The following is a 235,349-nucleotide window of genomic DNA, read 5'->3' on the forward strand; positions in this document are numbered from 1 at the left end:
CTATAAATCTGGCCATCGTGTTGCAATTAAAGAAAGACTAAATCTCACCGTCCTAATGACAGTCTCTACAACCGAAGCCAGGATAGAACAGGCTCTGAGAAAATGGAATCTTTGGCAGCATAATTTTAACACTGTCAAATTATTCAGCTTTCTTCATAAAGTTCACTTAACACTTCACACAGATACTACTTTTGCCATCAAATATCACTTCGGGGAAAGTTAATAATTGAGGAACTTTTAAATGTCTTTTTCCAAAGGCTAATACAACAAATGTATGAGATGCCATACCCAGATAGCCCTGTCCCTGCAAGTTTTATGTGGTGGCTTCAGTCGGCATCGACAAAACGGGGCCTCCGAGAAAGGGAGCGGCAAAGAGGCACTCCCAGCAACCTGGAGGCCAGGGAGTCAGCAGCCGCATTGGAATGGCTTAGGAGGATGCTGTGATTTTTATGTAGAGAAGACACTTTTTCTATCCAGGAACAGCCTAATCTTTGACTTCAAAACTTAAACAAAAAAATTCCGTTATTGCAAAGACCTCAGTCTTTGGGTTGAACCTCATTGATGGGGGAAATGCATTTTGATGTGATGACGGTGGTGATGATATTGATGATGATCACTGAGCTGACTGAGTGCTCACCACTGGCACATTTTAACCATCTTTTACAGATGTGAAAACTGAGGCACACGGTAATTTGGCTAAGGTCACACAGCTAGTAGGAGTCCTAGGTACTGTAACCACCACACTTTACTGGTTCCTAGCGACAGCTACGTGTGAAGTACATACCAATGGGCCCCAGGGCAAGCATTTTTTCATTTGACCCCCACCAGAAAAAAATGAGGTAGATCCCGTGTTCTCATTTTATATGTGAGGCAACTGAGGATTATGAAGATCAATAACTTGTCCATAAACACACTGCTGTAACTACCTAATATTTAACTCTGTAGTGAAATAATAAGTCTAGGACATTAAAGGGTATTTAATTTAGAGCATTGTCTATAGGTTCAACTTTTCTTGTTTCTTCTTTTTTTTAATTTTTTTAAATGTTTATTTACTTTTGAGAGAGAGCAGGCTCCATGCTCTGAGCTGTTAGCACAGAGCCCAATGCGGGACTTGAACCCACGAACCGTGAGATCATGACCTGAGCTGAAGTCAGAGGCTTAACCTACTGAGCCACCCAGGTGCCCCTTTTCTTGTTTCTTCTAATGGAACCTCGTTTCCAATTCATCTCAGCACACCCAGAGCCTTTGCAGTTGGAAGGGTCTGTCTGGCTCTGGTAGAAGTCTCCCGTCTTTGGAACTCCAACCACATGTGATGTGCCAGTGGGCAACCATGCTTCTCTGAAGAGACCCATGTGGTATCTCAAGAAATGCCTTTGGGGGATGCAGAGGCTGAATGAGACTCTGGCCTTGGAGGTGGCTTCCCTGGGGTTCTGGCTTTTTCACGCTGCCCCCAGTTGCCCCAATTACAGCAGTGAGGGAGAGGGAGAGGGAACTGAGTGTGCCCGGACACAATCAGTAGCGCCTTTGTTTCCTGAGCCTCAGAGTGATAACTCTGTGATACAGCCCATCTCTCTCCTCCAATCCATCCCTCACTCTTGACATTATCTCCGTGGCAACAGGAATGTATCCATGACCTGGAGGCTATATTTCTCTGCCTGTCTACGTATCTTAGGGTTACATTCACTAACCTACTTGTCGTGTACTTGTCAGAACATGATGGTTTCCAGGACACGTTTGAATTACCTTAGTGATGAATCATGAAATTCCAGGAATCAAACTGCCCTCTTTCACACTCGTGCTGTGCAGCTGGTCACCTGTATGTAAACTTGAGCAAGTTAAACTTCCTTCCTCATCTACACAATGAGGAGAGAAATATAAGAATATTATCAGGATAAGCCCCACATTGGATGTAGGGATTACTTAAAAACAAAATATTGGGGTGCCTGGGTGGCTCAGTCAGTTAAGCATCCAACTTTGGCTCAGGTCATGATCTCAAGGTTTGTGGGTTTGAGCCCCACATCAGGTTCTGTGCTGATGGCTCAGAGCCTGGAGCCTGTTTCAGATTCTCTCTCTCAGCCCCCACCCTCTCTCTCTCTCTTTCTCTCCCTCTCCGTCTCTCTCTGTCTCTCAAAAATAAATAAATGTTTAAAAATTGTTTAATAAAATAAAATCTTTTTTTTAAAAAATGGAGTGCCCAGCTGGCTCAGTCAGTAGAACATGCTACTCTTGAGCTCAAGGTCATGAGTTTGACCCCATGTTGGATGTTAAAGATCACTTTAAAATAAAATATTTTTTAAAAAGAATATTATCAGGATTGGATGGGATCATTATCCATATTTTTCATATCCCATATGAAAAATAAATCCAGGATAATAACTGGTCTTTAGAAAGTGTTCAATGAATGTTAGCTTCACCTTTGGAGAGCACAGGGTAACTTTGCATTCTTTTAGTTATATAATGTGTTGATCAAATTAGATGTAGCAGATTTGTCTTGGATTTTCCTCACAAAGCGTTCCAAACGTTTCCCTTTGGTCACTAGTGATGACACCTCCCACAGAATAAGGCACCAATTATGTTTCTAGCTCACTCCAGCAAGTCATCTCAGAAGCCTGGCAGGGAAATCTGAGGACGCCCAGAGTAGAGGACCTTATAGTGAAACACATAGGTTCCTAAACCAGTCAAACCCATACTGCAAGCAAGTACCTTTAGTGACTGAAGAGAATTGGCTTTAATTACCAAAGCGCCCCCTTCTAAACTGCCTTTTTGTTTCAGAAAATGAGCTAGAAGAGACTGAAGGAAGCCACCTCTTTCCTCACTTAGTCAGGCTCTCCAGGGATGGAATGAATGAAGCCTTCTCCTTATCACACCATCAAACTCGGGGCAGGAATGCCCAGTTTTTCCTCAGGGGAATTCGAGATAAGAGACCCGGGGGAATCATCATGAATTGTCAGCTGCTCTACGGGAGGTGCCTCATTTTGTGGCTCAAAACAGGATGAAATCTAGGCAAACCTCCTGGATGTGCACTCATTGGAGCAAAGCCCTGTCTGTAACAAATGGCAAAGTTGAAGTTTTTTTGCGCTGTATTTTTTTTTTTTCAAATGGTGCTCTCCTCCAACCGACAACAAAGCGATTCGAGTCCGTACTTCCCATGTTTCCCCAATGCACGCCAGCTAGCCTCATCAAACCCACTGACCCACGATCACACACATGAGCAGCTTCTGTACACGGGGTCTCCTGCCCCATTCAGCCTTGGAGTGCCTCTCTTCACCACCCTCCGCTTCACATCCTCTAAATCCAGAGCATCTTCCCCACTTGCACGTGGTTGTCTCCATCAACTCCTGTTCTCACTACTGTCTGTCCTCAGAAATCCAGAGTAACTTATCATCTCTACCAAGAAGTTTCTTACACGCTGTTTACTCATTTTCTGTAAGTACTAGAAATTGCTTTTCTTCACAGCTATAAATTATTTAAAGACTGTTATATGTTCCTCTCATCTTTTCACAGCATAATAGACTTGAGTAAATACTTGTTGGCTGGCTAATAATGACTTCTGTGTAAATACATACTGCAAATTTTATAATAACTAATTTGAATATTTCACAATAAAATATTCCTTCCCCATCGCTGACCTTAAGAACACAGTGTTTTTAAAGCCAGAGGAAAGATTCCTCAACCAATCTCCTCATTCTTTAGGTCAATCAACTGAAGCTAAGGGAGTTAAAATGACTTGATTAAGGGCACAGGTTGAAACAGAAGCCAGTCTAGGGCCAGGGCCCAGATCTGCAGACTTGTAGTGATGTACCCTTTCTGCTACACAGCGCAATACCCCATCCTCACACCCTATGTGTAAGTTGGCCATCACAGCTCAGTAGAGGGAAGACCAGACTGGGAGTCAGCTGGCACAGAGCCAAGTCCTTGTTCTTTCACTAATTCGCTGTATGGCCTTGAGGAAATCATTTAACCCTTTAGACTCAGACTCCACAGCTACAAAAGCAAGGATGATAAATCCTACGTGATCTAACTCAGAGTTTGGTAAACTATAGACTACAAGCCAAATCTGGGGTATACCTGTTTTTGTAAATAGAGTTTTATTGGCTTACCCATTCATTTACCCATTTTCTATGGCTGATTTCATACTACAAAGGCAAAGTTCAGTAACAATGAACATAGAGACCATTTGACCCACAAAGTCAAAATATTTATTATTTGTACCTTTACAGAAAACAATTGTTGACTCCCAAACTAACCTATATATAGTATGGTTGTATGAATCGAACCTACAGTTAATAATGTACACAAAGCTTCTTTTAAACTACAAAGTGCTATACTCACATTTCAAAAATCACTATCAGACAACAATAGTAATAGTAGCAATAATAAGTCATGAAAGATGACTGCAATAAGAGACAACTAAAATTTTCTTTGTTTAATAGACGGCATCTATGTGACAGTATTGCTTGATTTGAAACCACTGTCTCACTATATTATTCATAGTAATGTGTTTTTTTGCAGAACCAAGTGATAACTTTAACAGATCCAGGAATATTCCAGAAACAATTAGATCATTTATGTGCAAAATAGAAAACAAATGTTCTCAGAATAGCACGTCATCCATGGAGGGCAACTGCCTTCACTTTTATCACTGACCTGTCTCCAGTGTGTATTGGGATTAACATGAACCTGGGAATACTGACTTGACACACACTGACCTTGGATATTTAGCCCCGTTGATCTAAGTGTATTGAGCTTTTCCATTGGCATTTCGAGAGGGAGATTGGTAGTTCAAAGTGGTTTTGCCCTGGCATGTACTGTGGACATGGCCACTAGCCAATCCTTGGCCATGTCCAACTCACTGCCACAGCAATAACAAGGAATTGTATCCTAAGAACCACAGGCAGTCACTGAAGGGCATTAGAAGGGCCCCTCTTCTGAAAGACAAATATCACTTATATGTAGAATCTAAAAAAACAAATGAATTAATAAGCAAGCAAACAAAAAGCAGAAACAGACCCATAAATACAGAGAACAAACTTGCGGTTGCAAGAGGGGAGGGAATTGGGGGGGTTGGGCATAAAGGGGTAAAGGGGAGTGGGAGATACAGGCTTCCAATTATGGAATAAATAAGTCACAGGGATGAAAGCTACAGCCCAGGGAATATAGTCAGTAGTATTGTTAATAGTGATGTTTGGGGACAGATGGGAGCTACCCTTGGGGTGAGCCTAGCATAATGTGTGCACTTACTGAATCACTATGCTGTACATCTGAAACTAATGTAACATTGTAAGCCACCAAAACTTCAATAAAAAAAGAAGAGATCTTCCTCTGATACAACCACAGTGTTGAAAATGAGTTGGGGTATAAGCGTATATGTGGGAACTGGCTAGGAACTTGTCAGATTAGTCTAAGCAGGGAACATGGGTGACTTTGACTAGAGCTGACATGGTGATGAGGATCTGCAAACCATCAATGACAAACTGAAGCTGGGTGATGTGGGAAGAAAGGGGAGGAGGAGGGGGGCAGGCACTGACTTTATATTAGCCCAACCCCAACTTAGTGCTGCACAAGGGCGGTTAGGGAGAATCCAACCAGATTTCTCCTCCCTCAAATCCATTTCCTGCCCCTATTTAAAATGGACTTCGAGGCCCATAAAACCCATTCCAATCAGGGCCTTTTATTCTTTTGCAATAAAACTCAAAACTTCCATTTGATCCAGTAAAATTCTTAACAACATCTTCTTATTTCCCCTCTTTAAAAAGTCATTTTACATGGTCTAAATAAAGCAATTATTTAGCAGTGGCAAATATATTCCTAATCAATTATTTTAGTATATATTGTCAGCTTAAACGTGTTTATTTTTTTTTTATTTTTTTTTAACATTTATTTATTTTTGAGACAGAGAGAGACAGAGCATGAATGGGGGAGGGTCAGAAAGAGGGAGACATAGAATCCGAAACAGGCTCCAGGCTCTGAGCTGTCAGCACAGAGCCTGACGTGGGGCTTGAACTCACGGACCGCAAGATCATGACCCAAGTGGAAGTCAGCCTCTTAACCGACTGAGCCACCCGGGCGCCCCTGCTTAAACGTGTTTCAAGTCTGAGATCTTTCAAGGAAAGAAATTATTTTATTTATAGGCATTGGGCCAAGAGGCCTAATCTTTGTGACACAAACGAGGCAGAAATGACCAGTATGAGATGAGGCAGGATTGGTTAGGCTATATGGTTGGGGTGTCTGCTTCCTCTGAAACATTCCTCTGTGTTTGTAGATGCATGTTTTTGTATAAGTGTGTGTGTTGTGTGCACATGTGTGTACATGTGTATCCAAGGCAGTTTTCCATGAAAGGTAAGAAATGCTTATGCAATGTGAATCCTCTCCCGTCCCCATTAGCAAAATATCTCTGAAATCTTTGTGTCAGAAGAGAGCCTGAACCCCCGAAATGTTAAAGGCAAATACCCCTCAGAGAGGTGACAGCCATAAATGACTCAGTGGGAGAACGCATATCAGGTCTTTCCTATTCTCCAACAGCTGCTCCAACAGCTGTGAATACAGCATCGGGACCATGCTTTGATGGAGGCTTTGTTGAGTCATAAATTGGTGAGTCATAAATTGGGACCTGGCACTTCCAGGCACCATGATGGAAATATATATAGACTAATTGGCATTATTAGGCTATTGGTTGCAGGGACAATAACCAAAGATCAGATTTTCAATTTCACAACTTTGCAGATGCCAGCTCAGATGACTCCTAACCAAATCATATATTAAAGTTGGGCTTGATTTCTGCCCATAGGGACAGGCCTCTCCAAGGTCTGTCTTGGCCCAGTCCACTGCCCTGGAAGTTGGTTGTCTGTATGAGAATAAGGGCTTTTCTCAGATACCATATGTTTTCACTCTTATGTGGATCCTGAGAAACTTAACAGAAACCCATGGGGGAGGGGAAGGAAAAAAAAAAAAGAGGTTACAGTGGGAGAGAGCCAAAGCGTAAGAGACTCTTAAAAACTGAGAACAAACTGAGGGTTGATGGGGGGGGTGGGAGGGAGGGGAGGGGAGGTGATGGGTATTGAAGAGGGCATCTTTTGGGATGAGCACTGGGTGTTGTATGGAAACCAATTTGGCAATAAATTTCATATATTTAAAAAAAAAGAGAGAGAGAATAAGGGCTTTTCCCCTGACCTTGTGAGGGTTTTTTTTTTTAATTTACTTATTTATTTTGAGAGAGAGAAGGAGGGGCAGAGAGAGAGAGAGAGAGAGAGAGAGAGGGAGAGAGAAATTTCCAAGCAGACTCCACACTATCAGTGCAGAGCCTGACATAGGGCTCAAACTCTTGAACTCATGATCTACAAACCAAGGATCATGATCTGACCCAAAATCAAAAGTCAGACCCTTAACCCACTGAGCCACCCAGGTGTCCCATGAGTTTGTTTTTTAATAACAGAAATAGACTTGTATAGGCCTAGCTACACTCTTTTTCCTGGATCATTTCACTATCACAGTCTATATGATGAGGCTGGGACAGGGAAGAAGAATAGACTGTCTGTGGACATGGAATGAGAAGAATTATCTAAATTGTGCATCCTTCTGGTCAACTACCTTTTCAACAATTCACTCATTTATTCAACTATTCAACTTCTATTTCCAGAGCACCCAGCTGTATAGATGCTGTGCTGGGGATAGGATATAGGGACAAGCAAAAGAGATCTAATTCTAATCTCCTGAAGAGAAGACCCAGTAGTGGACCAAGACGTAACTTCACTGGTCACATGTTGTCCTGGAAGAGTGGTGGATAGGGTCACCAATTCCATGCCGGCTTCACCATGTGAACTCAGGAAACTATCTTGGCCTCTGAGCCTCATGTTCCGCATCTAGACTTTAGACCAGATGCCCCCAAGTCCTATAATTCTGTCTCTTGTGGACACCCACCAAATATGACCTACTGTTTGGTAGGCACGCTTCTCATCAACACAGACACATCTGGATTCCTAAGAAATGCCTCAGGAGGATTCAGAGGTATGTGAGACTGTGTCGTTAGGGGTAGTTTCACTGGGGACTGACTTTTTTTCATTCTTCCTCCACTTTTCCAAATCCCTGCTGTGCACTGGCTAGAGAAAGAAGGATGCACACCCCTGACACTTTCAGGGTGTTTTTTCTGAGCCTCAGAGTGATAAGAAAGGAGGAGAGGGGGTGTGTTTAACCCCTGCACTCTTCAGGGAACTAACCTAAACTCCAGGGAGTGGAGTGACCCGATGAAGATACCACAGAAGAAAGAAGTCAGTCTGAGGTGAGGATGTGCATCTCCTACTTGCAATGGCATGCCCCTCCTGACACCAGCATGATGCCACATTGTCCCACTGTCCTGGTCATGTGGTGCTCGTGGTCTGGGGGCGGGGGGAGGCAAGGGGGATGGGGAGATGAGCATACCAGGAGTCCTCGCTCTCTCCCTTATCCCCTCTGCAGCCAAATCACTTAATGCCGATGGCCTCAGCGGTCACAGCTGCCGGAGGAGGAGAGATGCCTGATGCAGAATGCTGCTGTGCAAACTGAACGCAGGTCAGTGGTCACAGAAAGGCACTTTTGAAGTAGACAGTGCTACATGCACACAAACCACTGAACTCATAGGTGTTGGAAACGGAAGCAGTAGTATTTGCCACAGCAAGTCGTGAAAGAAACTTCACCCAAGCCCGCCAAGATTTTCGTCCCTTAAATGTGTGGCATCCAAAATGCTTCCGTCATGTCCACAATAAAAGGGGAGTTAAAACACTAGATGATACCTTTGAAGATTTCTAAAGTATTTTAGAAACAATTAATATAAAAGCTTGCAAACAAAACACAAGTAAATGTCAGAAGATTAGTAGCTCCCCCACAGCGGGTATCTGCCAGCACCTCACCAGCGTGCCTGCCCACGGACAGCCTCGTGTGTTGTGAGTGTGCAGGCACACCAATCACCCGGGACATGGACTCGAGAGCAAACTGACTTTCCATCTTTAGATTTGTCGTGGTAAGGTATTGATTACATTCATTATTAGTATTGTTATTAGCGTAGGATTAGCATTAGCACTTTTGAGAAGAAGGTTTGTGCCTCCAATGATTTATTTCCTAGTGTGCTAGGGACATGAGTATCGGTTAAAGAAAACACCATTCTCAGGAAAGAAAATTAATACTTGAACCCACTCAGCTCCCTACCCTTCCAGGCCTTGGAAGTGAATTTCTTTGTGGAAAGCTCCAGCCCTGAAGACAGAAAACCAGGTTCTGCAACTATCTACCTGGGTCTAAGTTTCTTCTTTAAATACATGGAGAGGGGCCCCTGGGTGGCTTAGTCGGTTAAGTGTCCGACTTCAGCTCAGGCCACGATCTCACGGTCTGTGAGTTCGAGCCCTGCGTCGGGCTCTGGGCTGACGGCTCGGAGCCTGGAGCCTGCTTCCGATTCTGTGTCTCGCTCTCTCTCTGCCCCTCCCCCATTCATGCTCTGTCTCTCTCTGTCTCAAAAATAAATAAACGTTAAAAAAATATTAAATACATGGAGAAAATATCTTTTTTTCCTCTTCATAAATAGTTTTGAGAGAAAACGAAAAGTAAAATAGATGTTATTATGAACACGGAATATTCAAAAAGAATGCAGTACCAGGTAATTGTGTCATTTAGAGAGAAACTAGCCAATCCTTGTGAAGTTCTTATTTTGTGCCACACACCATTCTAAGCAAATGACATAAAATAAACACTATTGGCCAGTAGTAATAATAAAGAGTAAGTGTAATAGAACTTTATCCATATGGATATTCACAATTTTCAAGCAAAGTATCAACACTTTTTACCTCTCTCTCTACAACCACTTCATCTGGATTTCAGGACAGGAAGTAGAAGTGTCTCTAAGCTTCATGTGATCTGTAGGAAAACCATTACAGTCCCTTCTACTCCTAAAGGCTCTTGAGTGAATGATTCCTGATCTTTGCGGTCCTCAGTTCAGTGAATGGAAAAATAGCCTCTCCCAGAGGGGAAGGGAATGAAATTGCATTCTCTCCTTCAGATATAATTCCCCAAGTCAGGATTAAGGTACTGGCTGCAGTTGTAAACCCCATGGATAAAAAAAGATAACTTAAAATGCACACTTCATTCCATTTGTGGGCATTTCAAAGGACTTCAGGGTTGGTCAGAGGACAGGAAGGCAATAACATGGTAGTTATTTGAAGAACCAGAGGATCGAGCGGCTTTGTTCAAGTACTGCTGGACTGATGTGTCCACAAATAAAAGATTTAAAACGTTGGTGTCCAAGTGCAGGAACTAAATAGACCCTGGGTGTTTTGTTTTTTTTTTTTTTTTGTCGTTGCTGTTGTCTTTGTTTTCCTTCTCCAGAAGGTTATACCTGCAATGTAAATAACTGGAAGTTTCTCCAAGACAAACACCCACTGACAATTCCCAAATGGGATGGAGCATGGGTGGGTCCGAGAGTCCTACTGGTCGTTCGTGGAAATAAAATAAGAACTAAAATTCTGTAGGTGGTGAGTGTTTGTTGTCAAAATCACTTAATATGTTAATTTTTGTGTGTCAGGTGCTATATCAGGTGCTGGGTGGGATTTTAAGGGGAATGACAGCCCTTCTACCTTCAGTAATGCCAAGGTGCCATTTCTTGAGTGCCACGTTGAAAGTGCAGTGTTGTAAGTGCCTTACATGTATTAATAGATTCTCACAACAGTCCAAAAGACAAGTGCTGTTATTCATCACTATTTTACATGTGAGGAAACTGAGACACAGAGAGGTTAAGTAACCTGCTCAAGGTCACTGGCTAGTGAGCGGAGCTGCTGGGATGTGAACCCCAGCAGTCTGGCTTTCGTGCTCATGAAATCAGCCATCGCATTTGACACCTGTCCTGTGGGGGACAGGATATGGCAGGCCACGGGCATGATGATGCCCTCTGCTCGGTGCCACCCAAATGGTTCATATGTGCTTCAGAAAAGGGACATGGTTGATCAAAGAAGGTTTCTTGGTGGAGGGTAGGGGCAGAAAAGCCTTCTCTGTTTCCTTCGTGTTTTGTAGCATGTAGATATTCACAGGCAGGGGTGGGTGGAAGCCATGTGCGGCTAAGGGGAATGGCGAGAGCAATGTCACTCTGGGACAAAAGCTGCTTGGTGCAGTGCTTCTCAAACTTTGATATGGATACGAGGCACCTGTTCTTTGCTAAATGTAGTCCAAGCTCAATTTAAAGCTGCATATGGGGTTCTAGCGAGAATCCAACCAGATAAGGTTTTCCCACAAATTTGTTATCTGCCCCTGTTTATTAAAACGGACGTGCAAGCACAGAAAACCGATTCCTATTAGGGTCTCTTTATTGTTCTCCGACAGAACTTGAAACTTTCATTTGAGCCAATAAAACTGTTAGTAACCTTTTTTTTTTAAATTTCCCTCTTTTAAAATCTATTTTATATGTCCTATGTTAAAGAATTACTAACCAGTGAGAACATTTCCCTAATTCCAGTTGCTTTCTTAAAATTACCAACTTAAAAAATGCTTGAAGTCTGAGATTTGTCTAGAAAATAAAGTATTCAACATGTATAATAATTGTCTCTCGAATAATTACCTAGGCGTTGGAAAGAAAACGAATTGGGCTGAGAAGCCCTTCCTGACAGAAATCAAGCAGAATTTGTCACTAGAAATAAGGCAGGAGTGATGAGCGAGCCTCTGTGGCTAAGGCCCTGGTTTTCTGTGTAGGGTGGACGTGTGTGTGTGTGTGTGTGTGTGTGTTGGTGTGTGTGTGTCTGTGTGTGTTGGTGTGTGTTCACATATGTGCATTATGTGTGTGTGCATGCATATGTGTGTGTATTCATGAATTATCATAAAAGAGGAAGCTCTTATCCTCAGGACTCAGATCCATATTATTTCTCCTCTGTGCTACCCTAATGCCCTGCCCTCCCTTTATCAAGGTTCCCACTTTGTATTGTAATTATCCTCTTACCTGAGTTATACAGATGGGGGCTGGGGGCTCCCTGACCCTTGAGATCAGGATAAAATTCAATTAAACTTCTCAATCCTGTGAGCTAAGGAAGTCCAATCCTTCCACAGGACACCTTCTAACCCTGAGATGAGGAGAGGGGGATGTTTCCAGAGACAGCCAGGCATATCTTTCTTATGTGAAAGTTCAGCTGAGTCTTCTTTTGAATATGAGAAAGAGTTCTTGCCATATACGTTTAAAGAACTATTATTATCTATCAAATACCAAACAGGGACGCCTGGGTGGCTCAGTCGGTTAACCATCAGACTCTTGGTCTCGGCTCAGGTCACAATCTTACCATTTGTGAGATCAAGCTCCCCATTGGGCTCCCTGCTGACAGCGTGGAGCCTGCTTGGGATTCTCTCTTTTCTTCTCTCTCTGCCCCTCCCCAGCTTGTGCACACATGCTCATTCTCTCTGTGTGTGTCTCTCTCTCTCAAAATAAATAAACTTAAAAAAAATACCAAATAATATTGTCATCAATGCGACAGATGCTAAAAAGGAGATTGCTGGGGCGCCTGGGTGGCGCAGTCGGTTAAGCGTCCGACTTCAGCCAGGTCACGATCTCGCGGTCCGTGAGTTCGAGCCCCGCGTCGGGCTCTGGGCTGATGGCTCGGAGCCTGGAGCCTGCTTCCGATTCTGTGTATCCCTCTCTCTCTGCCCCTCCCCCGTTCATGCTCTGTCTCTCTCTGTCCCAAAAATAAAAAATAAATAAATAAATAAATAAAATAAAATAAAAAGGAGATTGCTGACCCCTAGCTAAGGTTAGCAAGGAGTCAGTTACCATCCATTGAGAGCTCTTTGGTGCCACACACTGTGCCAAATGATTCACATACATCACCACAAACGCTACTTGATTCTCCCCATTTTACAGATGCAGAACAAGGCTTAGCAAGTCGAGGTGACTTGGCCACACTGTTCATCCACAGGAAAACTGGGAAGAAGACTGATCTATCTGACTCACAATTTCAAGCTCTTTCTACTACACCACACTACTCTGAAAGCCTAGTTAATGTCCAGGGACTATTGTCAAGAAAAGTGTTTTCAATCTGGATAAATAAAATTAGTATGTGTTGAATGTGATCAGATTGCAGTGCACACCCGGACAGTTGTTAAGTGTTGGGTTGCATAACTGGTGTGAACCTGACTACAGTCCTTCCTTTCTCCCTCAGAGACAGGGCATGGAGTGCTAATATGTTCTCTAGTTGGTTATTTCCATCAGAAGAGTGCTGGGTGGTAAATATTTCATGCGTTGTTTTTCAAATCTTACCCTCTATTCATAAGATCCTGAAACTTACACATGTGTCGAAATATAAGTTTGGCTCCCCATGTGTGACAGGCATTAGGTTCTAGAAATATACAGATGCTAGTGGACAGGGGAACCCAATGTGGGTAAACTCCATAGCGCACAAAGAAAGTCCATCATTCAGTGGGTCACTGCATTTCTTGCCGCATTTCAGTGGGAAAAAAAACAGTTACAGTAAATCATTCCAGAGTGGACACTGGCTGGGGCCAAGAGGCTAGAATTCCAGGCCTTGTTCTTCATGAACTGTTGATGTGACCTTGAGTGAGTCATTTCATCTTTCTGGCTCTTACTGAACACGTTTAAAAAAAAAATTCTTGGGGCGCCTGGGTGGCTCAGTCGGTTAAGCGGCCGACTTCCGCTCGGGTGGTGGTCTCGCGGTCCGTGAGTTCGAGCCCCGTACCGGGCTCTGTTCTGACTGCTCAGAGCCTGGAGCCTGTTTCAGATTCTGTGTCTCCCTCTCTCTGACCCTCCCTCGTTCATGCTCTGTCTCTCTCTGTCTCAAAAATAAATAAACGTTAAAAAAAATTTTTTTTTAAAATTCTTTTAACGCTTATATATTTTTGAGACAGAGACAGAGTGCGAGCGGAGGAAGGGCAAAGAGAGAGAGAGACACAGAATCTGAAGCAGGCTCCAGGCTCCGAGCTGTCAGCACAGAGCCCGATGCGGGGCTCAAACTCACGAACCGCCAGATCATGACCCGAGCCGAAGTCGAATGCTTAACCGACGGAGCCACCCAGGCGCCCCTGAACACATCATGTTTCAAAGTGGTGGTTTGGTTTAGGGAATGCATCTATGGAGGAAAAAAAATAAACAAAATAGTGTTTACCCTGGGAGTGAGAAATAAACAAATAGTGTCTACCCTATGACTGAAAGAGAGCAGGAATGGGGTTGAGGTCCTGATCCTGTTCTGCTTCTTGATCTAACTGCTGGGGCAGGAAAGCATTTACTTTGCAAAATGGCATCAGTTTGTAAGCTTATTATTGGTGCACTTTCTAGATGTATTTTATTTTTTAAGAAGACAGTTTACATTAGAAACAAGTGAAATGGAAAATATACTAGCCACTTCAAATCCTAATTGAAAAAAAAAGGGCCAAGTGTAAACAGAGAAAAATGTTTCTTAAAGTGTTTAGGCCCCCGATGAATCTCTATCACATTCGAAGGGAAAAGTAAGTATAAGAAGGGGGAAAACCACCTCTACTCCAAATCATGATGGGATACTTCAGGCAGCAAATCCTTATTTACATGCTCACCTAACACGTGTTTCCATTTTGAAATATGATCCGAATACTACACAGTCTGATTTAATACCCTCTATGCTGAAGCATTATGGTATCTAATAAATAGTCGTTAGAAGGTATTACACTGAGATCTATTGTTACCAAAACCACAGAATTCTAGCAGCAACATTGTCACCCTACGGTGCCAGGATCCCACAACACAATATAATGGGATATCAAAGACGTCAGACACAGGGAGACCAGGCACATAGGAAAGGGGACCATATGCCGTCCTGTTAACACAGATGACATTTAGATGAAGGGAATGCTTCCTTCGCCATTAAAGACAACCTTCTATTTTGGTGGAATCTCTGTTTGCAATAAGTTGGCTGTAGACAGTTGAAGGTTAGGAAGAGAAAATTTCAATGCTGTAGACACCGAGGCAGCACTCTAGCACACCACTCAGACCTCTGTGGGCAGAGCCCTAGCCCTCGGACAGGAATCAGCATATCTCAGAGGCCCTCAGGCAAGTCTGACACAGAAAGACCCTCTTGTAGAAGTCAACACCCAAAGAGGCAAGCATTAATTTTTATAAATGCAGACCCATGGAAGGATAAATTGGTACAATCACTTTGGATCCTTATCCAGCAATCCCGGTAAATTTAAGAATACACATCTATTGTGACCCAGCAATTCTGTTCCTTGGGGACTACAGAATCCTATCCACAGACGCCCAAGGAGACATGGGTAAGACAGTGATTCCACCAACACGAACACGGATACATTTTGATGACATATTCACACAATACAATACTGTTCATCAAAGATGCTGAATAAGAATGATGTGAATTGGGGCACCTGGGTGGCTTAGTCGGTTAAGCATCCAACTCTTGATTTCAGCTCAGGTCATGATCTCATGGTTTGTGAGATCAAGCCCCACATCAGTGCAGAGCCTGCTTGGGATTCTCTCTCTCCTATCTCTGACCATTCTCTCTCTCTCTCTCTCTCTCTCTCTCTCTCTCTCTCTCTCAAAATAAATAAACAAACATTTAAAAAAAGAATGATGTGTATCAACATGCATACATATGCATACATATACATCAGCAAACATATTTTTATTCTAAATGCAAGTTTATGAAGTATATAGATACAACAATACTTTGTAAATTTTTAAAACAGACAAAAAATAATGTAGTTTTTGTTAGGGATCCATACAAATGTAGTAAAGATATAAAGAGTAAAGATGGAAATGATGAACACCAAGTTTAGTAACCTCCTGAGAAGGAGAAAGGGGAACATGAACAGGGAACATGCCTATGAGGCATTCATAGTGTGAATCAGAGTGGTGGGTCCACAGTTATTCATCATATTAGTGTATATACCTTTTTGTATATTCAATATTTCACGAAATTCTTTTTTTAATTTAACCAATAAAATAAGAGTTGGATTCACTGGCACATTCACCCATCTATATGTCCGTTCACTTATTAATTCATTCGGTATGTATTCATGAGTGTCTACTCTGGCACCCTACAAGAATCCTTCTTGAGCCAAAGAGGGAAATGAGAAAAGCAGAATGGTTAGTCAGTGTCCTCAAAGGTATACAGTCTAGTCGGGGTGAAGAGACACACAGAGAAACTTCGACAACAATGTAAGCATTTAACAGTGAAGGAATCTGTGTCTAAGAGGAAGACATAGTTTGGGACAAAAGCACGCACAGAACCTGTCTCCCGGGCATGTGGCTTAAGATGAGAGAGATCATGGGAGCGAAGCAAACCCAGCTCACAGGAACACAGGACATAAATCCCACATTGGATTCCTGGCTCTTCTTTCCAGGATACAGTGCAATCCATTATCCTGGCAAGGGCTCCCACTCAGGTCTGGGTTGTTTCAAACACTTTTTACAATGGCTGAAATTCCGCACAAAGGGTGATTTCATGCTGTCTTGTGCTTCTTTTTCAATATAAGTGTCACAATTTTTCCCGTGGAGGCATAACAATGATAGGGGCTATATTCATCAGTCATTCTAATGCCTTGTGTTTGAAGAGCACTTTAGAGCTATTTTTTTGCCCAGAGCACTTTATATAAGAACATATTGGTTCAGACTACAGCCTGTGCTCTCTCACTAAAGAGCCAAAGGATGCATTATGGGAGGGCTTGGTTGTCCTTATGACAACCAGTTGTGAGGGACTGGGTGGGGGATGTTCCTGGTCATGGCATGACAGCAGAAATTGAACAAGGCGGAGGATGGGGCAGTATTCCATCATACCCAAGGGAGGGAGTAACTTAGAACAGTTTTTACAGCCTGTATGATACCAATAATAACAATAAGTAGTAAACTAACAAGGGAATGATATACAAACATATTATATTTGAGTCATAATTCCAAAGATGACCATTATCTTTCAATGGTATACCGAAAGCCCAGAAGTAGGTTCTGGTAGAAATAATATTACTTTTACATTAAATACCTATTAGGCATCTGGAACAACAACAAAAAAAAGATGGTAGCTAAACCTCACTAATGTTATCCACATCCATGATTCTAAATGCTTTAATGATATGCACATGAATGTTCATTTATACTTTATAGCCTCACAGCCTATTACAGGAGGATGAAACTAACCCTCACATGGTGCAGATGAGTACACTGAGATCCAGACGGGTTAAACAGGACAAACTAACAGTTTGTAGAAGGGCTGGGGCGAGCACCTGGCTCTCTTTATCCGCCCAGCACAGAGCTTGCGATCTTCCATCAGTGAACATAACAGTGATAAATCATTGTCAATAACTCATAAAGGCTGTGGTTCTCACTTAAACTCTCATTTGGGTTGGAGTTTAGGGACGCTTCTGAAATAAGCTGGTTTTTCATTCACAGGCAACCAACGGCCAGGAAAAATGAGGATTATGACTTTGCCCTCTGAGTAGGATGAGAAGTGGGAAGTAGCTGCCTGCTGTATGCAGCATTAATTAGCCACAAGGTCCCCTTGTGTAGAAATACTTTATAGGAGCGCCTGGGTGGCTCAGTGGGTTGAGTACCTGACTCTTGATTTCAGCTCAGGTGTGATCCCAGGCATGGGATTGAACCCCACATCAAGCTCTGCACTGAGCATGGCTCTTGCTTAAGATTCACTCTCTCTCCCTCCGCCCCTCTCCCCTGCTCTCACTTCTCTCTCTCTCTAAAAAATAACAAATAAAAGGAAAATACTTTATAAAGATCATGACTACCCTCTGTCATGGCATCTGTGCTGCAAAGAAATCAGGGCAGTGGTGGACTTCAAGCTGTATCACAAAGCTATAATCATCAAGACAGTATGGTACTGGCACAAGAACAGACACTCAGATCAATGGAACAGAATGGAGAACACAGAAGTGGACCCACAAATGTATGGCCAACTAATCTTGGACAAAGCAGGAAAGAATATCCAATGGAATAAAGACAGCCTCTTTAACAAATGGTGCTGGGAAAACTAGACAGTGACATGCAGAAGAATGAACCTGGATCACTTTCTTACGCCATCCACAGAAATAAACTCAAAATGGATGAAAGACCTAAATGTAAGACAGGAAGCCATCAAAATCCTAGAGAAAAAAGCAGGCAAAAACCTCTTGGACCTTGGCCACAGCAACTTCTTACTCAACACGTCTCCGGAGGCAAGGGAAACAAAAGCAAAAATGAACTACTGGGACCTCATCAAAATAAATATCTTCTGCACAGCGAAGGAAACAATCAGCAAAACTAAAAGGCAACCGACAGAATGGGAGAAGACATTTGCAAATGACATATCAGATAAAGGGTTAATATCCAAAATCTATAAAGAACTTCTCAAACTCAACACCCAAAAAACAAATCATCCAGTGAAGAAATGGGCAAAAGACATGAATAGACACTTCTCCAAAGAAGACATCCAGATGGTTAACAGACACATGGAAAAAAAATGCTCAACATCACTCATCATCAGGGAAATACAAATCAAAACCACAATGAGATACCACCTTACATCTGTCAGGATGGCTAACATTAACAACTCAGGCAACAACAGATGTTGGCAAGGATGCAGAGAAAGAGGATCTCTTTTGCACGGCTGGTGGGAATGCAAACTGGTGCAGCCACTCTGGAAAACAGTATGGAAGATCCTTAAAAGATCAAAAATAGAACTACCCTACGACCCAGCAATTGCGCTACTAGGTATTTATCCAAAGGATGCAGGCTTCGCTGTTTTGAAGGGGCACATGCACCCCAATGTTTATAGCAGCACTATTGACAATAGCCAAATAGGGAAAGAGCCCAAATATCCATCGAGGGATGAATGGATAAAGAAGATGTGTTGTGTGTGTGTGTGTATGTGTGTGTGTGTGTGCACACACACACATACACACACACACACACACAATGGAGTGTTACTCAGCAATCAAAAAGAATGAAATCTTGCCATTTGCAACTACATGGATCGAACTAGAGGATATTATGCTAAGCGAAATTAGTCAGAGAAATACAAATATCATATGCCTTCACTCATGTGAGGACTTTAAGATACAAAATAGATGAACATAAGGGGAGGGAAGCAAAAATAATATAAAAACAGGGAGGGGGACAAAAACAGAAGAGACTTAAATTTGGAGAACAAACAGAGGGTTGCTGGAGGGGTTGTGGGAGGAGGGATGGGCTAAATGGGTAAGAGGCACTAAGGAATCTACTCCTGAAATCCTTGTTGCACTATATGCTAACTCACTTGGATGTAAATTAAAAAAATAAATTAAATAAAAATTAAAAAAGAAAAAAAGAAATCAGAGAAATGGATGCAAGAACCATGAAGCATATCAAGCTCAGAATAAAAGAGCAAAGGCTTTCACTTCCCTTGAAATATACAGTGGAATGAAGCACAGTGCAATTTGGATTGGTTTGTGTGTTTTTAACTGTAGGAGAAAGGGAGATCTAAGATTGCTCTTCCTCAGGCCTGGGCCATGTGTCTGTGGGCAGGCTTTGTGCCAGCTTCACGGTGACACGGCATCCCATCACTCACATTAGAAGGAGATCATTCATTTATCTTTCCATTGATTCCTTTAGGCCTGAGCACTGGTGCCAAAATCTGAATTACCCTGGAGTGTGCAACTCTCTGGAGTCTAAGAAATACCCATGCAGTCTAGAAATGGCTGCCAAATGCATATCTGGCCCGAGTTCTTCTCCATGTAAGGGTCTGTTGGGGGCCCAGCTTTGTCCCAGTCATGGAAAGGGGTCACCTACTTGCCTCTCACTGGCTCTAAAAACAAATCATTCTACCCAGCAGACAGTCATCTTTGGGCTGGTTCAGCAGCCTCTCAACATGGCCCCGGGTTTCACTTGGGTGCCCCCTGGTGACTGGGCAGTGCTTGTTTTCCAAATACATTGATCCCCAGACTCCTATCTGGACTGCTAAGATCTGCCTGTATCATCTTCGTTTATCTTGGCGCTCTGGACCTGGTTACCTCACCATCTGTTATTTACTGTCTCCCGGGATGGGTGAAATGTGATGTTGATCTTGCACTTAACAGTATTACCGGGAGTTAGCCAGGAAAAGGCCATGCACCTTCCAGAGAACTAGCTGCAGAGTCTGACCCTGTTCTGATCTGACACAACAGTAGCACTCCCAGCAAGGCCTCTGAACTGGCGTCCATAATGCCACATGATGTATAGAACCAGTTTAACATGGGGATGAGCCTGGTGGCATAGAATATAAAGCCGCCAGATGAGGAAGGCAGCAGGATGTAACAGAGGCTGGTGCTGAGCCCAGACTCCATGCCTTCACGACTTTCACTCTTTCTGTCCCTCATTAGCTGGATGGCCTCAGGACAGATCCTGAACTTCTTTAAGTCCCAATGTCATCATTTGTAAAATAGGAATAATAATCTCAAATCCACTCAGTGATGACTACACCTATTACATTTCTTGCTGTGGGGCCTGGAGCATCATAAGCTTTTAATAAATGGTGGCTTTTATCATTATTATCATGACTAATAGAATGTGTGGAAGTGCTGGAATATAGTAATTGTTAAACAAGTGTTTGTGGAAGGATGCTGGTTATTTCAAACCTTTTTTTTAATCTCCTCATAAATGTATAGGACAGCAAGTGCCCATAAATCTTTTTTACTGACTCCTACCTTTACTGTGTCTCTTCTTTCCTGCATCGTGTAATTATCACTATGGCTATTCCCAAGTCCCAGAGAGTGCCACGACACAGTGTCCGTAATGATGCTTAGGCCTTTGTGTGACACTAAACAGTGTCTGCATTCCTCATATCTCGCATCCTCACAGCAGCCCAGTAGGGCATCGGAACAGGTGTTATCCTCATTCAGTGGATGAAGTCATTAAACATCATTTAACCAATTAGGTGTCAGAGAAAGGACCAGAGCTCAGATTTTATGATTTCTCACCCTAAGCTCTAGTTCCATGCCATAGGCAAGTGTATTATATGCTCCAAATGACCCCCAGAACCTGTGAGTCAGATGGTTAAAAGAAACTGTGTCACATAAAACTCCTTCCACCTGTTCTAAGTCTATATTGAGCAAAGCTATTCTGCAACGCATCAGACATCAACTAGAAGCATAACCAACCCCGTGTAAGGGGCAGTGGTGACTCTAAAGCACTCTCTCTGTCCATAAGGTGGCTGTGGTCTCTTTAAAGAGATAACGTAACCATCATGATGGCAGCAGCATGAGGTCAGATATAATTTTGCAGTTACAATGTAAAGGAGCATTAGAAGACTTACATACTAGAATCTGAGCCAAGGTGGGCTTGATTTTGTGTAATTCTTTTGTATTCCTTGAGTTTCGAGTTGTTTGATTATTCCTCTCCCAGAAAGGACCTAGAAACAAGACAAGCAAAGGTAACACTTTGGCAAACAAAGATAAATAGGATGTCCTATTTAAGATCTACCCCCAGATTGGGAGAAATTATCTCTATCACAGACTCACAGACACTTGCGTGCGCGTGCACGTGCGCGCGCGCGCACACACACACACACATACACCAGAATATTGACATGATAGAGCTAAAAGCAAAACGCAAAAGATATTTTTTTTAAATCTGTCTGGCCCTGGGATGCATCTCTTTATACCCCATTACAACATCCCAGGAGCTGCCATTTCGTTTGTGAAGATGCCTTAGTTTCCTGATGAACACCTGCATCTGAGATATAGTATAGATCAGAAAGAAAGAAACCTCTGAAGCAATGTGGTTATGACATTGCAGGATGGTGACCCATCAAAAATGCCAACCCACATTAAGGGGAATGAAACTTGGGAAGAATTGTTGAAAGCCACCTACGTCATTAGATTCCTTCATGATATAAGTTGCTGTGCAAAGAATTGAGACATTTGTAACACAAGAGCTCCCAGAAAGGGGAAAGTTCTAAATATATTCACAGCTGTCTCCCCTCAGGGTTTAGGTTTTTCTCTGGAGCCAGTTTCAGAGTCTTATTTCAATGGAAAGCTTTTACCCAAACTGAAATGCATTGTGATTCCATCAGGTAGAATCCATTGAAGGAAATTGCTTCCTGCAATGATATATGATTCATTCATTCACATCTCTGAGCTATTTAGAGGAAATTATCCATGGATTGTATCATTAGTTTAAAAGCCACTGCAGTTGTTTTTCTGTCAGTATAATTTTAAGCCACGTAGGATCATTAGTTGGGAAAACATATTTGAAAAGGGTATATAACTAGTTCTCTCACTGGAACAGGATGATTTATATTGGAGAAACATAGCATTGGAAATTAAACTTTTAAGCATAAATCATTCCTGGGACTGACATCTGAGCCGCTCTTCTCCCTTGACACACCCCACTGCAAAGGTGCCCAAAAAGAGTAAAGAGAACTCTAGGGGTACAAAATACTACTGTGAAGATATCCACTAATTACAGCTGTAAAATTGCCATGATGGCAAAATAAGTCTCCGTTGGCTCACTCAGAAAAAAAAAAAAAAAAAAAAGGCAAGAAAACATTCTAAAGCTTCATTATTCTATTTGACCATTCAGCAGCCTTAGCTTTCCTTAGTTTGGCAGCCTCCTTGAGGGTGGTCAGTGTGGGGCTACGGACAGATGCTTTGGCATGAATTAGGAGGCAGAAGGGCCACCCAAATTGCTGAAATTGCCATCTTTCTTGGGGTTTTGTTCTTGACTCCTAGGTCACCTCTTCCTCCTTCCTCTACATAAAGGTAAAATTCAACATGAAGATGAAATTCAACATGAGACCCATAAATGTCATTTTGTGGTTTTGCCATCCAGAAACATCCGTGCAGCACAGAATTGTTTATAAACTTTATCTTTTGTTCTCACTGTATTTCTTACTATCCAGCACTAGCTGAGCCATTAGAATCTTTCTTGGTGATGGAATATAGTCTGAAGTATCTCCATAAATTCCTTAAGCAGAGAGATGATGGAAAATGGAAGGGTGAGTGCAGCCAGACAAGTTTACTAGAAGGAAAAGATTATCGTTTGCTTGTTCATTCTTTGGGCTACCATCAGAACTTTGATATTTGTGACTTGCACACATTAGGAGATACAGAGAGACATTGAATGATGTTGATTCTCAGGGGACGGAATGTGTCTAATCCACAGCCTTCCCTGATTCAGATGTGACAAAAAGAGCTGGAGGGGTCAATCCCAGCTTTGTCACCTTAATAGTTTTGTGATTTTGAGCAAATCATTTAATCACTTAACCACTCTGCATTTATAATCTTCGTATATAAATCTGAGGACATAATAACCAATAGAATTTTGAGAGCTAAGTAAGCTAACTTATGCAAAGTACTTGGTATAATGCCTAGTTTATATTAAGCAAGTGAAGAGTAGCTATTATTGTTAATAATAATGACATTATTGTTATATTTTTTTCTTACGGACTTGTTTTATTTCTCAAAGCAATTTCTCTCCCCAATGTACAAATAAAGAGAAAAAAGTCATCCCCAAATCCAAATTCACATGATTAAATAATAATCAAAGCTTTTAAAAATAGCCCACTTTTGGGGTACCTCAGTGGCTCAGTTGGTTAAGCGTTCAACTTTGGCTCAGGTCATGATCTCACGATTCGTGAGTTTGAGCCCTGTGTCGGGCTTTCTGCTGTCAGCGTGGAGCCCGTTTCAAATCTTCTGTCCCCCTCTTTCTCTGCCCCTCCCCTGCTCATGAACACTTGTGCTCTCTTTTTTTTTTCTCCAAAAATAAACATGAAAAAATAAAAATAAATAAAACAGCTCACTTTTCCCAAATTACATGTTTATGGTAGGTAAATCAATGTCACCCAGTTTAGCAGTAGTGGGATCTATAGGATCTGTCTTCAGGAAAGATGGTCAAAATTTTCTGGCTCCTGAGTGGTTCCGTCAGTTGAGCGTCCGACTCCTGATCTCAGCTCAGGTCTTGATCTCATGGTTCATGGGATCGGGTCTTGCATCAAGCCCCGCTTAGGGCTCTGTGCTGATAGCACAAAACCTGCTTGGGTTTCTCTCTCTCCCCTTCTCTCTGCCCCTCCCCTGTTCTCATTCTCTCTCTCTCAAAATAAACATGAAAAAAAAATTTTTTTAAAGAGTACAAGCTAATTAATTATAGAATGTCCTTTGGGTTAAGGTTTTCTGCTGTCCATCATTAGTTTCGCATTTTATCAAGAATCCCACAGAAGTGATGCCATGTTCTCAGCGCATCGTATCAGGAGACCTGATATTCATGAGCCCCATGTTGGGAGAGGTAAACTTGTACCTGCCTGGTGCCTGCCAGATTTCTCCATTGTAGAATTAATTGATAAACACATTGTACTTATTTGAAGCTACATCTCGGGAATCTTTGGCTCCGCATCATGAAAAGTCTTCCTACTCAGGAGAGAAAAAAACAGTGTTCCCTAATTCATAGGAGATGGCTGACTGTCATAATTTTAAACAAAGAGTAAGGATTATTTCAATAATTTAAATAGATTAATAAAGGAATCAGACTTGCTTTATTATCTTGTTGTCAAAACCATTGGATTAATTTTTACCCTGATCTTATGTGACATCTTAGTGGCATTTGACATTTTGGCACTTCCTTATGTAAAACACTCCCTGTTTTGATACCTGTGATGGCAATCTCTAGGGTCTCCATTCCTAAATGGCTGGCCAGACTTGCTTCTCTTTCTGACTACTTATATATCTGTTTGGTTCTTTAGCTATATAATGATATATAATGATTAAATATATCTTCAGATAAATACCTTTTTAACAAAAGAAGAAGCTTATTCTGGTAACATAGTTTTATGTAGATTTTTTCACTAAGTAACATTGGGATTATTTTCCTATACTTTGAAATACTTATATAAATAATTTTAATGGTGACTTTACATTCTATAGTGGAAATGTACCATTATTTATCTATCATATTCAAGGATATTTATGTTTTCTTTTTAAAAGAAATGTAGTAATGCCATAGCAGGGGTCAGGAAAAAATACAATAACAACAGAAGAGAAAAAAGTTGTTATTTCTCCTTCTCCCAAAATTACGACACATGCACACACACACACACACACACACATACACGAAATACTTTGGAAGAACATATACCAAATATCTACAATTAATGTCTTTGGGAGATAGGTTTTGTGTAAATTTTATGTTTTTAAAAAACCTTTAATGTTTATTTTTGAAAGAGAGACAGCGTGTGAGTGGGGGAGGGGCAGAGAGTGAGGGAGACACAGAATCTGAAGCAGACTCCAGGCTCTAAACTGCCAACACAGAGCCTGATGCAGGGCTTGAACCACGAACCATGAAATCATGACCTAAGCCGAAGTCAGACACTTAACCGACTGAGCCACCCAGGCACCCCAAGAGTAAATTTTATTTTTAAAGTAAAATAAAACCTGAAAAGTATTTTATGTTACTGGAACCAAAGGACCAAATCAGACTCATCTGGGGGGAACGGAACGAATATCGGAAAGAGAAACACTGAGTCGGTAACAGAGACCTAGGAGGGAGAGTCCCAAATGGGAGATGACCTGTCCGTCAATGTTCACGAGTGGTGCTGCTGAACACTTAACACAAACATGCAAGTGTATTGGAGAATAGCTACATGCCCATCCATGTACACACATACATATCTAGGACGTCTGGTAAGCAAGACTCATGCGAGCACTGAATATCGAATTTTTGAAATATAACATAGGCAGAATATTATTTATTTGGTATCTTGGATATCTGAAGGTACATCAGAACAGAAATGAGTGAGATTAATGATATTTATCATAAATATATAATAACTTCTATCACCATCACTTCTTGACAATATTTGAGTCTTAAAATGTGCCAGGTTTTGTGCTAAAACTTTTTATCAGTATTATCTCCTTTAATCTCAATTGCTTATAGGGTAAATACTAGTATTATTCACATGAGTAAGAAAACAGACGCTCAGAGAGGTTCGATAACTTCCCAAAAGTCACATAGCCATTAAAGCAGCAGAACATATGTTTGGTCCCATCTAGTCTGACTCCAGAGCCCATGTTCTTAAAAACTATACACACAATGTCATTAATTGATTTGTCTTTATTTATTTTTAGTTAGTCATATCTTTGGGCCCAGCTAGGTAGAAAACATAACAAAAAATCTGAAAAAGATTACATAATTTCTCTTTTTTCTTTATTTATTGAAGTATAATTAGCATACAGTGTTATATTACTTTCAGGTGCATAATATAATGATTCAACAACTCTGTATATTAATCAGTGTTCATAGCCACAATTTTCTATGTTAAAAAGCAAACCCGAGAAATTTTTTAACCTTTCACAGTTTAAATAGCTGAAATTTGTGGCTTATTTTGTTTTTTAACTCCCACCCTCTTTATTTTATTGTTTTTGTGAAAATAATGCTTAACATGAAAACTATCCTCTTAGCAAATATTTAAGTATACAATACACTATTGTTAATTATAGGTGCTGTGCTATATTGTAGATCTCTAGGATTTATTCATCTTGTCTAACAGAAACTTTGCACTCTTGGGGCATCTGGGTGGCTCAGTCAGTTAAGCATCCGACTTCAGCTCAGGTCACGATCTCGTGGTCCGTGAGTTCGAGCCCCGCGTCAGGCTCTGGGCTGATGGCTCAGAGCCTGGAGCCTGCTTCTGATTCTGTGTCTCCCTCTCTCTCTCTGCCCCTCCCCCACTCATGCTCTGTCTCTCTCTGTCCCAAAAATAAAAAAATAAACGTTAAAAAAATTTAAAAAAAAAAAAAAGAAGAAACTTTGCACTCTTTAATTAATACTTCACCATTTTCACCTCCCTGGAGCCCCTGGCAACCACTACTTATTCTCTGCCCCTGAGTGTGACTATTTCAGATTCCTCATATAAGTGGTATCATGTACCATTTTTACTTGTATGCATGGCTTGTTTTACTTAGTACAGTATGTTCCTTGTTCATCTGTATCATTGCTAATGGCAGGATTTCCTTCTTTTTATGGCTGAATAATATTCCATTGTGTATATACCATATTTTGTTAATCCAGTCATCCCTAATGGTTGCTTCCAAATCTTGGCTATTGTGAATAATGCTGCAGTAAATATGCAAGTGCAGATATCTCTTCAAGATCCTAATTTCAATTCCTCTGGCTAAATATCCCGAAGTGAGGGGAGCCTGGGTGGCTCAGTCGGTTAAGCATCTGACTTTAGCTCAGGTCATGCTCTCACAGTTCGTGGGTTTGAGCCCCATGTCAGGCTCTGTGCTGACAGCTCAGAGCCTGGAGCCTGCTTCGGATTCTGTGTCTCCCTCTCTCTCTCTGCCCCTCCCCCATTAGTGCTCTGTATCTCTCTCTCTCAAAAATGAATAAAAACATTTTTAAAAATTTAATAAATAATAAATGAATAAATATCCAGAAGCGAGACTGCTGGATTATACGGTAGTTTTATTTTATTTTTTTAGGAACTTCCATGCTGTTTTTCACAGTGGCTGCACCAATTTTCATTCCCACCAACAGTGCATACCTGTTCCCTTTTCTCAACATCCTCACCAGCATTTGTTGCCTCTTGTCTTTTTTATAATAGCCGTTTTAACAGATATAAGGTGATACTGTGGTTTTGATTTGCATTGCCCTGATGATTAGTGACGTTGAGCACTTTTTCATAAAACTGTTCACCATTTGTATGTCTTCTTTGGAGAAATATCTATTCAGTTTCTTTGCCCATTTTTTTAAACTTTGTTTTGACTTTTTTAAAAAAACAGTTATTCAGGGGCGCCTGGGTGGCTCAGTCGGTTAAGCGCCCGACTTCGGCTAAGGTCATGATCTCGCAGTCTGTGAGTTCAAGCCCCGCATCGGGCTCTGTGCTGACCACTCGGAGCCTGGAGCCTGTTTCGGATTCTGTGTCTCCCTCTCTCTCTGACCCTCCCCCGTTCATGCTCTGTCTCTCTCTCTCTCTCTCTCTCAAAAATAAATAAACTTTAAAAAAAAAAAAACAAAAAAAAAACAGTTATTCATTTTTGAGAGACAGAGCACAAGCAGAGGAGAGTCAGAGAGAGAGGGAGACACAGAATCTGAAGGAGGCTCCAGGCTTCAAGCTGTCAGCACAGACACTGACACGGGGCCTGAACCCACAAACCGCAACATCATGACCTGAACGGAAGTCAGACACTTAACCGACTGAGTCATCCAGGCGCCCCTCTTTGCCCATTTTTTAATTGGATTATTTATATTTTTGACATTGAGTTATAGGAGTTCCTTATATATTTTGGATATTAACCCTTTATCAGATATGTGGTTTCTTTTAGCCCATTGCATAGGTCACCTTTTCGTTTGGTTAATTGTTTTCCCTTTGCTTTGTAGAAGCTTTTCAGTTTCTTGTTTATCTTAGATTTTTTTTACATGTGTTTTTGGTGTCATATGCAAGAAGTCATTGCTAAACCCAAAGTCAAAAAGGTCTTCCCTGTTTTCTTTCAGGAGCTTTAGCATTTCAGATATTACTTTTATGTATTTAATCCATTTTGTATTAATTTTTATGTATGGTATATGATAAGGGTCAAATTTCATTCTTTTATCTGTAGATATCCAGTCTTTCCAACACCATTTATTGAAAAGACTATCCTTTCCCCATTCTACATTCTTGATACCTTTGTCAAAGATGAGTTGAATGTATATGTATGAGTTTATTTCTAGGCTCCCTGTTTTGTTCCATTGGTCTAGGTGTCTGTTTTTTATGCCAGTACCATACTGTATTGAATATTGTAGCTTTGTAATATCCTCTGAAGTCAGGAAGTATAATGCCTCCATCTTTGTGCTTCTTGCTCACAATTGCTTTGGCCATTTAGATTCCTTTGTGGTTCCATTTAGAATTCTAGGATTGTATTCTCTATTTCTGTAAAAAAAAAATACCATTGAGATATTGATATGGATTTTAACAATATGATTTCTTCCAATCCATGAATATGAGATGTCTTTACATTTATTTGTGCCCACTTTAATTTCTTTTATTAGTGTCATGTTTTGCAGTATACAGATTTACCACATGGATTATTAGTTCTAACAGTTTTTGATGGAATCTTTAGGATTCTCTACATGTAATTTCATCGCATCTACAAACAGAGATCATTTGAGGGGTTCCGGAAGATGGCGGCGTAGGAGGACGCGGGGCTCACAGCGCGTCCTGCCGATCACTTAGATTCCACCTACACCTGCCTAAAGAACCCAGAAAACCGCCAGAGGATTAGCAGAAGGGAGTCTCCGGAGTCAAGCGCAGACTAGAGGCCCACGGAAGAGGGTAGGAAGGGCGGCGAGGCGGTGCGCGCTCCACGGACTGGCGGGAGGGAGCCGGGGCGGAGGGGCGGCTCGCTGGCCAAGCAGAGCCCCCGAGTCTGGCTGGCAAAAGCGGAGGGGCCGGACAGACTGTGTTCCGACAGCAAGCGCGACTTAGCGTCTGGGAGGTCATAAGTTAACAGCTCTGCTCGGAAAGCGGGAAGGCTGGAGGACAAAGGGAGGGAGAGCTGCTGAGCCCCCGGACGGCAGAGCTCAGCTTGGTGGGGAACAAAGGCGCCAGCGCCATCTCCCCCGCCCATCCCCCAGCCAAAATCCCAAAGGGAACCAGTTCCTGCCAGGGAACTTGCTCGCTCCGCGCAAACACCCAACTCTGTGCTTCTGCGGAGCCAAACCTCCGGCAGCGGATCTGACTCCCTCCCGCTGCCACAGGGCTCCTCCTGAAGTGGATCACCTAAGGAGAAGCGAGCTAAGCCTGCCCCTCCAGCCCCCGTGCACCTTGCCTACCCACCCCAGCTAATACACCAGATCCCCAGCAACACAAGCCTGGCAGTGTGCAAGTAGCCCAGACGGGACACGCCACCCCACAGTGAATCCCGCCCCTAGGAGAGGGGAAGAGAAGGCACACACCAGTCTGACTGTGGCCCCAGCAGTGGGCTGGGGGCAGACATCGGGTGGGACTGCGGCCCCGCCCACTAACTCCAGTTATACACCACAGCACAGGGGAAGTGCACTGCGGGTCCTCACCACGCCAGGGACTCTCCAAAATGACCAAACGGAAGAATTCCCCTCAGAAGAATCTCCAGGAAATAACAACAGCTAATGAACTGATCAAAAAGGATTTAAATAATATAACAGAAAGTGAATTTAGAATAATAGTCATAAAATTAATCGCTGGGCTTCAAACAGAGATCATTTTACTCTTTCTCTTCCAATTCAGATGTCTTCTATTTCTTTTCCTTGCCTAATTGCTCTGTTTAGGACTTCTAGTACTATGTTAAATAGAAGTGGAGAGTGGGGATTCTCACGTTACAGGAAAAGTTTCTGTTTTATGTCTTTAGGTATGATGTTAGCTGTGGGCTTGACATATATGGCATTATTGTGTTGAGGTAAGTTCCTTCTATACCTAATCTGTTGAGAGTTTTTCATCATAAAGTGTGTTCAATTTGGTCAAATGCCTTTCTGCACCTATTGAGATATCATAGATTCCACGTCTCCTTTTTATTTATCCTTCATTGTGTTAATGTGTTGTATCATGTTGATTGATTTGTATTTGTTGAACTATCCTTGCAACCCAGTGATAATGAATGAATGAATGAATGAATGAATGAATAAAGAGGATTGTTGAGGCCCCCTACTATTATTGTATTGCTATCTATTTCTCCCTTCACATTTGTCAATGTTTGCTTTATACATTCAGGTGTTTCCATGTTGGGTGCATGTATATTTGTCATTTTTATATCTTCCTGTTGAATTGACTATTTTATCATTATGTAACAATCTTCTTTGTCTGTTTTGACAGTTTTTGAATGATATAAATAGAGCCATTCTTGCTCCTTTTGGTTACCATTTGCATGGAATATCTTTTCTCATCCCTTCATTTTCAGCTTACGAGTTGTTCTCAAATCTAAAGGGTGTCTCTTGGGGCACCTGGGTGGCTCAGTCAGTTAAGCGTCCGACTTCAGCTCAGGTCAGGATCTCGCGATCCGTGGGTTCGAGCCCTGCGTCGGGCTCTGGGCTAATGGCTCAGAGCCTGGAGCCTGCTTCCGATTCTGTGTCTCCCTCTCTCTCTGTCCCTCCCCCGTTCATGCTCTGTCTCTCTCTGTCTCAAAAATAAATAAACGTTAAAAAAATTTTTTTAAAAAATTAAAAAAAAATAAAGGGTGTCTCTTATAGACAGCATATAATTGAATCTTATGTTTTTATATCCATACAGCCACTCTGTATCTTTTGATTAGTAAGTTTAAACTGCATATTTGAAGACACAGTCATCTCTTCCAGTCTTTACAAATTGGCTTCAGCAGGGAAAGCCCTTCACCAATCAGTCCAGTCAGAGATTCTGAGCAGACCAGATGGTAGGAACCACAGAGAAGGTAGGCTAGAGGGCCCATGGCTGGACCCACTCAATGGGTCTGCAGGTGAGTGGGGCTGGTGATGGGGTCTACGAGTTGGTGGGTCCAGTTCTGGGGTCCACAGGTGGGCAGGCCCAGGGTCAAGGTCTGCAATCAGGCTTTTTTTTTTTTAATGAATGATGCTTCAAGGATTTCTTACAGCTTTATCTAATATCACTGATATACAAAGAACTACACACATTTAATATGTACAATTCATTGTATGCATAGACCACAATTATCCATTCATCCATCAGTGCACACTTGGTTGTTTCCACCTTTTGGCTATTGTGACTGATGCTACTACAAACATGAGTATATCTGTTGAAGCCCTTGCTTTCACTTCTTTGGGCTATATTCCCAAGAAGTGGAATTGCTGAGTTGTATGGTAATTCTACTTGTAATTTTTTGAGAAACTGAGTTGATGAATACGTTTTCATTTTTAAATTCATACATCTTAAATTATTAGTGAGGAATGACATTTGGAACATTTTCATGGGTCTTGACATTTCTTTGTGACTTACGAGTACATAATAACATTTATAATTTTTCTAATATCAAGGATAGTAACTATTTCCTCTCATGCAAGTTTTGAGTATTTTCCCACTCATTATTTACTTGTTACTTCACTGAAAGGTGATGTGTCTGCTTGTGTATGTATTTATCGTAGGAGTGGGAAGGGAGGGATGGGGCCATTCTTTCTAAAACAAATATTTGCAATGTGAAAATTGAAAGTTCACATTTTGATGTGAAGCATAGTCTTATGCAAATGGCTTCCAGAGAAGATCACATCTGGCATTTGATTCTTTGTCTTTGACACGATCCCTGACAAGCAGGCACACCTGTTTCACACCCCAAGTTCCTTCTGCCCAGCATTTAAAAAGGTGGATGTTCTTGCAGGAAAAGCAATAAATCTATGGAAGAGAAGCCCATAAAGTCTCGTTCAAGGTGCTTAGTGTGAGAGACTTTGGCAGAAATAGAAAATTCCAACTATATTGTCACTAAGCTGTTTGAGAAATAGGCAATCAGGCTTTGATTAATGAGTATTTCCTTCATCACTTATGCCCAACCTCTTTACAGCTTATTTCTGCAAACTCTAATACATGGCCCCAGAGGAAATGCTGTTTTCTCTGGTTTTGAGATCTCTTTGCCTCCTAGGTCTAGACCACCCAGGCAGCAGACAGGCTGGGCAAAAAGACTCCAAAAATTATTAGGCTTAAAAAACAACAAACAAAACAGACAACTCTCAAGTATGAGACGTCTACTTTAAATCTTAGCTCACAGGTATCTTCAAATGTCTTCAAATTCTTTTTCTTATATCCCTGGACTGCCAGGTAACTGTTTTTCCTATTCAAAACTTAAGAGTAGCATCAATATGAGTTAGTCAAGCAGAAAGGAAGATGGAAAATGTGTATCTTTGCTTTAATCTTAAGATCAAACACACTCCTTTATAAAAGTGTTTCTCAGTATTTTTTTTTCATTGTAACCCCCCTAAGGAGCCCTTTTAGACAATTTTTCCTAACTGCCCTCCTCCAATGAAATTTTAATATCACAGATATAAACACAATACATAAACAGTTAAACAGTATATCTGTGCATTCAAAGAGTGAGAATTTTTTCCCACCATCCCCCTTCTGCAAGAAACAATTTTGGGGGGGGCGCCTCGGTGGCTCAGTTGGTTAAGTGTCCAACTTTGGCTCTGGTCATGATCTCTTGGTTTGTGAGTTCAAGGCCCACATCAGGCTCTGTGCTGAGAGCTCAGAGCCTGAAGCCTGCTTTGGATTTTGTGACTCCCTCTCTCTTTGTCCCTCCCCCAATTCACGCTCGGTCTCTCTCTCACTGTCTCAAAAATAAACACTTAAAAAAAGACATTTAAAAATTTTAAAAAAAGAACCAACTTTTGAACCCTATTGGGAATGAATGATCTACAAAGTTTTCTCTAGCCATCCCACATTCACCTGTGAATCACAGACTCTCAGAGATATAAGGTAACTTGTCCTAATTGAATTATCCTTACCCATTCATTTTTAGTAGACTCAGCTGGGAAGGTTCTTTTTTAAAAAATACAAATGCTGGGGCTAGCTCTAAGATGTACTCTATCAGATTCTCTATAGTTGGAGCCTGGATCATTTGTTAATGCCAAGTGATTAAGGGTACACTCTAAATTTTGAGCCCCTCATCGAATCCAATCTTTATCTAATAACTTTTAAAGTGGCTCATGTTTATTGAATGCTAATGATGTGCCAGGCCCTGTCTAATTCTCTCAAAGTGCTTAAATCAACCCTATGAGTTAGGTACTACTATTATTTCTTTTTTATGGAGAAACTGAGGCATAAAGGAATTAAGAAATTAGGCCAGTGATGCACAACTGGTCTAGGCAATCTGAAGCCACAATTGTCACTCTTTACCATTAATCCACACAGCCACCATGTTTATGCCAAGTTTATGCATAAACCCCTTCTTCTCCATGTCCCTCTTGTCCATGCCCTTGCTAAGGAAGACACCAGGGTCTGTGCCTAAGATGCCAGTACTGGTGGTGCTGGAGGGATGCCCTGCAGAAGTGGGGAATGGTCCAGTCACAATTCCAAACATCACTGCTTCTATGTCCCAAAGGGAAACTGCTTGAGCCCAGAGTCCCATAGATCCCCCTTTCCAGTTCCCTCACTATGGCCTCCAACCCTTTCCTACAAACCAAAACAAGACCAGGGGATCAGGGGAGAGGCATGCCTTTCCCTCTGATATCTACTCTCTCTCTCTCCTCCTGTGCCAGCCCATAAATAAATGCTCTTTTGCCAAAATAAAATAATAACAGCAAAACAAAAGTCTTGCATTCTGATTCATGCAAATTGGTGCCACGTTCCCAGCCAGGTCTCCCTGCTCCACAAGAGCAGAGGGAAGCAAGGCTGCTCAGACTGGGGTTGCTGAGCTTCCCCAAAAGTTTCCCTGCTGAGGCTGTAACAAGTTAAAAAAAAAAAAATTCTTGTTTAAGAAAGTACCATCCCTCAAGGGGCAGCCCTGTATTTCTCTGTGACTTGAGCAATGTCACCGCTCTCCAGAGAATGGAAAAGAGAGGGGATTTACTGCTTAAAAGGCTTCTCAATAAGTTACTGGCCTCAGTAGAGAATGCATATCCATAATTTGTGGGGGAAGCGATGAATCACTAGAAAATACATCCTGCCCATTAAAGTGAGCTGTCGGCCTCCGGACTCGTTAGCCCAACCCACTGAAAAGGAGGGTCTGGGCCAAGGACACCTGGAACTGCTTCTCTCTCCACTGGTGTTCAGGCCACAGACAGGACCTTTGTCATTGCCGCAGAGGCTTCAAGGTCTATGAAGCCAGGGGTGTGCAAAGTAAGTTCATATGGGGAAAAAAGAGGGGAAAAGAGGGCCCTACTTCATCAGGTCTGTCTTAGAGAAACTTAGCTATTCCTGCAGGTGATGGGGAGTGTGCATGAATCGGCAAGATTCACATCTGTGGCCAGAAATAAGATCCGGAGGGTGAAGCCTGGGGAGCAGGCTGGGGATATAGAGACATACAATGAGCATTGGTTTATCTAATCCACTTGGCAAAGGGAGACTGAAGGGAAAACAAGAGAGCAAGTAGGACAGAAGTAACCAAAGAAGAAAAAAGAAAATATTTACTAATCAACCCACCCAAGGGAGACAGAGGAAGTTGAAAGCAGCATCATAATGTGTCTGTAATTACTCAGCAGTCTGGCAAACTTGGCCCAAGTCTAACGTCATTCTTATTTTCAAATGCTCGGGAGCTCAAAGAGATATGTTTCCTGTCCCCGTAATTAATGGAAGTGGAAAGCTCAGCAGACATTCTGAATCACACTGACCTGAGCCCCACTGGCTCTTCTGACCACACAATGGTAGCTCTGGGGCTGCTGCCTCCTGACCCACGGGAGCTTTCCATGAGTCCATGAGCACCTTGCCCCCGGGAGAGGAAGAAGGCCAGTAGGAACAACTGGGGGGTATTACCCTCTTCTGATCCCACTGAGGCATCACTATAAGAGCCTTTGCAGACTGAAATGAGAAGCAGCCCCCTGCCCCAGTATTCTTATTTCTTTCACCCAGGGCTCTCATAAAAGAAAGCATCCACTCCTCCTCTAATACAACCTCAGAGACATCACTTATACCAAGATACCGCTGAAATTTCTTCCCCTCGGTGTTTTCACATTTTAATTGGGACCAATCCCTATGTCAAAAAGAATGAATTGCTAAGAGCAGGATTTTAGTTAATAGCCAGCCTTATGAGTAGGCTGGGCCCCAGGAAATCACCCTTGATAGGGCTTGTAAGACACTGAAGGACCCAGTCTCTGCCCAGGTCTCTAACGTATCCAACCCTTTGGGACACCCATCTCCCCCTCAAACACACCACCATCTCACCAGCCCCAGGGTCTTTGCACATGCCCTTCTTTCTATCTGGAACTCTCCCCTACAGTTCCTCACATGGTTAATAGTCCAGCTTAGCCTTCACATCCCAGAAAAAATATCATTCCTTCAGGGAAATCCTCCTTTGTTGCAGACTATGAATCTGGAATTCTTCCTTGTCCAGCAAAAGAACAGATGCAGAACTGAATACAAGAGAGGGGCTAATGCCCAGGAGGCGACAAGAGCCCTGAAGAGGGGTTTCGTCTCCATATTTCTTGATCTCACAAGATATTACCCACATGGTGAACATGAAGAAAACAACATCATACATGCGTAAATGTGGAGAAGACAATCAGACAGTAATCATTAACTTGTGTGTGTAAGAAGCAAAGGGTCTGGCAGGGATGGGGTGCAAATGGACTTTGTGATCAAGGTGCCAGATGGAAAGTAATTTCCTGCAGGTGATCTAACAGGTTACTCGTGATCCCATTAACATTAAAACATCTTGCTAGCTAACCTTGGGCATTTTGCCCTAAGCTTTTTTCTAACCCATTTACGTAAGTAGAATCTATTTCCCCACACTCCCTGCTTCCCCAGACAAAGTCAGGCCTCCTTACTCTAGGCTCCCCAGCATCATGCACTGCTTCTCTGCAGCACATATAATTCGTTCCTTCTTTGCCATAAAGGCCCTAAAGGGTCACAACAAGCTTGACAGCTTCCAGCTACTTAAAGAGGGTCTGTGAGGCTGGGAGAGTGGAAAGGGGGAATGAGTAGGTTCAAAAGGCAAATGAGTCAGGCCCATAAAAGCTTAATTCAGGATTTTATTCTAAGCGCAACCAGAAGATGCTGGAGGGTTTAAACAATGGAGTGATACAATCTGATTTATATTATGAATGGTTCCTCCAGCTTCTGTGTGGAAATGGATGGAGGTAGGAACAAGGCTAGGAATATAGTGGGGTTGTGCTAGGGGTATTTGGTAGAGGAGGAGTAGACTGATTCAGTGTGTATTTTGAAGGAAGACATCACCCAGTGTATTGCTAGATGGAATGGAATGTTTGAGGAAAAGAGAAGAATCAGCGTGTGGCTTGAGTAACTAGTAATGTGGCATTGTTTGTTAACATGGGGAAGACTGGGAAGGAGTAGGCAAGGGAGGGAAATCAATGTTGTCTTGGTGAGTTAAACTTGAAAACTCTTTTAGATATGTAAGTGGAAATGTCAAGAAAGCAGATGGTCCTGCTAGGAAAAGTCAGAGCTGGGAAAAGATACCCAGCAATCATCGACCTATAGGCAGATTTAGCAGGATCAAGGCTACTGGCCAAGTACAATGAAGGAAAGGGTTGGCATCAGTATGGAACCACAAAGCCTGAGTGAGCAGGGAAAGAAGGACCTGAGAACAGTGGGACTAGGGGAATGGAGCAGTGAAAGTCACCAGAGGGTGATGTAATTGCCACAGAGGGAGCCCTAGAGCAGGAGGGGTGCAGGGATAGGGGGTGGTCGTCAGAGGGTATTTAAGGAGGCAGTGACCTCTACCTTGGGACTCACCTCTTTAGGTTAGCCCTCACATTCCAGTCCCAAGCCCCTGCTATGCTGCTGGAGTTACTCTGCTCCAAAATGTCTTCTCTGCTTTTTAGGTTCCCCTCCTTCCATGGAGGCTGTCGCACACTCTGCAACTTTAATCCAGTTTAACTTGCCTGCGGGCCGCCTACACATTGACCATTATATGAGTTCTAGAAAGGCTCCACATGCATTCATGAACACCTTCCCAAATCACTTCCTGCTTGTCGCTGCTCTGCTTGATTTCTCACCCTGCGCTACTCTGCACAGCCCCCACACTCTTTGCTCTAGTCCAGAGTCTCGGGTCCACTGTCCATGCAAGATCGTGCTTTCTGCTCTGGATTCCATCAGATGGCAATCACTGCTCCATTTAACTCCGTGGCACTAAGCCTCTGACTGACATGGCACCCCAGCTGGCCCTGCCCGGTTCTCCCTGAGGCACAGGATTAGAAAACACCCACAACCCCCTCTACGACCCCCTCCGTGGAAGGCCTCCACCAGCAGGTGCCATCTCTGCCCTGACGAGCTCCACCTCCCATTTTCTCTTTATACTTGAGAATATGTTCCCATCCACTTTGTAAACATGTTCTTTCTGGCATGTTTCAATTGTCTGTAGAAATGTTATTCTTCTCCTTAGTTTCTTTCTTTCTTTTTTTTTTTAACATCTTTTTATGGAATTCCATCTCAATCTTTTTGTTGTTCATTTTTATAAGGAATTTGGTTGCTTTTCCTTCCTAACGTCATGGCTCTAGAGCCCCCTCTTCTGCTGCTTTTGTGAAATGTTCACAATAGGTTTCCCTGTCTAAAAATCCGTCTCTCCTCTTCTTTCACCTGGACTTTCTTTTTTCTTTGTCTCTGTTGATCCCGTGCTGCTATGTTGGGTCTTATTCCCAGCAGTTTCCACTCACGGTGGGGCCCTGTCTTGGAAGGGAGTTTTGTCTGGTTAGTTTTGAGGGCTTGTGGGTCCCTGACTACCAGGCCCTTCAGATCTTGTCACTTGCACACAGCCTAGCAGAGTCTAAAAACTCCTCCAGTTCCAGCCATCATTCTCAAGTTGGCCTAGTACATTTCCAGTGAGTGCCCATCTATTTGTTTGGGAGATTATGGCATACATCAGATGCCCTGTTGCTCTCCTTTGCTTTCTCCAGCACAGATGTTGATACAATTCTAGTCTTGGAGTGTTGGCGGGTTCATGAAGATACTTTGTCAATTAGCTTTTGTGCCAGTGTTGGCTATGGATTTGGGGAGTTGGGGGAGGAGGGTCTATCTAATTGCTTTGTTTAATTTTAGAGGTATATGTGGAGAAATTACAATATTATGCCACCACTGCCATTTTCCCAGAATCCCTTGGTTTATGTGTTTATCTGTTATCTTTTAACAACACTCTGAGGTGCTTACCATTATTATTCCCATTATATAGACGAGGAAGCTAAAGTCTAGAGATATAAGCAAATTTCTTAAGGGAAAATATTGTAAGCAGTAGAAATTAGATACAAATCCAGGCATTCAGCCGATGTAGCATATACTAACCACTCTGCAAGGCTTCATTTAGCTGTCCGTAAGCTATCAGAAGGATGAGTAGAAACTGAACAAATGAACAATAGGGAAACACTTGTTTTCAGTTGAAAGAACAGGATAAACAAAGGCCCTGAGGCTTCCCTGATTTTGAGGAATTGAAAGAAGCCAGTGTGGCTAGCGACTTGTGAGACATGGGAGGATTGCATGAGATGCTGCACGAAAAAGAAGCCAAAGTAGATTATTCAGGACATTGCAAGCCATGGAAAGATTTTGCATTTTATCCTATATGCAATGCAAAGTGGTCCAAGAAACTCTAATTTTACACAATGGAACTCAGACGAAGGATTACTTTACTCCACTTAAAGAACTAAATTCTGTGTCTTTGGACCTAAACAATGATTTGACCACAGAGAAGATGGGTGAATCACACAGCATGGTGCATTCATTGCCTTTTAGGAAATGAACCAAGATAGGAGGAAAATGGTACCCAGGGAATGGAAGAGTCATGAGAAAGGAAGATAGATAGCTTGGATAGGGGACCAGTTGGAGAAAACCCTGGACAGTCCTGCTCAGCAGGCTCCTGGGAGCAATGGCCTTTCTACATATCAGTTGCTCCGGAGGGAACAATGGTGACCGAGCCATGGATCCCGTGACATAGTCAAAGCTAAAGAGGGCTGCTGCTTTAGGCTGACTACAACAGCACATTCTTTCAAGAGTCTGCATCCCTTTTACAATTTTTGGGACTCTGCATCAGAAGGTCAGCGGCATTCACCTGTCAAGATATTTTGGGTAGTAATGACTCCCCTTTCTTGCTATTCATATCAATTGCCTTTTGTTATAGTCACCAAGGCTTTGTGAGTTGGCTTTGTGATATGTCTTCCAGACAATGTAATATTTGGCACTTTCTCTATTCACATTCAAGCTTCAGGAAAAGGGCCTGTGATTCAGGCATTATTTTTATCTACACTACGTGGAGGAGAGTTGCTAAGATGCTGTGGGATTGTCTTTCTGGGATTTCATATGTTTGACAAATAAAGCAGAGTCACTTTTCCACACTCACTTTTAATTTCTAGAGCTGTTCTAGGTTTGCATTTTAAACTCTGCCTTCTATGGAATCATTGGGAATTATTTTTTAATGTTTTCTACGATTTATTTTTGAGAGAGAGAGACAGAGTGTGAGCAGAAGAGGGGCAGAGAGGGAGACACAGAATCCGAAGCAGGTTCCAGTCTCTGAGCTGTCAGCACAGAGCCCGACATAGGTCTTGAACTCATGAACTGCGAGATCATGACCTGAGCCGAAGACGGACACTTAACCAACTGAGCCACCCAGGTGCCCCTGAATCATTGGGAATTATTTATGGAAAGGCCACGGGAGAGGGAAAGGGTCATGGGTCATAGGTCATAGGCCATAGCCCAAAGGGAGGTCAGGACAGCTCTGCTCAGCTAAGGGCAATCATGGGAGATTATCACTAGTCATCCAGCTAGTTTAGATGGCAGGTAGGAGGTGGGGTAGGAATAAGGTGAGGGACTCGGGACAATGCTGGGGTGTGCAGCTGAGGCACTTGGTCCCTGGAAGGGAAAGGCGGCAGTAGTGAGGCCATCATAAGATTTGATGCTTGACATGAGCGTGATTGTTTTCTACTCAGCTGGAGCTACTCTGGATGGAAACTGGTGCCTCCAATTTACTTACACACCCCGACATGAAACCTCTCTTCCTACACCAAATGAGCCAGGGATCCTTTACTTAGCATACCAGTGCTTCTCAACATTACCTGGGAACACCTCAGAATACAAAATAGGGACCCCATCCCAGAACTACTGAATGAGAAACTCTGGGAGGGGGGCCAACAATCTGTCTTAACAAGCCCTCCAGGGCATCCTCATGCTCCCTGAAGACTAAGAACCCGCGCATCACATTAAGCCTAAAAGCTAAGTAGGAAGCATGGGGTGGCCCCTGAAGTCTCCTTACCTCTGGGGATGTGGCATTTTCCCTGCATCGCTGGCACAGACCAAACCGTGTGCTTTCCATGTGCTCTCCATTCAAGCCAGACCCTGTGGAGGAGTCAGAAGTCAGGGCCAGCTGGAGGGCACATCCTGGCAAACTTGCTAGGGAGCAAGGGGATCTGTGCCTTCTACACAGTCACAACAAGTAGGCTTTAGAACATGCCCTTTTCCAAACTCCTCCTTATGCAGTCAGAATCTTCATCATCCACTGGTAAAGGAGAGCAGAATAGCCACCTTAAAATATACCACATCGGCATATTGATTACTTTGAATTAAAGTTACTTGAGAAACAGCTGATTCAAGAAGGACACTCTGACCTCCTTTGTCCTCCTAAAAGCAGGAAATAAATCTCCCATGTGAATGTACGTTCCCTATATCAAGAGGATGGAAGGCATCCTTATTGCCAGAGACAAGGAATTCAGGGCTGAGAGGGCTCTATAAACAAACCTTGTTACCTCATTACTAATTAGCTATCTCAAGCCCAAATACCTTTTTTTCATCAATTCTTCACAAATTTGTTTCCTTGCCTAAAAAGTATAAAAGATGCCTACTTCAGCCAGTTCTTTGAGTCTCATATTTTTATGGGCCCCCCTACATATGAAATTAAATTTGATTTTCTCCTATTAATCTGCCTTATGTCTATATAATTATTAGACCAGCCAAAGAATCTAGATGGGAGGAAGGGAAACGTTTTTTCCCCCTCACTGACAACTCCTTGTCCCAGGTTGAATATCAGTTTATCTGCATTTGTCTAAGCAGCAAAGGAAGGCAATTTCCACAGATGAGGGTCAACTAACTGTGTTCATATACTCCACCTCCCATATAATGATGATGACGACGATGGTGATGATGATGATGATGATATGATCCCACTGGAAAGTCATCTGCTTCATCAACAACAAGATTAATTGGGACATCTGGGTGGCTCAGTTGATTAAGCATCCACTCTTGGTTTCGGTCGGGGCCATGATCTCATGGTTCGTGAGTTCTAGCCCCGCATCTGGCTCCTTGTTGACAGTGTGGAGCCTGCTTGGGATTGTCTCTCCCATTCTCTGCCCTTCCCATTTCATGTGTATGCTTGCCAACGCACACTCTCTCTCTCTTTCAAAATAAATAAATAAACTTAAAAAAATAATGAAATGAATGTATGATGGATACTTGGAAAAAATCTCTTAAAAGGCAATCTTTAGGAATCTTCCCTACTACAAAAATGGGGAAACATTTCTCTCCTCTTGCCTATCACTCAGAATCCTTTATAGAATCACTTGCACTAATGTTTGTAATAAATCCAAGTTTGGGAGGGTGGAGTTTGTTCTTGTTGTTTGTAGTGTTTTATCTTATTTTAAATGGAGGTTTGGAACAAAGACTTCGGAATCAGAAAGATTTAGAAATACACAACTCACTTGCTGTGTATCTTGTAATCTAGAGCAATCGACTTAGCCTCATTCAGCCCTCTAGGGCTCTGTTTTCTTATCTGTCTAGTGGAGATGACTGTCTATTTTACATAGTTGAGCAAATTATAATAAAATAACTTGTGCTTACTCTGTAGAGTACCTTTTTGTCTCTCCTGTTTTCTCTTTTACTTGCCTTGTGTAATATTCTTGCACACAGGAACCTCATGGGTGAGACTCCTTTCCATAAGGGAAAATGAAGGATATCACCTTGTGACTTTCCAATTTTTAATAATCCTTATATTAGTAAAATCAAATCCCCCACTGGACTAGAACACTTCCTTCTCTCTATAAGCCTCTAGAGTTTGTGTCTCATATCCACCTGGAATGTTAGAACCAAAAAGGACCTTAGATTTGGTCCATTTAATGTATTTTTTTTCTTTTTACAGTTGAAAAAACAGTGATCACTAAAGCCAAGATGACAGGTTCAAGGTCATTTGGTTAGGTAGTAGCGAAGCACAGATTCAAATCTATTCTTGTCCATCTTCCATTCTGTTATCCTACCTAACAGCTAAATTGAAGACACCACAATTTTCCCTTGGTTAGCTTCCTGCTAAATTTTTAAAAAACTGGAAAGAATCTGATTTTTCTTCCACTCAATCCTGGCTCAACATTATGCACCTACGTTTTTTAATCAACAAATAATGGAACAGGCATGATCATGAATATACTTCAGAGAGCAGAAAGAGCAAAATAATTCCATGGATCTCAAACATCTTTTTAAAAACAATAATCTTTGCAGAGTCCAGTAAGGAAAAGCAGAAGCCCTCCCAGACCACCCACATGGTCCTGCATTCAGGAACACCCAACAGGAAGCCGAAGACATGACCCAGAAAGGAAGCTAATTAAAGCACACAGCAGGGAATGAAGCCGGCCACCTGCATCATCAATAACCAGTGTTTGTTCAAACAACTGTAGCATTGAAAGAAGAAAAAGTAAAGAAAACTCCACTGTTGTAGTTGATTCCAAGAGAGGCGTGCTATGATTTCTTTGATGTTCCACCACAGGATTTCTGCAATAAGCAGCCCGGCCTGAAAACAGAGCTGCCCCATTGGGAGGTCAGTACAAAACCAAATGATATCAGGAGAGGATGGACCCAAAGATCACTACATGTGTGATGAGGATACAGAGCAAGACTGTTTCCAAATATCAGATTTGTACTTCCTGATCCCCTCCTCTTGGGCTCATGGGTCTTAAACCCTTGATAATTCACTTTGGGCCATGATAGTATCATCCACTACTGACCTCTTCGTGTTCCTACTCAAGACTTACAGAAAAGTTGGGAATGTGAGCTCCTGCTTCTGTGTCCACCACTTTCTTGTGGCCCCAACACTGGCAGAGGCCATATAGGAAGCTCTTCACCAACTCAACCCTAACACAACACATTGCTGATGGTATCATAGTCCTGCTCATACATTCCTCAGGCCCCCTGTCTTTCTCTCAGATAACACTATTTACTCCTACTTTTTCAACTCTTCATGATCCCTTTCCCTAATGATGCCTCTGGAACAGTCTTCTCTCCCCTCCCCCACCCCACCCCCAATGACTGAAAAATAATCCTCTGTTTCAGTGACTCCTACAGCCACTGGGCTTTCTATTCACCAGTTCCCTCCACTTATGTCTTTGAATGATACAGCTTTTGGAATATCAGTGATTTGTGCTTATCTATGTAATACCTGTGTGTCTCTTCACTCTTCTTATCCACATTTAACTTGGACTTAAATATCCCAGTGAGCTATCCACAGTGTAAGAAAAATAAAAAGGTTCTCTAGGAGCCTCCTAATTTCCCCAAGACATATGCTTTGGTTGTTATCCTTAAGTATTATTGTTAGCATTATTTAACAGTGAACTGGCTGCTGAGAAGAAACAGAGATGTATTCCCTTCTCAGTGAGTTAACAACTTAAATCATAAAAAAAGCACATATGCATGTTTGTTATACATAACTTCCTTCAGTTTCTGCATATGTGTGTGTGTGTATTTAGAGAGTATACACACACACACACACACACACACACACACACACACACACATCAAGGAAAGCACAACAGGAGAGGAAACAAAATACTAAGGAGATTGGTAATTACGTTGTAAGGATGTTTGAGGTGCACAGAGGGGTGTATGCTTCTGAGCATATGTTGGCTAAAGCCTGGGAACCCGCCAAAAGGCACCTGTGAGACCCTTGGAGAGTTTCTTGGATGACTTAAACTGGCAGCAAGCTAGTTTCCAACTGGAAAATATTTCCTTTACTCAGTTTAAACAGTCAGTGTTAATTGTTCTAATCCCTTTGAAAAACCACCTGCAAGTCCCTGGATCATGGAGGCTATTCCTTGGCCACTCCCAGATGGGTCACAGCTTGCTGTTACAGCATGGGCTATAACCTACACAGTCATTTTCCCTACAGAAGAGAGTATGTTTCCAGTATGCACAAGACACTAGCAGGCCCTAGGTCTCTGTCTTCATGGAGTTTACACTCCGGTGGAGTGGACATGCTTACATGTAAACCCATGTGATTATGTGTTTCATTATACCCGCTTTGGAGGTCAAGTCCTGTGAGAGTTCATGGCAGAGACCCAGCCTCTGGGAAGGGAGGTGGGCAGAGAAATTTTCTCTGGAGATGGGGCAATTAAGCAATGATTTAAGAGGTGAGTAGGGATTAATCAGAAAAACAGAGGGGTTGGCAGCATCTGGAGGCCCATTAGCATAGAGAGGGTGACACAGTTGAGGAAATGGACACTGGCCAATGTGACTAGGACACAGGCAACATTAGCCATACATGAGGTTGGAGAGCCAAACATGGACCAGATCAGGAAAGGTCCTGTGGCTCATATAGAAAATTTTGAATTCTATTCCAAGTACAATTGCTAGTCACTGGAGTGTGTTAAACAGCTGGATTTGTGGTCTGGTAACTATGGAACATGGAGCAAGGCTTGAATGTTTAAATCACGCTTATCTTTGGCCGATATAAAGAAACAGTGCTTTGAATATCTCTCCAATTTGTGTATGTCTTTTTACAAATTAAGAATGTCATGTGAGACCTTTATCCTCTCCACACCTGGGATCCGGAATTCCATTTGGAATCTGTGCTTCTAACTGCCCCGACAGGATGGGGGATGAGTCTGGTTCTGTTTTGGCTCTGGTGACAGCAGACACACCACTTGTGTGCTACTTGTCTGCCCTCTTGTGTTTACTTCAGATCCACTACTGTGTAAGCCCGGTTTCCACTACAGAGCAGACTGGGAGTGTGAATGAGGGAGGAGACGGCGGGTTGGGTCTGTAGGGAAAACAGCGTCTAAGTCACAACACGGAGGAAAGTAACGCCATCTTCCTCACCCTCATTCCCCTGACCTCCCGGGATGGGTGTTAAAAACTTGGGTTTATGAGATTAGCATGAATAGCTATGGAGTTTTGAAATGGATTAAACATCGATTTAAAGTTAGCAGCCTAAAAATTGACCAAATCCATACAGATTACGGAAATCAACATCTTGAGGCATAGTCTCGTTTAGTAAGAGCTCATTATTAAGAAGGAAATTTTGTTGATCCTGAGCCACTTCTGCCTCCTCAGATCCATTCTGGGGGCCATTGCCCCCCAACTAGTCTTTCCGTCAGCATTTCCTGGCACAGCCCTTGTTTGCTCTCATTCCTCTACCAGCCAGCAACTACTCCACACCCACCCAGTCTATCTCCTCATGACTCTTCTCTCTCTCTCTTTTTAATTCTTAGTGATTTCTTTATGGAATAAAATTGAATAAAAGGAAATGTATGAGGAAATTGTACACAATATTATTATCTCAAGAAGACCTTCCTAAAAGTCAGTTCCATTACATGGTAGAATGAGTTCCCTGGAGAAATAAGAGGACAATCACCCGAGTTATTTAAAAATCAACTGGACAAAGCCACCAAGGATGTGCTGGCAGGAAGACCCCAGTCTCAGCCCTCCTAGAATGAAGAAAAGGAACCTAATAAGATTTTTCTCTCCTTGTCTCCCTTTTTCTGTAGGCTGAATTCTTTAATTCATACTGAAATCAGTTATATCCAAAGACAGCAAGATTCACTGCTTTCCTGTGGCCAAATTCATCAGAAAGTAGAACAAAAGCTAAGGAAGGGGATATTAAAGAATCCCTTCTTTGACTATCAGCGACCACCCTGGTCCCATGGGAGCAAATCAATGCAGGGCTTTCATTCTACACCTGCTCATGATTCTGTGTTCAAAGCAAAAATTCTCTGAAAACAGGAGGGTAAGTTCTGCTAACATTTCATGGCAAAAACTGCTATATTATACGTAGCTTCCTGCAGTGTCTGCAGATAATTTTTGTCCATCAACAAGTAAAGTTTTATCCCCCCAAATAGCACCTGTTTTTCTACTATATGTTTATGGTAATTTCTCTGAAGTCCAAGGATTATTTTTTTGTTTACAGCCTTGCAGAGCTTTGCAGTAATTTTTTTTCAAAATCAAAACATGTAAAATATAAGCACTACTGTCTTAGGACAGGTCAACGTCCTTACTGTCTAGCACTCGAGGGTCCAAGGAAGTGTGGTGGCTTTCTATAGGGCATGCTCAAATAACCACATCCTTTGACTTTACCCCAAACGTCATTGAAAAGTCTACTATAATTTGATCATTTGATAGTGCCTCATACATAGAGCACTTGTCCTTTGTAAGCTCTTTTACAAATACCCACTCTTTTGATCTTTAATTTGAGCATTATTGAGCTCATTTGACAAATTAAGGATCTGAAGCTCAAAGGGGGGAAGTAATTTGCTCAGTGAATAACACAGAGATAGCAAGAGCAGGCTGGAATACAACCTCGGATCTGTCTACAAAACCCAGGATTCTTCCCATTCAACTACCTTGCCCTTCTCGGGGATTTGGGGAGCCTTGACCTAGAAACCTGCAGATGACAAGTTTTGAATGCTGAATCCTCAATCTATGTCAGACTGAAAAAGCTATGCACTCAAATAGAAATGATATATTAATAAAAATGCTGTTTTAATCAATAGCCCAGATGAAATAGCTGCTTATCTACTTTCAAGTATTTTTCATTCACAGGGAAACAATCATGCAAATTAATATGGACTTTTTGTCTCTAAGTTGAAGGAATTCACCTGATTCCCCCAAATTGGATCCATTCTGCCTCATCTCTTTGCAGAACCCTCTTTTCCCCACCTCTCCTACCCAATCCCCTTTACTCCACCAGTCCAGAGTACCTCGGGGTGAGCCCCTGAACTTCAAGAAAGCAGTGTATTGGAGTATCAATAACTTACTGTTAACTAGGTTTTGCTGGAAGATCAAGCAATGCAAACCCACACAACATCTTGAGCAGGAGCTCTCTGACTTCTAGACCTGACTGTTTCTCTGCTAATTCCAAGGAACCAACAAAACTGCAGAAACTTAACCTTAAGAATGGCAAAGAGTAAAGGAAGCAAGCTTGCAAACAGAGAATTAATGCCTTACTAAAGGGGGCCTCGATCAAGTCTTTAATGAGACAAACCATCACCCTTTGAAGAAAGGCAGGACCTGATATTTGCTTCTAACTAACAGAATATGGCAAAGGTGATGGGACGTCATTCCCATCTGACTGGATTGACGAAGTAAACAGTCATGTTCATAAAGCCCATGTAATAAGAAACTGCAAGTGGCCTCTAAAAGCTGAGAACAACCTCCAATCAACATCCATCAAGAAGCTGGGACCTTCAGTCCTACAACCACAAGGAAATTAATTTTGTCAACACAGGAAAGAAAATTAATACATCATGCAAAGATACATTTGCCCAAAGAATGAAATAATACTTGAGTGGACCAGTTAGACATCAAAACGGTACACAGTTATGTTTTCAATAATTTTTCTTAACAGCTAAATGGCCCTCATTAAGTGGCTTTGCCCTTCTACATCTTGGTTACTGTATCCTTAAGTTGCTGGAGGATATAGTGAGATAGTATATGTAAATCACATAAGTGCCCCCTATGACCTAGGTGTCTTTGCTTCTTTCCTTTGGCTTTTAAAGCTAGCCATGTCAGTAGTGATCAGATTTCCAAGCAATATCCTGGTTGACCAAGCTTATGCTAAATGGTCTTCTGCCTCAGATATCAAAGATATGAAAATACTGGAAAGCACCAGTGCTACACCAACCCCCTCCCCAAACCCAAAATAAAACAACCCATTATTACACTGTAAGAAATCTTCACAGGAGAAAGGGTAGTGTATTAGTGTTCTATTGTTCATAACAAATTACACCAACTAGAGGCTTACAACACACCCACTTATTATCTCACAGTTTCTCTGGGGCAGGAATCTGGGAATGGCTTATTTGAGTCCTTTACTCAAGGTCTCCCAAGATTGCAGTCAACATGCTGGCCACAGTGGGAAAGATCTCCTCAAGCTCCCTCAGTTGTTGGCAGAATTCATTTCCTTGTACTTGTAGACCTCATGGTGGCTTGCTTCTTCAAGATAAGCAGGAGAGTTTCTAATCTCAGGGAGAGGCCCCAGTCTCTCTTTTAAGAGATTTCACCTGATTAAGTCAGGCCACCCAGAATGATCTCCCTTCTGATGAACTCAAAGTCAACTGATTTGGGATGTTAATTACATCTTCAAAAGTCACTTCATTTTTGTCATATTCTATTGGCTAGAAGCAAATCACTAGTTGTACACACACACACAACGGGAAGGAATAAAAGGACATGACTCATTGGGGGTCATTTTATATGTCCAATACAAGCAAGGTGCAGTCCAAACATTCTGATCAGTGTCAATACGTATTTGCTTTTAGCCATATTACTTTATCAATTTTCATTAACTTTTAATACGTTCATTTAGCCACTATTATTTTACCAATTTTTTATTATCTTTATGATGAGGATCTATATCTCATACATATTGTCAGGTGGCTCTCTATTAGGTGTCAGCACCCAAATTAGGTTATATTTGAGCACATACTGATTTCTGTACTTATAAGACCCAATTTAGGGGTTCCTGGGTGGCTCAGTCAGTTAAGCGTCCAACTTCAGCTCAGGTTATGGTCTCACAGTTTGTGAGTTTGAGTCCCACATTGGGGTCTCTGCTGTCAGTGCAGAGCCCACTTCTAATCCTCTGTCTTCCTGTCTGTCCGTCTCTTCTCCGTTCACATGTGTGCACACGTGAGCTCTCTCGCTCTCGCTCTCTCTCTCTCAAAAATAAATGGCATTAAAAAAAACAATTTATAGGTGAACCAAAAGGATATTACAGTCTCCTAGCTGCTAAGTCTTATAACATGTTAGTATTATTTAATCTTGCAAGAGGCAAAGCTTAGGGTCTGCAACCACAGTGCCTGAGAGTTACTTGAACCCCTGTAATGTACCATGCTGACCCACTTTATGGTGAGAGTGTTTTGCCACAGACCTCCTTCCCTGCCAGCCTGTCTCAATTTTCCAATCCTGAGCAGGGGCAATGATCAGTGGTCACCAAAGGATCAGAGGATAAGGACCCAGTGTGGGACTCTGGCAAGATTCTTTCTTAACTTTCATGTTTAATTTTTATCTCTTTGGATTAAATAGGTAAGTGGTCTAGACATACCCCACAGCCTTCATTTTTAATCTGCCTACGGAAAGTAGGAAGAAGAGTCTGTCCTTTATCCAAACTTGGTCAAAAGAGCAGAGAAAGAAAAACACCACATAGGATCACCTATAACCTAACAGAGCAGAAAAACAGAGTAGAAAAGTGATTGTCAGGGGCTAAGCGTTGAAAGAAATAGGGAGAGATTGGTAAAAGGTACAAACTTTCCGTTAGAAGACAAATAAGGTGTGCAGATCTAATGTATAACATGATGATCATTCATAGCTGATAACACTGTATTAGGTCATTGAAATTTGCCGAGAGTAGAACTTAAATGTTTTCTCAAGAAGAAAAGAAATTTTTGTTTTAAAGGGGTGGGTGCACCTGGGTGGCTCAGTCAGTTAAACATCCGACACTTGATTTGGACTCAGGTTATGTTCTCATGGTTTGTGGGGTTGGGCCCCATGTCAGGTTCTGCACGGACAGCAGCAAACCTGCTTGGGATTCTCTCTCTCTCTCTCTCTCTCTCTCTCTCTCTCTCTCTCTCTCTCTCCCTCTCTCTCTCCCTCTATCTGCCCCTCCCATGTTTGCACTCCCTCTCTTGAAATAATAAACTTTTAAAAATTTTTTTGGTTTTTTTGAGGGACACCTGGTGGGGCAGGGGGGGTGCTCAGTCAGTTAAGTGTGTGACTCTTGATTTCAGCTCAGGTCATGATTCCAGGGTCATGGGAGCATCAGGCTGCATGCTAACCATCCAGCCTGCTTGGGATTCTCTCTCTCTCTCCCTTTTCCCCTCCCCCACTCATGCTCACTCTCTCTCTCTCAAAATAAGTAAACATTTAAAAGAAAAAAAAAGAAAATGCTAATGCTCACATTTCATTCCCAGATATTGTGTCATAATTCTAGGATATGGAAGCAACATAAGTATTCTTTAACAACTCTAGGTGACTCACCTGTGAAGCCAGAATATAGAACTACTGGTTGATCTTATCAACACATCCTATGCTCCTAGCTATAGTGACTGCTTCGGAGAACGGAATTCAAACTTACCTAATATAATGAGACCCTGACTCTAAATATTTGTCTCTTTGCAAGAGGGAAGAGGAGGAGACAAAGTTCTCTCTTTCCAGCTGGAGGTGAAGCTAACATGCTGTAATGTTTGGAGACACGGTGACCTTCAGAAGCATAAGAATGAAACCAACACTTGGAGGAGCACAGCACTGAGCAGAGAGAAGGAGGAAGATGGGTCATTGTTCCAGGCTGCACCTGAAGCTAACAAGAGCCCAAGACTTTGCAGTTCTCAACCAGTACGATTCTTTTTGGCTTAAGATAATTGAGGGGACGGGGGCGTTTTGGTTTCTGTTACTCGCAACTGGGAATTGTCCTAAAACATCGCCACTGGCAAACTCAGACCAAAAGTATAGTTTCCCAGGTTGATCTCCACAACAACATAGATCAATCAGAGTTATAGATTTTTTAAGGCTAGAAAGAACCCATTGAGTTTCTAGTCCAACACACTTACTTTATGGATTAAGGTCTACAGCACTTCGGGGAAAAGCCCAGTAAGTGACAAGCTATATATCAAAATCAAATTTCTTGACTTGAATTAAAGTGATTTGTTTCACTACTCCACACTACTTCAATAATACATTAAAAATTTATTAGAGAGGGATTTTTGAGAACCAACTATGTGTTCAGTTGTAGGATTCTTTCCTGTAAATAAATAGTCAGTTGTCCAGTAGAAGATGTGGTTTTCATTCTCAACAAATTTACATTCTATCTATTATAAATTCCCCAGTTGAAGACAGGAAATATGAACACAGAATTAGTGATAAAGCATCCAGACTTGTCAAGCCCGCCCACTTATTACCACTTTCTTTTGACCATGAATGATACACCTAATTTCTTTAATTTCTCTATTTCCTCACCTGAAAATGTAGTTGATACATGACTTCCTATGGCCCAGACTCAGTTAAATACCTTAGATTTGAGTGCTTAACACCATAACAGGTATTATTCAATGAATGAATGAGTATTATTATCATTACATACATGAAAGCCTATGTAATACAATGCACAATTTAAATATCACCCATGAAAACTGAAATACATCCGATAGCACAAAGCACCAGGTGGTAAAGTGATGGATGCATTGCCTCTTCACAATTTGTAAATCATCGGCCTATGGGTCAATCTAGTTGGCAAGCCCGTTTGTGTGAGCCACACCGTGTTTTAAGAAACACTCAAATCATTTTCCAACCACCTAAAACTTAAGACATTTTATATAAAAACCTAGGTTTCTCTCTTCACCTGACAAATCAGAAGCTTCACAACTCCTGGAGCTGCACTCCAGCATTGCAACAATCAGCTGGAGTTGAGAAATGTCTGCCCAATTCAGAAAGACCCACCTTCCCCTTGTGTCACAGACCCTACTCAACTGTAGTTTTTGTCCAAGTCTTGTAGGCTTTGGAGTTTTGTGACACAAATCAACATGTAAAAAAGATGTGCTTAGGGGCACCTGGGTGGCTCAGTCAGTTGAGCGTCCAGCTTCGGCTCAGGTCATGATCTCATGGTTTGTGAGTTCAGGCCCCGCGTCGGGCTCTGTGCTGACAGCTCGGAGCCTGGAGCCTGTTTCAGATTCTGTGTCTCCCTCTCTGCTCCTCCCCCGCTCGTGCTCTCTCTCTCTCTCTCTCTCTTTCTCTCTCTCTCTCAAAAATAAATAAACATTAAAAAAATTTTTTTAAAAAGATGTTCTTAGAATCCATGCTATGCTAACATACGTTTCACATAAACACACACACACACACACACACACACACACACACACACACAGTGTCTCCTTGGTCACATACATTAGGAAATGCTTCATAATAAATCCTCAGCCACTTAGAGCATCACAATTCACTTAAGGTTCTAGAAACACTACAAGAAAGAAACCTGTTCAAATTGTTGTAACCTGGGATTTCTCAAATATATTAGACTGTAGAAAATTTTCTCCCAAAGAAGACTTGGCAACACTATCAACATGAGTGTTTTTGGAAGACAGCTGGAGATTGTTGGAATAGATTTTAAAGGGCCTGTGTGCTCATAAGAAGAAAAGGTTCATAAGAAGTAGTGTATGTCATGGCTTCTGTCCAATGTATAGACATAGCCTCCATACTAAGGCTTCAGAGTAAAGTTAATAAACACTCTAGGAATAAAGAGAAGCTGGTAAAATGGTATATATTAAGGGAGATAGAAGGAAAAGAAATATATTCTGATTCCTCATTTTTAAAAAAGAGGGCTTAGGGAATTAAGTCATGTAAATATTTTGTACCATTTCTTGAAGAGAAGCAACTCCATGATCATGGCACTCAGGCAGCAAAAGCGACTGCTGGCATTGTAACAGAAGCTCAATTTTAATCTGCTGTTTGTTTAGTGTGCCTTTGCTTTTTCCCCATATGCTACATTATGACATCTTAAGAGCAGATTTTCCTTTTATAATAACTAGACAGGAAAATTTGACTAATGATCTACTTTTCTTCAGCAAACTGAACTCAAAATGAGCAGTAAACCTTTGGTTACAAGGGCCAGCATATAAGTCCTTTGTTCACTGGCTTCCAACAACTCAAAAAGTTGGTTTTTCTCTGTGCTATGTACGGGCTTGGCTTGGTGAGTCGTCAAATATTAGCAAGCACCAATAATCTGTGGCCAGATTAATTTGGCAAAGCTTAAGTCTTTAATTTTATGAGGAGGTTTTGTTTGTTTGTTTTGAACAAATAGCTGTTAACTAGAGAAATTTGGAAAGCGCAGATAGAAGAAAGTCAATTAAAAATAATTAAAGGCAAATAATAACAATAATTAAATGTAGAATTAAGGGCTAATACTTTGATGTATTCCCTCAAACTTTTTCCAAAAAATATTTAATATATACATAGTATTTGTATAATATGAATTTTTAAACCCATAATTTAAAACATATTTTTAAATAAAACATTATATTTTTTATTTTTAGTTTAATTATATTTTAATTTTAATATTCTATTACCTATACAGAATGAGAATGAACTCTCTGAAATCATATATACTATAGACAAATTCCTCAGAAACATAACATTAAGTAGAAAAGGCCAAACACAAAAGAGTACAAACTATATGTTTCTCTTAATATAAAATAGACAAAACAAAGTTATGTAATTAGAAGTCAGGATGGTGCTTTCTCTTCAAGGAATGATACCTGGAAGGTTCTCACAAGGTCCAGCTGGGGTACTGGCAGTGCTCTGCATCTGTGTGTGGTTACAAGACGTTTCTGTGTGTGAAGGTTCATTGATTTGTGCTTAAGAGTGCCAGACACATACAGATATACATGTTTAAGTATCTGTAGGTATGTATGTATGTATGTATTATATATACATATATACATGTATACAGATGCATATACTAGATATATATATACACATATATGTAGGTATATGTTATGTACATGTATACATATAGTATATGTATCGATACACATGTATATGTACATATGTATGTATATATAATTTTTTAATAAAAATTTTAATTTTGTCCAATTTATGTAAGCCATTATCCCAGAACTTAAATGGGACATCTGCCTGCAGCTGGCCATGGCCACTGCTTTCTGCTCCCTCTTCAAGAAAGACTGAATATTGAGTCTTTGGAAAAATGGAATAAAAGCATTTAAAATGTCAACGCAAACAACAATAAAAATTCTGTTTCCTCTTCAAATACTTAAGATGATATAAGATTTTGCAGGATTTATGTTTATCCACATCTAACGTTCTCAGTCTTCAAAATGGCCTATCATTTTTAATCCAAGTTTTTTGTGGGAAGATGCACACAACACAGGATTCAGAATAAAAGGAGTAGGTGGAAATATAGTTGAACTATACTTATTAAGGATCTTTTTAATAGTATGTTTCCAGTTACTCCTTCCTGACCTTTATGCTATCATTGTCATATATTTTAATTTTGTGTATGCTATAAACTTACCAAATATTGTTGTTATTTTTCCTTAAATAAGCATGTATAATTTGGAGTAGTTAAACATAAGCAAAAAATTGCTTAAATAAAAAAAAAAAAGACTGAGTAGATTTTCATTCCCTCTCTCTTACTTTTCTTCTTCCTTCCTTTTCCTCAGCCACCATTACCACTATTATCATTTAATGCAGAATATATTTTACTTAGTCAACAAAATTGATCACAGATCAGATTTGACATGTCCTAAAGTTGTATTTTAGTAGAGTTATTTTTTTATTGAGGTACAATTGACCTATAACATTATATTAGTTTCAGGAGTACAACATAATGATTCAATATTTGCATACACTGTGAAATGATTGCTACGATAGGTCAGTTTGTCATCCATCATCATAAAATGCTACAAAATGTTCCTTTCTTCTGATGAGAACTTTTAAGATTTACTCTCTTGGCAACTTTCAAATATGCACTACAATATTATGGACTATAGTCACCATGCTTTACACTACATCCCAAAACTTATTCATAACTGGAAGTTTGTGCCTTCACAAAGAGTTATTTTCAATGGGACTCTAGACTACACATGGAGGTAAGAAATTCCTTACCTTGACCATAATTTTTTGTCTGAACCAGAATTTAGAATCATGATAATAAGAATACTAGCTGGAGTCAAAAATAGATTAGAATCCCTTTCTGCAGAGATAAAAGAAGTAAAAAATAGCCAGAATGAAATTAAAAATGCTTTAACTGAGCTGCAGTCATGGATGGATGCAGCAGCGGCAAGGATGGACGAGGCAGAACAGAGAATCAGCGATATAGAGGACAAACTTACAGAGAATAACGAAGCAGAAAAAAGGGAGATTAAGGCAAAAGAGCACGATTTAAGAATTAGAGAAATCAGTGACTCATTGAAAAGGAACAACATCAGAACCATAGGAGTCCCAGAGGAGGAAGAGAGAGAAATAGGGGTAGAAGGGTTATGTGAGCAAATCATAGTGGAAAACTTTCCTTACCTGGGGAAAGACACAGACATCAAAATCCAGGAAGGACAGAGGACCCCCATTAGATTCAACAAAAACCGACCATCAACAGGGCATATCATAGTCAAATTCACAAAATACTCAGGCAAGGAGAGAATCATGAAGGCAGCAAGGGAAAAAAAAAGTCCCTAACATACAAGGGGGGACTTTTATGTTATGTCCCATAACATAAAAATTATGACCATAATTTTTAATTTCTTTATCATATAATAAATGATTTCTGAATTATGGCCATGAATAAAATGAAATTCTCTATATAAAATGTAATATTATCTAAAAGTTGTAGGTTTTTTCTCCAGTCATTTTTAAAAAATTTTTTAATGTTTATTTATTTTTGAGAGAGAGACAGAGCATGAGCTGGGGAGGGGCAGAGAAGGTGGGAGACACAGAATCCGAAGCAGGCTCCAGGCTCTGAGCTGTCAGCACAGAGCCCGACGCGGGGCTCCAACTCATAGACCGTGAGATCATGACCTGAGCCAACATCGGATGCTCAACCAACTGAGCCACCCAGGCACCCCTTTCTCCAGCCATTTTTAAATATAACAGTTCTATAGTATCAGAGCCAGCGGTAAGTAATTTGGACCTCTTGTTTTACTTGCTTTCAGTGGCCAAAAAAAAAGAAAAAATTATGTTGATACCAAGAAACCGTTCCTTTTAGCAAGGAATGAGCTGGAAGCATTGGATCAAGAACGATCCCTAAATTTGGATTAGTGTTACATTTGATTCAAGCTGGCTTTGCTCCCTGGTTTAATTATAGCATGTATAGTCAAATGTAAATTCCTTCATTTACATTTACATTGTTGCTTCTGGCCAAAGTAGAATAACGGACTTAATCCAATCCTGTATTCTGTTCTATAGCCAACCTGACCTAATAGATATTTATAGAACATTACACTGAAAACAGCTGAATGCACACTGTTTTCAATTTCACATGTAACATCCACCACAACAGACCACACGGTAAACCATAAAACAAGACTCAATAAATGTAAAAGGCTGAAATTAAAGGGAGTATGTTCTCTGACCAAAATATAAGTAAATTAGAAATTAACCAAAAGGTATCTTAAAAATCTCTAAATATTTAAAAATTTAACAACATGCTTCTAATTAACCTATGTGTCAAAGAAAAAAAAACACACCAAAAAAATAAGAAAAATGTTGAACCGAATGAAAATTAAAACACAACATATCAAAATATGTATGATGCAATTAAAGAAGTGACTTCAGGAAAAGTTATAACTTTGAATGCTCACGTTAAAAAAAGGAATAAAGGAGCACCTGGGTAGCTCAGTCAGTTGACCTCCGACTTGATTTCAGCTCAGGTCATGATCTCACGGTTCATGTGGGTTCAAGGTCCACATCAAGCTCCATGCTGACAGCTCAGAGCCTGCTTGGGATTCTCTCTCTCTCTCTCTCTCTCTCCCTCTCCCTCTCTCTCTCTGTCCTTCCTGTGCTTACACTCTCTCTCTCTCTGTCTCAAAATAGGTAAATAAACTTTAAAAAATATATATATAAAAAAAGAATAAAGCTATAAAAATCAAAGGTGTAAGTTTCCAGCTTAGGACGGTGGGAAAAGTGAAGCAAATTAACCCCAAAGTGAATAAAATTAAGAAAATAAATAAATAAATAAATAAATAAAGACAAGCAGAAACCAATGCATAGAAAAGGGCCAAGGAATTAATTGAGAAATACAATATAATCAAAGTTAGCTCACTGAAAAGCCCAGTGCAGTTGATAAACTTCCAAGTTTATCAAGAAAAAAAAGAGGACACAAATTACTGATGTCAGGAATGAAAGAGGGGAAATTTCTACAGATCCTACAGATATTAAAAGGATAGAAAGGAAATGTGGAAAACTTTATGCCATTAAATTCCACACTTTAGATGAAATGAACAGATTCCTAGGAAGACAAAATCCCTAAAAAGACTAAATCATCACAAGAAATTAAAATGCTAGCAATCCGGGGCTCCTGGGTGTCTCAGTCAGTTGAGCGACCGACTTTGGCTCAGGTCATAATCTCACAGCTCGTGAGTTCGATCCCTGCATCAGGCTCTGTGCTGACAGCTCAGAGACTGGAGCCTGCTTCAGATTCTGTGTCTCCCTCTTTCTCTGCCCCTAACCCACTCACATTCTGTCTCTGTCTCTCTTAAAAATAAACTTAAAAAAAAATGTTAACAATCCTATATATATTAAGGAAATTGAATTCCTATTTTAAAACATTTCCATAAAGGAAATTCAAGCTCCAAATAGTTTCATGATAAAATTTATCAAATATTTAAGAACAACGTAATATAATATTAAACAAATTTTCATAAAATACAGAATGAAGGAATACTTCTTTTTTTAATGTTTATTTATTTATTTTGACAGAGAGAGAATGGAAGAGAAGAGAGAGAGAAAAAAAAATTCCCAAGCAGGCTTTGCGCTGTCAGCATGGCTCAAACTCACAAATTATGAGATCATGACCTAAGTGGAAATCAAGAGTCAGTATCTACTTAACCAACTGAAGTTAAGTATCTACTTAACCAATTGAGCCACCCAGGCACCCCAAGAGGAACAGTTCTGAAGTCATTTTATGATATCAATTTGTTCTGATACCAGAAACAAAGATATTATAAGAAAAGAAAACTACAGGCCAACATCCCCTGTGAATAGATTATTAAAATTATTTTTTAATTAAGAAATTTTACCCAGCAATGTATAAAAAGGCCAATAAATTGTGAACAATTTGACATTTTTCCAGGAATGCACAGTTAGGTTAACATTCAAAAATTAATATAATTTATCATATTAGCAGAATAAGGGAGAAAAGGCATATATTACTTGCTCAGATGCATAAGATGTTTTACCAAATTCAGCACTCATTCATAACAGCAACTCTCAACACACTAAGAATGGAGGAGAATGTCCTCAACCTGATCTTAAAAAACCATCTGTGAATCATACTGACTGATGAAAGATTGAATGCTTTCATCCCTAAGATCAGGAACAAAACAAGGATGCCCATCGTCATCACTACTCTTCAACATTGTACTAGAGGTCCTAGCTAAAGAGATAAGACAAAATACATACATAAGAAAAAATAACCAGCATACAGTTAGAAAAAGAAGTAAAAATGTCTTTAGTCACAGATGACATAATTATGTACGTAGAAATCCTAAGGAATCTATATAAAAGCTACCATAACTGACAAGTAAGTCTAACACATTTGTAGGATACAAAGTCAACATATATAAATCAATTTTATGTCTATGGAAAGTGTAATAAAAAACATACTACCTACAATATCATCAAAAATCATGGAATACTTAGAGATAAATGTATCAAAATATGTGCAAAACCTGTAAAAAAATTATAAAATACTGCTGAAATTAAAGGAACTCTAAATAAATGGAAGATATACCTGCACTAATCTACAGATGTAATGTATTCTCCATTAAAACCCAAAGAGTCTTGTTTGTATTTAAAAAAACAGAAACCAGTTTCAAAAGACTGGTAGAGTCTAAACAACTTTGAGAAAGAAGAATAAATACAGAAGGGCTGGACTATGTCATTTCAGACAGTAATTAAAGCATGTGGTATGAGCATAAACATACAAATTAATGGACTAGAACAGAAAATTCTGAAATAGACCCACACATTTATAGTCAATTGATTTTTGGCAATGTGTCAAGGTTCTTCACTTGGGGAAATAATAGCCTTTTCAGTAATACTGCTGGAATAGCTAGATATAAATATGGGGGAAATGTACCTTGACTCTTACATCATACCATATATCAAAATTAACTTTAAATGGATCATAGACTTCTGTGGATAATTTAAAACTCTAAAACTTCTAGGAAAAAAAGGATAAAGAAAAAAGATCTTTGTGATCCTGAGATGGGCAAGGATTTAAGAAAAAGGAAAATTGAACTTAATCGAAATTTAAAGCTTCTGGTCATTAAAAATAAAAAGACAGGGGCACCTGGGTGACTCAGTCAGTTAAGCCTCTGGCTCTTGGTTTCAGCTCAGGTCATGATCTCATACTTCATGAGATCAAGCCCCACATCCATGCTGTTAGCACAGAGCCTGCTTGGGATTCTCTCCCTCTCTCTCTCTCTCTCTCTCTGCCCCTCTCCACTCATGGTCTCTGTCTCAAAATAAACAAAGAAACTTTGAAAAAAATTTAAAAATTTAAAAATGCAAACAACAGATCAGGATAAAATATTTATACTACATACATTTGACCAAATCTAGATTTTTTTAAACTTACAAAATAACATGAAGATAAATAATAAAAATTGTCCAAATACTTCAGCAGACACCTCACAAAAGAAGATACGTAAATGACCAAAAGCACATGAAGAGATGCTCAATGTTATTAGTCTTCAGGAAAATACAAATAAAACCACAAAGCAATAAACATTACTCCACATACACTAAAGTGACTAAAATTAAGACTAACAATACCGGGGGTACCTAGCTGGCTCTGTCCGTAGAGCAGTGACTCTTGATCTCGAGATTGTGAATTTGAGCCCCATGTTGGGCATAGAGATTATTTTAAAATAATTAAACATCTTAACAACAACAACAACAACAACAACAAAAGGACTAACAAACTATGTGTGGGTGAGGATAGGGAGCAACAAGAATTCTCATGCATTGCTCGTGGGAATGTAAATGGTACACAAACTTTAGAGACCATTTGGCAGTTTGTTAAAAATTTAAATTCCTATTTATCATATGATCCAGCAGTTCTATTCCTAGATGCTTAGCGAAGAGAAATGAACACGTATGTCTATAACAAAGACTTCTGTTCATAAAAAACTTTATTCGTATGAACCCAAAGTTGAAAACAACCCAAATGCCCATCAATAGGTAAATGGATAACAAAGTATGGTATATTTATAGAACGGGATACCGCTCAGAAACAAAAAGAACTACTGATACGCAGAAGAATGTGGATGAATCTCAGAAACCAGACGCTAAGCATAGGAAGCCAGAAACAAAAGTACACACCACATTGTTCCATTCATCTAACATTCCTGAATAGGTAAAACTAATCTATAGTGACAAAAAGCAGTGGTGTAAGGGGCATGCAGGGAATGTCAAGGGCATGAAGGCATGATGGAGGATGATAAAAATGTTCTGTATGTTGACTGCGATGGTTACATGGGTATACATATTTACCAAAACATTAAATAGTACACTTTATGTGAGTGCATTTCATTATAGGTAAATTAAACCTCAATAAAGTTGGTTTTCCTAAAAAAAAAAAAAAAAGAGAGACGCAAAAGCAGAAATACTTTTTCCCCTTCAGATTAATTCCCACTTCTCGTGTGGTGTGGGTCCTCCCCAAATTATGTGCTGATAATTTGAATTTGAATGTGCTGATAAGCCCGTGTTCTGGGCTGGAAGTTTCCTGTTAGTGACGCCAGCTGTCACAAGCAGTGCCTGAGACATGTCCTTGAGAGTCCTTTAAATGGGTCTCAGGTCCTCGTGGCTATGAAAGTTGGAAGGACGGCAGCTCCTGCCTTCCAGTCCCAGGGGACAAAGATGGCATTCTGATTTAAGGACCAAGTAATTTCCTTGGCAGTATAACGGATGTGTTCTCCCAGTGGCTGCAACCAAGGGAGTACTTGCTCCTTGGCCCCTCGCAGTGAGCAGAGCTTCCCGGAGTTTGTTAGGGCTGCCCCCGGAAAGCTGGCAAATTACACACAGGGACCCCAGAGACATTATACATTATTGTTGCCACATAATCCTGGCACTTGTCAACATCTGGTAATCCCCTATAACCCAGGCATGCTTCTAAATGGTCAGCAGTTGTTTCTGGAGCCAGTAGAGGCCTGGCAATTACAAAACTAATTACTGAGACCAAAGGAGTAGGGGGAAAAGGAGGAGGGGGAGATGATGGGGAAGGAGAACGAAAAGATGGAGGAGGAGAAGAAAATAGTAAATAAATATTGTCCTTGCAGACTTTTTACCAACTTGTTATCAAGAAGCAACTGGCTTAGCTGACCTCCACTAAAAGGGTTATGGCATGCTTTTAGGGAAGAGACACATCTGGAAAGTAATTTTTTCCTGGATGTTTCCAGATGAATTTACCAGGGGTATTAGGAGGAAAGCCAGGAAGAAATATATCAAACAAAGAAGGATGCGTCCCTGAATTCAACAATTTACTATAGAATTCCATAAAAGTTTGTTATATCCTCAACTTTCTCATCAAAGGACAACATTCAGATCAGAATATTGTGAAACAAGGAACAGGAATGTGGGCTTTTTGGGGGGGACATGAGAGGAGCCATCTGTTCCAACTTTGTTTAAAACTCATGAGGTTCGGGAGCTAGATGGGACCCTGAAGTCACTGGCTCTGAGGTTCCCCACACTCAGGAATGAAGAGGTAATGCCCATGGAGACTAAAAATCAAAGGCAAACATGGTTCATCTTCTAAGATTCTGTGTGCCTAGAAGGTTTCCTAGACACACATTATTACATATTAAAACAAACACAAATGAGCAATTTGCCAGAATTGTTTAAGAAAATTTTTTGGTTTCTTTGTATATTTTGAGAGAGTGTGCACATGGGAGGGGCAGAGAGAGGAGAAAGAGAATCCCAAGCAAGCTCCACACTGTCAGCACAGAGCCCGATGGGGAGGCTCAAACTCACTCAAGCTCGCAAACCACGAGATCATGACCTGAGCCAACACCAAGAGTCAGACACTCAACTGCTCAACTGCTCAGCCAACTGAGCCACCCAGGCGCCCCTTGCCAGAATTTTTTTTAAAGGCATCATCAAAAAACTTCACCGATTATGGTCGCTGTTCCAAACCCACAGGCCTTTTCTCCCCACTGCCACCAGGTGCACCCAGTGGAATGTCAGAGGAGCACAGAATGGACTGCTTCCTCCAGTCCTGTGATGATGAAAAGGGGTCCCAGGAAACAAAAAGGACTTGTCCAGAACATACTGTATTTATGGACACAGCCAGACCTCAACTTCCCTTTCTCCTCCCCAAGGGATCTTCCTCTGACCTGCAATGGGGTAGAGCCTGGAGAGGGGAACATGCCCAACCCCACTTGTGCCACTCTGGCCTTTGAGATCAAAACAGATACACTGGCTGCTCTTTCTCTGGAGAAATCAGCCCCTGGGTGATAGTGCCTGGCCCTCCACCAGGAGCCCAGTCACATCCCTTCTCACACTGTTTCTACCTTCCTGCAATACTCTCCCCTCTAAAATAGAGCTGAGTACCCTTCTCTCTTCATGGGTCGTGTTTGAGAGAGCTCGTTCCTTCATTCATTCCTTCACTTTTATTCTCTGCATGTTGATGGAAATACAGAGCTGAGTAATCCAGCCATTTCCTCTCCCCTCAGGGAGGTTACAGTCTAGTATATCAAGAAGGTAGGGAGAATGGTGTATGTTCACTTGACACGCAGTGTGTATTCTCCTTCCCAGTTCTCACTCCTGTAGGAGATTTAATAGCAAAGAAAATGATTTGTTCTGCCCATTCCCAGCAGCTGAGATCTCTCTGTCTTGTCTCCCTGGCCAGAGAAAGCAACTGTCCCTTTCTAGTCCTGCCCCCAGTACAATAAAATATATCCACCACAAACAGTGGAACTGATGTTCTAGAAATGCATCAGTTGGGTAAATATTTGCCTCCCGATAATGAAGCCTCCAGCAAACTCTGGGAGAACAAGTCCTGGGGCTAAGACGGAGACTCGGGTGCTTTGTGTGTCCTAAAGATTTTCCCCCTTGTTTCTAGGTGGTGTATACTCCCCTCTGGCTCCCATCTGTGTCCATGTGAGGCAGGATGGAGATTAAGGCTGGCCACCCTGACCAACGGTAACAGAGGGTGGCCCCAGGGAGCCTCAGCCAAGTGGCTTCCCCTCCCTGGCTCCCTCCATGAGCCATACCGCTTCTTCTGGTCTTGCTGATGCCTTGTTTCCCTACATCCTGTCGAAGGAGCAAGTACCACAAGCAACCCTCCTCTTCCCCTGGACCTTCTAAGGAGAGGACTCTGGATGTCAGAGGCCAACCTGCCACCTAGAGTCTGAGAGTACAGCAGAATCCGTGTTTGCAAATACAACTGTTGGCAGGTAGACTGTGTTCCAAAGTGTCACTCTACTTGGCCATTCACTACATCTCTCCATCCTCTACTTTTTTTGCCATTTAAATTTTCGTTAGTTAACCTACAGTGCAATATTGGTTTCAGGAGTAGAATCCAGTGATTCATCACTTACATACAACACCCAGTGCGCATCCCAACAAGTGCCCTCCTTAGTACCCATTACCCATCTAGCCCATCTCTCACCCACCTCCCTCCATCAACCCTCAGTTTGTTCCCTGTCCTTAAGAGAGTCTTGTGATTTGTCTCCCTCTCTCCTCTTTCCCCCCCCTTCCCATATGTTCATCTGTTTCATTTCTTAAATTCCACGAGTGAAATCATAACTCCATACTCTGCTTAAAAGAAAATGGCAACATCTTTCCTTTTTGGACTCGTGATAAAATGGGATTTTCTTGTTCCACTGAGCTGCTGAGGCAGGAGACTTGGATTCTTGGAGACACATTGGCAGACACCAGCTGGGTCTGCTGGTGAGCAGTCGTGTGATTTCTCACACAGATTCTTCTTGTCCAGTTTGATATGCAAATGTTTGGTTTGTGTATAGTCTGTGACCAGGTATTTTGATACTTATAATTTCCTTGCTGATCCTTGCTACAATTCTGTGAGAATTTTCTCAGTTCTCATTTCTCACTGAAGAAGAAACTTAACCAATATTTACTAAATGTCCTCCAAGTGCCATCATTATGCAGTGGATATAACGTTGAGCCAGACACATCTCCCATTTTTAATACTTACAATACTTGGTGATGAGCCTCGCCACCCACACACTATCATGTATACATGATAGTAATAAACATTGATGGTTGTCCTGTCATCTGCTCTACGTGGAAAGAGCAGGGGAAGATCTAATGAAGTGATATGCTAGCAGAAACTTGAAGAAAGACGATTTACCAAGTGACAGACTTTTGAAGTAAAGAGAAGAGGGCATCCACCACAGAGGTGACAGGGTGCTCAAAGATCTGGCAGCTTTAATTTGCATTGTAGCATGTTTATGGAACTTCATAGTGGGGTGACATTAAAGTGACTTCTCTGAGGTCCTGCCGCAAGGCTGAGGATCAAGGTCAGCTCTCTTTCCACCACATCTTTCTCCCCAGTTGTAGGCGGCCAGGCTCTCCCTAACACCCTGAGCTTCCTGAATGGAATTCTGCCTGACCAGTTGCCCTCCCAGCAGGTGCTCACAGTGAATCACCTCTGTTATTCTTGATTTCAAGCTGCATCTCTTTGGACAAGTTATCTCAATACACTGGCAAATTGCAATAGTTATGATCATAGTAATCACATCACAAGAATAATCAAATGCTATTGAAACAAAAATGCACCGATTTAGGCTAGGCTTCAGCTACTGTAATGTGCATTTAAGTTTATGCACATTTATGATTTATGATAGAGATGATGCCCTTTATGATTCCCCGGAGCTGTAATAGACTGCCCCCTCTGCAATCTGGTTTTGTTTGGCAATTTACTTCCCCTTCCCCCACCCTCCATTTTGAGAGGAAGGGAAAGCAACCCACTTGCTGCAATCTGAGCCCCTATACACTAAGGCAAGGCTAACATCATGATGAACCACTAATTGATCATTCCCTTCAATCCACTTTTTATGGGACAGGACCAGATTCGGTTTGTGTAAACAACCTTCATGTAGCAATCAGTTCAGCAAGTTGGTCTCTTTATCACTTTCCTGAGGCTGGCTGGATACCACATTTTCTGCCCCATGTCTGCTGGTCTCATTCTGGCTACTCTGTAATTTTCAGACTCTTGAAAGCAGACAGTGTCTGCCACTGGTTTTCTCTGCAGAAAGAAGCTGTCTGGGGGCACCTGGGTGGCTCAGTTGGTTAAGCTCCGACTTCGGCTCAGGTCATGATCTCGTGGTCCATGGGTTTGAGCCCCACGTGGGTCTCTGTGATAACAGCTCAGAGCCTGGAGCCTGTTTCAGAGTCTGTGTCTCCCTCTCTCTCTGACCCTCCCCCGTTCATGCTCTGTCTCTCTCTGTCTCAAAAATAAATAAACGTTAAAAAAAAAATTGACAGAAGCTGTCTGGTTGTTTGGAAGTGGGGGCCAGAAGACTTTTTTGAAGCTATTGTATTTGCATATCAAGGACATTGGGTCTACTTCAACTGTGTGCTTATTTGAGGTGACTTGGGGAGAGGTGATGCCAGGCCCTCACCCCTCAGTACCACTTTCAGGGGACCACACATTGGGAAGATTGCTTTGTTCTTCCATACCCATTTTAAATTCCGTATTTCCTAGCAGCATTTTCATCCAGGAGGCCAGGAAATCTTTTATTGACAACCAGGGACATAGCCCTAAGAGAGGGAGGCAGACAGGACTGAAAACTCCAGCCCTCCATCTCCACAGTTACTTTGGTGCTCTTCACCTATCTGAGTGCTTATTACAGGCTGCCAGGTCCTAGGATTACTCAGCTTTGTGTATCTTTTCTCCATTCTATGTTGAGCTCTTAGAGGAGAAAGAGGGTCATAGTTATCTCTGCCTCCCACATGTCCAGTAGAGGTTCCATAAAACCTGGGCAGCTTGTCAACAGCAAAAACCAGTCCATTGTATCTCAGTAAAGCTGGGGCAAAAGGCAAACACCAGATGAATGAGAAGATTGACTGTACTCAGGCTATTGCAATAAGAAGAGCACCCCAGATCCAAAGATCGGGATGTCTCCACAGGGTGGTTTTGCCTTAAACTTCTATGGGAACAGAAAGGAGAATAAATAAGTTCCAAGTGGGGAGGTTTACAGTTGGGGTTGTTTTGCAAGAAGGACAAGTCTCAGTCAGTTATCAGACCAGGAAATGTTTTTCTCTGTGGTTAGTTAGTTTCATGGGGACAAATAGTTCTAATCTCAGCTAATCAGTCATGAGACCAAGAACAGGAAGTGGGAGAGGCTGTGTCCAGCCTTGTCAGCAGGTTCAGACAAAAGGGAGAAGGGCTGTGTTTGGCCTTGTCACAGGTAAATAAGGGAGCCACCCCCATGTCTTATGACAGCCGTGAGAAAGAGTGGACTTTGAGTCTTATCTAAGTCATGTGGGGAAGGGTAGTTCTTTGTGATAAACTGTTTGTTGGAACACAAAAGGTTGGGAGACTTCTTAACTGCCACTGTTTTCCAGGAGCACGGGGCTCAAGTAAAGTTTAATATTGTCAAACTGAATAAAAGCAAATGCACGAGAGAGAGAGAGAGAGAAAGAGAGACAGAGAGAAATAATATATTTATGCAGAGAGTATATACGTGTTATAAACACATATTTGTTCAATATATCAGTCTATATTGGCCAGTGGTCTCTTCAAATAAAGATGATTCCTGCTCTCTCTCCCCACTTCTGCTCTTTATTTGTGACCTACTCAAATGAAAAACTAGAGACAGAAGACAGAAAGTCCAAAGGGAAGAATTGCCTTTGAGGTTTTTAGATTTTAAAACTTGTAGGATAAATATCACACTGACAACTTTTCCACCTGAACAGAAGGTGTGAGAAGCAGTGAAAACAAAGAGAGCTTCTGCGTGCATATTAGGGTGCTGATGGTGGCCAAGGAGGCTGTGGTCTGAAGAGCTGTGGTCAGGCGATCATGAAAGTTCAGTGTGATCCTTGTTGACCCTCCAGTGGTCCATCACTCACCATCCTCCCAGCTTGGTGGAGCTGAAACCCTGTATCCAAGCTGTTTTGCAACCACCCACCTATACCTGAGGCTCACTGGGTCAGAGCCTGTGAGAGAGTAATGATTGCTCAGGAGCTACCTACACATTTCTCTCCCCCTACACATTTCTCACTCAGGGCACTGAGCTTTCGCCCATGTGTTTCCAGCCCAGACTTGGAGAGGAGAGAGCAGGCATGAGCCATAAGGAAAAGAGTTGGAAGGTGAGGACGTTCTTTGAAAACCAAGCTTTGTTTGCAGCCCTATCTCTTTTAAGTTTCAGTTTGTTTATTCCTAACAAACAGGAGATGAGCAGTTCTGGATATAATTATTTAAAGGAGGGGCCAACATGACGGAGAAGTAGGGGGATCCGAACTTCCCTCGACTCCCAAACAAAGAAGTGTTGAAGCCAAAGGATTTTGAACCCCAGGAGTCCAGGAGGAAAAAAGACAGTCGTGCTTCCAGGGACCCACCGGGACAACGTGACAGGCCATAGGTGCATGATTGAGAACTGGGAGAGATAAAACGAATGGAGGGGAGGGATCCCCTTCCACAGAGAGACAAAGGGAAGAGAAAGAGCCACTGGGGAAGTGTAGGACTGTATCTAGAGAAGAGAAAAACCTCGGACCAGAACGAAGAAAGATCCAATCTCTAACTGCGGGACTTTCTCAGGACTGGTACTGGCTGCCCGGATGGTGCACCTGAGGAGGAGGGGAGCCAGCCTCAGGCTCGATGGTAGGTCAGGGGTGCAGGCCACAGTAGGAGAAAGAGATCCCCTCCGTGGAGTGCTGTGGAACAGGACAAAGCCTGAGGCACCCACCAGCCAGAGACCATATATTGGGAGGGGAGCTGCACTTCCCCAGTACTGGGGCACCCAGAGCAGAAGTTTGAATCCCAGCCAAGCACCAAGGAAGCAGGGGAGTCAGTGGGGTGAGCCAAACCACCTCGTTTATGCCCACAGCACAGTTAGGATGGCTTAAACAGAGTGGTTAGGGACACCGGGTCTGTGGAGGATACACTGGGGTGGGGGGGGTCACCATTTTTCTCCCCACCACGACCAAGGTGGGGCCTCAAGGATCAGACAGTGGGCCCACAGTGGAGGCAAGACCTGCCCATACCAAACCACGCCCCTCGGTGGTAACTGCATATCTACTGGAAAGGGATAGATGCTGAGGAACCAGATGGCCCCTCCTGGAGACTAGCGTTGCTGCATTGCCTAGATTAATTCTTGGACAATTCTTGTTATATAGATATATTCTTCCTTCCTTTTCTCCTTCTTATCTGTTCCCTCCTCTAGTCTAGTTACTCTGGTTGTTGGTTTGTTTAAGCAGATATATTTAATCCATTCTCTTAATACATGTTCCACACCTCCTTCTTTATTCTCCATTCTGCCTCTCTCAATTAAGCCATATAGTTTCTCTATCTGGATAACTTTATTTTCTTTTTCCTTTTCCCCACCTCCTTCTTTATGTTCCTTTCTCTCTCTCTCTGGATTAGGCTGTGTAGTTTCTCTGGTGAATTTTTTTTTTCTTTCTTTTTCCCTGCCCCTGTCATTTCTCTCTTTGTATGGGATAAGGCCTCTCCCATCAGCACTGCCTCCACCTTGTTGTTTACTTGTAACTGGTTATTCTGTTTTTCTGTTTTTCTTTTTTTCGGGGGGGGGGGTTGTTTTGTTTTGTGTGTTTGTGTGTTTTTGTTTTCTGTTTGTCTGTCTGTTTTCCTTTCCAAGGCTACTTCAACGAACAAATCAAAGCACACCTGGGGGAGGGTCCAAAACATCACTACAAGTCACAACAACAGATGGCAAGTAACACTCTCCAAAACACACCTCCTGAAGGGCCTGGCCCTGGACAATGTATGACCCCTCTTTAATATAGTAGTGCTCACAGGTGCAGGGCACATAACAAGCTTTAAAAACACATAAGGGACGGAAAACTAGCCAAAATGATGAAACGGAAGAATTCTCCTCAAAAGAAATTCCAGGAAGAAGTGACAGCTGAAGAATTGATCAAAACAGATATAAACAATATAACTGAAAAAGAATTTAGAATAATAGTCATAAGATTAAATCCCTGGGCTTGAAAAAAGCTTAGAAGACAGCAGAGAATCTTATTGCAGAGATCAAAGAAATAAAAAATAGTCATGATGAATTAAAAATGCTATAAATGAGGTGCAAAATAAAATAAAGGTGACCACAGTGTGGATTGAAGAGGCAGAGGGGAGAATAGGTGAATTAGAAGATAAAATTATGGAAAAAGAGGAAGTGAGAAAAAGAGAGGTAAAAAAAATCCAGGATCACAAAGGGAGAATTAGAGAACTAAGTGACTCAATCAAATGGAACAATATCCATATCATAGGACAAGAGACATCACTACAACCATGAAACCTATGGATAACACAATGACTCTAAATTCTTATCTTTTAATAATAACACTGAATATAAATGGGCTCAATGCTCCAATCAAAAGACATAGGGTATCAGAATAGATAAAAAAACAAGACCCATCTATTTTCTGTCTACAAGAGACCCATTTTAGACCTGAGGACACCTTTAGATTGAAAGTGAGTGGGGGGGCGCCTGGGTGGCTTGGTCGGTTAAGCATCTGACTTTGGCTCAGGTCATGATCTCACGGTCCGTGAGTTCAAGCCCCGCGTCAGGCTCTATGCTGACAGCTCAGAGCCTGGAGCCTGTTTCAGATTCTGTGTCTCCCTCTCTCTGACCCTCCCCTGTTCATGCTCTGTCTCTCTCTGTCTCAAAAATAAATAAACGTTAAATAAATAAATAAATAAATAAATAAATAAATGAATAAATAAATAAATGAAAGTGAGTGGATGGAGAACCATCTATCATGCTACCAGAAGTCAAAAAGAAAGCTGGAGTAGCCATACTAATATCAGACAAACTAGACTTTAAATTAAAGGCTGTAACAAGAGACGAATAAGGGCATTATATAAGAACAATAGGGTCTATCCATCAGGAAGAGCTAAAAATTATAAATGTCTATGCACTGAATTCAGAAGCACCCAAATATATAAAACAATTAATTACAAATATAAGCAATCTTATTGGTAAGAATGTGGTAATTGCAGGGGACATTAATACTCCACTTACAACAATGGACAGATCATCTACACAGAAAATCAGTAAAGAAACAATGGCCCTGAATGATACACTGGACCAGATGGACTTGACAGATATATTTAGAACTCTACATCCTAAAGCAGCAGAATATACCTTCTCCTCGAGTGCACATGGAATATTCACCAAGATATATCACATACTGGGTCACAAAACAGTCCTCAAAAATATACAAGAATTGAGATCATACCATGCACACTTTCAGATCACAATGTTATGAAACTTGAAATCAACCACAAGAAAAAGTCTGGAAAACCTCCAAAAGCATGGAGGATAAAGAACATCTACCAGGGCGCCTGGGTGGCTTAGTCGGTTAAGCGTCCGACTTCGGCTCAGGTCATGATCTCGCGGTCCATGGGTTCGAGCCCCGCGTTGGGCTCTGTGCTGACAGCTCAGAGCCTGGAGCCTGTTTCAGAGTCTGTGTCTCCCTCTTTCTCTGACCCTCCCCTGTTCATGTTCTCTGTCTCAAAAATAAATAAATGTTAAAAAAAATTAAAAAAAAAAAAAAAAGAACATCCTACCAAAGAATGAATGGGTCAACCAGGCAATTAGAGAAGAAATTTAAAAATATATGTAAACAAATGAAAATGAAAACACAATAACCCAAACCCTTTGGGATGCAGCAAAGGAAAATACATTGCAATCCAGGCCTATCTCAAGAAACAAGAAAAATCCCAAATACAAAATCTAACAGCACACCAAAAGGAACTAGAAACAGAATAGCAAAGAAATCCTAAACCCAGCAGAAGAAGAGAAATAATAAAGATCAGAGCAGAAATAAATATAGAATCCAAAAAACAAAACAACAACAACAAAAACAGAACAGATTAATGAAACCAAGAGTTGGTTTTTTGAAAAAATAAACAAAATTGATAAACCTCTAGCCAGGCTTCTCAAAAAGAAAAGAGAAAGGATCCAAATAGATAAAATCATGGATGAAAATGGGTTTATTACAACCAATCCCTCAGAAATACAAGCAATTATCAGGGCATACTATGAAAAATTATATGCCAACAAACTAGACAACCTGGAAGAAATGAACAAATTCCTAAACACCCACACACTATCAAAACTCAAACAGGAATAAATAGAAAACTTGAACAGACCCATAACTAGTAAAGAAACTGAATAAGTCATCAAAAATTTCCCAACAACTAAGAGTCCTGGACCAGATGGCTTCCCTGGGGAATTCTACCAGACAATTAAAGCAAAGTTAATACCTATCCTTCTCAAGCTGTTCCAAAAAATAGAAATGGAAGGAAAACTTCTGGACTCATCGTATGAAGCCAGCATTACTTTGATTCCCAAACCAGACAGAGACCCCACAAAAAAAGAAGAACTACAGGCCAATATCCCTGATGAATATGGATGCAAAAATTCTCAACAAGATACTAGCAAATCAAATTCAACAACATATAAAAAGAATTATTCACCATGATCAAGTGGGATTCATTTCTGGGCTGCAGGGCTGGTTCAATATTCGCAAATCAATCAATGTGATACATCACATTAATAAAAGAAAGGATAAGAACCATATGATCCTGTCAATAGATGCAGAAAAAGCATTTGACAAAATACAGCATCCTTTCTTAATAAAAACCCTCAAGAAACTCATGATAGAAGGAACATACTCAAACATCATAAAAGCCATATATGAAAAGCCCACAGCTAATATCATCCTCAATGGGGAAAAACTGAGAGCTTTCTCCCTGAGATCAGGAACACGACAGGGATGTCCACCCTCCCCACTGTTGTTTAACAGTGTTGGAAATCCTAGCATCAGCAATCAGACAACAAAATAAAATAAAAGGCATCAAAATTGGCAAAGAAGAAGTCAAATTTTCACTCTTTGCAGACAACATGACACTCGACGTGGAAAACCCAAAGTCTCTACCAAAACCAGCATTCTTCTCAAAACTCAAACAAACAATCCTAAAATTTGTATGGAACCACAAAAGACCCCGAATAGCCACAGTAATACTGAAGAAGAAAACCAAAGTGGGAGGCATCACAATCCCAGACTTTAGCCACTACTACAAAGTTGTAATCATCAAGACAGTATGGTATTGACACAAAAACGGACACATAGGCCAATAAAATAGAATAGACAACTCAGAATTGGACCCACAAATGTTATGGCCAACTAATCTTTGACAAAGCAGGAAAGAGTATCCAATGGAAAAAAGACAGTCTCTTTAGCAAATGATGCTGGGAGAACTGGACAGCAACATGTAGAAGAATGAACCTAGGCCACTTTCTTACACCATTCACAAAAATAAACTCAAAATGGACAAAAGACCTAAATGTGAGACAGGAAACCATCAAAACCCAAGAGGGTAAAGCAGGCAACAACCTCTGACCTCAGCCACAGCAATTTCTTAATCGACACATCTCCAAAGGCAAGGGAATTCAAAGCAAAAATGAACTATTGGGACCTCATCAACATAAAAATCTTCTGCATTGCAAAGGAAACAATCAACAAAACTAAAAGACAACCGACAGAATGGGAAAAGATATTTGCAAGTGACATATCAGATAAAGGGCTACTATCCAAAATCTATAAAGAACTCACCAAACTCTACACCCGAAAAACAAATAATCCAGTGAAGAAATGGGCAGAAGACATGAATAGACACTTTTCTAAAGAAGACATCCAGATGGCCAACAGACACATAAAACGATGCTCAATGTCACTCATCATTAGGGAAACACAAATCAAAGCCACACTGAGATACCACCTCACACCAGAGTGGCTAAAATGAACAAATCAGAAGACTATAGATGCTGGAGAAGATGTGGAGAAATGGGAACCCTCTTACACTGTTGGTGGGAATGCAAACTGGTACAGCCACTCTGGAAAACAGTGTGGAGATTCCTCAAAAAAATTAAAAGTAGAACTACCCTACGACCCAGCAATAGCACTGCTAGGAATTTACCCAAGGGATACAGGAATGCTGATGCATAGGGGAACATTACTCCCAATGTTTATAGCAGCACTTTCAACAATAGCCAAATTATGGAAAGAACATAAATGTCCATAAACTGATGAATTGATAAAGAAGAGATGGTTTACATTTACAACGGAATACTACTTGGCAATGAGAAAGAATAAAATCATGCCATATGCAGCAATGTGGATGGCACTGGAGGGTATTATGCTAAGTGAAATAAGTCAGTCAGAGAAAGACAGATATCATATGTTTTCATTCATATGTGGATGTTGAGAAACTTAACAGAAGAATGTGAGGGGAGGGAAGGGGGGAAAATCACTACAGAGAGGGAGGGAGGCAAACCATAATAGACTCTTAAATACAGAGAACAAACTGAGGGTTGATGGGGGTTGGGGGAGAGGGGAAAGTGGGTAATGAGAAGGGCACTTGTTGGGATGAGCACTGGGTGTTGTATGTAAGGAATGAATCACGGGAATCTACCCCCAAAACCAAGAGCACACTGTATACACTGTATGTTAGCCAACCTGACAATAAATTGTATTAAAAAATAGATAAAATATATTAAATATGTGAATAAAAATATTAAAGATAGATGATATATCAATGATAGATAAAAATAATAAATAAGTAAAAAGCACAGGAAGGAGACTTTGGTTCCGGATGCAGATTTGGTTCTAGATTGCTATATATTACGTTGCTTGTGTGACCTTCAGACAAGTCACTTTACCTCTCTGGACTTGAGTTTCTTCCCTTGCAACAGATCATGAGTTTTGTCATATGTAATGTGGGCAATGTGCCTTACACATGTGTGGTTACACATTAGAACATTTGAGGAGAGCTTTTTTTTTTTTTAATCAGATGTCCAGGCCTCTATCCAGGCCAATTAAATCAGAATCTCTGGAGAGTGGATCCCAGGCATAGATGTTTTTTAAAGTTCCCCGTGTGGTTTTTTTTTTTTTTTTTAATGTTTATTTATTTATTTTGAAAGAGAAAAAGAGTGTGAGTGCAGCGCTTAGAGGAGTGACAGAGAGAAATGGTGAGAGAGAAATCGAGAGAGAGAGAGAATATGAATCCCAAGCAGGCTCCATGCTGTCAGCACAAAGCATAACTCAGGGCCTGAACCCATGAACCGTGAGATCATGACCTGAGCCAAAACCAAGCGTCAGAAGCTTAACAGATTGAGCCACTCAGGAACCCTCCCTCCATGTGATTTTAATGTGCAGCCAAGTTAAAAACCCAATAAACTAGGTGATTTTTAAGAGTTCTTCCAGGTTTAAGATTCAAAGTACCAGACACCTGATAGAACAAGATAAAGTAGATAGCCCATTGTTTGAATTGAAAGGAGTCAGTGAATATGGTGTGATGCAAATAAAAGTTATGCACTCGTGATTTGGGGCAACCATTTGAAAAGCTGAGCCCAATGTGGTGAAAAGATATACGAATCTGGACAAAGATCATGGGATTGACCAATAAACCTAGAGATCAGCATCCTGGGAGATTTGCTGCATTTGTTAATCAATAAATATTTAGTGAGCGCTATAGGCCAACTGCTGCCAAACTCTATAGTTGAAACACAGGCAAATGGGACATGTCCACACTACCAGCAGAGACACTAATCATTTCTCTGTAGGCATCATGAAATGCCTCATGGAGGAGGTAGCATTTGAATGAAACCTTGAGAATGGCTGGAAGTATATGCACACGTGGAACTCAGGTTGGGGGTGGGAAGCACATTGGAGACGGGAGAAAGAGGGTAAACAAAGAAACAAAGCTCCACACTTCACACTAAGCGAAACTGAACTCTGTGCTTCTCCAAACACAGCTCTTTCGCATCGCCATACCTTTAATTAAGGTATTCTTCCTGCCTCTGACACCTCTCCTCTTTTTACATGGACAAGTCCCGTCATTTCTAAAGAGCCAACTGAGAGTAACTTCCTCTAGGATACCATCACTGAGGCACCAGGTCTGTCTCCCAGTACTTCCCCATGTTTGCCTCCATCGTGAGTCTTACACATAACAGCCCCCATTGTGCTGTGAGCTCTTCAAGGGCAGGAATGTCCCACATATTCATATTCATTCACGATCTGGTTTCCATTGTCTATCACATGTCCTGGCTCTTATAGGTCTTCGGTAAGTATTTATTTAGCTGGTCTAAGAAAATAGTCTTTTTAAGAAGATAGATTTTATCATTCTTTAGCTCAGATTTTTTTTTTAATGATTTCTTGTTTACTTTTAATAAAATCCAGACTCTTTACTGGGGTCTACAAAGTCCTAGATGATTTGGACCCACATGTTTTTCTAACCTTTAATCTTTCCTTCTTTTTCACTACGTACATAAAACAAACTTGAAAGTCTTGAGGCACAAGTAAATTAACTACCCGCCAGGACAAAACTTAACTCTTCTTACAAGGAAAATGAAGAAATACAGATAATCACACTGTGGCATCTGGTATACAATCAGAACTTTCTAGTTATGTGAAAAAGCATGAAAATGTGACCCAAATCCAAGAGAGAAATCAGTCAATAGGAACAGATACAGAAATGAAAGGGATGATGGGATTAGCAGAAAGGGTTTTAAAATAGCCATTAGAGGGGCACCTGGGTGGTTCAGTCGGTTAAGCTTCTGACTTGGGCGCAGGTGATCTGACAGCTTGTGAGTTTGATCCCCGTGTCAGGCTCTGTGCTGACAGCTCAGAGCCTGGAGCCTGCTTTGGACTCTGTGTCTCCTTCTCTCTCTACCCCTCCCCTGCTTTCACTCTGTCTCTCTCAAAAATAAACAAACATTAAAAAAAATTTTTTTTAAATAGCCATTAGAGGAGATAACATAACTAAAAAAAATCTCAGTTAATCTCAAAGAATGCAGGAAAGGAGGAAAAAGGAACGAAGAACAGATGGCCCAAATGGAAAACAAAAAGCAAGATGGGAGACTCGATCCCAGTTAAAGGTAAATAAACACTCCAATTAAAAGACAAAGATTGGGGTTCCTGGGTAGCTTAGTTGGTTCGCCGTTCAACTTCAGCTCAGGTCATTATCTCACAGTCTGTGAGTTCAAGCCCCGTATCAGGCTCTGGGTTGATAGCTCAGAGCCTAGAGCCTGCTTCAGATTCTGGGTCTTCCTCTCTCTTTGCCCCTCCCCTACTAGCACTCTGTTTCTCTCTCTCTCTCTTAAAAATAAACATTTAAAAAAAATTTTTTAAAAGACAAAGATTGTCTGACTGGATAAAAGCAAAACTGAAAATAATCACATGGGAAATGGCAAATGTCCAGTTTGACCAAGTCATCAGGTGTGAAAAGTTAAGTAATGGGAGATAAGACTGGAAAGTCTGACTGAAGCCAAATTATGTTGGGTCATAGATGTCAAACCCTATACTTATTTCAGGTGCTTGTGTCTTCTGTGTGCAAATAAATAGTCCACCCCATAAAATGGAATGACTTTCTGGAAGAACAGGTATAAAGCTGACTTATTTTCCAGAATGTTTTAGTTCATAAGAAAAGCAAAGCTTTCTCCCTTCTGATTCTTACCTTCCTCGTGAGGAAACAGGGTGGCCATGGTCATGCATCAGCTGCCCAAGCCACCAATGCATAAATAAGCCAGGTGACAAACAAAACGTCAACCTTTAAACTACATACTATGATCTTTCTTTTAAAAGTGAAAATGTACTTGGACACTGGAGAAAGTAATAAGTTTAGTCTTCTCTTGTCATTAAATCAATAAAGAAATTAAAGAAAATATTACTCAAAACTGTGGTTCTTGGAAGATATCGCTTTTTTTTTTATTATTGTCATTATTATTATTGTTATTTCATTTTTCAGTGGCCACCGAGTATAAAAGTTCCTGGAGTTAAAGGCATAGCAAGATATAGAAAAGATATTGCTTTTGCCTGAGTTTCATGAAGCTGATATCAATCTTTTATTTCATAAACGTCAGGCTGGTTATTGCGTTAAACGTAAGCTTTGGTGCATTAAAAGTGGCAGTGACAGGAATACAAATAAGAGAATTCCCAAGGATACTAAGCAGGGGCCTGGGGAAGGACTGGCTTCCCTCCGACACCCGGAGAATGAAATTCAGGAAAGGTCACACAGCAGCCAGACTTTGGAGATAAATCTAAGCTCAACTGACTCTGTGAATAACTCAGCGGTACAGTTTTTTGCCGTTGTTTTTTCTCAGCCAGAAGAGAAAAGACAAAGGATTTGACTGAGCCTCAGAGGGAGGTCTGGATGTAGGGAGGTCTAAAAAGGCCCCGACTTGCCTCAGAAGATCTGGAGTTTACTCCCCAATTCAGCCGCCCCCAATAGCGCCCTCTGGAGGCCTCAGTTAGATCTGTAAGATAACAGCATTTTTTGAGCACTCTTTCTAAAAGTCCTTTCTCGCTTGAAATTTTAAGGACCTAGTACATACCTATAGGGAGCAATCAGTGACATCTGGAAAATACTCTCCAAATACCAGTTGTCCTGATGCCAATCACAACCTTGAGAGGAACGAAGGGTAGAGCTGAGTAAAGCGAATTTTACCTAAACCGATGGACGAGCAGTTAGCTAACCAACTGATAGCTCTGGTCCTAGGTCACAGGTCCTCTGGCTTCCAACAACACGTCCTCTATCCTATCCATCACTGCCTTTCAACAAATAGAATATAAGGCTTGTTTAAAGGGTACATTCAGGCAAAACGGGGAAACAGTGCTTTTGAGCTCTTCAGGAAGAATTTGGATCTGGGATCAAACAATAAAATGGAATGGGGCTGTCCATCAGGTCAGGATTAAGAATGGAGTTTGCCTACTTCTGAGTATATACTCAAAAGAATTGAAAATATGTCTTCAAACAAATCTTTGAACACAGATATCATTAGTGCCAGGGGATGAGAACTTTAGGCAGTACATCTGGATAATTTCTCCATTGGCAAACTCTTGACTTCCAAAGTCCCAAGTGCCTACTCTTGCCTTTCCTCATTACTATTCCCTTCAGGTACCTCATACCCTGGTCAGACCACAGGACAATTTTACCTGCCCTACACTTTCTTGACATTATATCCCTGCTCACACTATTCCCTCAGTCTGTATTGGATTCTATGCCTTCATCTAAACATATCTTCACAATTCTGAGAGGCATTGTCTGATGCTTCCAGATGGAAGGGCGTCTCTCCCTTTCTCGTCTGTATACTTTACTTCTTTCCTATAATTATTCCTGAACTTGGCTCAGCTCCCCTCTTAAACAGTACATTCCTTTAAGGCTAGAGGAATGCAGATTGTCACAGCACATGGACTTAGGGACTCAAACCAATCTTATCTTGATCTTTACAGTGCCAAGAGTACTTAATTGCCATCTCACTTTGGATATTAAACAGCAAATGCACAATAATATTTGTTGAGTGTTATTTCTTTACTTATTAATTTTATTTTAAAGCCACTTCAACATTAAAGCTCTTTTTCAATATTTATTCATTAATTTATTTTACAACTCGCTTTTGGAGTAATATTATGTAATACCAAAACAAATTTACAAAACAGCCATGGACTTCTATGAATATTTTTAGGGAATTTTCTTCTACAATTTTCTAGGGAAAAAAAGGAGGTACTAAAGATCAAGACTCAGGATCTCTTTCCCATATCACCAGGAGAACCTTAGCCTTCAAGAATGTTCCTTGTGACAGGTTTTTAAAGCTCCCAGACGAAAACATGCTGAACTGAAAGGAAATACGTTCTTTTCATTGCTTTAAACCCTTATTCACTTGACTACTAAAACACATACCTAATCATAGCACATATTTAAAGTCATGAAATATTTTCAGTACACTGCCTGAGGCAAATGATGTATTGTATATTCATCCCACAGTTCAGTAAATTCTGGATACAAAGACGTAAACCGATGCTCTCAAGGGATCGTGTCAGCGCAAACTTCCCTTAAAAAACAGTTCTTCCTCTCCAGAATTTGATTTTCTTTCTGAAAGATGGTATTCTTTAGATATGTCTCAGGTGACATACATAAATCTAGGCTACAGATCTTTCCTACAGTCATCAAAGCACATTCTGCCCTGTGACCGAATCACTTCCGCACAGGTGAGGCTCTTCCTGCTGTTCCTAGCAGGTTAGAGCTGCCCCCTAAAAGCCTTACGTCCAAGTAGGCATTTGCTAAATGAAATAAAAATTCTCCATTGAATTTGCCAGAGTTCTGATCAACCCCCCGCCACTGCTTTGATGTCTCTCAGGAAGTGCTGGCTACCTCAGGGAGTTAGCAGGTAGCAGACATGAATCACAGTGTGGCGTGCCAAGTGCCTCTCTTTGTCAGAGACTGAGAAACTGGTTTACGAACCTCTGTATTTTATCCATTTGCTTCTGCAAATCCTGTGGTCTCTGCCACTTTGCCTTTTCCAGCAATTCTACCACCAGTATCTTTAGGGCTTTTGTCCCTCTCTCACTTGTACAGTAGACCACTAGAATGAATGGAAGATTATTTGTGAAACTCTGTTACCATGTGTGAGGTACTGTGCTAGATGCCTAGAGATTAAATCGCGAGAACAAATATGGCCGCTTACATGGTGGACCTCACAGTCTAGTGGGTGAAGACAGGCTGTCGGTCAAATCATGACACAATAAATGGCTTACAGATGCAGTAAGCGCGACATAGAACAGCATGTACTGTTGAGGTGGTAAGAGGATTTACAGGAGGCTCTGAGCTGTTCAGGAAGGACAGGGATCACTTCCGCGAGATAGTGAAGCACTAGCTGAGAACTGACTTGTGAGTGGGAGCTGACAGTGGAGGTGAGCATTCCAGGCAGAGCTAGTGGCATGTGCAAAGGGCCTGTGGGAAGGAGTCTGGGAGTTATGAGGGCTGAAAGTCAGGTTGTAGGGCTAGAGCAAAGAGAGTTAGAGAGCGGGGAGAGAGAGAGACCTAGAGAGGAAGGACCATGTCAAGTCATACAGGCCCTTAGCTCTACATTCCAGGGTCCTTATTCTATGAGTCTCAGAAGTCAAAGGAGAATTTTAAGCAGAGGGCTGACCTAATTGGATTTGGGTTTCAAAACCAGTGGGAAAATTACTGATACAAAAGGAGGAGAGGGCAGCAAATTAAGGGGGAAGAAATAGTAACCAGCAGATTAATATTAACAATGTTTTCATTAGTGAGCTTTTGCTGTGCCCCACTCTCAGTCCTAAATTGACCATCTAGTCTTAGAGAAGCAATCCATTTGAAGTCATCTCCAAGTAGATCCTTGACAACCCAACCTGCCGTATTAACTTTCCGGCCTTCAGAGGTACTAATGGAAACGAGGGGAGAAAGAGCATCCTCCGTGGCCCGCTCCTAGAAAGTGTGGTGCACCTGCTGGCAGTCACTAACTCACTCGGTTTCAGCATGAGATGAGCTCAGAGGCCACCTGAGTATGCAGTTCCCTGGGCCTCTGGTAACTACAGTGTCACTGTGCAGCCAGCTCCAAACCGCATTCCTGTCCCGGAAGACCATGACTGAGTGAGGACCTCAGTCGCATGCCACCTCACTCTTGCAGGAATTCTGAGCATGTGACTTTAAGTTATAGGTCCATCACATTACTTTTGTATATGAACCAATCCCTCTCTTTGCTTTCCCTCTAGGGTGTTTTTAATGACAATGATTCCTCACTATAGCCTTGAGCTTAATACATAATAGGGGACTGTCTGACAAGTGAGGAAGCTTTTTTCCTTTTTTTTTTTTTTTTTTTTTTTTTTTTTTGAGACAGAGAGAGAGAGGGAGAGAAGGAGAATCCCAAGCAGGCTTCATGCCATCAACACAGAGCCCAGTGAGGGGCTCCATCTCACAAACCTCAAGATCATGACCTGAACCGAAATCAAGAGACGCTTAACCGACTGCACCACCCAGGTGCCCCAAGGAAGCTTTTTAAGTGAGAACCCCATCAACTTGTGCATTTAATCATCTTTATGCGGATGATACAACTAAATTTGGGACTACTGTTTATTTAGAAAGACTCCTTAAATATCAAAGACATTCTACCTGACGTCCTGAACCTTTATCATCAATCCTATCTTCCTAATGAAACTAAATAGTCTGGTCCTGGCGGGCTCACTGATTGTCAAACCTGCTACGTCCACAAACCCAAGAGCGACTCTACAGAAGTCCCCTTGTCCTCTCCCTTGGTTGACATTCCACCAGCCATCAGGGTCCATATTTCTAAAAATACCTCTTCTGTTGAGCTCTTCCTGATTACTGCCCCTGAAGAGGCCATGATAGCTTTCTTCTCTAAATCTTCCAAAGCTTTTAGAACACAGTTTGCCTTTTAGACCAATGCCCCCACGCACACACTCCCTAGGTTGTAAGTTGTTTGAAGGCAAGGGCTTCAACAATGACCATCTACTGCCTGCTGGTGGTGTTTGCAGAGTGCACTCCATGCGTCGAATGTAACTGACATGCAGATGGTCCCCGAGAGCCCCAAACTTAATCCCAGTCCTCCCAAGGCTGTCTCAGCAATGCAGGGAAATAGGTTTCTCATGTTTGAGCTACTATTTCCATCAGCAAGGCTGGGTCTTCTTGTTGCCAAGATCATCATAAACAAACCTACAAAAATGGTTTGCAATCCCATGCATGTAAATGTGTGAAAATCACTGACGAGAGTAACGGGTATGTATCTGCTACTGTATCCAGAAAAGTTACTTATGTATGTAAGCAGCTCTTTGCTTTTCCTACAGAACTTTGTACTGCTAAGGAATTGGGGCCGCTCTGATCCTTGTACTCACTCATAGTACCCGGAGCTATGCCTGGTTGATAGAAGCCCCACAAATATTTGTGATTCTGGTATGTTTTGCCACCATGATGAAAGTACTACATTATAACAGTGTTATCCCTTCCCAGACATATTTCCATTTTAAAAAGGACACCTGCAGAAAATAAAGCTTGTCCTACATCTTTAATAAAGTCGGCTGCTGCTTCTTTGAACCACAGCTATGGGATGGCCCACTCACCTCTCAGAAGATTCTCTGCTCTCCCAGCTCTGTTTTGAGTTTGCCAACCGCAGGGACAGAGTCGTGCATGCATCTGTCAGTCACCTGGCACAGAAGTGAGCAGACAGAAAGAATACAGTAAATATTTGGTATTTCTGACCATGTTATGTGCACAATCTCAAAAGCTGATGGGAGAGAGTACACGGCATTGCCCCTTCCAATCCCAGCTCCAGGAATGAACACTACTGAGCACCAGGCTATCCTATGCCAGAACATTCTCACCCACACTGAAGAAGACACGTCCAGGTCTTCCAAAAGGGCCAGAACTAAGCAGTCAAAAGAGGATCAATAAAACAAGGATTTGGCTCTGTTACTTGTGAACTTGACTTTTTTTACCTACATCATCACCAAGAGATGGTCAATCCACTAAACCTCTATCCTGTCAAGGAAAAAGTCCATCTTTGACAGCCCTGCCTGTAGAAATTTATCCTGATACTGAGCCTGTCTTCCATGTAACTTCCTACTATTGGAGGAAAAATCAGGTCCTTAATGACAGGGATTTTTGTCTTTTTTTCTTTGTTTAATTCTTAGTTAACATACAGTGTAGTCTTGGCTTCAGGAGTAGAACCCAGTGCTCATCCTAACAAGTGCCCTCCATAATGCCCATCACACTTTTAGCCCATTCCCCACCTACCTCTACCCTCCAGCAACCCTCAGTTTGTTCTCTGTATATAAGCATCTCTTATGGTTTGCCTCCCTCTCTGTTTTTATCTTATTTTTCCTTCCCTTCCCTTCTGTTATCTGTTGTCTTTTTCAAATTCCACCTATGAGTGAAATCACGTGATATCTATCTTTCTCTGACTGGCTTATTTTGCTAAGCAAATACCCTCTAGTTCCATCCATATTGTTGTAAGTGACAGGATTTCATTCTTTTTCATCACCAAGTAGTATTCCATTGTGTGTGTGTGTGTGTGTTTACATATAAGTATATATATGTTTATATATATATATGTATGTATGTATATATAATGTGTATATATATATATATATATAAAAGAGAGAGAATATATATATATATATATATATATATATATATATATATATATTAGATATATATATAAAACCCCAGTGTCTAGAACAGAGCCTGGCACAGAGTAGCACTCAATACTTTTCAAATGAATGAATGAATGAATAAGTCCTCACTCTGCTTCTCAGAGCCACATGGAATAAGTCTCCCTCCTTCCACATACCACCTTTTTAGACAATGAAGCCCCTCACCTTTCTGCTAAAATTTCTCCAAGACAAATTTCCAAGCTGCTTCACTATCCTGGTCAGTCTTCTCTGACCACTAAATCAAAGTGCTCAACAGGCTGGCTCAAGGTGGCTTTATCTCTCTCTTTAATAAGACTACAGATCCTGTGAGAATGGGGTCATGGTCACAATTAGGTATATAATATGCATTATGCTCTCACAGCCTGATAGAGCACCTTGCATCACAGCATACAGTAAGTGTTCAATAAATGCTGATGAATGAAGCTGTTAGCCTCCCTTTAGGTTGGTAGTGCTCATCTGGATTTCCATGGCAAGTTCTCTTGCTTTTTCTTCCTTTCTGTTTTGTCTATCTTTTCTCTGTAGCATTCACTCTTAATGAACTCCTCCCTCCTAGGACCGATTGGGGCTTATCATTTATTAGGAAATCAACAACAAAACACACTAACTCGAGCACCTGGGTGACTCAGTCAGTTAAGCATTCAACTCTTGATTTCAGCTCAGGTCACGATCTCACGGTTCATGAATCCAAGCCCTGCATCAGTCTCCGTGCTGACAGCACAGAGCCTGCTTGGGATTCTCTCTCCCTGTCTCTCTCTCTCTCTGCCCCTCCCCTGCTTGTGCTCTCCCTTTCTCAAAATAAATAATAAAATAAACTTTAAAAAGCCACACACTATAAAGTGGAAAAGTACCCTCTTAACCAAGGTTATTCTTCTCCCTGCCCCCACCCCACACATACGCATAATTCTTCAACCTGTACAGTAGGCGGTAAGAGCCATGGGAGAGAATTAGAATGATCAGGAATGATCAGTGAGACAAAGGCAGAGACTGGAAGAGCATGGATTCCCTCATTCATGAGTTAAGTGAAATCTTTGACACATGTTCACTTTACATTTGTAAGAAAGTCTTGGCTTTATTTTTTTAAATATATCCCGTAACACTTTCTAGAAGTATAGGAGCATAATTGATTAAATAGAGTGATATCCCATGTTTTTAATTAACCCAGACATAGCTTGCTTTGGGAGGTGACTTGGGCCATCATCGAGCGCTGTGGGCCCGGCCCCTGGCGAGGCGAGCATGCGACATTCCTCAAAGAAGGGAAACAGCTTGAGGCTCTGGAGTTGCACCCTAAGCGGGACTGAGCACATATGAACATCCAGGCACTCAGTCTCGCTGTGTCACTCTCCCTCCTGCTGTCCTGTCAGCATGAGAAAACTGAAGCTCAGGTGACTTTCCCAAAGCCACTCGATCAGCAATTAGGCGATCCAGGATTTAAACCCAAGTACGTGGCTCTGCCATCACAGCCTGTGATCTCAGTCACTAGATTGTGCGAAAGACAGGAACCAGAGACTCAGAGTTCCTGCGACTGGGACAGGAATTGTCCCTCAGACCGGTGACGAAACAGATACAACTTGCCCCTTGCCCCAGGTCCCTGTCTACTGCTATTCAATCCGCATGCTTCCCAGCCTTCGAGCCTCTGTGCAAATCGCTGCTTCTTGGGAGCCTCCCCCTGTCACTCACAAGGCTGAGCCCTTCCTGCTCTGCAGCCTCAGAGAAGTTGCCAGTTCTCCGGTGGCACCACCTTAATCTGCCCCATTTTGTGTGTTGTGCTGCTCGGAGAATGTTCCTAGGTCATCTTCACACGTGTGTGCACATACGCCCACTCTCGCCCCCAAGTCAGCTTTATGTTCGTGGCCGCAGAGAAGGAGACTTGGCTGGTTTTCGCAGCGCCCACCTAGGAGCCTGCACACAGTGCGACCCGGCAGCTCCCGTCCCGTTCAGGCTGAGGGAGACTGCCGAGGCTACTGACAGCCGGCCGGAGACAAGCAGACACAGGAACGGTGGCAGGTAACCTGTTGTGAACAAATTACGTTCAGACAAAATACAGAGTAGAGAATGGAGCAGCCTCTGGAGAGGTGTAGACGAAGTTCTAGAGAATCCTTCCAATTTGGGGTGTAGGAAAAAATCAGGGCGGGCTAGAAGGAGAAGGTGACGTTTCCCCTGGGCTTTGACGAATGGTAGAAGTTGGGGATGTGGGAGAGGATGGGAGTTCCAGATGGATAGCAAGGGCAAAAGCCCTGAGGTGAGTGACCCCAGGGAGGACACAAGGGAGAAAGAACAAATCCATTCAGTGCCTCATCTGGTGCAGGAAGGGTGCAGCAGGGGAATGAAGTTGGTTAGGTGGGTGGGGTCCAGATGGGGGATGGAGGTGTTTGAACCACAGGACTGGCATTTGAGATCTAGTCTGTGGATAGTAGGGAGTCATAGGAGGTTTTAGAGCAGAGGAGTGGTGCAATCACAAATGGGCTTCAGAAAATATTCAGCTGTAATTCACATGGAAAGTGTATTGGAAACAGAAGAGACTTATGGCAGAGATACCAGTATGAGAGGTCACAACAAAATGATCAAAGTTCTGAAACAACTGGGGCAGTAGTGTGGGAAGGGAAAGAGAGGGTTGTGAGGGCCCTGGGAGGTAGAACGAATGAAATTCCACACAGAGGGCATCAGAGAGGACAGACACATGGGGAGCTGAGAATAGTAACATTTACCAGATGTTTACAGGCTCCGTGCTGAGCAACGATGCACATCTTAGCCCTAGAGATCCTCACACCCACCCCAGGAAGTGGGCATCCCCATTTTACAGGTGTGGTCACTGAGGCACCAAGAAGTTAAACAACTTGCCACACACACACACACAGCTGGCAAGTGGCAGCGCTGGGGAGTTGAACCAGACCATCGTGGCCACAGCTCACACCCCTCATCACAAGACTGGGCTGAATCACAGAATTCCAGCAGGTTAGGGCAGAAAAGCATGAAGAGCCTAAGAAGGTGCCTGCCGAGAAAGCACTGGAAAGCAAGGTGGAGACAATGGCGGGGGGGGGGGGGGGGGGGGAAGGGGGGGGTGGTCCAGGGGCAAAGGGGGAGGAGGGACTCAGAAGGGAGCACTCCTCACTGACCACTCTGTGCTGCAGCCAAGCCGAGCACTTTTTTTTTAATTAAGTTTTTAATTTTAACTCCAGTATAGTTAATGTACAGTGTTACATTTGTTTCGGGTGTGCAATAGTGATTCAATGGTCCTATACCTTACTCAGTGCTCATCATGATGAGTATACTCCTAATCCCCTTCACCCATTTCAACTAACCACCCCCCCTCCACCTCCCCTTTGGTAACCATCAGTTTGTTCTCTATATTTGTGAGTCTGTTTCTTGGTTTGTCTCTTCCTTGCTTTCTTTTCCCTTTGCTCATTTGTTTTCTTTCTTAAATTCCACATGAGTGAGATCATATGGTATTTGTCTTTCTCTGACTTATTTCTCTTAGCACCATACTCTCTAGCTCCATCCATGTCATTGCAGATGGCAGGATTTCATTCTTTTTTAGAGGTGAGTAGTATCCCATTGTATATATATATACCACATGTTCTTTACCGGTTCATCAGTCAATGGACACTTGCGCTACGCCCATAATTTGGCTATTGCAAATAATGCTGCAATAAACACAGTGGTGAACGTAGCTCTTCAAATTACTGTTTTTTGTACTTGTTAGGTAAATGCTAGTAGTACAATTCCTGGACAGTAGGTAGTTCTACTTTTAACTTTTTCAGGAATGCCAGACACGTAAGGAGCACCTAGGGTGGCTCAGTCAGATGAGCGTCTGACTTTGGCTCAGGTCATGATCTCATGGTTCGTGCCTCACATCTGGCTCACTGCTGTCAGCCTGTCAGTGCAGAGCCCGCTTCTGATGCTCTGCCCCCCTCTCTCTCTCTCTGTCCCTCCCCCCGCTTGCACCCTCTCCCCCCAAAAATAAATTAGGGGTGCCTGGGTGGCTCAGTTGGTTAAGCATCTGACTTCAGTTCAGGTCATGATCTCACAGTTCACGAGTGGAGCCCCACATCGGGCTCTGTGCTGACGGCGTAGAGCCTGGAGCCTGTTTCGGTTTCTGTGTCTCCCTCTCTCTGACCCTCCCCTACTCATACTCTGTCTCTCTCTCAAAAAGAAAAAGAAAAAATAAGTTAGTTAAAAAATTTTTAAAAAGGAATACCAAGCACTTTAAATGCTTCCCTCCCTGAACACAGCAGCCACCCTGTGAGAGAGGTACCATTGCCTTCATCTTCCATTTACAGACAAAGAAACAGAAGCCCAGGGGCATCTGGGTGGCTCAGTCGTTTAAGCATCTGACTTTGGCTCAGGTCATGATCTTATGGTTCATGGGTTCGAGCCCCAAGTCGGGCTCTGCGCTGACAGTTCAGAGCCTGGAACCTGCTTTGGATTCTGTGCCTCTCTCTCTCTCTCTCTCTCTGCCCCTCCCTCACTCACACTCTGTCTCTCTCTCTCTCAAAAAAATAAATGTTAAAAAAATTAAAAAAAGAAAAAAGAAGAAACAGAAGCCCAGAGCTTGTGCATGAGGTTCTAGGATTCAACCCAGATCTGTTTAAAAAAATAAATAAAGAGATTAACTCAGGTCTTTTTGTCATCAAAGTCAGAATTCTTACCATCCTTTGCCAAAATGGACACAAGAATTCACACAAATGACAAAAAAGAAGAGGCCACTGTGTATGGCTGCTAAGAGGAGGTACAACCATACAGCTCCCAATCCAAACCAAACACTTCTCTCAGTGACTAACACTATTAGTAATCACACTGGCAGAACCAGTGGAAGATGGGGCCATCCCAGGCAACCTAGGAAGTGTACATCCTGCTGAAAGGACCCTGGCTGCATTACATGCCATGAAATAATTGAAATAAACGAGATAAAAATAAAATAAAATGGCGCTGAGGATGGGGCCAGACAACCATGGGTGGGAGGGAAATAGGACATGAGGAACTGGAGAAAATGAATATGGAGTCAATGTTTTCACAAAGTCTGAAGATGCTATCTCTAGAGAGGCAGTGAGACAGGCCCTGCCCTGAGCAGGGACAGTTCTTTGTAAATAGCTGTTGACTCATTAATTGAAACCGGAGAAGGGATTGTTTTTTTGGGAGGAAAAAATATTGAGTAGATTTGTAGTCAAAAGGAAAAGGCCCTAGGTGGGGCGGTGGGGGGGGGGGGGGGATTAAAATGCAAATACAAGAGGAAGTAATGAGATAAATCAGATTGGAGAGCCCAAGGGTCCAAGTGGGAGAAGAGCTTGCCTTGAAAGGGAGAAGAACTCTCTTCTCCAGAGAAGTAATCTAATGAAGCTGTGATGAGCAGAAGACTCATGGGGCAGAAGTTGTTCATCAGCAGAGGGAACTCAGGAGCCTCAGGTGAGGACAGGATACCAGCAATATCCTTTCCACATGTCACCTAACAAGTATCCCCGACCAGGGCCCCTAAAGTTGCCAACACACTTCCTAAAAGGGAAGAGGTCACTAAAGGACTAAGATGCCTGAGGCAGGGACGGGCCTCCAAGCTAAGCCTCAGGGGCCCCAGTCCCAGCTTGACCACTGACTTGCTTGGTCACCCAGAACAGGTGCTTCCCCTCTCGGGGGCTCGGTTGGTCTCTACCAAATCTAGAGGTTGAACTTGATCCGTGGATTTCAAAGGACTAGTGGCCCAGCATGGACAATGACGAAGTGTGTGTTTGCAACACTTAATCCAAATATAATACATCCATGTCTCGTAAGTGTATGGTTCTCTGGATATTCACACCCTGGGCATGCAAAGAAACCCACACCCAGATGAAGAAACACAACATGACGAGTAGCTCCAAAGCCCCTTGCGCTCACTTCCAGTCACTAACCCCCCACCCAGAGGAGCCCGTGCCCCAGCAGCAGAGATGAGCCCCACCTGTGTTTGTCCTGTCTCTCCATCAGGCCTAGAGGGCGCTATTTGGGGCCAGGTTTCTTCCATTCAGCACCACCCACAGCGCGGTGTGTAATGAGGGCATTGGCAATAATACGTTCCCCCCAAAATGACAAAAGTGAAGGCCATCCCATGACTCCTTCATCAGATTAAATGCATTTAAGTTCAATGACCCTCCTTTATTCTGAAATAATGTCCTTCCACCTATTTTGTGACAAAATCTTGTCCTCAAAGTTTGGTTGGTTTTCTGGTTTTGTTTTATTGTTGATACACTCGTCTTTACCCCTGTGCTGCAAATCCCATCTCTAAATTACACGGCCTTGAAATTTGGCTGGGCCAGGAAATCCCCGGGTCTGGGCCCTGCTGGTGTGAATGAACTCCAGGGTTCTGGGCACTGTGATTTACTGGGCAGAATCTCTTCAGGACTCTGAGCGTCCTGGTTAAAGGTCCCTCTGACGGCTGAGTGTGGAAGGAGAGAGCTAAGTCCACAGACGCTCAGCGGTGCCCAGAAAAGCTGCAGAACTGAAAGTCTTTACTTTTCTTGAGAGGAGAATGGAGAGAGGGAGGGGAGCCCTGTAGGCCACACACACTGTGTCCACACAGTGACGGGACTCCATAGTGTCGACTGCTCTGTAAACCAGACCAGATGAGGTTCAGTCAGGCAGCACAGAAGTCTAGACCCGAGGAGAAGGTGGGGAGCCCACTTACAGGACAGGACCGGAGAACAGAGCCAGACCACGTGAAGTCAGGTCTGAGTGTCCTCACCTCGGAGTCCCCCGGGGAATTCAGGAAAGAGGAGGATGGGCCATGGGCTGTGTCCCAGGAGGCCCTGAGAGCTGAAGCGGGACCTTGAAGAGCCTGCGAGACCTCATGGCAGGCACTCAGTTAATTTAAAGGAAAAAAAAAAAAAACTTGCTACACTAACTGACAGTAAGAAAATCACCTGTGCCGCTGCAAACACTACCAGCTGTGATGGCGTTTGAATCCATCCTTAAAAACAACAATTCAGGCTCAGTCACTGCCCTGAAGGAGCCATGAAGGCAATAGCATAAACGTGAAATAAAATACAAAATAAAAAAGGAATCTCAGAGTGCCCAGTTCTTAAAGAATAATTCTCTGGTGAGATTATGGAGCCTGTGATGGAATCTTTCATCAGGATCTACTTACTGAAGGGGAGGGGCCTTCAAGGCAAAACTCAGATCTGCCTTCCCCACCGGTGGTGCGGTTACTTATGCAGCTAAATCTCCTTCAGAACAATCGATTACAAGGCAATCATCCCTCACATCAAATCAATCTGAGGCCATGTTTCACATCACTAGTTTGTAAAAGGAGGCACCAAGAGCTCCTTGGTGTAGGTCGTATCCTAGTGCATGTGACATAGGATTCCTTACACACGTAACTTTTTAAAACACCTTCTATATGGCATGAAGCAAAATATATATCAGCATTTCTCCATAGTTGGTTGTTTTTGCTACCGGGTCAACAAGGGGCAGCTCTGTTTTGTTGCTGGCTATCCAGCCTTCAACACCCACCGTTCCATTTGTTCCTCCATCTCCTGTTTGGGAACATTTCCCACCTTTCAAGGCCTTGGCAGAAGGTAAGTCCAACACCTGCCACCACACACTCCCTCCTCTATTAACAGAAGTCAAGGGGTCGTGTTGTTTCTCCACCGCCCCCTGAGGCAGGCCGGCAATCCAGGCTTCACAGGTCAGATACTTGTTCCTGGTACCATGAGCGCTGGCCGAGCGGTGCTAATTCAGGGAGAATGTTTGAAGGTCAGATTCAGCACAGAAGTGCATCCTTCTGATGCCAACTGTTCCCAACACCCATGCCACCAACAACCCTCCATAAACCTCTTCTCCCTCTGCTTTTTTCCCCTAAATATGGAGTCAATTTCTGATTCTTACAGATGAGAACCCAGCGAGTACATTTTCTACTATATATGTAATGGGGCCTTACATCGGCCCAATAAGCCCTACCTCCAGATCACAGATTCTTCAATAGTAGAGACATGTTCTATTATTTCTTCCCATAGATGCTCAACGACAGGGTTGGGTGATACTAACTGATGCTAACAAGAAAGAGAAAGGGATTAGATGACCTCATAAGGGAATGTATCGAACTTAGTATGAAGTTCTCTGAAAAGAAGTCAAATAGAAGCACTTTGAATCTCCCAGAGTGGATTTGGTTTTCAATAATACAATAAGCTAACATGTTGAAGTGTAAGCATATAAATAACTCCACTGCATATCTGCCTCACGAGACATTATGTCCCAGGTATTTAATTTTAAAGTCACACTGAACATTATGTTTTAGTTAATGAACCTTGCTTCATAAGGCAATGAAAGCATTTCTGCCAATTAGCATCAGGTCCACTTCATATACATATCCCTCTAATTCTGCACTCGCCCACTGGGGTGGGGGGTGGGGGTAGAAGGTAATGACTTTCCTTTCACTTTATGTACACTTTCTGTGTGGGTGTTTTTACCCCCTGGTACCTCACAGTTGGTCACCTCTCTGCCAAAGAACAGCTAGAACATCTACATTTGCATCTGTACGTGCTGTTCCTTGACCCATGATCATAGCAAATTTAATTTCCTTCGTAGCAGAGAATCACCGTGTGATTCCAGCTCTGTGACATTCTGGAGAAGGCAAAATATGGAGACAGTAAAAAGCCAGGGGTTGCCAGGGACAGAGGGGTGGGAGAAGAACCGCTGGGGCACAAAGGACTTTTGGAGCAGTGAAAAGTTCTGTACGCAACCATAATGATGAATATACATGTTATTACACGTTTGTCCAAACCCCCAGAATGCACAACACTAAGAGTGATATGGAATAAACGATTGATTTTGGTTTTATAATGCATCAATATAGGTTCATCAACTGTAACAAATGTACCACTCTTGTGGGGGGGGGGGGGGGGTTGTTAATAGTGGGGGAGGCTGTGTATGTGTCAGGGCAGGGGTATACAGGATATCTGTACCATCCTCTGAATTTTGCTGGGAACCTAAAACTGCTGTAAAAAAGTTAAGTCTTAAAAAAAAAAAAAAAAAAAAAGCCCAGAAAGCAAAACTGTGGTGATTTTGTAGCATCTAGTATGGTAAGCCACCTTAGCAGAGGCCAGCAGAGGTCGCTACATTAACGAGATGGGCTGGCACTGCCCAGGAAGCCTGAGATAGGAACAGGATGTCCGGATGGGACCAAGCAACAGGGAGGCCTTAGAGAGGTTCTATAGAAACCTCCCGCCTGTCCTACTTACATTATAAAGTCCCCTGTGCTGTAGTCACGTTAGGGCATGTGTCTCCATTAAAGTACATGGTCTGTGAGGGGCCCCGTGGCAGGCATCTTTCTGTTCCCATGACACCCAGCTAAGGGTCCCATCGGAGCTGGCGTTTCAGTCCATCTTTGTTAAGTGAACTCTACCTGCATTCCTGCGCATAGACGTGGGCTGGGTACAATGAATTCTGAAAGGACATTGAGTGGCAGCTGTGTGAGAACACGAGGGTCCTCCTCAGGTCTTTCTTAGTATCTATAATCCAATGCACTTCCTCCGAGGCTGGCCATCGTTGCTCTCTCTGAAGAACCACACTGCCATCTGCTGGCGGAACACACAGGAGGGCCTGGATGTCACTGGGCCCACTCTGCAGGGGCTTGAACGAAAGTCGCAATGCTTGCCTCCCAGAGTAATGCCCACCCAACCCCTGGCGCGTGTGACACTTTCAACTGTGGAAACCCCAGGATCCCACCCTTATAGTTCTCCCAGCATCTCCTTGGAGGATTCTTCCTTTTCTTCAGAAATGTTTGTGTTGTTCAAAAATGTATGTCCTCCACCATGACCCCGGGCAAATTGCAGACTCTTCTGACCCCGGGAGGAAGGAAAGAAAGCATGGGATGGTGGAGGAGACATGTCCCACTCACCCCTTTTCCAAGGGGCTCCTTCACCACAGCCCCAGATCACCCGAGCAGGCTCGGTCAAGTTTTCTATAATGAGGTTTATTTCCCATTCTAACAACTCAAACATGAGGATGTACCTTAGAGTCATAATGCCTCTGTGTGAAAACCTTCTTTGATACCTTCTGGGGAGGTCGAGGGATCACCAGCATCAAAACCCCAGTTTATAGAATCGCATAGTGTGGGAATTATATCTCAGTAAACTGCAATTTCAAAAACAAATCTCTCGGGCTGGGTGGAAGTCATGGGCGTCCACGCTGAGCTCACGTTCAGGGACATGCTCTATGAGAGCTTCCTCACTCAATCCTCACGACCAAAGGACAGGGAGAGGCCGCCACTAATCTCCCTTTGCAGAAGGAGAAACGGGGGCTCAGAGAAGTTGTGCTCTCACCCAAGGACTCACAGCTAGTTATATGGTGCCATGTGATTTGGAACCATGTTCTTAATCACTATAGTACTCTGCCTTTCACATGCTACTTCTGTAATAGAAAAGTAAAACAAAAATCCCCTTAGAAAGAGAAAAGACTTTCCCTTTTATTAAACAAATATGATAGGAAAAAAACAAGATGTCTTCCACCAGGTGAATGTATAAACAAACTGGTGTATCTATAAGATGGAATATTATTTGGTGATGAAAAGAAATAAGCTATCAAGTCAGAAAAAGACAGGGATAAAGCTACATATTGCTGAGTTAGAGAGGCCGATCTGAAAGAACTTACATAGTATATGATTCCAATTATACAACCTTCTAGAAAAGTCAACACTAGAGAGACCGTAAACATATCAGTGGGTGCCGGCAGAGTGGGGCAGAGGGGGAAGCCTGAATGGGTGAAGCCCGGGGAACTTTTTCACGGCGGTGGAGCTATTCTGTGTGACACTGTAAGTGTGGACACATGACACTATTCATTCACCAAAACCCAAGGAACCATACAGCACAGAGTGAATCTTACTGTGTACACTTTGGCAAAAATCATTCAAGAGGTCAAGGGAATCCCAGGATGGAACTCAGTCTATGACCAGGCGTTCTAACGGCATTCAAATATGTGAAACAAGCTCACTAAAGGGAGAGGAGGAAAGGGCGCTGACTTACATCACTTTGGAAATGAGTGACGTCTGCAAAACCAAAGCTAAAAGAACTGCATGTGAACACTGTGCCCGAGTTGTTCGAGATTTCCGCACAGGCGCACAGTGCTAATACTGCCACACATGTGCATCAGAACCGAACAACTAGGTAAATGGACGGGGACTGTGGGAGTCGGGTTTCTCACTGGTGGAGCAGGAAGCTTCCAGAGAAGCAGGGAGAGGTGATCATGGATGAGAACTAGCGACCCTAGCACGAATCATGTCTAGCTTAATAGAGACACAGATGGTTACATATAGAAATGTATAGGTAAATAGATGAGAGAGAGAGAGAGAGAGAGAGAGAGAGAGAGAGAGAGATGGGTTAGCGTACACACATCGGGGTTTCCTTGCCCCCCGCTGAGAGGGCCTACAATGACAGTCCAGTAGCAAAGAGCCCATTTACTGCCCAGATGGTAGCTTTAAATCGCTTTCTCCAAGAAAAGGAACAAGGGCTCCTTGGGAAAACGGCTGATTCTAGAACTGAGGCGAGAAATATACCGGATGAGCCTGGAGCTTCTTGTAATGCCAGAAAGTAAGAACATGCTTAACGCGCATGCACACACGTGCACACACACACACACACACACAGAACTGTATCAAAAAGACAAAGGAACCAACTCAAAGAGTTCCCAATGGCCAAAGCTGGAACAATTTGAGCAACAAAATAAAGAAGTATTAGTTATAAACCAAAGCACAAGTCAACACGGATATGAAGAAATAATTGAAAAAATGAATTAATGTGAGCAAGGAGACAAATCGTCTGTGCACAATTCTAAATAAGTGATGTCGATAGTCCACCTTCAAGAAAACCGCGCAGAGCTTAGTGGACCACACATAGTGCCTTCCTCCCAAAGAGTACAGTCCAGAATGGAGGTTAAATGAGTAACTGCAATGGAGAAATCTGACGAACACTACCTCTGCCAGGTGACCAAAGTCAACAGCAACAGGAAAAATGACTCTTTAGCTCTGTGGTTTTCCTCCCCAAGACCCAGAGCCGCAGTCTAGTCGTGAGAAAAACATGAGAAAAATCCCAAGAGAGGGACACTCTAGAGCACTCCAAAACAAAGAAAGTCCTAGAAACACAGCTAAGAGGAGCCAAAGGAGACACGACAACAAAATATAGTGTGATATCCTGAATGGGATCCCGGAACAGAAAATGCACATCGGGTAAAAACTAAGGAAATCTGAATAAACTGTCGTCTTTAGTTACTAATAATGCATCAACATCATTCCATTAATTGTGACAAATGCAGCATAATATGTAAGATGTTAATAATAGGGGAGACCGGGGCACCTGGGCAGCTCAGTCGGTTAAGCCTCTGACTTCAGCTCAGGTCATGATCTCATAGTTTATGAATTTGAGCCCCGCGTCGGGCTCTGTGCTGAGAGCTCAGAGCCTGGAGCCTGCTTCAGATTCTGTGTCTCCCTCTCTCTCCTCCTTCCCTGCTCACACACACACACTCTCTCTCTCTCTCAAAAATAAATAAACATGAAAAAAAATTTAATAATAATAGGGGAACCAAAGGAATACTGTCTTCACAGTAAATTTAAAACTGTTCTAAACAGTAACATTTATTTATTTTTTTTTTTTTAATAATGATATGATGGGAATGCAAGCTGGTGCAGCCACTCTGGAAAACAGTATGGAGGTTCCTCAAAAAACTAAAAATAGAACTACCCTACGACCCAGCAATTGCACTACTAGGCATCTATCCAAGGGACACAGGTGTGCTGTTTTGAAGGGACACATGCACCCCCATGTTTATAGCAGCACTATCAACAACAGCCAAAGTATGGAAAGAGCCCAAATGTCCATCCATGGATGAATGGATAAAGAAGATGTGGTATATATATACAATGGAGTATTACTCGGCAATCCAAAAGAATGAAATCTTGCCATTTGCAACTATGTGGAGGGAACCGGAGGGTATTATGCTAAGTGAAATTAGTCAGACAAAGATAAAAATCATATGACTTCATTCATAATGAGGACTTTAAGAGACAAAACAGATGAACATAAGGGAAGGGAAACAAAAATAATATAAAAACAGGGTGGGAGACAGAACAGAAGAGACTCATAACTATGGAGAACAAACTGAGGGTTACTGGAGGGGGTGTGGGAGGAGGGATGGGCTAAATGGGTAAGGGGCACTAAGGAATCTACTCCTGAAATCATTGTTGCACTATATGCTAACTAATTTGGATGTAAATTTAAAAAAATAAAAATTAAAGTTAAAAAATAATAATAATGATATGAGAAAATTAGAGAAGGAAGAAATAGGGGGACAATAAACAGAGAATTTAAAACAAAATGGGTATCTCACCTTCTGCTTAAAAATACATATGTCCCAGCTAATTGAGTACTTACTAGCTGTCTAGCATTAGGCTAAGTGATTTGTGCACATTTTGTCACATAATCCTCACGAATATGCTAACAGTAAATATCATATCATCTCCACTTACAGATGACAATCAGGATACATAAAAGATACATAATTTGCCCCACACCAGCTAGTAAGAAGTGGGACCAAATTCAACTCACTCCTGTCATTCACTCTCCTATAAATGTGTTTAGGATGTCTTCACCACTCCACCAATCAATAGATATTGATTGAGTACCTACTGTGTGCCCTATCCTGGCAATGGCTGGTGTTGGACCCCAAGGAGCTACAAGTCTAGTTGGAGAGACATGGGGAAAGTTCGATTTTAAGAAGGAAATGTCCATCACAGTTTGTGAAGAAAGTAAATGCGAAAGAAATTTAGAGCAGGGACGTTCAGTTGGAGTAGCCAGGAAACGCTTCGTGGAGAGACATGTGGGACTTGAACTAGATTCGGAAGAAGGCAAGAATTGGAAGGATGAAGGACAGGAGGGGGCCTCCGGCAGGGAGGCTGAAGCCAGCGGCAGCCGTACCTGCTGGCAGGGCAGGCACTGGGGACGCAGTGTTAGAAGCCCTGGCCCCGAGAGCCAGGAGACCAGGAACTGGTGTGGCTCTCGTCTGGGCCTTCGCTCTGACCTCAGTTTCTTCCTATGGTCTGGTCTACCTCTTTACAAAAAAATGATAAAATAATAAAAATAAAAAGATGTTCACACTAACAATTAGGAAGAGATTCTCAGCCATGGGACCCTGTGTGTCTTTTGCAGCATGGCCTCTCGGAGAGAGCGGATGGGCACAGCCGAACCCGGGGTGCAGCCGTCCCCTCGATCGGCAGCAGTCACCTGGCCTGTCTTGGAGCTGAGCATCCAATGAGAAGACACAACTGCTGCCCAAGAACTCAATTCAGGACCCACGTGTTTGTTCGGCCCATGCACGTTTTTGTTTTTTCTTTCATGTGAAATCAGCTGTGGATGTTTAAAAAGTGGGGCATGTTGCACACACACACACACACACACACACACACACGAGTTTCAGTTCCTCTTTAAAATCACATTTTTGGGGCACCTGGGTGGCTCAGTCGGTTAAGCGTCCGACTTCGGCTCAGGTCGTGATCTCGCAGCCCGTGAGTTCGAGCCCCGCGTCGGGCTCTGCGCTGACAGCTCAGAGCCTGGAGCCTGTTTCAGATTCTGTGTCTCCCTCTGTCTCTGACCCTCCCCTGTTCATGCTCTCTCTCTCTCTGTCTCAAAAATAAATAAATGTCAAAAAAAATTTTTTTTAATAATAAAAAAATAAATAAAAATAAAATCACATTTTGGGGCACCTGGGTGGCTCAGACAGTTAAGTGCCAGACTCTTGATTTCAGCTCAGGTCATGATTTGTGAGTTTGAGCCCTGGACTGGGCTCTGTGCTGACAGTGTGGAGCCTGCTTGGGATTCTCTCTCTCCCCTCTCTCTGTCCCCCTCCCTTGCTCTAAATAAATAAATAAACTTTAAAAAATAAAATCATAAAATAAAATCACATTTTTATATTAAATATAATTTATTGTCAAACTGGTTTCCATATAACACCCAGTGCTCATCCCAACAGGTGCCCTCCTCAATGCCCATCACCCCTTTTCCCCTCTCCCTCACCCCCCATCAACCCTGTTTGTTCTCAGTATTTAAGAGTCTCTTATGGTTTGCCTCCCTCCCTCTCTGTAACTTTTTCCCCCTTTGCCTTCCCCATGGACTTCTTTTAAGTTTCTCAAGATCCACATATGAATGAAAACATATGATATCTTTCTCTGCCTTATTTCACTTAGCATAATACTCTCCAGTTCCATCCACGTTGCTACCAATGGCCAGATTTCATTCTTCCTCATTGCCAAGTAGTATTCCATTGTGTATATAAACCACAATTTCTTTATCCATTTGTCAGTTGATGGACATTTAGGCTCTTTCCATAATTTGTCTATTGTTGAAAGTGCTGCTATAAACACTGGGGTACGAGTGCCCCTATGCATCAGCACTCCTGTATCCCTTGGGTCAATTCCTAGCAGTGCTATTGCTGAGTCATAGGGTAGATCTATTTTTAATTTCGTGAGGAACCTCCACACTGTGTTCCAATAAAATCACATTTTAACGCTTCTCCTGTGAGCCCTCCTCATCACAGGGCACAGGATGCAGGTGGGAACCTCCTACCTCCTTCGCATCTGACACACACAAAAACACATAAAACAAAGGTGAGTCTTGAGTTACAATGAACAGCCTTGGGACCACAACCCCATGTTACTTCTGACCTCAAGTGTCACCGGGAACAATTCTGGATGGAAATATCACATTTTTTTCTACTGTTCAGTTACTGGATCATTTGTTTGAATATAAAGGATTCATTCTTTTTCTTTAAAGTAGAATAACTTTATTACAATATGTCCTGTTGGTCACCCCGGGTCTGTTTATTCAGTTTTAGGGTGTTCTTCTTCCATGTGTACTTTCAAACTTTTTGAGGTTTTTTGGGAATGTTTTCTAGAATTCTAGTTTTCTTGCTTAAGTTTTCTTCTTTGGGGAAACCTATTGCATAAATATTACATTTTTCCTGTCTTTTGTAACTATCACTTTCTTTTAAATCCTTTTGTTTGTTTTTGCTTTTTGTTTTCCATACTCATCTTCTATTGATCTTGAAACATTGCTGCATTTATTCATTGCCATGTTCCTTCTGGTGTCTCCATTTTTTTAAATGCTTATTTATTCCTTGAGAGAGAGAGCGAGAAAGAGAGCAGGGGAGGGGCAGAGAGAGAGAGAGAGAGAGAGAGAGAATCTCAAGCAGGCTCAAAGTTATCAGTGCAGAGCCCAAAGAGGGGCTCGATCTCACAAATCACGAGCTCATGACCTGAGCTGAAATCAAGAATCAGATGCTTAACTGACTGAGCCATCAGGCCCCCGTGATCCTTCATATTTAAACAACTGTTTTTTCTACTTCTTTCCTGAATTCTCAATTTCTCATCTTTTCTAATTCTGTCTTATGTTGTTCTTGGATGTTATTTTTAAATGTGTAGATATGTTTTGAAGCATTTCTGTTTTCATCTGTTTTAGGAACATGTCGTGATAAAGTGGTATCACTGTAGGCAGGTCATCCTGCAGATTACTTTTCTTTTTAAGTTTGCAAGAACTCTTGGGGCACCTGGGTGGCTCAGTCGGTTAAGCCTCCAACTTTGGCTTAGGTCATGATCTCACGGTTCGTGGGTTCGAGCCCCGCATCAGGCTCTATGCTGACAGCTCAGAGCCTGGAGCCTGCTTCGGATTCTCTGTCTCCCTGTCTCTGCCCCTCCCCTACTCATGCTCGCGCTCTCTTTCTCCTTCTTTCAAAAAGTAAATAAACATTTAAAAAAATTTTTTCAATTGCAAGTTTGCAAGAACTCTTTACCTTAATCTTTTTTCCCCCCTATTGCCCATTTTTAGCTGAAATGCATTTTTCTGAACTTATGGAAGAGACTTGAACTAGGATAGTTTCATTCAGGGCTCAAAAGCCTCCTTTCCTGTTGATTTTGTGAAGTGTTAAAAAATACAGCACTTACTTCCTTCAAAGTCCTGGCTCTGTTCCCTCTGACTGGACCTTCGCTTTCCTTTGTGTCTCCTGCACCTGCACCGCTTCCTTTGGGATCCTGTCCCCAGCAGTTTCTCCTCAGCGCGGGACTCTGTCCTAGAAGTTCCTGGGACATTGACTGCTCCAGCCCCTGCAGGCCTCACCACAAATCCCTCCCACTCACCCACTGGGGTGTGCAAACCACCTCCGGTTCCAGCGGCCGCTCCCGAATTGGCTCACTGCGATTTCAACTTCCTGATCATCATTGGGGGGTTATTGGGTCTACCAGACGACCTGCTCGTACTAAGGGTTTGTGGGGCTTGTCACCTAGATCTGGCATGGATCTCATCCAGGAGTTTTAGTTTTGCTATCCCAGCCAAACTCTGTTTTTATGGAGTGATTTGGGGAGATCCAAAACCTATACCATAACTGCCACCTTACCAAAATCTGCATTTTTGTTTTTAAATGCCGATCCTGTGTATTTAATCCTTACTCTGTACTCCCAACTACTCTCACACCCAGCAACCACAGTATGGGCTCTAACTGCCAAGCCCCGCCCCCAGCCCTCCCACTGCCCCCCTGCCTCTCCCCTAGGAGCCAACAGCACCGAAGCTGTTGCATGGAAGGGGTCACAACGTGCTTCCTGCTGAGTCTTCTGGTCTTTGCAGAATAAACCCCCCACCTGTGGGGAAACACCAAGGGCAAAACGTGTTCCGTGGCTCGCAGGTACAACCTCGCCTCCTTGCACAATTGCTCACCCCTATCTGATGGGAAATGAAGGATGTTAGTGTCAGGCAGCTGGATGCCAGGACGGGCCCTCAGGTTGCACAAGCGCTAAGGGCTGGGCGGTGGACAGGCCCCTCACACAGTTCGAGTGACGTGGATGGATTTATTTTATCGGAGGGAAGCCGGCCCCTGGGGTGTCCATGGCGTCGGCTCCACATCTGTTCCCTTCCTGGAATCCTCACTACCTTGTACATTAAACTTCACCAGGGGATAAACTGAGCAAGAAAAAGAAAATCAGCTTCCCAGGAATTATTCCATAAATTTAGCCTGCTGCCTGTTTTTACACCCAAACTTTTTGTTTTTATCACGTATTTGAAAGTAAAAAAAAAGAGTCCTTCGATCCACATTTTAGCTCCTCTTCCCTCTGAACACTTGCACACTGCAGTTTTATTCTGATTCTCCAGATTTCTGGGATCAGCTCACCTCATCTTGTCTCCTGAACTTAATGCCAAGACATGAAGATCCAGGCAGGACACTCCAGGCACCCAGCACCAGGAAACTTTGCTTCTTGGGCTTGAGCCAATTAAGTCAAACTTTGCTCTGAGGCTGCCTTGGGAAGTGACAGGCTTAACAGCCCGATGAACAAACAGTGGAGTTGCCGTCACACTTGAGTTACGGTCCGTTTAAACTCCAATTCAACTGCAATTCACAGCTCCCACTTCTTGAGGGAAACCTTCGGGGTCTCGGAGGAGACGACAGTCTGAGTCCTAAAGGGGAGGTCTTCTGACTTTTACAGGGGTGATGGAGGAGAAACATGATTAATACATCCTATCGTTTAAGGAGAAACTTCTTCCAAGTCCAATCCTATGGGACATAGAAATATGAGTTTGTATGTGTGAAACAAACACAATTAAGAGTTGATCTTTGGTGGATCAAAATACATCCTGTTACTGGGAAGCCACATCACAAATACAACCTGAGAACTAGCCGTGTATCTTGCTTTTTCCCACATAGCACGTTGGAATCAACGGTCCTCGAGAGAAAAGACGGGAGGAGGGACACTGGAAATGTTGGCAAGTGTTTTCAGACATTCTGTCAATTTCGGCCCATCCTATCAGTGAAACTTCCTAGGCTGGCACCCTGGTTCTGAATGGTAAAAATAGATTAGCTCATTTCATTTTCTGTTTCCCCAGCTGGAGAAAGTAACGGACATTGCCAACCACGCTTTGGTGAAATGTCCGAAATATGCTTATATTTATTCATCTTTCAAAGCCATCCAAATCCAAGATATGGTTTAAGATTTAATGAAACTAGTTTTAAGAAGAACCAGCCATACAATGACATAATCAAAACTAATCAGATGTATGTGCACTAATATGGAAAAACAATTTGGATATACTCCCAAGTTAAAAAAGCAAATTGTGTAATAGGTATAGAATGACCCAATGTTTGTGCATGATGTGTGTATGTGTGCATATGCGTGCATATACATTTTCTTTTTTATGATTAAGGAGGTTAATTATAACATTTCTCAGATATTAAAATCATAAATTCATAAGCAGAAAATATTCACATATTAAAAAAACTTTCCTCAGTTTCAGAGAACTTAAATTCGAGTTTCGAATTGATAATCTCATCTTGATAGTAGAGAAGAGGAAGACGTACTTTTGGAAGTTACTAATTAATCCATCAAAACAAACACAACTTCAATTTTCTAACAGATTAAAAACTACATTTAGGTTGTATGTACACAACACTGTCAATTCAAAAGGTTTCCATTCTTTTTTTTTTTTTTTTTAATTTTTTTTTTTTAACGTTTATTTATTTTTGAGACAGAGAGAGACAGAGCATGAACGGGGGAGGGTCAGAGAGAGGGAGACACAGGATCTGAAACAGGCTCCAGGCTCTGAGCTGTCAGCACAGAGCCCGACGCGGGCATTGAACTCATGGACCACGAGATCATGACCTGAGCCGAAGTCGGCGGCTTAACCGACTGAGCCACCCAGGCGCCCCAAAAGGTTTCCATTTCTAATGTTCAGTGTTAAATTCAGACTGGAAACGGTTATCTCTTTTTTTCACTTGTTTTTAAATGAAGTATAATTGACACGCAGTTATGTTAGTTTCTGCATACATATTCTTACATACACATATATTCATCCTACATGTTACTGAGTACTGAGCACAAAGAAAGAAGTTGGAGGAAATATAGAGCAGATTAGTAGCTGTATCTCCAGCCTATGTCTTAGGTTGTTCCTTCAAACAGCAGGCCCTAAGACAAGGACATGCATGTCAATGGTTTATTGGGGGATGGCCCCAGGAAATGCTGGTGGGAGAAAGGGAAAATCAAACAAAAGGAAAGGAAGAAAATAAAGGGTCCTAGAACAAGTTACCATGGTGGGAAGTAGGGCTTCATCCCGCTGAGCAACCCCATAAGACAGTATAGACGACACCCCAGACATCCCAGCCAAGGGTTGAAGAGGTCTGTCCTCCCATGCCCAACCACGATGGTCTGAGGCCCTGGGGGTATTAGCTCTGCAGACTTTGGGAAGCTTGCCCCACGGAGGAGAAAGCCCAACTGGGGCACCAGGGTGGCTCTGTCGGTTGAGCATCAGACTTCAGCTCAGGTCGTGATTTCACGGTTCGTGGGTTCGAGCCCCATGTGGGGCTCTGTGCTGACAGCTCGGAGCCTGGAGCCTGCTTCAGATGCTGTGTTTCCCTCTCTCTCTGTCCCTCCTCTGCTTGCACTCTGTCTCTCCCTCTCTCTCAAAAATAAATAAAAATTTTTTTGAAAAAAGAGAGAGAGAGAAAGCCCAAGGACAGGGAGTTGCAGGCACTTGCCACAGAACACTGTGACGAGACATGAGGACTGAGGCGCTATGGGGGAGACACCACACAACGTATGCTACAGGGTAGACCATGGAAGACTCACTTTCGACAGTATACTCACCAAAACACTGTATTTCCTAGAGAAAAGCAAGAGAGGCTTACAATTAAGTCAGACAATATGTGCGGAGGCCAGGGATCACTCCTCAAAGGGGACCGTCTATCTGGAAAACGCCTGCCCCGAAGGCCAGGAGCCCTGGAGATGAGCTCGCCTAACACGCAGCGTGGACAGTGCTGTGAGGAAAGAGCCAGCCGAGACAAAGCACATTTTGACATTTTATTCACTGATCATAAATACAGTCTCATGAATCAAGGTGATCATGAATAATGTACTAGCACCTGAAACTTGGCCACCCCAGAGCAAGCGCTCAGTGCTTCACCATCACTGGCCAGACAACTCACTGCGGCTGATCAGGGCATCTCCCCACATCGGCGTTTGGCTTTGTGGGGATCCTCCTTCTGGTGCAGCAATTTTATTCTCGGCTCGTTCTCAACAATTTAAAAAATCATAAAAGATTGAGTGTTTGCAAGAAAATATCAAAGAGGATCAGAAGATTTTCAGTTCTTCTTAGAATCTCAAAGTAAAAAGGGGAACTAAGGAAGGAGAGGGAAGGGGACAGATGGCAGGGATCCGCCAGGTTTCTTCCCTTCCTCAGAGCATTTTACAAAAACAAAAACCAGGGAGGCATTAACGCTGTTTGGAGATGGGTTGCGTCTCTCTGATGAGCCACTCGAGGGCTTCCTGGCGGCCCTGTTTCTGCAATTCCTTCCCGATCACATCCCTGCAGGTCAGGTGGTAGTTGTTGAGCCAGTCGCACTGCAAGAGGGGAGAAAGAAGAATGTGGTATTCACCATCACACCTCTCCCAGAGGCTAAACGGGCAAACAGAGAGGCATGGCCCAAGTGCGGAGATCACAAGTTGAGAGCAGAGATGCACAAAACTCCCCCCCACCCCGTTCAGGGACAAGTGACTTCTTTGTGCTCTATTTCCCTGGAAATCGACAGGACAAGGCCACATCGCTTGTGGTAAAATGCTCCTAGAACAGTCTACATACAGCAGGTGGACAATGACTGAAGGAGTGGTAAACACCTGAGAGCAAATCACGGCCTTGGCTTCCCTGAGTGTAGAGTAACCTGTAACCAGGTATCCTCTCAACAGGACCCCTGGAAGCCATACGCGCAGGACATCATAAGAGGGATGGGCAGGGGGGTCTGGTGGGTCCTTCACTCAACCATGTGGCCTCATTCCCGTACACCTGGGCCATCTCTGGGTGGCAGTGGAGGAGAAGGGTGCTTACCCTAGACGGCTGCTAAGATTCCTGCTAAGAGACACACGTGAAGGTGTCCCACCAACACACGGGCTTTCCTGTCCTAAATCCACTGACAAAGCTGAATAAACTAGAATCAGCTGAGCCCACGTGGGTCTTGTGAGCGTGGCTGTCTAGATGAACCCAAAACCTTGGGTGGCCAAGGACTGTGGTGCCACAGGGTGGGGTGGGGAGCTCAACTTTCAAACACTCAACTGAATGTGGCCACGGCCTCAGGAGATTTTTTAAAAGAGGGAAGGAGGAAGGAGGTCTGATCCACAAGACCTGAGGGCCAAAGTTCTGCAGCCACACAAGGGTGAACTCTCCCCTCTGGGGCAGGGCGGTGCGAAGGCTGGAGGGAAGCAAGTTCTACCCAGAGGACAGCCACCCATTCTCTCCACTGTCCAGGAAGTGGGTCTGACCAGACGCTCAGCCGCAGCAAGGCTGGAGAGACTACCACCACCACCACGCAGTTGTTGTAACGAGCCAAACACCACCCAGGAAGGCAGTGGTGTTACAGAAGCACAGGCCTCAGGGACTACAGTCTGCACCAGGTACCAAACACCAGCTCAGGGTCGAGATGGGCACACAGATGCAGTGGTATCGCCACCTGGCTTTGACCCCGCCAGCGCTCCACTCCCCACCGATAAGAACTCACTAGCTCCTGCTGGAGCTGGGGAGGGGGGAGGTGTCAACAGCCAGCCAACTGCTATGGGTCAGCAGTGAGGCCGGGCAGGGCTACAAGACAGCCCACAGTCCAAAGCGGCCAACCCCGGGGCCAGGAGGAAACTCCCAAAACCCTTTCAGTTTGTACACAGAGCCTCCGTGAGGCCTGACCAACTTCCCTAAGGCCCTGAAAACCTGCCACTGCCCACGTTCACAAGCAAAGTCCTCAGCTGCCATCTGGTGACAAGTGATGGGAATGCAAGACCGAACCCAAAAAGCCCCTAAAGTAATTGTTAAGACAGTCTGTTTGGGAGACAGGAAAGGGCGTGACCAAGTATTTTAAAAGCCAAATGGATAGAATCTGGTTGTGGGGTACTACTGTGCCTTCAGACAGAACGAAGCCCCAGATTCATTAAGTGGTATATGGAAAGACATTCTTTGGCTGAAAGAGATAATAAATGTACTCTGCCTGGTATGTTAAGTACATCTACTGTTATCTGTAGAAACTTGCTTATGATCTAAGGGTAAGAAGATATTATCTGCCCTATAAAAATTGACAGAAGGAACAGTTCAGTGAATTGGCTATGCAAGGTATGGTAATGAACCACAGATTAAGACAGAGCCACTGGGGGCGCCTGAGTGGCTCAGTCGGTTATATGTCCGACTCTTGATTTCGGCTCAGGTCAGGATCTCACGGTTTGTGAGATCAAGCACCAGATCAGGCTCTGAGCTGACAGCGTGAAGCCTGCTTGGCATTCTCTCTCTCCCTCTCTTTCTGCCCCTGCCCCGCTCATGTGCACACGCGCATGCACTCTAATAAATAAATAAACATTAAAAAAAAAAAAACCCACTGGTCTACGTCCAATGTCATGGGGTGGACTGTGAGGTTAACAAAACTCTTTCTCCCTCAAAGAAGAATGGTCTCACTCAACCTTCTTCATGCACTATTTCCCTGGATAAAGCAGAATGTCATTGGGAGAAATGCCTCCTGATTAGTTCATTTTATCTAGACGGCAAGGATTGCAAACCCTGGGTACAGGGTAGGAAGCCACGGCCTTGGTCTTCCAAGAGAGTAAAGTGACTTATTACTGAACAGTCCCTCGCTAAGACCCTGGAAGCGGTACCCAAGGCCACGGTAAGAGACAGTGGCTCCTATGGTCACAAAGGATTTAAGCAGGGTGGCTTCCATGCCCACCTAGTGTTCTTGTCCCCTTTCACGTTAGCCATCCCCTGCAGAGGCTGGAAAAGACCCCTGCAATGCTGGAGGGACTCTTCCCGCCATAGACACAGCTGACATCACTGCTAACAGGCTGTGTCCTGTCCAGCACCCTCTACAACCACATCAGTAGGACTCGTTTAGGTGCTGCGAGTGGGAATGTCTGGCGGGTCAAGGGCACTGACAGTTAAGCACAGTGTCCACACTAAGCAGGGGGTAGATGACATTTTCTGTCACCCATCTGTGAGCTGGATGAGGCAGAAGAGACTTCTAGCTGCAGGAATTCCATCCCACAGTCCAATAGAAGGGGCCTCCTTAAGCCTGAGGCACTTTTCTCCAGGGCCGAGCATGAGGCCTAGGTGTGCGCCACTGAGGATGCCTAAAGAGGCACTTCAAGGTCCCTGGAGTGGGGTCAGTGGCTGCTTTGAGTGATAAAAACATATTCCTATAGAACCTACCACACCTGTCCTGACTTTGGCTCCCATCAATCATCTGCCTTTGCAGGGACTTCTGACCACCTACCCTGCTCTGGAACTTGTGTCCTTCTGACTTCTGTCTTCCTGGCTTGGGAGCAGTTTTGTCTGTCCAGTGTTGACCATTCCTGCCCTGTCTCTGACCCCTCTCTGCTCTGATGTTGATCACCTGGCCTGATCCCTCAAGGCTTACTCCAGGTCCTGGTGCCTGTCACCTCACCTGGCCGTGTGGGCCTGGGGACCCACCAGAGGACTTGAAGGGGTTTCAAGACCTGTTTCCTTCTGAGCTTGATAGGTGAGCACTATTGTGCTCCTAGCTTTGTGAAGAGTTTCACAGCCCAGAGTGACCGGACTAGTAGCTACCACCTCTCTCCTTTCTGTGTGGAAACTGGGCATATGATAATAGATTTTGCTTTTCATGCCCTTAATGTTTCATTCAACATTAGAAAACAATCTGGTATGCGCAATGGCCAACAGGCCCTTCCACCCATCTGGCTTCTCATAGGGGAGACACATGGCCCATGGTTTGCTAAACACGCCTCAGCGCAGATACGGCTCCTGCCCTCATGGAAAGCAATGGCAAATTATTCCCACTCACGAAACCTTACAGCCCCACAATAGTGCAGGGAGGACCCCTACCTGGAGAGCCAACAAATACAGGAAAAGCACCTACAGACCACAGGAGACCTAGAATCTTCAGACTCAGGTGGCACAGACCTCTAAATTAAAAAGTGAGAACAGACTAGAGAGCATAAGGTAGCTCCCCACCCCCACTTCCACTCTGTCACCTCCAAGCCACCCTCATTACCTCTTTGTCTGTAAGAGAATCCACATCTATCATTTTGGTCTGTATCGGAACCAAAGTTAAAGGTTCAAAGGTCAGGCTTCCCCGGTTATTGAAGTTGTACTGTTGGAAAAAGAAGAAAACAGAAGCTTTTACTTCTCCCTCTCACAATGAACCACCATGAGGTCATTCCCACCAGCCAGGACCACCCCTCAGGGCCAGGTGTGACTGGGAACCAAGAAGGGGTCAGAGCATTTTCAATCGGCCCAGGAGGCACGATGAACCCAGCTGACGGGACTGTCCAAAAGCTGCTCCACTGTGCAAACAGCAGCCATCAGAAGCCGAGGGGCTCTCAGCAGCAGGTCCACAGGCTAATGTCCACGGTGATGGAGAAGAAGTAAGGAAACAACATGGCGGTGTCTGGATGAGGGGCATCACTGGTTTTGGTTCTCAAGACTCTACGGCGTATAAGTGCCCAACACCACTTTTATTTAATAGTTAACCGCGTGGCCTGTCCTGACCTGCTAGTCTCATCAGGTGACACATAACAGGTTTGTCCATCCTACATAGTATGGGATGGCCATGGCACCTGAGGGCATGCTGGGTCTCTGATCCTGGCAAGGCCTCTGGGAGTGAGAAGAGAGGTCACTCTCACAGACAGTGACTTCAACATGCAGATCCCTGCAGGCTTAAGAAGCCACTTCTCTCCAACTGTTTGATTTCCAGTCACTCACAGAAGAGGAGTAAGCAGGTCTTCTAGGTAAAGCCTAGCACCTGACGCCCTGCATCCTCTTGTAACAGTGATGGGGAGAAGGAGGAGCCCCTGTCCTCTGCAGGGCACCGGACCTATCTTCTCGCCAGCCTGTGGGGCCTGACCCACAGTATAACTCATGGCTCCTCAGGTTTACCCAATAAAAATCATCTAGGTAATTTGTTGAAAATATAGTTTCCCAGCCCCAGCTCTGGGTCTGGGGTCTGGGAGGGGCCTTTAAACAAGCACCTCCCCCACCCCCTGCCCCTGTAGAGGAAGCATCATGACAAGAAGCTGCCTCTAGCAAACTCAGACCCAAATCACATCCAGCAGGGGCCTGCCTGGGGCTCCATGCATTCCAGTTCTGGGTCCCAGTTCATGAAGAATTTTCTTTTTGGCTTTGCAGAGGAGAGTGATTTCTAGGAAACTCTCCACTATGGGAAGGAAGCTCCATTTCAGCTCCAAAATGGCACACTCTTGGCTCCAAAAACAAACATCTTTATCTTCCCTCATTAGGAAATAATGAAAATTTTACAATAAATAAATACATAACTACCTACCTTGGTCTTCACAGGGACCACCAGGACAACATTTTCAATGCGAATTCCAAAAGCCCCATCTTCATAATACCCTGGCTCTAAAAGACACCAAATCCAGAAATGAGAAGCAGCCCATGATGAACGTGCACATGACCACTCCTGGGATGACAGCCCCACCCTGGAGGGGGAGGAGAAACAGGTGAACAGTCCCCTCAATCCAGCCGCAAGAGCCCAGAGATGCCTCCTCCTCCCACATGGCCGCTTTCAATAGGTCTTCGAGGAACAGAAAGGAAGGTTCTGAAATCCCTGAGTACAATAACAGGATCCACCACAGAGATCACAGCGCATATTCATAAGCCATAATGATGCACGCATTACAATATATTCACAGAGATCTGTTAATGACGTGGGGAAAGGAAGTACATTAAGAAAGCAGAATACAAACACTATGTCCAGTATAATCTGAATGATTAGAAAAAAGATATATACACATATGAAAGACCAAAAGCTAATACATCAAAATATTAAATAGCATTTCCTATGGATGGCTGGATTACAAGTGATTTTCATTTTCTTCCATATGCTGTTCTACTGTCTCACTTTTTCTAATTTTTTTTTTTAACGTTTATTTATTTTTGAGAGAGAGAGAGAGAGAGAGAGACAGAGTGTGAGCAGGGGAGGGGCAGAGAGAGAAGGAAACACAAAATCCAAAGCAGGCTCCAGGCTCCAAGCTGTCAGCACAGAGCCTGACGCAGGGCTTGAACTCACGAACCACGAGATCATGACCTGAGCTGAAGTCAGATGCTTAACCGACTGAGCCACCCAGGTGCTCCCCATCTCACTTTTTCTAAAATGAACACGTGTCACTTTTATAATCATAAAAAGTTGTTCTTAATTCAAGGAGACAAGAGGGGGAAAGTATATCTAATTTACTTTAAAATAATTAAGTATAAGAAACAACAGAGAGTGTTCAAACAGGCTCAGAGATCCACACATGCACTGGGTGAGAGGGACACATACCGTCAGTGACGATCATGCCTGCTTCCAACGGCTCATCAGAGAACGTTTTATAACTGATGCCACAAGGACCCTCATGAACATTCAGGAAAGACCCAACACCGTGTCCTGTTCCGTGCAAGTAATCCAGGCCAGAATCCCATAAAGCTGAGCGGGCAAACGAGTCAAGAAGGTGTCCTGAAAGACACATAAGAACCACTTGATGATATTTGTCCAGTACTTTTTCAATTTGCAAAGCACTTTAGAGATTAGATTTATTATGTTTGGCTCTAGAAGGTGAAACAGAAACCAGCGTGTAAAAGTTACTGGAGGGTTCTGATTTCAACCTGGCATAAGGAAGAGCTAACAATCAGAGCTCCCGAGGAGGGCCGCTCCCCAGCCAATCAGAGCTCAGTCTGAAGCCAGAGGATTGTTTGTCCACAAAGCCAGCAAGGGGACGGCCGCCGGCAGCAGCTAAGGGTGTTGGCGATAGGGACATTCCCTTCCCAGTTCTGGGACCCGGAGGTTTCAGGATTAAAACCAGACTGCAATAAAAGGGATGCCCAGGGAGATGAGGGCAGGCTCCATCTAAGATTCAAGGTCCAGGTGTTGTCAACTCCCTGTCCAGTGCCCCATCCATCAGTCCTCAAGCAAACTGGTATATATCTGAAGTCAGGTTCCCAGTAAAATAAATCCCGACAAGGATCCCAACCAGGAGGCCCTGGCCCAGCACTGCAGGGCAGAAGGAGGCTGCACCAACTTCCGCTTGGGCCCTGAGGCCTTCACGCCCGGCTGCACTCTCCTGGGAGCCACCTTTATGTGTCATCCGACACCTGAAGTGGTCAGGAGAGAGGTATACAGCCGACATCAAGCCCAAACCTCAGCCTGCTCCCTGGGAGGCCCTCTGAGCTCAGTCAGCGGGTCCAGGAGACTCACTTCCTGCGGCACACCCACCTGCCCTGGACGGGCCTGAAGGGACTGGGGCTGACACGACAAGAAAGGACATGTTCTTCCACTCACATTTAGACACGTTTGGTGTCTGAACAAGAACCAGCCTGTCATATGACAGAAGGAAACACCTACCTTTGGTTCCAGTTGGAAAAACGGCTGCGCTCACAGCTATGTGGCCCTTGAGGACATATGTGAAGCATTCCTGCCAAAGAAAACCCAGGGGGCGTGTTGCAGAACCGGGACAGAGGTGTTAGTCCTGTAGTTTTCCAGCAGTTCAGAAAACCTTGCTTCTGAAGGCTTTTAGCAATACCACAGAGAAAATCAGAGTGAAAAGAAAAAGAAATCTGGTGGAAAAAAAGCTTGGTCATAGGACCAATTTTCCAGAAAATCTTGAAATTAAATTGAGTAAAAGAGAACTGTCAGAGACATGATCCCACAGATCCTTCCCTGGTAATGAACATTCCAATATACTCTGAGCACGAGAAAGACTGGGAAAGTAGGAGAAGGTACTGGTGAAGCCAGCTAACATTTCCCGAGCGACTCCTCTGTGCCAGGCATGATAGTAAACACTGATCATTTAATCCCACACTTCATGATGGAGATGCTGTGGTCATCCTCACTTGACAGAGAGATTAACCAGCATGCTGGGTGGCTCACTTCATAAGCAGCAGCATCTGGCCTTGAAGCCAGGCGGTCCTGCTTTGGCCTCTGTGCCCTGACCAATGTTATACTCAGGGGTTATCCCTAACTGCCTGGATGAAGAAATTGCTGCTGGGAAGGTTAGCGGTTTGCTGGTAAGGTGCAGAGTTAGGACTAAACCCATACTCTTCAGTCTGGTCTGGAATTCTTTCTCCAGAACAAAAAGAGTCACACCAAAGGTATATGGACCCAAGGTCAAACTCCTCTGAGGTGCTCATGCCTACAAATAGATGAGCCACAGGACCTGAAGTATGAAGCTTGCTCTGCTGCACTGCCTAAACTCTCTTCCCTGGATAAACTTCCTGCAGAAGTTCCCAGAAAAAGATTCACTGAGAATCAACCAACATTCACTAGGTAGTGACTGATCCGGGAACTTGCAAGGTTCATGGAACCTTTACAACCAGCCCTGGAGGCACGTACTCTTATCCCCATTTCTGCGGATGTGTCTGTGTGCTTTACTCAGGGTCACAGAGCCAGTAAACAGCAGAGAAGACCTCAAGTCCAGACTCTAGACTCCTGGTGCACATCTCTCTACCTCACTGCTATCTCCTCCTTTCCAGGCCAGACAGACCCAAAACTGAGCAGTGTATATCATTTCAGAGGGTTCCTACAGCTAAGCCTATAAATGGAAATGCTGAACTTGAAAAAAGAAGGGGGTGGCTTTCAGAACCAAATCTAGATGCTGTTTGTAAAAAACGTACATTTCACTACCCCATTCCTATCCCTAGAGATTTCCTGACTCAAGAGAATACTACTGACGCTGTTAAACTTGAATCTGAGTTCCTTGACCTTAGCAGACAGAATGCTTTTAAAATGTCTCCAGTAATTAATTAAATGGACATCATAAAGCAGATAAGCCTGACTCCACAGTAATGAGCTATTTTACTATCCCACATACAAATTTTACTTAGTTACACAATTCCTTTTCATAAAAGCAATGCTCTTACGAAAGCAGAGAGGCCCTCTCAAGTTTTCTGCTCTACCTTACCTTCTCATAGGCCGTAGGGGTCCCAAAATGCATGGTCCGTGTCACATCTGTGGTTCCGTCCCTTTCCAGAAGAAAGGACAAATTAGTTTTCACTCCAAATAAGTTTTTGCTCAAATATGGGGTAGGTGAGGCCACTGCTGGTGGCCACGTAAAATAGTGCAGCCACTTTGGAAAGTAATCTTCAGCTCCTTAAAAGGTTATAAATATGGAGTTACCACATGACCCAGCAATTCCACTCCTAGGTAAATGCCCAAGAGAAGTGAAAATCTAAAAACCTGTATACAGATGAACATAAGGGAAGGGAAGCAAAAATCACAAGGAGGGAGACAAAACATAAGAGACTCTTAAATACAGAGAACAAACTGAAGGTTGCTGGAGGGGTTGTAGGTGGGGGGATGGGCTAAATGGGTAAGGGGCATTAGGGAGGACACTTGTTAGGATGAGCACTGGGTGTTACACGTAGGGGATGAATCACTGGAATCTACACCTGAAATCCTTACAGCACTATATGCTAACTAACTTGGATGTAAATTAAAAAATAAATTAAAATAAAATAAGAAAACCTGTATACAAACGTTCATAGTAGCATTATTCATAAAACCCAAAAGGTAGAAACAACTTGAATGGCTATCAATGGATAAACAAAATGTGGTATCTATACAATGAATATTACTTAGTAATTACAAGGAATAAAGTACTGACACACACTAGGTCACGAATGAACCTTGAAGACAGAAGCCAGACAGAGAAAGCCATGCATTATATATAATTCCATTTATAGGAAATGCCCAGAATAGGCAAACCCGTAGAGAGAAAGTATAGTAATGGTTTCCTAGGTAGGAGAAAATGGGAAGTGACTGCTAATGGGAATGGGGTTTCTTTCTAAGGGTGATGAAAATGTTTCAAAATTGCTGGTGGTGATGGTTGCACAATTCTGTGAATATACTAAAAACCATTGATTGTATACTTAACGTGAGTAAACTGTATGGTATGTGAAGTATATCTCAATAAAGTCGCTTAAAAAAACTAAATGAGACAAAGTAGGAATGCAAGAATGGCCTCATGTACTGAGACTAAACTCGTCAGGCCCTGACACGCACAATGCGAGGACTGTTTCATGGGAGACGCTGTCACTGGGGTCATAAACGAGGGGGAAGAGGACAAAGTAAACAGGAGCCTGCTTCTATCAAAAGAGGGCCGGGGCGCCTGGGTGGCTCAGTCAGTTAAACGTCCAACTTTGGCTCACAGTTTGTGAGTTTGAGCCCCGCATCTGGCTCTCTGCTGTCAGCACAGAGCCTGTCTAGGATCCTCCATCCCCCCTTTGTCTCGGCCCCTCCCCCATTTATGCTCCTCTCTCTCTTTCTCAAAAATAAACATGAGAAAGAAAAGAGAGCCAACCTCCAATTCCTCCCATCAGGACAACAAAGGACTGAACCCTAAAAATACCCAAAGGTATCTCTTAGAACACACTAATCCATACCTGTGACACAGAAAGGATAACTTCTAGAATCCTGCTAAAATTTAGAAGTGAACCAAAATTTACACCAGTAGCCAAATAATCTCAACACCCTCAGTTCCAGGCTGTTATCATGAATACCAACCCATGTGTCCCAAGGCTAGGCTGTGGTTTCCATGCACGGGGCGGAGCTCACTTAAAGATCAGGCTCCCCCTCAGCCATGGTCCCAACTGCAGTGGGAAAGGAGCATTTAAAAGGCCTTGCTCGTGCCCTCTTCATGCAGACAACACCTGTTCCAGCTCCCTCTCATGGCTTCCACATCAAGACCCAACGAACTCTTGGGTTCTCCTCTGAGAAACTTTCTAGAGGATGAGTGTGAAAAGGAGCAAGATGTGAAGACGAAAATTCAGAAATTCGGGGGCAACCTAGTTTCTCACTCATTCATTCAAAATTAATCCCTTACCTCCGAAGGCCCTGAGGCCACTACAAGTCCAGAGAGCTAGCAGGCAGTTTATGAGCTAGAGCAGAAGCCTTTCCAGTGGTTTTGAAAGCTTGCTTTCAGTTATTTATTTAGTATTTAACAACACTCGGCCAAGAACTAAACATTCCTATCAAACAGTCTTTTGTGGGAAGAGTCACCACTGGGCTCTTTCAACCACGGGTGGAAAAAAAGGACAAGACACGGGAACGAGTCCATTAGCAGCAGGTGCAGAGTGAGAGTCTCAGCTGAGTGCTCTCGGCTGGAGCCTGGCTTGCCCCCTATTCAACTGCTTTGACCCAACATCGTCAAGCTCTATGGCAGCCCTAGTTTACTTACTTGTATTGAGCTCCCGAGTCAATCAGGTACACCTCATCTAGCGACAAGGTCCTATTCGTCTCAGGGACTGGCCTAAGAAAGTTAATTAAAAAATAATTAGTCCACAAATGTAAACACTTCCTGAATCTGGGAGGGGGACAAATAAGAGTTCCTTATACTATTCTTACAACTTAGGTTAAGTCTGAAATTATATCAAAATTAAAAGTTACCAACTAAATTAATTATTCCAAATAATTTAATCTTCTAGAACTAGTCAAAGACCCAGTCGACCTATCTCCCCAACTGGATAAAGAGATCAAGAGAAGGAAGAACAACGTATCTCTTTATATCTAGCTCCATGTGTGCTTGGAACAAAAAAGATGTTCATGAAATAATTGTAAAAGTTACAAAAATAATAATCATTAGATGCAGCAGGACCAAGCTAGAGTCCTCAGAACTGGCAATATAGCAGCCAGGAGTCACTTGTCTCGGTGTGGGGGTCCCAGGCCCCGGCCTCAGCCTCCATGTAACTCCCTCAGTCCTGACCCCATCAGGAGCCTCCCCACTTGCTTCCTAGGCCACCAGACAGGCAGGAGGTAAATTCCTCAATTTGGGAGGAAAACTAAAGGGATTTTTACTGGGAAATGAAGTAGATCACAATGTTCTTACACGAAAGCACTTTTTCTAAATGAACACGAAGCACTTTTAAAAAGTGATCTGATTTCCCCAGGCCACTTCCAGACAGTGTCACTGCACTGGGAAATGCTACAACGAATAAGAGCACTGCAAGTCTCTGCCCTGCTGCTGAGAGAAGGACTCCTTCATTTCCAGGCACCACCCCCTCTCCAGCACTACGGGCATCAGTGGCTACTTGGGCCAAACGGAACGACTGAAAAAGACAACCAGACATGGAAGCAACGTCCTGCTTCTCAACAGGCTTCCAGCAGCCCATTGTGAAAACATGCCAAAGTAGAAGCAGGCTTCTCCCCCATTTGATCGGAGTTCTTTTTAATGTGTTAATTACATGTAAAATTCTAGGATAGTATCCAGCCAAGAAATTCATCACCTGAATTAAACATAAGACAAAAACTGGAGTCCTTTTGATATTTTAATTTTGGAACAGAAGCATTAATACGAGAGAGCTGCACAATCACAGCTGTGACTGTCTCCCACACAGCTTCAAAATCTGCCCCAAGACTAAAAGCTCTAAAAGCAACTATTAAAAGGGGGTGGGGGTGAATCTCCGCCCAAGTACAGCCCAGTGAGACAGACCAAGTGATCTTCCCCCAGACTGTGTACCTCAGACATGGAGCAAACAACTCAGAATGCCCAACACAAGGCAAATACATTCAACTGGGCAATTCTGAAAGCTGAAGCCCGATAATCAAGCCAAGTTCCATTTCCCACCATCTCCACAGACAGATCAGCCCTAAACTTATCAGTGCCCCTCCCATCTCACAGTGCAGGGAATGCTCAGCTCTGTGAGTCCACAGGCTCTTATAGGTCATCTGCTAAAATGCCTCGTAGGCCGGGTGCCAAGCCCACAAGGAGGGAAGAAAGGGTGCTGATTATCTCCCTAACCATAACAGTATGCTCAACAACCTCATGATAAGTTTTTTGGTATGGAGTGATGGAGCTCACAAAGATGTCTGGACTCCTGCATCAAGATGGCTGCCATTATGAAGAAAGACAAACACCGATCACCATGATCAAGAGCTATGAATACAGCTTCTGTAGACACAGAAAGGAAATGGGGACAACCCATTTGACGACATCGTGAAGAATGTCAGTGCCATACACCTGAGCCTAAGTGGAGGCTCCCAAAAGGCAGAGAGTGGGAGATTGAGAGAAAACAAGACCTTATTTCCCATATAAGAACAGTCTCAACAGACAACATGGGGGTGGGCACTGGGGCCTCTGGTAAAATAATGTCTCTCCCCTGCTCAGGCTCCTGTGCAGAAGCAGCAGCAAAGCCAGGCACCGTGCTCCTCCGCATGCCTTACGCGTAGTGAATGATGGCGCCATTGGGTCCCGTACTGGAAATCGTTGGGAAGCTCAGGTCCACAAAGTCAGCCTGTTGTCTGGAACAGAAAGACACAGAGAGCACAGCGGCTTCCAGAATCTTATTGTGCCAGCAATCAGGGCCCTCTCAGCCTCATTTAAGTTGCCAAAGAAATGACCACAAGGTTCCTGCGCACACGGATCCGTACCTGCGAAATTCCTCAGCCTTGTCGGCAGCTGAGATCTCCGACACACCACCTTTGGGCACCTACAAGGAAGTTGCTCATAAGTCATCAGGAGTGATAAATTCACGTGTTTATTACATGTTAAAAGGGATGCATTAAAAGCTTATTTTTTCCTCAATTCCCATGTCCCGGCTGTCCAACCTATGGGACACAGCTGAGGTCTCGTCTTCAACAAGGAGGGAACCTTCTAAGACTCTTACCAAAGCAATCTAAAGTAGAAGGGTTTAGGGGCACCTTGGTGGCTCAGTCAGTTAAGCATCCAACTTCAGCTCAGGTCATGATCTCACGGTTTGTGAGTTCAAACCCCATGTCGGGGTCTGTGCTGACAGCAGCCTGAAGCCTGCTTCAGATTCTGTGTCTCACCCTCTCTCTGCCTCTCCCCACTTGTGTTCTGTCTCTATCTCAAAAATAAATAAAATATTAAAAAAAAAATTAAAGTAGAAGGGTTTCTATCCTTTCAATTTTTCACTTAACTCTCTGCCCCAGTGTTATACCCTAAAACCTCCCCAAACTTAATCCATCTAAGTTGAAAAATTCAAAACCATCTCCTGCTAGGATATTGTCTTGCGAAAGTCATCCTAAATACGTAAAGAAGATAAATGAAAGATATTATTACAGGGTGATTAATAACGGCAAGAAAATTAAAAAGGATCTAAACACCTGAAAATAGGAGCAATGGCAAATTGGTCTAACCACTAAACGCAACCTCTCTGCTTGGATCCTTCTTTTTTATTCGAGTATAGTTGACACACAGTGTTATGTTAGTTTCAGGTGCACAACACAGTGATTCGTCATCTCTATTTATGCTATGCTCGCCACAAGTGTAGCTACCATCTGTCACCTCACAATGCTTTTACGATTTGGATCCTTTTTTTAAGGCCTCAAAGCGCATGGAAAATGCTCACGCTGTGGTGCTAACGGAATAAAATAAAATACAAAATCGTACATATACACTGAGAGATGTGTAAAACTTATTTACGCAGAAGGAAAATAGCCAGAGAGAATAAAATAGTTACACACAGGGTGATACCCTTCTTCCAGTTTAAGCTACTTTTAAAGAATTGTTTATATAATATTTAAAGGGAACATGTGATCGTTTAGTAATGACACAAAGAAATCCTCCTGCTGTCAACCATAAGGAATGAAAGGGCAACAAACTAATGGCCAAGAGTCAATTTACTATCAAATAAAAAGTTTTAAGTCTTAAATTGAAGTATACAAAGATCTTTTTCTCTTAATATCATCAGCTTGCCTAGAATATTATTGTGAGTCATTTTTCCTCATAATGAAATTCCACTCAGTTATAAGACAATGCCTTGACCCAAAAAGGATCTTCTCTGTGAAGGAAATTCTGTCTTCATCTGTGTTACTATTTTCTACAATTAAAAAAACTTCTAAATACACACACACCAAATTTCCAGAAAGAACTACCAAAAGTAAGGACTAAAATTAGATCAAGACCTTACACCTCGTGGTCACCAGAGCATGGAGGTGCCACGGTTTGAATCACATGTTGAGAACTTCTGAATAATCTACATCCATGTGTTAAAACAAGACGAAGAACCAACCTCTTTCTCCAGCCAGTTAAAGAGTTCACAGAGGGCAACAGCATCTTTAATCTGTGCAAAGAATAGAGACAATTTTTTTTAAGTTATTACTGAAAATCAGCTGGGCAAATTCAGTGCCCAGCCCTAACGTGGTTCTGAGAAAGCCGGACCCATCAGGCACAACCAGGGAAGGGCCTGCCGAGAGCAAAGGCACATCCCTCAGTGGATTCACTCCTGCCCTCCAGAGGCAGGAAAGACAAGCCACTGGCAAATGCCATCTGTGGGCCTCAAATCTTTCTAGACCCACCACTGGCCTTGAAACATACCTTGGGCCTTTTAAGAGGCATCACTTTCTTATTCTTCTTCTTCTCCATCATCATCATCATCATCGTCGTCGCCTTTTTTGTGTTATACATTGTACTTTATAAAGATCTAGCCCACTGAGTATTCTACTTCATTTTCTCACTAACGCTGGAAGGCTCAAAAAATTTCCGGCCTTGTGCCAGGCTCAAAGCCACACAGCAGATGAGGGACTGGGCCTTCCAACCACCATACACACCCCCTTTGCACGGGCTGCTTTACTCACGTGAGCTCGCCTCATGCCTTCTGATTCGGCAGAATTCTTCACAGCTTTGGCGATGCAGATGGGGGTGTAAGGCATACAGCATCGATGATCCTAGGGGCAAAAGGCATAGTATGAGAAACTGAGTCTGGCTCCACTCACCCAAGACCAAGGCAATCACCTCTTCACCCAGCACATCAAGACAGGTCATGTGAAGAGCTCCCATTCAGGACCCATGGAGCTGTGCCTGGGGATCGAAGTCCTGCCCCTTTTGGTTGATGACTCTGAGCATGACAAGAGGGGCTCGAACACTTCCAAAAGGTAAAGTACATCAAACAAGATTATTTTTCTTCTGTCCCCCACATCTTCAGCTCTCTGGCACTGCTGGCTGCCAGCCATCAGGAAGACACTGCTTTTCAAGCTTCCATGGTCATGGTCAGAGTCCATTAACAGATCAAAGCTTGACTGAAATAACCCCTTTCTTGAAAAAGCACAAAGGAGGCTTTTTCCCACTGGGGACACACACGACTGAGGGAGGGCTCCTGCTCCTTCCCATCTTGCTCAGGGATCACAAATCACCTACTGTTCACGATCTGATCGTAAAGGGCTGGGGAAGACCCTTCCCAATGAGAACGAGTCAGAGGCCAGCCCTGCACTCCGGGAGGGGGGTTTAGGATCACCTTGCACTCGCACAGAGCTTGTTGAAAGGCTTTCATTCCTTCTAGGCTTCTTATCCCCTCACTCCTACGTGCATAGCCCTCATGAAACAGAGAAGGCAGGCATGATCCCCTAACTTAGGTCAAGGAAACAAATCTCCGAGCAGATGAGTGTCACACAGTGTGAGAGTGGCAGGGCGTACTGGCAAGCCAGGTCTCAGTGGGCCAGGCCTGGGCTCTTTCCAGGATGGAGAAGAGAGGAGACCCCTGGGCTTGCTAAAGGGCACTTGGCAGCCAGAGGCTCCAGACAGGATGTTCGAAAAGGCTACAATCCAAGGTGGCTTGGATTCCAGTCATGCCCTGGGCCCTAGTTAAAATGAGAGGACAGGTGTTCACTGCTTAGAATAACCCAACAGGGGCTGAGTAAAGGTTAAGGGTATCACTATCATTTGACTTTCAACAAGTCCCCAACTTCCCAAGCCTCTCTGGGCCTCGTCTCCTTAGCTGTAAAACGTGGTGAGGGAGGAGCACACGCAGAGTAGTGTTTCCCAGAGTTCTCCTACCACCTACACAGCTCTTACACCGGCTGCCAGCCCTCTAGACCTTTACTTCTTTTCTTTAGACCATCTTTATTTAAAAAATATTTTTTTAAATGTTTATTTATTTTTCGAGAGAGAGACAAAGCACAAGCAGAGGAGGGGCAGAGAAAGAGGGAGACACAGAATCTGAAGCAGGCTCCAGGCTCTGAGCTGTCATGGGGCTCAAACTCACGAACGGCGAGATCATGACCTGAGCCAAAGTTTGGACACTCAACCGACTGAGCTACCCAGGAGGCGCCCCTCTTTAGACCATCTTCAAATCAACTTAGTTTGTTAAATTCTGTCTTAAGAAACAATTTTTATATCATCATGGTCTCAAATACTAGAAATATTTTTTCTAGTATATGCTGAATTGCTTTTAAAACAGAGAATATTTAAATAAACCTAAGTATTAGTATATACCACCTAAAATCATCTCTCATGCCACACTCTGGACAACACAGGACTCAATGAGTTCTAAGGGCCCTCAGACTCTCAACATGGCTCTAGCCCAAAGGGCTCATCTAGGGAGAGGACATCTCTGATCTGACAATCAGTCCCCAAGATCTTCCAAAACAACCTCTGTTTCAAAGACAAAGCTGCATGATGCCAGAACTGGGAAGGGGCTGGCAGCTGGAATGTGGCCGACTTTGGATGGGCCTCAGCAGGGCTACCAACCTTGGGGATGGTCTCGCTTACGGCGTAGCTGCCTTGTCGCTGACCCACACCTTCTCCCTTGGGGAGAGATTGGCACACAGAGCCTTGAGCTCGCCCAGGATGGACTTGTAGGGAAGCACCTGGATTCTGTATTCGGCTTCTAGGCCCAAGTCAAAAAGCAGATGCTCCTTCACACTGGGGGCATCTATGCGGTCACCATCAATGAAGAGCCTGCAGAGGGGCCAGGGGTGAGGTGACAGAAAAAGGAGGACACGTGAGTGAGGGGGGAGAAGTACACACCCACACATACACAACAGGCTCCCAAACCTTCTAGCAACCGAAACCAAGCAGTTCCCCTTCCTCCCCATTCCCTTCTCAAATCCTGCTCCCCAAACTGTGTCCCTATCCCCGTGTATGTTATCACCATCCACTCCATTCCCCCAGCCGGGACGTGGACACTGTCCCTTCCCGCCACTAAGATCTTTGGGCCTATAGTGTAAATCCTGATCAAATCTGTCCAGCTTTGACCGTGGCCTTGCCTAGTCACCAGCCAGGTTCAGGGTGCCCCCATCTCTCTGCTGGACCAGCCTCCTAACTGGTCTCTGCATCCAGTCTCGCTCCAGCCAGCACAGTTTTCCCAGCCACAGTATTCTTTATGATTTACAAACCTGATCATGTGGTTCCCTGTGAAAAAGTCGTTCAATAGCTCCCCAGTGTCCTCAGGATAAAGGTCCGAGCTCCTGGACACCGCTCACGGGCCTTCCTTTAGGTGGCCCCTGCTCACCTTCCAGCCTCACACTCTATGTTCCCACCACACTGAACCACTCCAGGCCCTCCTCAGGCAGCGTGCTCTCTCCTGCCCAGAGCCACTGAAAATGTCATGCCCTCTGCTTAGACCACCATTCTCCTCACTCCCCGCTCACCTAGCCAATGCACATGCGCCCTCGATCTCTGCTTCGATATTATTTTCCCCAAGAGTCTCCTCTGATGCCCAAGTTTAGGTCAGGCCCCTCCTGTAACATCCATACGCATCCCACTGACAAGTCAGTGCCCACTTACATGCCCTGAAGCCCCTGAAGAGACATTCATCCCCCAGCTCCAGCCCAGCACCCTGTCTCATTCACCCTAGCACCCAATAGAGACCCTATCAACTTAATAAATGTTATCTGAATAAAGAGCCATCCAAATAAAAGAACAACTGCAGGAAGGCCACAAGCAATGCTTTAATGCATAAAGTTTGACGGGGGGGGGGGGGGGGGGGCGTGGGCTTCCGGTGTCATTTCTGACCTTCCAGATGCCTGGGTTTATTTGAACTATGGACCCAAGACTGTATAACTGAGCCTGTACATCCCTTTGCAACTGGCTGCTACAAAATTTAGAATCAAGTGTGTGGCCTGACCAAGACTTTGCAGCAGGAATTTTGTGAAATAGCTTCATTCTGGTTTTGTTCTGATGTCCTGCCTAGTTTGTTTGGTTTTTTTCCTATCTTCTAGTACTGGAGAGACTTTCATAGATTTCAAGATATTTGGGAGATTAAGAGAGAGGCAGGATGTAAAAGAAATACCTGCTGTTAAGGAAGACAAGAAGGGAAAGGAAAGAGGAGCGGGAAAGGGAGAAAGCAGAAGAAAAGCAGTGCATCAGCGGGACGTCAGGTAGTGATGGGGTCGACCAGCAAGGGAGACGGGGAATCTGAGGAGCTGTGAGGAAGGAAGGACCTTCCAGTGTGGCCCAACACTCACATGATCGTCTCCAATCCTATGATTGCATAGGAGAAAAACACCGGATTGTGCTCCACATCTGATCCTCGGAGATTGAACAGCCCTTAAAAAAAAAAATAAAAGCCCCGTCACTTGCCTGACGTGAGATTACAAGAGAGAGCCTGTAGGGGGAGGGAAACGCTTCAACATCCATGGAAGGCTTCCATGGAAGGATTCCGTGGCATCTCTCAGAAAAGCCGGAAACCTCACTTCCTGGTTCCACTTGGAGCTGCAGTCGCTCATGCCCGCCAAATGATGGCACCAAAACTGTTTCTTATGCTACCATATTGCTGTCCCGGGAACAGAATGGAAGTTAGTCAAAAAACAGGAGGATTACCCTCCAAAGAGTTGAAATTGTCCCCCTGGTGGTGACCTGCCAGACCTGGCCTTGCTGCAGCAAACTGGCATTCCCAAGTAAAGGGAAAGGAGCCAAGCACTCTCTCCCTTCTGAAGCAAACAACGTCCTCCTCGGGTAGAAAGACTGAGACCCACCCAGGATGGTGAGGTTGCCCAACAAGGCCCTCCGGCTAAGAGTCAAGGAGCCCCGAGGAGGCGGGGCTTCCCAGCAGAGGAACAAAAGCAGGGAGTGAGTGGTGGTGGCCTTTAAGCCCAAGAATGAAACCCGTATCAGAGCCCACCCAAGGGTCAGCTATGATACCGAACTGGAGTGGAGGCCCCACCTACAGCCAGTGTTAAAGGTGTTTGGGGAGATCACTGTATGTTTGAAGGAGTTTGGGCAGATCACTGTATGTTTAAAGTCTGGGGAGATCATTGTATGTTTAAGAAACTAAAGTGGCCAGCAGAGAGAATAGCTAGGGTCTCAAAGCTTCCAGATGTCTAATGCTTGCTCTCCTGAAGAATACAGTATTTTAAAAACTCCTAGTGAGAAAAGCTCTACGTCTATTTTAAAATAATGGCTTCTCACAACAAAGCAATGAAGCTTTACCTATCAGACGAGCTGTTTAAAAATGACAGTACCAGGGCACCTGGGTGATTCAGTCGGTTAAGTGTCTGACTTCGGCTCAGGTCATGATCTCAGGGTTTCTGAGTTCGAGCCCTGCTTCGGGCTCTCTGCTGTCAGCACAGAGCCTGCTTCAGATCCTCTGTCCCCCTCTACCTCTCTGCCCCTTTGCTGCTCACACTATGTCTCTCTCTCTCTCTGTCTCTGTCTCTCTCTCAAAAAATAAACAAACATTACAAAAATTTTTTTGATAAAATTTTAAAAAATAAAAATGCCAGTACTTGGGACTGGGAAGGGTGTGGCAAGACAGGCATATTCCTATCCACTGTAAACAATTCTAGCAGGTAAATGGCAAGATGGGTCCAAAGGCCTACCACGTGCACACCCTCTAACCCATAATACCACCCCTGAAAGCAACCAGAAATAGAAGAAAATCATCAGAAACCAAGACACAGATTTTGATGCACTAAGATTTTGATGGCGGCATCATAATAAAATCGTGAGAAAATCAAAAATAACCTAAGGTCATCCTTAAGGGAATGGGTAAAGTAAATTATGGTATAACCAACCATATGATGGGATATTTATATTTACTTAAGTTACAATTATATATGCTTAAAGTATGCTGATACTTTGGAAAAAATCAAGCTTCAAAATTATATATACACCAAATATTAACAGTGATGATCTCTGGGTAACAAAATTATAGGTGCTTTTTTTTCTTTTTCTTTTTACTTCCTCTACATTTTCCAGGTTTTCCACAATGGGAATGTGTTTTCTTAAAATCAAAGGGAGAAATTAACTTTATATATGTTATTTTCCCTGATGTCAAGGTTATTAATTAATTAAGGATATAAGTCACTGATACATGTCAAGTATCACTGATAATCTGACAAAGTTTTGGGGCTGGGGACTGGAGACATAGGACACTGTGTAGTAGGGTCTCTTTCTCTAATGAGAAAATTAAAAAATGAGGTAGTGCCTCTTCTCAGTCACCCTGGGTCAAACCCAGTCAGAAAAGGAAGACAGAACAGGAAGATTCACCAAGATTCCTTCAGGTTCTAGAGGATGACAGGTACTAAACAATTGCATGCAGGTTGTTTAAGGTCTAAAGATTCAGAAACTGCTATTGTATCAAAAAAGCTGGTGAAAAATATTTATAGTTCCTGAGTTTTCTGAGGTACAAATATTTCTAGAACATGGGGCGCCTGGGTGGCTCAGTCAATTAAGTATCCAACTCTTTTAATTTATTTGTATTTTTTTTATGTTTATTTATTTTTGAGAGAGACAGAGACAGAGACAGAGAGAAACAGAACACGAGTAGGGGAGGGGCAGAGAGAGACACACAATCTGAAGCAGTCTCCAGGCTCCGAGCTGTCAGCACAGAGCCCGACACGGGGCTCGAACTCACAAACCACAGGGTCATGACCTGAGCTAAAGTCAACACTTAACCAACTGAGCCACCCAGGTACCCCATAAGCTTCCAACTCTTGATCTTGGCTCAGGTCATGTTCTCATGGTTCATGAGTTCAAGCCCCATATCAGGCTGTGCGCTGACAGTGTGGAGCCTGCTTGGGATTCTATCCCTCTCTCTCTGCCCTTCCCTTGCTTGCTCTCTCTCTCTCTCTCTCTCTCTCTCTCTTTCTAAATAAGTAAATAAAAACAAAAATTTTTTTAAAAGAGAAATATTTCTAGAACATTCTCACTGTGAAGAACACAGGGGCCTAAAGAAAAAGTATAGAGAAAAAAATAATCTCCTATGGTGCCACTTCTACAGCTATAAAGAGACATGAATATTGACAGACACACAAATACTCACAGACATTAAGTGTTAGGAAGGAATGTCCTTCCTCAGAGGTGTCCCAGTCCTGAAGAGACTGGTCAGAGGTGGACATCCACCATAGATTTAACATCAGCCCCTGGCTGTAAAAACACTTTGGGCAAAGCTACATTCCCCTCTCCCATCTCTATAATTCTTTCTCCATCCTACTTGGTGCATCATATACCCATTGATGACATAAGTCTTTTGTTTATTCCCTGGCCACTCAGAAAGCTGATCTGCACGAACACACAGATTCCCAGAGAACCAAGGGAGAGACCGGGTAACATGCTCAAACAGTAAAGCCAGAGCACTCACACGCAATCTCATCCAGGGCAGTGACCACAAACCACACGACGTTCCTCTCGGCCATTTTCAACCGAAGGTCTGCAACCTTGTCCTTCCAGGAGATGCCTGCAAGAAACAAACGTGCTTGCGGCTCTGGCCCTGGTTCCAGGGACCCACGGGAGCCAACTGAAAGAACCCATCCCAAACATTCTGAGCCAGCACCACCTGTTATAGGGAGCATGTTGGTTGAGCAAACAGGAGGCCTGGATTTAAGCCTCTGTCCAAACCTGTTGACTTTCAAGAGCCCTGACTGCCTCACCGACAAAATTAATACATTTGTTCATCCAACAAATGTCTATGAAGCACCTAGACTTCCCAGGCATAGGTATCTGCCAGGCACTGTGCTGGTCACCGTGGCTACAGCTCTGAGTTATACCCAGTCCCTGCCCTCAGGGGGCTTACAACCTAGATGGGAAGGCAAATAATTAAACCAGCAACAGTTACACTTCCGTGTAAGAACTGGCACAACAGCAGAGGCACAGGGAGCTACGAGAACATACTGCCCAGGAGGGAAAACTCACCCAGTCTTACAGGCCGGGGGAATACCACCCACTTTACGTTCTTGGAGCCGAGAGACTCGCCCTTTGGTGCTAAGACCTAGGTACTCCCTGCAATCTGACTCACTGGGACCACTACTTCTAAATCACACTTGCCCTGTCATAGCCAGGGCCTCCCTGTGGCTCTCCAGATGGAATGGTAGCCCTGGGGAAGCTCACCCCATCACCACCACGACCACCACCATCCCCACCACGAAACGGTACTTTCAACTCCGGTTACAGCCACCTGGGAACAGGACGACCCTCTGTCTTATTCACCCAGCACCTGGCACAGTGTCCTGCACATAGTAGGTACTCGTGTTTGTTGAACACAAATCTTACCCCCAACGTCTGCTCTCCCCTCTCCTACAAGTAATAGGTCAGCGCCTCTGATTCAGCTTCTAAAAAACTCAAAACATGCGAATGGAAAATGTCTAGCTGACCCTGGGCCACTCCCTGGACCTATCCCCCTGAATCTGAGCTACCCTCCAGTGAGGGCATCACAAGGAGAGCAAGCTGGGGGCTGCCCCCACAACCAACACCGCTTTGAAGATCAGCTCGGGAATGCTGTTTAAAACTTGGCAAGAGTCTGGGCTGTAATGCTTTCTTCCCAGGACCCCTCTGGGCAATCTGCCTACATTCCAGACATCCCCCATCCACCTCTACTCTGCTGTTTCTACCACACGACTCCCTCCCCTTCAGCCCCACCTCCCTGGCCTCTCTGTGTATCCCTCACTCATAAATCCACACATTCAGCTCCCACAAATGGTTCGCAGAACTTGCTCCACACCGACCACTATCATACAGGCCTAAGAAACCAATGCCCCAAAGCCGCTAAAGCAGAAGGTACGAGATGGGGTGGGGGGTGGGGGGCCTGAGGAGGTAAATCTACAAACGCGGGCAAAAGAAAAGGAAATGGAAGCTAGAAACCCCTCAGCCCCGTTTCCAATATCAGACACGTGAGAGGCAGCGAGCAACAGCGTAGTAAAAAAGCCATCTTAGCAGCAGCCAAAGGTCTGCCCAGAAGAGCAGGGCAAGAATAAATTATGCAAAGTAGGTGGTAAGTAGGTGCCAACCCTGGAAACAAATAAAGCTCCTGCCTTCATGAAATACCCCACCAGTGCCAGTGCCAGCATGGGGCAGAATCCTCCCGTGAGCTCAAGCTCAACTCTGATTCGGGACAGCGATGAAGACAAAGGTGACAGGTGGAAGGGACGATGGCTGGGGGCCCTGCTGCATGCAGCACAGTTCTGACCTGTGTAATCGAGGCCCAGGGTGAGGAGGGGCTTGCACGGGCGCTCAGGACGGTCTGTCCAGATTTTGTCCACAAGGTTCTCTTTGACAGGAATGAGGTGGTGGCCTGCACTTCTCAGAACCTTGGCCATCTTCTTCCAGTAATCTGGGGAGAAATACACGTGGCCCAGCCATGCATGAACTGAACGCCATCTCGGCCAAGGCAGGCAGCAGAGCCTTGAGAGCCAGCGCCTTCTGAAAGGCGATCCTCCCGTGGCCTAGCGCTGGGTGCGTAGGACGCAGAACAGCAAAGAGGTGATCTTCACCACCAACCGCCTTCCCCTGCCTCTCTGCCAGAACTCCTCTCCTCACCTTGATCTTTACCATGACGTCAAGTCACGCCGAGCCCCCAGAGGATCCACGTCCCACAAACAAAGAAGGACAATGGAGAGGCATCTAGAACCCACTTCCTCACCCAAGCTGGAAGGACCCCAGCTCACTCACCAGTAGGAATGATCAGTGGGTCCACACCAACCCTGGATCCTTCAGGAAGTACACTCACCAGCCAGTCTTCCTGAGTGGGTGTGTCCTTCAGACCTACAGAGGGAAGAACAGAGAAGAAACAATTCCCAGTGGAACCAAGCTCACGGTCCTACCCAGAAGGAAGCAATTCACCAACATCATGATAACAGGGCCTTTATTAAGCACCTTCTCTAAGGTAGATGGGTGGCACGTGAAAAAATCTGAACTTCCCTTAATCCTGGAAGGCTGCAAGAAGTATAAGATGGTGTGTTTTTTTCTTTTTTTTTTTTTTTTTTTGAGAAAGAGAGAGAGAGAGAGAGAGAGAGGAGGGAATGCACAAGCGGGGGGAGGGGCAGACAGGGAGAGCGAGAGTCCCAAGCAGGGTCTGTGCTGTTGGCGCAGAGCCCAATGCGGGACTCGATCTCATGAACCGCAAAATCGGGACCTGAGCCGAAATCAAGACTCAGACGCTTAACTGAGTCACCCAGGTGCCCCTTAACACCCAGGTGTATTAAGACGGAAGCATACAATAAAATAAGAAGACAACAAAAAGAAAAGGCAAGATTTTCATTCGACTCCTGGTCAAAACAGCACCCGGGGAATCACTGCAACATAGGTACACGTGTCACTGCAAACAACATCTTCTCCGCCATCAGTCACTTTACCACCAGTGGTCACTTGAAGAGCACTTGGGTGGTGACTGGTGAAGGCTGGGAGCTGGGGGCCTCCCTCACATCCCACACCAGGTAAGAGAAACACACGCCATGGTACTCTCCCCTCACTGGAAGGCAGGGTGGCAGAGAGAAGGCTCCCGCCCCTCAACCAGGCCTGACTGGAGGGCTGAACACAAGCCTTTGCAGCAAAGAAATCTTTCCAAAGATTAAGACAGGAACACACAGGTACCCGTCACCATCATCTTTACAATGGCTCCCTGGCTTTCCAACTCCCGAGAGCAAACAGCCCTTCCCGTTTCTTCCGAACGATTCGTCATAGGACACCAAACAAGCTCCAAGAAAGGAACTGAAGTTATTTTTGATATTCCAGTTTTTCTTTAATCCAAGCCAATACCTTCTATGTTTGGATGCGTGCTTCTTAACTGATGAGATTTTTACTAAAAACTTAACAGCTTGGTGAAATACATGTATATTTAGAGTGAAAGTTCATATATTCTAAACCAGTACTTATCTTCACTATTTTCCCTACGGACTGCTGATAACCACATAACCACAGAGGGGAAGTTCAAAGATTTATAAAGAAATGAGCTCACGAACTTCAATTCCAAAAACTGCCTAAAAGCTGGCACTAAGCTGTTATTTTGCTATTTGATTCTTGGCTATTTTTTTCCCAAACCACTAAAAAGCCACTTACTAACGAAGTTTCTTTTAATGCCCCTCGTATGACTTTTATAGGATGAAGTCATGCTATTTCCTAGCAGACAGATATCTGGCAAAACCCCAGGGATGAATCACTCCCCAACCAAACCCACCAGAATTTCCCTATGCAGGAGAAATGCCTGAGGAAAGAGGGGCTCAGGCAAACTAGAGACAGACTTGGAAAGAAGGAAGATTCATTCCCCAGGGAAACCAAATACCTACTTGAAGGAATGAGCAGAATTTGCTCCTCTGACACTGTGCCCCCCGCAAAGTGCTAACAGACCTGACAGCTGGAGATGTGGGCTCCAAGGAGAGATGCCCATACCCCAGGGGTACACTGACTGATCCACCAGGGTGCAAACAGAAAATTTTAGGAGGTCTATTTGTATTCATTTTTTCTAAAAAACAAAGAAATTAATTTTTGTTCACATTTGAAATGCAGATGGACAGCAGCATGTATATCTAAACACATAAACAAATATACATATATGTTGAGGGTGCATGAGCCATTAACGGAGGCATGCGATCAGAAAGTTTAAAGGTCACTAGCCTGTTCATTTATAACAGCCCCACAGCCCCGAATGCATGCTTGTGTGTGTGTATGTGCATGTAAATGTGAGAGAAAGAGGGTTTTCTGGTGCCATGACCTGGATGGTGTCCCCCAAATTCACATGTTGAAGCCCCAACCTCAATGTGACTGTATCTGGACAGAAGGATTTTAGGAGGTAATTAAGATTAAATGAAGTCAAAAAGGTGGAATTCTAATCTGATAGGATTGGTGGCCCTTTAAAAAGAAGAAAAGAGATCTATCTCTCTGCCGTGTGAGGACACAGTGAGAAGGCAGCCGTCTGCAAATCAGGAGGAGGGCTGACACCAGAACCTGACTATACTGACACCCTGATCTTAGACTTCCAGCCTTCGGAACTGAGAAAACAAACTTGTGCTGTTTAGGCCACCTCGTCTCTGGTATTTTGTTATGGCAGCCAAAGCTGACTAAGATACCCTCAAAAGGGTCCATGACCTCATAAAACCCTAGGGTCCCTTCCCAAAGCTGGCCAACTGAAGTTGGGCTGGCCATGTCTCTACACACCCATCTTCATGAGCGTCCAGTTGCTGTCCATCTGCTTGGCAGCCTGGAGAAAGTAACGTCCGTCGGTCCACATGGCCGCATGCTCTTCCGTAATGATGGCTGTGCCTGCAGCAGGGGAGTAAACAAACAAAAGAGAAACATTTCTGACAACCACGCAGAAGCTGCACACGGTGGTGGCAGGCAGGCAAGCACAGTGAGCCCTGGGGCCCAGCCTCCCACCACCCCTCACTCCAGCGGCGCAGATGGGCCTTTGACTCCAGAGAAAGCTCCAGGCAAAAGAACACAAAGCCACTGAGAACAAGCTGTGGGCCAAGCTCTGAAGGCTGCCTGAGGCCTGGTCCCTGCACAGTACCCCATTTGCACAGCTCGAGTCAAGGCCAACAGAACAGAGGACTGTGCACCTATGGTCAAAATGGCCTCATAATCAACAACATGGAGGTGAAAACGATTCCAGCACAGTGATCTGCTCTACTCCAGAGGAATGGTCTCACCTTTTCTGAGAAACCCACTGGACTCTACATATTCACGGTGACTCACTGGTCACCAGCAGGGGTTGATATCTCCCACCCCTACCTGCCCTCAGTTCCTACAGGCCTGGCAGAACTCAAGGCTTTCAGCAGAGGTGCCAGCCAAAAGCAATCCTAAGGGGCCAGCCAACACAAGCACATACACAAAAGGAAGTGGTTCTTGCCAAGTCTAACTAGCCTAATGATGGGAGTCTGAAGGGGGAAAAATCACCCTAAAACTCAAGGACAGGGCAGTTTTGGAAAAGTTAGGGCAGGGCACCAATGCAGCTCAATGTTCACCTTTATTATTTAAGTTTTTTAATGTTTATTTATTTTTGAGAGGGAGAGAGAGCCTAAGTGGGGGAGGGCCAGAGAGAGAGGCAGACACAGAATCCCAAGCAGGCTCCAGGCTCTGAGCTGTCAGCACAGAGCCTGACACGGGGCACAAACCCATGAACCGTGAGATAACGACCTGAGCCGAAGTCGGACACTTAACCGACTGAGCCACCCAGGTGTCCCCACCTTTATTATTTACACTGAAAGTGAAATTACCCAGAAGCCAAGCAAGCACTTGGAGAATTACACAGGACCAGCAAGCTAAGGTGAGGGTTCTGGGGTACAGTTAGTGACCATTACTTATAGAGTGCCGTTGACACAGGTATCTTCAGTTTAATTAATACAGTTTTCTGTACGTATATTATTTTCAATGAAAAGTTCAAAAACATTTTTTAAACGAAAATTATTTAAAACTGTAATAGCAAATAAATAAATAAATACAATAAAACTTTAATAGCAAAAGCGTAGAGAAAAGGGCCACTAAAGGCTGACCTTAGGGAACTGGGGGATGCTGGGAATTCACACCTTTCTGCAGAGGTTCAAGGGCGAGTGTCCGGCTTGCATTCTCTTTTGGGTCCTATCACAGGCTGAAGCCTGGCCCCGTCATTTTTGGGAAGTGAACAAAAGTACAGAAAGAACAGACAGAGAAGTTAGCAACTCACCCGCAGAGCCATCAAATCCAGAGACGAAGGCCCGCCGACAGTCACACGGAGCAATGTACTCGCTCTGGAAAACAAAAGGGAGGGCGGACTGGACCTCAACCAGTCACGGGCCAACTGCGCTCCACGTGCTCAGCTATGTGCGAGGCCCCGCAGGGACACGAAGGCTGGCGGACCTTCGAGGAACAGTCTAGCTGAAAAGTCAAGCTGAACATGAAAAAAATTAGCGCACCATCCAGAAGACCCCAATTAATTAAGGGCTAAAAGAGCTGCTCCTGCCAGCCTCCATTTCTTCTTCTGCAGAACAAACAGAGTCAGGATGAAACAGATCAAAACTGCTCTTTCCTCACTGAGATCTTGAAAAACAAACCAGTAGCCTTCTCCCTTCCCTGCCACTGGCATTTAGGCATCTGTTATTTTTCTGAAAAGAAAGGCTGAATTTCTGTTTTAGGCGCCAATAGTTCTCTCACTTAGATCTCTTTGGCATTGGCTTGTTTCTGAACTTCCTGAAGTGTGTGTTCTTCTCCAAGGTAGCAGCCCCAATCGCTCCCACGCAGACCCTGTCCCTTCCTGTTGGGGAATAAATGGAAACGCTTCCTCATATCCAGGAGGCTTCAGCAAAAGAAAACGTCATGTCCCAAACCAGGTCTTACCCATTCCCCTGCCTCTAAGCAGAAGGGGTTAGAGACTGTGGGACACAGAAGGTTCTCATTCCTGTGCAGAGGGCACTGGGCTGTGGCATGCCACTTCTGGTGACAGCCCATGACACACAGAGAACGAAGGAATCTCCCCAAGGTCACGCAAGTAGCAGAGGCAGGATTTGAACTTGGGCTCTGAAGCGCCAGGCCATGCTGCTCCCACGGGACACATTCTCCCTCTCCAGGATATAGCGAAGTGTGAAGACAGACTCTCTAAGCAGCTTGCCCACTCACAGGTCAACAGCACGGCCCAGATCTGGCACGCGCACCTCCACAGCTGCTGCTCCTTGTACCATTAGCAGGTTTCTCCCGAGCTAAAGGACCCGGCAGGGCTCAGAATGCTGAGGATGGAGAACGGGGCTGCCAGACCAAGGCGTTTTTAGGTCAACACGATGAAGGGGTGAGAAGCCGTCAATGTTCTGCTCCTGCCCCTTTCACCAGGGCAGCTGCAGTCACAGCCTCAAACCAGGCACAGGCACACTACCCACGGAGATGCCGGAGGGCCAGTGCAGAGAGCCGTGACAGGTCTAGGTCACACCTGGCCTCCAGCAGGCCCAGCTCTCTGCAACAAGTCTCACTGCGTCTCTCAGGCTCAGTTGTTCATTTCTAAAACAGGTCCCTTCACACCGCTGAAAGCAACACCAGGCGCATGTTTTATCCCCAAGCCATAGAGGAACACTTAACAGGCAGCACGAAGAATGCAGAAGGAAACGGCCGCCAGCAGCATTTATGAACTGGAGACTTCTCATTTGATTATAAACCCAGCAATCACTGGGTGCAAAACTAAAGGGAAGTAAAGCAAAAACGGAGGGTAGGGAGGAGTTCCCACCCTTCTCCTAGGATTGCTGTGAGGAACAGTAAGTTAATGTTTAAAACAGAAAACTCACCAGAAACCTGAGAGTGCTGCATATATGCAATGGAACAGATAGTATCAGTTTCTTCCTAAATGCTGAAAAAGCATCCAAGAGGCCGGGAAAACTAAGTAAACAAAAATAACTCTTATACTAAAAATCACAGTACACAATGGAGAAGACACAGGAGATGCTCCTGATGGATGAGGAGGGTCCCCTGCTTGAGGCTCATCCACCTGTGACACATAGTGAGATTGCCAGCAAAGGGCTGGCAGAGAAGGTATTGCTCATCTCGGCCCGGCTAGTCTCCACTCAGGGATCAGCTCTCGAGGAATGTCCCACCCCTACTGGGGCAAGCCCAAGAGGAGGGACAGGGCCTCTCAAAGCAGCTGCCCATTGGCAAAGGCAGGAGGCAGGTTTCTCCAAAAGGAGGTGGAATTAACGGCAGGTGGACATGTTTGGTTTGGGATCAAGATGAGGTCTGGGCAAAAATGTCTAGACATGACCTAAGTAGTCAACATGCCAGAAAGCCGTCACTGACCAAAGCTGTCACCTCCACACCAACAGGCTAGGCAGAGAGGCCAGACAAGCACTGGGCCTCCCACTCTTCCCCCAGCAATGAAGCTGGCAAAACCCAAGAACACTCTCCCCAGAGAACAGCAAAAGGTCTAAAACAAGCCAAAGCCTTAGCATACGGGGGAAAAGGCACAAGGAAGCACAGCTATCAGCTTTCTCTCCAAAACCACCATTTCTCTCCACCTGAGACCAGCATTCAATCCAAGCCTCCACCATCTCCCCGTGGACTACGAACCCTACAATCCATTCTTCACACACACAGAGTGAGCCTTCCAAAATGTCTGTATGCACCATGTTAGCACCCTGCTCAAAACTCACCATAGCTTCCCGTCATACTTAGGATAGAACCCAAACCGCAGCCCATCCCCAATGCACTGCTTGATCGGACCCTGCTGTCCTCTCAGAACTCCCCTCCACTCTCCCAGCCACCCGAGATGTTCAAGCCACCTCGCCTGCTTTCTGTATTTTGTACTTCCAAAGCTCATTCCTACTTCAGGGCCTTTGCACATGCTTTTCCTCGTGCCTATCAAAGTCCCTTTCTGATCGTGGCATGGCCAGCTCCTTCTCACCATTACACTGCAGATCAGATGTCACCTCCGCAGAGGGGCTTGCCTGGACTATCCAAAGTGGCCACCTGGCCTTTACCTCTCTGTATACCACGTTTTTCTAGATGCTTCTCTTCTTGAGCTTTTTTCATACCATTACGGTATTATCTTGCCCCAAAATACAAGTTGCATGAGACGGGGGTATTTGTCTTTGTTCATCACTGTCCCTGTCCCTATCATGGTATAGGTATAGGTAACCTATCATGGTATAGGTAACACACAGTAGGTCCTTAACCAACATGTGCTGAACAAATGAACAAGCAGAAGGAAACATGAACCTTTGTCCTTCAACCTAGTTAAAACCTTAGCCATCTCTTTGAAGATGTAAGAAGGGACACAACCCAAGAAATGCAGATAGCCTCTAGAAACTGGAAAAGGCAAGGAAATAAGATCTTCCTCTGGAGCCTCCAGAAAAAAAACATAGCCCTACTGACCCACTGTAGACTCCAGACCTCCAGAACTGAAAGATAATAGATTTGTATTATTGTAAGACACTAAGTTTGTGGTAATTTGTTACAGCGGCAGCAGGAAACTAATACATTATCAAGACGGAGGGATCATTAACTGGGGTTTCAAACTCATTAAATGTGTTAGGGTACAGGCAAGTAAACTAAACAAGTAAAGCAGGATAAGGAAGTGACTCTTCCAGAGAGAGCAGCTCTTCTCAGCTCTGAATTCTGTTATGCCGGAATGCAGGCCGCATGTTGCCAACCCTCAGTAATTCAGGAGAGGCTAAATATATGTGTTCATGAGAGATCACCCAACTTTTAAGTGTTGACATCTAATTCAAACAATGTAAATAATACACAGCCAAATAAGGCACATCTGTAAACCAGAAAAGAAGAAGAAAAAAAAAAAAAAAAAAAAAGCCTTAGCCATCTCTCAAAATCCAGCTCAAATATGCCCTCTTCCACAAAGTTTTCTGACCCACTCCACTCAGAGACCTCCCACATCAGAATTTTACAGAAGCATCCACACTGACATTTGTCCATGCCCTGCCTTGGGTGATAACAGATACTAGCAGCTACATTTACTAAACCCCTACTATATTGCCAACAACTGTATTTCCATCTAGGACTTCATTTCCCATGCACCCTTGCATCTAAGTGGGCTCACATGAGTAGTTCTCATAAATGGAATGTGGGGTCGAGGTGATGTCTGGGTCAGGAGAGTAAAAACTGGGTGTGCCCTCTCCACACTCCTCCCCCTTCCACCAGCCGGAATGGTGGCATCAGAGGATGGAAAGAGCCTGGAGCTCCGAATCGCTCTCTTACTAGTGGAAGAAAGTCAGCCACCAACCAAGAACACCCATTCCAGACTGCTACATAAACAAGCGTTAAGGTTCCACAGTACCCGGCCACTGAAACGTTGAGATCTGTTACCATAGCTAGCATTACTCTAATTAATACAGTGGATAAAATCACTCTGTGATAAAAATCACTGCTCCACCCTAGGAGAGAGTCTGTTTAAGAAATACAAAACAGGAAGCCAACTCCAGGAAGAAGGGGAGTAGGACAGAGTTTAGGAAAATCTGATTCAAGTCTTCCAGAAGGAAGAACCATAAAAATAGCCAAAAACTCAAGTTGGCACAGTCACCTCTGACAGAACATGACCCTTCGATTAAACTACCCCCAGGAACAGAATATAAAGCCTTACAGATGGGAAGGATAAAGAATTTGGATTTCTTAAAGGCAGAGCTGGCACAGCTCTGGCCCCAACCAATGATTCTCCTGACGTGGGGCCAATGGCGCCCACAAATCCCAATGTTTGACTTAGATGGTACATGAAAGCATCCAGATTACCAGAAAGAATGGACAATTCCTCACCTCAAAAGTCTCCCTGGGCCCAAACTCATGATACCGCAACCCTTATTCTGGGTTTACAGAGAAAGAACCCCTCAGAGTTGCAGAGGACAGTGAGGACCAGACCCCTGGAGTGCCAGGTCCCCGTGTAATTACGCATTTGGGGTGCATTTTCTCTCTAGCACGGAACAGTGCGTGGGTGTGTGTATTTGTGTTTTGGAAAGTACACAAAGGACAGAATTCAAGATTTTCCTTCATTCTCCAACACCCTCCCTTCCCCACCCGTAGGAGAAATTCCATCAACTCTGAATCTAGCCTGAAATGAAACAATTAGGAACAAGAGCCACAGAGAACAGCAGCCTCTCTATTACCGAGAAGGCTGCTGCAGCAGGTCACACACAAAGCCGAGCCTTCCTTCTTGTCCTCACAGTCCTGGCAAGGCCCCAGAGTCCCACTTAGCAGTCACCCCAACTCTGCCCCACCTCTCCACAGGAACCGAGAAAGGCACTCGGGACTTCTCATCTGCTTCTCTGGACAGCATCACAAACCCTCTCAGGTTCCAACCTTCCCAAACCCCTCTGCCATCTGCCTGTCAGGTCCACACTCAGTCTGTGTTCTATGGCTTCTCCTCCAATCCTTCCCCTCTTCTCTGCTCCTAAGGCCGGCATCACGTCCCAGCCCTCTGTATCCTGACTCTGGGATCCTGCAATGGCCTCCCAATGGCTTCTCAGTCTCCAGTATCTCCCTTCTCCAATCCATACTAACCCCTGGTCCTTCTCTTGTTCAAAATCCCGCCATTCTCTTGTTCAAAATCCCTCAATGGGTCCCGACTTGTCTGACAGAAGCCTCAATTCCTGACTCTCAGTTACTCATCCAGGGAGAAGCCATCCAATTCTGATATTCCGGGACCATTAGCAGGAGATGAAGGGCTGATGAGAGTCTGTTACATCACCTGCCGTTTGGCCAACCTCACTGCCATTCCCAAAGTTTAGCAACGAAGACAAGTTTATCAGGCCATTGGACCAGAAACAGCTTTATAATGACCAAAACCAAAAATCAAAAACCCAAACTGGCTGACGAACAGCACCCAGAACCAAGGTTATCAAGATAAACTTGGCCTGTCTTGGCTACAAGAAAATCCCCTGCTAGTAAACAGATAGATTATATTCTAACTCCAGGCAGAATAAAACAAACTGAAATACCAACAGTGCAAAGCTTGTCACACCCCTTACCCAGAAACTTTCAACTTTTAATTCAAATAACACTCATGGATCCAGTCTTTCACACACCTGAGGCCTCTCCCTGAGGTGAACTGTAAGGAGTCCTTTCTTTTTTTTCCTATTTTTTTTTTTTTTTCTTTTTTAAGCAGGCTTCACACCCAGTGCAGAGCCCAATATGGGGCTTGAACTCTTGACCCTGAGATCAAGACCCGAGGTGAGAGCAAGAGTCAGACGCTTAACCAGCTGGGCCACCCAGGCGCCCCAAACTGTTAGGAATCTTTGGCTGGGGCTCTATGACGGCCTGTGAGACTCTCTCAGAGGAGAGACCCAATTTCAGACAACAGTGCTAGGGGACTGTGATGGTTAATTTTATGAGCCACTTGACTTCAGACCATCTCCAGATAGCTAGCTGGCAAGACATTATTTCTGGCTGTGTCTGTAAGGTGGTTCCTGGAAGAGATAACATTTGCATCAGTATGCAGCACCTGGGTAGCTCAGCTGGTTGAATGTCCGACTCTTGGTTTCAGCTCAGGTCATGATCTCACAGTTCATGAGACTGAGCCCCACATCGGGCTCCAGGCTGAGAGCATGGAGCCTGCTTGGGATTCTCTCTCTCTCTCTCTCTCTCTCTCTTAAAATAAATAAACTTAAAAAAAAATTTTGCATCGGTAGACGGACTAAAGATCATCCTACCAATGCAATCATCATCCAATCCACTGAGGGTCTGAAGAGATCAAAAGAGTAGAGGAAAGTCAAATTTGCTCCCTCGTTTGAGCGGAGGCATTCATCTTCTCCCGCCCTCGGACATCAGCATTCCTGATTCTCGGGCCTTTAACTCAGACAGGGACATACAGCACTGGGTAACCACAAGCTGGGGGAAGCAGAACGCCAGTGGTGTGGTTCCAGCTCAAACCCAAAGGTCTGAGAACCAGGGGAACTACTGTGGGAGCCCTCCCTCATGATACGTCCCTCTACACACACGGACATCTCTATATAATTTTATTGGTTCTGTCTGGAGAAGCCAGACTGATCCAGGAACTCACAGAAGACCCCACACCAACTGCCATATAATGTGCTCCCACCGCAGGAACCAGCATCCTGCTCAATATGGAGATACAAGAGCAGCAACCAAATCAGTCCAGGGCAACTGCCTGATGCTTGAGACGCAGAAAATGAAAAATATCACTGGTGCGTCGGCACGGAATCCATGTGACGTGAAGCCCAAGTCCAGAGGCTAGAGCCTGGGACTGACTGGAGACAGGGAAGACCCATCAGAGGAGCCTGGACAGGAGGGGAAAGAAAGGACCTCCTCAGGGACAAGGCTAGAGTCTGCCCTTCCTAAATGCTGGGGTGCCTGCTACCCGTATCTCCTACCAGGACTCAGGCTCAGGTTGTGTGGGGCCAAACTACTTACTCATCTAGCCCTTAGCCAACAGGAAACTTTGGTTCCCACGAAGGTGGTGAATCTTGTTAGTCCATTCTAGAGGACACAGGTGAAAGGAAGAATTGTCACCAACCCCCACCCTAAACTGCACCCACCTCCCCTGCCCCCCCCCAACGCCTACTAAATCTAACAGTAACATACCCGCCACCCTGGCTTCCTCACATGCCACCCCCGTTCCGACTGAATCTTCTACTTCTCCTATACTCACATCTCGCACTCTCTCGCCTCCCTCTTCATCCACTTTTGCAGGCAGAACCCTAGTCTTCAGTGGCTTCCTCTCTCGACACAAGGATCTCCCTTTCCCCTCACCTCTTCAATCCAGTTCTAACCCATCATGGCATGAAAAGTGTTGTTGTGGATCAATGGAGCAAGGAATTCCATGGAACACTGAGTCCCTTACCCTACCCCTAAGATGACTGTGGGAAATCCATGGACATTTAATTTAAGTCTAGGAAATGCTGAATACTTCTTCCTCTCCTTAGAGTTGCACATTAAAGTGCAACTTTACAGTGCACATTAGCATCTAAAGGCCCCGAGAAGTCCTGCAGTTAAGAAACTGGTCAAATGGGCAAAGGACTCAAACAGACGTTTCTCCAAAAGAGACATACAGAGGGCCAAGAAACATATGAAAAGATGCTCAACATCACTAACCATCAGGAAAATGCAAATCAAAACCACAATGAAAAAAAATGCAATATTACCTCGTATCTGTTAGGATTCCACTATAGGGGGGAAAAAAACAGAAAATAAGTGTTGGCAACCCTTGTGCACTGTTGGTGAAAATGTAAAATGGCACAGCCACCATGGAAAGCAGTATGGAGGCTCCTCAAAAAATGAGAATTACTGGGGCACCTGGCTTGCTCAGTCTGTAGAGCATGTCACCCTTGATCTTGGGGTCATGACTTCAACCCCACATTGGGGTTAAGAAGTTAAGAGTTTACTTAAAAAAAAAAAAAAAAAAAAAAAAAAAACTAGGGGCACCTGACTTCAGCTCAGGTCACTAACTCACGGATCATGAGTTTGAGCCTTGTGTTGGGTTCTGTGCTGACAGGTCAGAGCCTGGAGCCTGCTTTGGATTCTGTGTCTCTCTCTTTCTCTCTCTCTCTCTCTCTCTCTCTCTGTTCCCACTCCCCCACTCATCCTCTCTCTCTCTCTCTCAAAAATAAAGATTAAAAAAATTATAAAAAACAAAAAATAAATAGAATTACTATATGATCCAGAGATCCCACTTCTGGGTATATATCCAAAAGACCTGAAACTGTATCCCAAAGAGACATTTACACACCCATGTTCCCTGCATCATTCACAAAAGCCAAGAACTGGATGCAACCCAAATGTTCACGAACAGATGAAAAGATTTTTTTCAAATGTGGCATATAAAAACAAAATGTGGTATAGGGACACCTGGGTGGCTAGATCAGTTAAGCGTCCAACTCTTGATCTTGGCTGAGGTCATGATCTCGCGGTCCCTAGGTTCGAACGCCACACTGGGCTTTGTGCAGACAGTGTCGAACCTGCTTGGGATTCTGTCTTTCCTTCTCTCTGCTCCTCCTCCACTTGTTCATGTGTGCTCTCTCACTCTCTCTCTCTCTCTCTCTCTCTCTCTCTCTCTCTCTGCTCCCTCAAAATAAAAATAAACTTTAAAAATAAGGTGGTATATACATACAATGAATTATCATTCAGCCTTTAGAAAGGAAATCCTATCATAAGCTATACCATGGATGAACCTAAAAAACATTATGCAAAGTGAAATAAGCCAGTCACAAAAAGACAATACTGTATGATTCCACTTACGGGAGGTATATAAAGTAGCCATCTCTTAGAAAGTAGAGTGGAGAGTGATAAGTGTGAGTAGTGGGAGGTGGGACTGGGGGGTTGTTCAATGGGTATAGAGTTTCAGTTCTGTAAGATGAAAAAGTTCTAGAGATCTATTACACAACAATGTGCATATAGTTAACCCACTGTACTGCATACTTGAAAATAGGATGATAAATTTTATGTTGAACTTTGTTATCATAAAGATAGAAACTGTTTAGCTCATTTCACTATATTCTTAACCACTGAATACACTTTTTGCAGAACACCTTATGAGACACAACAGGAATACTACAGAATACTGTTTGGGGAATACCGCTCTAAACATCAAAGTACACCGAACTGCATGCTGTTGCCTCTAATTATCCAATCCCTTTGGTTATTTACTTCAGCCCTTCATTGGTTCCTGAGGCCAGGAAATCTTATGTTTCCAGGCAGGGGTCCAATCTTCATGCTGTCCCAGGTTAGCACTGGCCTGATATTGTCACAACCATGTAGTCTGGCACCCTTGAGGAGGGGCAGAAAAGCGGCCAGTTAAAGTGAACATCTTTTGAGAACTTTGCTCAACTTACAGTAATACTCTTATGGGCCACCCCTCCATCATGATAGACCCTTATCAGTCATCATCAGTCATGTCTGTACCACATGCCATACCACACATGTGTGTGTACACACACACACACACACACACACACACACACACACACCCCAATGATAAACACCAAGCTACTATGCTAATCAAGTTCTCAACCAGGACTCTGGACTTGGGATTAAGGTTCTAGCTCAATCTGGTATCTTGAAAGTAAAAGATCAAAAGATATAAATGTGGGAACTATTGGTTGGCCCCTGTTTACTGTCTACCATGTTCCCTAAGAAAGGGAGAAACTGATCTATGGCAAGAACTGAAACCCTTCCCATCTCGGTTGTTCTTGGCCAGCTGCATTCCTGCCCTCAGGTTCCACGAGCCGCCCCATCTGAGGCCCTGACATCGCACAACTCCAGAGACCACCATTCACAACCTAGAGTTCTGCCAGCGCAGTGGCCCTGCCCATAAACCCTTATAAAGCCTTTTATTGCTCAAAGGACCTCAGGGCGGTTTCTGTTACCTGCCCCTGAGGGATCAGAGAGCACCAGCTGTATTCCCACTATCGCTTATTACCTGCCTGGGCTTCTGCCAGGGGCACTTGCCATGTTGTTTCTCAAAAGCACTCCAACCTTCCCTGCCCTGCTCCTCGGCCTTTGCTCCCACTAATCTTCCTGCCTAGAACCCTCTCCGTCCTTCCTCTATTTATCCAACTCTACCCATCCTTCAACATCCAGTTCAAATGCCTTCCCTGCTCATAAAGCCCTCAGTCATCTTTCCCTCTCAACCGTAAACTTGCAAAGCGCCTTGCCCATATTTTCTTGATGGCATTTCCACATTCCACCTTGTAATACAGACACATGTGTATGTATCTTTACTCCATTACTCAACCGTATGTTCTTGGGAGCAGGACCATTCTAATCTTTGTGTCACATACCACACCTAAGGCAGTGCCTCGCACGTAAGCAAAGGTTATAAAAAATATATATGTATAGATGACTCTATGGCAGAACAGTACTTTGTATACTGTCTCATCTCTCTACTAAACCATCAGCGTAGTGAGGGCAGGAATTCAATATTAAATTCATCTCTGTAACCCTGCAGGACCATGACCATGGTACAGGCATTCCAACACTTGCTGACTGAATGACCTAGAAGAGTAGATACTAGAATGCTTTCACCCCCTGCCCTTCAGCCCCACCACATGCAATCTCCACCTCTCCAAACCCGATTCTCCCATATTTAGCTCACCAGTGTTTTCAGAGGTAAAGGTCACTTACTGAGTTACTTCCATCAAAGGTAGTGGTTGCGGGGGGAAGGAGGGTGTTATTCAGAACTACCCTTAAAACCTGCTAGGGTAGAGATCCGTGACAACTTTCTGGCTGCTCTTCTGGCCATGTCAGAGGGACAGGACAGTCTGCATGGGGAGAGGAGAAGGGAGGCAGAACAGACAATTCTGCTAGGGATAGGGTGTGGCAGAGGAGAGGAGGTTAGGTGTGTCAGCAAAAGAAAGGTCCAGATCTCTGCCCCTTCATTTGTCCATTAATGCTTCCACAAGTTATTAAAAGCTGGCTATATTCACTGGAAATAAGGAAGCCAGGGCCAAAGCAACAAGCATTCAGTGAGACCCTACTAGACACAGGTCCCTGGTGCCAAGCCCTGGAGGACACACTCGGTTGTGGACTGACAGCTAGAATCCTACAAACACACTGGGGGTGGAGGAAAAGAATGACAACAGAGGACAGGCTGATGAGATCCAACCCTGGCCCATCTCCACTTAGTACCTGGTGGGCGTCTCCTGATGGGATGATGTAGGCCTGGATCGGTTCTGTCACATACTCCGTGTTCCTCATGGCTTGTCTCAGCTGCCGAAGCAGCTCTGAGGTTACCTTTGGAGCCATTCTGCCGTCTGCAACAACAGGAGAGTTTGTTCCAAAACCAGCTTGCCCCGGCCAACTCAGTGACTAGTTCAAAGGCAGCTCTAGGGATGGGCCTGCCAGCTGCCCCACCCTAGCTGCATTTTCAAACTGACCACCCCCCACCACACCAACACCAAAGGTCCCAGGAACTCTACAGTGTACAGTTCTTAAATACCACTTCCCAATAGCCATTTGCAGCATGGAAAGTTGAGCTACTGATACTCATTTCCAAATTGACCAGTTACCTCTTCCACTTCCAGAACTATATTCTAAAGAGATAAACAGATGCACAAAGATACCTGTCTATCTTTGTTGATAATAAAAAAAAAAAAAAATGTGGAGGAAAATACACAATTGGGTAAATGAACTATAATATATACAACAGGACACTACAAAATCGTTAAAAATTACAGACCAAAAAAAAATTACACTGACCTATATTTAACTGGCAAAGACACCAAAACCACTGGTGGTTGATTAAAAACAAATTACAAAAAAAGATGTACAGATTGTTCTTATCTGGAAATCTGTATGTGTATATTCAGAGAGAAGTTTCTAGAAGGCCAGTCACCCAAGTGTTAATTAGTGGCTACCTTTGGAGAGAGGGACTTGGAGTGATTTTTCTTTTCTTTTTCTGATGTTTTACTGCTTAAGCTTGACCGCATTAAAAGAAGTACATTTTAGGGGCGCCTGGGTGGCTCAGTCGGTTAAGCGTCTGATTCTTGATCTCAGCTCAGGTCATGATCTCATGGTTTGTGAAATCAGGCTCTGCGCTGACAGCACGGAGCCTGCTTGGAATTCTCTCTCCCTCTCCCTGCTCCTACCCAACTCGTGCTCTCTCTCTCTCTCTCTCTCAAAATAAATAAATAAACTTAAAATATCATATTACAATATTTTTGTTAGCCAACCACAGATTAGGAGATCCGTCCACTACAAGTTAAAAGTCTAAGTCACGTGATCTAGTGAATACCTACTGTCAACTGGGTGTGCAACCTCAGAGAGAAGGGGAGTGGGGTCTCAGTGTCTGTGTTCACCTCTCTAAAATATGGTGGTTGCACAGTAGACCCAGGGTTTTCCAAACGAGCCCTGAAAAAGTCCCAGGGGTCCCTAAGAGTCTATCCCAATAAGACTAGAGCTGGAGTCACCAGCTCAAGAAAATACAAAACTGAAACAAATATGAAAATCATTTTAAAAAGAAAATGTTAAATGTAGTCTTACTAGAAATTCTTACACTTCATACTTTCACTAATTTCTAGTAAAGAAATCATCAAAAGAAATACTCAAATCAAAAATGTATTCTTGCCTCCTGATGAGTACAAGAGACAATCTCTATGTGATAAAGGACATAATGCAAACTTTCAAATCATTTCAGCTGGTTTTTCAAAAACCTTTTCTCAAACATTACTGACATCAGTGAACGGTTCTGATAACTCATACATAAGATAACTATAGATATATGACTAGAGAATGACTATATCATAGTTATAGTCCCATGGGCATATAACAAAACAACTTCACAAAAAGTCAATTATAAAACAGGGACCATACATATTTTTCCACACCCCATATACTGGCACAAAACCACACTATTAGAATTCAAGTAGAATAATGAGTTTTTCCAGCTCATTTTTAAAATAGATTTTACTTTTTTAGAACAGTTACAGATTCACAGCAAAACTGAGCAGAAAACACAGAGAGTTCCCATATACCTCTCTTTTCCAACATACACACAGCCTCCCCCACAACCAAGATTCCCCACCAATGGAGCCAGAAAGCATTATGCTAAGTGAATTAAGTCAGTCAGAGAAAGACAACAACCATATGATTTCACTCATATGTGGAATTTAAGAAACAAAACAAACGTACATAGTGGAGAAAAGAGGAATACCAAGAAACAGACTCCTAACTATACAGAAAAAACTGATGGTGACCAGAGGGGAGGCCGGGGGAAGGCAGGGTGGGATCATAGGTTAAATAAGTGATGGGGATTAAGGAGGGCACTCATGATGAGCACTGGGTACTGTAAGTAAGTGTTGAATCACTAAACCATACATCTGAAACTAAAATTACACTGTATGGTACCTCACTGGAACTTAAATAAAAACTTGGGAAAAAAAATAAAATAAATTGAATTTAAAAAACAAAAAAAGATCACCCACCAGAGTGGTACATTGGTTACCACTGATAAACCTACAAAGACACATTATTATCCCCCTAAGCCCACAGTTCATTTTAGGATTCACTCTTGGTGTGGTACATTCTACAGGTTTTGACAAATGCATGTCACGTATCTAGCATTATAGCATAATACGAAACCGCTTAATACTTTTCATTGCCCTAAAAATCCTCTCTGCTCGGTCTTTTTATCCCTCTGCCTCACTGCCCCCCAATCCCCGGCAGTGACCAATCTTTTTACTGTCTGCACAGTTTTAACTTTTCCAGAAATTCAGACGGCTGGAATCACACAACACATAGCCTTTTCAGATTGGCTTCTTTCACTTAGCAATATATATTTAAGGTTCTTCCACATCTTTTCTTGATAGCTCATTTCTTTTTAGTGATGAATAATATCCCATTGTCTGGATGTACCGCAGGTTATGTATACATCCAGCTACCGAAGGTCATCATGGCTGCTTCCAAGTTGTGGCTGTTGTGTACGAAGCTGCCATAAACATCCATGTACAGGTTTTTGCATGGACTTAAGTTTCCAACTCCTTTGGGTAAATACCAAGGAGAATGACCACTGGATCCTAAGGTAAGAATACATTTGGTTTTGTAAGAAACTGCCAAACTTGTCTTCAAAGTGGCTATACCATTTTGCACTCCCACCATTAATGAATGAAAGTTCCTGCTGCTCTACTCCCTCACCAACATTTGGTGTCTCCAGTGTTCCGTATTTTGCCGACCCATTTTTTAAACACATAAAAAATATTTTACTTAACTATACATGTCCTAACATACAATGTTGGAAGTAATGAAGAGTGACATTGGAGCCATTATACGACCAGTATGGTCAAGGACTGACAGCCTGACTCAGTGTGGCTTGAACTCTGCTAGATGTGGATCTGTTTAGGTTTGTCTTCCACATTTTTATCTGCTTCTTCTCCATCATCACCAGCATCTGGGGCTACAGAAGTCTCAGTCATTACAGTTACCTCCAATAGACTCCCCTGTGAGGTACCATGTTGATCTTGGGACTCACTGAAGAAGTGCTCCATTCTTAATTTGCCAGGGTAGCATCGACCACCGGCACCAGGGCTCCATCTCAGGAGTCTCCACAGGACAGCAAGTACTTAATGACAGAGTCACTGGAAACAGTCCTATTCACAATTCAAACATTCCCATGTTCCTTGCATTATAGCTGCCTCTGAATACTTTTCAGAGAGTCATCCTTTCCTTTGGTCTAATCTGTTTAACCTGTAATTTCTCTTCTATCTAAGAAGGATCATAATTATCTGATCCGACCTAAGTTTATATGTCAACACCTCCATTGAGTTCAAAATGAAGCCTACTGCAACCTTGTAAGCTTCCCAGCATCTGAAACTTTACTGTGACATCTTTCAGGGGCTTCAAACCATATTTCTGAGCAAGTTGACATTAAAAAGAGTCAAGTCAAAATGCAGACTTCCTCGGAGCAGTATTTCCACCTTGGCCGCACAACAGAACTACCTGGGGGACTTCTAATTTAATTAGTCTGGAGTACAGCCTGAGCATCTGGAATTCTAAAAAAAGCAAATACATGATAGCAGCCAATGTATTTTCTGTCAAGATCTTCAATTTCCTTATAGGATTTGGCTTCTATTTGGGCACATTCTGACTTAAAGATTTTGATGGCACTGACTGGGAGTTTATAGCACTGACCAGAGTACATATCAACCTTATCAGTCACTGACTTCATCAATAAAGTCAACAGAACTAACGGCAAGCACAAAATCCTCAATTCCAAACTGAAAATCATCACAGGCAAAATGGAACTGGCCAAGGACATCCTCTGCCTCATGGTCACCATAACCTGCCTCCTCACCACCAGATTCTGACCTTCATCACCATCTCTGCCTCATCCTCACCTTTCCCCTCTTGACCGGCCTCCTCGGAAACATCAGCACCACAGGCCTTTCTCTACTCCACACCCCGCACTTCCCTACACAATGCCACCTGCCGTCACCACCTTCCCTGCTCCCTTCTCCTCTTCCTTCACATTTGGTTGGTGTCCTTGGTCAGATGCAGCCACTTCTTTGTCACCCATATCAGACACAAAGAAAGCGCTCCCCAGACCGCAACCCACAGTCAGGACATGGTAAGTGGCAGCGGCAGCCACAGCAAAGGTGAAGAAGATAGTGATAGGCAATGACTTAAAGCGATGGGCTGGGGCATTGGAGGCGGCTTCCAGGCACCAAGATGGCTGGAGCAGCTGTGGCCGCAAGCACAACAGGCACTGAAAGCAACTGAATGGGTGTGCAGCTAGCCGAGGAGGGGACGAAGCTTATAGAATTACAAGACCCAGCCATGGAGGTGGCAGCACTTGAAAACGCGGCCAAGATGGAGGAGATGAGAGTCTCGGCTGGTTACCCTCGCCAGGTGACTTTTATGAGGGTTAGATAGGTTACTATATACAAAGCACTTAGAAACAGTGTCGCACACACAGTAAATGTTATGTGTGTGCAATTAATAGAGAGAGATACACATTAACTAACTACGAAGGCAATGTGATAAATAGCGCAACAGGCATATATATTGCTTCTCCCTAAGAGAGGGACCATGCCATCCTCATTCCCGAATCCATGTATCTAGCCCACCACCTAACACGTACATATGCTCACTCAAAGATGGCTGAGTCAAGGTCACAACTTTATGTCATGATCTTTTATCAACCAGACTCAGTATAACCAACAGCAATGAATCTTCAGTGAAAGAAGAAAGCTAGGATCTTAGATGTCATATTACAGCATCTGCTCACTCCACATTCCATTACTTTTAGAAATTTAGAAGCAGCCAAGAGTTAATCAGGGTGTGCAGGGAAGAAAGAAGCCAAGAGCAACAAGCCTAGACCATGATGTAACATTAGCCCATACGCTGCCAGGTATTTTTAAATCATGCTTTAAAGAGAATGACTCACTTAAAAGTCTCTTGTACATGCGGGCCTGCTTTTAGAAATAAGTTTCTAAACCTTCAGCCTTTATCATAAACAAAACTTCACTGCTTAGAAGTACATGAAAAGCACACCATATTTACCTCACTGGGTGGCTAGAAGAATTTAACTTGACATCATGTGTTAGAGCACCATGCACAGCATCTAGTACATTATAAAAGCTCAAGAAATATTATTTGAGTCTGGATCTGAAGCACCAGCTGGGTTTCCTACATGCCTTGTTGTAAGAATAGAAGGAGCTGGTTTACTCCGATTTCAGCATCTTAACACATGCAAAGATGCCAGGCTGCTCTTCCAGCATCAACAGTTTTAGAGGCAGTGGCTTCCTTCTCTGTCTCACTGCGGAGTGAGGACTGAGGGCTTTACACACATTAGTGGTTAGGGCTTTACACACATTAGTGGTTAGGGCTTTACACACATTAGTGGTTAGTTCTCACAATAACCCTCCAAGGGAGGTTTCGCTATTCCCATTTTATAAAGGAACAGGAGTTAAATACTTGCCCCAGACAACTGGATCATCAGGCACCAACACCCAATATCTATCTAATTCCCAAGTCTATGCTCTACTATAACATATTATCTAGGGGACGTAATAGAGGCTCTCTTCAAAGTATTCTAACACCAATGGAGTCAAACAAGTGGGTTCTAGTTTCCAGCTGGGATCAGCAACCTCAGACAACTGATGTTCCCTGGACCTCTCTTTCTTCATACATAATAAAGAGAAGTTCTCTTTAAACTCTAAATTGGATCATTCGATCACTTTTTCCCTTTACTTACTTATTTCTCATTCCTTCTTCCTTCTTCCTCCCCTCCTTCTGAATGTGACCCAAAATGTGTTGGATACATTTATCTATATTTTTAAAGAAAAGGGACCTAACTGCATGCAATTATAGCACTGCTCTTCCAAAAAGAGACCAGTCACGGCTTATGTGCTTCAGGTGATCAATTTTTTTCAGTCAACTAAAAGGAAATGCTGTGGTTCTCCTGGGTGGTCCTCAGAAAAGCATTAGCTTTCAAGGGATAGAAATGCACTTAAATACCAGTTTTCAGAATTCAGGATTCTGGCAACCCAACAATATAATCAGCCAGTTCTGGGAAGACAGTATGGTTCCAGAAATTTCTCCCAAAAAGATTTTCCTGAATGTACATTCAATGTATACAGTAGAGTACTATACTATAAACTTTTCTCATTTCATAATCTTAAGACAAAAATTGGAGGCCACTCTCTAAGGTAGTCAATAAAAGTTTACAATAGAGAGTAGAAAAACCAGAAGAGGCCATTTCCAAAAAATAACCTATCTCCTCTTCCACCACCACCCAATCCCCAGAAACAGGAAATACAAAAACTAAAATTCTCTAATGTGTTACCTAAAAAAGTGGTAAATATAGACAGAAATAGTAACCAACTATCCAGAAGCCAAAAGACAAAATGGTTTTTAATTTCCACATATATATCTACCCAATTAGTCCCAACCATGAGCAATTATTAATCCTTTACCCCCTCTTCTCTCCCACTTGGAGTTAGAGTATGGGGACCTAAAATTCTTTTGAGGGGTGCCTGGGTGGCTCAGTCAGTTGGGCGTCCGACTTCAGCTCAGGTCATGATCTCACAGTTTGTGAGTTCGAACCCCGCGTCAGGCTCTGTGCTGACAGCTCAGAGCCTGGAGCCTGCTTCGGATTCTGTGTCTCCTTCTCTCTCTGCCCCTCCCCAACTTGTGCTCTATGTCTCTCAAAAAATAAATAAATGTAAAAAAAAATTTTTTTTAATTCTTTTGAGATGTTCCATCTAATTAATAGGCAAAATTATTACCTGTTTCGGTGCCTGGGTCACCAGAGTATGCCACCTCGTTAGGCTCAATTATTCTTAAATTTTTCAGCTGAAAATCCTGGTGATTCGCCCTTAAGAAGAGAAAGAACAGGATATTGCAGACTTTGACCATAGGATATGTGGCAAGGCTTATTTAGAGAGGATATCTACTTGACTTAGCAATTTTCCTTCATGAGTCAGAAGGACTCTCACCCCGATATCAAAACGAAATTAAGTAAAAGTTTCAGATAAAACCTGCAGCTAAAACAGCACCATAGCAGGCAAACCTTGTCAGATCTAACCTCTTAATTCATGAATTCTCTTCAGTTATGTCTAATCTCCTAACTAGTCTAAAAAGATTTTATTGGCAACAACTATATTTTTCACATGTACAAATTCTATTTGGTTTGTTTGGGGTTTTGTTTGTTTGTTTGTTTTTAGAGAGAGAGAGGGCAGGAGAGAACAGAAGGAGAGAAAGAGAATCTTAAGCAGGCTCCACGCTCACCATGGAGCCCAATCCCATGACCCTAGGATCATGACCTGAGCCGAAATCAAGAATCAGACACTCAATGACTGAGCCACCCAGGCACTCCTGGTTTTTGTTTTCTTTTGTTTTTTAATTTGCCTGCTCTTTCTTCATGGTGTCCCATTCTTTCACTATGGTTTCTATTCCTTCTCTTAACTTCAATTATTTGGGGCCCTTACTTTAGAATTCATTTCAGACATAGAAGGTCTTAGAACCAACTAATCTTTGACAAAGCAGGAAATAATATCCAATGGAAAAAATACAGTCTCTTCAGCAAATAGTGTTGGGAAAACTGGACAGCGACATGCAGAAGAATGAACCTGGACCCCTTTCTTACACCACACACAAAAATAAACTCAAAACGGATGAGAGACCTAAACGTAAGACAGGAAACCATCAAAATCCTAGAGGAGAAAGCAGGCAAAAAACCTCTTTGACCTCAGCTGCAGCAACTTCTTACTCAACACGTCTCTGGAGGCAAGGGAAACAAAAGCAAAAATGAACTACTGGGACCTCATCAAGATAAAAAGCTTCTGCACAGCCACGGAAACAATCAGCAAAACTAAAAAGCAACCAACAGAATGGAAGAAGATTATTTGCAAATGACATGTCAGACAAAGGGTTAGTATCCAAAATCTGTAAAGAACTTCTCAAACTCAACACCCAAAAAACAAATCATCCAGTGAAGAAATGGGCAAAAGACAGGAACAGACACTTCTCCAAAGAAGACATCCAGATGGCCAACCAACACATGAAAAAATGCTCAACATTACTCATCATCAGGGAATTACAAATCAAACCCACAATGAGATACCACTTCACACCTGTCAGAATGGCTAACATTAACAACTCGGGCAACAACTCAGATGTTGGCGAGGATGCAGAGAAAGAGGATCTCTTTTGCACTGCTGGTGGGAATGCAAACTGGTGCAGCCACTCTGGAAAACAGTATGGAGGTTTCTCAAAAAGTTAAAAATAGAACTACCCTACGACCCAGCAACTGCACTACTAGGTATTTACCCAAAGGACACAGGAGTGCTGTTTCAAAGAGGCACATGCATATCAATGTTTATAGCAGCACTATCGACAATAGCCAAAGTATGGAAAGAGCCCAAATGCCCATCGATGGATGAATGGATAAATAAGATGTGGTATATATATACAATGGAGTATTACTAGGCAATCAAAAAGAATGAAATCTTGCCATTTGCAACAACATGGATGGAACTAGAGTGTATTATGCTAAGCGAAATTGGTCAGTCAGAGAAAGACAAATAACATATGACTTCTCATGTGTGAAATTTAAGATACAAACAGACGAACATCAAGGAAGGGAAGCAAAAATAATATTAAAAACAGGGAGGGAGATAAACCATAAGAGACTCTTTAATAGAACAAACCGAGGATTGCTGGAGGCATCTTGGGTGGGGGGATGAGCTAAATGGGCAAGGGGCATTAAGGAGGACACTTGCTGGGATGAGCACTGGGTGTTATATGTAAGTAATGAATCACTAAATTCTATATAATGATTCTGAAACCATTATTACGCTACATGCTAACTAACTTGGAGGTAAATTTTAAAAAATTAAAAATTAAATTAAAAAAAGAAGGTCTTGGGATAGTAAACTTCAAGTTTGCTGGGCCTGCTGGCTCCCTCTTAGTAAGTTATTCCTTGTGTGTTTTGTAATCTTTTATTAAGAGCTTATCTTCAGTAGAAACTATTTTATCTGTGAAATGTCCTGGTGGTACCAGCACCACTGTCACTGTTGTTTGCTTATGAGATTAATCTCCACTTTAATTTCTTAGCTGGGAGATTTACACACAAATCTCCTATCCCCATATAGGGATAGTCTGATGCCCTGGACCCCAGGTAAGAAGGCCTATAGAGTCTGATAACCTCCCCAGGCTCGGCTTACCAGATACCATTCAAGCTTTAAGTTCCCCTAAATTTCTGGCACCTGACAATTTCTCTTTCTTTCAAGACTTTTCTATAATTGAGGCCCTACTCTAGACACAACAATGAACAAAACAGACAACATCTCTGACCTCAGGAGGTTTACATGGGTAGGGGGATAGGGGCTCGAGGATGCAGAACGAAGAGGATCCAGGAGGAGAGGCATTAGACACAAAACAAGAACACAGTCTGTCAGGGAGTTCTGTGAAGAAAAGTAAAGCGGGGCAAGGGGAAGAGTGTCAGAGAGGGAAAGGGAAAGGTGATTTTATACGGGGTTGCTAGGCAAGGTCTCTCTGCTAACAGATGACATTTTAGCAGTCCTAAAAAAAAAAAGTGACAGATCAAGCCATGTGAATGTCTGAGAACATTCTAGAGAAGGGGACTAGTAAGTGCAAAATCCCTAAGGCAGGAGTATGCCTGGTATACATCGGAGAAAGCAAGGAGGCCAGTGTGGTGTGACCGTGTGTGCTGGCAGGTGGGGAGGTAAGTGGTTAGGAGACAAGAACAGAGGCAACAAGGAGCCTGCTGTAGGTCATACAAAGGGTTTGGATTTTATTCAGTTTTAAACTTAAAGGTAATTTTGTCATAATTTTACATTTTTATGTATTAGTAGAGGGACAGGAGCCCACATTAGCTCAATTCACCACATAGCCAGAACGAGAAGACCAGACATTTTCACCAATCTTTCCAGGCCTACTCTCTGATGGCTGCTACTTTAATCTTGTTGGACAGAATGAGATGTTCTTTATTGAGGATCATATATTCTTTCATTAAAAAGACGTCAATATTTCTTATAAATCTAAGTGCAAATATCCTCAGCAAAATACTAGCAAAACTGAATACATTAACATATAAAAAAGATCATATACCATCACCAAGTGGGATTTATCCCATAAATGCAAGATGGGTTCAACATACAAAAATTAATGTAATACACAGTATCAATAAAGAATAAAAACTGCATGATGACATCAGAAGACACAGAAAAAGCATTTTGACAAAAGCCAACACCTCTTCATGATAAAAGTACTCAGTAAACTAGAAGAGAAATTCTTCAACCTGATCAAGAATATTACAAAAATCCACAGCTAACATCATCTTTCTTTTTTTTTTTTTTTTAATTTTTTAATGTTTACTTATTTTGGGGAAAGAAAGAGACAGAGACAGAGACAGAGTACGAGTAGGGAAGGGGTGGAGAGAGAGGGAGACACACAATCTGAAGCAGGCTCCAGGCCCTGAGCAAGTGTTCAGCACAGAGCCTAACGCGGGGCTTGAACCCATGAACCGCGAGATCATGACCTGAGCCAAAGTTGGACACTTAATCGACTGAGCCACCCAGGCGCCCCAACAGCTAACATCATCTTTAATGTTAAAAGATTGAACACTTTCTAAGATAAAGAACAGGACAAAGATGTCCAATCTTGCTACTTTAGTCAACACTATACTGGAGGTTCTATCCAGGGCAATTAGGCAAAAAGCGAAATAGAAGGCATCAAGATTAGAAAAGAAGTAAAATTATCTCTACTTGCAAATAGCAGTATCTTCAATATAGAAAATCTTGAAGAACCTACACAAAAGAATTAGAACAAAGAAGACTGCAATCAAGACTGCAGGATACCAAATCAATATACAGCAATCAATTGTATTTCTATATACTTGCAATGAACAATCCAAAAATAAAACTAAGAAAAGTTCATTTACAACAGCATCAAAAGAATGAGTACCTAGGAATATATTTAACAAAACAGATGCAAAGCTTATACTCTGAAAACTACAAAACATTGTGAAAGAAATTAAAATAGACCTAAATAAATGGAAAGACATTCTATGTTCATGGATTGGAAGACTCAGTATTGTTAAAATTGCAATGCTCCCCCAAAATAATCTAGGGGTAAATCCCTATCAAATTTCAGCTAGCTTGTATGTGCAGAAATTGACAAGCAAATCCTAAAATTCATATGGAAATGCATGGAATCCAGAATAGCCACATCAATCTTGAAAAAGAACAACACTGGAGGATTCATCCTTCCTGATTTCAAAACTAATAAAACTACAGTAATCAAGACAGTGTGGTATTGGCATAAGGTATTGGCATATAGATCAATGAGACAGAATTAGTTCAGAAATAAACTCTCACACTTATTGCCAGTTTTTGACAACAGTGCCAAAACTATTCAATGGAGGGGAAAAAAAAAAAAAAAAAGAGTGTCTTCAACAAATAATGCTAGGACAACGGGGAATCCACATGCAAAAGAACGAAACTGAACCCCTACCCTCACACCAAAAATGAAAATTAACTTAAAATGGATCACAGACATAAATGTTTTCTTGGAAGAATACACAAGCACAAATCTGCCTGACCTTGGATTAGGCAATGATTTCTTAGATACGACATCAAAAGTATAAGCAACCGAAGGAAAAAGATACACTGGACTTTATTAAAGACTTTTTTACTTCAGAGGATACCATCAAGAAAGTGAAAAGACAGGGCACCTGGCTGGCTCAGTGGGTACAGCATGAGACTCTTGACCTCAGGGTCATGAGTTGAGCCCCACATTGGGTATGAAGGCTACTTAAAATAAAATGGTTAAAAAGAGAGAGAGAGAGAGAGAGAGAGAGTGAAAAGACAACTGATAAAATGAGAGAAAATATTTGCAACTCATATCTGATAAGAGGCTAACATCCAGAGTATTGCGAGACACCTGGGTGCCTCAGTCGGTGGAACACCCAACTCTTGATTTCTGCTCAGGGCGTGGGATAGAGCCCCGTGTCAGGCTCCACACCGAGTGTGGGGCCTATTTAAGAGTTTCTTTCGCACTCTCCCTCTGCCCCTCTCCCCTACTCACACTCTCTCTAAGATATAATAATAATAACAAATTAAAATAAAATAAATTTTAAAAAAGAACTATTGCAACTCAACAATAAAAAGGCCACCCCAGGGGCACCTGGGTGGCTCAGTCGGTTAAGCAGCCAACATCGGCTCGGGTCACGATCTCATAGTTTGTGAGTTTGAGCCCCACGTCGGGCTCTGTGCTGAGTGGGGCTCTGTGCTGACAGTTCAAACCCTGAAGCCTGCTTTGGATTCTGTGTCTGCCTCTCTCTCTGACCCTCCCCTGCTTGCTCTTTCTCTCTCTCTCTCTCTCTCTCAAAAATAAATAAACATTTTAAAAAATTAAAACAAAAAAAGACAACCCAATTTTTTTTTTTTTTTTGAGAGAGAGAGAGAGAGAGAGAAAGAGAACATACATGAAAGGAGCAGAGGGAGAGAATCCCAAGCAAGCTTCACATCCATCACAGAGCCCAATGTGGGGCTCGATCCCACAACAGTGAGATCACAACCTGAGCCTAAATCACGAGTTGGATGCTGACCCAATTGAGCCACCCAGCCACCCCATGACAACCCAATTTTAAAATGGTCAACGGCATCTGAACAGACATTTTCAAACACACATTTTTCCTAAGAAGATATTCAAAGAGTGAATGAGCACATGAAAAGATTTTCAGTATCTTTATCCGTTAGAGAAATGCCAATCAAAATCACAATGAGATATAAGTTCACATCCACTAGGAAGGTTATAATCAAAAAGAACAGAAATAACAAGTGTAGGAAAGGATGTGAAAAAATTGGAACCCTCAGACATTGCTGGTGGGAATATAAAATGGTGTAGTGACTTTGGAAAACAGTCCAGCATTCCTCAAAAGGTGAAATATAGAATTATCCTATAATGGGGCGCCTGGTGGCTCAGTCAGTTGAGGGTCTGACCCCTGATCTCAGCTCAGGTCATGATCTCATGGTTCCTGGGCTAGAGCCCCCACATAGGGCTCTGCACTGACAGCTCAGAACCTGCTGGGATCCCCTCTCCCTCTCTCTCTCCTCTCCCCCACTCACATATACATGTGCTCTCTCAACACTCTCTCTCAAAATTAATAAATAAACATTTAGTAAATAATAATTATTATTATTATCCTATGACCCAGCAATTCCACTCCTAGGTATGAAAAATTAAAAACACAAGCCCACATAAAATCTTGTATATGAATCTTCATAGCGGCATGTTCATAATAGCCACAAAGTAGAAACAACCGAAATGTCCATCAACTGATGAAAGGATAAATACCTGGTCTATCCATACAATGGAATATTATTTGGCAATAAAAAGGAATCAAGTACTGATGACTTGGTACAGCATAGTAAACTCTGAAAACATTTTATGCTAAGTGAAAAAAGCTGGTCACAGAAGACCGTATGTTGTATGTCCAGAATAGGCAAATCCATAGAGACAGAAAGTAGATTGGCAACCGCCTACCAGTGGGGTGAAGTTGGAGAAAATGAGGAGCACCTACCAATGTGTACAGGGTTTCCTCTGGCAAGGGGTAAGGATGTTCTAAAACTGAGTGCAGTGTTGGTTATACAACTCTAGGATTATTCAAAAAATCACTGAAATGTATGTTTTATTTTATTTTTTTAGTGTTTTATTTTATCTTTGAGAGAGACAGACAGAGCGAGCGGCGGGGAGGGACAGAGAAAGAGGGAGACACAGAATCTGAAGCAGGCTCTGTGCTGTCGCAGAGAGCCCGACGCGGGGCTCGAACTCATGAACCGCGAGATCGTGACCTGAGTCAAAGTCGGACGCTTAACGAACTGAGCCACCCAGGTGCCCCAAAATGTATGTCTTAAATAGGTGAATAATGTGGTACATGAATTATATCTCAATAAAGCTGCTATAGTATTTTACAAGGTAAGAAACCTCTTTTTCTTGGACAGAGATCTATGTCACAGTCTCACCTGATTCCCCTTGACTTCATATACCCATTTAGCAGATGGTGAGCCAAGGAAGTCAGTTTCTCTATACATTCAAAGTTAATCAGGGCACAGGACAAGAGGGCTGGAGGGAAGTTATTCAGAAGTAGCTCTATTCTTTCACTTTTTACAAGAGAAGGCACAAAGATAACTTGCCACAGGCCACACACTCAGTAGCTGCGAAGCCAAGACAAGAAGTCGGGTCTGACGGGCGAAGCTCACAGATTTTCAATTCAAGCTCGCTCTCTGAGCATCACTACCTCCACCTTCCTGGCAGGATCAAAGGGGCCACAAAGCAGCTAAACATTACAGTTGTTCTGTTCCTGTCACACCCTGGTGTCTGCAGGATCCAAGATCCAGCCACCCTTCACTGACCTGGACAGATACATTCTCAGGTTCTCAGTTGAAGCAGGGCTACCTACCCTTAAATGTTAGAGGTACAATGCACTTCAGGGACCATCCAACTCAGCTCCCTCCTCTAGACAAAGGAACTGAGAAACAGAGACCAAATGACTTGCTCAAAGCCTCACAGCTAGCTGGGTGACAGAGCTAGTCTAGAACTACAGTCCAGGCCTCCCAACTTCCAACACAGAGCTTCCTCGACCTATACGTTCTCAACATCGTGATGTGCCAAGAGGTGGGTAAGGGGAAAAAGCGTGCAGAGAACTTCCTGTTCAATCTTCGCATAAGATGGGAGGGGCACATCTTTCTCCCATTTTATAAAGAAACGCCAGCAGGGTTGTGCTTACTCTCCGACCCTTACCCGGGTCGGTGATGAGAATCACGCACAATTATCATTCAGGATGGGACAAAACAAGGATCAAGATCCTCAATCACAACATGGGGCACCTGGGTGGCTCAGTCAGTTAAGCATCCAGCTCTTGGTTACAGTTCAGGTCATGATGTCACGGTTCGTGGGTTCAAGCCCCATGTCAGGCTCTGTGCTAATGGTGCGGGGCCTGCTTGGAGAATCTCTCTCTCTCTCTCTCTCTCTCTCTCTCTCTCTGCCCCGCCTCCGTGCCCTCGCTCTCTCTCTCTCTCTTCCTCTCTCTCTCTCTCAAAATAAATAAAATAAACTTAAAAAAAAAAAAGATGCTCAATCACGTCTAATAAGGTAAGGGTAGACTGAAATAAATTTTAAGATGCAGAAGTGGGAAATGTGGCCTTTTCCTACCCCAAATCCATCCCTCCCTCCTTCCTTTGGTCAAAGCACAATGGTTTCCATCTAAGACAGTCTCATGTCCATTTTCAGTCCACAGAATTGGTATGAATCTCATCCCCTCACCCACCAACTTCTGGGACCCACGCCTGGGCAATCTATCCCTGTGATCACAACGACTAGTTCAGGGATAAACATTAGGTCAAGTCAGCCTACTGGAAATCAGATCTGGGATTTGTGCTTCAGCCATTAGGAAAGAAGTCTCTATTTCTGCTGGGGCTGCCAGCTTAGAACCATCATACCTTCCATAAGGACAAAATCTGCCTGAGAACGAAGCCAACACTTAAGAAAACAGAGCCAAGATGGGAATGCAAGCTGGTGCAGCCACTCTGGAAAACAGTATGGAGGTTCCTTGAAAAACTAAAAATAGAACTACCCTACGACCAGCAATTGCACTACTAGGCATTTATCCAAGGGATACAGGTGTGCTGTTTCGAAGGGACACATGCACCCCGATGTTTATAGCAGCACTATCAACAATAGCCAAAGTGTGGAAAGAGCCCGAATGTCCATCGATGGATGAATGAATAAAGAAGATGTGGTATATACATACAATGGAGTATTACTCGGTAATCAAAAAGAATGAAATCTTGCCATTTGCAACTACATGGATGGAACTGGAGGGTATTATGCTAAGTGAAATTAGAGAAAGACAAAACTCATATGCCTTAACTCATATGCCTTCACTCATATGAGGACTTTAAGAGAAAAAAAAAGATGAACATAAGGGAAGGGAAATAAAAATAATATAAAAACAGGGAGGCAGACAAAACAGAAGAGACTCATAAATATGGAGAACAGGGTTACTGGAGGGGTTGTGGGAGGGAGGATGGGCTAAATGGGTAAGAGGCACTAAGGAATCTACTCCTGAAATCATTGTTGCACTATATGCTAACTAATTTGGATGTAAATTTAAAAAAATAAAAAATAAAACTACGAAAAAAAAAAAAAAAAACAGAGTCAAGAGATACAAAAAAAAGAGGCCAAGTCTCATGCCAGTGTGGGTCTCCTGGACTGAGCTGCACTAGAAGTCAGCTCAACCCCTTTTTTACCTAAATCAATTTTACCTGAAATGCAAGTTCTCATTTTTATACTGAATAGCACTCAAATTCTGCCACTAGGGGAGGGGCCTGGGGCAAATGTCCCTTCTCAGTCTCTCAGTTGCCTTCTGCGTGTGGAGGCTTTGCCAACTGATGCCAAAAGACCCTTCTGCCCCTAAAATGTCGTGATTCTATAATCTAATCTTGGTCCTCAAAGCTACTTATGGGTCTAGGACCTAACTCACATTAACCTAACCCCATTTCCAGCACTTAACATACTGGCAACTCCTTCCACACCAGGTTTGCCACAAGGCCCCACATCCTTCTACAAGCCAGGTCTGCTTTTCTACTCATCCCAAGCATGCCATAGAAAGTCCAAGGCCAGGTCAAGGTCAGCTCTGGATCTGTCCACTCACAATCACAAGTACAAGCCATGGTCCGCGTTCAGCAAGTGGGCCCGGCCATGCTGCCAGGTGTATTTAGTCAAGTCTCAACTGGTCTGAGGATGGCTGATCCCATGTGCATGGCAGGGAATTTGGCTTCCGGCCTTTGTGATCTCTGAACGTTTCTCAGTCTCCCACTTTGTTAGCTGCTGCAATAAGTATACCCTGGTTGGGGGGGGGGGGGGGAGGAGTATAACTGAAATGTGTTTGAGACCAGGAGATTATCCTTCTCACCTCCCTGTGCCCAGGGAGGGCCCAGGGCAGGTTACTGGTGGGATCTTTCTAGAGATTATGCCGAAGTATTCCCTTACACAGTCTCTGAAACCAATTGGGTGGGGATGGGCCTGCGGCTCCCCATCTTCGTGGCGGCTGCGATCAGTAAGGCGAATTGCCGGTATCAGTATTGCAAGGGTTGTAATTTGAGAATTATATTCCCCGGGAAGAGGGCGAGAGCAGGGGCTCTTCCACTTCCCAGGACACCTGGAGGCGCCTGGAGGGGCCAAGTTCCTGCAACAGCCTAGGCCTTCCCGCTGGGCCAGGGGGAGAGGTGGGACACGGCCACCGCCCCTCCGACCCAGCGATGCCGCTCCGCGGACACGCTCATCCGGGAACCGGGACCAGGCTGCCCGAGGGTGCCCGCAGCCCTCCTGAAACGAAACGGAACTTGCCCGGTTGCATGGCTCCCTCCCCCTGCTCCCGCTTGGGGGTCTCCCGAAAGCCAGGGCCCTCGCCGGACTGTGATGGGCCGCCTGCCGCTTCTCACCCTCTAGTTCCAACCCTCCGGGGTGCCACATGCGCGCCCGGCGCCCGGAATCACGCGCTGCCCAGACGCCGGCTCCCCGGCAGAGTCCCTCACCTTACTCGCGGTGCCTTTCTGGAGGCTGCCATTCGGCGGTGACGTGCCCCGGCCCACGTCAGGGGAGCGCAGACCAGCTGATCACCCTGGGAAGAGCAGGAAGGAGCGAGGCAGGCGCGCCGGCTGCAAGCGCGCGAGCCGAGGGGCCACGCCCCCTTCTGTGGCGTGCGCTCGCGCCGCGGCCCCGCCCGCCCGAGGGCCCCGCCCACAAGCCTGCGGCTCCAAGGCTTGCTGTCAGGGAGGCGGGAAGCAGGAAGTGTGGCCGGGTTTCCACCCCAGCAGGCCTTGCCTCTTCCCCTGCGGCGGGTTAAGGGGTGGAGGCCGTGCCACGGAGCATCATTTCTGTTGCTTTTTCTCGCCTTTTCCCAAAGAGGAAAAAACGGGGGCTTTGCAGGCTAAAGGGGCTGGGGCGCGAAGAACTACCCTCCAGGGATGTTCCTGCCCTTAGGAAGGCAGAGAGGAGGGGAAACGAGGTCAGTTCCGATAGTACCGCTGTGGGGTCTCGCTGAGCCTTTAGAGATGTCCCCCAAAATCGCTTCTTCGGGCAACTTCAAAATCCACCTAGCCACTCCACCTGAAGAGCAACGGGCACCTCAAACTTAACATATCTGAACCACGCTCCCGGCCCAACTCACCAAAACAAAAACTGTGCTCCATCAGTCTTGGCCATCTCAGTGGCTACTCCATTCTTTCACGTGCTCAGGACAACACCGTGGAGTCATCCCTGCCTTCTCCGTTTAAACGCCACATCCAGTCGGTCAAAAAATCGTGTTGGCCTGTCTTCAAAATAAATCTCTGATCCCACCCCACCTGTCCCTGCTCTGGTCTGACGCACTTGTGTGATTGATCACACTGGCCTCCCTGCTGCCACCCAGCACCTGCACAGTCCAGCGGAAACACTGCAGCCAGCGTTTCAATCCTTTGAAGTCTGAGATCGGTTTGCTACTCTGCTTAGCACTTTCTGATGGTTCCTCGTGTCACTCAAGCTAAAAGCTCTGCTTGATTTGCCCCTAACCTCACTTCCTTCTGTTCTCACCTTGCTTGCTCTGCTCCAGCTAAACTAGCCTCCTTGCTATCCTTGAAAAAGCTGGCCACACTCATGCCTTTGGCCTTGCTCTCCCTCCAAACGTTTCGGCTCTCTTCCTCACCTTTCTCTCACCTTGCCTTCAAGTCTTTGCTTAGGTAGCATCCTCTCAAAGAAACATACTCTGACCACCCTACTGAAAAATGCACTTGTTGGGATGAGCACTGGGTCTTGTATGTAAGCCAATTTGACAATAAATTATATTAAAATGTTTTTAATAAAATTAAAAATTAAAAACTAAAAGCAACGTCCCCAACCACTCCTAATCCCCCTTACTCTGCTATATTTTTTTCATAGTGCTTATCACCTTTTACTACAATAAAAATGTACTTGTATTGTCTTCTGTCCCCTCTTTTCCACACACAAAAGTGCACACACACACACAACATAGCCATCAATGCAGGGACGGTATCTGTATTGTTTAATGAATGACAATCCCTGACATGTAGTAGGTTCTCATTGTCTATTTTCTGCATGAATGAATGTCCCTAGAATGTACAGTCCTCAAGGGTAAGGGACCCTGGTGCTCAGAACAGCACCTGGCACAGAGTCAGCACTTGGGAAATATTTGCTGAGTGAAAGTGACCACGTTTTTAAAAGGTGATCTATACTGGTTGCTTTGACCTTCAGGGAAGACCTAATACCCCTATATCAAATAGCTTCTGCTGCCTGTAAGAACTTAAAGTTCTGGTTCTTATTCAATAAGCATTTAGACAAGCTAAATCAGGCCCTGTAGAAAAAGTATGAAAGAACTAAAAGATGTGGCGCCTTGAAAGGCAGCAGACAGCTGTTCCATTTCCCCAAATTTCTAGAGCCAAAAAGAGAGAGATTGTAAATAAAATGACTGCTTCCAGACCACATCTGATAGATGGTGGCAAAGATCAAGTTGTAAGAGAAAAAAGGAAATGTCAGAGAGACAGATAAATGGGACATAAAAGAAACAGGTATTTCGTAATCACATCGTCTGGGAGGAGTCTGCTCAGAATTTACAGCATCTGGCTTTGGAGGAGAAAGAGAAATACTTGGTGTTCCCTGGACTGGATTTGAGTTCCGGTTTGCTGGAGAAAAAGGCACCCCTCCCCCTTTGAAACTTCTGGGACAAACTCCGAGAGAGGTCGTTGAGTTTGAATCATCACAAAAGGTGAGAACACTGAGGTCACAGCAGGTTCTTCTGACTCTTCGGTCCTCACATGTTTGAAGAGATGGACGAGTCCCTAACATTTACTGAGTGCTATGAGCCTGGCCGACAACAACCCAATGAGTAAAGGACTGTTATCCTCATTTTACTGGTTAAGTCTAGTAGAGGTTTGCAGAGGTTAAGTCACTTGCCCAAGTGACTAGTCAGTGGTGGGGCTCTGTGGTATACATTCAGGCAGCAGGATGGATCCCTAGCCCCCCAAACACTTTCATGAAGGGACCCTAGAGGTCACCTCATCCAACCTCCTAACCCATACACTGGAAAGAAAGAGGCAGCCAGATTCATCATTCAAACTCAGACTAGATGGGTCTTAGATGAGGCCAGAAACATTAAGTGTGGGAAAACCTATTATACGTTGAACTAACCCCCCCACCCACGCACACAATTCACATGTTGAAGTCCCAACCCTCCAGTACCTCAAAATGCGATGGTATCTGGAAATAGAATCATTGCAGATATAATTATTAAGATGAGGTCATACTGAGGTGCTGGATCCCTAATCTAATATGACGTATCCTTACACAAAGGGGATATTTGGACACAGAACACCAAGTGAAAATGAAGGCAGAGATCAGGGTGGTGCATCTCCATACAAGCCAAAGATTGCCCGCAAACCACCAGGAGCTAGGAGAGAGTCAAGGAACGGATTCTCTTTCACAACACTCAGAAGAGACCAACCCTGCTTTGATCTTCAGGTTCCAGCCTCCGCAACTGTGAGAACACAACGTTCTGTTTGAGGCATCCAGTCTGTGGTACTTTGTGACAAAAGCCCCAGGAAACAATACAGGTGAGTTCTAAATGTTAAGGTGTATGAATTATGGGACTGTTCTTTTGGCCACATATTATTCATCCGTTCTCTTCTGGTAACCATCCTTCTCCTTCCTTCTGAAGACGCATCCTTTCTTCTTTCCCTTGCTCCCTCACTCTCAGTCTATGTTATTCTAGTGAAACACTTGAGATTCCAAGAGTCTTTCATGACCTAGGCATAAGCTGTAGTCAAGGACCAGCGGTTGCTATGAGACTAGGCCAACGAGAGTTTCATGGTGAGCACTGGAACAGAGCTTTGTTTCCTTCCGCCAATCAAGAATTTGGATGCATGTTCTCTGGAGATGCTGCCTCTATGTGCAACACGTGAGTAGCACCAAAGCAGCCAAAGGCAGAGCAGAGAGCGAAGAAAAGAAGCAGAAACTTCATAGTCGTCTCTGAGCCCTGAATCCCGCCATGCCCAAAACCAAATCTCCCACTGGGCTTTTCACGTGTCAGCCTAAACATTTCCCTTTGTGTTTAAGTCAGTTTGACACGGATTTGCTGTTCACTTGCCATCGAAAAACTCCTCACTGAATCATTTCAGTTATATCCCAACTGTACAACTGAATCTTATTTTATGCATGACGTAGATATAATTTTATTAACATTGATAATTAATCATGAACTAAGAAATGGAAAAAGTAGATTACAAAACAATGTAATATCCCATTTTATAAGTCTATATATACGTCTATCTCTTCTAATGTAGATACATTTTTTAGAATAAGGAAAATGATTTACAAAATGCTAACAATCTTTATCTTGAGGTGGCAGAATTTGGAGTGATCTTAATTTTGCTCTGCTTCAAGATTGGTTTTGTTATTAAAAAAAAAAAAAACCCTCAAAATACTACTCATTTCTCTGACCCTTTCTCCTTTAAAAATAAATGAAGGACGTGTTCTATTCTCCAAATCTGAGCACATCAGGCAGAGTAGCCCTCCAGTATTCAACTTAATAACTGGTTGATGGTCTGACCATAGATGGGGGAAAGCAGGCAACATCCCTTTTGATAAAACCCCAGATAAAAGGACTGAAAAACTAAAAATTCTTGTAGGATATCAAACAAAATCACAACTTCAGAGGAGAGGTTTAACCTTTTCAAACATTTCAATTTGTACTAATAAAATTGATAGTTATAGAACCAGTGATGAGTGAGGCTCTCATAAATTGTTACAATATGGCCTTATTTTTTTTTTTTTTTTGTAAAGTTAACCAAAAGATAGGCTTGTGGTTACACCCTAGAAAGGAATGGGGGAAGAAAAGCCAGCTTTGGGGATTGTAGCGTCTGCCAAAACAATGTACTATAAATTAAGGGTGGGAGAATGCATTTGGCTCAGCTCAGAATCCACTCACCCTTTGTATTCAGTGAAAACTGAACTCAGGCCTTTTGATATCTGAGTTCTATTTACTCTTGGCAAAGTTCAGTTCTTCAGTTCAAATAAAAAAAATTTTTTTTTAACTTAAATACACCCCAAGGATTTCTTGGACATCAAATGGTTCTTGCACAAACAACATAATGATGAGCTAAGTGTAAATGAATCAGGAACATACAGAGTAAGTGACTGAAACATGCAGACCTTCCCATGATATAGCACAAGAGGCTCAGGAAAGCACTATGTCTGTCTCTTCCTTTAAGGAGGATTTCTTTTTACCATATTTTATCCTTTCCTTGAGAAGTCTTTGTAAAATGTGGGAAAGGGATGAGAGTATATCCAGCTGTTCCTGATGTTGACTTTTCACAATCCCTTCCTGGCTGTGCCTTGAAAGCTGGGCTTTGGATAGAAACAGCATGGCCGAGAGGTAAAGGTCAAGAGACAAGCTCTGGCCCTGGGTCTGCCACTAAATAGGCGTGTGACTTTAGAACTGGCAGGTCATCCCCCTCTCCAATTTCCTAGGAATTTTGTATTTGACCAGCTCCTTCCAGACCTGCTGTGCATTTGATCAAGTTCTAATCAAAAGGCTCAAAGTTGACAGCTTGGCAGATATGTTTTGTGCGGCTCTCACTATATCCCTTTTTCATAACAGTTTTATTGACATATAATTCGCTTTCCATACTTTCCGTACAATTTACCTGCTTAAAGTATGCAACTCAATGGTTTTTAGTATATTCAATTTTAGAACATTTTCATCACCCTGAAAAGAAACCTGCATCCTTTAGCATTTACTTCCTATTTCTCTCCATCCTTTCTAACTCTAGGCAACCACTCATCTACTTTCTATAGATTTGCCTCTTCTTGAGGTGTCACATAAATGGAATTTTTTTTCAATGTTTTTATTTATTTTTGAAAGAGAGAGAGACAGAGCATGAGCGGGGAAGGGGTAGAGAGAGAGGGAGACACAGAATCCAAAGCGGGCTCCAGGCTCCAAGCTGTCAGCACAGAGCCCGATGTGGGGCTTGAACTCATGAACCATGAGATCATGACCTGACCTGAAATCGGACACTTAACTGACTGAGACACAGAATCTGAAGCAGGCTCTGTGCTATCAGCAGAGAGCCCAATGCAGGGCTCAAACTTAGAACTTCGTCTAACGAAGTCAGACGCTTAACCAACCGAGCCACCCAGGTGCCCCACATAAATGGAATCTTACAGTATATGGTCTTTCGTAACTGGCCTCTTTCATTTAGCATAATTTTTTTCGGGGTTTATCCATGTTGTAGTAATTCCTTTTTTTTTTTTCCAGATAATATTCCATGTAATGTTTTTCCATTCATCAGCTGATGGACATTTGGGTTGTTCCCACTTTCTTTGGATATTGTGAATAATGCTTCTACGAACATTCACAGACAAGTTTTCGTGTGGACATGCTTCCATTTCTCTTGAGTATATATGTAGGCATAGAAGTGTTGAGTCGTATGGTCACTCTACGTTTCACCTTTTGAGGAAGTGCTAACCTATTTTCCAAAGTGGCTCCACCATTACACATTCCCACCAGCAATGTGCGACGGTTCTAATTTGTCCACAACCCAATCAACACTTGCTATTATCTTTCTTCTTTACTTTAGCCATCTTAGTAGATAAAAAATAGCGTCTCGTGGTTTTGATTTGCATTTCCTGACAGCTAATCATGTTGAGCTTCTTTTCGCCTGCTGATTGGCCATTTACATATGTCCGTTGGAGAAATAGCTATTTAGATTCTTTGCCCATTTTAAAATTGGATTGTTTTTCTCAGTATTGAGTTGTAAGCGTTCTTTATATATTCTAGATGCAAGTCCCTCATCAGATATGTGATTTGCAAATATTTTCTCCCTTTCTGTGGGTGGTTGCATTTTTAAATTCTAATTACACAGCAACATTTAAAAAAGGAAAGGCTTACTATTTTAAAATCCCTATCTGCAGCTCCTTTCGGAAAATCTGAAGATTGGTTCGGCAACACTGGCCCTTCCTTCTACGCAGCAACAAGCAGCATGAATAGAGCAGGGGTTTCTCCCTTAAGACGGGACAGGGAGCCCTCCCTTGGACCATGTAGCCTCTTCTATGTTACCGTCCAGGTCCCTATAGACATCCCAATGTGTGACTTCTGGAGAATTTGACAGAGCATGGCCAGGATTTCAACTGCACTGAAATTGTCCTTGCAGTCGAGTTAAGTCAACTACACCTCGCCAGATGTTTCGCCTTTGGCACTAAAACACAGAATACCCCAAACTTTGCACCTACTAACAAGTCCTTCACCCTTCCTGTTCAGTGATTTGGCTTTTGCAAGGCCCGGGGCAACTCACTGGGGCTTGGCAAGGTCTCCAGAATTTCGGCAGCCCAGGTGGTAGTGATGTCATGAGTGTCCCTTGCCATAACACTTCCTCATTATTAACTCACACGTGCCCAACTCAAACAAATGGAATTTAAAAACAGAGTAATGGTCTGCCTGAACTTCAAAACCCTGCAAAAAAAAAAAAAAATCAGAAAAACAATTGCATGCTTAGGACCATAGCCAAGAATAAAAAACCACAATTTCTGATTATTGAACATCCCTTCCTCTAATTATGCTTTGCCTGCTAAAAGCAGCCCCTTCTCAGAGTAAAATGAGCATCTCTAAAAATATGTATCAGTGGGGTGCCTAGGTGGCTCAGTCGGTTGAGTATCTGATTCTTAATTTCAGCTCAGGTCATGACCCCAGGGTTGTGGGATCAAGCCCCTCATCAGGCTCCATGCTGAGCTTGAGATTCTCAGTCTCTCTCTCTCTCTCTCTGTCTCTCTCTCTCTCTCTCTTTCCCTCTGCCCCTCTCCCCCACTCTCTCTCTAAAAAAGAAAAAGAAAAAAAAGAAATAGTTGCCAACACATAAAAATGAAGAGATCCCACCACAAGAAAAAAAATCTATTAGATTGGGCCTGTGGTTCCTGCTAGAATTTTGCAACAGACATAGTGGAGCTGATCAGTGGGGCCCAGTGCCCAGCCAGTGGGCCTCATGCATCATGCTACCTGCCTTGTTCCTGAAAGTATTGAGTTGAGGACTCTTAATACAGGTAATTGAGACATATGTGAGGCGTTAGTACATTTGCTGTCTGTGGGAGGGCTCTAGGTAGTTTCACCACAGACATCTTTGCTGGAAGCATTTTGGCCACATTAACTAATTGGCCATAAGACAACGTTGCTATAAAAGATAAAATGACGGGCGCCTGGGTGGCTCAGTCAGTTGAGCGTCTGACTCTTGGTTTCAGCTCGGGTCAAGGTCTCATAGTTTCATGAGTTCAAGTCTGATGTCGGGCTCTGTGCTAACCATGTGGAGCCTGCTTGGAATTCTCCCTCTCTTTCTCTACCCCTCTCCCACTCGTGCTCTGTGTCTCTCTCAAAGTAAATAAAAGAGATAAAATCACAAAAAAATAAATAAATAAACAGGGACATTCGTTAAAAAGGACATAATGAAACATGAAAAATGAATAACCAAATTTAAAAGACTATTACAAAATGCCAAATATTTGAATATATTCAAAACGTATAGTGTAGATTATGGCAACACTGTACAAATAACTGATTTTATTTTGCAGACTGTACCTAAGCACTTGTCTTCAAAATCTTTTGTTTATAGTACTGTATAGTTTTTTTTTTACTCGTTCGTCTTTTCATTCAGCATCACACTTTTTCTTTTCTTTTTTTTTTAATTTTTTTTTTAACGTTTATTTTTGAGACAGAGAGAGACAGAGCATGAACGGGGGAGGGGCAGAGAGAGAGGGAGACACAGAATCTGAAACAGGCTCCAGGCTCTGAGCTGTCAGCACAGAGCCCGATGCGGGGCTCGAACTCATGGACCGTGAGATCATGACCTGAGCCGAAGTCGGACGCTTAACTGACTGAGCTTTTTCTTTTCTGCTAAAACGTCTTCCTTCATTAAGAGGGGTAGCCACTTCGAATCCAAGGATGGATACCTGTTACTGAGCTTTGTGTTGCATTGTGAAAGCCTTCCATACCGGTGTTTGCTTTTGGCATGTTGTCACATGTCTGTTGATAGACATTCCAAAGTTCTATGGGAAATGTGGGTTCAAAAGTGTGCCACTGTATAGACCACTAGGAGGGCTCAGATTTATATAACAAAAGAAATGGGAGTACTGCGTCAATGGAGAAATGAAACTAAATTGCCAGCCAATTAGTTTTTTTTCTTTTATGGCGCAACTGCCTTATGGCCAATTACTTGCACGGCAAAAATGCCTGTGGCAAAGGTGTCTGTGGCACTGATGCTTGCAATGACAATACCAGGGCGGTAGGAGTGCTCCCAATCTCCACGACTCTTGTTAAAAGAGAGAAAGACAGACACCAGACAGACAGACCAATACTGAGGGGCAACTGAGACCTTTGCAGGCTGGGAGGGCTTATCGGGAGAGCGGATGGTCAAAATAGGAGCACCGGAGTGCTGAGAAAGGAGGAGGAGGAGGCTGTGGGGCCTCTGCAGGACCTCCTCTTGGCCCAAGTTCACAACATAAGCAGCACGTGCTGCAAGACCTCCGCAGATTTCAAAGAGAAAGAAGGACAGGGTTGCCTCAGAGCACAGGTCCCCACAGGGGAAAGGCTGGAAACAGCGTGCAGTCTGGGAGCTGGGGCCCTTCACCTGCTTGAGTGCAAGGAGCTGGGCCTTACTTGTTTCCAGAAAATGCCCTCTAGTTTGCTCTGCTGTGCAGCACGTCAATTCTTCTAATCGACTGCTAACTGGTGATTGGGAGAAAGGAGACCTGACCCTACAGGCTATCTGAAGACTAAACGAACCCAAGAAAAGCACTTTGCACTGTATCTGGAGCCCAGAAAGAACACAATAAATGTTAGCTCTGTTATTACTGGTGAACTCCCACAGTGCCTTTTAAGAATCTGATATCTATACATCTTCATAAAATCACGACTGTCAAAACTGGAGGAGTCCTTGGAGACCTTCTAGTTCACTGAATGTAGGGGAAAAGCGGTTTTTTCCTCCCAAAGAAGAGGCCACGGCCCTGACCAGTGTGTGGCCTTATCAGTCTCGGGGTTTTGTCAATGCTCTGATTGTGTAAAGCAAGGCATGCCTGGAGATGGGAGGGTAGATTTGCCGTTGGGTAGGCCTTATTGTTATGCTGAAGAGTCACCTTTCTTGGCAGTTTTGGCTCAATACTTAAGTCCAAAGTTAGGAGGCCCCAGGGTAAGGCTCAGAGACAAATGAACTGGGAAGTCGTGGGGGAGGGCGTGATTTACATCCTTTCCCTCCCAGTCGCCAGAGTGTGTGAGGAGTGGGATGGACGGCTCTTAGGTTGGGAGTTCAGCACAGCTGTAAAAACAGCCTGTCCCCACGGGTTCCCCCAGCTCTTTGGCACAAAAAAGCTGTGGAGTGGCTTAAGGAAGTAAGAGCAAAGCAGGAACTGCTCGTCGGGGGAGACAGAGTAAAACAAAACGTTTCTATTGTATGATCTCATCACCAACCAGGTCTCTCTTCTTGTCTTTGGAATTAGGTAGAATTGGAATCATGGGGGAGTTAAATAATAAAAAATTTTTTTTAAATGTAATAGATTAAAAAATCTCTAAAGAAGATTTTGTTGTGTGTCATAATCACCAGTTCTCGGGGCCTATCAACTGCAGACAGGCTTTAAAAGTCTAAAAACCCTAAACTGCTGTGCTAGGTGAGACTCTGTCCCACCCTCCACCTCATCAATGCCCCTCCTTCTGGACTCCAGCCTCCCCTTCCATTTCCTGAGGGAACTTCCTTTGTGCCTCAGGACCTTTGCACATTGTAAACGTCCCCCAAGGGGCTGCAGATTCCATGAAACAACAATTGTGCTTGGATAAGGAGGCTGGGACTGGCACGGAACTTAAAGAAAAGAGGATTCCAACTAATCTCTCAGAGAAGCAGCAGGACAAACTGGAAGGAGCCCTGGCTCTTAGAAGAACTTAGAACACTCTGCTGAGTGCTGAAATATATGACCTCAGGAATCAATGCCCCCACTGGGCCATAATTCACGGAGCTGAGCTCTTATAACTTATGCCCTTTCCTGTAAGCATATTATACTTCAATTAACACTTTGCTTAAAAATACTTTTAGGAGAAAATACAGGAGAGACTACCTTGGAGTAAGGAAGGATCCTGGGGTAAGGAAAATTTTCTTAAATAAGACACAAAGAACACAAATCATTAAGGGAAAAAACTGACTAATCAATCACATAAAATTTTTTTAATTAAGAGGGAAGCAGAAATAATAACAGCAGTGAACTTACAGATAGCTTCAGTATAATAAGGAATAACATCATGAATAGGTAACATTTATTTTGCCATGAACTATGCCAAGGCCTTTGCAAATATTACCCATCGTACCCTTAAAAGGACCCTGTCAGATCAGCACTGTGATCATCCCCTAGTCCTCTCCTCCTGGGGATTGCCCCAACATGGCCAAGTTCATTCTAACCTCTGAATACAGTCTCACCCATCTGGGACCCCCTTCCCCTCCTCTTCTCTCTAGTTCTGCTATCCTTCCAGTCCCACCTGGAACTACACCTACTGTCTGAAGTCAACCTTCACTCTAGGCCAACATTGCCCAACAGAAATTTCTGCAAAGTAAAAATAATAATTTTGCGCTGTCCAATATGGTGGCCCCTAGCCACATGTGGCTACAGAGTACCTACTACGGTAAGGATGACTGAGAAGCTAAGTTCTTCATTTTATTCCATCTTAACTAATTTACACTTAAAAATCCACATGTGCCTAGTGGCCACCATAGTAGATAGCACAGCTCTGGACTATGCCGGGTCACTGTATTGCCTTGATGTTATTCCTCCTCCAAGAACTGAACACAAAGTTGGTTGGTTCCCTACATATTTTATTTGCAGAAGTCTTGCCTTTGGGGCCAGATCATTAGCATAAGGAGGCAGTTACAGGTAGGAAAAAGCTACCTTTGTGGTCCTACTGTTGGTACACAGTGCTGAGCACAGAACAGGTTGGTCTCCTGCTAAAATCAGTTGTCACGCAGAACAGGGAGAGGTAAAAATGCAAAGCCAAGAGCATGGGTGACCCAAAGTAGCTGATGCTCCACTATGGAGGGGTGGGGTGGGGTGGGGTACCATTCTAGGGAAGAAGCTAATAGCTCCCCTGTTAGAGAAGCCAGCGCCCGGAGCCCAGACGAGGGCAGCTTTAGCCCCAGCCAAGTACTTAAACGCCTGTGAGACCTCCTGCATTTCCTGGAAGCCTCATTTTGCACCTCAGAAGTGGCTCACACTTTCGATAAACACCCAGGTCTGAGGCAGAGAGCAGGGATGGTTAGAGGGGAGGGAGCCCGACCTAGTGCCCCCAGGTGCTAACCAGAGGCGATAACTGTGTCGTGTTCCTGTGAAGCTGTGAACTCTCACTCCCCTTCTCAGAAACAGGCTCATTGAGATTTGCTCTCTGAAGTGCGGACTGAACAGCAGTGGTTGAAATAGCAGGAGTCCGGCAAGGGCCCCGTCACCACACCAGTCTGGGGTGTTTTCCATGGGGACAGACATGAGGAAGGGGTCAGCAGGGGCACTTCCCAAAAAGGAGAGGGGGTTCCCAGTCCCCTGACACAGGAAAACGGAAGACAGGAAGGGGCTAAGGCCTACCGAAGAATGTTTATCAGATCCCCCCAAGGCACAGACACTCCTGCAAGTCAAATGGAGATTTTGAAATAGATGAAGGTTGAATTGCAAGACACAGGTAAGTGTGAAAGCCAGAAGATTTGGGGAGCCTGGACATTATGGTAAGTAGTGTATGTTTTAGGCAGTCTGGGAGGTCCTTGAATGGAGTTTGAAGGGGCCCCAGTACCTTCCTTTAGGGGGGGAGATGGAGAGGAGTGGAGAAAACTACTATCCCCCAGGATTCCCAGGCTGCCACTGGAGTTTATCTGTGGGCCGACCGGGGGAGAGGAAGAGCAGGAAGGTAACTGGGTACCTGCGGTGCCATCTGTCCCTACCTAGTCTGGGAGAAGGAAGAACTTGGGGTGTGTAGGCTGTGGCCTGCCATCTATATTAACTCCAGCCCACACCTGCTATGCCCACACCTGTCCGCCCCGTCCAGAGAGAAGGGCATCAATAGGTTAGAGGCCTGATACAAAAAGTACTTCCTCTCTAAGACCCTATTAGGAAAAAGATAGCCTTCTCCCTCTTCCCTGAATTCTGCCCTCTCTCCCTTGACCTTCACAGACAGGGTCTGCAGGGTGAGGGACCCTGTCACTGCCACCACCGCCTCACTTCCCCTCTCTCCTCCCTGACTCTCCGTCCACAGAGGCCACTGATGACCTCCCAGCTGTCAAACTGAACACACTGCTGAGGCCTCAATTAACTTGGCCTCCCTCCTTCATGAACGGCTCTTCCTCTGGGCCTTCTTGATACGGTGCATGTCCCCTCGATTTCTCCAGCCTCCTGGGTCCCCCTTCCTGCTTTTGTACTTGCCAGGGCTCCTTCTCACTCACCCTGCGCTACTCCTGGGTTCTGGCTCTGCACTGCCCCCGGGCACTCGTCCTGAACCTACTTGCCGCCACTGTCAGTTCTTGAACTACCATATCTATATCACCAGTCGAGACCTGACTTTCTGAGTACTGCGTCCTTATTTATTCCTAACTTTCTGCTCAGCAGCATTGCCCATGTATTCTGCAGGCACTTGAAACTCAACACGTCCAAAAATAAAATGATACTCTCTGTCCTTGAAATTTGATTCTTTTGTATTGACAAATATTTAATACCATTCTAGTCACGAATAGAAAGCCAGAGCCTAATGAGATGCATTTTTGCATTTATTTCCCTTCTTTCTGTTGACAGTACATGGATTTCCATTCAAGCAAGACCCCTGTCCACCCCACCCCACCTCCAGCCCATGTGTGTCTGGGGAAGGTGGTGCCAGGCATGGTCCCTGTTTACCAACATATCCCATCCTCCGGGCCCAAAACTTTGGTTTAGGAATAAGTAGTACATGGCCCAGTTTAGGCTAGTGAGATATGAGGAGATATTCTTTGGGGAAAAAAACTGCCCTACCCTTATAACTGTTGAACAGCAAATGTTTTTTCTCCTAAATGATGGAAATAAGGAAGTGCGTACCTCCCAGAACATTCTGTAAGCCATCTTGTGATCATAAGGCAGCCAGTCTTATGGTGAAGTAGAAAGCCTAGAAGTCTGAGGAGAAAGAGAAGAAACGTCTTTGGTAAACCTCAGGATCAAGCCTCACCTGAAGGCCACCTTACCATGGGGCTTGTTAAAAACTTCTTTTTAATTTTTAGACTATTAGACCTGGATTTTCTGTTACTTGCAACCCAAAGTGCCCTAAGTGATATAAGTAATAAGCCCTCAATAACTGTTGAATTGAACTGAAACCTAAAAAAGCATTAATTATGGGTTGACCTCCTAGCAACGTAATGCCTTGATCCAGTTAAACTACACACATCTCATTAAGAAAGCACCGGTGGCAGAGACTACTTGTTTTAGAGGTTTCCGGAAAGAGTAGGCCTTACGAAGTGCCTCAAGTCATACCATGGAATATAGCTAGTCATGCAGTCGACACAGGAACCTGGTTTTCTCTCTCTACTTCAATGTTCTTGTCTCTAAATCCAGGTCATAAAACTTGCACTTCCTTCTACTGCCCCTAGGTCACGATGAAGCTAGGAAATCAAAGGTATTACATTTTATAAGGCCTCTTTTCCCACAGCAAGAAGTATGGATGCTATCTATATGAAGCATGCCTTAGGAATCTCTTCCTCACCTTTGGAAGGGTCTTTTGTTTCTTGGAAAACTTGTTAGAAGACCCCTTAGGTTGGCTCCTTACATTAAGAAAAACCTCTGATGAGGTATCAAAATCACAAATAAAACTTCAGCTCATTATGTCCAAAACAAACTTATCAAGCTATAAGAAAATGTGGAAAATGAGAGAGACGAACTAGATAGAGGGTTTCCATCATGCTTTTCTAACACACTGGTAAGTCACAACCCAACTGTGATATGAGTTGTGCGTTCTTCTTAATAATGGTCTAAGTACCATGTTTACTGTAGTGAACATCTGTTGGTTTCGCCCACCCAGCCTCTGTTCTCCTGGTTCCTGGTAACAGCCCCTCAATTTTCCTCTGGGGAATAACGCACACCCACTCTTAGACTATTTGGTTCAGATAAGGTTGACCCTACCTCCATGGAAGATGGAGATGGGGAGAGAAAATACAGTCCCTGCCGGTCAACACATCCCACTGACCCAAACCCAAGGGCTGATTCAGGAACAGGAGGCAGCACTTCCAAGTCATTCCAATGAGTCTTAATCCTAGCATTTATGCTGGAACTATTGGGAAAATAAGGCTCTCTTTTCACAGAGGGTGCTAAACTTTGAGAATACAAGACTAAGGCTGCCAGCAGTCATTTATCGCTCACGAAGAGACTCTGAAAATGTCAATGCAAAGGAAAGTAGAACCTAGAGATAGATAGTGTAAGTCCTAATGAAACCATTTGAGTCCCTGGATCCAGCCATGGCTGAAGTTTCTGGTCCTGGATGTTCTTTTATTACACAAGTCTGTAAATTTTATCCTTTGCTTAAGTCAATTTGAGTCGAGGTTTTACTATATATAAGGATCCTGAGTTTGTATTTTTGGAAAATAAGTTGAATGAAGTCAAGGTTACCCTCATAATAATATCTCTCCTGCTTACATTCTGATGTGCTTTCTTAAGTGAGAAAGAAAAGAGCCAACACCAGCAATGACATTCGACCTATAATTTAGGTGCCTTTGGAAGTGAGAGACCAAAAATTTGAGCCTGCCAGAGTAATATTTCCTGTTCTTGACTACGATTCACGTGAGGGCCTTCACAAGACAAAGGCTGAAAACCTCTTTACTGTGTTACTTCATAGGTTCCTTCCAGGTTGTGTAAATGACTTTTATCCTCACAGCACATTTCTATCTATAGTTTTTTGCATTTCCCAGAGCACTTTCCTGCTCAACACACAGGGACATTTGGACTCATACAACCCTACCCACCCCACAGCAATTATGATACCACTTTACAGATGAAGAACCTTTACAGATGAGAATGGTAAAGTGACCTGCCTAGCCCCAGAGCAGGAGAAACTCAGGTTTTCTCTTTCTAACCAGCAACCTTTCCTCCTCCTGTGAGAGCAAAATGAGATCATAAATAGGAAAGCACTTTGGAAAGAAGGAAACTCTATCGATGCCAGATGTATTTACTATAAAGCCAAAACCTAAGTACAGAATGACCTTGTTATCACCCCTGGAGTGAGGATGCTTACAGATTGGGCCTGCTTAATCTCCTGGTACCCTGGGGAGAGCCTCTGCAGCTTTTTCCAGCAGGGCTAAGTCTTGCGTGTCCCTGACATCACTTTCTCCAGAGGGGACCCATCAGGAAGAAAGAGTGACATCTCCTTCATTCCTTGAAAACATCGCCCCCCAATTATGCCCAACTCAGGCCAATCCAAACGTCAGAGGGTAATAGCGTAGATGTCAAGATTCAAAATTTATAGACAGTGTGGACATGTGTGATGGTTTGTTTGGGGAAATGGATCCGTCATGTGCAAGATATATGGCACCAGATAAAACATTCTGACAATATTACACGCTTGGGGATGGGGGTGTGCGAGCATATTATTTTGAAAGCACGCTGTTATGACATTTAAAAAATTCCAGAGTGAATGCTGAGCAGATCTAGAGGCTAATGCGATGTGGGGACATGCAGCTGTGCAGAAACATGAAGAATGATCCGTTTTGCATCACAAAGTGCATTTTTCATTTTCCTCTCTCTCCAATCATGGAGTTCAGAGAATTTTAAACGAGTGTGATTGGGATAGATCTATGTGTAATGTAAAAGTGATAATAAAGACTCACTTTTGAAAGGCTGCATATACAAATACTCTAAAATTAAAACTTTGTTCAAAATTGCAAAGGTTTTAACCTGAGAGCCAGTGAATTAGAAACTCTGCTTATTCTCTTGCCAGCTGGCCAACATAAAAGGCTGCCATCCTTTGTTAGGAGGAGCCTTGGATCATGAGGTTTGTTTATTTTTTACTTACAAGAGGTCTCGCCAAGTGCAACTCTCCCGTAAAAAACTTCCTTCTACTTAGATGCACTAAATGTTTTAGAGGGCTTGTTATGTGTAGGCTTTCACACATCTGCTATTTTAAACTTCACAACAGGCAAATAATACCACCCTCATTTTACAGAGAAGAAAATGGAGGCTTAGGTAATTTGAGTAACATGCCTAAGGTTAGATGAGCAGAGGATGCAAGGCCAGAAGCCATAGGCAGGGCTTCTAACCCCTCACACACAACCACCTCAACCCAAAAGAGAGCACATGCATGCATCCATTCATCTCCAGGCATGTGCAGGCCCTGAGCTAGGCACTGGGACGATGGGGACAGGAAGATGCCAGAACTCAGATTTCAGAGGGGCAGACAGCAGCAAAAGGTACAGGGCCCAAATTTCCAAGCTGATTCCAGCAGGCTTCAGTATCTGGAGATTTGCATGGTAGTAAGACGTGGGAGGTAGGTGTGGGGGTGTTCCTCCCACCAACTGACTCACCTTCTCTCACTGAGCTCAGAGCCCTGAGAGACAGCATCTGGTTAGGTCACTTGATCACTATTAACCCACTTGTGAAAAACTTTTATATATTAGGCTATCTTATAGCCTGTGGGCTAGCCAGTGGACTGGCTGCCTTTAGGACAAGTGCTCACCCCTGATCCGATCAGCTCTGGCTTGGGGTGGGGGGGGGGATGGGGGTGGAATCCTATGGCATAGGACCACCTATGTATGCTTAAGGAAGAGCTTAAGACCATTTCTTCTATAAGGAACTGTAGATGTAAGATTACCAAATAAAATATAAGACACACACCTAGATTTGAAGTTTATCTAAACTATGGATAAATCTGTAGTGTCAGTAAGTCCCAAATATTGCATGGGACTTGCAGATACTGTTTATTGTTTATCTGATGTTTATATTTTAACAGGGTACCCTGTATTCTTATTTGCAAATCTGGCAACACAGTGTGGAGTTAGAGGGAGTTGCGGATGCCTCTCTAAGGCTTGGTCAGTTCAAAAGAGAGAGGAAGTAAAAGAGCTAAGGTCACAGATTCCAAGAAAGACATCAAGACTAAATTGAAGATCAGGAAGCAGGTATCAGGGACTGTAAGCTCAGGACTCCACAGAAAGAATCCACAGCTGGGAGAACTAGTAGGCAGGTGGTCCTGGGTACACACCTGATGTAGAAAGTTATTGTCTTCAGCTGGCTTCTAAGTGACCTCCTTGGGCAATGTCAAGAAGGGGACACTGGAAGACAGGCAGGCAGCAGGGTTTTACTTCCGGGTGATCAGCTTATTTAGACAAAGGAACCAACCAGGGCCCACCAATAAGAGGGGGATATTGTCCTTCAGGGATATTGTCCAGTTCCAAGGACAACTAGGCTTACAAGATCTAGGCAGCATGCAGAACCCCAGCACAGAGAGTATAGATCAAAAAACTTAAGCAAATACCCCAGTGGTTCCAATTAGGCATAGGTAGTGCTGGGCCACAGTTCAGGGAGCAAGTGACCCCCTGAAATTAGGATACTGGACCCTGAAGAGTACAACTAATTTGAAGCCCTGCTTCTGCAGACTAGAGACTTCAACCAACCATCTGCCAAGATAACAGGGGGCTCAGAAACCAAAGAAGTTATAGCTACTGGTAAGTGGGCAACGGAGGGCTGACCCAGGCTGCTGTCATTCATCCAACTTTCCCTTTCTGGGAGTCTGACCAGGCTGGACTTCCCAGGGCTGGGCCTGAGCATGGAACTGAGAGGAACAAAGTCTTAGATCTGAATGAGTGGGGAGCAAGAACCACATACAAAACCACAGGTCAGCTAAGAAGATCTGTCAAGATGGCAGGAAAAGTCAGAGAGGAAAGACCCAATGAGACCCTCTGAGATAAATGTCCTCAGGGCCTGCATCAAACCTGTGGGCCAGGAGTTAGGAGTGAAGGTCATTGTCTGGTTTGGACTTTGGTTTGGCTTTTGATATTTTTGGAACACAATGCACACTTTATATACTGATCTCTACACTGGGTATAAAGCCTGCTTGAGATTCTCTCTCTCTCTCTCTCTCTCTCTCTCTGCCCCTCTCCCCCTCAAAAAAAAAAAAAAAAAAAAAAAAGACATCTCCTTATTAGTATTTCCAGAGTGCCAGATTGTTCATCTGTCCATCTCCAAGAGCTTTTGTCTGGTTCCTGTTACAAGAAAAGAGGAAGGAGAAAAAGAGAGAGAGAAGAGTGGAAACTAAGGAGATAAGTTCAGAGTGGGTACAGCAAACCGGTGGGTGACTTAAAAATGGCAACACCTACATTCCATTTAAAGTTTGCACAACCATGGTTGTGAGCTCTTCCTCCATTTCTTCCTTGTCATCCTCGACACAAACTTTCATGCCCATAAATAATTGGTGTGAGGGGTGTGTGTGATGTGTATGCGTGTGTGAGTCAGAAAAGGGTCTGAGTTTCATGTCTGGTCACTGTGGAACAGAACAGAGACCACATGAGCTGAGGAACTCAAGAAGGAAAGGAATCCATAAGATGCATTGGGAATTCAGAGACATTGTGGAAAAGGCTTTGGATACCCACAGAAAGAGGAATTGAGAGTTTATTCTAGTTTCATCAAGAACTCAAGGAAAAACGAAATGCCAGTTAACATCTGGGATACATACGGCAGAGCAATGACAACCAGACTTAAGTGAGAGAGAAAGGGTTAAGCAGACAGAGAGAAAGAGAGAGAGAGAGAGAGAGACCATGTTCCTTCTTGTATTAATTAAGTAGGCTAAGCTGCGGTAACAAGTACACTTATAATTGTTCAAAAACAATAGTTTATTTTTTACTTACTCAACAGTTTGAAGACAGCTCTTTTCCATGTGATGATTCAGAAACTCAGGCGCCTTCCAGCTTGTGGCTGTACTATCCCCAAGGGTCCAGGACCTCATCATTATGTATGTCCAGCCAAAAGAAGGGGGAGGAAGTAAGGTGGGGACACACAACCTTCTTGACCTGGAAATGGCCTGTATCACTTCCACTCACATTCTGTTGGCTAGAACTCGCTCATATAGACACACCCAACTGCACATGTAGCCTGGGAATTGTGGCCTAGCTGTGCATTCAAGAAGAAGAGGAAACGGATTTTTAGTAAATAGCTGTCAATCTATCAGTCTTCCCTTCCAGACACAACTGTCCATTTGCACCCTTCATCCCGCAGAGAGAGCCTACACCCACGTCCTCCTTAAGTAAAATAACCCAGAGCTCCGTTCAGTCTCTACAACCACTTGAAATTCTGGGACTCTGGAGAACACAACGTCTCCTCAATCAGATCTACATGTGGCTCCTGATGGTCCAACAATTATTAACTAAAAGACCCAGTTATTTGCTCCTCCAATCCGCATCTGCTATGCCATGGAGGAACAGGGACTTGAGAACTGCAATAAAACTCTCATTCAGAAAAAGGGAGAATGGTAAAGAGTCCTTGGTTAATAGCACAATGGAATCTTGCTAGGTGGGCAGTGTGAAGGCCCTTTGCCAGGTAAGAGGGGATAAACGCCTTGCTTAGTCCTTTAATCTGCTCTCTGGGAGGGTTTCATTATCTATTTTTCTCTAAGGCCCCTTGCTCCATCCTTTTGGATATCCTTCCTTGTCCATTATCCTTTTGGGCCACTTCCGAAGTATACTCCTGAAAGACTGTACAGCCTTCCTAGCCCACTTTCTTCTCAGGCAAATCTAGGAACAAAGGGCAAGCTTGACCAATCAAAGATGATTTCATCCCAGCTTGTGACTCCTTAGTAATACAATTCCCTACAAAACTTAGTAATCTTCTGATTTATTTGCTTCCACTGGATTCCAAGTGCCAGTAACCACACCCCAAATTTTTTCCTGGACATAATTCTGAAGCCTAAATTATTTTTTTCCTCCTGTCCATAGCTTTCTCTCAACTTAATGGCAGCTACCTTGAGGTCATCTGAATGATAGACTCGGGTGGAAAGGCTACACCCTTAATCTGAGTTTTGCTACAGGGGCTGAGCTGCTATATTTAACGGAGAATTCTTTTTTTTTTTTTAACTTTTTTTTTCAAGCTTATTTATTTTTGAGAGAGAGAGAGAGGGAAGGAGGGAGGGAGGGAGGGAGAGAGAGAATCCCAAGCAGTCTCCATGCCACAGCACCAGCCCGACATGGAGCTCAATCCTATGAACCACAAGATCAAGACCTAAGCCAAAACCAAGAGTCAGACACTTAACTGACTGAGCCACCCAGGTGCCCCATATTTAACTGGGAATTCTTAATGAGTTTTTGTCCTAAGTCTAGGATATTTTTTTTTCTTTAGTCTTATTTCTTTCCATTTGGGATCTAGAATCAATACACTTTTCCAGATTTGGGGGCTGTCTTCCTTTTCTTTTATTTCTGCTTACAAACTGGTCAATTATTGCCAGGGACCACATTTTTCTAGCAGCGCAACTTGTTGTAAGTAGCAAGGAGCTCAACTCTGACATGTGCTAACACTCTGTCTCTTTCTAATGGCTCCCCCTAGAGCTACGGGCCCATCTTGGTCTGCCTTCCAAATGATTGTGGGCGACAGTTTTAACAAGTATTTTGCCACTGCATAACATGGGTCACCATTTTTGCAGCCTGCTCTATTGTCTTAACTTTCATGGCACAACTACTAAGTAAATGCCACCTGTTTTAGGTGTTTCTTACATTAGCACTCCCTCTCTGACACTAATTTCTGTATTACTTAAGGCAGGTAAACTGCTATTAAAAATAGACCCAAAATGTATAATGACTTGAGCAAAACAGAAATGTATTTCCACTCACATAACAGTCTGAGGCAATTGTTCCTGTTTGTTGGGTAACTCCCTGGCACGCAGTGCCAGTGATTCAGGAATCAGATTCTTTTGTCCTGTGGCTCTGCCCCTCCTAGAACTGCCTCATCATATGCAACCAATCTCAGAAGGTAAAGAGACAGTAAAGGGGCACACCTGCTTATTGAAAGGTTCGACCCAGAAATGCTCCACATAACTTCTATTGGCTAGAACTCAGTCATGTGGCCATACTCAATTACAGGGAAGCTGGGAAATTAGTCCCTGGCTGAGCAGCCATTTTCCACTTCTCCCCTAAACGTCTCCACACTTCCTACCTTCCTCAGTGCAGCCTCTTCTCTCCCTGTAGTTGTGGAATGTGTTCTGTTAAGTCTTCAGGTGGATTTCTTGGGTATTCGGAATGATTTGACACTTATCTAGCTGTGTTGCAGGGATGAGATGAGCCTACCGTCCTCCTACGACGTCACCATGTTAGCTCCCCTCCTGAGCAGCCATTTTTCCAATAACCGCTCTGTAGTTCCAGGGATCTACAACCTATATAGCTCTCAAGCCAAATCCAGCCCATTGCCTGTTTTTTAAATAAAATTTTATTGGAACATAGCCACGCTCATTTATTTACATATCGTCTAAGGCTGCTTCCACACACTAACAGCAGTGTTGAGTATCTGCAACTGAAACTATATGGCCTACAATACCTAAAGTATTTCCTATTTGGCACCTTCACAGGAAAAGTTTACTGACCCCAGCTTTATACTGTGGAGGCTAGAACTATTGCGCCACCTTGCCACCACAAGGGGGAGTCTGGAACTGCTGGGGCCCACCACATGACCGCTGAAAATAAGCCAATCAAACAGAAGGCAGAGCCTAGAGATGGAGAGAAACCAAGTCCTGTTGACCTAATTTGAGCCAGGAAGCCAGCCCAGCCTTGGACTTTTTGGTTAGTTGATCAAATACATTTCCTTTTTCACTTAAACCAATTTGAACCGTGTTTCTGTCTCAACAGAAAGGGCCCTAACTGATAACCTCTCCCACCCCAGCAGTGGCAGGGAGTAGGCTAGAAAGGGATGCTTATCTTATGTTTAAGAGGAGTAACAAAACTTCAGTCTGACTTTGCACACCAATGGGTCAGACTTGAACTGTGGACAAGTGCTACCGAGGCGTAACCAACATGTGACGCTTTCCCAGTTTAGCCCTGAACCTATTGAATCACTGATCACTGGGAGCTTCCTTTGAATGTTTCGTGTCTCTGAGTGATCGAATTTCTCAAAGCAGGTGAATGTGAAAGGCAAGGGCTCAGCAAGGCAGCTGTTTAATCATCCCTCATCCCTAGGAGACCTTGGATAAAACCTGGCCAAGAAACAAAGCAGAGATTTTTTAGTCCGGCCTGTCCTGGAAAGGCCCTGTGTCATCTACACAATGAAACATAATAAGCAGTCTCTCTTCCAGGACGAGCCCTCAGAGTTCTCTGCAGGTGCACTGGCAGAGCATGGAGGGGTTGGCAAAGGGCAGGTGGCTTTGTTCTCCCTGCTGCCTCCTCCTTAGATGTTGCTCATTACAGAGTGAGACGGTGGTGTTATATAACACGAACACAGCCTAATTCCACTAGAGTACAAGGAAGAGCAAAATATCTAACTGTCCTTAACACACAGCAGACAGGAAGACCATATATAGGATTCTTCAGACCTTGACAGATGGGCAGTGCATTGAAGTCACAATACTCCCTGAACTTCCTGTGAGGTGCCCCTTATTAAGGGAAACGCTTGTTATATGATAAGAGTCTTCCAGAGTAGGTTAGCAAAATCTGTATTTCTAATAATTCTTGGCATTGCCCAAGCAACCTCCCTCCATGGATCTCTAAGAGCTTTGCAAACATTTGCTGCAAAATAATTTTACACATGCACATACACACATACAACCATACTTACTTTTTAGAATGTCCCTTGTGACTAAGTGAAAAATAATTATACACACTCCCTTTTAATTAACAAACATGTACTCCTATAACCACATATCTCCTGTGACATGAATAAGAAATACATCACCCAGGAGATGGAGATGCATCCGGATGCTTTTTAACCCTTTGTAAAAGTATGGAAGCACCGTGCAAAAAATGTGATTTCTGAGGAAGTATGTAGGGCAAGAATGCTATAGGCCAGTGAAGCACAAAAGGCAGAAGCCCTGGAGGCTCTGAGTGTGTGGACAGTCGTATATCTGAGCTCAGTCATATGCGTCCAGGTCCCTCAGGGTCAATTGATGAGGTCTCAAGATTGGGGGCAGATCAGAGGAAGTTTGACTCAGGGAAATAAACACTAGCTACGCCAAAAGAAACATTTAAATTATGGTCATCTGAGAGAAAAACACGGGTTGAAGCTAGACATGTAGAGGTGATGGGTGAGGCAAGTTCATGTGTAAAAAAATAAGTCAGAACCTGAGAAGGTCAGGTAGGGAGGTCAAGTGCAAAGTAAGTCAGGGCAAATGGTCCAGCAAGTACTATGTATATAATGAGAGAGAGAGAGAGGAAAGAGAGATTTATTTTCAGAAACTGGCTCATGCAATTGTAGGGGTTGGCAACACTGGAATCTGTAGAGAAAGCCAGCAGGCTGGAAATTCAAGTAAGAGCTAGTACTGCAGGCTTGAGTGCGAAATATGTAGGGCAGGCCAACAGGATCTCAACTCGGGCAGCATTTCTATGTTACAGTCTTGTAACATAGAAGAATTCCTTCTTCTCCAGGAGACCTTGGTCTTTGCCTTTAAGACCTCCAAGAGATTAAATGAGGTCCACTCACATCATGGAGAGTAATCTGTTTTATTTAAAGTCAACTGATTGTGTTAACCATGTCTACAAAGTACCCTCCCAGCAACGTCTAGACTAGTGTTTGACCAAACACCTGGGCACCATGGCCTAGCCAGCCGACACACAAAATTAACCATTGCATTGTGTTTAATGACACCCAACAGAACCAGATGTTTACTAAGTTCCTTACATCATGGAGATTTCAGACTAGGAGAGACCATAAATGAGGAATCTGAAACCCAGACAGTGATGAAGAGTGACCCTTGGGTCATCCCAAAAAAGAGGCAAGGACTTAGGTCTCCTAAACCCCAGGCCAGTGCTTTTTCTCAAACTCTGGAGCTAGGCATCCTGAGCCCCAGTGCCAACACCCACACAGTTTCTTTTTTGATCCGACTTGGTTGGGTGTAAAAACAGACATACGCCTTTAAATCAGAGCCAGCTAGATCACATTCTAATCATCCAAATATCTCGTTCTTCAATAACTTCAGGAGGAAGTTAGGGATAGCAGAGGCTAAGGACAACAACAAAATGCAAGAGTTTCCAAGAGTCTGGAAAACATATGTGGACTTGGAGCTTTGCCCTTCTGGGTTTTAATTCTGAGTCAACCTCAGCGAAGCAGCAATTACTCTGAGAATTCTCATTTGCACCTATGTTCATCTATTTGCAAAAAAATGAGTTTCATCAACATGGACCTGCTCGTCAAGATAGGGCTGTTCACTTTTCCGTTTGTTGGGGCTAAAATGGCAAAATCAAATTATTTCTGACTTTTTGTGAATGAAATAACAGTGCTTGCTGTGTGGAACCATCTGGCCCAGGCACAGCATGGATTGTTTGCATCAAACCCTGCCTGGCATTCCTCTGAGGTCAGCGTCCTCCAATGGCTGTGGTGCCTCCAGGAAGCGCTCAGAGCAACGAAAAATTTGGCAGAAATAATCCACAAGAGCATCATGAATGCAAAAGCCCTTTCCACAACAGAATAATTATCAGGCAAGCCAGGCACTTTTCTGTGGGAAACCAGGGTATACTTGAAGAAATCACTCAGAGACCAAGGCAGAGAGAAACGATCCGCTACCATTCTCCCAATCTGGCTTGCTTTTATTTCTGCAAAATCACAGTTTGCAGCGTGTGGGCGTTACCGTGCTGGCTTTTCCCCTAGCAGCGATAACAACCACGAAAACTTCCACACTGCACTGGAGCAAGTATTTGTCAATTTGAGTGGTATATGTTGAATAATAATTAGGGTTAATTCAGTGCTCATTCCGTGCCAAGGAATGTTCTGAGCATTTTGCATTAATTAACTCATTGAATCCTCACAAACCCCCTCTGAGGTAGATACCATTATTTTCTCATCTTTTAACTGTGACGGTGACGCAGAGAAAGGTTAAGTTAGGAGGTTAAATTCCCTAAACAAGGGTCGTAGTTCATCAATTCTAAAATTTTTGTCACATGTCAGCACTACTGAAATTAGGATGTGCCCTACAATTGATGGCACATTAGCATTGCGTTCTAATTTAATTGGGAGCTTTTTTTTTTTTCTTTCTTAGTGATGCTTAAAACAGTGACGTGTCTTATAGTCAATACGTCTTAAATTTGATGAGATACGGAAGGTGGGAGAGCCAGGGCAAACCCCAGGCAGTTTGGTTTTGGAGTCTATGTTCTCAGACCCTGAGAAGCAAAGGGGCAGAATAGGCTGCGATGTCAACCAGGAGTTCAGAAAGTGCCCTGAATAGGATTTCCAAGAAGACCACGCCATTTACATAGCTTTCAAATTGGTCGTTACAAAGCAAAACTTTACTTAGTTGATTTTGAAATGGAAAAAAAGCCTCGGCAGCCTAAAGCCAATTCCTCGGTCTTTTTATTTTTTTTTAATCCGCAATGCTTTTTGATACACAAAAAGCTCATACCGGTTCCCTCCCTCTGACACCCCCAGGAATTCTGATTTGCTGAACTTACCATCACCCCACTCAGAGTGAGAGTCTTTGGCCTGAAGACTATCCAAAGATTTTCTTGTTCTGTGTATAATTATGCATGGGATTTGATCCACCTTTCTCATTCCCTATCTTCTTGAGCATAATAATATTTACATAGAACTAAACTTAGAATTTAAAAAAAAATTTAATGTTTATTATTTTGAGAGAGAGAAAGAGACAGAGACAGAGAGCGAATGGGGGAGGGGCAGAGAGAGAGAGAGGGAGACAACAGAATCCGAAGCAGGCTCCAGGCTCTGAGCTGTCAGCACAGAGCCCGAAGTAGGGCTCGAGCCCTCGAACTGTGAGATCATGACCTGAGCCAAAGTCAGCCGCCCAACCGACTGAGCCACCCAGGCGCCCCTAAACTTAGAATTTTTAAAAAGAGTGAGGATGAGGGGCGCCTGGGTGGCTGAGTCGGTTAAGCGTCCGACTTCGGCTCAGGTCGTGATCTCGCGGTCTGTGAGTTCGAGCCCTGTGTCGGGCTCTGTGCTGACAGCTCAGAGCCTGGAGCCTGTTTCGGATTCTGTGTCTCTCTCTCTCTCTGACCCTCCCCTGTTCATGCTCTGTCTCTCTCTGTCTCAAAAATAAATAAACGTTAAAAAAAATTCAAAAAAAAAAAAGAGTGAGGGTGAATCAAAGAGTAAGGAGTGAGTTAGGATGTGTGTGTGTGTGTGTGTGTGTGTGTGTGTGTGTTGTTTGAGTTTCTTATTTACTTTTTCCTTTGTTTTATATTTTGGGTTGGTAGGAAGGAAATCACTATCTAAAAGAAGAAAGAAAGAAAGAAAATTTGTAATTTAAACCAATTTATTATACCTAGTTTTTCCGTCAACAAAACATTGATTTTTGTTGCCCAGGAAACTGGAGGGAGTTTCTGGAGAATTAATTACCTCATTCCAAACCAAGGGGTCACTAAGAACTCTCTTTTCAACTCTGTTTTCATAGGAAACAAAGGCCCTTCCTTGTCGCTCACCTGAGTCTCTCTCCAGTCTGAAACCTGAGCCTCTCCTCATTCCTGGGATTTCGCACTTCCTGCTGCAAACCATATGTTAGGTTATAACGGGAAAACCCTACAGTTACGGTGGGGGAGGGTGGAGGAAAAAGGATGAGGTCACAAATCCCTGCAGGAGGCAATCACAGCTCTACCCCAAAGCTGCTAGAAAAACATGTTCCAATAAATTAGATTGTTTTCATAGCCCTTCAACTTCAACATTTGGCTCTTTATGGTTGGAACGGTCTCTCCCTCTCTGTATAGTAAGTGGACTCTTTTTAGACATCTGCAAAAGCTAGTGGCTAGCCTGCCCTGACCTGTAATCTGCCTGGATTTTGTTCCCTGCACCTGGAAAGTTATTTTAATTAGGTGCATTTTTATTCCTCTCCTTTTCTTTGGTGCAGACACCACATACAGAGGGCCTGGGGGGGGAGGTGAGGCCTCCGGAGTCACTAACTCAGACCGAGGCCTCTCAGGGGGCTTTGGTGGTGCTGAGGCTACTCCTGCAGGGTTGCAGCAAAAGACGCCCAAGGTATCTGGGTGAGGGCACCAGGGGGGGGATTTCTCGCTCCCCAGAACACAAGCAGGGCCACGAAGGCACACCATTGTTGGGATATTCCGGTTGCCAATCTGAGCCAAAAGAAAGCCATCGCCAGGGATGAAAACATACGCATTGTCCCTTAATCGGAGGACAATAGGTGCATTTCCTTAAAAATGACCGGCAGAGAACTGACTCATGTCAGAGTGGTGGAGGAGAAAGGAAACAGGATTTGAAATTTAGCAGACACAAAGAAGTGTCCAAGAGCCACAATGTTTGTCCTCTGCTGGGTTTGGGGGCACAAGGAAGCCTTGGAGGTGTGGGGAAAGGCTGTGAGAGTCTACTCCTCCCTGATGGGGAGGGGGGCGCTGCCATCCCCTCCCTGATCCTCCCACAGACACCCCAGAGAGAGGAAGCCCTTTCAGGTGGGGAGGCAGGACTTCATCTCAACCTAGGCTGAGGATGGGGTGTGGTGGGGGAGGACTTTTTTTTCTTTCTTTCATGCTTTGAAACATGTTAGGCGTTAATGTTGCAAAGAGTAGTTTACCTCTTCGCTTTCTGAAGACCCTTGAATTTGGGACTGCCATCCCAGAGCCCTCAGGGCTTGCTGCTTCACACCCACCACCCTCCTGTGGGGGTCCAAGACCTGAGACACAAAGCTGCAGCCTGCCCAAACCCTTCTGCCCATCCTGTACCCTTCCACGATTGGTTTATACTGGGATGATCTTTGGGCATCAAACATCTCAAGGTCTACATGCCTCAGCCCTGCTAAGGGGCGGGTTTCTTCCACCTTCTCCTGAACCTGGGAGCAGATACACTACCAGTAGAGAGGGTTGCCTGGCCCTGCCCCGGCCTGGACCCCCAGGGCTCAGGTCCAGGTGCCAAGCCCCCATGTCAAAGTTGTTATGTTTTTGTTTTGTTCCATTGAACCTCTTCCCCACACACACCCCCCCGCCCCCGCTTTCCTGATGATTGATTTTACAAAAGAAAGTAAGCTTCTGAGAAGGTTCTAGAAGTGGGGAGGAGGAACAAAGACGATGACTAGCAAAGGCAGGTGGAGGTGGGGTTTTTTGCCAAAAAGTCTGGGTACGACAGTCTGGATCATCTGGCGCCCTCCTGAGTGGGACCCCAAAGTATATCCTGCGTGGAAGGGTCCCTGGATTTATTGGCTCCAGCCCCTACCCTCTCCTTCAGCCATATTGATGGCTGAAGGAGGCAAAGAAGATCAGAACTTATAGCCCAATCCTCCCTGGAGAGGAAAACTTGTCATCTGGCTTTATGGAGAAGGTTCTACCTTATGCTCATACAACATTATCTTTACCATGTGCTAGGATAATTAAGAGGACAAAAAATGGGGACACCTGGGTGGCTCAGTCGGTTAAGCATCTGACTTTGGCTCAGGTCATGATCTCATGGTTTGTGGGTTCGAGCCCCACAACAGGCTCTGTGCTGACAGCTCAGAGCCTGGAATCTGCTTCAGATTCTGTGTCTCCCTCTGTCTCTGCCCCTCCCCTGCTCGCACTCTGTCTCTGTCTCTGTCTCTGTCTGTCTCTCTCTCTCAAAAATAAATAAACATTAAAATTTTTTTAAAAGGACAGAGAAATGTGAAATACTTGAATGATCTTGTATGATAACATTGATATCGAGAGTATCTGCTTTCCAGGCTGAAGTGGTTCATTCATTATTCTAGAGCTGCTTTAGTCCTTTGTAATTCATGGTAATTATGCTTTTCTTGTTAATACAAAAAAATGTATAAAAATAAAAACTTGAAAAGGCAAAGAAAAAAAGAAGAAATCTAGCAGATTCAATTCTTTAAATTTTTTTTTTAACATTTATTTATTTTTGGAACAGAGAGAGCATGAGCAGGGGAGGGTCAGAGAGAGAGGGAGACACAGAATCTGAAGCAGGCTCCAGGCTCTGAGCTGTCAGCACAGAGCCCGACGCGGGGCTCGAATCCACAGATTGTGCCATCCTGACCTGAGCTGAAGTTGGAGGCTTAACTGACTAAGCCACCAGGAGCCCCTAGCAGACCCCAAATTTGAACCCTGTCTGTCCCACTTGCTAGTTGCATCATCTGCAGTGGACTACCTGAGCTTCCGAACCTGTTTCCTCCTCTATAGAATGGAGATTACAACATCAAGTAGGACTCTTATGAAAATTAAATGATGTGTTTACAGTGCCTGATACAAAAGACTGACTAAATGCTCTGCCCCTGTTCAGTGCACCAGCCAGATGTTTATGACTTAATGTCTCTGCACAAGGGGATAGGGTCACACCTTTGCTTATGAGGGAGCATCTCTCCAAGAGAGCAGTCATGCTCCATTTTTTTTCTCCCCAACCAAGCTCTGACTTATTCCATTCCTCAACACATCTCAACCACTTTTCTCTGGAGTCCAGTGGGCCTCAGAATTTAGATCTATGCCTACCTAACAAGAGACCAGGAATGTGGGCATCTCTGGCCTTGTAAGAGCTATGCTGTTTGGACCAAACGGGATTCATGTTGTGAACAATTCACTGTCTTGCATCCTTTCAAAAACAACTTAAAGGGGTATTCCTTTCTTTCTTCCAATTCTGTTCTTTGAATTTATTTCCATAACAAGCACATTTTCAAAGCCACATGGTCTATTGCTGCTTCCATTAATCCTTTCTCTGGCTTTTCTAGAAGCCTTTAAAATCCCCAGTCTGCCTGATTTAAGAACCCCATCTCCTCCATGAAGCCCTCTCTGGCTGCCCAGCACCCACTGAGCCCTCCCTTCCCAGAACTCCTGCAACACCGCTAATCAGCACCAGATGGCTTAGCAGGGAGCACTCTTCTTGCTCCATAGTGCTGTGGTCATTGTTCATGATTGCTCTTAAGCCCCTCGGCTAGGATTGCCAGATAAAATACAGGCTGCCCAGTTAAATTTGAATTTCAGAGAAGCGACAAATACCTTCTTAGTATAAGTATGTCCCAAGTATTGCATCCATATTTTTGTTTGCTACATCTGGCGACAATATAAGGCCAGACAGTCTTACTTCTGCAGCTCCAGCAGCTCTCAGCATGGAAGTGAGAACGTTCTAGACCACATGGTAAATAATTGTTGGTAATAACAACAATAATAACAGCTAACATTGATCAAGCATCAAGCACCTACATTTGCCAGATACTGTGCTAAATACATAGACAATGTCAAGGAGAGGACATATATACACAAGCATATTGTGGGTAGCACAAAGTGGAATATGATTTTTTTTTTTTAAAGCAAGGGTTAAAAATCAAGGGAAGGTCCTCTAAGCCATATAGCCCAGTTCTGTCATTTACCGTTCCCGTGATACTGGATGTTTACCTTATCTTTCCTGATGTTCCTCATTGGTAAAATGATTTCTTTCCTCCTGTAACGGTTTAATTGAGAAAATACACGGGAGGTAAATAAGATAATACATGAAGGGCAAAGCACAATGCCCAGCACACAGTTAAGTTTTCAGGTATTGTTGAAGACATCTTGGTGGTGGAGAGAGTGTCACTCTTGTTGAAGCTTGGAAAGGAGAGCTCTTTGGCCTAGGTTGTCAATAGAGTCTTCAAGGACTGATCAATTTGAGGAGCCAGGGACAATTCCCAAGAGAGGAGGAAAGTGGGAGGCAATTTTAGGAAATGGTGAGTAGACTTATTTGCCAGAAATCAGCAACCCAACTGCTTCAGTTTGCATGGGATTAACTAAAAATTTTCTTTACCATCAAAAATGCTGTTAATCTAATGAAATTGTAAGTCCCCATCACTAAAATATTTGCTCTCTTGACTATAGCGATTTATAGATATAAGGACACAAGTTTAATATTCAGTGATAGAATGAATTTTTTTAAAAAGGAACCACCAGGTACCATTCTATCTTGATTTCAAAGCTTATCAAAATGAGATAACCAAGGCACTGAGATATGTATTGACTATGACTCTATCAACTGATAATAAAGAGTTGTACTCTTTTGGTAATGAACCTTGAGAATGCTCTCCAGAAATGCCTTTTGCCCCTTCTTTCATGCAGGCGGACTAGGGTACAGAAGCACGGGCCTAGCACTTGGGACCTTTTGCGGAATCTGGACTTCCGCTGAGTTTCTGCTCAGGGCTGGGGCTGTGGGAATGAAACCAGAGAGGGTGCCAGATGGCAGGGTGTGGGAAGTCTCCGGCTGGAAAGGGATGGCCAAGATAAACAAGCGACTGGAGGTCTGAAAAATGAATGGATAAACATCCAGACCAAAGTCAACAGCGCTGGAGAATCCAACCCGGTCTCCACAGCCGGGGAGGTTTTGACACATGAGTTCAATCTCAAGTCCTTGAAAGAACTTTTGTGCATCAGATTCTGAAGCATCCCTGCCTTGGGGCGTTGGGGGGAGGGGGGGCGATCACACAGCTCCAGTAGCAATGCAGGAGTTGTTAGATTTTCATCAGTATGATTAAATCTGTAAGATAACTGCTTACAAATCAGAAGACTATTTGATAGTACTATTTGATATTAAAGAGTGACGTTCGTTTTTAAAGTCTGATAATGGTATTGTGTTTGTTTTTAAAAGGATCTTTATCTTTTAAAACTACATACTAAACATTTACAGATGAAATGATACGATGTGGATTTGCTTCAAAATAATCCAGGGATGGAGCTGGGGATTAGCCATAAAATTGATAATTGTTTAAACTTGGAAAGCATTATATTATTTTCTCTTCTTTTATATATGATTCCCGAAATTTCCCATCATCCAAAGATGTAAATAAAGGCTGAAAGACAGGGGTTCTTGGGTGGCTCAGTTGGTTCAGTGTTCGACTTTGGCTCAGGTCATGATCTCATGCTTTTTGAGTTCGAGCCCCGCGTCAGGTTCTGTGCAGACAGCTCAGAGCCGGGAACCTGCTTCTGATTCTGTGTATTTCTGTCTCTCTGCCCCTCTCCTGATCGCACGTGCTCTCTCTCTCTGAAAAATAAAGAAACTTTTTTTAAAAAGTGGTCAAAGACATACTTATTTTGTATCATAAAAAAATCCAAACTAAGATCTAATAGAATATGTTCTTTTTTTTTTTTTTTTTTTTTTAAGCATAAGGACATTGGTTACGGGTCTACATAAAACAAAATGAAAAGGTACACTGACAAAATTAAACTCCATTTGAAGCTATGAAATAAACATATCTCTGAGTATCTCACTGCAGAATGCCTATGCCATCCTGCAAATTCACGGGTAACATGCATATCGTACTACGGTATTCTCACTTTCCTGGATGACTGGATTCTGTAAACTTAATCTTAGGAAATGGTAAATTCAAGGAGTAGAATTTGTAGTGTGGATCTAAGAGATGCTACAGAATAGCAGTTATCACTTGGTTGGCTGTTGGCCCATCTGCAGTTCAATAGGGTCTTGACAGACTGGGGCAAAAAAGAGGAAACAACTTCTTGAAAGTAAGGAGCCTAACACACTGACCAAAAAATCCCCACGGGAATTCTTCCCTGACTCAACTCATTTCCTCCCAGCCTTCTGGTACCATGGAGTTTTTTTGGTGTTGTTGTTTATTTGGTTTGTCTTTTCAATCCCCAATTAATTTGAATTATAGTAACTCTATGATGCATGCAATGGGGGAAAAAAAAAGAAAAAAGAAAAGTATTTAGAACGCCTTGTTTAAACAGAACTGATTCATCTTTGAAAGTAATACTTGACCGTTTCCTGACCAGCAAAAGACCCCAAACCCTGTGTGACCAGAGTTAGTATTTATGCAACTAAAATGCCTTGAGTTTGTTTGCTACCATTGGGTTCTGGATAGAAATGCCCTGCTGTTTCTTTAAAGTACGGTTGGCACACTCATTGACTACATAATCTTACTTAGCTTGCAAACGTTGTTAGAAACGCAGCACATGCCATATCATATTGTTTTTAATGCAGTGAAGAGTCAGATGATCTTGTACAGCTTGCACGGCACGGGAAGGCCGCGTGCAGGCCCGGCTGCTCCGCTCGACAAGTCCAAATCAATTATGCTCTAATCAGGACTGTTTCCGGAGCTGGTCAGATGGAGGTTCAGAGTGAAAAGGAAAAATTGCTATTTCTCTCCAGATCCTGTTTGCATCAGCCGACTCCATCTGAGACACATCCTGTTTGACCTCTGGCGTAGCAGGGGAGGGCAATTGTTCTGTTTGACTTTTGACTGTCACTGATCCGAGGGCCTCTGCTCTTTCTTATTTTTAGGAAAAGCTTGAATTAGTATTAAAACTCAGTCATCATCCTCTTCCATAAGGGCACGCAGTCTGGACTATTTCTTTTCTCAAATAGTGGTTCCTGGTGCATCAGAATCCCCGGGATGCCTGTTTAGAATCCAGATTTCCAGCTCTACCTTAAGACACAGTCTCTAGGAAGGTGCTATTCTAGCCAACCACCCAGGTGATTCTGAAGTGCAGTCAAGTTCAAGAACTTGCAGCAGCATGAGAACTGCTCAAATGAAGCCGGGTCCAAGTCCCCTATTTATCCTCTAACGCCGAGAAAATTGTTTTGAAATTTGGGCACCTACAAGGGACCTCCAAAAGTAGTGTAGATACAGGAAAGCTTCAAGGACATCACATCCATACGTTTCCAGGGAGTGGACAGTGGGAACTGGAAGGTGAGCCCAAAGGCTACTGTTTTCACCAAACCGTGTCAAAAGGAGAAAAATAAAGGTAAGGTTAAATTTATTGAAATTATTTTGTGATTATGTTAGCCATATCTTTCTAGAGATGTTAAAATATCTGTCTTCCTCTGGGCTGCTGTAACAAAATACCACAGACTGAGTAGCTTCTCAACAACAGGAATTTATTGAGCCCAGTTTTGGAGGCTGAAAAGTCTGGAATCAAGGTGTCAGCATGGTATGCTTCTGGTGAGAGTCTCACTTCTTCATTCAGAGCCAGTGCCTTCTCCCTATTTCCTCACATGGGGGAAGAAGCTAGAGATCTCAAGGGAGTCTCTTTGATAAAACATTAATCCCATTCTTGAGGGCTTCACTCTCATGACTTAAGCACCTCCAAAGGCCCCATCTCCTAATGCCATCACCTTTAGGGGTTAGGATTTCAAGATATGAAGGGGGGGAGGCACAAACAATGTGTTTTCTTTGAGAGACTTAATTTCTATGTGTTTATTTATTTATTTTTGGAATATTAATACATAATGTCCCTTGCACAAAATTCAAAATGTACATATTGGCCATGTGGGATGTCTCCTTCTACCCAAAGTTCTGGTTCCCAAACCCAGAAGCAGCTGCTGTTACAGGTTTCTTTATATCTTGAAGAAATGCTATCTATGCGGGCCACCTGGGTGGCTCGGTCGGTTAAGCGTCTGACTCATGATTTTGGCTCAGGTCATGACACATACTTGCTCACGTTCTGTCTCTTTCTCTCTTTCAAAATAAATCAACTTTAAAAAAATAAAAAATAAAAAAATAAGAAATGCTCTATGCATGCACAAGCAAATACAGATCATTTTTGTAGAGATTCACTTTTGATACAGCAGGTAGCATCCTGCATCTTGCTTTTATTACTTAACCATGTTGGTTAAGTAATACTTCCATATCAGTACCTTTGGAGAATTTTTTTTTTGAAATTAAATGATAGTGATGACATATTATAGCTGAGCATTTTTAAAATGCCCTGAAAAAAAAATAAAATAAATAAAATAAAATGCCCTGAAGATTACACACACACACACACACACACACACACACACATATTTAGCAGTCTTATACTGGAGCCCCAAAATATTTTAAATTTTTTTCTAGCTATGAAACCTGAAAACTGAAGCCACTGGCATAATAGTAATAAAAATAATAATTTAATAATTATGGTATTATAACACAACATTTTATAATAAAAGATTGATGTAATAATGATTCATTAAACTATTTATTAAATAGGAAGAAAAAGAAACATTTCATAATTCAGTAGTTTTGGGCTAAAGTCCTACTTCTGTCCTTTCCTAGCTCAAAGAATTTGGATAAGTTACTAAGGTCTCTGAGTCAGTTTCCTCATTTGGCCAAACTGAGGATAGGATGGGAAATGAAACCTCCCTCCCGAAGTTGTGAGGATTAAATAAATGATGAATAGAAAGCACCAAGGAGGGGCTGCAAGGGTGCATTGACTTTGGCAGTTGGGAGATCAATGAAGACTCAGGCAGAACTCAGCAGAGTGTTACCAGCAGAAACCAGACCCAGCAAGAGGGGAGCAGTGGCTGCTAGGGAGAAAAGGAGGTAGGTGGTGAGCATGCATGGTTGTTGAAGCTGGGCACCATTATGTGGTCCAGTCTCACAGCAGGCAAGGTCTTGGACAAAGAAATACTGCCTGGTAACCAAAAAGAAAATTCAGCCCTCTGGTCCTTTGTTGGCATTTTCTGAATACCTGGGAGGGAGAAACAGTGTGGAGTGACATTTCTTTTCTTTTTATGCCCATCCAAATCCTACCTATAAATAGGAAGAAATGGAAAGTGGATCCCTTCTGTGAGTCCACTGGGAAAAGACCAAAAGTTAGATAAGTGCTATTGAAGTAAGTTTTAAGGGGCACCTTGTGTGGCTCAGTTGGTTGAGGGTCCAACTTTGGCTCAGGTCATGATCTCACAGTTCATGGGATTGAGCCCCACGTCAGGCTCTGTGCTGACAGCTCAGAGCCTGGAGCCTGCTTCAGATTCTGTGTCTTCCTCTCTCTCTGCACCCCTGCCTCTTTCTCAAAAATAATTAAACATTAAGAAATAATAAGTTTTAAGAAGTGGCCTATGCAGTCTGGAAAAGTGAGCTATTGTAATATTCTTTTTAAACAACGATGACAGAAGCAATGCATCTGTTCTTTTCTCATTTTTTGATTTTTAAAAAAAAAATTTTTTAATGTTTATTTATTTATGAGAGAGACAGAGACAGAATATGAGTGGGTTAGGAGCAGAGAGAGAGGGAGACACAGAAGCAGAAGCAGGCTCCAGGCTCTTGAGCTGTCGCACAGAGCCTGACGCGGGGCTCGAACTCACGAGCCATGAGATCATGACCTGAGCCGAAGTCGGACGCTCAACCGACTGAGCCACCCAGGCACCCCTTCTCATTTTTTGCTTGATTGGGTTGTTTTTTAAACGTTTATTTTTGAGACAAAGAGAGAGACAGCGTTTGAACGGGGGAGGGTCAGAGAGGGAGGGAGACACAGAATCTGAAACAGTCTCCAGGCTCTGAGCTGTCAGCACAGAGCCCGACGCGGGGCTCGAACTCACTGGCTACGAGATCACGACCTGAGCCGAAGTCGGACTCTCAACCAACTGAGCCACTCAGGCACCCCTGTTTGATTGGTTTTTTATGGAGAATTTCAAACATATACTAAGTAGAAAGACAGCATAATGAACTATCAATTCATGGCCAATTTTCTTGCATATTCCTGCATTTCCCCTCCATATTTTTGAAACAAATATATCATATCATTTCATCTCTAAGTATTTCAGCATGTAATCCCTTAACATCATCAAATAGCCAGTAATTGTTCAAATGGCCAATGGTCTCATGGATGTCATACTTTCTTGTAACAGATGATTTGAGTCAAAATCCAGATAAGATCCATACGTTGTTATAGGTTTTCTCGAAAAATCAATAGCATCTCCCTCCATTTCTATTTTTCTCCCTTGCAATTTGTTTATCAAAGAAACATCTTTCTTCCCTTCAGAGTTTCCTTCAGTCTGGATTTTGCTGATTGCATTGCTGAGGCATAGGGGAACATACTCCTCTCCTTCCTTCCTAATTCCTGTATTTCCTAAAAATTGGAAATTACATCTGAAGGCTTGGTTAGATCCAGGTTTGATTTTGGGGGGTGGGGGGTTGGGGCATGTACGTCAAGACTATTTCATAGCATTGCTTCCATCAGCAGGGACTTAATGGCTACTTTTCTCTTTTTTTGTGTGCTGTTAGCAGCTATTGGTGTTCAATGCCACATCTCTCAGTGTGTTTGGTTCCTTTGTGTCTTTTGTTCACTGTCATCCAATGAACTGTTGTTTCTGGGAAAGGCCAAGTCATAGGTTAAGGTCTCCAAGCTTTGGATTGCTAAGAATTTTCAGAAAGCCATCACCCCAAAGTTATGCTTTTTCAGAATTTTTTTTCCCAGTTTGTTGAGCTATAATGGACACATAACTTTGTATTAGTTTATAGCATGAGACATAATTATTTGACATATATCTATATTCCAAAATGATCACTGCAATAACTTTACTTAATATCTACCACCTCACATAATTATATTTTTTTTCTCATGATGAGAACTGTTAAGATCTCATCTCTTACCAACTTTCAAATATACAATAGGGTATTGTTAATTACAATCACCACACTGAACATTACATCCGCAGAACTTACTTATCTTACAATTGGAAGTTTATACCTTTGAACCACGTTCACCCATTTCCCCTACTCCCCAACCTCTACCTCTGGCAACCACCAATCTGTTCTCTGTATCTATGAGTTCAGTTTCTTTAAATTCCACATACAAGTAAGATTGTACAGTACTTGTTTTCTCTGTCTGACTTATCTCACTTAACACAATGCCATAGAAGTCCATCCATGTTCTCACAAATGGCAACATTTCCTTCCTTTTTATGGCTGAATAATATTCCATTGTGAATGGTATTTATGCATGTGTGTGTGTGTATGTGTGTGTGTATATATATAGTACTTTTTTTATCCACTTGTTCATTGAAAGACACTTAGTTGTTTCCACGTCTTGGCCACCAAAAACAATAATGCAATGGGCATAGGGGTGCAGATATCTTTTCTAGACAGTGATGTCATTTCCTTTAGATATGTGTCCATAAAAGGGATTGCTGGATTATATACTAGTTATATGTATATATATATATATATATATATATATTTTTTTTTTTTTTTTTTCGAGGAACCTCCTTACTGTTTTCCACCTGGCACACCTCCTACCAGGAGGTGTCTTGTCTTTTTGATGACAGCCATTCTAACAGGCGTGAGGTGATATCTCATTGTGTGGAGATATATGTGTGTTTTGATTTCTATTTCTCTGATGATGAGTGATATTGAGCATCTTTTCATGTGTCTCTTGCTATTTGGATGTCTTCTTCAGAAAAATGTCTACTTTGTACCTCAGCCCACTTTTAAATTGGAATTTTTAGGTTTTTGCTATTGAGTTGCATGAGTTCTTTACATATTTAAAAAAAATTTTTTTTAACGTTTATTTATTTTTGAGACACAGAGAGAGACAGAGCATGAACAAGGGAGGGGCAGAGAGAGGGAGACACAGAATCTGAAACAGGCTCCAGGCTCTGAGCTGTCAGCACAGAGCCCGACGCGGGGCTCAAACTCACAGACCGCGAGATCATGACCCGAGGCCGAAGTTGGACACTTAGCCGACTGAGCCACCCAGGCGCCCCTCTTTACATATTAGCTCCTTATCAGATATATATAATTTGCAAATATTTTCTCCCTTTCAATAGGCTGTCTTTTCATTTTATTGATCATCTTTACTGTGAAAACACTTTTTAGTTTATGTACTTCCACTTGTTTATTTTTGCTTTTGCTGCCTTTGCTCTTAGTGTCAAATCCAAAAAGTCACTGCCAAGGCCAATGTCAAGGGGCTTACCCCTATGTTTTCTTCCAGGAGTTTTATGGTTTCAGGCCTTATGTTCAAGTCTTTAATCCATTTCAGATGGTCCTTTATCTGCATTTTTCTGAACACCAAGAAGGGAAAAATAGTGCAGGGTGATATTTCTTTAAGTTCCACTTCTTTCTTTATGAACTTCACCATGTTTTTGTGTTTCTTTAACTAAAATGGCTCCCACCCTGCAATCTTCTCCAAAACCCTTCTGAATGGTTAATATGCCTCTTCCTCCTCTCCTCTTTCCCTTCTGATTCTGTACCAAGAAAGCCCAAAGAACTATTCATCTGGCAATGACAGAATTCTTAAAGGACAGAATGATTCACAAAAACACAATCCTCTCTGACAGTCAAGAGAGGGTCAGTGGCGGGAACTGTGGTGTATAATCATTTTTGTCCCTTCACAAATCAATGAAAGTTGGATTAAACCAGGCCAAGCTCCAGCTGGGATGCAGAGACCCCAGGAATGTGCCAACAGGTGTACCTGAGCAAAACCGTGAGGTGCCATGAGAAAAATGTGCCCATCACAAAGGGCACACTGCATTGAACATGAATTTGTTGATCACAGGCACCTTGCTGAACCCAGTCAGAGTGATATTTGGGGACAGACTGTTCTGAGGCCTCTCCAGTAACTGTCTTAAGGGAGCCAGTTCTCTCTGCATACGGATCTGGCATTCTTCACCCTGAACCACATATCATGCCATGGTATACTACCTTTTTCCCGTTTCTAAGTAAGCCATCCGTGGCTAAAGCCCGACTGGGAAGTGCTGGGCAAGAGGCCCATCATCCCAAGGTGAGCGCGTGATGGGCAAAGGAAGACAGGAGCCAAGGGGAAAGGGCCAGTGGCTTAGCTCTGAGAGCATTCCAAGCTCTTTGGAATAGATGCCTCTCCCAGCCTCTCCTCCCTCCTCCCTCCTCCCTCCTGCAAGAAAATTAGAGCCCAATTTAACAAAGCAGAAAGGTGGGGAACTTGACCACGTGTTAAACTTGGTTACTTTCAAACAATACTCTGGTTTACTTAAAGGTACAGTACAAAATAAGTGGGTTCACGTTTCATCAGCTCAAATGAAAGATCAGTGTCGATGTGAATTCAACGATAACTCTCTTTTCTACAGAGAAACTCAAACTAGGAGAGGCAACACAGCTGTGGGCTTGCCGAACGCCCAGGCTTTGGGATTAGCCAGACCTTGTCACATCCTGACCCCATCAGTTTTTATCTGTGTGTCTTTGGGAAGTTGCTTAATCACTCTGCGAACCACGTTTTCCTTATCTGTAAAATGAGAATAACTCACCATACCTACTTCAGAACATTGTTGTGAGCACATGTGTAGGGCACTTGGCATTTTGCAAACAGAGAATGGTTTCTTTTTTAGAATTTATTTATTTTTGAGACAGGAAGAGACAGAGCATGAACGGGGGAGGGGCAGAGAGAGAGGGAGACACAGAATTGGAAACAGGCTCCAGGCTCTGAGCCATCAGCCCAGAGCCTGACGCGGGGCTCAAACTCACGGACCGCGAGATCGTGACCTGAGCTGAAGTCGGACGCTTAACCGACTGAGCCACCCAGGTGCCCCCAGAGAATGGTTCCAATACATAGTTTTTATTGCTGCTGCTGGGAGTTCTTGGAGAATCAGACTTTGTTAGTGTGCAAGATTTTTTTTAATAAACTTTACATTTTGGGGAATCATTTTACATTCATGGAAAGGTTGCAAAGATAGTCCACAGAGTCCCCAAATACTTTTCACCCAGATTTACACTCTTGTGGTACATCTGCCAGAACTAAGAGGCTCATGCCGGTACGTCTCTATTACTATAAACTATTACTGTTACCATTACTAATACTATAAAACTTGACACTTTATTCATATTTCACAGTCTCCTATTCCAGGATATAATCTAGGATGGCATATTGCATTTTTAAAAAAATTTTTAATGTTTATTTACTTTTGAGAGAGAGAGAGAGAGAGAGAGACAGAGGCATGAGAGGGGGAGGGGCAGAGAGAGAGGGAGACACAGAATCCGAAGTAGGCTCTGGGCTCAGAGCTGTCAGCACAGAGCCTGATGAGGGACTCAAACTCACAGACCGTGAGATCATGACCTGAGCCGAAGTCGGTCATCCGGCCAACTGAGCCACCCAGGTGTCCCTGTCATACTGCATTTAGAAGAACGTTTTTAATTGGCACAACCGTCAACATTGTTAATCAATCAGTGACTCCATGGCCAAAACCTAAATGTGCCTTTCTAAAATTCTTGACAGTTCCTGAAAATCACTTTTTCTCTTAAGCAGCTGTTTTGCAAACCTACTGACCTATTAACTGGCATAGTAAATCCTTTTGCATCATCAGCGAAATAGTCAAAGGCAGATTAGCATCTGCTGGAATTATCACAATATTCACCTTATTCAGATCTGAAATTCCTAAGATTTTACTGTGCACACCCTCATGGCCTACCAAGAGATACAGTGTTTGGAACTTAGTAAGTGTTCAAAAAGTGTGTGTTGCTAAGCTAAATGTAAAAGGGAATTCATATCTCCTGACAGCTTGATCTGCCTAAAGGCACAGTTAAGTATATTTTGCTTTGAGCTGGGTCTTATTTTGAGTGATCTCTTAGAGTTTGACTTTGCCTTTGTCTATGGAACCTGTTTGTACAAGACTATGCAGAATCTGAGCAAATAAGGCTCACTGTTTGGCAAACTATGCATTTCTCCACCATCTTTCACTCAGCAAGAATTGTCCCTTGGGGGGATCAATTCTGATGTTGAAAATAAGTCAGTTTCGCTCTTATCTCTGAAGAAAAAAATATTCACCTGGGTGAACTCAATTGCTTGCAGGTTAGTTGTGGTCGTTGCTGTTTTTCATAAGCACTATTCACCACGGATGATGAGGATCACCAGGGTAGCTGTGGGAATGAGAAGGACAGCAATAAGGATGTCCGGCCAGCCATGAGCTTCGCGGTGTGATCCAGTGGGTCTCCTGCAGCCACACTGGGACCTCAGGGGTACGACGCTACAAGATAGTTGTGGGAAGGGCATGGCTTCCTTCACCTGTACTGACAAATGCCATACTGCATCCAAGCCATTCATTTAGTCATTCTTGCATTCAACTTAAGATACCTATCAGACAACTACAGGCCACCTACTTGATGTCTGCTACTAAAAGTGTGGCCTGTGAAGCATCCACTTACTTGGGGGCTTGTTCGACATGCTGAATTTCAACTCCCTCCCCTCAGTCGTCTGAACCGGAATCTGCATTTTAACAAGATCTGTAGCTGATTCTCATGTGAGAAGCACTGGGCCAGATGTAAGTGCTCTTACTGGGGTAAGAGCCAGAATCCCGTGAGGAGACAAATGATATATTTGTTGGAGGGACTATTGATAAAATATTGATCAGTTATAGGATACCAAGAAAGAATAGGGAAGCACACTAGCGCTAGCCGAAACCTATTACCATCCCAGCAAGAGCTGCTCAACAGAACCAGTGGTCTTTGGTAGCAAAGCAAAGGGAAACAAACATTACCAAAGCGTGCTTTGGCAAGGAATGAGCTAGGGGATAAATACCCCCACTTTTCCTTCATTCCTCTGCCAGTGCCTCCCAACCAACACAAAGCCAGAGGGCAAGCTAGTTGGTGCGGTCTATAAGTCATGTGCCCTGGACAAAGCATAGTGGCAAAGGATACAAAGTATCTCCAGTGGGGTCAGTGGGGAGTATCCATCATACCATGAATCATGGCCTCTGTTCTCAAAGAGCCTGGTCTCTAGAAGACCTTGTGTACCTGTGGGTGGTGGTGATGATAGCCTCTATTGTTCCAACTTAAACAAAACTACATTTTCAAAGTGACCTTGGATTTGATATTCTAGGATTCTCTTAGATCACTTTTGAACAACCTAACCATATTTCTGAATAATCATTATGTAAAAAACATTCACCTAGATACTGAAAATATAGACGTGTTAGATATGGTCCCTGTCTTCAAGAAGTTTGTGATTTTGTTTATTTTTTTAAATGTTTATTTGTTTTTGAGAGAGAGAGAGAGAGAGAGAGAGAGAGCAAGGGAGGGGCAGAGAGAAAGGGAGACACAGAATCCGAAGCAGGATCCAGGCTCTGAGCTCTCAGCACAGAGCCTGACGCAGGGCTCGAACTCACAAACTGTGAGATCATGACCTGAGCCCAAGTTACACACCCAACCGACTGAGCCATTCAGGCACACCAAGAAGTTGGCAATTTTAGGCAATCGATGCTTCTTACATAAAACTGCAAAAAGGCTCAAACCATCACCCAGAGTCCAGCGAAGCAGGATATGGAAGTGAGACTCTGGAACCAGACTGCTAGGTTCGAACCTCAGCCCTGACATTTACTAGCTGTGGAGCTGTACACACGCTGCCCAACTTCTCTGGGTCTTCTTTTCTGCCTCTATAAAACTGAGATGGTAAAAACAGTTACCTGCTTCAATGGGTTATGGTGGTTGTGGTCAGGATTAAATGAGCTAGTATGTGAAAAGTATTTCCAATGATGCCTAGCACGTCGTCAACCCTCTATGTGTTAGTTATTGAAAACTAAGAAATAACCATGTCTTCAGTGGCAGAGAATCTAAAATAAGCAGAATATCAGGTCCATGACATAAGGTTACCCTTCTAAATGTATGCACTTAAATAAGTCAGTTAAAAGGTGAAAATAATGAGTTGGCACAAGGATAAGAAAGTATGGAAACAAGTAAGTTTGAGAAACCTTGACCCTCAGTTACTTCTAGCCCCCAGATCCATGCAATGCCTTGTCTAAGTGTTCTTTGAGGATTAAGGAACTTTCTAAGGAGACAGGTTCCCACAAAGCCTTCCGGGTTAAAGGAAAATGAAATGTAAGTATAAAGATAGTAGTGCTTTTAAGAAATTGACGTTACTTATGTATTCAAAACCAATTAAAGGAGTTCTAAATACATATGGGGGTGCGGCTACCCTGGGTATCAGGCATGCTGGAGAGCTATGGCAGTGGAAGTCACATCTGAGGGTAGAAGTCGGCCCTTGAGATTGCATTTAGTTGCCTCTTTGTCAGGATTTCCAAAATTACAGGCTTCTTGTGTTAATCCGGCACTGTTTACTGTTTTTTTTCTTTGCGTTTGGATGAACTTTTGACCTAAATTATATTTCTGATCTCCAGTCACTTAGTGGAAGGCCATTAGTGACTGGTTAAACGCACACATGCACGTGCACACACATTCACATATTACATTTTCAGACCAATTGAATTACAGGAGGAGCCAATCCAGAAAGTTATTGAATTAAAACCCTAGAAGGGAGAGATGGGTTTTATTGTTAGTGGTTGGCATGACAACTTGATATGCTTGAGAGTAATATGTGCTGAGTTCATGTCTTGGAGACTCTGACAAGTTCAAGGCAGGGCCTTTGCCTCTAAATCTTGTTGCCAAGGTAATGCAGCATAAGGCCAGAGTCCACTGAAATGAATACCTCTGACAGCTCATGCCAGCAGGAGCTATCTGATTAAAAGAGATCTTTTTTTAAGGAAAGAAACAGTATTTTAACAAGAGCAGGAGGAGAATGCAAAAGCGGGATATTGAAATATGGACAACAGCAAATCTGAAAGGAAAGCAGTCAGTGGGTGCCAAGAAGTAACTCAATCAAAGGGTCTGTTTTATTAGCAAGGGGTTGGTGATGTGTGAAGGTCTGCAGGCAGGGATTCCAGCCCGCCGGGCCATTTTGTTAGTGAAATGATACTGCCCCAGTTTGGTTCCCTGGCTCAAGTTCAACAGAATGATTTCACTTGATTGGTGGCCGCCCCCCTTCCGCCCGCAGATTTTAATTTGACAGATTTCCTTCTCTGATAATGCATTAAAGAAAATGGTTTCTGAGGGACTTTTAGAGGTCACTCATATGTCTCAAAATGAAGAGGGAATCTACAAAAACCTCAATCCAGAGTGGAAGCCACTAAACGCCACTGCCTTCAGCCTCTAGAAGAAAGAATCCTCAAGTTCATGATCATATTTCCAGTAGGGATTTCATTCGGGCTCCAAGTAAGCTGACTCTCCTTTACACTTCCAGGGATTTAATGGGGATAATTAGTAAATGCAGGCATGTGGGTAAGAGGGTAAAAGGTGGAATCAATGGAATTCAGAATCCTAGATCAGCAGTTCTAATTTAAAGTTTCGGTGAATTCAGATCAGAGTATTATTTCATAAGCAAATGAGGGAATGTAAATTTACTATCCTTATCCTACCCTACACAAGTAGCGTCTACAGTATAATTTGTAATGAAGAGGCTATTGGCCTTAGAATTACCAAATTCAACTTCTGTCTCTGTAAATGATTTGCTGAGTGAAGCTGGCACGATATTTAACATGCTCTGTCTCTGTTTCTTAAACTATAAAACAAGGGGGATTATCCTAGGCTTTTCCTGTAAGAAGAGTTCTCTACTTGGAATGTATAGCCAAATCAAGGAGAGAGCTTTTTAGATATTCAGATTCCCTGAGCCCTGTCCCAATTTCTACCGAGTCGAAATCTATTATCTTTCAAGAGCTCTACACATGATTCCGATTTACCTCTCTGTTTAAGAATCACCAAAGATTATATATGACTTGTAAAGATGAACAAGCTAATATATGAGAGTTGTATTAAGCTCCTTAATCAGTCAAAGAGGAAGAGTGCTGCTAAGTTCAGCTACTCTTTGGCAGCTTTTATTTTTAATATTTTAAGCAGGGCAAAGAAATTAGGAATGTAGGAAAGTTGGCATACATAAGGTAGTTCACATTTCCCTCTACCGCTTGAGGTATTTGGAGATATCCCAGCTTTAAAAGAAAAGCTCTTTGAAGTAACTCTTTTTGTTCATGGTTTGCAACATTCCCCTCCACCTCTATTGATCGGGACAGAATGATAATTGAAGTTTATCTAATGCTTACTGGCACTATTCTGAGTGCTTTATTAGTGTTAACTCGTTTGATCTTTCCCCCTCTCATACACACTGTGGAGAGATAGAGTAATGTAAGGCCAATGGTAACAATGGGTAGAGGTGGGCTTTAAACCCAGGAACCCCACTCCAGAGCCCTACTCTTAATCACTGTGTTGAAACCATTGGTAGGTCAAACATTTCCATGAATAAATTGCTCAGTCTATATTTGAGAATTTTTCTAAGTCTGAGTCATCACTTCCTAAAATGTGGTCCTTAGATTTCCTAGATCTGGATCATCCGAGGTGCTTATTAAAAATCCAGTGTCCAAGGATCAATCCCAGACCTATTACGCTAGAATCTCAAGTACGAACAGGGGGCTGGGAACTGGCATTTAGAAAGCATACCCCTTAGGTGATTTTTTCCCCCAACTTCATTGAGGTATGACTGGCAGATGAAAATTGTATATATTTAGGGGTGCCTGGGTAGCTCAGTCAGTTGAGCATCCAACTTTCGGTTTCGGCTCAAGTCATGATCTCACAGTTTGTGGGTTCAAGACCTGCAATGGGCTCTGCACTGACAGTGTGAAGCCTGCTTGGGATTGTCTCTCTCTCTCTCTCTCTCTCTCTCTCTCTCTGTCTCTCTGTCCCTCCCATACACGTACCCTCTCTCTCTCTCAAAAAAAAAAAAAAAAAACACTTAAAAAAGTTGCATAAATTTAGGTTGTACAATGTGATCTTTTTAAGGTCTATAACCCGATTTAATATATACATATATATTGTGAAATGATTACTATAATCAAATTCACACATCCATCATCTCACATAGTTACCCTTTATGTGTATGGGTGTGGTGAGAACACTTAAGATTTACTCTCTTAGCAATGGGGTGAGTAGGCCCAGTAAAATTTAAGAACCACCAGCATGGAATTAGCATTTCATAGGTCACCATTGTTGAGGATGGGGATCGGAAGAACATTTTGGGAGCCATCAAACCAAAACTGGTTTCTAGAATTAGACACTGAGCACTACCCGGGGTGGTTCAGTCCTGTGGTTAATGGATAGTTTGCACAAGGCACAACTTCTGCCCAGAAACAAGTGATTGTTGTCTGTCATGGAGGGAAGCCAGCAAACTAATGAAATGAATTTGCCTTCAGAGCCCAGCTCTCATTTCCCCTCAAGAGGTTCCTACTTCTTGGTAGCGGGGCTAGCACTGGCCTATAACTTTGATATTTTCATTTGTAATATCCAAGTGTCAGGAAGGCTCTGTGTCACTCACACCCTGTCTCAGGCACAATGGCAGAGTCAGGGAGCGGACCGTTTGGAATGCAGTCTGGCCCCATTGGGGCTTTGAATTGAGCTGGAACTTGCAGACTCCCACAAGAGATCACTGTGGTGTCTTTTTCCGATGTGCAAAGAAAAGGAGGCCAAGAGGCTAACCCAGAAGGGTTGGGGATTTGTACTTTGGAAGAAGTCCATGGTGATGTTTTTAAGAATTAAACATTTTTATGCGAGGTTTCTTGGGGTATAATTTATATGTAGTAAATTTAGTTTTTTTGGTTTTTGTTTTTTTTAGTGTATGGTTCAATGAGTTTTGGGAGCTGTACTCAACATTATACCACCAATGCCAGTTCTGTGAATTTGACTAATGTATACAGTCAGACAACCAACATCAAAGACATAGAACAGGGGCACCTGGGTGGCTCAGTTGGTTAAGCGTCAGACTCTTGATTTTGGCTCAGGTCATGATCTCACAGTCGTGAGTTTTAGCCTAGCATCAGGCTCTGTGCTGATGGTGTGGAATTCTCTCTCTCCCTCTCTGCCCCTCCCCCGCTTGTGCTCTCTCTCTCTCTCTCTCTCTCTCTCTTGCTTGCTCAAAATAAATAAATAAACTTAAAAAGGTTTTTTTTAAAAAAGACATAGAATGCTATTGATTCCCCAAAACATTGCTTCGTACTGCTTTGCAGCCAATCCCACTCTCTTTCCCCCATTCTTTGGCTACCACTGATCTAATACGTATCTAAATTCCAGAATGTCACCTAAATGAAATCTTATGATATGTAGCCTTTTGTTCTTGCAGATGTCAATCATTCTTTTCTATTTATTACTCAGTAGTATTCCATTGTATGGGTTACCACAATTTATTCATTGATTCACCAGATGGTGGGCATTTAGGCTATTTTCACTTTTTGGCAGGAATTGAGATTTAAATGAACACTAATTAAGCAGGCATGCCGATAAGCAGACTCTAGAAAATGAAATGGTTTATGCCTACAGCCTCTGATAAAAATCATCATCACACTGGAAATTCCAACTAACACCTAAAGAAGAAGGAACTTCATCTGTGGCTCTGGAAACAAATGGGAAGTAAGAGAATGCATTAGATGGTGTTGGGGTAGTGATTAGAAGAGCATTTTAGGCCCTCGGAAAGCCCTAAAATGATACTACCATGTTGAGACACATGAGGGCGCTCTCACCAGCCAGCATTGGCAAACACTCTCTCGTTCTAACAAAGGTTGTTTGTTTTTTAATTTATTGGAATGCTTTGTTGAAAACCCTGGTGAATTCTCACTCCCACCCTTGGTCTCATTGGCCACTCTTGGATGATAGAAAAGAATTTGGCATCCAGTGAATCTGTCTTTGACTAATCCTCAGGGGTTTATTGTACCCAACCACAGTTTTATGGTGAGGCTCCAGTCGGCTTCCCTACTTAAAGTTACATGGAAAGGCTTCCAAAGGAACTCAAGACCAGAATACCTCATAAATCACAAAGAGCACTGAGACTGTCCCTAAAGTTCCTTTTTTATTGTTATTGTTATTTTCAGCCCCTCCCGGAAAGTAGCACACGAGCATTAAAAAATAATTGCTGGGCAACACTTTAGAAAGGCTTGTGAGGCACCCCTTTCACCCGGGTCAACAATTTAGCTGGTTGAGAGTTGTTCATTCTTGTCAAAGGAACCACTGTGATCCATATAGGAGAACGTTATCTTTATAGCAAAGCAGCAGGGAAAGAGGACAGGGTTCTGGTTTGGGCTTCTGAGAAGCTGTTCAAAACCAAAACCAAAAAAAAAAAAAAAAACACACACACACACACACACAAACAACAAAAAAAAAGGTTCTGGATACATTTAAAATTTTTTTGAAAATCAATGACTCATTTGTTACAGAGGAACTAAGTCCAAAATAAAAGACACTTCGTATAAACTGCCTTACAAAGCTCTGATGGGAATCTAAATGAATTTAATGCTGGGGGGTGCACGATTTTCTTGCAAGGTCTGGGAAGCCTTAAGGATCCCTCTCTTAGGGATAGGGGTTGATTTCATCATCTGCAAGGACGTTTCTGAAAGGACTTTGTACACTTAACAGAATAAAATGCTTACTTGAAGAAAGAAGTCTTTTACTCAGTCAAACCTCCCGAGCATAAAATATGATTGTTTCAAGCAGAAAATTATCTTTGGCTGTTACATCCAAGTTATATAATAGCGTGGCCTTAAAATTAGGAAGAAGACAGTGAAGAGATGATTTAAGGACAGAATGTGGCCCTGGCCTGGAATCATTGATGCTTGGCACCAACCAGGAGAATCACCCTGAGGTGCTCTGTCTCCTCATTTAAGTAGAATCCTGAACCACCAGACCTGGGACTACACACAGTCCCTCTGTAGCCTTTGTCAATCATTCCCTTCAAAAGGCAATCTCCTCTTCTATCCTTACTTTATCCCTTGGATCCAAAGCTCACTGGCTATGTAAGTATGGTGGTTAAGAGTTTGGACCAATGAATCGTAAATAAATTAAGGTGATCTTAAATAACTTACTTTACCTTTCTAAACTTCAATTTCCCCCACCATAGAATGGAAATTGTAAAACTCTTGATTTCAGGTGTCCATAATAGTACCTACCTCAGGTTGTTGCAAAGATGAAATAAGGTAATGCACATAAAGTAATACAACCCAGTATCTAACACATAGAAAGCCCTCAAGAGATTGACATTATTATTAACATTATTATCATCATCAACAACATTAGTAGTAGTATTTCTGGTTTGCTCCTCCCCACTGTCATCTGACCTCCCCATCCAGCTAAACCACTTTCAGGCTCCAGGGGGAAGAATCTTCCTAGTCAATCAAGCCCTTAGCATCTCTCCCAAGGACTGTCCCCACCCCCCCCCCCCCAGCCCCCTTCCAGGGCTCACCTACCAAAATTAGCCAATGCTAATAAACTGGTCCCATCAAATGTCAGAGTTGTGCTGGAATGCCAGGAATGTCAAATGGCCATCACTTTAGCTAACCATCAATTTGGGATGGATTTACCTTAAAGGTGGCACACACTCCTTTCTATTATAAATCCCTACACTATTCATCCATCCAGGAGAGAAATGTGACTGCAAGAGCATATTCTGTCCATCAACAATCATCTTATAAATGAGATGGAAAAACAACACAGTATGAATGGAAAGGTTTTCTTTTTAAGGAGAGGCAATACTGTTTTATATCATTCCAGTTATGTTCCCGGCAAGTAATAGAGTCAAGGCCCAAGCTGACAATTATAACGCCAAGTTTTGCAAGACAAATGGGAGAGGAAAAGGAAATCCAAAGAGACGGTGATCCCAGTTTAACAAAACTGCCTCTGGTGATAAAGTTCTGCAAAAAATGAATGAGGAAAAGTAAAATGCCTCAAAATAGATCTGTTAACATATCCTTTTTAAGAATGGGAGGGAGAGGTTCCTACAGACAATTCAGAATAACTTACAGTCAGGTTGTATTTTAAATAAGTTTTCTTGATTAGCTCATGTAGTGCTCAGGAGTATAGATTCTGGATCTGCCTGGCTGGGTATTCTGCCTCTGCCTTTTGTCTCTGTAAGCCTAGGTTTCCCATAGGTAAAATGGAAATAGTAATATTGTCCACCTGATAGCATTCTTGGTAGAACTAAATACAATCATCCGTTTATACCACCAAGCACAGTGCCTGGAAATGAGTACAGGTATGGGAGATGAAGGAGAAGAAAAGAAAAGAGTAAGACTAAACAAACAGTGACCTTGTCCAGACTAATGATGAGATTGTATGAACCCAAGAGTGTGATTAATTCAACCACATACACCTGTGGTCTAAGGAAAGTAATAAGATGAAGGAGCTTTTTTAGCCCATAGACTTCGATGTTATGTTTCTCTGTTCGGCACCTTTTGGCTTATTTCTTCATATTCCACCAAGACTGATTAGGTGAGATTGTTGGATAATCAAGTTCCAGATAAAAGGAGTAGCAATCAAAAAAAAGATGAGGCACTTATTCATATGCATCGAAATAAATCCACAAACTAAAGGGACATCCGCGGCTCTTTCAGTCACCTCTCTGAGGCTAGAGAGGTTAAGTGGCCCGCTCAAAGTAACGCAGCTAAGGAGAAGCCAAGCCTGGACTAGAATCTGAAGGCATCTTAGGCTACCTCTCAAGTACAGCAGACTGCAAAAGAAATGGAGATAATAATAATAATGCTACCTTATTTTCTATCTTATGTCCAATGAAAAATGAAAGAGAAGATTCTATGCAGCCACCTTTTGAAGCTCAACTTACAATAGGCCTTACACTTTAAATGGGTCACTCTGTATCACCATGGTGATTCTTCCAAGTTTTCCTGGAATCATCAGCTGTTTTCTAATGAGGGCACTCCTCAGAACTCGCAGCTCCACCAAGGAGATAAATATGTCTTCAGTAGAAAATACTTAGCTCCTTAAGCAGCTTAGTCAGCAATTACTTTTCCTTCTCCATTTCTCAAGGAGCCAATCCAAAGCATGCATCTACATTTGCTTTGATGTTATAGAGTTCTTTTAAAGAAAACCTCTTGATGCTTTCCTGGGTTTTGTATGATTGATATAGTGAGAAACAGCCATCGGCTTGCCCTCTGTCTTTCTGAGCACTAAGCGTATCACAACTAAAAAGCTTCGTCACGGTATGGCTGCACCTCAAAAAACTTAAAAAAAAAGAATTACATGTGATTCTGCAATTCCAGTGCTGGGTCTCTACCTAAAAGAATTTAAATCAACGTCTCAAAGAGATATTTGTACACCTACATTCATAGCAGCATTGCTTACAGTAATCAAAAGCTGGAAGCAACCCAGTGTCCATCAGTGGATGAGTGGATAAACAAAATCTGATACGTGTCATAGAATATTTTTCAGTCTTTAAAAGGAAGGAAATTCTGACACATGCTACAACACTGATGAATCTTGAAGACATTATGCTAAGTAAAACAAACCAGACACAAAAAAGGCAAATACAGTATGATTCCACATATCTGAGGTATCTAGAGTAGTCAAATTCATAGAGACGGGAAATAGAATGGTGGTTTCCAGGGCCTGGCAGAAGGGAGAGGTGGGGAGATGTTGTAAAATGGATACAGAGTTTCAGTTTTGCAAGATGAAAAAGTTCTGAAGGTTGTTTGCAAGCAACGTGACCATACTTAACACTACTGAACTGTAAACTTAAAAATGGTTGCGATGGTCAATGTTACCTGTATTTTTTTAAATTTTTTTTTAACATTTATTCATTTTTTTGAGACAGAGAGAGACAGAGCATGAATGGGGGAAGGTCAGAGAGAGAGGGAGACACAATCTGAAACAGGCTCCAGGCCCTGAGCTGTCAGCACAGAGCCCGACGCGGGGCTCGAACTCGGACCGCGAGATCATGACCTGAGCCAAAGTCGGACACCCAACCGACTGAGCCACCCAGGCGCCCCAATGTTATGAGTATTTTATGAGGGTTAAATTTTTTTTAAGTAAAAATAAAATGAGAGAGAGGGAGAGGTGGGGACTGTCAGGTCCAGTATACTTATTACAAGCATATGTAGTTATTTTAACCGTCATTAGCCTCATTGTACTTCTCAGTCATAATTATGAAGGTTCCCTGGTAAAATCTCAGGGCCCCCCAAAGCATTAGCTTAAAGCAGTATAAGAAGACAGCAAATGACAGAACTGCCAAGACCAAGTATTTATATGTCATTCCCCCTAGTTTCTCAAACCTTCACTCATCTCATATTGATCTCCAGTAAGCTAGAGAAATCTGTTCTTCCAGGTTTGTCAATATCCCCGGAATGCCTTTGTGTAAAATATGATTTTCACCAAAACTTGGAATCTAGGGTATTGATAACACCGGAAAAATTTGGTTAATCTCTAAAATGGACAAGCCGAAAATTCTTCAGTTCAAATCCTTACGTGTGACTCAGTGGAAAAAAGGTTTTACACCTACTTTTTTGAATTGAATTGTGTCTATCCCCCACCTCCCTGCCCACAAAATATAGGTCGAAGTCCTAAAGCCCAGAACCTCAGAAAGTGACCTTATTTGGCAATAGGGTACTTGCTGATATTACTAATTAAAATGAGGTCACACTGGTGTAGGATGGGTCTGTAATCCAGTATGACTGACATCCTTATAAAAAGGAGACATTTGGACACAGACACACACAGGGGAGAATGCCATCTAAAGGCAGGGATCCACAAGCCAAGGAATGCTAAAGATTGCCAGCAAATCAGCACAAGCTAGGGGAGAGGCACAGACCCCATGCTTTCTTGTGGCCCTGAGAAGAATCTAACCCTGCCGAGACCTTGATCCTGGACTTTTGGCCTCCAGAACTGTGAGACAATAGACTTCTGCTGTTTAAGCCAAATAACAAACAAAAAATAAAAATAAAGCCTTGGCATAAGCTTCACTAACACCGTTTCCCTTTTCCCTTAGCTCCTTTTTTCACATCTCTGCTTTCTACCTTCCCTCCTTCTTGAAGCTTTCACTTATTCCATGCATCAAGGCGTATTGAAAAATGCTCAGGGGTGCCTGGGTAGCTCAGTCGGTTAAACATCCAACTTTGGCTCAGGTCATGATCTTGCGGTTTGTGAGTTCGAGCCCCGCATTGGGCTCTGTGCTGACAGCTCAGAGCCTGGAACCTGCTTCGGATTCTGTGTCTCCCTCTCTCTCTGCCCCTCCCCCACTCAACGTGTCTCTCTCTCTCTCTCTCTCTCTCTCTCTCAAAAATAAACATTAAAATTAAAAAAAAATTGGCGGGGGTGGGGAGTGCCTGGGTGGCTCGGTCGGTTGAGCGTCCGACTTTGGCTCAGGCCATGATCTCGCCATTCATGATCTTGCAGTTCACGATTTTGAGCCCCGCGTTGGGCTCTGTGCTGACAGCTCAGAGCCTGGAGCCTGCTTCGGATTCTGTGTCTCCCTCTCTCTGCCCCACCCCTGCATGTACTCTGTCTCTCTTTGTCTCTCAAAAATGAATAAACGTTAAAAAATTTTAAAAAAAATTTTAATCTTTATTTATTTTTGAGAGACAGACAGATTGTAAGGAGGGGAGGAGCAGAGAGAGAGGGAGACACAGAATCCGAAGCAGACTCCAGGCCCTGAGCTGTCAGCACAAAGCCCAACGTGGGGCTCGAACTCACAAGCTGTGCCATCATGACCTGAGCCAAAGTCAGATGCTCAACCGACTGAGCCACCCAGGCACCCCAAACCTTAAATTTTTTTAAAATATGCTTTTAAAAATGCTCAAGCTTCATTTTTATTTAATTTTTAACCTGTTTTCCTTTATTATAAAAGTAATACATAGTCACGTTTAAAAATTTGCTTTCACATATTCATAAAGGAAATAAAGTGAAAGAAAGACCACTTTCTCTTCGTGCCCTCCAGCGCAGCCCTTTTCATCACCTCCCCAGAGGTAATCCCTGTTAAAGTTGGGTATATAGTCCTGTAGAATTTTTGGTGCTATATATGCATGCATATTTAATTTGCGCATTTGTTTTTAAAAAGATAAAATGTAACCAAATAATGTGTGCTGTTCCACAACTTGCTTTTCTTCAACTAACAATATATCCTAAATAGTTTTCTGTATTAATGTATATAGGTATGCTTCTTTCTCTACGCTCCTTAAGTAATCTAACCAATTGTCCAGTAAAAGATGTTTAGATTATATCCAGTTTAGTGCTGTTGTAGTTAGCACTGAGATGAACATTCTCGTGTTTGTGTCTTGAGCATTTATTTGCGTGTATCTACAGGATTAATGGTTCTGCACCCAATGTACAATGGGAGGGGCGGTGTCCCCACACCACCAAGCAATTCCCGGTACCAGCTGGGTGTCCTACAATTCAACTCACTTCTGACACTATTCTGACATACCCACCTGGAGACAGCATCAGATTCCACAAGTGAAGGAATCAGTCCTACAAGACTGTCCTCCCCTTCAGATCAAATGCAGTTCCAGGTGTTACTCATACTGCTACCATCCGGCTCTAGATTAGAAGTTCCAACAACTCCATCCTTGGGTTTTATTAATATGCTAGGGTGGCTCACAGAACGCAGAGACACATTTTACTTACTGGATTATGAGTTTATTGTAAAAGAATACAACTCAGGAACAGCCAGATGAGAGAGATGCATAAGGCAAGGTATAGAGAAAGGGCACAGCACTTCCCATGCTGTTTGATGTTGCCACTCTCCCCAAATCTCCATATTTTCATCAATCCAGAAGCTCATGGAACTCCATCCTTTTGGGTTTTTATGGAGGCTTCATTATGTAGGTATGATTGACTAAATCATTGGCAATTGGTGATTAAACTCAACCTTCAACCCTTTTCCCCTCCCCGGAGGCTTGAGGGTGTGACTGAAAGTTTCAACCCTATAATCGTAAGGTTGGTTCCACTGGAACCAGCCCCCATTCTTAGGTGTGGTCCAAAAGTCATCTCGTTAATGAAACAAAGGACACCTTTATCTCTCTCATCATTTAGGAAATTCCAAGAGTTTAGAAGCTACAGGCCAGAGACAGGATGAAGACCAAATATACATTTTTTTTTATATTGTAAATCACAATATCCTAAGGATAAGTTCCTAGAAATAGAATTACGGGGTCAAATGGTATATGCATTTTCTGTTTCCACAGATATTCTCCACGGACCTTATTATCAGACAAAGCTGGGATTGAATCTGGGCTCTGTCACTTACCAGCTGTGTTACTTCAAACAAGTTACTTTATTCATTTTCAACCTCAATTTCCTTGGCTATAAAATGGATATAACTTAAAGTCTATCTCAGAATTGTTCATGGATAAACACACTCAGTTCACAATGGTTAGCAGTTAGCTTGCATACATTCACCTCTGTCTCTCTCCTTTCTTGTCTCCCTCCTAACTCTTCCTTGGATCTTTTTCAAAGAGCACATTTCATTTCATGTCAACAAATATTTATAGAGGTCTAATATATGCCAGGTTGGACAAATGCTGAAGGAGGCACTAACTTTTTTTTAAAGACACAGCCTTTTTTGGAGCTTACGATATTATACAGGAGAAAAACAACTCTTAGGTCTTGGTATATGGCATACCCTTACTTAATATTGTTGGAATGAATGAGTAAAGGAAGGAAGGAATGTTGTTGAATACCACCGCCCAGTCTGGAAAAGAGCTCACTGGAGGTGCTAACATCCATAGACTGGAGCGTGGAGTCAGGAGTGATGGAGTTGAGGCTTCTCAAAATTTTCTTCTGAATTCCACCTAATGACAAAGAACACATTGGGGCCAAAGGCCAAATCATCTGGCTAGGAAATCACGTGGAGTCTTGTATTTTATCTTGAAACGTCACATAAAATTTGTATTCTACTCCATTGTATATTATTTGCTTCCATATAAATAGCATCCTTCTCCTCAATCCTAGGGTAAAATGGACACTCAAGCAAGATGTACCATATTTATCAGGTGACCCGGGTTCCTCCTGACATTCTGTCGTGGGTGTGCATACCTGACTTTGAGAAGCATGAGATTAATACAGACTCTGAATGAGCTCTCACTTCGTGCTTCACCATCTATCTCCCCATCTGTCTGCCCTGCATACCCATCTCACACCCCTAGCAGCCCATCTCCCCACAGCCTCCTCCAACTCTGTCCCACCCTGTTGTCTCTTCAATCCTGATGTTGTTTCCCTAGCTAATCTGAATTTTATGTTGAAACTCCACGACTCAAAAAATATTGAAGAAAAATCACTCAGCTGCAAAACTCCTCCGGTAACCATTTGAGGTCATTAAAGTTTCGTGGGACACCCTCCATTTATCCCCATTGTGTTGGCTTTTGGTCTGTCTCATTCCTGTCATCTCTGACAATAGACTCGTAGAGGGATGCAGCTTGTTTCATTTAAGTCTTGACATGCACCCAAACTAATGCCGTGGTCAATTAATGTCGCTCCAGTTCTGAGCGCTCAGTTATGTGCTCTCCTCTGTGCTTGAAGGACACTGTAAACGGAACATATGTTTTGAATTGCTTCTCCAGAGCTCAGGGTGACCCTCTGATCTGTCTGCCTCTTCTCCACTCCCACTGCCTGGGCTCTGGGTCAGGCCCTCATCATTTCTCACTTAGCTTATTGGTCTAGTTCCCTGCATGAAATTTCTCATCTTTCCACTTCACCCTCCTCGAAGGTGCTGGAGGGATTTTTCTAACAGAGGTCAGCCCACACCATCCCCCTGCTTAAAACTTAGGTGGCAATGATCTACAACTACATGCCATGACATTATGTGTCACTTATCAGCATGAGTGAATGACCAGACCCAAAAGAGCACGTACGTTAAATAAAGCACAAAACCCAGCAAACCCAATCTGAGGTGTTATGAATCATGGTAGTGGCCAACAGCTACATGAAAAGGTGCTCAACATTACGTGATCGGAGAAATGCAAATCAAAACCCCAATGGGAAGTCACCTGTTAGGATGGCTGTTACTAAAATAAAATAAAATAAAATAAAATAAAATAACAAGTGTTGGCGAGGTTGTAGAAAAAAGGGAACCTTAATACGCTGTGGATGGGAATGTAAATTGGTGTTACGGCTGTGGAAAATAGTGTGACAGTTCCTCAAAATTTAGCAATAATATTACTGTATCATCCAGCAATGCCACCTCTGGGTATTTACCCAAAGGTCCCATGTTAGTTGTAGCATTGTTCTCAATAGCCAAGACCTGGAAACAACCCATTAGCATATGACTGAATAAAGAAAATGTAGTAGACATTACAATGGAATATTATCCAGCCTTCAAAAAAGAAGACAATGCTGCTCTTTGCAACAATACGAATGGACCTGGAGAACATTATGCTAAACAACGTAAGTCAGACACAGAAAGAAATACTGCATTTTCTCACTTACACTGGGAGACTAAAAGAGCCAAGCTCACAGAGGCATAGGGTAGAGGGTGGTTGCCTGGGGAAAGGGAGAGGGGGAGATGATAGTCAAAAGGTACAAAGTTTCCGTTCCGAAAGATAAATAAGTTCTGGAGATCCACCAAACAGCATAATTCCTATCACTAACATCACTGTATTGAAAACTCACACCTTACTGACAGGGTGTACCTTATGTTAAATTTTCCTACTAGGCAAAAAAAGATAATGATAATGAAGGGTGGGTTAGGTAACTTTGGGAGGTGTTGGATATGTTTACGGCCTCGATGGAGATGGCGGATGCACAGTAGGTACCTATCCCCCAAAACTCACTGAGTTGTACACATCAAATATTACAGCTTTTCACATGCCAATCAAACCTTAATAAAATGGTTTAAAGAAAGGAAGAAGTCAGGATAGCAGTTATACTTGGCAGGGGTGCCTGGTAGGGATTGTGAAAGGAGACTCTTGGTTGTAAATGTCCCACTTCTTGATCTGGGTGCTAGGAAAATAAGTGTGTTTAGTTTGTGAAAATCTTTCAAGCCGCGCACTTCTGTTTTGGGCACTCTTGTTTCGGTCTATCCTTTCAGTAAGAAGTAAAAACAAACAGTATTGGTTGCCTCCCCTCAGCCTGATGCACAGCCTTCTGCATGTCGCCTACTTTCCCCCCTTCCCTGACACCTCTGACCACCGTCCCCAGCATCCTGCCACACCAGATGATTCCATGTTCTCCTAACACAGTGTGCTTCCTGTATTTCCCTGACGCGGCTCACTTTGACAGGAAGTCCTTCAGTGGGACGTCGACTTACCCTTTGATTCTCCGTTCACACATCCCTCCTCCGTGAGATCTCTTCCTGACCAACCTCAGCAAAATAATCATTCCCTTCTCTGTGCTTTCGTAGTACTTTGTCATTCTTTCCCTGCAGCCGCGGTGACCCTACTTTCAATATTTAAATAAAACAAAGTTCTTGTTCTGAGGAGTATGAATTATACTTAAGGGGTTACTGGAATAGAATGCTGGGCTCAGGAATGGCCTGGAACATCCAGGCTGTGTATAACACATTGTATTACAGTAATTTCTCTGGATTTGTATCTCCATCCAGACGAGAGGTTCTTCATCTTTTTTTATGCCATGAATCCCATTGGCAGACTGGTAAAGCGTACGGACCTCTTTTTAAAGTAAAATTTTTTTGAAGTACAACAGCTGTAAATCCACAGATTATAGATGGACAGCTCAATGAGTTTGTGCAAAGTGAACGCGTTCGTACTAATATCTGGATCAATAAATAACCCAAAAGCCCCCACATACCTCTCCCAGCCACCACCCCACAAAATGGTAAAGACTGTCTTGACCTCTAACTTCAGAGATAAATTAACCTGTTTTTAAACTTTATATAAACTGAATCATCCAGTGCGTTCCCTCTTGGGTCTGGTTTCTTTGCAATCTTAGCTGTGAGATTTCATCCACACTTGTGAATGTAGCAATTGTTTATTCATTCTCGTGGCTGGGTAGTATTTCATTGTATGAATATCCCACTGCTGATGTATCCATTCTTCTATCGATGAACATGGAGCTTGTTTTCAGTTTTATGCTGTAATGAATAGTGCTGTCATGAACATCCTCATACGTGGAAAATATATGTTATGTACTCACTTCAGAACACTGTTTTTAAATGCATGAAGTAAGAGACATAGGAGCACAGAATAATTAAACTAATATATAGCTTTCAAAATATAAAACTAAATTTGAGGGGCACCTGGGTGGCTCAGTCGCTTAAGCACCCGACTTCGGCTCAGGTCATGGTCTCTCGGTTTGTGAGTTTGAGCCCGGCATCGGGCTCTGTGCTGACAGCTCGGAGCCTGGAGCCTGCGTTGGATTCTGTGTCTCCCTCTCTCGCTCTCTGTTCCTCCTCCGCTCACACTCTGTCTCTGTCTCTGTCTCTCTCTCTCTCAAAAATAAATAAAGATTTTTTTAATTAAAAAAAAAAAAAAAGAAACGTCCATGATTTCTGTTGGTGCCAAAGTCGCGTATAGTGTGAATACCTCTGATCTGCTGTATAAATTCATAATCGAAGGAATGTTAAATTTCAGTTAGAGGTTAGTAAAATGTAGAGATGTGATTTCTTTTTTCTCATCCGAGTTCAGGAAATCCCTGAACTGACCTCTGATCTAGACTTAACCCCCTTAAAAGCCAGTATCATATCCAAACCATATTAAAAATTCAGAATCTGACACAAAATTTGGCATACAGTAAGTGCTCGATAAATGGGTTTTTTTGAATGACAAACTCACAAATAATGATAGTTCACTTGGGTTGAGCATGTAATATGTGCCAGGTACTGGGCTAGCTCCCATTTTACGGGTGAGGAATGGAGGCATGGCTTGGTCATATAACTTGTAAGGTTTTACAACCAGTAAGTGTTAGCCCAGGAATTCAGATGCAATTATTTCTAACTCCAAATCCCCCAACTGACTGCTAACTTCTATGCTTTACTGCTGACAAATAAATGAAGAGATAAATAAATAAATAACTAAACAAGAATTAAACAAGGAGATTTCTCAGTGCTGAGATTCTTTTTATCCAGAGGAAACAGATTAACTTCAACCATTTCCCTGGAAAAGGTATTCTCAGAGGGAGGGCTCCTGAAACTTAGGGAAAGGCAACCAAGTGCTTACACATATATGTTTCTGAGTTCAGCAATTCTCATTTCATTGTTTTTTTTTAAATTACACAAATAATATTTATACACATAAAAGCATATATATATATACATATGCATTTAAAGTAAAAAAATTAAACTTTCACTTACCCACCTAATCCTACTCCTCAGAAGTAACTATTAACATTAATAGTTTCCTATATAGATTTCCAAACTCTTTTTTAAAACATACACCATATATTTATATCTATATGCATGTACAGACATATATGGACACACATACGTGTTAGTATGGCATTACTCTTTGCATATGTTCTACAACCTCCTTTTTTCAAAGCACCGTATCATGGACATCATGTCGGTTTAGTATATCCAAGGTCAATGTCATGTTTCATTAATGCTGCATTGTATTCCATTTTATGGGTCTATTATAATTGTTTTTATTATTCTCTGATTGAAAGATTTAGATCGTTGTGTCTTTTGTTTGTTATTGGAAGCCACATAGCAGTGAACATTCTTGTAACTATCTTGTTTTAAATGCTCCTACAAGGATTTCTATAGAGTAGCTTCTTTCAAGTGGATTTGCCTGGTTAAAAAGTCATATGTTTTTATTTTATTTTTATAATTATGGCTACATTCAAGAGGAGGCACTTCGAAGCTTTCATTCCCGAGAAAACTTTCTGTGAGGTTTTAATTGACTGTGAGATCTCAGGATCTGTCCTATCTCACTTCTAAACTCACGCAATTCCTTTCAGTGCAGTAAAGTTATCATGCTTTCTGTATGCCACACTCTCTCCCCGCAGTGCACGTTTTAGCTCCTGCCCCAACTAACCTTCCCTTTAGAAGCAAACGATACCTTTGCAGCAAAACTCAAACCCCTCATGTTTCAGAGTGAAGATTAAATTCCACCTCTACTGCAGATTGTTTCCTTAGTTGGTCAACATACAGTCAACTGCAATGTTATCATGTCCACATTCAAACTCCCTTCTCCTTTTCTAAGTGTACCAGCATTATCTCCCAGCCATCCTATTCCTTCCTACCACAGTGGTAGAAGTAAGAAAAGTCTTCAAGAAACTACCACCAACTAGGTTGAAGTGTGTGTTGCCATGGCCAGACTGCAGGGAAACTAGCTCAGAAAATCCGCACTGGTATTCAAAGAGCCTCTGAATGTTTGAGAATAGCTTGTTTAATGTAAGTGTCACCCACACTCCATACCCAGGTTACTCTCAGGCGGGTTCATGTCCCAGCTTGGCGTCTCAATTACCGCCCCCGGTGAAGAAGTAAGAACCACCTCTCAGAAAAATAACGCACTTTTCGGAGAAAGATTGTCACTCATTCCACCCTCAAATCCACTGTAACAAAGTATAAACACTTCAAGGGAGTTTGAAAAGCGAAGGCCTTGTTCATGCATTTGAGACTTAGATTAGATCCTTAAACTCTTACTGCTTTACTTAATAAAAAATCTGGGTGAGTAAATTTCTGTCAAGGCTGCTGGAAAGGCTCACCGTTTAGTTAACAATTAACATCCAGCAATTGGGCTCCTAGAAAGCCTATGTTTTGATTACCTGGTTCAGGTCGTTTTTTAAATGTCACTTTAAGCATTCAGAATGAAGGTTAGAAGGAAGTCAAATGGTAGAAGGAAAGACCAGGTTTTGTCTCACTAATTGACCAAGCAAGGTTGGAAGGTGGTAAGAGAAGTCCAGATAGGGGGTTGAGAGTCCAGATTCTGGAACCATTTTATTAACTGAATTTAAAACCCAAACTTGTCATTTGTCAACTCTGTGATCTTGGGGAAATTACTTAATTTTTCAGTGCTTCAGTTCCCTTATTTCTAAACGGGGATAATAAGATAATACCTCATGGGGTTGTTGCAAAGATTAAATGAGATATCTACATTATAAAGTACTTTGAAGGGTACCTGGAAGGTAGGAAGTGTTCAGCAAATCTTAGTAATACTATTTTATGTTTTAAAGATAAGAATAAGTGATCCCTCCAATTTTGAAATGAAAACGATTGGTCACACAGGCTCTATCAGATTTATATTCAGATTTTGCTGGTATTTTTAGGTTTTACAAATAGCAAACCCCGCTAAAAATAAAAAATTAACTAGACTGATTTTTATATTTTAGCTCCATCTACACTGTGTACAATCTTCAAGCGATGAGGTTTCATTTTTATTAGTGCTGTTAAACTATAACATGCTCCTTATCTCACCCCGGGTGTGGCTCACGCTCAGAGTGCTGTTGGCTTTGTTGAGTATCCTATCTGTCGTGACTTGATTTCTGTAATCACTACCAATAAGGTTGTAAGAATCTCCTCTTGTTCAAAGACTATTGCTTATAAGACACGAGTTAAGTCATTAATTTCTCAGAGTCTTAAAGAGTTGTAGGTCTCTTTTTTCAAATGGGGGGGAGGAGAGAGGTCAACAAATGACTAGGATTTAACCCAAATGATTAAAAGGACAGGATGTTCTTTTTCCCTTAGGGGCCACTGAAGGAAATGAGAACTAAATTTAATATTACGAGTTCTCATGTTCATAAATTGATGTCTTCGGCTTATGTGGCCTAGTAATTATGCCCTGCTTTGGAAAGGCTTACTTGGAAAGTTTAGTCTGATGATAGAAATTCAGGGGCTGGGAGGACTAAGTAGAAACTATGAAATAAAAGAGAGGTTTGAGAGTTTCCAGAAACGTGTTTATCTCATGAGTAAACTCAGAGCAAGTTTCAAGTAAGATTTATGTGTCATGTCCCAGCCATCCTATTCCTTCCTACCTCGGTGGTAGAACTTATGTCAAGCCACGGAGCCCTTTCACTTGCCTCTGCCTGCTGATGTGTGTCATTCAGGCTCTGCTATCAGACATTGACACTTTAGTGAAAACGCGGTCCATGTGCTACTGCTCCCCACAAGGATTTGTTTCCAAAGCCTTAATTATAAGTTGCATGTTTGTTAATTTCTGTGTCATAGGTTATATTGCAAACAACTGAAACCACCCTAAGCAAAACAGAAATGTACTGGAAGAAAAAAGTTTGCAGCTTGTAGAATTTTGAAGAAGAATCTGAAGAACCAGGTCTCACTTCTGTGAGATCCTTGCAGCAGAATCTAATCACATTCTCTTCAGGGACCTCCCTCAAGATGAACTCTGATCTTCTTAAGTCTCTGTACCACTCTACTCAATATTCAAATGCTAGGGAAAGAACATCTGGTTGGTCCAGCTTGGAGGTAGCCCCTCAATCAGGGGGAGGACAGGGCCCCAACACTAGAGCAGTGGGGTTCCTCAAAGGAATACTGAAGCACTCTTACTAAAAATGGAAATAGATGCTATGGAAACAAAAACATACATTTGCTACAATCACCAAGTAAAGGAATTTCACTTACCTGCAAATAGGTGTGGGGCTCAGACATGTGGGAGGTATGATAAAAGAGGAGGATTGGCCCAGCACTTAGGGAGCCATCTTTCTTTACATGAAGGACCCTCCTAAGAGACTCCTTCCTAGTCTCCGATGATAGCATGTAAGTTAAATGAGATAGGAGGGACCTCAGGATTCTTTCAATGGTTTTCTCTCAAAAGTTTTTAAATCAACACCTTGTGATTTGACTGTATTTAAGAACACCATTGAATTCTCTGAAGCCATACTTTGAAATCTTTTGGGATGGTGCTGAAATATGGTTTCTAAGGTAAATGTATGAATGAACACTAATATATCTAAGTCACTAGTTTCAACTATGGACCACTGGTCGTCTACAGTGCTGGCTAAATATGCATTTTCCTGAGTACAACTATTTAAGCGGAGTCATGGTGGGGAGGCGATAGGGTGGGGGCTGATTCTGAACTTTTAATAAGTCTGCACAGGTGGTTTTGATGTACCCTTGAGAACCACTGAACCAGACCCAACAAATCCCAATATTTATGGAGCATATATGCTGTGCCAACCAGTGTTCTAGACTCTGGGCATTCAACAAGGAACAAGATTAACAAGGTTCTTGCTCTTTTGAAGGTTCTTTTGGGGAGGAAGTTAAGAATGAACAAATTACAAAAAAAAAAAAATTAACTGACAAGATAATTAGAGTAGAATATGTATTCTGAAGGAAAAAAAGAGTAATCTCAAATTTAACATGACCAAACAGAAGTGTTCACCTTTACCTGTCATGCTACTTTTTCTCAACTCTCCTCCATCTCAGATAATGGTGCCCTCATCCACCCAGATGCTCAGGCCAAAGGCCTGGAGATCATCCTGGATTGACTCCTCTCTTTCCCTCCATTCCCTTACCTCCCATGTACACTCTATCAGCAAGTCACATCAGCTCTACCTCCAGATCCCCAAGTCCATTCACTTCTTATCTCCACAGCCATTCCAACGAGACCCCATTTCCTCTTGTGTGGATGGCCTTAATGGCTTCCTAACTGGCTTCCCTGTCTGATCACATCTCTCCAGAGTCTATTCGTCTATGGCAGCCGGAATAAAATTTCAAAAATATAAATGACACCCTAACTTTCTTTTGTTTAAAACTACCCCAAAGTCAAACTCTCACCCTGATCTATAGACTTGTGTGATGTAGCTCCCACCCAGCTCTCTGGTCAAATCTGGGGCCCTTCTGTCCCTTTCTCACAGTGCTCAACCATCATGCCCTTCTCTCAGTCCCTCAGACACATCAAGCTTGTTCCTGCCTCATGACTTTTTTTTTTAAGCTTATTTATTTATTTTGAGAGACAGAAAGAGAGAGCATGCACAGGAAAAGGACAGAGAGAGAGAGGGAGAGAGAGAATCCCAAGCAGGTGGGATTCTCAATCTCACAATGTTAGGCTCAGTCTCACAAACCGTGAGATCATGATATGAGCCGAGATCAAGAATTGGACACTTAACCGGCTGAGCCACCCAGGCACCCCCTGCCTCATGACCTTTGAACTTGCTTTTCTCTCCAGCTGACGACTTCAGATCATTTGAGTCTTGGCCCAAATGTTACCTCCTCAAAGAGGCCTTCTTCAGCCATCCTAACAGCACCCCACCTCCGCCCTAGTCATTTTCTATTTTTGTTTGTTTGTTTATTTATTTATTTATTAAAAAAAATTTTTTTTAACGTTTATTTATTTTTGAGACAGAGAGAGACAGAGCATGAACGGGGGAGGGTCAGAGAGAAGGAGACGCAGAATCTGAAACAGGCTCCAGGCTCTGAGCTGTCAGCACAGAGCCTGACGCGGGTTCGAACTCATGGACCACGAGATCATGACCTGAGCCGAAGTCAGCCGCTCAACTGACTGAGCCACCCAGGCACCCCAATTTTTTTTTTTTTTTTTTGAGAGAGACAGAGACAGTGCAAGTGGGGAAGGGGAAGAGAGAGAAGGAGAGAGAGAATCCTAGGCAGACTCTGCGTTGTCAGTGTAGAGCTCAATGTGCTGCTTGAACCCACGAACCATGAAATCATGACCTGAGCCAAAATCTAGAGCTGGACACTCAACCAACTGAGCCCCCCAAGCCCCCCACCCTAGTCATTTTCAATAGTCTGTTTTATTTCCTTCATAGCCGTCACCATCTGAAAATAACCTTATTTATCAATTAGCATCTGTGTTTTCCCGGTGCAATAAAAGTTTGTGAAGTGCAAGGATTTTTGTCTGTTTTATTCACTACACTATCGCTAGCACCCATCATGGCTAGCACATAGTAGGAGTTCAGTAAACACTGTTGTCTCGATGAATGAAAATAAGTGGGCGAATTAATGGAAAGTAACTCAAGTGGGACTACTTAAACAGGCCGCCAGTAAACGAGGGCTGAGTTTTCAGGGTTATGGGTTTGGGGACTACATAGATTCTAACTTTGCCCTCCTCAAACTTCATTCCAGACAAACAGGTTTACTTGCTGTTCTACCAACACACCTCATACTTTCCTGTCCCTGTTTAGTGAAGACACCTCGGTCACGCATTCACCATGAGCACAGCCCTGACTCAGAAAACTCACATACACACTTCTGCCCCTGCCACCTCTGTCACCAAAGGCTCTGCTCTTGCCCCCACGACAGTCCTGCTTTTCTTCCTACTCTGAGATGCCTTGCCTCCTCTCGCCGGCAATCCTACTCTGAGATGCCTTGCCTCCTCTCACCGGCAAAAAATGACCTCTCTCTTCCCCGATTCCTCTGGGACTCTTTGTATATACTATTTACCCTGAATCAAGGCCAAATGTGTGCCTTGAGCAAGTTATTTGACCTCTCTTGAGCATTAGTTTCTTCATTTGAAAAATAGGATTAATAATACTGATTTAGCAATATTGATAAAATGGTCAAATATAACATTCATAAAATGCCAAGCACAATGCTTGGCATGTAATCACTCATTAAATGATAGCTCCAACAATTTTTATTTCTTCTTATTGACAATAAAACTATAATTATGTCTTAATAATTATTAAAATGAAAGCAATATTGTTGACAATAAGGCAGATATTTATTATTTACCGTGTGCTAGGAGTTTCACATTTATTACCTCATATCTCATATCTTCATATTTATTATCTCATATATTTTATATCCCAGATGATTTTGCAGTCTAGTTGCTTCATACGTTTGTATTTTATTTCCCAGCTTCATGTTTAGGTCACAGGCTATGCCTTAAGGTTTTTGGTTTTTTTAAAAAATCTTCCCAGTGCCAGGCTAGTGCACAGTTCAGAGCATGTGCTCAAGAATTATTTGTTGTAAATGATATGATGATCTGTAGCTCTGAAGTTTAGTGACTTGCATTATGTCAGAACATAAGCTGATCTGGAAAATCAGACCAATTTAGCTTGCAATGTAAAACTTGGGTTTGGGGCGCCTGGGGTGGCTCAGTTTGTTGAGCGTCTGACTTCGGCTCAGGTCATGATCTCGCAGTTCATGAGTTCTGGGCTCTGTGCTGACAGCTTTGAGCCAGGGGTCTGCTTCAGGTCTCCCTCTCTCTAACCCGCGCTCACGCTCTGTCTCTCTCTGTCTCTCAAAAATAAAAAAAAACATACTTTTTTTTTTTTAATTTAAAACTTGGGTTTAGATATGTCAGCAGCTTCAACAGTGTGCTGGTGAAAACTCTGCCTTCCATTCATTCAATAAATACTTTGAACACTTACCACGTGCCATAATCAGTTATAGGCAAAGACTTCTAAAATAAGGAAATGATGACATTTATCTGTGTTTCTGGCATGTTTATGAAGTCCGTTTTTGCAGTTGCTCATTCCTTCCAAGAGACTGGCTCATAAGCTTTATCTAAGCACTTAGAGAATGTACAAAACATACAGCATAATGAAGAGTTAGGCTTTGGAGTCAGAAAGCCTCGGTTTGAATCACAGCACCACTGATGCTTTGCTTTGAGATCCTGGGAAAGTTACTTATCCTTTTTAAGCCTTAGTTCTTTCATCTGTAAAATAAAAATAATAATAGTACCTACCCTTAGGGATTATCATAGGTATGAAATAAAATAATGCACATGAAGCATTCAGGACGGGCATACTATAAGAACACAACATATTAGCTATTATTAAACAACTAATTAATTCATCTGCCTCTACCAAGCACACTAAGGACTGGACAAGAAGAACATACCTTTAAACTCATCTTTGAAGAAGGAGACAGGGAATGAACATACACTTAAGTTCCATTATGTCAGGTTTTAGAGTAGAAGCTCTCCATATGTTGTTTAATCCTCACAATAACACGGTCAAACAGGTAATATCTTACAAATGAGGACGCTGGGACTCAGAAAGTTTAGTATCTTGCCCAAGTGATGCCATAGAAGGAGTGGATCCAGGGTCAGTGCTCCTCTGAATGCCTCTCACATAATGAAAAAGGACCCATCTGCATTTTACTCATTGTGACTCTGAGAGTCTACATACATTGCATTGTTCCTAAAGGATAGCAGTGCCCAAATTTTGGTACACGAGAATCCCTTGAACTGCTTTAAAAAAACTCTTGACCCAGGGCTCACCCTAAAATATTCCAATTCATGGATAGAGCCCAAGAATCAGTATTGTAGGAAATAGCCCCAAGTATTTCTGTTGCTGGTGGTTACTGGTCACATTATAGAAATAGTGCCATAAGAATTAAAACACCTGTTCTTATTTTTTTAATTTTTTTTATTTTTTTTTAAAGTTTATTTATTTTGAGAGCAAAAGAGAGAGAGAGTGCAGGAAGGGCAGAGAGAGGGGGAGAGAGAGAGAATCCCAAGCATGTTCTACACCGTCAATGTAGAGCCCAATGTGGGCCTTGACGATGACCTGAGCTGAAACCAAGAATTGATGCTTAACCGACTGAGCCACCCAGGTGCCCCTGAAACACCTGTTTTTGAAATCAGGAATTCGGACATATATATTAAAGATTAGCAGCTGAAATCTTAAGGCCTATGAAATGTAAAGATAAACTGATGTATTTTAGGTTCACACAGCACTTTCACACTTTGTATTCATTTTACAGTTTCTCTACATAGATACTTAACTTAAATTGATTTTGTATACATTTTTTGTTTATTATTTTGTATGAGGTTTTATGTCCCACCTGCGAGTGCACTTCTCATTCAGAGTATCTTATTTATAGTGGTTGTTTGGTTATTAGTTGCTTAATTTACTGGCAGCTATTTATTTAGCTATGATGATTTTAAAAGTCTCACCAAATGGTAAATGAATAAATGAGTATAAATACCTTTTTTAAAAAGAGGAGGAGACCACTAAGGATGATATTTCATTAATGTTACAGAAATTTATCAGCCCTGATTACTGAAACAGTTGTATAAGGACCTGTCAGGTATTTAGCTGAGATAATTCCTCTAAAATAAACCATATGGTTCACATAGTACTAATAAGATATGTTGATGAACCTTTGAGTATTGTCCAGATTACGTCTCCTTAGGTAATGAAGAACTCATTAGCATGAATTTCATGTCAGTTCTTCCTACTCTGTTCCCCAAGTACTTTCCAGATGGGCCTGGCATAAAAGGGTGTTCAAAATGTATATAGGATGACCAAGTTTCAAATGAATGGGTCACCTAACCCCTCCGATTAGGTACATGACAATACATAGTATGAAAAGCCTGTTGTGCTTCACTGAGTTTACTTTTTCTGAGAACTGTTTTAAAAAGGTAAATTTGGGAGAAGGAATGGGGGAGCGGTTTCTATAATCAAGTCTTAGCGCTTCATATTCAACTGCAGATGCATATTCCCCGGGTAGGGGAAGAGCCTCAGAGCCTCAAAGCTATTAAATTGGAAGCAGCAGGGTGAGTGCACACATGCACACACAGGGAGAGATAAACCTGTTTGCTTTCTGAAACAATAAGTAGTAAAACAGGTTGTTTAGGCTAAAGTCCCTTGAACTAGGTAATTGATTTTAAATACATCTGCCTATAATAATACCTTACAGTTACATAGTCCTTTGAAAACTTCAAAGCATTTTTACATTTATTATTTCATTTGAACTTCACAACAACCCTGGGAAGTAGGTATACCAGGTATAATCCACCGTCACCACCACCTAAAAGATGGCTAGACTGAGGCATAAGCATGTCAAGAAACTTCTCTGAGGTCACATAACCAGTTGGTGTCACAACTAGAACTGGAGCACTGGAATTTTGAAACTTAAGCCTGTGTTTTCTTGGCAGAAAGCGTCTTGGCTACGGCTCGATCTACCCAGAGTTCATGTGGAGATTTGCAGCTACAATTTAATTGGAGAATACAAATCAGGCATGCCTAAAGAGCTCTACAGAAAGGAGATTGTTTCTCTTAGATCATGACTGTGTTAGAAAAGGGAGGTAGAGAATAGAGTCAGTTGTTTCAGACAATGCAAATTACAAACAAACAGAAACACTTTGTAATCAGTTTCTGGATATTTTGGGGGCTATTCATTCATTAATTCGCGTATTCATTTTTTAAAGTATCTATTAAGTGCCTTTATATAAGAGACTGTACTCAGCACTTTGGGGATGATACAAAGAAATGTATTTAATGGGGGGGGGATGAATTATGAAGATAATTGCCATTTTATTCACTGCCTATTACCACCTGGTAGATGAAATGCCTTTCTTGCAGAAGAGCAAGATAAACCAAAACAGATGAAGAAATTGGGCAACTAATTTCCTTTAATTCTCTCCCTGTAGGAAGCATTATTTTTTTAAGTCCAGGTGATAAATTGTCCTGCCAGATACACATAACACCAAGTTTGCTATGTCATCTAATATAACACAGACTAATTATAATGACCCCTTGAAACTAGGGAGAGAGAGTAGGCTTAGGTTGGTGCCAGGTTCTTTACCAGGAACGCCAGATCAGGATTTAAGGGAAAATGTTAGTATCTAGCACAAAAAATGACTTCCAAAAAGCATCTCTGAAGGCCAGAATTAAGTCTACAATACTTTCCCCTGCCTGGCTCCTAAACAAACTTTTCCTCTTGGCAGACATGCTTAAGGATGTAGACAAAAGGGAATGGAGGCACCAGTGGGCACGAGGAAAACAACCAACAGAATCGAAGGCCCTGTCATTTGAGTGGAAGATAAGCCAAGAGTTTGCTAATGAGTGTTTCTTTGGAAGTCACTTTATTTCTTTATTTATATGTTTATCTATTGTTAAGAGAGAGACAGAGACAGAGAGAGATCAGGGGAGGGGCAGAGAGAGACAAATCCCAAGCAGGCTCCAGGTTCTGAGCTGTCAGCACAGAGTCCGATGTGGGGCTTGAACTCACGAACCCTGAGATCATGACCTGAGCCAAAGTGGGAGGCCCAACTGTCTAACTGATTAGGCCATGCGGGTGCCCCGGAAGTCACTTTTTGAAAAAAGCATTTTCCTGGACAAATTCCTTCACTTTCTAGTGTAAATCCAAAGGCAAATTTTGTGCTAATATTACACACATTGTAAGTACTTGTTTGGTATTCCTTAGTTTATACTAAATGTATGTAAATAGTGTCACTGAATGAAACTACTGATTTTTGTTGTGCCAGGTCCAGCTCAGCCCTCTTTGTGGGTATGTGAAAGTGTGTATATGTCCATAAGTACTGTTTATTTGCCTTGTGTGTATGTGAAGAGTGGAGACTCAGAGAAAATCCCAGCTCTGTCCCGATTTTGCTTCTCTGGGTTTCCATTTTTTCCATTTATACAATTTCAGGATTGGAGTCAATGAGCTCTAAACTCTGTTCCAACTCTACCATCCAGTGATGCTTAGTTTTTAGATGTTTTCGTTATTATTAAACAAAAATTATGTACTCCACTCAATATACTTAGCAATACAGTAGGGTCCTGCTTCAGGAAAATTCGTCATAGTTAGATACAAAATCTTAAGTCAGATAAAATTAAGTTTATTCATTTTACAATAATGATTATTTGATTTGCGAAATAATTCCCCAAATGGCAATAAATAACAAACTCTGGTTATACGTTTAAAATAACGATTTATTTTTAATCCAAGTTTTCATGAAGAGTAATTTAGAATGAGACACACTTGCATTAAATTAACAAAAAATATAAGCATATAAATGTCATAAAATCATTGTATTTTGGAATGCTAAGGGAAAATTTCAACCCAACTTCCTCATTTTACAAAATAGGGAACAAAGGATCAAATAAGATTACTTATTACCTCAAGATCACATACGCACCCAGCAAAGGCCCTGAAAAGAAAAATCAATGGCAAAACATTTTCCATATTTTTCTCTATTCACATTATGAACCACACCTCTACATTTACTTATGAAGAAAATAATCACAGCTGTTCCATGCTTAAATCAAGGCATATTAATTATTGAATAAAATTTAAAGTCATAATGTAGACTATCAAGTTCATCCTGTATGGGCGCATCATATTTTAATAGTCTAAATAGTAGATTCACATGCATTTAAAGTAAGTTAGTCTACCTATGAGTTTCTTAATTTTGCTGACTTTTGAATTGCCACTGAAATAACAGTGCTTTGC

At 43.0% G+C, this 235,349-nt stretch overlaps 1 protein-coding gene and 2 long non-coding RNA genes across 3 annotated transcripts; 1 reads left to right on the forward strand and 2 right to left on the reverse strand.

The window, feature by feature from the left end:
- Positions 1–40,755: 40,755 nt before the first annotated feature.
- Positions 40,756–101,194, reverse strand: LOC109272880 (uncharacterized). Its single transcript, XR_002082645.2, has 3 exons — positions 100,576–101,194; positions 82,545–82,628; positions 40,756–40,835 (listed from the first exon to the last, which is right to left on the reverse strand). It is a non-coding gene; the product is annotated as an uncharacterized LOC109272880 (long non-coding RNA).
- Positions 101,195–104,455: 3,261 nt separating this feature from the next.
- On the reverse strand, positions 104,456–162,644 carry XPNPEP1 (X-prolyl aminopeptidase 1). Its single transcript, XM_019459383.2, is given in 22 exon segments — positions 104,456–105,009; positions 108,663–108,761; positions 109,950–110,026; positions 110,949–111,122; positions 112,008–112,077; positions 113,563–113,623; positions 115,837–115,908; positions 117,819–117,896; positions 118,026–118,084; positions 119,630–119,680; positions 120,195–120,284; positions 122,083–122,114; positions 122,117–122,292; positions 123,801–123,882; positions 126,917–127,012; positions 128,738–128,881; positions 129,220–129,312; positions 131,701–131,805; positions 133,205–133,268; positions 144,580–144,704; positions 151,674–151,762; positions 162,510–162,644. Coding segments are annotated over 22 exon segments (1,998 nt in total). The 5' UTR covers positions 162,542–162,644; the 3' UTR covers positions 104,456–104,880.
- A 17,968-nt stretch (positions 162,645–180,612) lies between these two features.
- Positions 180,613–182,859, forward strand: LOC109272882 (uncharacterized). The gene is made up of 3 exons (XR_002082646.2): positions 180,613–180,686; positions 181,873–181,969; positions 182,186–182,859. It is a non-coding gene; the product is annotated as an uncharacterized LOC109272882 (long non-coding RNA).
- The last annotated feature ends 52,490 nt before the right edge of the window (positions 182,860–235,349 follow it).

This window comes from Panthera pardus, unplaced genomic scaffold (assembly GCF_024362965.1).
Source record: "Panthera pardus isolate Hobbes unplaced genomic scaffold, ASM2436296v1 HiC_scaffold_22, whole genome shotgun sequence".
Lineage (NCBI taxonomy): Eukaryota > Metazoa > Chordata > Mammalia > Carnivora > Felidae > Panthera > Panthera pardus.